The 288,358-nt window shown below is 32.0% G+C and overlaps 1 protein-coding gene and 2 long non-coding RNA genes across 7 annotated transcripts; 1 reads left to right on the top strand and 2 right to left on the bottom strand.

Moving 5' to 3' along the window:
* Window positions 1-48,321: 48,321 nt before the first annotated feature.
* LOC129913413 (uncharacterized) lies at window positions 48,322-49,149 on the bottom strand. The gene is made up of 3 exons (XR_008772046.1): window positions 48,883-49,149; window positions 48,583-48,818; window positions 48,322-48,521 (listed from the first exon to the last, which is right to left on the bottom strand). It is a non-coding gene; the product is annotated as an uncharacterized LOC129913413 (long non-coding RNA).
* Window positions 49,150-65,588: 16,439 nt separating this feature from the next.
* LOC129916544 (protein eva-1-like) lies at window positions 65,589-285,751 on the top strand. 4 transcript variants are annotated; one of them, XM_055996550.1, is made up of 12 exons: window positions 101,905-102,017; window positions 102,119-102,224; window positions 109,089-109,468; window positions 189,982-190,104; window positions 190,231-190,361; window positions 223,902-224,040; window positions 246,331-246,498; window positions 246,612-246,755; window positions 246,843-247,100; window positions 267,258-267,547; window positions 267,820-268,039; window positions 285,488-285,751. In XM_055996550.1, the coding sequence occupies exons 3-12, from the start codon at window positions 109,324-109,326 to the stop codon at window positions 285,748-285,750; spliced, it is 1,881 nt and encodes a 626-aa protein (XP_055852525.1). In that variant the 5' UTR covers window positions 101,905-102,017; window positions 102,119-102,224; window positions 109,089-109,323; the 3' UTR covers window position 285,751. The 4 variants fall into 4 exon arrangements, 3 of the variants coding, with proteins under 3 accessions (XP_055852524.1, XP_055852525.1, XP_055852523.1); XR_008772494.1 differs by lacking the exons at window positions 101,905-102,017; window positions 102,119-102,224 and adding exons at window positions 108,976-109,035; window positions 284,863-284,988 and having other exon boundaries at window positions 285,488-285,599; XM_055996549.1 differs by lacking the exons at window positions 101,905-102,017; window positions 102,119-102,224 and adding an exon at window positions 65,589-66,629.
* LOC129916546 (uncharacterized) lies at window positions 91,986-98,614 on the bottom strand. Of its 2 annotated transcripts, none has more exons than XR_008772495.1 (5): window positions 98,550-98,614; window positions 98,377-98,501; window positions 92,845-92,927; window positions 92,443-92,783; window positions 91,986-92,387 (listed from the first exon to the last, which is right to left on the bottom strand). It is a non-coding gene; the product is annotated as an uncharacterized LOC129916546 (long non-coding RNA). The 2 variants fall into 2 exon arrangements; XR_008772496.1 differs by having other exon boundaries at window positions 91,986-92,376.
* Window positions 285,752-288,358: the final 2,607 nt, after the last annotated feature.

Raw genomic sequence — 288,358 nt, 5'->3', positions numbered from 1 at the left:
CTTGTCTGTTCTTTCTTGTTCTGACAGTATTTACAAACTTGTGCTGCTCTGATATGTTCTGTACTAGATTTTTTTCATTAAACAGACCTATTGAAAGAAAGTTAGAAACAAATGGTCAAAGCATATTATGAGGCTTGTATTTAAGTGAAATTTTACAATATTATAAAATCGCATTTCTGATGTTAATCTTGTATAAAATTGAACAGTTCTACAAAAAACGTTTTATAAAATGTTTGATAAACCAAAGCGAAAAATTATTAAGAACTATTTTAAGTTAAAAACAAAAAATAATTTGATCATTTTGAAAATATTAAATACGATAGTATTAGGATTCAAGTGAAATAAATAGATCTCTTAAACCAAAAATATCTTAGAATTCGGAATCGGAAAAAATGAGGAAATAGGTAGCTATTAGGTATATTTTATATTTTAAAGTTGAATAAGTTCATGCGTCGTATTATCAAACAGTTTTTCAGACCTTTTTTGATTTTAAACAAGAAAAAGATTAGGATAAATCATTAAAGAGTTATATAACTCCAAACTCAAAAACACAAAATTTGCCATATTACCTAATCATAATATGGGAAATTGAAATTTGCCATGCCGCAGTTCCTCACTCCTTTTAAAGAGTGATTTTGTATGATTAACAAACAAAAATATAAGAACTTAGAAAAAAAGTAAGTATACGCCCCAGTGCAGTGTAAACTAATCCAGTCAGCTTGAAGGTAAAGTCACCAGCCCAAAAGTGAATCAGTTATTTTATGCTAACAATGGCGCTATCATTAGTGAAGATTCTACTTAACTTATTTAAGATGCGTCATAAAAAGCGCAAAAAAGCTTGATCGAAGACAATTTTTGGCACAACCAATGTCATGTTTTTAAGCAATTAATATTAAGTATCCAAAAGAGCTATATACAACTTTTTATATTTTGAAAAAGCAATTTTTTTTCATTCAATTTTATAAAAACTGACTATTTGGAAATGTAGATATGCCAATTCAATGTATTGTGTTGTTAAACCGATTTTCTTAGATATATTCTTAAATTTAAATACTTAATCTGTTGTTTTCGCGCAATACTTCTATGTAGCAAATAATCAAATATCGCTAAAGTTTTCGAAAATTCTGTTAGAAAAAACTATGTGAAGAAGTATTTGTTTAATTTTTACATTAAACAACAAAATTTTCAACGTTTAATAGCCTTCCACTTGAGCAGGTACGTGCAACTTTCATACCGTACTATGGTAAATGCTTTGATCAGGTGGGTTGACTTTAGAGCTGTGAGTGTTATTTTCCCTAATACATATATTTTTTTTGTTTTTTTTTTCAATTTTTTTGCAATTTTTTCTGATATTTTTCTTCGCGCCAGAATGCACCCTCAGGTAGGATAAATAATCGCTAAGGAAGAGAAACGAGAGTGCGGGGAGAGATTACGTCAACGAGAAAATCCTAAAATCTGCTCTCTATCAGTCGATGGCAATTTTTCTTCAGCTTGTTTGCCAGGAATAGAATTTCTGCAGCCTGGAGGCGCATTTCCCGTCACTATTAATATATGTATGTATATAAATATGTAGAGGTGTATAAATGTACTCACACAGTTTCGTGAGAAAATCCATTACATCGACTACAAAAAGAAAATTTAGTGAAGAAAATTCAACCCTAAAGGGTTCGTTTTCGTTTAGAGTTATATCCACGTACATATTCACAGATGAGTTACAGTGTTAAAGAAGACTTACAATAGAATAAGAGCTTTGAGTGAGTAAAGTTAGAGTAAGTTTGCAAAAGGATTTGTTTGCCAAGTCGATTTGACTGGAGTAATTAGGAACTTTAAATAGAAGTATCGCCGCAATTTGATGTTATTAAAAGTGGAAATTTTTGTATGAATTTCACTAACATTTTATTATGCAAAGCCATGGTGTTATGACGTTTTTAAGAAAAAAAAGTTTTTGGGGTATTTTGTGTACGGGGATTTGGGATTTTTATGTAAAATTTTTATCCATGCATGCACACTTTTTGGCGCAGGGACATAAGGCCCTAGGACATAAAGCATTGCTCCAAACAACTTTGGTATGAATTTATGTCCCAATAATGTGGGACATAATTCCAAAATCGAATTATGTAGTTATATCCCATTTGAGTGGGACACAGCCTAAAAACTGGGTTTTATGTCTATGCACCCACTTTTTCCGAATACAACGAAAAATAGCGAAAACCCCTTTATAAATGTTTTTAATTTCAATTTCCCCTCTATAGTGGAACATTGAAAGAGATCTTTTGTAAACCGTGGTGTTAAAAAAGCAGTGTTTTTGAATATAATCAACTTTTCAATGGATTAAGTAGTGAAGTTATACTCTTATTTGAATTTTGAAATCACCATTTCTTTTATCTGGTGAAATCCTCCAGTTTTCCAACTTCTTTAGGTTGAAGGACATATTCAAAGTTAAATAAGCGCCCGCTAAAGTAGAATATAAATCAACTGATGCAAAGATTTAAATGCACCTCAATTTGAATAAATAATAATAAAGAGATGAGAAAAAGACCAAAAAGGGTCTTAAAAATATTAATTGCATTAATTGTAAGAACGAAACGAAAAAGGATATCAAACTAATGCCACAATAGAAAAGTTTGAAAATTTTTGTTGAATGGAGAACATCTACACGATCTACCAAACTCATGATTTAGAAATGTATCCTGAAGCTAGTACCTATATACGTAATTAAAATGGACGCACGTATGTAATAGAGAAAACTGATATTGAATGAGAAGTTTCTTCTTTTTCTCAACCACATTTCATTCAGAATATAGAAGGTTGTTGGAGCTTGAAGTTGGTTGGAGATATTCCAATCCAAACGATATGATAGTAACGACTTCCATTTCAGCCAAGGATGAGAAAACTAATGCCTCTGTTTGGTATACCATAAGACCGGCAGTAGGTGTCAAAACTTTTGGAGTTTATTACCCAGAGAAAGTTTTTGTTTTCGATAGTAATTCATAATTTATTCGAGAGGTTTTATAGGTTTTTTTTTTTCTCTCTCTGTTTTTACGGTAATGACTGACTGAGGTTGTGAGGTTTAGTTGCACCATGTGTGTCAAGGAATATACATACATTACATAGGTCTATGTATATTGTATATGATGATGGTATGGTTACCGGTTCGGTGTGATATGGTTCTGTTTATATGATTTTTGTAGGTAATTAATTTAAGGTGTTGATTTGAGGTATGGTATCAGAAGTTTAGAAAAGTTTGACATTATTTTAGACTGCGAGACAATTTTTGCTAATGATCTTTTGCTACATATGTAATATTGTATGTTACTACTACATATACGATGCATTTGATGTGCATTTTTAAGATATGTTGAAATATTTGAATTTCGAAAATATTTATGTATCTCATAAATATACATAGTTTGACTTTATGCAAAAATAATAATTTTTTTTTTGATGGCACTGATTCTTCTTGTCATTATTAAAAGACAAAGATAAAAGCATTAGGAAAATCTAAGATATAATCCTTCTTAAGGTTTAAATACGTTATGCAAATGAAGAGTTTCACTGGATTTAACATGCTATAATTTTTGTAGTACATGTCCTTAACACCTTGTTAATTATGAGTTCAATATCCATCATTCTTTGGAGAAACTACGTAATAGACAGAATGACGAGGATATGTTATATTGCGAGAGAGGTATGAGGTTGAACTGAAGTGAAACTTCAAAGAATAATAAAATGCAGGGAAAATCGTTTTAATAATTTTTGTGATAACGTAACTCCATATAGGTATTTCAATTGGAACAAAAAACCCCCCATATAACAGTTTCGAAATATTAAAACTCATTTAAACATTCATTTAATATACATACAGTGACGAGCAAAAGTGGTCAAATGTTTTGCCTTTTTTGAAAAAGTTGTTTAAAACTTTGTGCTCTTTACATAAATTAAATCGTTTTTATTTTATTATTTTTCTATATTATGCCACCATTAATTTTCCTGATTAAAATTTTAAAAAATGCTTCATTGTCCAAAAATGGAGAGTATCATATTGGTATTTGGACTTGACCAATGCTGGCTCGTTTTGGAAAAAGGCTTTTGTTTCAATATATTGAGTGTACTAGCGTAAGTGATACAATTATTGACACTGCAAAATTTCAATATAGTTATTGACACCCTCTTCGTAAAGAACGTTTTATAGGAAAAAATCGCAACGATTTATATAAACCATTTTTTTAATTTCTTCGCTCTTTCTTATTCTCTCACTCTTTGTTTTTAGTTGGGAGGCAGCTACTCAATTTTGTTTTAAATTTTGAAACGTAAACATCACTGTTACGAGAGTGTGTTTTTTTGGTAAAAAAGTGTCTATTTCGTTAAGGAGTCTTAACATGTAAGTCGATAATTATGTTGTACTTACTAAAAGTATGATCATAAAAGTTTAAAATATATGAAATTTAATGTCCTGGAGAAGGATTTAATGTATTTTTATTGTTTTTCTTTTATTATATATTTAATAAAATGGGGTGTCAACTACTGTCTTAAGATTTTAACATTTTCTATAATTGACACCCCTGTGTCAATAACTGTCTTGTATTGGAGTACAAACGTTGACACTGTGTCTATAGTTGTACTTATAAAGAGTGTCAATAATTAGATCACTCTTTTAAATGAATACTAAGCTGGAAAAATGTCTAAATATACTAGGAAATACACCAAAACGGACCTCGAAAAACGCTCTTGAAGCTGTGAGGATACAAAAGATGTCCAAAAAGGCTGCAGCCAAATTTTTTCATATTCCTCGAACTTCTCAACTAACACAACAGCTTCTGACAATTGAAATCTCGCAGGTACCACTTTTGATACAGCTTGTATTGAGCTTGCTTCAGAATTTAATTGCTTACAGAAGTTCGAACTTGTTTAACAACTTGTAGTAAGTTGTTTGAATACTCCTAAAGAAACTTAACCGAAGAAAGCTTTTTTTTCGGATAAGCTTGGTTAGTCAATTTATAAACTATCTGTCGTATCTAAAAGCTTCGACAGAGCTTCGGTAAAGCTTCGTTTAAGATTCTTTTAGACCTTATAAGTTATAAAGGGTCTAACTTGTATAACGTTGCTCTTTTCCATGCCCAACAACCTAACTAAAGTTTAACAAAAGCTGAAATGTATCTTCGGTAATACCTTTATCGAAGCTGAAATGTTATTTGGGAGAGGATGAACTTCATGCCGTCAAGGGTTTTCTTGAAGAAGACAAAAAGAAAAATCCATTTGGGCCACAAAACAGGCGAACGGCTAGTTTAAGGCATTTTTGAGCCGACACCCTTCAAAGGGTGCCACGTAAAGGTTTAAGAAAATGACTTAAATCAGCCTCAACAAAAAAATCGTAATTTGTATTTCCAACTGTCTGTTTGAAGATTTATGTCAATAATTGTATAAATATATGGTGTCAATAGTTGTACAAGTATGTCAATAATTGTATAAATATGTGATGTCAATAGCTGTACAAGAGTGTCAATAATTATATATTTTGGTAGAGTTTTAGAAAAATCAAAATTTAACAATATCACGAATCTCTTAACCGATTTTAATACAAATATTATGAAAAACAATTGAGTAAGGTATTTAAAAATGTACTAAGAGTTTCACATATCCATACCAATTATATTTGCCAGCTGTGTGAACTGAAAAATTCCTTATGGGTGTCAATAACTGTATCGATTACGCTAGAATTAATTTTTACCACTTTTAACCACTTTTAACAATGCCTCGAGATAGGATCTATCAATCTGTGAAGAAATAATTTTAAAATTCGGTCGTATTTCAGCTTAATGGAAAGCTCAAAGCTCATCGCTTTTAGACTTGTGTTTTTTTACTGCGCTTACAATTTCTTCAAAAAATTCAACAGATTTTCAGCCAAAATGGGTCAGGGCCTTATGCTGACTACGCAAATGTCTTAAATTTCTGATTTTCGAAGCAATATTTGACAATTTTAAAGGTTTTGGTGGGGTCTTCATGTAGTTGAAAAATGATATCACACGACACGGAGTCTTCTTTTGCCATACAAAACTTGTTATCTATCTATCTCTTTTGGTTTTCTAAAAAAAAAATTAAAATCTATTTTTTGTTAACCCTATTCCATATAAAGTTAGCATGACACACCCTGTATTTCTTAAATCCTTGGTCAATTTTAAATTTTTTTTGGCCAATTAATTGCCGCATTGGGTTAATATAAAAACTGCAAACTCAAAAAAATTGCCGCGCTTTTGGTTTTTTCAAAAAAAATTAAAAAATGCGGCAATTAATTGGCCAAAAAAAATTTAAAATTGACCAAGGATTTAAGAAATAGATAGTTTGTCATGCTAACTTTATACGATATGAGGCCAAAAACAGTTTTTAATTTTTTTTGAAAAAAACCAAAAGTGCGGCAATTTTTTTGAGTTTGCAGTTTTTATATTAACCCAATACGGCAATTATTTGGCCAAAAAAAATTTTAAATTGACCAAGGATTTAAGAAATACAGGGTGTGTCATGCTAACTTTATATGGAATAGGGTTAACAAAAAATAGATTTTAATTTTTTTTGAGAAAACCAAAAGAGATAGTTTATTTTCGATTTCACGGCATAATTACGGCAATTAAACTTTAAATAATTAGCGAAAAAAAATTGAAATTGATCAAAAATTAAAAGTTGTCATGCTAACTTTATATAAAGTTAGCATGACAATCTTGGTTTACCGATTCTGACCAAACTAAGCGCGCGGCAATTTTTTTGACTTCACGGCATAAACACGGCAATTATGCGGCAATTACTGAGCCAAAAAAAAAATTAACTTTTTAAAAGTTGTCATGCTAAGTTTATACGGGTCCCTAGACCCGCTTAGATCAAATTTCATAAATTGTTACTTGCGTTGTGGCACCTAGTTATATATAATGGGTTCCGGAATTTTGTATTTCGGTCTGTAAAGACCTCGAGCTACAGCTCAAATTTTTTGAAACAATGTAATTAAAAGAGCTGATTCTCAAGAGAGAGATTGAAATTTTTTAATATAAACGGCTCTAACGATTTTGACAAAAATTTTTGTTTGAATGCTACAAATAAGGTTTTTTTTTTCTGAATTTCTCGTATAAGACTTACAAGAAACCCATTATTAAATTATCTCTTCACAAATAACGCTGATTAATTAAAAAGATTTTTAAAATAATTTTTAAACTAAAAAAATTGTTTTTTATCTAACTTTACTTAGCATTATTTCTGGTATTTAAATTCAATTCCTTTATTTTTCTAAAAATTCTTTTTAAATAGGTATTAAACTGGCGAATTAAAACAAATTTACTTAGGTATTAACGAATAATCGTTTTCAGCGCTTAATTAAAATTAAATGAATTGATTTTTGAAGTTCAAAAGTAAGTAATGCTTGGTAATGTAAAATTTTGAGAAAAAAAATATAAGTTTCAAATTAAATTAAAAAAAAAATTAAATTTAAAGAATTTGAAAAACATTATTTGAAAAGATAAATAAAAAATGTATTAGATTTTATTTGGCACTCTCTGAATTAAAAAAATACAAATAAAAAATAAAACCCGTACAGTTTGTTTTCTGCTATTTTTAATTTTTCAACTACTTTCTATCACAAAAACACCTGCAAAAAGGTAGAAGTTTCGGCGTTAGGTTAATTAAACAAAATCAATACAAATACTTTTTACAATTAATTATTACAAATTTGATCTTTCTGCCATCCAATTAGCTTTCTGCCATTTTAGAATTGCCTGTTTCACGCTTTGAACAACAACCTCTGCCAATTTTCAGCTTAAATAGCAAAATAGAATAAATATCAATTTTGACCCCCACCCACGCTTATTTCGTCCAGTTTCCTTTCTGATAATTTGGCATTTGCTTATCCGAACCCTTTCCAACAACTTCCTAAAAAAAAAATTTTCGAGTCAGGTAGATATAAGATGACGACTGTATTTGAATCACTTGAAAGTTTGTATGATATAGAATTAGTTATCCATTGTTTCTAAGAGTATAAATAGTAAAAAGCATGAAAATATAAGCTCAAGCATTTGTACCAATAACAACCAAAAAACCTACCTTCCTCCTTAAATATTTTGATCGTAAAAAGTTAGTCACTATATAACGGATACAAACAAGAAAGCAAACAAAAAATTTCATTTAAAAAATTGATTTGCCTCAGGTAGGTATTTACAATTCAGTCAAGTATAAAAACAAAACAAAGATTTATGACTACTATAATCACTCGAAAGCTATTTTCAATCAATAGCCAATGGGAATTTTTATAATATATATCTCGAATAAGGACGGATTCCTGAAACCACGTAAATAAAAACTAAAAAAAAAAAAAAAAACTCTCATCAAACAAAAATAACCTACAAATACAGGTATTTCTAGTTGAATGGATATCCAATATCACAAATTCCTTGCTTCACAGGATAAAAGGTCACGTTCTTTTTTTGTTTTCAATTTTCTTTTAATCACTTCAGAAACTTACATCCATGCCAAGTTGAAAGACTAAATTCGAAATTAAATCTTCTGTGGGTAAGGACTAAACCAGCAACACACCCATATATGGTATTAAGGAAATTTTTGGAAGTAAAGTAGCTTAAGATGAAAGCTTCATGTTGGTATCCACACTTGATAATTACCCTCACATCGTTCTTACTAATTTATTATTTAAAAACCTCTAATTAATTGCAGTGGTTGTTTTCAGCCTTAAGGTATAAGTAAGGTATGTATAGGTATTTCCTGTTCACTGACATTAAGTTGTTCAAACACAATATCCTTGATACTTGTTTAATGTATGTAGGTGAAGGTATTTGCTTTGTTTTACTTACAAGAGTCCTTGATTTCTGTGTGCAATATGTGGGCACCGATATCATACATATCTACACATAAGTATAATTATTTTGTCATGTTACTGGTATACTATGCGATATGGTTGGTTTGGCAAGGAATCAATAAAAAATGAAAGGAAGAATAAAAAAAAAAAAATCATCTCGAATAAAAACTTAAATAAGGTTTTATAACAGCAATTTTGTGAACTAAAGTTACTTAATTAATAAACAACACCAACAATTCGAAAAGTTTATCTTCATCGCCACCTCCACGTGATGCACGGCGTTAATGAAGGAAATATTTAATTAAGACCAACATTCGGTTCATCGGATCAAGAAATATTTTCAGCAGTTTTAGGAAGTAAAGGCAATAATAAAGATACGTAGTATGTTACTGAAGAATGCATTTTTAAAAGATCGCAAAATTTTTCCAACTGACTGGTATTGATAAGAAATCAACCCTTATTATCAAATAAAAGAGAATAATTAAGTTTCAATTTTTCGTATTTTTCCATACTTGCAGTTAGTCTGCTATTTTTCGTCAATTCCATTATAATCTTTGAACAACAACAACATCTTCAAGGTGCTACTGCCAAGTGTTTATGGCTAGAGTTACAGAACTGTTTCACGGATGAAAATCCGATCATTAGACTCCTTTATTACAAATTAAGTGTGGTGCTTAGTCTAGTTCTGTGGTAATAAGTTAAAAGAGCTTATGTCGACATAAGTGAAAATCGATTTTATTTGCTTAACATGCTCACCTTTTGTTCAGCTTTGTTTTAGTCTGGGTCTCATTTCTCTACGCAAAATATAAACCGTTAAATTTAAAAAAATCATAGTAGCTTAAGTCTTTTTGGACAAAAACTGCATTTGCATAATAGCTTATGTACCTATATGTTAAAATAAAATCGTCCAAATCTTAAAAAGAATACATTTTTTTAAATCAGCTTAAGTCGTGACATAAGCTTTTATGACAATTTGAATTCAAATATATTCATCGCTTAGGTCAACATAAGCTATTTTAAACTTGTGGTCGAGTGAACCATTTGTGTTCTTATGTCGACTTAAGCCATTTTAAAAAATTGCATTTTGAACCAAAACCAATTTTGCAAAACAGCTTAAGTAACATAAGTTGTTTTGCTCTTTGAAATGTCCGCCAAATTGTAAACTTAAGTCAAAGTAATATATTTTTTCAATTGTAACGGTCGTCCCGAACGTTTTCAAGAAAAAATATACATATGGAAATTAAGGGTATAACAAGCTTGTATCCTAAAAAAAAAATTGTTAGTCTAGCGGCAACAGTGTAAAAGTAATCACAAAAAAAGTACAAAAAAATCATGTCCACAAATTTCATTTGCTTATACTGAAAAATGATAAAAATTGACTTAAGCTCTTTTAACTTATTGACACAGAGTTATTTTTAGGTCTGTTTAGTGAAAAATAAAATGCACGACTGGGTCGCACGAACTTGCTCTTAGAGTTAAAGTGGCTTAAATTTTTAAGACTTTTTATATGGAAATTTGAAAAATGTAGGTACCTACTAGGTACAAAAAAAAAAAAAAAATAAAAAAATAAAAAAAAATAAAATTCGTTTTTTAAAAAAATTAAATTAAAATCTGAAATCAAATTGCCCTCCAAAACAAGTATGCAGTTTTGTTGATATATTAAGATGCATTTTTAGAAAAAAAAATTTCAAAATCGTAGAGCCGTTTTTTAAAAAACTAATTCTTTATAAATAAATTTTTGGAAAAAAAGTTTTAAAATAAAATTGGTATGCCATTTTGTAGAAATCACTAATCAACATCTAAAACCAAAATTTCAAAAAAAATTCAATGCCCCGTTTTCGAAAATTTGATTTTTCAAAAAAAAAATTTCAAAATGTTTTTAAAAATCCAAAAATTATTTTTTTCGAAATTTTATTTTTGGCTTATATTAAAATTATATAATAATTATATATCGAATAAGCAGTTTCAGAGATAATCGGTTTAAAAAAATAAAAGGTTCTATGGCAGGTACCGTTAATAATGATTTTCAAAAAAAATTTGTTTCATTTGAAGATAGACCTTGTTTTAAAACTTACATTTTACATACGTTGAAGCCGTTTTTGAGCAATTTCAACTTAACTAAAATCGGTATATGACAAGTACCGTTATTTTTGGTCCAAACAAATTAATTCCAAAAACCCCTCTGGAGAGTCTCCAAAAAATGCTACATACCAGTTTGAACTCAATCGGTCCATCAGTTTAGGCTGTAGCTCCTTATACAGACAGACAGACAGACGGACTTCCGGGACCCACTTTTTTGGCATTCTCTACCATCGTAATGTCATTGAAAAATGTTATCTCAACTTTTTTTTTTTTGTACGAATGCATAACTTGATATAATAGTACCTATATCGCAAGTAAAAACTAGAACATATAACAGATCAGAACAGCAGAAATTCTTAAAAACTGTCAGAACAAAAAAGATCAGAAAAGTGCACCTTAATATTTTATAGGGTTGACTTTTGCCTATCAGTTTTGAAACTTAAAATTAAAATAAAATTCTTTGTTATGACTTTTCATTCAAATAAATTATAATAATTAATCAGAATATTGGTTCACTTTTTGAATTTTTCTTCATATTAAGAAGATTCTAAACAAATTTCCATTATTTTGAATTCATTTAAGGTCCATTTTCTTCACTCGGAGTTGAACAAAACTTGAGAATTTTTATATTAAAAATTCTCAAGTTATGTTCAACTCCGAGTGAAGAAAATGGACCTAAATATATTTTTGTACGAATAAAACAAATCAGTTGCTGTTTGACACTTCTCACTCGTTTGCTCTACCTCAAAAGTAGGAGCAAAAAAACTTGAACTAAACTTTGCTGGAAAACTTCATGGAACACAAAATGGCAGTTTGTAGAACAGTTTAGGGCAAGGTTTTCCTTCATGAAACACACAAACCTGTACTTTTCGGATCTTTTCTGTTCTTTTCTGTGCGGATCAGATTCATTTCAAAGACCTTTTCATTTAATTTGAAAAAACTTTTTACGTCAGACTTGATTATCGAACCTAGACCAGAGGCCAGTACACTACGCACTGCGCCACCTCACCACATGATTAGATTCACCCAATTGTAGGCCTTAGCTTATCAACATTTCAAATGAATAGATTAGCATTCTTACTAGCTCCTTCAAGTATGATTTGTCATTCAACATTATTACCTATTGTTCGAGAATCAAACTATTTCAAAATAATAAAAAAAAATCCTCTAATTTTTGCAGATTTTTATTTTGACGCTAGATGGCGCCCCAAAAGGGTTAAAGTTTTTTCTCATTTGAAATAGATATATGTTGACTTATGAAGCCATTTTTAGATATAGCCTTAAATTTAAAATGTTTGATGAAGTTCTTGCCTACATTAAACACAGTTTTCAAAAACGTATAAACTATTTTTCTAGAACCAGGGCTTTAGTCAGGGCATTAATTTTTTTTTTTTGTTTTGGTTTAAATCCAAGTTTTGTTGCTTCTTTGCAGTTATAAAAAAAAATCATGTGTGCAATTCACACGTGGTAGAAGTGAAACCTTAAATTCTTGCAAAAAAAAAAAAAATAGAAAAAATCTACCTATTTTTATTCTATCACCTTTAAATCCATGTTTTTTTATAGGACAACCTATATAAATTTTATATCATCTGAAAGCCTATTGTCTAAGCTCAAAATATGTATATCGATCAGGTCTATGAGACATCTATAAAAGAGCTAGAATTGTTTGAACTCGATCAATTTCCATCAAAAAAAGCGAAAAAAACACGTATTTTTGTCTTCTCACGCTATTAAATGCATTTTTTCCCTAACAACCTATAAAAAAGCTTATTGTCCAAGCTCAAAATATATATATCGATCAGTTCTATGAGACATCTACAAAAAGAGCTAGAATTCTTTGAACTCGATCAATTTCCATCAAGAAAAGCGAAAAAAACACGTATTTTTATCTTCTCACGCAATTAAATCCATTTTCTTCCCTAACAACCTATAACAACCTACACCATCTGAAAGCTTATTGTCTTAGCTCAAAATATATAATATCGATCAAGTCTTTGAGATATCTACAAAAAGAGCTAGAATTTTTTAAACTCCATGAAATTTCATCAAAAAAAGCAAAAAAAAACATTTATTTTTATGTTCTCATGTTATTAAATCAATTTTTTTGTTTGACAACCTATAAAAAATTTTATACCATGTGAAAGCTTATTGTTTCACCTTGTATAATGATGCATAAATCTTATTTCAAAGATGTCTACAAGAGAAGTTAGAATTTTTTAAAGTCAACCATGTCGAATTTAGAGACTGAGATTACGGTACTTCCTTCCTAGTAGCTGGTCATCGCCAACAGATCTCCACAGGTGTTTTGAGGTATGTTTCAATTTTTTCAATTTAAGATTGTGTAACTTGTGGAGCAAGTACCGTTATGTGTGATATATCAAATAAAAGGTTATTTTATCAGCTTGCGTATTAAAGTTAAATCAAATTTGTATGTGCACTAGATCAAAAGATATAACGTGTGTTGGAAAAGAACATCTTTTTACAGTTATCTTCGAATGTTGAATATAAAATTAATTGAAATTTTGTAGAATTATAACTTATTTAATTACCTATCTACAGTACAAATTTCATTCATCTATCTATTAAAATAAAAAAAAAATCATGTGTGCAATTAACACGTGGTAGAAGTGAAATCTTAAAAAATCATTTTTCTTGCAAAAAAAAAAAAAAATAGAAAAAATCTACCTATTTTTATTCTATCACCTTCAAATCCATGTTTTTTATATGACAACCTATATAAATTTTATATCATCTGAAATCTTATTGTCTTAGCTCAAAATATATGTATCGATCAGGTCTATGAGGCATCTACAAAAAGAGCTAGAATTTTTTGAACTCGATCAATTTCCATCAAGAAAAGCGAAAAAACACGTATTTAAAAATGTGAAAGCTTATTGTTTCACCTTGTATAATGATGTATAAATCTTATTTCAAAGATGTCTACAAGAGAAGTTAGAATTTTTTAAAGTCAACCATGTCGAATTTCCAGACTGAGATTACGGTACTTCCTTCCTAGTAGCTGGTCATCGCCAACAGATCTCCACAGGAGTTTTGAGGTTTGTTTTAATTTTTTCAATTTAAGATTGTGTAACTTGTAGAGCACGTACCGTTATGTGTGATATATCAAATAAAAGGTTATGTTATCAGCTTGCGTATTAAAGTTAAATCAAATTTGTATGTGCACTAGATCAAAAGATATAACGTGTGTTGGAAAAGAACATCTTTTTACCGTTATCTCCGAATTTTGAATATGAAATTAATTGAAATTTTGTAGAATTATAATTTATTTAATTATCTATCTACAGTACAAATTTAATTCATCTATGTATCTATCAAAACAAAGTTATAACAAGTTGAAGTCATGTCGCGTTTTCGTTTCATCTTGTTTCAAATCACTACGATACTAAATATGTTTTCACTTCAAAAACACCACAATTTATTAATCTATTAATATTTAAATTTATACTATTAAAGTATATAAAGGCAAAGGGAAACACACATGGTATTTTCTTAGAAAATGTTTTAAAAACATGTGACAAAAGTGAATTGAAATAAAGTATGCCTAACGAACTTCGCCAATACTATATTATCATTGTCTGATGAAAGGAAACTCCTTTGACACGTGGCGCAGACGTTTCTTTATCCAATTAATATCTCGTGGTTTTCTTAGAATTTCGTATATGTTACATATTTTATTCACATTCTCAATGTTATCAACAATTTTCTTTATATATTCGTATCGTATAATTATTTGTTTTGGAACTGCTGAAAATAGAATTTTTTATTACGCAGGTAGGTACATACCTTATACCTATACCTAGTTTGGATACCAAGAGAAAAATCGTTCAATCTGCTGACTTTATATGGTGCACAGCGATTTCCTATTAACGCAAGCTGAGATTGAGTAAAACTTCAGTGTGAAGTTGTCGGTTTTAAATAACTAGAGAGGGGGAATAAATATTTCCACTAAGCCTTGGAACTGCTTAGTAAGCAACTTTCTTTAATGGGCAACATCGACACATGTCAGATCTAAGACCAATAAGGAACGGCTTGACCGGCCACCCGTTCTTGGAGTTATTAAAAAAGTTACTCAACAAGTTAAGGGCTCTATTCATAGAGTAGAATGAATTTATGCTATTGAAAGTTTTCGACTCAAACCAAATTGTAGGTAGGTACAAAAAGTTTTAGCCTTGCCTAGAAGGTTACTACTCAACGAGGTCACTATGTCACTCGTTAATTCTATCTAAAAGAAAGAACAAAGAATGTAACAATTCGTTCATAGTTCCCTTTGTTTTTTCAAGTGAAATTAATAACAAATTCTTTTGCAAACACAAATGAACAAAAAAAATTTCACTTTTCCTAGTTTCTGATATGTTGTTTTTACGGTTTATTAATAAATCATTCGTTTAAGCTGCCCAAAATATATTATTGACTAGGGTTTATTTCCGGTTGAATAACAACCTAAGGATCAAAATTGCTTTCAACGTTCATTATTATTTACACACGATAACAAGGACCCGCATTCGTGTATCTCTGTTCAGTTATTCATGCGAGGAGAACGATAAAAAAGTACATATTTTTCAATACCACTACACCACTGAGTTGACTCTTTCAACAATATTGTTCAGATTCTCTTCGTACAAATTGAATGTGACTTTCGATGGTGACACGCAACGGGAACCGGGGAAAGGTAGACGGATATATCGACAAATATTATTTTATTGCCCCATCCTGTGCCAAACCATGTTCTCAAAATATTATACTCTCTCCTTTTCAGAAAATATTTTTTTTTTCATTCCTTTTTGCTTTATTGTTAAATACTTCTTAATATCTTTCTTCCTGGCATGCCACAATCAATTTTTGTTCTTCGTCTTCTTCTTCGGCGCACTCCTTTGGCATCACCGAAACAATTCTTCTTGAATGTGAAGAAAGTCAAATCAATATAGTATTACTTGTTCGATACTCAATTTTCATCCTTGACTCTTGGCCTCATTTAAAATACATAGGTTATAGGTACCCGGTATATTCTTTGAATATTGCTCCGATTGCACATAAATATCCCTATTCCTGGATAGAAGGTATCAAGAGCCATAAATCGAAATCGAACACAGAATAATGTTCTACCCCCGTAACCAGACCTATAGGTACATTTCAAGTACTCTGATGGTAGTACTATAATAGTTTACCTATATATAACTATAAGAACTGATAGAATAAAAAGAAACAGTGCCTTTTGTACTATTTCGTCTGGACTTTGGGTGGTGGTAGAAAAAGGGAATACTACTGGTTCGTACTTTTAGATTGTTTGTCGATTGGAATTACCTATAAATCCATACAAGGACATGTGTGACACCGCCCATTTAGAATTTTCACTAAGCAACTTAGGAACTAAGCTGCTGTGTTCGATTGATATATTGTATGTAGGAGTACGACGGCGAGTAGTTTCTGAGCTCATCTTTTCTGGGGTTCTGGTCTCCTTTCTTTCCTCATAGTGCATTTCATATTTATTTGAAACTTGGACTAGGAACTATAATAGCCGTTTGCCAGCCAAGCCATAAGCAATACAAAGCAGACAAAAGAGAAGGCAAAAGCAATTGACAGTGAAATGGCTTTATTGAGATGAAAGGATTGAACCCTCATTTCGGCCAAAAGGCTCTATGTTTCCACTCTGACGTGTATGAATGAAATTTCTGACTATGGTTGAATATTCAATGGGACAGAAATGAATTGTTGCTGTAAGTGATGACATGCCATATGGACTGTGTTTCAAATGTATGCAACCTTTGTTGTATGATCATATCGTAAGTATACTCGAAATGTGTTTTGCATTCAAAAAATAGTTAGTAGAAATGAAATGTAGCTAGTAAGTGAGACTGGCTCCTTGTGAATTTGGATATTATTATTTCGAAAAAGTAATGAAACAGAAACATTATTTATAAAAACTATTTTTGACATTTGCTGTTGAGCAGAAATTGAAAATTCTTAAAAAAAAACTGACTGAAGTAAAATAAAAATCCAAAAAAAAAATCTTTTTTACCTAACCCCTTTGTATCCGGCAGTAAAGATACATATTTCCTATGCAAAACATAAAATGTTTTTTTTTTTTAATTTGGTAGGTAATCATATTTTTTGTATACATATAGGTACACTTTGACTATTTTGCTGATAAATAAATAGTAATAATTGTTCTACTTCTTATTTGATTCAGCCACATCTTCTTACATAAGTACCTACATGCATTCATTTAAATTAAAAAAATAAAAAATAAAATTTTTCGGTAACAGTAGAACCTTATAAGAGATTATCCTTGAACTCTGGCCCAGGGTTGTAAAATTATCAATTAAAAAAATGCATTTGAAATTGCAAATAAAAATGAATTAAAAAAAGAAATTAATTGCAACTAAAACTATGTTTTTTTCATATGAAAAAATGTTTTTGCAAATAAATAATATGCTGCATTGGAACAAAGTCCAATTTTTTTTTTAATTTGTCGTATTAAAAAAAAATTTTTAATGCAGAATTTTTTTGATGAAAAAACATAACAAAATATTTTTTTTTGCAATAAAATTTTTTTCATTTGGAAAAACTTTTTTTTTTCTTAGAACAATATTCAATTTTCAAAAGAGCAAAGATGTGCGACCCAGTCGTGCAAGTTATTTTTTTAGTCAATCTAGGAACACTTAGTCATTTTGCTTGTAAAATGAAAATTTGCTAACTTTTATGCATTCAATCCAATTTGCATTGGATTCATTCATGTGGAAACATAATAAATAAAACCTAGTCGAAATGCTGTTTCACCCTTTTAAGACCCAAACAAGTCGGTCAAAGATTACCAATGAATTATAATACTTTAAGGAATTTTTATAAATTCATGCACCTACAAATTATATTACCTGTGGCATGTCGTTTTAAAGTCGGTTCTTGTGCATTATCTTTCTATAAGATTTTCAAATACATATTCAAACATTCTTCCGTTGCTGGTGATGAGAGTGTTAAGTGTTTCTTATGATAGCTAAATAAGAATAAAAAAACACAACAGAGGTGTATCTAAAAAAATTTATTTATAAATAAAAAGCTCTTTTTTGTTTAGTACAAAATTACCAAAAATCGTTTCCAATATCATAAGGTACTCCGCATAAATAATGATTTCAAAAATAATTTTGATAGTTTGTTAATAGAGTCATAAAAGATCATCTTTTTAAATTTTGGAACTTTTTTTTTTTGAAAGGGTTAATAAACATTGTTATATTCTTGAACATTAAATTAGAAATATTGGACATTGTTGGATATTCTTTGTTTTTCAAAAAGATTAATTAATCATAAGAAATTTCATAAATATTTCAAAAATAAAAATTGAAAAAAAAAAATCAACTCAAAAAGAAATGTAGATCAATAAAAAATGTTACGAAAATTCAATCGAAGGAAAGTTAGATTATACGTAGATTATAAGTAGATATAGAAAATGTAAAGGGTTATTCTAGGAAAAAAATTGTTTTAACGCTTACTTTGGCTTACACATTTACTCACATTATTGATAATAATTTCTCTGGTTATATTGAAAGTAGAAACTCTGTTAAAGTCTTAATTTTTAGGAAAAATGTTATTCTTTGTTTAGATAAATGTTGATATCTTTTTTTATTGCTCAAATATTAATTCTTAAGAGTTGTTCCATTAAGGCCAAACTCTTGACAAACATAGTGTTTTATTATTTTTTCTTGTGAAGTATTATTCACAAAATAACCAATATACTTTTAACGATATTTTGGAAAAACTGCAACCGAGTAAAATCTTTTAAGAATTTATTGTTTTGCTTTCACCTTAAAAGACTTAGGCAGTGTGTGAATTGGGTTAAATATTTAGCCGAGGCTAAATTTTTGACACTATTGAGGTGAATCAAAAAATATTCAGCTGTCAAAAATTTACCCTACTCCGGTTTTTATCTTCATTGTTAATATTTATAAATGTTTTAAACACCATTAATTCTTTTGTTTTACAAAAAAAAAAAAAAAAATATTTAGCCACTTCAAAAATGTATCCCAATTGAAACAACTAGAAACATTTTTTATTTAACAGACATAAAAATGTCAAAATTTATCCTCGGCTAAATATTTAACCCAATTAACACACGGCCTTAGAATTAAAAATGTCCTTTTGCTCTTAAAGATAATTTTTATTTAAAATGCAGTTTCAACAAATATTTATAATGTCTACGATGACGCATATAGGTACATACAAAAATAAATAGGACACTCTAAAAATTTGTTATAAATGCATTATAACAAATAAAATATAAAATTAAATTTTGTTATTTTAACCTTTTCAAACTAAAGCAAAAACAAAACATTTTTTAAAGACTTGACCTGGTGCAGATTTTCCCAAATATGTAGATATCATAAAATGTATGGATTTTGTTTATTTTTGTTTTTTTTTTTTTTTGCATGATTATTAACTGCGAAACTTTCACTGAAATTCATATGTTTTTGTTTTTATTCAAAGGATGTTAAACATGTTCTGCCTACTAAAAATATATTTATCTTTTCATTTTCATAGAAATTGTTAAGTATACATTTTTAGGGTAATAATATCGAAATATCTTCGGTCTCATTTGGTTTAGAATTCAAAAATACACTGTCAAACTGTCAGAATGTATTAACATAATTTTTACAGCTTGGCCTACCATTTCCTTATCATCTTGCACTTTAAATCTGGTTTAAAAGCCAATTTTGCGATTTCAGTTGACTTGATACGCTATAGAAAGTAAAATTCTGCGTCGAAACCGATACTAAATTTTTGATTTATGTTTATGACCTTAGCTCCTATCTTATCTGGACTAATGTAATATAAAATTTATTATAATCGTTTTCCTAGGTCATAAGTTAACATAACATTATTTTTGAAAAAAAAAAAATAAATAAAATTTAAACTTTCCTATAAACAGTTTTGATAACTCACTTTTCTTTGGAAATCAAAAGATCTAAATTTTTTTTTTAAAAATGCTGTCGTTCGATCGAAAATAATTTAAAATATTCGAATGGAAACTGTTGAATAAAATCAAAAAAATTTCTAATATTTCAACCTCTGAAAGTTCCCATAAAATACAAAACAATAACTTTCGACGCCTAGGTATTATATCTAATAAATTTCCTATTGTTACCATAACTTCAAAGCTTTCAATGAAAATAGTCAAGACAGCATCTAGTTTGTATATATGATGACGCAATAAAACTCAAACTTTTGGACTTTAATTTAAACAAAAGCTCTAGTTTAATATTCTCCAAGAATTGTAAAAAATAATTACACTGGTTTACAAGGGTTTTGTTGCCGAAACAAAAATATACTTTTCTGAAGGTTTTTGAGATATTACAGTTAGAAAATGCAAAAATACGTTTTTTTTTTAATTCTTTGGACCTTCTTCTTTTGTATAAAGAAAATTGTTTGAGCATATTTAGTAACGGTTTCTATAAGAACTGTTTTCAATATCTTTTATATTGCCCGAGATATCTCAAACTGAAGTAAGTGGGTTTGGCTTCATATATCATAAAGAAGATAATTATAATGACGTTATAAAATTTATAAAAATACCAAACAACTTAAGATATCTCGGGCAGTAAAAAAGATATCGGAAAGATTTAAACAGATTTAAAAAAGTGGTAAATAGTACTTATGAAAACCGTTACTAAATATGCTCAAAAAATTTTCCTTATATAAAAGAATAAGGTCCGAAGTACTGCATTTTCTAACGGTAATATTTCAAAAACGGGAGCTGATTAATTTTTTTTGACTTCAGATTCGAGTTCAGTACACCGAAAACCTTCAGAAAAGTATATTTTTGTTTCGGCAACAAAAAAAAAAAAGTTTAATTTTGTTAACCAGTGTTATTTATAGAAACCAGTTGAGTTGAAGAGAAAGCTTTCGCTTGGCCAATGAGACAACCATAGCATGATTTTCAGTTAAAATATTTTGTTTACGACATGAGGTTTTGGACAGGGTTGGTTTAGTTCTAAACATGAGAACTACTATTTTTTCACTAGGGCTCATAACATGTTTCTGCAATTCAAAGTGCTATCCAAAGATAACAATCATTTTGTGCTATCATCCACAAAATTACTGTGGGTCCTTAGTTCTACCCTCTGCATTATTCTACAAGATTTTAAATATATTTCAACTAAAGCTTTAATAAAATTCGAACTAAAATCCAATTCTTATATAAAAAATATTATAGCTCTCTGACTATGAACTTGAGCTTTTTCAATTTTATTCTATTGAAAGCTTTAATATTTTGTTAAATGTTATATAAGTCAACAGCAATTCAGTTTAAAGTAAAAGAGCTTTTTTATATATATAAACAAGCTTTCATAAAGCCCTAAGTTCGCTGGACCTGCCAAAAACACAGTCAACGAAGGAAAAATAAATGAAAGATTTCGTGTAGTCTGAGCTAAAACATACTAAAAGTTCCGATACCATGGCGGTAAACTTAGGGCATGAAAACAGGGTGAAGGGTATTTTTTTGGTAGAAATTTTGTAAACTAAGCGGACCCTGGTTGCGGGACTTAAGAAAATAAAATTTCATCAACCCGTTATCAAAATAGGTATTGATATTTGTTCTTTGAAAATTGTATAAAACTATGAAATAACGATTACTGCAACGTTTCTGCATAAAAATTTGGTTGAAATCGGCAATGTGGTTTACGATAAATTCATAAGTTAAAAACAAAAAAACATATTCTATGGCAGGTACCGTTAATAACGGTACAAAAAATAATTTTTTAACTCCAAAGATGGCTCTTATGTGTAAAATAACACTCAAAATCAAAAAAATAACATTAAAATCGTAACAGACGTTTTTTTTTTTAAATATCGAAAATGACAATGACTAAAAAACAAACATACAAAAAAAAAATCCTATACCTAGGTATATGTATGTGCATAGGAAAACAGACTGATCAGCCGTAAAAAATGCCACACGTGGTGCATCTAGAAATGCCATACGTGGGACATCTTAAAATGACCCTCGTGGGGCATCTCGCAATGACACACGTGGGGCCTCTGGAAATGACCCACGAGGGGAATCTAGAAATGCCCCACGAGGGTCTTTTCGAGATGCCCCACGTGGGTCATTTCCAGATGCCTCACGTGGATCGTTTTCAAATGCCCCACGTGGGGCATTTTAAGATGCTTACGTGGTCATTTTCAAATGCCCCACGTGGGTCATTTTCGGGTAATACTCGGGACATCTTCGGGACATGCTCGGGACATCTTCGGAACATGCTCGGGACATCTTTGGGACATGCTCGTGACATCTTCGGGACATGCTCGGGACATCTTCAAGACATCTTCGGGACATCTTCGGGACATGCTCGTTACATGCTCGGGACATCTTCGGGACATCTTCGGGACATGCTCGGGACATGTTCGGGACATCTTCGGGACATCTTCGGGACATTTTCGGGACATCTTCGGGACATCTTCGGGACATCTTCGGGACATCTTCGGGACATGCTCGGGACATGCTCGGGACATCTTCGGGACATCTTCGGGACATCTTCGGGACATCTTCGGGACATGCTTTCTTATATAAACGATATAAGAAAGATCCGAATAACTTAATACACAGTCAGAGCTATCTAAAAATTCAAAAATCGTTTGATGTTTTGAATAAATTTTTATATGATAAATTTGTAACAACTGCTGAATCTAAAGTCAAAAAAGATAGCAAGAGTTTTTGGAATTTTATCAACTCCAAAAGAAAATCGACTGGAATACCAAATTGTATGGAGTTTTCCGGTACGATATCTAGTGATTTGCCAACCATATGCAATCTTTTCGCTGATTATTTCGAATCGGTTTATTCAGCTACTGTTCCTATTAAGCTGCCTGATTTTTCTCCCACTAATGTGGTTGATTTAGGGATTATTCAGTTAAGTTTATCAGAAGTATTAGAAGCGTTGAATGGGATTGATGAAAATAAAGGTGTAGGCCCAGATTCCATATCTCCTAAGGTCATTCGTAAATGTGCAACATCCCTTGCGCTGCCCTTATGGTTCATTTTCAATACATCTTTAAGAACAGGTCAATTTATAGATGAGTGGAAAACATCTTACATAACTCCGATTTTCAAATCTGGACCAAAACAAAAAATTATTAACTATCGTCCGATATGTAAACTGTCCATTATTCCTAAAACATTTGAAAAAATTGTATGTGTTAAACTAAATTCTATCACCAAACAACTCATCTGTGATTATCAACATGGTTTTGTGTCGGGGAGATCTACGTCGACAAATCTCATTATCTTATGTGATTCAGTGCTCAGGGGATTTGAAAATGGGCTTCAGACCGATATCGTTTTTACAGATTTTGCCAAAGCATTCGATAGGGTCAATCATGAAATCCTGATATACAAACTGTCCAAGCTTGGTTTCCATTCCGCATTTTTGAATTGGATATGTTCCTATCTCACTAATCGGATCCAGTTTGTAAGGGTAAATGAATCTGTTTCAAAATCTATAAAAGTAACCTCGGGTGTGCCTCAAGGCAGCCATATCGGTCCTTTATTGTTCAACCTCTTCATTAATGATATTCCAGACATCTTTGAGTTTTCCAATTGCTTATTATATGCCGACGATATCAAAATATTCAAAACTATAAAATCTCCAATAGATTGTTACTTGTTGCAAGATGATTTATCTAGTCTAGCGTTATGGTGCAGTAATAATCTTCTTTTTTTGAATGTCTCTAAATGTCAAACCTTTATATGTACAAGAAAAAACGTTCCATTTGAATATGACTATGCTATAAATAATATTATATTAGAAAAAGTGTGTCAAAAAAAAGATTTGGGAATAATTTTAGATCAGCGGTTCTCATTTACTTATCACTTTGATTATATGGTAAACAAAGCGTATAAGATGTTGGGATTTTTGAAAAGAAACACTAAAGAGTTCTCGGATTCTTTTGCACTTAGATCTCTTTATATAGCCTTTGTTAGGTCAACTCTGGAGTACTGTTGCGTGGTTTGGAATCCATACTATGATTCTCATTCGCATAGGATTGAAAGAATTCAAAAAAGTTTTACTAGATACTGTTTTTATAAATTAAATTGGAATATTGTAAAGCCCCAATATAATGTTAGATGTCTGCTCTTTGGTATGCAATCGCTTGAGATCAGAAGGAGATATTTTTCAATTATGTTGGTAAAAGATTTAATCAATAGCCACATTAGCTGTCCCTATTTACTCGAGCGAATTAACTTTTACTTTCCTTGCAGGAGCCTTCGTGTAGGTTTTCACCTCACGGAGACCTTTTCAAGGTATAATTATGGAAGAAATGAACCAATTAATCGTTGCATCAGAGAAACCAATGTTGTTATTGATCTCATTGACATTTGTATGGAATGCTCTAGAGATACGTTTAAAAAGAATCTTATGTCGATATTAATGTTAAATTAGTTATTTGTTATATTTTATTTTTGTTTTTTTATTTTGATATTTTAATTGTTTGCTATTTATTATGTACCTATCTGTATATATTTTTTATTTCTTTACTCTAATCTTCTATATTATTATTATTTTAACTTAATGTAATCTAAAAGAGATATTCTCAAATTGATGAAAATAAACTAAACTAAACATGCTCAGGACATGCTCGGGACATCTTCGGGACATCTTCGGGACATCTTCGGGACATCTTCGGGACATGCTCGGGACATGCTCGGGACATCTTCGGGATATCTTCGATACATCTTCGGGACATCTTCGGGACATCTTCGGGACATGCTCGGGACATCTTCGGGATATCTTCGGGACATTTTCGGGACACCTTCGGGACATCTCCGGGACATGCTCGGGAAACGCTCGGGACATCTTCGGTATATCTTCGGGACATCTTAGGGACATGCTCGGAACATGCCCGGGACATCTTCGGGACATCTTCGGGACATGCTCGGAACATGCTCGGGACATCTTCGGGACATCTTCGGGACATGCTCGGGACATCTCCGGGACATGCTCGGGACATCTTCGGGACATCTTCGGGACATGCTCGGGAAATGCTCGGGACATCTTCGGGACATGCTCGGGACATCTTCGGGACATCTTCGAGAAATCTTCGAAACATGCTCGGGACATCTTCGGGACATCTTCGGGACATCTTCGGGACATGCTCGGGACATGTTCGGGACATCTTCGGGACATCTTCGGGACATGCTCGGGACATGCTCGGGACATCTTCGGGACATGCTCGGGACATGCTCGGGACATCTTCGGGACATCTTCGGGACATCTTTGGGACATCTTCGGGACATGCTCGTGACATGCTCGGGACATGCTCGGGACATCTTCGGGACATCTTCGGGACATGCTCGGGACATCTTCGGGACATCTTCGGGACATGCTCGGGAAATGCTCGGGACATCTTCGGGACATGCTCGGGACATCTTCGGGACATGCTCGGGACATCTTCGAGACATGCTCGGGACATGCTCGGGATATCTTCGGGACATCTTCGGGACAATTTGGGGACATCTTCGGGACATCTTCGGGACATCTTCGGGACATCTTCGGGACATCTTCGGGACATCTTCGGGACATCTTCGGGACATCTTCGGGACATCTTCGGGACATGCTCGGGACATCTTCGAGACATATTCGGGACATCTTCGAGACATGCTCGGGACATGCTCGGGATATCTTCGGGACATCTTCGGGACAATTTGGGGACATCTTCGGGACATCTTCGGGACATCTTCGGGACATCTTCGGGACATCTTCGGGACATCTTCGGGACATCTTCGGGACATCTTCGGGACATGCTCGGGACATCTTCGAGACATATTCGGGACATCTTCGGGACATGCTCGGGACATGCTCGGGACATGCTCGGGACATCTTCCGGGCATGCTTAGGACATGCTCGGGACATCTTCGGGACATGCTTGGGACATGCTCGGGACATGCTCGGGATATGCTCGGGACATGCTCAGGACATGCTCAAGACATGCTCGGGACATCTTCGGGACATTCTCGGGACATGCTCGGGACATCTTCGGAACATGCTCGGGACATATTCGGGACATGCTCGGGACATGCTCGGGACATCTTCGGGACATCTTCAGGACATGCTCGGGACATGCTCGGGACATCTTCGGGACATCTTCGGGACATCTTCGGGACATGCTCGGGAAATCTTCGGGACATGATCGGGACATCTTCGGGACATGCTCGGGACATCTTCGGGACATCTTCGGGACATGCTCGGGACATGCTCGGGATATCTTCGGGACATCTTCGGGACATGCTCGGGACATCTTCGGGACATGCTCGGGACATGCTCGGGACATCTTCGGGACATGCTCGGGACATGCTCGGGACATGCTCGGGACATGCTCGGGACATGCTCGGGACATCTTCGGGACATGCTTAGGACATGCTCGGGACATCTTCGGGACATGCTTTTGACATGCTCGGGACATGCTCGGGATATGCTCGGGACATGCTCAGGACGTGCTCAAGACATGCTCGGGACATCTTCGGGACATTCTCGGGACATGCTCGGGACATCTTCGGGACATGCTCGGGACATCTTCGGGACATCTTCGAGACATGCTCGGGACATGCTCGGGACATGCTCGGGATATCTTCGGGACATCTTCGGGACATCTTCGGGACATGCTCGGGACATCTTCGGGACATGCTCGGGACATGCTCGGGACATCTTCGGGACATCGTCGGGACATCTTCGGGACATCTTCGGGACACCTTCGGGACTTGCTCGGGACATCTTCGGGACATCTTCGGGACATGCTCGGGACATGCTCGGGACATGCTCGGGACATGCTCGGGACATCTTCGGGACATCTTCGGGACATGCTCGGGACATCTTCGGGACATGCTCGGGACATCTTCGGGACATCTTCGGGACATCTTCGGGACATCTTCGGGACATCTTTGGGACATCTTCGGGACATGCTCGGGACATCTTCGGGACATGCTCGGGACATCTTCGGGACATCTTCGGGACATCTTCGGGACATCTTCGGGACATCTTCGGGACATCTTCGGGACATCTTCGGGACATCTTCGGGACATATTCGGGACATGCTCAGGACATGCTCGGGACATCTTCGGGACATGCTCGGGACATCTTCGGGACATCTTCGGGACATGATCGGGACATCTTCGGGACATGCTCGGGACATCTTCGGGACATCTTCGGGACATGATCGGGACATCTTCGGGACATGCTCGGGACATCTTCGGGACATCTTCGGGACATGCTCGGGACATGCTCGGGACATCTTCGGGACATCTTCGGGACATGCTCGGGACATGATCGGGACATGCTCGGGACATGCTCGGGACATGCTCGGGACATCTGCGGGACATCTTCGGGACATGATCGGGACATCTTCGGGACATGCTCGGGACATCTTCGGGACATCTTCGGGACATGCTCGGGACATGCTCGGGACATGCTCGGGATATCTTCGGGACATCTTCGGGACATGCTCGGAACATCTTCGGGACATCTTCGGGACATCTTCGGGACATGCTCGAGACATCTTCGGGACATGCTCGGGACATCTTCGGGACATCTTCGGGACATGCTCGGGACATGCTCGGGACATGCTCGGGACGGGACATCTGCGGGACATCTTCGGGACATGCTCGGGACATGCTCGGGACATGCTCGGGACATCTACGAGACATGTTCGGGACATCTTCGGGACATCTTCAGGACATCTTCGGGACATGCTCGGGACATCTTCGGGACATGCTCGGGACATCTTCGGGACATCTTCGGGACATGCTCGGGACATCTCCGGGACATGCTCGGGACATCTTCGGGACATCTTCGGGACATCTTCGGGACATCTTCGGGACATGCTCGGGACATCTTCGGGACATGCTCGGGACATCTTCGGGACATCTTCGGGACATGCTCGGGACATGCTCGGGACATCTGCGGGACATCTTCGGGACATGCTCGGGACATCTTCGGGACATGCTCGGGATATCTTCGGGACATGCTCGGGACATCTTCGGGATATCTTCGGGACATGCTCGGGACATGCTCGGGATATCTTCGGGACATCTTCGGGACATTCTCGGGACATCTTCGGGACATCTTCGGGACATGCTCGGGACATCTTCGGGACATGCTCGGGACATCTTCGGGACATCTTCGGGACATCTTCGGGACATGCTCGGGACATCTTCGGGACATGCTCGGGACATCTTCGGGACATGCTCGGGACATCTTCGGGACATCTTCGGGACATGCTCGGGACATGCTCGGGATATCTTCGGGACATCTTCGGGACATGCTCGGGACATCTTCGGGACATCTTCGGGACATCTTCGGGACATACTCGGGACATCTTCGGGACATGCTCGGGACATCTTCGGGACATCTTCGGAACATGCTCGGGACATGCTCGGGACATGCTCGGGACATGCTCGGGACATGCTCGGGACATCTGCGAGACATCTTCGGGACATGCTCGGGACATCTTCGGGACATGCTCGGGACATCTACGAGACATCTTCGGGACATCTTCGGGACATGCTCGGGACATCTTCGGGACATGCTCGGGACATCTTCGGGACATGCTCGGGACATCTTCGGGACATCTTCGGAACATGCTCGGGACATGCTCGGGACATGCTCGGGACATCTTCGGGACATCTTCGGGACATCTTCGGGACATGCTCGGGACATCTTCGGGACATCTTCGGGACATGCTCGGGACATCTTCGGGACATCTTCGGAACATGCTCGGGACATGCTCGGGACATGCTCGGGACATGCTCGGGACATGCTCGGGACATGCTCGGGACATCTTCGGGACATCTTCGGGACATCTTCGGGACATCTTCGGGACATCTTCGGGACATCTTCGGGACATCTTCGGGACATGCTCGGGACATACTCGGGACATCTTCGGGACATCTTCGGGACATCTTCGGGACATGCTCGGGACATCTTCGGGACATGCTCGGGACATGCTCGGGACATCTTCGGGACATGCTCGGGACATGCTCGGGACATCTTCGGGACATCTTTGGGACATCTTCGGGACATGCTCGGGACATCTTCGGGACATGCTCGGGATATGCTCGGGACATGCTCGGGACATCTTCAGGACATCTTCGGGACATGCTCGGGACATCTTCGGGACATCTCCGGGACATCTTCGGGACATCTTCGGGACATCTTCGGGACATCTTCGGGACATCTTCGGGACATCTTCGGGACATCTTCGGGACATAGTCGGGACACCTTCAGGACATGCCCGGGACATCTTCGGGACACCTTCGGGACATCTTCGGGACATCTTCGGGACATCTTCGGGACATCTTCGGGACATCTTCGGGACATCTTCGGGACATCTTCGGGACATAGTCGGGACACCTTCGGGACATGCCCGGGACATCTTCGGGACACCTACGGGACATCTTCGGGACATCTTCGGGAAATCTTCGGGACATCTTCGGGACATGCTCGGGACATACTCGGGACATCTTCGGTATATCTTCGGGACATATTCGGGACATGCTCGGGACATGCTCAGGACATACTCGGGACATCTTCGGGACATCTTCGGGACATGCTCGGGACATCTACGAGACATCTTCGGGACATCTTCGGGACATGCTCGGGACATCTTCGGGACATGCTCGGGACATGCTCGGGACATCTTCGGGACATCTTCGGGACATCTTCGGGACATGCTCGGGACATCTTCGGGACATGCTCGGGACATCTTCGGGACATGCTCGGGACATCTTCGGGACATCTTCGGGACATGCTCGGGACATGCTCGGGATATCTTCGGGACATCTTCGGGACATGCTCGGGACATCTTCGGGACATCTTCGGGACATCTTCGGGACATACTCGGGACATCTTCGGGACATGCTCGGGACATCTTCGGGACATCTTCGGAACATGCTCGGGACATGCTCGGGACATGCTCGGGACATGCTCGGGACATGCTCGGGACATCTGCGAGACATCTTCGGGACATGCTCGGGACATCTTCGGGACATGCTCGGGACATCTACGAGACATCTTCGGGACATCTTCGGGACATGCTCGGGACATCTTCGGGACATGCTCGGGACATCTTCGGGACATGCTCGGGACATCTTCGGGACATCTTCGGAACATGCTCGGGACATGCTCGGGACATGCTCGGGACATCTTAAGGACATCTTCGGGACATCTTCGGGACATGCTCGGGACATCTTCGGGACATCTTCGGGACATGCTCGGGACATCTTCGGGACATCTTCGGAACATGCTCGGGACATGCTCGGGACATGCTCGGGACATGCTCGGGACATGCTCGGGACATGCTCGGGACATCTTCGGGACATCTTCGGGACATCTTCGGGACATCTTCGGGACATCTTCGGGACATCTTCGGGACATCTTCGGGACATGCTCGGGACATACTCGGGACATCTTCGGGACATCTTCGGGACATCTTCGGGACATGCTCGGGACATCTTCGGGACATGCTCGGGACATGCTCGGGACATCTTCGGGACATGCTCGGGACATGCTCGGGACATCTTCGGGACATCTTTGGGACATCTTCGGGACATGCTCGGGACATCTTCGGGACATGCTCGGGATATGCTCGGGACATGCTCGGGACATCTTCAGGACATCTTCGGGACATGCTCGGGACATCTTCGGGACATCTCCGGGACATCTTCGGGACATCTTCAGGACATCTTCGGGACATCTTTGGGACATCTTCGGGACATCTTCGGGACATCTTCGGGACATAGTCGGGACACCTTCAGGACATGCCCGGGACATCTTCGGGACACCTTCGGGACATCTTCGGGACATCTTCGGGACATCTTCGGGACATCTTCGGGACATCTTCGGGACATCTTCGGGACATCTTCGGGACATAGTCGGGACACCTTCGGGACATGCCCGGGACATCTTCGGGACATCTTCGGGAAATCTTCGGGACATCTTCGGGACATGCTCGGGACATACTCGGGACATCTTCGGTATATCTTCGGGACATATTCGGGACATGCTCGGGACATGCTCAGGACATACTCGGGACATCTTCGGGACATCTTCGGGACATGCTCGGGACATCTACGAGACATCTTCGGGACATCTTCGGGACATGCTCGGGACATCTTCGGGACATGCTCGGGACATGCTCGGGACATCTTCGGGACATCTTCGGGACATCTTCGGGACATGCTCGGGACATCTTCGGGACATGCTCGGGACATCTTCGGGACATGCTCGGGACATCTTCGGGACATCTTCGGGACATGCTCGGGACATGCTCGGGATATCTTCGGGACATCTTCGGGACATGCTCGGGACATCTTCGGGACATCTTCGGGACATCTTCGGGACATACTCGGGACATCTTCGGGACATGCTCGGGACATCTTCGGGACATCTTCGGAACATGCTCGGGACATGCTCGGGACATGCTCGGGACATGCTCGGGACATCTGCGAGACATCTTCGGGACATGCTCGGGACATCTTCGGGACATGCTCGGGACATCTACGAGACATCTTCGGGACATCTTCGGGACATGCTCGGGACATCTTCGGGACATGCTCGGGACATCTTCGGGACATGCTCGGGACATCTTCGGGACATCTTCGGAACATGCTCGGGACATGCTCGGGACATGCTCGGGACATCTTCGGGACATCTTCGGGACATCTTCGGGACATGCTCGGGACATCTTCGGGACATCTTCGGGACATGCTCGGGACATCTTCGGGACATCTTCGGAACATGCTCGGGACATGCTCGGGACATGCTCGGGACATGCTCGGGACATGCTCGGGACATGCTCGGGACATCTTCGGGACATCTTCGGGACATCTTCGGGACATCTTCGGGACATCTTCGGGACATCTTCGGGACATCTTCGGGACATGCTCGGGACATACTCGGGACATCTTCGGGACATCTTCGGGACATCTTCGGGACATGCTCGGGACATCTTCGGGACATGCTCGGGACATGCTCGGGACATCTTCGGGACATGCTCGGGACATGCTCGGGACATCTTCGGGACATCTTTGGGACATCTTCGGGACATGCTCGGGACATCTTCGGGACATGCTCGGGATATGCTCGGGACATGCTCGGGACATCTTCAGGACATCTTCGGGACATGCTCGGGACATCTTCGGGACATCTCCGGGACATCTTCGGGACATCTTCAGGACATCTTCGGGACATCTTTGGGACATCTTCGGGACATCTTCGGGACATCTTCGGGACATAGTCGGGACACCTTCAGGACATGCCCGGGACATCTTCGGGACACCTTCGGGACATCTTCGGGACATCTTCGGGACATCTTCGGGACATCTTCGGGACATCTTCGGGACATCTTCGGGACATCTTCGGGACATAGTCGGGACACCTTCGGGACATGCCCGGGACATCTTCGGGACACCTACGGGACATCTTCGGGACATCTTCGGGAAATCTTCGGGACATCTTCGGGACATGCTCGGGACATACTCGGGACATCTTCGGTATATCTTCGGGACATATTCGGGACATGCTCGGGACATGCTCAGGACATACTCGGGACATCTTCGGGACATCTTCGGGACATCTTCAGGACATCTACGGGACATCTTCGGGACATCTTCGGGACATCTTCGGGACATCTTCGGGACATGCCCGGGACATCTTCGGGACACCTTCGGGACATCTTCAGGACATCTTCGGGACATCTTCGGGACATCTTCGGGACATCTTCGGGACATCTTCGGGACATATTCGGGACATGCTCGGGACATGCTCAGGACATACTCGGGACATCTTCGAGACATCTTCGGGACATCTTCGGTACATCTTCGGGACATCTTCGGGACATGCTCGGGACATGCTCGGGACATCTTCGGGACATGCTCGGGACATCTTCGGGACATCTCCGGGACATCTTCGGGACATGCTCGGGACATGCTCAGGACATCTTCGGGACATCTTCGGGACATCTTCGGGACATCTTCGAGACATCATCGGGACATGCTCGGGACATCTTCGGGACATGCTCGGGACATGCTCAGGACATGCTCGGGACATGCTCGGGACATCTGCTTGACATCTTCGGGACATGCTCGGGACATGCTCGGGACATACTCGGGACATCTTCGGGACATCTTCGGGACATCTTCGGGACATCTTCGGGACATCTTCGGGACATATTCGGGACATGCTCGGGACATGCTCAGGACATACTCGGGACATGCTCGGGACATCTTCGGGACATTTCGGGACATGCTCGGGACATCTTCGGGACATGCTCGGGACATCTTCGGGACATGCTCGGGACATCTTCGAGACATGCTCGGGACATGCTCGGGACATGCTCGGGATATCTTCGGGACATCTTCGGGACATGCTCGGGACATCTTCGGGACATGCTTGGGACATGCTCGGGACATGCTCGGGACATCTTCGGGACATGCTCGGGACATGCTCGGGATATCTTCGGGACATTCTCGGGACATGCTCGGGACATCTTCGGGACATGCTCGGGACATCTTCGGGACATGCTCGGGACATCTTCGAGACATGCTCGGGACATGCTCGGGACAAGCTCGGGATATCTTCGGGACATGCTTAGGACATGCTCGGGACATCTTCGGGACATGCTTGGGACATGCTCGGGACATGCTCGGGATATGCTCGGGACATGCTCAGGACATGCTCAAGACATGCTCGGGACATCTTCGGGACATTCTCGGGACATGCTCGGGACATCTTCGGGACATGCTCGGGACATGCTCGGGATATCTTCGGGACATGCTTGGGACATGCTCGGGACAAGCTCGGGATATGCTCGGGACATGCTCAGGACATGCTCAAGACATGCTCGGGACATCTTCGGGACATTCTCGGGACATGCTCGGGACATCTTCGGGACATGCTTAGGACATGCTCGGGACATCTTCGGGACATGCTTGGGACATGCTCGGGACATGCTCGGGATATGCTCGGGACATGCTCAGGACATGCTCAAGACATGCTCGGGACATCTTCGGGACATTCTCGGGACATGCTCGGGACATCTTCGGGACATGCTCGGGACATGCTCGGGACATCTTCGGGACATCTTCGAGACATGCTCGGGACATGCTCGGGATATCTTCGGGACATGCTCAGGATATGCTCGGGACATGCTCGGGACATACTCGGGACATCTTCGGGACATGATCGGGACATCTTCGGGACATCTTCGGGACATCTTCGGGACATGCTCGGGACATCTTCGGGACATCTTCGGGACATGCTCGGGACATGCTCGGGATATCTTCGGGACATCTTCGGGACATGCTCGGGACATCTTCGGGACATCTTCGGGACATCTTCGAGACATCATCGGGACATGCTCGGGACATACTCGGGACATCTTCGGGACATCTTCGGGACACCTTCGGGACATCTTCGGGACATCTTCGGGACATATTCGGGACATGCTCGGGACATGCTCAGGACATACTCGGGACATTCTTCGGGACATCTTCGGGACATCTTCGGGACATCTTCGGGACATCTTCGGGACATCTTCGGGACATGCTCGGGACATGCTCGGGACATCTTCGGGACATCTTCGGGACATCTTCGGGACACCTTCGGGACATGCCCGGGACATCTTCGGGACACCTTCGGGACATCTTCGGGACGTCTTCGGGACATCTTCGAGACATCATCGGGACATGCTCGGGACATGCTCGGGACATGCTCGGGACATCTTCGGGATATCTTCGGGAAATCTTCGGGACATCTTTGGGACATCTTCGGGACATGCTCAGGACATCTTCGGGACATCTTCGGGACATGCTCGGGATATGCTCGGGACATGCTCGGGACATACTCGGGACATCTTCGGGACATGCTCGGGACATGCTCGGGACATACTCGGGACATCTTCGGGACATCTTCGTGACATTTTCGGGACATCTTCGGGACATCTTCGGGACATGCTCGGGACATCTTCGGGACATCTTCGGGACATGCTCGGGACATGCTCGGGATATCTTCGGGACATCTTCGGGACATGCTCGGGACATCTTCGGGACATCTTCGGGACATCTTCGAGACATCATCGGGACATGCTCGGGACATACTCGGGACATCTTCGGGACATCTTCGGGACACCTTCGGGACATCTTCGGGACATCTTCGGGACATATTCGGGACATGCTCGGGACATGCTCAGGACATACTCGGGACATCTTCGGGACATCTTCGGGACATCTTCTGGACATCTTCGGGACATCTTCGGGACATCTTCGGGACATGCTCGGGACATGCTCGGGACATCTTCGGGACATCTTCGGGACATCTTCGGGACACCTTCGGGACATGCCCGGGACATCTTCGGGACACCTTCGGGACATCTTCGGGACGTCTTCGGGACATCTTCGAGACATCATCGGGACATGCTCGGGACATGCTCGGGACATGCTCGGGACATCTTCGGGATATCTTCGGGAAATCTTCGGGACATCTTTGGGACATCTTCGGGACATGCTCAGGACATCTTCGGGACATCTTCGGGACATGCTCGGGATATGCTCGGGACATGCTCGGGACATACTCGGGACATCTTCGGGACATGCTCGGGACATGCTCGGGACATACTCGGGACATCTTCGGGACATCTTCGTGACATTTTCGGGACATCTTCGGGACATCTTCGGGACATCTTCGGGACATCTTCGGGACACCTTCTTGACATCTTCTGGTCATGCTCAGGACATCTTCGTGACATCTTCGGGACATGCTCGGGATATGCTCGGGACATGCTCGAGAAATCTTCGGGACATCTTCGGGACATCTTCGGGACATTTTCGGGACATCTTCGGGACATGCTCGGGACATGCTCAGGACATCTTCGGGACATCTTCGGGACATGCTCGGGACACCTTCGGGACATGCTCGGGAATTGCTCGGGACATGCTCGGGACATGCTCGGGACATGCTCAGGACATCTTCGGGACATCTTCGGGACATCTTCGGGACATCTTCGGGACATCTTCGAGACATCATCGGGACATGCTCGGGACATCTTCGGGACATGCTCGGGACATGCTCGGGACATGCTCGGGACATGCTCGGGACATGCTCGGGACATGCTCGGGACATGCTCGGGACATGCTCAGGACATCTTCGGGACATCTTCGGGACATCTTCGGGACATCTTCGGGACATCTTCGAGACATCATCGGGACATGCTCGGGACATCTTCGGGACATGCTCGGGACATGCTCGGGACATGCTCGGGACATGCTCGGGACATGCTCAGGACATCTTCGGGACATCTTCGGGACATCTTCGGGACATCTTCGGGACATCTTCGAGACATCATCGGGACATGCTCGGGACATCTTCGGGACATGCTCGGGACATGCTCGGGACATGCTCTAGACATGCTCGGGACATGCTCGGGACATCTGCGGGACATCTTCGGGACATGCTCGGGACATGCTCGGGACATACTCGGGACATCTTCGGGACATCTTCGGGACATCTTCGGGACATCTTCGGGACATCTTCGGGACATCTTCGGGACATCTTCGGGACATAGTCGGGACACCTTCGGGACATGCCCGGGACATCTTCGGGACATCTTCGGGACATGCTCGGGACATCTTCGGGACATCTCCGGGACATCTTCGGGACATCTTCGGGACATCTTCGAGACATCATCGGGACATGCTCGGGACATCTTCGGGACATCTCCGGGACATCTTCGGGACATCTTCGGGACATCTTCGAGACATCATCGGGACATGCTCGGGACATCTTCGGGACATGCTCGGGACATGCTCGGGACATGCTCGGGACATGCTCAGGACATCTTCGGGACATCTTCGGGACATCTTCGGGACATCTTCGGGACATCTTCGAGACATCATCGGGACATGCTCGGGACATCTTCGGGACATGCTCGGGACATGCTCGGGACATGCTCGGGACATGCTCGGGACATCTGCGGGACATCTTCGGGACATGTTCGGGACATGCTCGGGACATACTCGGGACATCTTCGGGACATCTTCGGGACATCTTCGGGACATAGTCGGGACACCTTCGGGGCATGCCCGGGACATCTTCGGGACATCTTCTTGACATGCTCGGGACATCTTCGGGACATGCTCGGGACATCTTCGGGACATCTTCGTGACATTTTCGGGACATCTTCGGGGCATCTTCGGGACATCTTCGGGACATCTTCGGGACATCTTCGGGACATCTTCAGGACATCTTCGGGACATCTTCGGGACATCTTCGAGACATCATCGGGACATCTTCGGGACATCTTCGGGACATCTTCGAGACATAATCGGGACATGCTCGGGACATCTTCGGGACATGCTCGGGACATGCTCGGGACATGCTCGGGACATGCTCGGGACATGCTCAGGACATCTTCGGGACATCTTCGGGACATCTTCGGGACATCTTCGGGACATCTTCGAGACATCATCGGGACATGCTCGGGACATCTTCGGGACATGCTCGGGACATGCTCGGGACATGCTCGGGACATCTGCGGGACATCTTCGGGACATGCTCGGGACATGCTCGGGACATACTCGGGACATCTTCGGGACATCTTCGGGACATCTTCGGGACATGCTCGGCACATGCTCAGGACATACTCGGGACATGCTCGGGACATCTTCGGGACATTCTCGGGACATGCTCGGGACATCTTCGGGACATGCTCGGGACATCTTCGGGACATGCTCGGGACATCTTCGAGACATGCTCGGGACATGCCCGGGACATGCTCGGGATATCTTCGGGACATGCTTAGGACATGCTCGGGACATCTTCGGGACATGCTTGGGACATGCTCGGGACATGCTCGGGATATGCTCGGGACATGCTCAGGACATGCTCAAGACATGCTCGGGACATCTTCGGGACATTCTCGGGACATGCTCGGGACATCTTCGGGACATGCTCGGGACATGCTCGGGACATCTTCGGGACATCTTCGAGACATGCTCGGGACATGCTCGGGATATCTTCGGGACATGCTCAGGATATGCTCGGGACATGCTCGGGACATACTCGGGACATCTTCGGGACATGATCGGGACATCTTCGGGACATCTTCGGGACATCTTCGGGACATGCTCGGGACATCTTCGGGACATCTTCGGGACATGCTCGGGACATGCTCGGGATATCTTCGGGACATCTTCGGGACATGCTCGGGACATCTTCGGGACATCTTCGGGACATCTTCGAGACATCATCGGGACATGCTCGGGACATACTCGGGACATCTTCGGGACATCTTCGGGACACCTTCGGGACATCTTCGGGACATCTTCGGGACATATTCGGGACATGCTCGGGACATGCTCAGGACATACTCGGGACATCTTCGGGACATCTTCGGGACATCTTCGGGACATCTTCGGGACATCTTCGGGACATCTTCGGGACATGCTCGGGACATGCTCGGGACATCTTCGGGACATCTTCGGGACATCTTCGGGACACCTTCGGGACATGCCCGGGACATCTTCGGGACACCTTCGGGACATCTTCGGGACGTCTTCGGGACATCTTCGAGACATCATCGGGACATGCTCGGGACATGCTCGGGACATGCTCGGGACATCTTCGGGATATCTTCGGGAAATCTTCGGGACATCTTTGGGACATCTTCGGGACATGCTCAGGACATCTTCGGGACATCTTCGGGACATGCTCGGGATATGCTCGGGACATGCTCGGGACATACTCGGGACATCTTCGGGACATGCTCGGGACATGCTCGGGACATACTCGGGACATCTTCGGGACATCTTCGTGACATTTTCGGGACATCTTCGGGACATCTTCGGGACATGCTCGGGACATCTTCGGGACATCTTCGGGACATGCTCGGGACATGCTCGGGATATCTTCGGGACATCTTCGGGACATGCTCGGGACATCTTCGGGACATCTTCGGGACATCTTCGAGACATCATCGGGACATGCTCGGGACATACTCGGGACATCTTCGGGACATCTTCGGGACACCTTCGGGACATCTTCGGGACATCTTCGGGACATATTCGGGACATGCTCGGGACATGCTCAGGACATACTCGGGACATCTTCGGGACATCTTCGGGACATCTTCTGGACATCTTCGGGACATCTTCGGGACATCTTCGGGACATGCTCGGGACATGCTCGGGACATCTTCGGGACATCTTCGGGACATCTTCGGGACACCTTCGGGACATGCCCGGGACATCTTCGGGACACCTTCGGGACATCTTCGGGACGTCTTCGGGACATCTTCGAGACATCATCGGGACATGCTCGGGACATGCTCGGGACATGCTCGGGACATCTTCGGGATATCTTCGGGAAATCTTCGGGACATCTTTGGGACATCTTCGGGACATGCTCAGGACATCTTCGGGACATCTTCGGGACATGCTCGGGATATGCTCGGGACATGCTCGGGACATACTCGGGACATCTTCGGGACATGCTCGGGACATGCTCGGGACATACTCGGGACATCTTCGGGACATCTTCGTGACATTTTCGGGACATCTTCGGGACATCTTCGGGACATCTTCGGGACATCTTCGGGACACCTTCTTGACATCTTCTGGTCATGCTCAGGACATCTTCGTGACATCTTCGGGACATGCTCGGGATATGCTCGGGACATGCTCGAGACATACTCGGGACATCTTCGGGACATCTTCGGGACATCTTCGGGACATGCTTGGGACATCTTCGGGACATCTTCGGGACATCTTCGGGACATCTTCGGGACATGCTCAGGACATGCTCGGGACATGCTCAGGACATCTTCGGGACATCTTCGGGACATTTTCGGGACATCTTCGGGACATCTTCGGGATATCTTCTGGACATCTTCGGGACATCTTCGGGACATCTTCGGGACATCTTCGGGACATCTTCGGGACATCTTCGGGTCATGCTCAGGACATCTTCGGGACATCTTCGGGACATGCTCGGGATATGCTCGGGACATGCTCGGGACATACTCGGGACATCTTCGGGACATCTTCGGGACATCTTCGGGCCATCTTCGGGACATGCTCGGGACATCTTCGGGACATGCTCGGGACATACTCAGGACATCTTCGGGACATGCTCGGGACATGCTCGGGACATGCTCGGGACATGCTCGGGACATGCTCGGGACATCTTTGGGACATCTTCGGGACATGCTCGGGACATCTTCTTGACATGCTCGGGACATCTTCGGGACATGCTCGGGACATGCTCGGGACATGCTCGGGACATGCTCGGGACATGCTCGGGACATCTTTGGGACATCTTCGGGACATGCTCGGGACATCTTCTTGACATGCTCGGGACATCTTCGGGACATGCTCGGGACATCTTCGGGACATGCTCGGGACATACTCAGGACATCTTCGGGACATCTTCGGGGCATCTTCGGGACATCTCCGGGACATGCTCGGGACATGCTCGTAACATACTCGGGACATGCTCGGGACATCTTCGGGACATCTTCGTGACATTTTCGGGACATCTTCGGGACATCTTCGGGACATCTTCGGGACATCTTCGGGACATCTTCGGGACATGCTCGGGACATGCTCGGGACATCTTCGGGAGATCTTCGGGACATCTTCGGGACATCTTCGGGACATCTTCGGGACATCTTCGGGACATCTTCAGGACATGCTCGGGACACCTTAGGGACATCTTCGGGACATCTTCGGGACATGCTCGGGACATGCTCGGGACATGCTCGGGACATGTTCGGGACATCTTCGGGACATGCTCGGGACATACTCAGGACATCTTCGGGACATCTTCGGGGCATTTTCGGGACATCTTTGGGACATGCTCGGGACATGCTCGGGACATGCTCGGGACATGCTCGGGACATCTTCGGGACATCTTCAGGACATGCTCGGGACATCTTAGGGATATCTTCGGGACATCTTCGGGACATCTTCGGGACATCTTCGGGACATCTTCGGGACATCTTCGGGACATCTTCAGGACATGCTCGGGACATCTTAGGGACATCTTCGGGACATCTTCGGGACATGCTCGGGACATGCTCGGGACATCTTCGGGACATCTTCGGGACATCTTCGGGACATCTTCGGGACATCTTCGGGACATGCTCGGGACATCTTCGGGACATCTTCAGGACATGCTCGGGACATCTTCGGGACACCTTCGGGACATCTTCGGGACATCTTCAAGACATTTTCGGGACATGCTCGGGACATGCTCGGGACATGCTCGGGACATGCTCGGGACATGTTCGGGACATCTTCGGGATATTTTCGGGACATCTTCGGGACATCTTCGGGACATCTTCGGGACATCTTCGGGACATGCTCGGGACATCTTAGGGACATCTTCGGGACATCTTCGGGACATGCTCGGGACATGCTCGGGACATCTTCGGGACATCTTCGGGACATCTTCGGGACATCTTCGGGACATGCTCGGGACATCTTCGGGACATCTTCAGGACATGCTCGGGACATCTTCGGGACACCTTCGGGACATCTTCGGGACATCTTCAAGACATTTTCGGGACATGCTCGGGACATGCTCGGGACATGCTCGGGACATGCTCGGGACATGTTCGGGACATCTTCGGGACATGCTCGGGACATACTCAGGACATCTTCGGGACATCTTCGGGGCATTTTCGGGACATCTCCAGGACATGCTCGGGACATGCTCGGGACATGCTCGGGACATGCTCGGGACATCTTCGGGACATCTTCAGGGCATCTTCGGGACATCTCCGGGACATGCTCGGGACATGCTCGGGACATACTCGGGACATGCTCGGGACATCTTCGGGACATCTTCGTGACATTTTCGGGACATCTTCGGGACATCTTCGGGACATCTTCGGGACATCTTCGGGACATCTTCGGGACATCTTCGGGACATGCTCGGGACATCTTCGGGACATCTTCGGGACATCTTCGGGACATGCTTGGGACATCTTCGGGACATCTTCGGGACATCTTCGGGACATCTTCGGGACATCTTCGGGACATGCTCAGGACATGCTCGGGACATGCTCAGGACATCTTCGGGACATCTTCGGGACATTTTCGGGACATCTTCGGGACATCTTCGGGATATCTTCTGGACATCTTCGGGACATCTTCGGGACATCTTCGGGACATCTTCGGGACATCTTCGGGTCATGCTCACGACATCTTCGGGACATCTTCGGGACATGCTCGGGATATGCTCGGGACATGCTCGGGACATACTCGGGACATCTTCGGGACATCTTCGGGACATCTTCGGGCCATCTTCGGGACATGCTCGGGACATCTTCGGGACATGCTCGGGACATGCTCGGGACATGCTCGGGACATGCTCGGGACATCTTTGGGACATCTTCGGGACATGCTCGGGACATCTTCTTGACATGCTCGGGACATCTTCGGGACATGCTCGGGACATCTTCGGGACATGCTCGGGACATACTCAGGACATCTTCGGGACATCTTCGGGGCATCTTCGGGACATCTCCGGGACATGCTCGGGACATGCTCGTAACATACTCGGGACATGCTCGGGACATCTTCGGGACATCTTCGTGACATTTTCGGGACATGCTCGGGACATACTCAGGACATCTTCGGGACATCTTCGGGGCATCTTCGGGACATGCTCGGGACATCTTAGGGACATCTTCGGGACATCTTCGGGACATGCTCGGGACATGCTCGGGACATCTTCGGGACATCTTCGGGACATCTTCGGGACATCTTCGGGACATGCTCGGGACATCTTCGGGACATCTTCAGGACATGCTCGGGACATCTTCGGGACACCTTCGGGACATCTTCGGGACATCTTCAAGACATTTTCGGGACATGCTCGGGACATGCTCGGGACATGCTCGGGACATGCTCGGGACATGTTCGGGACATCTTCGGGACATGCTCGGGACATACTCAGGACATCTTCGGGACATCTTCGGGGCATTTTCGGGACATCTCCGGGACATGCTCGGGACATGCTCGGGACATGCTCGGGACATCTTCGGGACATCTTCGGGACATCTTCGGGGCATCTTCGGGACATCTCCGGGACATGCTCGGGACATGCTCGGGACATACTCGGGACATGCTCGGGACATCTTCGGGACATCTTCGTGACATTTTCGGGACATCTTCGGGACATCTTCGGGACATCTTCGGGACATCTTCGGGACATCTTCGGGACATCTTCGGGACATCTTCGGGACATGCTCGGGACATCTTCGGGACATCTTCGGGACATCTTCGGGACATGCTTGGGACATCTTCGGGACATCTTCGGGACATCTTCGGGACATCTTCGGGACATCTTCGGGACATGCTCAGGACATGCTCGGGACATGCTCAGGACATCTTCGGGACATCTTCGGGACATTTTCGGGACATCTTCGGGACATCTTCGGGATATCTTCTGGACATCTTCGGGACATCTTCGGGACATCTTCGGGACATCTTCGGGACATCTTCGGGACATCTTCGGGACATCTTCGGGACATCTTCGGGACATCTTCGGGTCATGCTCAGGACATCTTCGGGACATCTTCGGGACATGCTCGGGATATGCTCGGGACATGCTCGGGACATACTCGGGACATCTTCGGGACATCTTCGGGACATCTTCGGGCCATCTTCGGGACATGCTCGGGACATCTTCGGGACATGCTCGGGACATGCTCGGGACATGCTCGGGACATGCTCGGGACATCTTTGGGACATCTTCGGGACATGCTCGGGACATCTTCTTGACATGCTCGGGACATCTTCGGGACATGCTCGGGACATCTTCGGGACATGCTCGGGACATACTCAGGACATCTTCGGGACATCTTCGGGGCATCTTCGGGACATCTCCGGGACATGCTCGGGACATGCTCGTAACATACTCGGGACATGCTCGGGACATCTTCGGGACATCTTCGTGACATTTTCGGGACATCTTCGGGACATCTTCGGGACATCTTCGGGACATCTTCGGGACATCTTCGGGACATCTTCGGGACATCTTCGGGACATCTTCGGGACATCTTCGGGACATCTTCGGGACATCTTCGGGACATGCTCGGGACATGCTCGGGATATCTTCTGGACATCTTCGGGACATGCTCGGGACATGCTCGGGACATGCTCGGGACATGCTCGGGACATCTTCGGGACATCTTCGGGACATGCTCGGGACATGCTCGGGACATGCTCAGGACATCTTCGGGACATCTTCGGGACATTTTCGGGACATCTTCGGGACATGCTCGGGACATCTTCGGGACATCTTCGGGACATCTTCGGGACATGCTTGGGACATCTTCGGGACATCTTCGGGACATGCTCAGGACATGCTCGGGACATGCTCAGGACATCTTCGGGACATCTTCGGGACATTTTCGGGACATCTTCGGGACATCTTCGGGATATCTTCTGGACATCTTCGGGACATCTTCGGGACATCTTCGGGACATCTTCGGGTCATGCTCAGGACATCTTCGGGACATCTTCGGGACATGCTCGGGATATGCTCGGGACATGCTCGGGACATACTCGGGACATCTTCGGGACATCTTCGGGACATCTTCGGGACATGCTCGGGACATCTTCGGGACATGCTCGGGACATGCTCGGGACATGCTCGGGACATGCTCGGGACATCTTCGGGACATCTTCGGGACATGCTCGGGACATCTTCTTGACATGCTCGGGACATCTTCGGGACATGCTCGGGACATCTTCGGGACATGCTCGGGACATACTCAGGACATCTTCGGGACATCTTCGGGGCATCTTCGGGACATCTCCGGGACATGCTCGGGACATGCTCGGGACATGCTCGTAACATACTCGGGACATGCTCGGGACATCTTCGGGACATCTTCGTGACATTTTCGGGACATCTTCGGGACATCTTCGGGACATCTTCGGGACATCTTCGGGACATCTTCGGGACATCTTCGGGACATGCTCGGGACATCTTAGGGACATCTTCGGGACATCTTCGGGACATGTTCGGGACATGCTCGGGACATCTTCGGGACATCTTCGGGACATCTTCGGGACATCTTCGGGACATGCTCGGGACATGCTCGGGACATGTTCGGGACATCTTCGGGATATGCTCGGGATATCTTCGGGACATTTTCGGGACATCTTCAGGACATCTTCGGGACATCTTCGGGACATCTTCGGGACATGCTCGGGACATCTTAGGGACATCTTCGGGACATCTTCGGGACATGCTCGGGACATGCTCGGGACATCTTCGGGACATCTTCGGGACATCTTCGGGACATCTTCGGGACATCTTCAGGACATGCTCGGGACATCTTAGGGACATCTTCGGGACATCTTCGGGACATGCTCGGGACATGCTCGGGACATGCTCGGGACATCTTCGGGACATCTTCGGGACATCTTCGGGACATCTTCGGGACATGCTCGGGACATCTTCGGGACATCTTCGGGATATGCTCGGGATATCTTCGGGACATTTTCGGGACATCTTCGGGACATCTTCGGGACATCTTCGGGACATGCTCGGGACATGCTCGGGACATGTTCGGGACATCTTCGGGATATGCTCGGGATATCTTCGGGACATTTTCGGGACATCTTCGGGACATCTTCGGGACATCTTCGGGACATGCTCGGGACATCTTAGGGACATCTTCGGGACATCTTCGGGACATGCTCGGGACATGCTCGGGACATCTTCGGGACATCTTCGGGACATCTTCGGGACATCTTCGGGACATCTTCAGGACATGCTCGGGACATCTTAGGGACATCTTCGGGACATATTCGGGACATGCTCGGGACATGCCCAGGACATACTCGGGACATCTTCGGGACACCTTCGGGACATCTTCGGGACATCTTCGGGACATCTTCGGGACATCTTCAAGACATTTTCGGGACATGCTCGGGACATGCTCGGGACATGCTCGGGACATGCTCGGGACATGTTCGGGACATCTTCGGGACATGCTCGGGACATACTCAGGACATCTTCGGGACATCTTCGGGGCATTTTCGGGACATCTCCGGGACATGCTCGGGACATGCTCGGGACATGCTCGGGACATGCTCGGGACATCTTCGGGACATCTTCAGGACATGCTCGGGACATCTTAGGGACATCTTCGGGACATCTTCGGGACATGCTCGGGACATGCTCGGGACATCTTCGGGACATCTTCGGGACATCTTCGGGACATCTTCGGGACATCTTCGGGACATCTTCGGGACATCTTCAGGACATGCTCGGGACATCTTCGGGACATCTTCGGGACATCTTCGGGACATGCTCGGGACATGCTCGGGACATCTTCGGGACATCTTCGGGACATCTTCGGGACATGCTCGGGACATCTTCGGGACATCTTCAGGACATGCTCGGGACATCTTAGGGACATCTTCGGGACATCTTCGGGACATCTTCGGGACATCTTCGGGACATCTTCAGGACATGCTCGGGACATCTTAGGGACATCTTCGGGACATCTTCGGGACATGCTCGGGACATGCTCGGGACATCTTAGGGACATCTTCGGGACATCTTCGGGACATCTTCGGGACATCTTCGGGACATGCTCGGGATATCTTCGGGACATCTTCAGGACATGCTCGGGACATCTTCGGGACATCTTCGGGACATCTTCGGGACATACTCGGGACATCTTCGGGACATCTTTGGGACATTCTCGGGACACCTTTGGGACATGCTCGGGATATCTTCGGGACATGCTCGGAACATTTTCGGGACATGCTCGGGACGTCTTCCTGATACCTTCGAGACATGCTCGGGACACCTTCGGTACACGGAGAAAATATAAGGTATGAACCACCTTATTTCTGGTAAATTTAACTTTAATGTAGAGTTTAAATAGGGATGACTCCCCAATAAAATGTAATTTACCTTACTTTTCCAGTAAATTTAAAGCTTACGATTAACTTTACAGTAAAGCCTTTTTTTGTATGAATTTCTAATAGAAATCCTTAGAAAGTTAGGTACATATTTAACCTTACTATAAGGCTGAAAATGCTGATTTTTAAAGTAAATTGAACTTCTCTATGGAAGGTATATAATTTAGTTACAGATTGGGTCAAATAAAGTCAATTTCCTTGTTATTGATGACATTTTTCTAAATAAAATTGTATGCATTTATCTTACAAAAATTAAAATAAAAAAGGTAATTTTTGTAATTATTGAAAAGCATAACTAGATAACACGTACTTAATCCTCAAAGCTATTTAGAAGTAAGTAACGTATGACCCTGTTATGTTTTTCAATAAATACATAATTACCTAGTTTATTATAATTTGTGAAGGGTGCAAATAAATAATTTTATTTAGGAAAATATCATCAATAAAAATGGAATTGACTTTATTTGATTCAATTTTTTTTCTAATTCTTCATGAATTAATTAGATTGAATGATGTTAATGCATATGGATACTCCTATATTATTCTAACACAAGACAAAAATTTGCTATCCGTAATTACGGAGCCAATAATAAAATAACGCAAAAGTAATGAAAACATTTCACTTCCAAAAGAAAAACACAAATTTGAAAAGAAATTTTTACATTTAATTTCTTTATTTTAATTATTCCGCACCCGGACACCTAAAAGCTTTGACAAAAAAAAAATATCCAAAACAAATGGAAAACAAAATGGTAGACTTTTCAATGACAGCAATTAAGATATGGGGAAAATTCCTAGAATTAGGTAGTATTATGACCTTAGTGTAAGGTAAAACTTATTCATAGAATAGTTAAATTTGTAAAATATGTTTTACTAGAATCTTAAAGTGAAAAGAGTCATACACTTTTTTGGATGAAGGTTTATTTTACTCTACGTAAAGAAAATATTGCTACTCGTAAGGTACATACTACTTTATTTTGTTCACCATAATTGTCCTGTAAAAATTACTTTACGGAGTCAAGAAATGTTCAATACGTAAGGTAAATTTTACTTAAGATCTAGGGCTTTTTACTTTAATTTCCTTACTAGTCATATGGAGTATAAAATACTAAATTCATTTTTCTCCGTGTACATGCTCGGGACATCTTCGATACATCTTTGCTGTGTTTTTTTTCTATATACCTTTTTGAATGGCACCACATAAGTTCTCTTTTATTTCCAGTTAAAATGGGTGGGATTTTTGTTTTTTTGTTTGTTTATCAATGTTTGTTTTTTTTAGCTTACAACAAAAATACTGAATTCAATTAGTGATAATATGCAAAATAATAAACATGTAGAAAAATTAAAAAGTTAATATAAGCTCATTACAGGAAAATAAAGACATGCACTTCTAAGACATTTATTTATGTGTTTATAAATAAACTAGCTTAACTAAAATTCAAAATTCATATAATCAAACTGCAATAGTATTATCAATTGTGAAACAGCAACTTCGGTAATAAGAAATCCAGTACTCCAATCTAAATCAAACAACCCATAGATTGGTAGTTGCATTTTTTCTTGCAAAAACTGGAATGTAACTATTTGAATCTGAAAAAAAAAAAAATACAATCTCATAAAATGAATGTTAGGTTAATAAAGATAAACTTACGCTTATTTCCAATTCTTTATTTAGCAAATTGTCTGCTGAAAGATTTGTTAAGATTTCTCCCGGTTCATTACATGAGTCAATTGTTTCCGAACAAACATGTACCATCCAAAATAAGTTTATAAACGTTGTAAAAAATGATCCAAAAGCACAAGCTACTTGAAAATTTCCATCTTCAAAAGAAGAACTCCAAAGGACAAGAAATGTGAACATGTAATAAATTTGTGATACACCAATTGCTAACAAAATAAAAAGTATTTCAAATTGACAAAAATCCTTCAATTCAATAATCAAATTGAGTACAGTTTTATGAATTCTTCCAAGTTTTGCTAGTTCGTTGCAAAGACAATCTAATTTTTGTTCATCCAAATCTATGCCATAATTTTTACATAGAGTATTAATTTCATCGACAACAAATGAAAATCTGCAATTAAGCAGCTTGAAAAGGTATGCTCCGTATATCATTGGAAATTCTATTTTGATTTCTACTCCAACCGTCAACACCATAAAGAACATAGAACATACGGCCCAATATAAGTCAATAATGAAGCCATCCTTGCTTTGATAGGCAATTATTAAAAACATTAATGATAAAATAAATACCGAACAGAGTAATTTTATAAAAATAAGGTTTTTTATTTCATTGCGCACTTTAGAATAATTTTCACCCACATAACCAAACTCATTGATTCTTATTTTGTTCAATTCATCATAAATTTCTTTTATTCGCTTTCGATTCATCCAATTTGCAATGCGATTTGATGAAACCAATATTGATTGAAAGAAAAACATTATAGCAATCAAATACATAGTCACATCGCGTGTTGAAAATACTTCATTTCTATAATATATTGAATCGTACATTAAAAACATTGAACCTGTCATCAGAACCAAGCAGTCAATAACTGAACAATAATCAGCTGCCCAAGGCTTGTAAATAAGTTTCTTATTTTTAATGCAATACTCGTAAGTAGACATTCCAAAAAAAATTAAGGATCGAAAGATGTAGGCAAATATTCTACCAATAGAGTCTTCTTCATCGCCAGTATCCATTGTTAGACTGGTGAGGAGCTTCTATTCACGACTAACATGTCATGTGAACATAAAATAACCTGAGGACTTTGAAATATATTATAACAAAGTAAATTAATATCACTCGAGGTACCCACAACAGCAATAAGGAATACACTTGAAATTTCAAAGGGGAGTTAATTTAAAAAAAATATTTCAAATATTACAAAATTATTGTTTAATATATAGCTAATTTACTTGAATAGCTTGCACGCAGGTAGGTACTTGCTTCTTAAGAGCCCCCGCACACTATCTATCAGCGATAGTTTTGTCGTGTTAGACTGTTATGCCAGAACCATAATTGGCGGATGGAGTCGGAACTACTGTCAATTGTTGTTGTTTTCTTTGTATTTTCGATAAGTTTTTATTTGTCGAATGCGGTTGCGAGCCTGTTCCGCTCCGTTTCATCAAAAAAATATATATACCAACACTTTAAACATTTTATGCTAAACAAAGACTTGATGAAGTTACTTATTGCGAAGAAAGAGGGCGGCTATGTTCGATTTTATTTTAAGTCTTAGCATTAAATATTTAATATATTTAATTAAAGCGATAAATTTCATTACTATGCAACAAAACATGAAAATTGTTAAGCTGGCGATTAAGAAGAAATTTCTGAGCCGACCGTTGGGCTGGAACTAGCGTCAGATCTTTCAAAACGAAATAAAAGAACAGATAAAAATGGTTTTTATCCTCATTTTTTAAAAACGGTATTTTTTTCCATAAACCTGCCTCGGTTGACAAAAAAAGTGTCATCACTGAAATACAAAATGTTTCACCTTGAAGTGCAAGTGTGAAAGCAACACAGAAGACAGAAATGTCAAAATGAATTGGCGGAGTGTGTGAACACCGTGAACAAAGAATGATAATGGCAATCAATGGACTGTACATTCCGTCATATTCTCAAAAGTGAGTTTTAGTGATAGAGCAAAGACAGTTCGTAAAAAAGTGACTGAGATCGCTTGGTTTACAAATTACAGTGAATTAAGAAGTGAAAGCATCTTTTTCGGCCCAACACAAACGTCCTCGGTGTTTGTCATATCATCATATTCGAATAACTCTATAGATTATGTATTTACAAATTATATTAGAAACTTCAAAAAATTTATTTATTTCACTTCATACCGCATTCACTGTGATTTGTCAACCAAGTGATCTGATTGCTCTCCCACTTCCACCCACTTTTTATAATTATGTCACGCACATTATAAATATAATTCTTCGTTCAAATTTGGGTTCAGCGCTATGATTTCATGTTTTGTTTCTTCAAGAATTTATTGGCGGATTATAATTTGAGGTCGTTCAGGTACAACTCGGAGGATGATGTATCTTGGATGTCGTTGGTTTAGTGAAACAAAATATTAATTAAATCGAAGTCTATAAAATATAAGTGTAAATAAAATATGGACGGTGCTCTTTAGTTTTCACGAGTTTAAAAATTTCTCTTTATTACATTTTGCGTTTCAGTGATGACACTTTCAATTTGTGCTAATAAGGTGAAATGTGTATATGCCAACTTTGGTTATTTAAAGCTGAAACACAATCACACTTTGCCGTTGGTTTTTGCCAACTGCCAAAAGTTCAACCATACGAAATCTGTATAACCTCCCACTGCCAAAAGTTCAACCATACGAAATCTGTATAACCTCCCACAATGACGCTTTTCTTACGTACGCTTTTTTTGACAAACGTAAGGAAACGTAAGAAAGCGAGCAAAAGTTCAACCAGACTGAACTTTTGCTCGCTTTCTGACATTTATCAGACATAGTTACAGTCACCCACATTATTTTTGCGCCAAATGTGAATAAACAAAAATAAATTATTGCAAACCTAGGAGAGTTTTTTAATTTCTCTATATAGATTTTGCACAAAAAAACGAAATCGAGATATTTTAAATCAAAACAATTTACGTATTAAAAACAAAAATAATTTAATGATGTTGTAGACTGAGTTTTATTGTTAAAAACAATTTATTTTGATTGGTGTTGTTTTTATAACTATAGGATTAAAGAATAAACAAATTTCTATGCATTTTTTAAACACATTAATATTCTTTTTCATTTTTCCACAATTAAATCAAGATAAAGACCTGGCCCAATAATTTTGTGAGTGACTGTGTTTTTTTTTATTTGACAGCAGATTTGTTGTTTCAATCAGCTGTTCGAAGTCAAAGTGACAGAAGAGCGCTTTGAGGATTTCTCAACGTAACGCGATGACGCGTCTGGCAAAGCGTGATTGTGTTTCAGCTTTTATCGATGCGAGTTTTTGAAAAAAAAATCCCTTTTCTAATAAATATTTGTGAAAATTTTTTATCTTATCGGTTCTTTTGTTTCGATAGCTTTCACGCCATTTTGTCGCGTTGTTGTATTTGTAAAACTCACTGTTGCATCTTGTGTTTCAGTGATGACACTTTACTTTTTAAGTGATGATGATAAGAAGAATCTATGACTACCAAATTTGGTTTACAATTGAAAATTTATTGCATTTGTTTTCTAAAAATAAAAAAGTCTTAGAAATAATAGTTACATTCTTTCCTTTTAAGTATTAAATGTAATTTCAAAACAGCATCTCGAGATGTTTTGTAAAAGTAAAAAAAAATTCCTCTTTTTATTTTAATAAAAACTTGTGTTATATTTTAGGAATACTAGTAAAACATGTGTTTAATGAGTTTTTCTAGCACAAAAAGAATAGTAAAGTAGGTATGTAAAATTTTCTGTGTTTCGTGAGGAAAAACTTTACCGTAAACTGTCGTGAACCCAAACAACATCAGAGGATTTATAGAATGGTTTGGTTGGGCTATGGAAAAATAAACATTAGAGATTTGCCATAATTACTAAAAGGAACAAGCAAGTTTTCTCTGAAGAACCGTGTTTTGTTGAATTCAAGTTATAATATTATATTTCGATCTAACTTCAACTTTAAAAAATTTTCTCCTTTTTTTTTGAAAACTGAATTAACAGGGTAAGTTTTAATAGGTATAATAAACCATTGTCACACCAATACAATTTTTTTTTCGCGGTGTCGCTCTTAATTCTCAAATAGAAGCAAGAAATTAATTTTTTTATAAAACTTGCGAGATATTAATTAATTTGCAGCGGAATGGCATTTGAAATTTAAAAAAATTATGTGTGCAATTAACACGTGGTAGAAGTGAAACCTTAAAAAATCATTTTTCTTGCAAAAAAAAAAAATTAAATAGAAAAAATCTACCTATTTTTATTCTATCACCTTTAAATCCATGTTTTTTTTATGACAACCTATATAAATTGTACATTATCTGAAAGCTTGTTGTCTTAGCTCAAAATATATATATATCGATCAGGTCTATGAGACATCTACCAAGAGAGCTAGAATTTTTTGAACTCGATCAATTTCCATCAAAAAAAGCGAAAAAACACGTATTTTTATCTTCTCACGCTATTAGGGTAAAGGCACTAGTATCCGGACAGTTAAGGTACTTTTGAACTTTGACGTCGAATAGTTTTATTGCTGTTCAAGCTATAGCAAATATTTTGGTAGTTTCTTAAAGTTTGGCATTTTTGTAATAATGTTACATTCACATAATTTTTAAATAAAACATTTTAATATTTAAAAATAAAAATAATAAAAAAAGTTCGATTTGCACTAGTGTCCGGACGCAAAATTTAGTTTCTGGACAAACTTATTTCAGTATCCGGACACGATAATTTTGTATGAATTTATGGTTTTTATTTCTTTTTATGAAATAAAGCATCTTAATTGTTGAAAAAAAAAACTGTTTGGTAGGTACTTTTAAAGGTTAAAATTGTTTTTAATAAAAGTTATCACAAAGCAATCAACAAAAAGGACACACTTACAGTTTATATTTGTTAAAAGAATTGATAATTCATTGCAACTTTTTTTATTGGGTACCTCGTACCTACAAAACAAACGAAAATTAGTTCTTATAATAAGGGTAACAATCCACTTTTCTTAGTAAACTGTTCGTTAAAACAATTATAAATAAGGATATAGGTACGTTTATGTTAAAACGAGGTTCTTGGGATAAAATTGAAACTTCGTTCGGAACCGAAGGAATTGTCAAAATTGGTAGGCTTGGAGATAGATTGAAGCACGGAACGAATATTTCCAGAATTCATAATTACTGAAGGTGACAACAAAATTTAGGGGTCCTAATTCCTCAATAACATCACATTTATACCACCATATCCATTTTTTTATTATTGCTTCATTTAAAAGTGGTGAAAAATTCAGTTCGGAAGTGCGTGGACTAAATCCAATCATGAATTATTGTTATCTCTCAAACAGATTAGGGGGACTTAAAGACACTAACATTGACAGCATGATGTGAGTTGTGTTCGGTGGCAATGCGTACAAAAAAAACTAGATTTTTGGAACAAAATTCACTCAACTTTAGTGTTAAATGTGACTTATGTCCATCACACGATGTTCCACTTTGTCATCAAGCAAGCGTTTGTGTTCGCAGTTTGCAACATAATCAAAAAAGGTTTCGCTACTCAGCCTAAGAAGGCTAAACAGAGAAAATAACGAAGGGATAACTTAACTTCTGGTATATTTAACTTTATTTCTGGTAACTTTATTTCTGGTACATTTAACTAATTTTTAATATAATTAACTATATTATGATTAAATATACCAGAAGTAAAGTTTTCCCTGGCGTTATGTTTTCTCCGTGATATAATTTTGCTAGTCTTTGGGTAGAGACAAAAACTGGTTTCATCGCCATTTAATATCATACTCGAGTCATAAATGGAAATATGTTCCTGGTCAATACTTTTCAAATAATTTTAGAGCTATTCAAACTATTTTATAATGCTCTTTTGTCTTAAAACTGCTGTTTCTTGCCTACTAATGTTTTCAGCTTCTCTCAAAGCTAGAATTGGATTTATATAAATCCTTGTATCCCCTATGGTCTTTGATATGTTTTTTGAATTCATTCCTTATAAGATAGCACGTTTAAAAGTACAAAAACGCTTAAAATTACATTAAAAACAAGGGTGTCCGGAAAATGAATCTAGTTTTTAAGTATCCGGACACACATATTTTAACTTAGGAAACCCTGTCCGAATACTGAAACATTGAGAGAGAAATGCAATTCTTTTGCATTAAAACCCAAAATATGTTCCAAACAACAAATTAAAAGCCTAAAAAAGCGATTTTTCCTTTTCCCTTATATTTTCAGTATCCGGACACTGTGTCCGGGAACTAAAAAAAGTCTTAAATATTAGTTTTAGTATCCGGACACTAAAAAATATAATACAAAAAAACTTTTTGACTATTTTATTAATAAATTATCAAAATGTATCATATTTACTCAAAACTAACAATTTCCTTTTATAATAAAATTAATAAAAAGGTCTGAATTTTCTTAGTTTTTGCAAATGCTTCCACTAATTTTTTCTTACAAAAAAAGAGTGTGTGAAGTTATACTTCTCATTCAGTATATGTAAATGAATTTCATTTGATATTTTTAATTTCTATTATGAAGTAATTAATCCACACTTAGTTTTTCTACATTTTTATCAAGTGAACAATAAATTAATTCTTTCATCCTCCTTGCGTCCATGTAGTTTTCAATTTATTCTGTGAAATTTACTCATGTTGTGCGGCTCAGAACGTACGGTATATGGTTAACGAAAGTAAATGAATTGCGCATAAAATGTGCGATATGGTAATTTTATGAGAATTGTGTGTGCTTCAGCACTAGTAGTAGCAATATGGAACTTGCAGGGTTGCTACAAAGCTCAAAAGTGAGCTGAGCTCAACTCACAGCTCAGCTCAAATTTTGAGCTAGCTCACTTTTGAGCTATGTACCATAGCTCCAGCTCATTTGAGCTGAGCTGATGGTTGAGCTGAGCTGTTGGGTGAGCTGAGCTATCGGTGAGCTGAGCTGAGCTGAGCTGTTGGGTGAGCTAAGGTAAAGTGAGCTGAGCTGTGATGGGTGAGAGGATACATTGATTTTTATTTGGAAAGTATAATGAAATTTGAAGATATTTTAAACTTTTATAAAACACCATAGCTTAAGATGTTTGGTTCTAGTTATTAATGGAATTATTTTAACACATGGATATTTTTATAAATAAAACAGATAATTTTTCGTGATCTTTTCTCTTGGTTTTTTCAATAGTAAATATATTTCTATTTTTTTAGTAAAATATTTCTTTTTTTATCATAAAAAAAATTCCGGTACAATCCGGTTTTTCGACTTTTTTCAAAATTCCGAGAAAATCGCGTTTGAAAGTTGGGGTAAATTTTTAATTTCGAAAAATTCCCGAATCTTTGAACGCTCCTGGTAGCTAAACCGCTTGAGAGCAATTTTTGGGAGTGATGCCAAATGATAGCTTGTGTTATGGGCCTACGCTTTGCACATTATCAGATTTAAAAAAAATCGCCTTAAATGTTAAACCGCCACATCATGCCTTTTTTTCAGAATCGTGCCTATTTTTTTTACTTTTAAGTTCTCCCGGTTTGAGAACGCGTGGACCTACAGGAATGGGAGTTGTACCCAAATGTAGGTTAGAGTCCCCGCTACCTTTTGGCATCAAAAATTTTATTTTCATTTTCTTCAAAATTCCGCGATATAGGGGTTGGAACGCTTTGATATAGAGACAGAGGAGTGGTGCCATATGAAATCTTATATTCTCAGCTACCCGATAGTGGTATAATCCGGTTTTTCGATTTTTTTCAAAATTCCGAGAAAATCGCGTTTGAAAGTTGGGGTAAATTTTTTTTTTTCGAAAAATCCCCGAATCTTTGAACGCTCCTGGAAGCTAAACCGCTTGAGAGCAATTTTCGGGAGTGATGCCAAATGATAGCTTGTGTCATGGGCCTACGCTTTGCACATTGTCAAATTTTTAAAAAATCGCCTTCCATGTTAAACCGCCACATCATGCCTATTTTTTCAGAATCGTGCCTATTTTTTTTTTTACATTTAAGTTCTCCCGGTTTGAGAACGCGTGGACCTACAGGGATAAGAGTTGTACCCAAATGTTGGTTAGAGTCCTCGCTACCTTTTGGCATCAAAAATTTTTTTTTCATTTTCCTCAAAATTTTGAGATATAGGCGTTGGAAGTTGGGGCGCTCACTTTTAGCTCAGCTCACTTCCAGCTCAGCTCAAATGAGCTAAGCTATGGTACCTAGCTCAAATTTGAGATGAGCTGTGAGTTGAGCTCAAATGTGAGCTTTTTGCAACTCTGGCAACTTGCCACATGGAAATTATCACATGCAACTTGCCACATGCAACTTGCCACATGCAACTTGCCACACGCAACTTGTCACATGCAACTTGCCACACGCAACTTGCCACATACAACTTGCCACATACAACTTGCCACATACAACTTGCCACATGAAACATGTAACTTGCAACGTGTTGTGTGTTTTATGTTTGCCGTACTGCGGCGTACTGCATTTTTAAATACTAAAGTACTGCCTACTCTAAAGGTGAAACGACAGCCCTGCTACCCAGGGTGATCGCGTCATAATCCCTTTGACATTCTTGTCAAAAAGTAAATTTTCATACCCACCCTCCCATAAGAAGTATAACTTCAAAAATCATTTTCAGAGTCTCACCCCTGATGTCGGACACTTAACTGAAGTATATCTCTTAAACCCGTCAGGTTATCTGCTTGAAACTTTGCATTTATACCTATGTGAAATACATCAGAGAAAGTATATTTGTGGTTATATTTGAATTTTTTAGGATGATTTACCTATTAATCGCAAAAATATCACAAATTGTCCGGATACTAACACTGTCCGGATACTGGTGCCTTTACCCTAAATGCATTTTTTACCTAACAACCTATAAAAATTTTTACACTATCTGAAAGCTTATTGTCCTAGCTCAAAATATATATATCGATCAAGTCTATGAGACATCTACAACAAGAGCTAGAATTTTTTAAACTCGATGAAATTTCATCCAAAAAGCAAAAAAAAAACATTTATTTTTATGTTCTCATGCTATTAAATCAATTTTTTTGTTTGACAACCTATAAAAAATTTTATACCATGTGAAAGCTTATTGTTTCACCTTGTATAATGATGAATAAATTTTATTTCAAAGATGTCGTCTACAAGAGAAGTTAGAATTTTTTAAAGTCAACCATGTCGAATTTCCAGACTGAGATTACGGTACTTCCTACACTGGTAGCTGGTCATAGCCAACAGATCTCCACAATTGTTTTGAGGTATGTTTCAATTTTTTCAATTTAAGATTGTGTAACTTGTGGATCACGTAACGTTATGTGTGATATATCAAATAAAAGGTTATGTTATCAGCATGCGTATTAAAGTTAAATCAAATTTGTATGTGCACTAGATCAAAAGATATAACGTGTGTTGGAAAAGAACATCTTTTTACCGTTATCTCCGAATTTGGAACATGAAAATAATTGAAATTTTGTACAATTATAATTTATTTAATTACCTATCTACAGTACAAACTTCATTCATCTATCTATTAAAACAAAAAAGTTATAACAAGTTGAAGTCGTGTCGCGTTTTCGTTTCATCTTGTTTCAAATCACTACGATACTAAAGAAGTTTTCACTTCAAAAACATTATGATTAATTAACTGTTTCTAATTATAAGGCAATGTTTTAGTAAAAGAATTATAAAAAAAAAAAACAAAAATCAATTATGGGCGGAGGAAGCAAAATACTGTTGCAAAAGTAGGGATTTTTCGAAATTTCACAAGGATGAACAAGTTACCAAGTTACAATTCTGAGAGCCCTGTAGTTCGCCTATCAGCATAGCATGTTTCAATTCGACCATTACTTTTGGGACACCTTGTATAGTACCTATATTGCAGGTAAAAATCGCTTAAAATTTGGAATTTGTTTTTAATCCCTTATTTTTGTGCAAGGGGCCCAATTCCACAAGATTGAGTTCTTCTGTGTACACGAAAAAAAAGTGTAAATTACCTTGCGAACAAGGCACAGAAAAACTCACTCTTGCGGAATTGAGCCCCAGTAGACTAAATCAATTCGTTTAAGGTGCAGAATCCAAATATTTTTTAAAAAGGTCTTTCCCTTAAGCTACGCAAGTTCAGTAAAAGGGGGACCCAGGCCCTCTGACCTAAAATGATAGTTACGCCAATGGTAGGGATAAAAAATATTGGAAAAAAAATTCTAGAAATATTGATTTCTACATGATACGATACCTACTCCCGTAAAAAAAAATTATTATTCCACACATTTCCACCATAAAAAAGTTTAGGGATATTAAACGACCGCCAGCGAAAAGGCACGCGGTGCGACGCTGAATTATCGTCTATAAGCCTTATACCTATTGATATTTAAATAAGATTCATGACATGATGATTCGTCATTGACCTTTTAAATGATTTGCATTTTCATTTCATAGACACAGCCAACCAACAATCAATCAGATAGTACTTTTCTGTAAGAATTTAACAAGTCCCCCAAATAATAATAATAAAAAAAAAAAGAAAAAACAAACATAGACGCCACCAAACCACATGTAGCTATAAGGACAACCAACCGACCGACCCAACATCGGGTCACCATCAAAGAAAATACGTGACAAACATTTTATTCTTTGTTGTCAAAACATTAGTCACACAAAAACTTACCCCGACAACCAGTGACAATATCATACAAAAGAAAAACAAAACAATCAAAATACCGTCTGATATTAACCGCAACGAAATGTTTTTTGGTATCATCTTCCTGCGGGCAAATACGACTATATAATATAAATGGATGGAAGATGGTTCGAGCGCACGTCATGGTCATTGACGACGACAACAAGAAGATGGATTTACATGAAAGGGTTGAATTTATTTGGATGGGGGTTATTTCTTGCTATTACGAGTCGAGTAGATATCGAAGTGTAAGAGAAACTCTTCTTGGCTGAATTTTACTGCCAACAAAGTGGTGTTTTATGGCTATGATACAAAACATCAATTTTAAGCTATTTCGCGGTTTTACGAAAGTGTTCTGCTAACACCCATTAAAAGCAGTTAATTGCAGCCGGTGCACAGTATCTATAGAGAGAGAGTAGAAATATCAATTTAACCTCAAGCATCTCGCACTTGAACTCACTTAAGGCGTCTGTTTGGCTTTTGGAATAATGGCAAAAAGCAGGGGTAGATCATACCTAGCCGTAGCCATTTCCATTGCCATCCTTCTCAACTTCCACTTTTGATAAAATCAATGCCGGACAAATGGAACTCTCGTGGTGATAAAAATCTCATTCACTTTCAAACAAAACCAAAGTGCCATAAATCTCAAGGGTAGGTATACGTGAGGTTGATGGCATAAGTGTTTGAATCTAGATTGCCTGGAGTAGGGTTTCATCGTGTCTTTTTTTTTTTTTTTTTGTCTCCGTTTTTGTTTCGAAGGAGGATGTTTTTGTATCCTTCGCTCGACCTCATGTGTAACTAGGGCAAAACTAACCAAGTGCGACAGATGCAAGGCAAAATTTTGTATCTATTGTATCTCAAGTGCGTATCTTTGTGCTATATTCACTGTGTGGTAGGTACCTACATTTACACATACATACATAGCGATGTCTATATGCAAGGGCATCTCAATGAAATGCGGACCGACTGAACTGATACAGACTACTGCTTTATACTCTCCTCCCCCGTACACAATATGTGTTTTGAATTTCTGCACCTTACTAAATGCTGATGGTGATGCTGGCTCAGCTGGAGAAACGCATTTTGCTTGAATGCGTTGTCGTTGTCAGTGTCGCCAGCCAGCAGATTTATTTCTGAATCTGAAGTGCCGTCAATGATGCGTAATATTCTCTCGTTTAAGTGTTGCCGGAACTGATTTATTACGCCTGACCGGGTTACGCATGTGTTTCGTTACAGAGTATCCAGCCCATCACTAATTGATAGTAGCATTTTTGTGATTCCACTCGAGTTACAAGAAAAAAAGGGGGGGTTTTTATGTGCCTTTTTTCCAAGTGAGTAGTGGAAGATACAAATACTTTTCACAGGATTTTTATTTGGAGATCTTTTCAAAGTCTTTTAAAATTTGTATACTTAAAATATATAAACTTGAAGAAATATGATGTCAATTAGGTGGCGGTTGATGGGGTTGGACAAGTGTTTGTGCGCCATGAGATGTTGGCCTTGATTTTAAAAATAAGTTTTTGATGTTATTATTAATTGCATACCATAAATATAACACAGTTTGGAGGGATCTGTTTTCAATTTAGGATTTTATGGCTTTACATATTACTTAAGCCGTTTTCGAGTGTAGAACATATAATTTAATAGCTTAATAGGGTGTGAAAATCAAAGAAATATGATGTTTAGAGTTAAACTGCTACTTTGTATTGTTTGAAATGATATTTTCTCAAATTAGGGCATTTGAAATGCATTATCTTTAAAATAAAAATATTAAGAAGAGACATTTGTGTATAGTAAGAAAAAGTCATAAATATATTCAATATCTTACCTATGAACATTAAGAATTTTATTTTAAAATTGAATAAATTCGATTAAATATATATAAATTAAATAATTAATTGAGTTTTTCTCATGGTGATATGACAAATCTTGGACCAATTGGGCAAGTACTAAATTGTCAATCTCAAAATATTGTTTAGAAATAATAAAAATTTATCCTACCCAAATTTCGAGAGTTAAACAAAAAAAAAAAAAAAAAAAAAAAAAATAAAAAAGGATCTGACAAAATCTACCCAAAATGCATCTTTTTCCACCTGCTCAAATTGCGAATCATAATAATGTACCGAAAATATTCGAAATCTTTCCTTTAATAGCCAATTTAAGATATCAAATAGTCACTGGATTTCAAAATGAAAAAAATGCTTGAATGAGGTATCACATTTCACATTCCGATAGTTCCTAATTCCTCGACCCTGTACTACTACTTAATTCTAAATTTAACCATTTGTCGACCCAGGGTGTACCATGTGAACGACGGACCTACATCACTTGCGAAAATTCCAAATGTGTCTAATTCCTTTTTTGCCTTTTTTTGTGTCTTTTTTGTATTTTTCTCAAAACTGGAGGGTGACCGGGCAAAAGGGTTTTGAAATTCGGATTCAGCGGGTCCAAAAACATTATATAAAGATAGGTCTGGTTCCTGGTACATGAGACTTTTTTGTATTTGTGTGCCGGTGTAATTAATCTATTGTTTAGTTAGCCTTTGATATTGTCAGCCTTTGATATCGTCAGAGCGCTGGAATGTTTGCTTTTTTCTCAAAGATGATTATACTTATAGGTAACAATTCCGTTCTTATCCTTTTGCGTTCCATTGTAAGTAGAACATGTTCTTCGTGTTTTGCCATATCGTTTTTAGGACCCATAAAATTTCTCCTTGATTTATTTGTATCATCTCTTCAAGTTCGTAGTTTCAAATTGTCATATTTATAACTTTTCTACGGTTTTAGGCCTTTTTGAAAATCCGCATATTTTATCTAATTTTAGCCGTACCTCTTCAATTTTTGTGACCATCATGTCAAAGGATAAGGTATTTTCTTTTCTTCTTGACATGTTCCATATCTATAAATGCTCAAAGCATAAAAATAAACTATGTACCTACATGTTAAGTTAAAAAATAGTTTTACTTAAATTTTTTTTATATGCTTACTTAATTTTTAAATTTGTAAAAGAATGCACATGAATTTACAAAAATTTACTTTATAAAAAGTTTCGAATTCGGCTTTGCTTTTTAAGTTAAAGCCTAAGACTCGAAAAGTAACAATTAAAAAGAGTCGAATTTTGTTATCATAACAATCTTTATAACTTATCCATTGATTTTTAGGAAAAGGATCTTGTAATCTTTGTTCAAAATAATCAGAACAAAAAATTTAAAACTTCATGGATTCGAAAGATTTCGAATTTTTCTTTGAGCTAGATTTTTTTGTCAAAAATTTCCTTTAAAATAAGATTTTTTTTTAAATGTTTTAGGCCCATTTGCTGAAACGAGTCTTAAATATTTATGTGAAACATAAACCCTTAAGTTCTACATTACGGTTTGCACGAACTTCAAACTGTGTCATAAATTCCTCTAAGTTTAACATAACTTAGGGGGAAGAAATAGTAGAACTTAAGCTGTTATGTTCTAGCTAGGCACTTTTATTTTATGAAAAAAGCAAGAATGTCGCTCAAAAATTGATGTCGGTAGTACAAAGGACATGAATTATTATCAATTTAATAAAAATAAACTTACATTCATTAACTTAAACCATCCACAGATGATACAATTTACACCACAGTTTTTTGTATGAGGCACTATTTTGCTGTCATATTTCATTGACTAATTTTGACACACCAGCACATTTACACACACACACGAATAATTTTTGTTTAACCAATTAACAATTATTTTTGGCTTAAATATACTTTTTTACACTTTTATTCCGCAAGATAAAGACACAAACTTGAAAATTTAACAATATTGTTGTATATTAATTGCTAAATTGCTCAAAATCTATTTAAATTATTTGACGTTTCTATTGATTTGACTTTTGAATTTGAAGTTCTCAGCGATTTATATCATGAAAGTAAATCATTGCTAGGTTAAACATAAATATTTTTTAGCAACTTAGAATAAACTAAGTAAAACACAAGAGTTATGTTCGACCTAGCTAAGATGAGAATTTATGACTAGTATGAGCAAATGGGCCTTATTTAATTGCTTTTAAACATCTGAGGTGACCCAGAAAAATTGGCCAGATGGTTTTTGCTTATTTGTTCAGCTTACAGGTGCCGATTGGTCATTTATTACTCAAGATATATAGCCCAAATACCTACTATGTGTCTGTATCTTTGCTTGGAAAAACAACGACAAAAAAACTTTGAAATATCATACGACGTAAACATTTCAATAAACATTTTTTTAGATAAGATTTTGAGTTTAATTTTTTTTTTTTTTTAATTTCAGGCTTCTATCTTATATTCTTCTGACCAATCTTACAGATAGGGATGGAAGACCCTTCAACGTTTGCGGCAAGAAAGCACCACTTTTATTTAAATATCGTTTTCTTTCGCTTTAAAATTTGAAAACAAAATAATAAAAGTTACATTTTTTTTCTCAGGATAGAATAATAAAAAAAAAAAACAAATTAGAAAAACAAATTCAACCTTTAAATCACTTCAATAAATAAAATAACACTAAAAGATACCTACGATTAGCATACTCCCTACTGTTAAGTGTCTAAGATTAATATAACCTATTTGAAATTTCATCAAAATTAAAACCATTAACCTACAATAGAGTTGTAATTTTTCAATGTCAACAAATAACACCACTCCTTTCGAATAAATTTAATATATCCTTAAATCCTTAACAGTAATTTCATTTCTTTCGCAGCCTTCCTTCATCCATCTCCAAAAAAAATCCACTTTGTTTACGATTGAATGTGCTTACCTAAATAATTCGCAACATCATTACCTATTTCCAAATAAAATAAACAAACAAAAATCATTGCAACAATACTTCTTGTGTTCACCGCTCCCAACAATTCTATTCACACCCAAACATAACATCAATTAATCCTGTAAAATTTAATAGCAACCTTAATTTATCCATTCAACCCCCTTCGAATACTGTCGGTCGTTATCCCTTTTATAAGAACACTCTATCACGCAATCTAGCCACATTCAGTTTTAGTTGTTCAAAATGTCTGTTGTCGTCGTCGGTTGTACAGCCACCCCATCCAACCACCCACCCACCCACTGACAACAACAATACGAAATGACACCCCAAAATCATCGCCAAACAATTCGCTTTGATTTTTATTTGATTTTCTAATCTAGTTTGTAATTGTTAGTTACTTTACCAATTTCACAGTTCAGTTTTGGTATACAATTCGATGTTTCTATTTTTATATTCCCCTTATCAACATATTGCTGAGTTTTTTTTACCTTCCCTGTCAGTTATTTTATTATTATGTTGATTTTTTTAGGTTGACGATGATGATGACGAACACAAATAGAATGCAGACAGACAATTATTTTCAAATCTTAATATTTATGAAACCACACAAATATTTTTTTCTAAATCCTAAAAGATTAATTTTCTATTTAAAATTTGGTCATCAATTTTTATCAATCGTTAGCTTCTGTTGTCTGCTGTGTGCGATAGCACAAACACAAAGAGCTGGTAGCTAAAAAACAACATCAGTCTATCATCAATAGATGTCTGCCATACGTAGAAACCTAAGATGATTTCGTGTTCTCTTTTATTTTAAATAAATTATTCTCTTTAAGTTTGACATCGGCGCATTGGCTCAATTGAGTCATGTTGAGACTCAATGTGTCCAGACCTAGCATGTCAACATTATTTGTTTCTAACAGAAATGTTTCAATTTGCTATTCTAAATGATGTTTAAAGAGCTTAAATGCAGGAAATTCAGAAAACTATAGAGCCAGAATGATAAATACCGATCTAAGAAGTTATTAAAAAATTGAAAATTACAATTTAAAATTAAAAATTTACAATATACAATTTACAATTTACAATTTACAATTTACAATTTACAATTTACAATTTACAATTTACAATTTACAATTTACAATTTACAATTTACAATTTACAATTTACAATTTACAATTTACAATTTACAATTTACAATTTACAATTTACAATTTACAATTTACAATTTACAATTTACAATTTACAATTTACAATTTACAATTTACAATTTACAATTTACAATTTACAATTTACAATTTACAATTTACAATTTACAATTTAAAATTTACAATTTTTCATAATAATATCGCTATTAAAGGTTATGTTCTTTAACAACCATAAAATAATATTTATATAACAACACTGTTCTCTCTCAAATGTTTTTCTTTTCAAGCAACATGCATCTAAACAAAATGTTTTTCAACATTTTCATTAATTTGGTGGAGAAAGTAAAAGTTGCGTCGCATTAAAAGGAGAATAAAAATAGAATCCACATTAGAATATCCGCACTGCACAGAGCGCGGAGGAGGATTCCTTTTCGTTGTTGTCGTCGTCGTTTTAGTAAAAGAATTTCATGGTTTGTCGTGTGTCTGAGAATCTCAGTTCGCAGATACACTGTCCTGCGTTCACTACTCAATCGGTCGTCAGCAATTCGTCGGTTTTGTTGTGTAGGCTACATATAGATTGTGAGTGAGTGTTTATAATAATTGTCTCTCGATTTTTCGTATATACCCCGACCCAAATCCCAATTGGATTATTATCGTTTGGTCGTGTATTTTCGTTGATTTTTATTTTGTTCGGTTGCATTGCAATTGCATTGCACTTGCACAATCAGTGTGTTATCTTAAGGTGCAATCAATACCCACATTCAAAAGTGATTTTTAAAAAGCCCGCTCAATCTGATCGTCTATATAGTGAATATTCAAACCATATTGTTAACCCAAGTTAAAACGATCGCTATTTTGATGTTCATTTAGTGCTTGAGATAAAAAGATCCTTACAAATTTTGAAATCGTGCTTTTAACCAAAAAAGCGATTGTTTGTGTTTAGTGCCAAAGATAGATTGATCCTTAGAATCTAACATAATTAAGTCTGTTGAAAATTGTATTGAAATGAGATAAGTTGAGTGTAGATAAGGACCTTTGGTCAATTATCTTAATAACCAGTTTCAAATTAATATAACCAAAAAAAAAAAAAAGAAACGATTAGTAAAGTTTCCCAAGGCTTCCTTTTTTTCGGGTGAAGTTTTTTTTTTTTGTTATCTTTTACCACAGTCTCTAATACCTACTCCTTTTTCTTGGATGGTTTGTCTCGTGGTATCCCCCCAATTCTTGTGTACGCGTTGTGTGATGGTTATTTGTGTTTGGTAAATTAAAGAAAATTAAGGATTCAGATAAAATGTAACAAAAAAAAAAAAGCGAAAATCAAACAAAATACAGAAAAAAAGGATATATATTTACAACGCAAAGAAAACTGCTCCTGTATCATAACTCTCACCAGGAAGGATATATATTATATTTTACTTCATCGTCGCGCATGAAATATGCTTAGATGGTGGGAATTGTTCGACTTAAAGATAAAATATACTCTCGTACACCGCATCACTGTTAGTAATCTTGAAAAAATATACAAATACACTTATACAAATACATAACTATATAAAAAAAATATAAAGGATATCTTTTCCAAGGAGTATAACTGAGAGGACAGAGGCATCTTGTTGTTAGAAGGGATTATTAGATTAATTTATTTAGTTTTGTTCTCTTTTATTTTTTCATTTTTATTTTGGTTCTCGTCCTTGTGGACTTAAGTTTAATTTTTTTTTTCTGTTTTGTTTTTTTTTTTTTTGCAAGGATATGATATATGCCAAAGTCCCCCCTGTTTCTTTTTTGTTTTATGCAGAGGAGTCTTTTTGGGGATTGTTTTTTTTTCTTCATTTTGCTTTCTCCTGGAGTGTGCTGTTGAATTATTTATGACAGTTTACTTCAACAATTTTTTTTTTTTTTTTGGGAAAATATTCCCAGTGTAGGTACCTACTGCAGTATGCTGGTACTTTCAAGGGCAGCACTCTGTGTTTTATTTATGTGGGAATTTAGTATATTCTTTTTTGTATTTATTTTAATAATTAAAAGGTGCGTGCGCAAGCAGTAAGCCAGTATTTTTTGTATGGATCCCCCGTTGTTGCGGTGAGGCTTTTTTTCTGCGGATAGATAGATACACTTTTTTGCTATGTGCAGATGGAACGTGATTTATTTTTAAATGCCCCTCTTGTTGTGTGTCACACTATAAAGAAAAATCATCAACAGTGTGTTTAGTTTTTGTGTTATTTTTTTTTTTTTTTTTTTGCAAGATATTTTCATATAGGCGTTAGGCATAGAAATATTTTTAGATGTTTTGTGTGTAAGTAGAAGATTTTGGCACTTAATTTGTTTGTTGTTTAGGTAATAACCTAATTTTAAGTCAATATTTTGATTTAAAAAAAAGAATCTATTGGGTATTTTGAATAAGAATTTTCTACTTACAGTTGGAAAGAAAATAATTAAAAGTTATCAAATAGTTTATAGGCAGTAAATACATAGTTTACTTTACGAGAAGATTTGATTTTTTTATGATAAATCGTAAAAAATTTTACTAGGTCAAATACTTCCAATTTTTTTTACTTTTTTTTTAAATTTTAAACTGAATCCCCCAAAGACTTTCATTGCCAAGTTTGTGTCCGGATATTGCTATAAGAATGTGAAGTCAAGATGAAAATTTATTTGAACATTGCCCCATTTTGAGCAATGGGTTATTGCTGGTTAATGGTTTGAAATATTTAATTTAGTGAAATGGAATATATTTTTGTTGTTTTGTTTAAGAATCACTTTGTGATTATGTTTTTTATGACGGGGAAGAAAGCATTTTTTTAGTCGATTTTTCGTATTCTTCAATCAATGAATGTATACGTGGGTGGGTAGGTATAGGTACCTACATAAATTCTCTGTATGATTTTTGTTTTAGTATTTACTTATGACATTATGACAATTTTACATCGTATACACGAATTCCAAGAATCAAAATTATATACAATATTCCTTTTTGTTCCAATACATTCTTTGTAACAAACAAATTGAGATAAAGGGAAATTTGAATTAGAGGAAGATCGGCTGGTTTGACTTGGGTTCTTCGGTTACTTCAAATTTCTTGTTCGTTTCTACTGATAAAAATTCTTGAACCAATTTTTTTTTTTATTTTTATTTTTCATTTATCATTACTTTTATTGTATATCCATTGATTTGTGATTTTTTTTTTAAAATAGGTATATTAAAAAAAAAATGCTTTTAATGTTGTTGGTCCACAATGCAAGTAGATACTGACTATAAAGTAGTTAATGATTGAAAAAATTCATGAATTTCGGTTCAGTTGCCAAAAAGGAACTGTTATAATCCGGCTATTGGTGCAGGGTTGTACAAAATAATTTTATTAATAATGCATTTGTTTCCATTACAAATTTAAAAAAAAATATTTATTGCAAATAAAAAAATTTCCATTGAAAAAAAAATATCTATTGTAACTGAAAAATATTTGCATTAAAAATATTGCTACTGATAAAAAATATGAACATTGAAAAAAAATATTTATTGCAACTAAAAATATTTTGCATTAAAAAGAAAAAAATTTATTGCAAATGAAAAAATTTCTTCATTGAAAAAAAAAAAATCAATGCAAAATGTGTGCATTAAATATTTTTTTTTAATATTCGCCGAATTTCTTACAATTTTGCCTATTTGACTATATAATTATCTATTTCAACTATAAGCTATAACAGTGAACCTAATGTATGGTCATGGGGATATTCAAAATTGTAGAAAATTCAACGAATATTGAAAAAAAAAAATATCTAGGTAATTCACAGACTTTGCATTGTATTTTTTTTTTTCAATGCAGAAAATTTTTTATTTGCAATGAAATTTTCTTTTCAATGTAAAATATTTTTATTTGCAATTAAAATTTTATTTTCAATGCAAATTTTTTTTATTTGCAATACAATTTTTACTTGCGATATAGGTACTATAGGGCAAGTTTAGGATTCGTAAAAAAAATCGAACTCGATAACAATAACAATTTTACATGACATTACGATGATGGAGAATGCCAAAAAAGTGGGTCCGGCAATTCTGTCTGTCTGTCTGTCTGTCTGTCTCTATCTGGAGCTGCAGCCTAAACGATTGAAGTGTTTTTCTTCAAACTTGGTAGTTAGCAGTTTTTGGTGATTCCCTAGAGGGGAAATTGAAATTTTTTTTTTATGACCAAAACTAACGGTACCTGCCATATAACGGAAATAGAAAAGTTAATTTTTTTCAAAAACGGCTCTAACGATTTTGATTAAAATTTTTGTGTGTAATACTACACATAAGGGCCAGCTTTTTAAATAAAAAAAATATTTTTTGTACCGTTATTAACGGTACCTGTCATAGAACGGTTTTTTTCGTTTCTGAATATCTCGTACAAAATTAACCCGATTTAAATGAAAATTTTTATACGAAAATGTGTAAGTAAAGATAATATTAAAATTTTAGAAAATTTTCAAAACGCGCATTTTTGGTTTTTTAAAAAATATTTCAAAATTTTTTTTTGAAAAATCAATTTTTTGAAAACGGATCAATGAAAAATTTTGAAATTTCGTTTTTATGTGTAAATTAATTATTTCTTCAAAATGGCATACCAACTTTTTTTTTGAAAAATGTTAAAAAAATTTTATATATAAAAAATTATTTTTTTAAAAAACGGCTCCTACAATTTTCAAAATTTTTTTTCTAAAAATACCTTTTTATACGAGAAATAAAATGGCATATTTGTTTTTTTTTTAAGATATTTTAAAACGGAGTTTTATTAATTATAAAAACAGATTTAATTTTTTTATACTACTTATGAAATTTCTTCAAAATATCGAATTTTAAATTTCTTGAATAAAAAGCTTTAACATTATAGTTACTTTAAGCATAAGAGCAAGTACGTGCGACCCCAGTCGTGCAATTTATTTTTTGATGCAAAATATTTTTAGTTGCAAACAATAATTTTTTTTTCAATGCAAATATTTTTGAGTTGCAATAAATATTTCTTTTAATGCAAATTTTTTTTATTTGCAAAAAAAAAATTTTTTTTAATTTAAAATGCATTTTTTTTTTAATTGATATATTTACAACCCTGTATTATAGAAGGTTTGACAAACATGTTTGTATTAACAATATAAGTAGGGTTAGTAGATATACTAAAGGAAAATTTGAGAAGTCAAAATAATATCAAAATCAAAAAATCTGACATACCTACCTAACATTACGATAAGAAATAATGCAATCAAACTCAAATAAAGCAATGCAATTATTGATGTTTGCCTGTATAAACCTCGAACTGAATTCAAAGTCACTGAAGACATACATACCTATCTTTCAAATGAGAATGTTAAAAAAAAGCCAGCTTTGATTAAAATAAAACACACATGTGAATTTGAAAGGTTATCAATCGTTGATAACATATACAAAATTTTGTCTCTGAAAATCATCCCCGCAATATGCTTTGCCGATTTTCAATTAAAAATTAAGTCATAGGCAAAATTAATCGTCCAACTTTGTTGTATCAATATGTCTTTTTGTAACCGAATTGTACGTTATGTTACTTTTCCACATTACCTATGGATTTTTATGATCGAGTTGGAATTTTAAACTTAATTTAAGAAAAAAAAAAACAAAATTGGGTGGATGGTGCTTTGTGCTTGTGGCTTTAAAAATACTCTTAAATCATGTATCATAATCATAGATTATTTTTTAAAATGAAGCTTCATGTTTCTTTTTGAGCGTAATTCACATGGTAGACTAGGGTTCAAAGCAGTTATCGGGATGTGTGGGTGACACTATTAAAGTATTGGTGGCTCTGGTTAGGTCTTTGAGAAATAGCCCAAATCACTGAAACGATTTGTTCCAAACCTTGTAGTTAAAAAGTTTTTTTTATAGAAAAAACTAACAGTAGGTACTTCTTGTCATATGACCAAAATGGAAAAGTTTTCTATGCTCAAAAACGGTTCTAAATATTTTAATTAAAAAAAAATATGTGTAAGTTAAGAACTGTCTGTTAGTAAAGGTAACAGCCGTAGAATATGTTTTGCATGATTTCTGACATTTTTTTTTTAATTCTTTGCTTTGCAGAAAATCAATTAGCATACGTTTAAAGGGCATACGTTTAAAAATTCAAACCATTTCTTATTTAAAAAAAAAACTTTAATACTTTTTTTTACATTTCTTTTAATCTAGATTCTAGAACCATGTAGATCGTAACATAAATGCAAAAAAAAGTACAAAATATTAGAAAAAAAATGTATTTAAAAACTTGAAAGCTTCCCCTAAAATCATTTTTTTTTTAATTTGTTGCTTGTCCACCTCGAGTTCTTTACGTGTGTCCACCCTCCGTTTAGGAGATATTCTAAAAAGAATTTTTTTTAATACCAACTCTCATACAAAATATCAGTTTTTCTAAAATCTCCACAAATATTTTTTTTTCAGAAATTCAAACGGCCATCGTTTGTCCACCTTAAGAAATGGATACAAACGAAAAATCATCCATTTCTCCACCCTAAGCTTAGGAGATATTCAAAGAACAAATTTTCAAAATTCCCAAAAAAAAAAAAATACTCATACACCACGGTGTACCTACCAACTGAAAATTACAAAGTCTCATAAAATCCCCAAAAATTATTTTTTTTATTCCAATTTCTCTCGTTTTTCTACCTCGAGCTCTTTACATACATATTTATACCAAAAATTGTAAAAAATACCCTGCGTTTAGGAGATATTAAAAAAAAAAACAAAATTTGTACTGAAAAATTCAAAAAATTAATTTGTTTTTTTTTTCAAATTCAATTTTTGTCGTTTGTCCACCTCGATTTCTATTCGTATGCCAAAAATAGTCGTTTGTCCACTCTACGTTTAGAAGATATTTTAAAAACAAAATTTGTACTGAAAAATAATACACCACGGTGAAAATGTAAAAATCCCCAAAAATTACTTTTTTTCATAAATTCAAACGTCAAAAATGTGTGCGAATATTTTTAATTTTTCTGTAAGAACATTTTTTTTAATGTAAACTTATTTTTCTTTTGTAGAAAATTAAATGACGATTTGAAATAAAAATTTTGAGGTCGCAGTTCTGGCTTCACGGAGCTTGTGTTTTGATGTAGTTTCTCCTTTTAATTTAATGAAAAAATTCAAAATTAAATAAAAAACTAAATAAAAATTCACCTTCCTCAGCCGACGAAAAATTGATATTTCAAAAAAAATTTTAAAATAGTTTTTGAAATACCAAAGTTTTGACTTTGGTAAATTGTTTAAGAAAAATTTTATCGTTTGTTCAATGTTTGGGGAGGAACTCCGAAATTTATGGGCGTAAGTATCGAGAAAAAAAATTCATCAGATGATAGACCTTGTTGTTAAATAATGTACAATTAATTTTATTTATCAAAATCTTAACAGCTATTAAGCGTTATTTTTGGTCCTAAAAAAACAACAACATAAAAAACACGTCTGGATAGTTTCCAAATAACTTTATATACTCGAACAAGCTTGTATTGACTAATGACTATTGACACTTTATTCATGTTAGATTTTTATTTCAGGTTTGAACTTTTTTACGTAAACAATCTAAGCCCCAAAAGAGTATCACTAAAAACTACCCCTCATCTTTGCCGTTCGAAATCGGAAAACAATTAAAGATCTTCTGAAGAAGAAGTTGCTTAGTGACATTATTAAAAAATTAATCAGAGATTAACTTCATCACCAAAAGTCAGAAGGCCTCTCGATTAAAAATTTGTTCAAATCTAAAGTCAAACTGAATGCAGTTGTCGTTGCTGTTTTCGTTGTATTTGTTTTCTCCATGTGTTTTTGGACCTGCCTCTTTTTCACGATTTTACCTTCTTCCTTCAAACGCTTAAATTCCTTGTTTATTTCTGTAAATAAAATGTATTAGGTAAATTTAAAATTACTAAGCGCCTAAATCACTAAACCCTGGTTTTTCAACAGTAGTAACAATGTTTATTTAGTACCTTATTTTATGGTTGACTTGAGATTTTTGAATCTGATAATCTGATAAAAAAAATTAGGAACTTTGTTTTCGACACAATTTATTTACATAAAAAAAGATTTTTTTATTTCGTCCTTTGAATATACCTCACGACTCATCGGATATAAATTTGTCTGCCTAAAACATTAAAACATGCTCATACCTACTACGTATTTTTTCTTTCTTGCAAAAATTCAATTAAATTTATTTTCATCGGAATTACAATTTGCCCTTAAGTCAATATTTATTTTAGAATTTAATTTGAAGTTACCCTCACACCACAGGAATTCCTTTTATTTTCAAATACATACTTCAAATACTGTTCTATCTCTGTTTTCATCTCTAACAAAACCAAAGCAATACAAAAAAAAAAAAAAAAACATTTTATTTTTTATTCGCCATGTTTTATTTCATGTTAAATTAGTAAAAAAAAAAGATTTCATGTTATTTTTTTTTGTATAACAATGTCTATTGGTTAGTTTTTCGCTGACACAAAAATTAAATGTTTACCATGAAATTCGGTGGAAATTTGAACAACATATCTAACAGTTAGGGCTTAAAATCAACATTTGAAATTTGCTTGTGGGTTCCGTGTGTGTTGCAGTCATAAATAAAAATAAAATGTTGCTCTAATAAACAAATTTATCATGAATTCCAATTAAATAAATCAAATTGATGTTAATATATTATAATACTCCAGTATCATTATGAATTAATAGTGAATTCTCAAAACTTTAATACCTATTTATGAGAAAACGATTATTATTGATTAATATCCGTGAAAACAATTTATGTTGAAAACAATATCAGTAATTATCTCATTTTTTTTTTTTTTTACTTTCGGCTTTTTCACCTCAGCCGCTAATTGGTATGTTATTTTTTTTTTAATTTAAACTTTAAATATAAAAAAATATTATTTTTAACAAAATATATATAAATATACAAATACAAATACAAATACAAATATAACATTGTCAAACAATAGTTTGAATAAAATTTATATTTTTAGCTCGTGCGTGGTTATGGCAGGTTGTTCTTTTAAAGGCATTTGAGTTAAAATATGAGTACGTACTAATATTGTATTTTTAAACAAAAGCCATATTTAGCATCTGCTCAATAGCACCCAATTGCAACTGATTTGAGCCTCTTGGATACCATAACTCTCTTCACCTTAATTGAGCTCCGTGAAGCCAAAACTGCGACCTCAAAATTTTTTAACCAAACTAGTTTTTTTTTTATTTCTGTCTGAAAAATGAAAAATCGTCGTAAACGCTCAATTTTTTCTAAGAAAGACGTATTAAACTAATTGCAAAGCCTCGAGTTCTATATAAATTATACAAACAAAAAATCATCATTTTTTTTATCCCCGTTTAGGAGATATTAAAAAAAAAACAAATTTTGCACTGAAAAATTCAAAATCACCCTAAAATCCCCAAAAGTAATTTTTTTTCTTAAAAAAAAAAAAACAAAAACAAAAACAAAAAAAAAATTATAGATACTTTTTTTCTAAAATATACAAAACATATTTTTTTAAATTTTTTTTTAATATTCAAATGACAATCGTTTGTCCACTTCAGAAAAAAGATATGAACAAAAAAATATCGTTTTTCCACCCTACTACGTTTTGAAAAAACAAATTTTTTACTGAAAAATTCAAAGTCCCCTAAAATCTCCAAAAATTATTTATTTTTTTTTTTTCAAAAACTTTTGTCGTTTGTTCACCTCAAAATCTTTACATATACCGAAAAACGTTGTTTGTCCACCCTACGTTGACGAGATATTCAAAATACAAAATTTGCACTGAAAAAAATCTAAAGTCCAAAATTGTACCTACAATTTAATCGTAAGCCGTATACCTATTGTAAAAAAAAAGAACTCTAAATAGAGACGACACCATCGAAGTCAATTTTGTATGTTCTTAATTTATATGATTTAAGGTATTTAGAGGAAACTATAAGAAAGTCACTGTAAGATTGTAACATTATGTACATAAAAGTTACGCATACACCACAGTGACCTTCTTAGTTTCCTGCAATTTAATCATCTGAATCAAAATCTTTAAATCGAGTAGATGTCTAAAAAATTAGACTTTAAGATAATTATGACTGTCATAAGCAGAACTCTATCAAGGATGCAAATATATTGTAGACTTGGTGAAATGCAGGCTTTAAAAGGCTCTCCTGAAAATCGTTGTATAGTTACGACGATATTATTTTTTCGATTTTTTCCTTTCGATATAGATATTATAAGGCAAGTTTCGGATAGGGTGCAAAACAACTGTTATTTCGTTATTACCTATAATTATTTTTGAGACACCAATACATGAAGGCAACATTGAGGGATTGATTAAAATAAATATTAAACTAGAAATTCTTCCTTATTGTACAGTTAAAAGTACATTATAAAATAACCAGAGGCCAAAAATAAATCGTAGATACATGGATAGGTATGGTAAAGATAACTTAATACAGTTCTGCAAAAAATATAAAAAAATATTTGATTGATTTATATTTTTGACTGAATTATCTTTTTATTATTAAAATCTCTGTTGATCAAAATATATAAATACAAAAACAAAACATTCATTCAAAAAAAAAAAAATGTTTTTATTTTGGTTTATCTTCGTTCTATTAGAATACACACTTATTTTAAACTTTTTTTTTACCAAAATGACGCTGAGAATATTTATGTGACATTTAAAAACGAGGATGTCATGACATAATAATACTGTATATTCATCCAGCCATTGTATTTTGAGGCTTTCAAAATGAAACACTTTTTTTTTCTAGACAATCCTATACTGTTTTTCATTGTTGTTCACTGACATGATGAACGATGTTTTTTTCAGTGATTAATGGAGAAAAAACACCAACAACTGTTGTCTCTTGCAAATAAAAATACAACATGCAAAACATATACCTAATATTAGCATATATTTTCAATTTAAAATTTTCTTTTATTTTTAGATGGTAGGTATCTAAGGATGAACTATATACGTTAACTTTTTAACTCTGCATGCATGTAATTTACAAAAAAAAAACGTTCAAAACGTATAAAACTATAAAATCTAAGAAAAGTAGGAAGGTGAGGGAAAATATTTTGACACACACATAAAATAAAATAAATACTAAAAATGGTGATTAAAAAAATATGGTCAATCTGTTTTTTTTTTTTTTTTTTTTTACTATAGCTTTACTTAAAGCAAAATTGTTATTGTTTGTACGTATTTTAAGTCAAAATAGATGAAGCAATATATTTTAAAAGGACATTTTTTTATATTTTGAGAAATTTCTTAATTGCTTTAAGTCCAAAAAAATCAGTGATATTATATAAACCACTCTTATTAACTTTATTCAAAATTTTGCCTTTGCCGTAGGAATAACGATTTAATCATAAAAACAAATTTTCAAGTAAAAGGGTGTTTTTATTAGTGCAAACTATAATGTGGGATCATCTAAATAGTCTAGAAGAATATATTTGATGAAAGTGTGTTTTTTCTCAGGAAGAACGAAAATAGAAGGGTTTATGTTGGGAAAATGATTATTCAATTTTTTTTTTCAAAACTTGATTAAAAATTAAAATTTTAATTTTTTTTTTCAATTCTTTTTGTAAACTTGATTAGATTTTGCAATAAAATATGTCAAAAACCATTTTTATAACTTTTTTTGTAAAAGACCATACCGGTTTTAATAAACCAATATTTACTTTGTTTTGCAAAAAAAAAAATCAAAAACAAAATTTTTAAATAAAAGTTTTTAGACGAATTTTTTTTTTCTAGAAAAAAAAACAATTTTTGTTAATTAAATTTTTAGGTGTTATAAGTAAAAGTGGCACAACTCCCACAATGTTTTTTTTTATTTTATCCAAAAATCGTAGTGAAGATGAAAGATAAAAGCCTAAGGTATCTTTAAAAAAGATAATAGCCATTCTTAATACAGTTTTTATAATTGATTAGATAATTTTATTTCTTATAGATGATAGGTATGGAAAGAATGTGAAAGAAAAAGATTATTTTCTTTTAAAATTTTGAAATTTCTATGTAGGTAATAGATTTGACACTTTTTAGTTACTGATTTTTTTTAAATATCATATCAATGTGTTGTTATTTTCCTACAAAATTCTGATTTGTTCTATTATTTTTATATGCATATCAAATCAATTTATTTTTATTAAAAGGAAGTTATATCTACCCCGTTATCTACGAGTCCCATCTCCTATTAAATCATTTCATCAATGTCTCTGGTTCAGTTTAATTTTAACAAAAATGTAGATCCCTCAAAAAATAGATAAATTTCAACTACTCAAAAATGTTGTCTTCTTTCATTCTTTGCTTTCAAATTTGATATTTAAATGTTAATTTTTGTAATTATAACCTTGAACCATTTATTATGAAAAAATAAGCCTTTAAGTATTAAAAGTAGAGAATCATTGAACCCTGAAGCTCATTTAAGTCTTAAGATAAGAATTATTTCAACATCTAAGAGCAACCATTTTATTACGAGTATTGTTGTTTTCATTCATTATAGCAAAAACAAACATTCAAGGATTTAAATTGACAAAGGTTTATATCTCTGGTATAGTTTATAGTTTAGACCTTGAAACATTTTTGCGTTTATCTGTAGCTAAGTTTCTAATTACATGAATGTAGAATAAACAACAACAAGAAAAGTAGTTTTTGACAACGGAAATAATCTGCAGCAAGTTGAACTTAATTCCATTTAAAGATAAATTTAAAAAAAAAAAGAAAAGTTCTACCCCCCAAAGTCTGTACATGGCTATAAGCTCAATTTTAATAATTGTCTCTCTGCACAAGTACCATAGAAATACTTACAAAAGTTACATTAATATTGCAATAACTTCCAACATTGATACTCATTTTTCGCATTTAAAACTATTCGAATAAAGCTTGGTTAATTCTTTAAACCTTTTAAGTTTTAATACAATTTTCTCTACAAAAATTTTTAATTCAAAGGAGAATGGGCAAGTTTGTATGGAATGTGGACGTTGCGCGGCCAGGAAAGAATTTGTTATTTTTTGATGTAATTAAGGTTTACATATATTGTGGAGAAGTTTTATCCTTGTGACGTACTCCAAAAACGGATAAAATGCATTTTTGCATATAACACTTTATGCAGATTGTCTCAAAGTTGTATCTTATGTGTGTATTTTAAGTGCAAAATACGATACTCTCTCATTTTCCCTAAATCTGAAGACCTTTATCTTGAATATCCAACCACTAGAACCCAAACTATAAGCATTTTAAAACAATAGTTTCAAGACTATTTTGAGAGTTTCGTTATTCAATTTTTTGTTAGATTGAATTGTTTGAAAACTTTCGAACAAAATCTTGAAGTGGTTGCCTTAAAAATCTTATATTATGAGTTCTATCGGTCGGATTTTCAAGAGTAATGACTTCAGACTCAGGGAAAATGACAAAGCATCATATTTTATGTTCCAAATAAAAATATAGACCAATTTGTCGTTCATACATTGAATAATGCATTAACGATACTTATACTGAATTTTCTTACATTCTTAATGCAATACTGCGAAACGTCCATAGTAAAAGTTTTTCCTAAGTTATAGTCCTTTCATATGATACCAATTTTATTAATGACCGCTCAACGTCCAAAATGCCCATTCTCCTTTTTATAAACATTCAGTTTTCCTTTTTTTTTTTCAATTAACTAGCTATACCTTACAAAAACGTTCGATTTAATTTAAATACATTATTATAATAATCATAATGCATAATAATTAATTTTAAATAATTTTTTTTTTTTACTCAATTTAAAATTAATTTAAAATTCATATCACCCCTAATCCATATTAAACATTTATCTACACTTAAAGCTTTCCAGAATTTAAGACAAAAAATACAATGAAAAATTTTTATAGAATACCCTACCCATGCATAGTTTTTTTTTTTTATGATCAATTTAAAAGTTGTTAATTCTCCCAATGCAGCCATAAAAAAACACAGACACAAAAAATGCCTCATTCTATGCCTTGTGCCTCTTCGGTCCATGAAAATCCTTGTTGATTTTCACAAAAAAAAAAAAGAATGAATTTCAGTTTTTTTTATGTTCACCGGTGTTTAATCGTTTTTTTTTTTTTTATGTCATCAGTAGTCCCCCTCCATGGCATTAAAAGTAGCGCACATTATACTATGTAGGTATTTGAGAGTGAAAGGAATTTATTTTTCTGTTGGATTATTGAAAACAGCAATGAGGTGGGGAGGGGGTGGATGTAGAAACAGTGGCCGGACTAAACTACTTAGCTATACAATTTAATATTAAAGGGCGTGATTGGAGATTAAAAATTAACTGCATGACTGATTCACACGTTTCCGCTATTAGATAAGTAAATGAAAGATGCCACTAAATTTAAACTTATTTTACAGAATCTTTTAAGTACATACCTATAAAAAATATTTCTGTACAAAAATTCTGCTAGGTATATTTTTTAATAATAATTTTAAAAATTCAATAAGTAATAAAATTTCGTTCAAATTTTGTTTACAAATTGTTTATCAAATGTTAAAAAGAGTTAATTTTGAGAGCTGGTAGATGATTTTTGTGGTTTTTGCAGGTTTCTCGAAAACTGCTCTAATCGTTTTCTTGATTTCTGACTTTTTCGTAAACGACTTAGATTTTTTTTTATAAAAAATCGTATAAATACATTATATTAAAATGTAAATACATTAATAACGCAGAAAAAATAACAAAAATAATAAAAAATTATTAAAATTATTTTTATTTTAAGTGGAGTGATTGAATATAATTCAATATAAGTTCAAGTGACCTCAACTCCAAAAATTTATAAAGCGTTTCGCAATCGTTTAAACAATCATTATTTAAAAAAATTTTTAATTTTTCAAAAAACACATTTTTGGATTTTTAAAAAATATTTCAAAATTTTTTTTTGAAAAATCAATTTTTTGGAAACGGGTTGGTGAAAAATTTTGAAATTTCGTTTTTATGTGTAAATTAATTATTTATTCAAAATTGCATATCAATTTTTTTTTTGACAAATGTTAGGAAATTTTAATATATAAAAAATTAATTTTTTAAAAAACGGCTCTAACGATTTTCGAAATTTTTTTTCTAAAAATTCCTTTTTATACTAGAAATAAAATGGAAATTTTAATATATAAAAAATTAATTTTTTAAAAAACGGCTCTAACGATTTTCGAAATTTTTTTTCTAAAAATTCCTTTTTATACTAGAAATAAAATGGCATACTTAGTTTTTTGTAAAAGAGCATTTAAAACGGTATTTAATTATTTATAAAAATAGATTTTATTTTTTTGCACCACTAACGAAATTCAGTGAAAATATCAAATTTTAATTTTTCCCTTATTTTGTTCAATTGAAAACTTTAACATTAGAGTAACTTTTACCATAAGAGCAAGTACGTGCGACCCCAGTAGTGCAATTTATTTTTTACAGTTCTTATAAAAAATTAAAGTAAACAAAATTAAAAAAAAAAAATGTTTTATCAATGCTATTATAGACCAATGCCAATAATTTAGGATAAATGGTACATGAAAGGGGAAAAATAAATTGCCCACAAACAAATTGGTGGAAAGGGGGTGGGTGGGCGACAAAGTTGGGTGGGTGTTAAAATTCGTTTTTTTTTTTTACTATTTCCGTCAAAAGCAGACCTTTTATCGAAAAAAGTGTGGTACAAAAGTTGTAGATAATAAAATGGTCTACAACTTTTACTCAAACCATTTTTTATATAACCTCAAAAATATTGAGAAAAATGTTTAAATACAATTGTGTTTTATTTTTACAAAAATGGTTGGATTTCAATAAAACTTGTTTAAAAATTACTTTGTTTAGTTTTTACCTATTTCAGATGTTTTTTGAGCAAAATGTTAATTTTTGAATTTTTGACGAATTTAATTTGAAAAAAAAGGGCACTTTTCAATCAAAAATTTTAGATTTTTGAAGAGTTTGGAATGTCGTTATTTAGATTAAAACCTTTTATTTAAAACTATGTAAAATTTTTACGTAAATGACAGTAATATTGGCGAGAGATATTTTTCTATAGAAACCAAATTATATTATGATTTTTTTAATCTTTTTTAAACTGAAATTCTACTTTTTGTTTAGATTATCATCATATTTGATTCTTTAAGAGTATAAATTATGTAACTTTAAATCTTACAAAACACAAACAAATAAAAAACATAATTATTATTAATCCTGGCGCCCATAAAAGCAGCTGCATATAATTATTTCTAACACATAATCCGACACTGTGCATAGACTAATTTTAATGATTCTAAACATCATCTCTGCAATAGACTTGAATAGAGCTGTATGCTGCCTGCATACAACATAATTTCATTCAACACCACACAAATGACATTAAAACACAAGAAAAAGAAAAAAACAAACAAATCTTTCTTTTTTTTGTTTCGTGAGATAAATTATAGAGATACACACACTGCGGGAAAGATATACTACCTATTTCTTTCAATTGGGTTGTTATTATAATTAGGTATGTGGCACGCTTTAAGACTCGTGGCCTTTTCCAAGGAAGCTCATATAAAAGCAGTGAGACACACTAACTAAACAATACCAAACTTACGGTACGGTTACCATCCGCCGATATTTATATTTTGCAAATTTAAGCCTTTGTTTCCCGTGAAGATATACAATGCATACCATAAAAACAACAATGAATATTTGTCAATCCGTATCATGAATACAAAACATTGTTTTTGAAATTAGTTTTTAAGTTCTAAAAATTGGAACTTAGGCTAATTTCTATACCGAATCTGTTATACCCTAGCAACTTTGTCTTTTCTATACATTGAACCAACAAAATACATAAAATAAATTAATTTGTACATTAAATTCATGCAAAAATTCATGGCAAATGAGCCAAGGTAATAATTCATAAAATTAATGAATTTTTTTATGAACAAATTCATAATAAAGGAATGAATTTTTCTTAAAAATATAAAATGAGTTAACTTAAATTTTATGCATAACCGAATTCAAAAATTTTTGAACTTGTTTTGAAGAAAAAAAATTGAAAAACAATTCAATTTTAAAAATTATTTTAACTCAAAATACAAAAATGAATGCAATTGAATAACAAATTTCGTTTATAAAAGTATGTACAGATTATAAGATTTAATAAAATATTCTTTCAAATTTGGGGCTAAAAGCTTATGAATTTATTCGTTTAAAAAAAATTCATAAAAATATTTTTCATATAAAATTGTTTATGAATTGTTTTTAAAGTTAAACTTTTTTTTATAGAATTCGTGCTTAAATTTAATGAATATTTCTTAAAAATTTATGACTTTCGGTTTATGAAGCAGATTCATAGTTTTTAAGAATAATATTTATTCAGTGTAGAAGAAAACCGTGTGTCAAATGCTGAAATAGTGCATGTCTTAATTTTTTGACTTCAATAAATTACGCTGGTCAACAAAATTGAACTTCTTTTTTTGCCACAAGAACCAAAATATACTTTTCTGAAGGTTTTTGGTGTGCTGAACTCGAATATGAAGAAGGACTTAACTTTACTGGCACCTTTAGAAATTTCTTTGTAATGAGTTACCTCACATAAAAATATAAACTTGAAAACAGTAAAAATTACGTTTTTTGCCATTTTATAACGGTAATATCTCAAGAACGGAGGCCAATCAAACTTTTCTGACTTTGGATTCAAGTTCACCACCCCAAAAACCTTCAGAAAACTATATTTTGGTTCTAGTGGCAAAAACCTTGTTGAACAGTGTTATTGAACGGGTTGAATGATATTTGCCAATTTCCATTCCAAACTCATAGTTGACAACTCACAGGACACAGCTACTGCACTCTACAAAGAATCTGGTGTGTAAGATTAATAGACTTTAAAGTTAACTTTTTTTCTTTTACTTAATTGAAAGTGTTTTTGGAAATCCAGATTTGAAATTACGTTCCATGTTTGTTTGAAATAGGTAGGTACCTACCTACATTTTCATGAATGGTCACCATAATTTATTATATTTACAAAATACATTTAAACCAACTATACCTTTTCGCAATTCTCCCAAAAACAACAACAAACACAAAAAAAAACATTCAAAAGGTATACCAACTCTAATTTCGAATAGATACGTGTTGAGAATATGTTATTTGGAAATCCTCGAGAGAAATTGTAATTATACTCCAGTATCAAGGATTCGAAGATATTTATCCTCAAGAGCTACTAAGTAAGGTGATATACCGTTAGAGCATAGAATCATCTTGAGGCACACATACACAGTTGTATTTATAGTAGGATAACATCTTACAGAGCTCATATTGAATGAAAGACATCGTCAGAGAGAAAAAGAGACAGCGAATGTGTGTATTTAGACGAAATCAGCACTCGAGCAGAAACTTCAATAGGTATTTGATGAAATTACTTGTCAATTGTGCTGCAAGTAGGCGTATGAGAGAGAGCTAAAGATGGATAGTCTTGAAAATCTTTAATATATTAGGTACTTCAAGGACTATGGCAAAAATGTTAGGTATAAGATAAGAGAGAATTTCGTATTTTATGGCTTCGAAGAAATTTCACGTGTTTATATTTGAACCAAACGAACCAACATTATATAATATAATATATTATTATTAGACTTACTTCGATTATGTTAAAGGTTAAAGCTTTAGCGATTTTGCTCGTTCCTCTATTAGTAAACCGACACAGTTTTCCAAAGAAGAATTTATTGAAACAGTATAGCTCTAAGAACAGGAAATATTTATCTATATATTATATAAAACAAAATCAAAAACAGGCTAAGAGAAAGAGAGATAGAGTTTTAATGTTTGTCTTTTATTAAGTATAGGGATTCGGAGGGATTTAATTAAATCTCTATGTAATTAGGAGTTAACGTAATTAGACGAACAGTTGTAGTTAAGGAGATCATGCAAATAATACTTTGAGTAACTAATTTACCTAGTTACTTAGGGAACTTTATAAAAGTGAGTTCAAGGAAGACATTTAGTTCGTTTTAAACTGACATTTAGCTGGTATGAATTGAAATGTTTTTTTTTTTTTTTAGAAATACTAATTAAGTACATTGGCACTCAAAATGGATAGGTATATTAAAGCTTTTTTACGTAAATATTGATATGAAAATAATTTAAATTGAATTTCATAGTAAATTTTATAAAAAATGAAAAGATGTTTTTTTTTTTTATTTCGAAATTTTGGCCTTCAAGCCAAATATTGTACCTTTAATTATTGAATTTTTTTGTTGAACGATAAAAGTTTAATTTTTTCTTTAATAATAGAGCCACTTAAAAAATACTTTTTATTTTTCAATTTTTCTTATATACAATATTTTCATTTTTTTTTATTTTTTTTTTTTTAAATTTCAAACAACTTTAAAAATAAAAAAGAAAGTACACGACTGGGTCGCACGTCCTTATTTTTATGGTACCAATTGCTATTAATGTTAAGCTTTTTTATGAAAGCATTCATCAAATAGGTAATAATTTTAATTCAATTTTTTTTAATGCGAAAACACCATTTTAAAAGGTTTTAACATAGGTACAATCAAAAAATTCCATTGGATTTCTTGTAGAACTAAAAAAAAGAACGATTTGAGATTCTTTAGACCCGTTTTTAATTTAATAAGCAGTTCCAAGGACATTTATTTATCGACACTTAAAAAAAAAAAAAAACCATTGAGCCGTTTAAAAAAAAAAATAATTTTTCAAAAAAACATCATATTTTTTTTTTTTATTTCAAAGAGTGTCTTTTGAAAATTTTAATATATTTTTATATTACTCAAACGCTTCTGTACAAAAATGTTCATATTTAAATCGACTTTGTCATTTGCAAGAAAGTCAAAAATCTAGAAAATATTTCTATGACAGGTATCGTTAGCAAAAATGGTTCAAAGAATATTTATTTTTTAATTAAAAAGTTGAGTCCCATTAGAAAAATTACAACCGATTTTTATGTATCGATAATATAAAAGGTAATAATTTTAATTTAATTTTTTTTAATGCGAAAACACAATTTTAAAAGGTTTTAACATACAATCAAAAAATTCCATTGGATTTCTTGTAGAACTAAAAAAAAAGAACGATTTGAGATTCTTTAGACCCGTTTTTAATTTAATAAGCAGTTCCAAAGACATTTATTAATTGACACTTAAAAATAAAAAAAAAATCATTGAGTCGTTTAAAAAAAAAATAATTTTTCAAAAAAAAAACATCATATTTTTTTTTTAATTTCAAAGAGCTTTTTTTTTGAAAATTTTAATATATTTTTATATTATTCAAACGCTTCTGTACAAAAATGTTCATATTTAAATCGACTTTGTCATTTGCGATAAAGTCAAAAATCTAAAAAATTGTTCTAGGTATCGTTAGAAATAATGGTTCAAAGAATATTTATTTTTTACTTAAAAAGTTAAGTCCCATTAGCAAAATTACAACCGATTTTTATGTATCGAAATCGTATAGGGTATTTTCTAGATTTGCCATAAGACCGGTGCCGTTACTTTTGGACCATAAAAGAATTTCAATTTACTTTCTGGGGAATGAACTATAATCTATAACATATTAAGACATACAGATTGAAAGAGAGTGATGGAGACACACTTTTTTCGCATTCTCTACCATCGTAATGACATGTCTGATTATGGAGTTCGATTTTTTTTTACAAATCATAAACTTGTCCTATATAGTACCTAGCTATACACATAAAATGAAAAATTTACAAAATTTATGAAACCGTTTTCAAAAAATTGATTTTCCATTTTTTTTTTTGAGAATTGATGTATCAAACGCTTCTGTAGGTACTAACAAATTCTTTGAAATCGATTAAGTCGTTTAGTTAGAAATTGGTAACATTTAAAATAATTTGCCTAAATGCCTAAAATGCTGGATTTTATAGAACTAAAACCAAGACATTATAACTTTTCTCTCTGAAAATAGGTTTGCATTAAATAACATAAGAATCGTCATAGCAAGTCCCGAAGATGGTTAGTTAGTTACGATTGGTACCTTTACAAATAAAATAGGTCTTATTTTCATCGGTACCTACTGGTTTATTTCTTCATATATTTTTGGGCATTTTCCTTATTTTTTTGAACAAGTAAATAGTAGAGTAACTAAAGCAAATTATTAGGGAACCCGGCCGAACAGCTCTGATTTTGACGATTTTTTTTTTTTTTTCAAACGTAGGTAATTAAAAATACTTTAAAGTCTATAGATTAAAAATTGCCGGTGTTGCCGTATTGTTTTTTAAAATTAAAATTAAATTTTTTTTTAACAAAACCATTTTTTTTGCTTAAATTTCATAAAACAAATGATAGCAAAAGATTCTCTAGGTAATTTAAAGAAAATATATAAAAGGCAGTAAGGGACAATCTTCCATCGTTTAAGCGATAAATGCAATTTTCTAACATTCTGACACAAAACACAAAAAAAAAAAATATTTTGAAAACAACGGCAACACCTACAATATTTTAAAATACATTTTTAAAAAGCCAGAAGCTCATTCTTATCTCTTAAATTTAAATTCACTAAATTTAATCAAGACTTTTTGAAAAAATGGTCCTCAAACTCAGAATTAAAAAAAAAAAAATGTTATTAGAAAAATTTAAAATCACTTTTTTCCAATCTTTTTCTAATAAAATATGAATTTATTTTAAAAAAATTTTTGGCCATAAATATTATCAGTTGAATTTCGAAGCAAAAAAGGTAAAATATATCACACTTTTGAAAAAAAAAATGAAAAATTACTTCAATTTCAATGGTTTTTTTTATTAAAACTGAATTTTTGCATTGAAATAATAATTAATTTTCTCAAAGACTGTGGTTAACTTTCAAAAGTAAGGGTTATTAAATGAATAAAAAATAATTTTATGTTTAGATGTTGAACTTAAAAAAAAAATAAGTTACATTTTTTTTCAAAACTTTTATTAAAAAAAGTTCTTCGAAAATGAAATACTTTTTAATTTTTTTCATAAACCGTAATACATATTGACATTTCCTTTTATAAATTGAAATCATAATAAATGCGACCAAGTTTAAAAAACGACATTTTAAAATTTTTTCAATAATTTTTTTTTTCAAAAATCTGAGTTCAATTACCATTCTTTCAAAAGCCGTTCATTGAATTAACTTAATTTTACATATATGAATAGGTTTCTAGCTTTACAAAAATGTATATTTGAATATTGTAGGTGTTGCCGTTGTGTTCAAATATTTTTTTTTGTGTTTGAAGTCAATTAATAAGAAAATTGCATCTATAGCTTGAATTATGGAAGATTGTCCCTCACTCTCATATATTTTTTTTCCTTGAATTTCCTATACAATCTTTTGGCATCAATTAATTTATTAAATTTAAGAAAAATTTTTGAAAAAAATTTGTTTTTGTTCACAAAAATCTTCAATTAAATTTAAAAAATCAAAACGGCAACACCGGCAATTTTTAATCTATAGACTTTAAAGTATTTTTAATTACCGACGTTTGAAAAAAAAGATCATCAAAATCTAAGCTGTTCGACCGGGTTCCCTAATATTGCCAATTTTTGAGCTTTAGTTACTCCACTAAAAATAATATGTATATTTCTTTACAAAAGCAAGTACAAGAACATACGTGTGACCCAGTCGTGCATTTATTTAAACTAAGTAGGTACGCAGTTTTGTATTCCTCATTTCAATATTTAATTTAAAGAACAAGCAAAAAGATGAAAATATAAAATCATACCTATGGAAAGTTTCAATTTTACTGTTCGTTTTTTTTTTTAAATACTTTCTGAGAAAAAGCAAAAGTGTTTGTATGCGATATATTTACTCCTTAATTGATGATGATTAAAAAGCGCGGCCACTTGCTTTTACGAATTTGGTCATACTTAATTATCAAAATGATAACTATTTACGCGATAATTAATTGCGTGACGAGTCATCATTGCGTAAATGATTTAAATGAATTCCAAGAAAAATCAAGATTTTTTTATAAATGGCATTGCGAAAAAAATATGAAATCATTTCCGTCATTCGGTAGAAATGACCTGACGGAAATGCTGAGATCGATATTTTTATCTGTTAAATCACGAAAAATTTATTAATTTATTTAAATATGAGCAATTATTTAGGAGTATACAAAATAAATAAGAACCTACTATAAAATGCTCACAACTGATTTCAATTGAACTTGAAATACTGTGTTTTTTTTTTTCAAACAATCCGCATAAATAATCATATATTTTTAAAATTTCATGGAGTACATTATACATATTTAAAAATTGATTATTCAAATGTATTTTCGTGGCAAAATTGAATTAAAAATTATTTTAAGAATTTAATACACAATTTTGGCGAAAGTTGCAATAAAAGCTATAACAAATTTACAAAGAAATGAAAAGGATTATGAAGACTAAAAATAAACAGAATATGTGATTTTGCATTTCTTATTAAGTGGAAATTAAAGTAGATACCTGAAAATAAAATAATAAAAAACATAAAAAATAAATAAAAAAAAACAAATGTATGATTTATTTTTAATTTATTCTAAAAATACAGGGTATCTAGTAACTGTGTCCAGTGCATTTATGATGTTCATATGTGGGCGACCTGGCAGTTTGTACCGCTACCAAATTTTTTTAACTAATTCGATAGAGAATTGGGTTAATATATCACAGATTTTTCGCACTCGTGAAATTCACCATTTGGCCGCCATCTTGGATTTTAGTTTTTATTAAATATCTCAACTTCTGCTCTTTATATTTAAAAGTTGGTTATGCAAAAAACGTAGACAATTAAATTTCACGTCTTTTATGTTGAAAACACTTTTTCGATATTCTGAATATTAAAAAAGTTACAAGCCAAAAAAGTAAAAAAAAAAACCAAAAAAAAGAAAATTTTCAAGTTTTGAGCTTTTTTTTATCAAAATTATGAAAAAATCCTTCCTCGAATTGATTTAGTTTAAAAATTTTTTTTTCGGAAGATGGAGGTTTTTTTCTTAAGAAAAAAAAAAAAAATAATTACATTTAACATTTCGATCAGGTTTATTTGAATTGGATTTCGGATAAAAAATGATTACTTTTTGTGTTATTTCCTCAATCCGATTGCTTTTATAATTTATTTTTTTATACCAAATGTTCCCAAGTGCGTTGTCTTAACAAATTGGATACACAAACCACTCAATATCAGTCTAAAACAACAAAAAAAGTAAGTGCCACTTAAAGTACTTGTACTTAAATAAAACTCTAAGCTGTCTGGGGAAATATTATTTTAAATCCAATTAAACCATTAAAAATATTTGGTTTGATTTAAAACAAAAGATTGCGGAGAAAATTCAACATCATTAATCATTACCACTTCTCGTTTATAACCAAAAGAACCAAAAGAATATAAAAAAAAAATTAAAATAAAAAAGTTCTTCCAATGTAAAGGACATATAAATTTAGATTTAATAGCCATCAAACAAAAAAAAAAGTAATAATTTGTGTTATACCGCAGGCGCCATGGTATGAGTACAAATCTATAGATATTCTATATACATACATCTCAGATGGCACTTTAGGGTTAAACGTAAATATTTCAAGAAATTTGCTTTATTTCACTATGGGGAAACATTAAAATTACGAGGGTTGTGAATGGTGATTAGCTTAAGTCGTCCTATCATATTGCTATCGAAGAATAAGAAAATGGATTTTATTTGTATAATGGGGAAGGGTGGGACAATATTCTCAAGTGGGACCCCGCATAGCAATCAGGTTTTTATTATTTCCTTTTTTTTTTTGTCTTCTTTCTTAAAATCTCATAGAGAGCCATTGAAATGAATGGTTAGGTCAAATAATATTAGAAAATGTTCAGAGAATCAAACAAAAACGCACCAGAAATAATGTATTTTGAGAAATGGATTTCGGGTATCGTGATACGAAAAATCATTGAAAATAGGGTATAATTTGCCTTGGGGATATATTTTGTATTTAAATCTTTTTTTTTTTTTTGCTGACCCAACAAGGAAGAAGGTCCCTTGTTAATATGTTTGATAAAATTGTTAAATTGGGGTAGTGAAGGTAATTAAAATGATTTGTTAAGGATTAGTTGTATTCTTAAATCTATGTTAATTTGAAGACTTCATTCTACAAAAAAAAGTTAAGGCTTGAAAAATGATGAATAAACCAACTAACTTTGTTCATACAGCTTCTTTAAGGTTTGGGTATATCTAAATCATTGAAGTCAAGTTCTTTTAACTCTCTAAATTTTATGAATGGTGCATTAGAAGTCCATAATGTGTCATTTTAATAATTTGTTTGACTAAATAAAGACTTTAATATACTCGTAAATAAATTTCACAACTTGCTCACTCAAACTTGCTCTTAGAGTTTTTTAAATTTGAAAACTTTTTATAAATAATAAAAAGGATAATTCGTTCTATCTTCAAGTGACAATACAAACTTTTTATATAAGTTTGAGCTCCAAAAAAAGAACGCAAGTTGATTTATTTTAATAAAATCCTTTTTTTTAGAAAAAAAAAAATAATAATAAAAAACCAAAATCTTTTGAGCCGTTTGACAAAAAAAAAATTATAAATATTTTTTTTTTAATTCATTGTGTTATCCACCTTAAACTGGAAAAAACTTCTTGCAGATACAGAATAATACTAGACCAAACGTCGTCAAACGCGTTTCCAAGTACTGGCAAAAAGTGAAAATCGACGTGATAGCTTTGCCCACTATAAAGCCCAGTTATGAATCCTATTAAATACCTGAAATCTGTTCTGTATCTACAAATGGGACAATTTGGGCGACGCCATCATGACAAACCTAAACCAAGGTATACAAACATGAAATACTGATTCATTAAGAATGTGAAAAAGGACTTCGTCAAAACAATATTTTATAAAAATAAAAATGCAAAATGTTTATTTATGAAAATTTTGACTAACTTACAGTTTTTTTTTTACCTTAGGTACTGGAAACTTTTTAGATTAAACAATATGCACGGCTGGGTCACACGTCCTTGTTCATACGATTTTTACTCTCCATTAAATTTAAAGTCGACATTTATATTAAACGGTTTTTTTTATTAACTTTTTTGTTTAATAAAAGTTTTAACGATTTTCAAAAAAAAAATTGAAAACAATTTTCCAGAAAATTTGTCAACCCATTTTCAAAAAAAAATTAAAAAATTTTTCGGAAATCAAGAAAACGGTTCCATGTCAGGTGCTGTTATTATAAGTAATTAAAAAAAAATTTAATTTCACACACAGACAAAAACACAGGCAAAAAACAGGCAGAATTATGGCAACCAATTTTTAAGAATTATTGTGTTACACCGCAATATCTTGTGTTAGATTTTTAATTTTGAATCCAACATTTTCGAAAAACACATTTTATTTACGTTTACAATTCGAATAAAAAAAGTACGTATACACCCCGTGTTCTTCAATTAATTTTTTTTTTTTAATTTTTAAAAAATTTTCAAAATTAATTCTTTAGCTAAAATGTGACTTCTGAATGCTCATTTGAAAGCAGAGCAAATGGCTATTCTGTAAGGACTTGAAATTATGAAAATCATAACAAAATACAATACCTATTTTTCAATCACATTTCAATGTCATTTTTGAACCCATTTTTTGGCCATATTCGCCTTAGAAGCATTTTTATAGTAAAATCAACCTTTCATTGAAATAGTCTAGGTTATTTTGATCTCAGCTTGAGTGGTTCTATACTTGAAAATTAATTCCAATCTACTCAAGAACGCAAACTACTGATTAAATTAACCTTTTGTATCATACATATGCATTTATTCTTGCGTATACATGCATATGTAGTATGAACACACACACATTTCATTACATATTTTTTTTAATTTCATCACGCATAATTTATAATAAATTAAAGTTTATGATATATCTTAATATGCAAATTGTTTAAAAAAAACTGATTAAAACTTTGTGATGTACGGGCTCTTAAAAGTTTCACAAAATTTTCAAAGTTTCGAAAAGTTTCTTCAACGACACAATAACAACTTCCCGCACATATTCTTGTCTTGTGTGAGGTCAACGATTGTTTGTCATAAGGATGATGATGATGATGACATATGATATATGACATCCTCTATATATTCCCAACCACATCCCCCATAGTCTTTCAATCTTAATCGTCTGGCAACTCCTCGGAACCCATCATCATGTAAAATATCATAATAGTCCTTCTTTTAAGTCATCATCAATTAGAACTTATCTAGAACACAACTATGATGTGAGTGGAAGTTAAGAGGAATTTTATAAATGTTACTGTTCCACTTACTATGAATAGATTGTATACAGTAGATGTGGGTGGTTTATATGGATATATAGTATAAATACAGAAACAGCTTTTTCTTGCCAAAAAGGACACGATACTTGAACGATTTAGAGTAACCACACCCTTCTCTGAGATGTTTCTTCTATACATCTCTAGCTCAGTATAGTATTTACATGATTTTCTTGGCAGCAAATTTCCCAATGTGAATACGATGAAGCAAAAATTATGTTGATGGCCAAAAAAAAAACTTTCAGAAAAAAACTGGAGGAAGTTTTATAACTTTTGATGTTTCTTCTGTTATGTGTGCCATGGGTCAGAATTAATTGAATTTATGAAAAGTTGATCTGTGATGGAGGAATGTTTTTGCTCTATAGTTTGTACAAACAGAAAGACAACACAACAAACCTCTACAACTCTATACACTCGTTCTCCATCTGTATCCTCCAGAGACATCCTTTAAGATTGGTATCTTTTTGGGCTTTCGGCTTCTATTTCGAAAGAAATTAATTTATACTTCTCAACCTATTGCTTTGGTTGAGTTTTAGTTGTTTTGGGTAGAGTTATCTTCATTCTGTCGACATTTTGGATCTGGTGCTTGTGTTTTTTTGCTTGTTTTTATGATATTTTCTTGTTAATGTTTTGTCTTTCACAGTATTTGATGTGGTATATGCATTCAAGTTAGCACTTGAGTGTGCAGAAGTAATGGAATAAATAAATTGTCTGATTGACGATTTTGTAAGGGAAGTTGAGTTTGGATGAATTTTCAAGAACTATTTCAAAAAAAATACCTGACAAACCGAAATGGAATCACAGAGTTACTTAGTTATGTCAATTAATTACGTATGTGTAGCCATCTGTAATGAAAATCAAGCTCTTCACAAAAACAACTTCTATACTATTAAGTTATTGATGTAAACAATGAATGACTGTTGAGACTATAATAAGAACTGTGATTGATAACAGTAATTTCAGTAATGTTTCCTTCCATTAAGGAAGAATGAGATTATTATTCAAATGTGTGGAAAGAAAATGTTTTCTATACAAAACAAACAAAATTCACATATACATTCAAGTAACGAATGTTATTAATAGAAATCAGTTGAATAATTATGTAAATGTCATAATTTCGAAACAATTTTTATCACAAAAATTATACAAAAGAATCCTTATAGAGCTTCCAATCAAACTAATAAGAGTAAGCTATTTAGTCATCGTAAATATTAATTGAGCGTTATTAAGTAAAGAAGAGTCTTATATGTATAACACAAAAGAGGGAGATGTAGAAGGTTGAGAATACATATTCAAAACTAACAGTTTTGTTAATGAGGTTTTCCTTCTGATTTCAATTGCAAGTTCAATTGAGTGAACAAGAAGTAGTTTTTATCTTGAGATAACTTGAGATTCAGCATTAAGTTGCTGATAGTTGTTTAAATAAAAAATATTCTTGGTATTTATTAAAGAAATCATATGTATACGCAAAAAAAAAAGTTTTTAATTATTTAAAAAATTTTTACGTTAAAACAAAATACATAATATGTATGATATTATCATAAAATGTACGAGTTATCTGGTAAACTTGAAAACCACTTTGTTTTTATTTATTGTTTTTTTTTTTTTTTGACGTGATAACGTCTTATAAATCGATGAACCATGGCAGCCACCACAAAAAAGTGACGCCATTTTCTAACGTTACACTCTCGCACTTTAGCAGTGCGGCAAAAAATTTCAATTCAAAATTAAAAATAAACTACATATTAGAGATACAAAAATCTTCTATAGCTTATTTGAAAGATAATAACCTCAGGCTAATCCAAATGAAGGATTTTTAAAAATTCCGTCATTTAATAGGGTAAACAGGGGTAAAACGGAAAGATGAATTTTCAGCTAAAATCTAAACGCGAAGTTGTAGAGAGTTGATTTTTTTGCTAGGTATAGATAGATGAGACTAATTTAAGAATAACAGCATTTAAGAAAAAAATCTAAAAAAATTTGACAATTCTAAAGGTGCCAGGTGAAAGATGAGAAAAAAAAAAATTAGGGGTCTGATACGGATTTTTTTCCAACACTTTGCGTTTCGAAATATGAATTTTTGAAAAACACCTTGTTTTTTAGGGGTATTTTTGGGTAGTTTTCGATTTTTTTACTTAAAGTTAATGTAGGTTTTGGCTTTGTGCATACATGTGCCAAAAATTGGAATCGTTTAGTGAGTTTTGACTGAATAACAAAAGAACCAAGTTTTTTTAAAACACGTTTTTTTGACCGTTTTTAACCGACTTTCATCGTTTTTTATTTTTATCTTTTTTTCTTTAATAGATACAGGAATAAAGTATATAGTGTAATGATAGACCATGATCACGACTATATGTGTGCGAAATTTCAATCATTTTCGTAAACACAATTTGAGATAACGGTAAAATAAAATTTTAGAATTCAACAGGTTATAACTTTTGACCAAGATAGCAGATAGAAATTTTATTAAACTTAAATGAGCGTCCTGATACAATTACCTTTCATTTGGTATATCACACATAACGATAGACTAACTACAAACTACACAATGTTAATTCAAGAAACTTGCGAAAAACCTCAAAACACCAGTGAAGATCTGGTTTTATTCTTAAGAAAAAATACTTGGCTTTTAAATTTCATAATTTTTTTTGTAAGCTTTTAAAATAAAAAAATTAATATAATGAGAAAATAAAAAAGGTATTTTTTTTTAGCTTTTTCTTGTAAATTATGATTGTTTGAAATAAGTAAACGCTTCAATTGACTCATTTTAAACAAAAGCACACAACCTGTTTTCTGACGACGTTATCACGTAAAATCATCGTCCGTAAAACGGCTTTACAGACAACCTCTTTTTTCATAAAAATATAGCTATATAAATAAAACATTGTGTTAATCACACATTTTCGAAGAAAATTGGCCTTAAAGACAAAAATTATCATGGTCAAGAAAAAATGAATAGCTTTAAGAATTAATATCTGACCAACCAAAAAAGATATCAACATTTTGTAAATGCAGTTATTGTAACGAATCGTCACACTTTCCTTTCCACCGCAAACCAATTTAATTAAAGCTGTATGGAAACCAACCATCCCGGACTATAAACCCGAAACCAAAATAATAAAACGTCCCGAACTATGCCATCAACAGCAACAAAAAGAAATCAATTTAATTAAAACTATTTGGCAACCACCCATCCCGGACTATAAAACCGATACCGAAACAACTGAACGTCCCAGATTATGCCATCAATAGCAACAACACAAACACGAAAACATACATTTTGTTTTATACTCAAAACTATTATTATTATTAATTTAACATCAATTTTATCTTATCTTAATAAAATAATTATAAAGTTCAACATAAAAAACAAATAAAATATCAATTTTATCGTTAAATTTTATATAGTTCACACTTGCTTTGTGTAAAAATATTACTAAGTAGAAGTAAGAAATTCCGAATAAAGCAGAGATCTTTTGATTCTACTTCGAGTAGACGATTTCTCCTTCAATACTCCTATATAGATATACCGTATTGTTGTAAATTTTTGAATTTTGCCAAATTTCCGTTTTGAAGTTATCTAGGTAGATTTAGCGTCTCTTTCCGAGTCCCCCTTCTCACCTTGAGTTAAGGGCATTACTTCCGAATTACCATTAGGTATAATTCCCGTCTCTATCCGAAGCCACCATCTCATTTGGAGTTTGGTCATAAATCCACCATCTCATTTGGAGTTTGGTCATAATCCCCGTCTCTATCCGAAGTCCGAAGCCACCATCTCATTTGGAGTTTAATCATAATTCCCGAAACCACCATCTGACTCTGAGTTTGGTCATAATAGCATATTTTTGTCACCGTAGGTTTTATTTCTTTTATCTCCTTCCGAGATCCCCTGCTCTCTTGGAGTGTTGGGCATTATTTTTAAGTAGTTTATAAGGTTTATTTAAAATTGTTATTTAAAGAAAGTATAGAACAATAAAGAACGATTCTATAGTGAAAATAAAGAATTTGAGTTTTTGGTTTCTTCTATAGCCGAGTTTTACTGTGCTTTCTTCGGCAAAACCCTGATGGAACCGGCGAGCTTACCTCAGCCTTTGATAAAAAAGCATCACATTATATAGATTAATTTCTCAAAATAAAGACCACTATCAAGTTTCTACTGTTAGTATTAACAGAGAAATTATCATTAACATGAGTAAAGGTCAGCGTTGCCAACCCATTCAGTCAAAATTATGCCTCACTTGAAAAAAAATTATGCCTTTTCAAATAAATTCTGCCTCAATTTAAATTTCTTAGTTTATGCTTAAAAATTATATACAAAAAGTACACAAGTACACAAAACGAAATATTTATTTAATCAATTTATACATTAAGGGCCAATTTTTCAATAGTCAGATAAACCTCAGATAGAGATTATTCCTAGGATTAAATTTTTTATATCGAAATTTATTCTTCTGATAGTCTAACTGATGATTGAAAAGGCAACTTATTTGTCACGTAACGGAAACTTTTTTTTCTTCGAAAGGAATATTTCAAGACGTTGCTTCATATAATTGGAAGAAATTAGCGGCCAATTTTTTTCACCAATAAAAAATATTAGCCTATTTGCAAGCGTTTTAGACCTTTTTACAGCAACAAAATTAGATTCTTTTCTAGTAAAAGTGATTAGTGTGAACAAAATTCTTCGAAAAATTAAACACTACCAAGAGTTAAATGGAAAAAACAAATTCTGTATATAAAATTTCGAACAACCTTTATTTAAAAGATATAGAAAATATAAGTTTTTAGTCTTTTTATCAAAATATTTAAAAAATTATAAAAAAGTTTTAAAATATAAATCAAGAGTAGAAAGAAAAAAATTATGCCTTTTTGGCAAAAAATAAGCCTCAATAAGTGCACGAAGGGGTACACTTTTACTGACCGAAAACTCAAAATCTGGTCATACGATTTTGTTGTGACCTATGAGACTTTTGTTCGGGATGTCAAAAGAAAGCACTGTGCAAAAAATATGGAGCATTTGACTTAAACCACATTTTCATATAAATAGTGCGGGGTCCACCTTATTTTGACATTTCTTCATGGATCCTTAAAACACAATAATCTTTTAAATACTGTCTTATAACTGTGCCTTAGTAAGTTTTTCATCATTAGTAATTATTGTATTTTTAGATACGTTGGGTTCAAAAATAAGTTTCACTTGTCGCGATGCTGTAAATTTACACTGGTGTACTCGAGGTACTGTGTGATTTTATACATATCAAACATCAGCGGTTATAGCTACAGCTTCATTTCAAAATGGACAAATCGCGTTTGGAAATGCTGTATTTGCTATATTTACTTATTATTTCCCCACATTGAGAAAAATAGACCACATAAAATAGAACAAAAACAATAAGATTTCTCTATGGTTTTCATCCAAGAAGGAAAACTTATTAAAACAATCGGGGTTTCCTTATTGTTTTAAAATCTGCAAAAAAATAAAAAAAAACGATGACCAGACTGGGAATCGAACTGGAGACTTCAAATCATTAGTCGCCCACCTTACCACCTGAACCAACCTGCCATGAAAATATTGATCGCGATTTTTGTTCTAGTGCTAAGTTGCAAAAAAAAATCAACTTTTCAGTCAAATTTTAATAAGATTTTCTCTATAAAAATAATAAGAAATCTCCTTAAAAAAACCTTATTAATGGTTGATTTTAATAAGATTTCCTTATGAAATGTATGGGCGGTAAAACAATATGGCAATCTGTTAGTTTTTAGCGGGTCATATTTTTCTCTGTGCAAAGAAAGAATTGTGGTTGACATTGAAAATGCCAATGTATAGTTTGTAGTTACCCTTATCTATTTTAAAATTAAATCACAAAGTACATGACTGAAAACGTGTTCAACCACAACTTAGCTTAAAGAAAAACAAAACCAAATATTTACCATTTCCAACGAAATTTTCTCAAACATTGTGTCTTGTTGTACAATTGTGTAAAATGACATCGTTCATTGTCAAAAATGATAAACAGAGCAGCTGATCAATAGTATTGAAGCGATGATGGAAGATTCTAAAGAATGAAAATACATTTTTTAATTTGTAAAAGAAAAATACTTACTCCAACAGGCAATTCAATCAATCAATCAATCAATAAGTAAAGTATGTATATACCAAAATCACATTGGGCACGTTCTGGAAATATTAGGGACTAAATATTTAGGCAACGTCACTTTTTGAACGGAAATTTGAGTAAATTGACTAAATTAGTTTGGATACACCATTATTGTCAATTTTTGAAATTTTCTTGAGAATTTTATAGATCACCAAATTTCACTTAACTTTAATAAATAAATATTATTAATTATAACCGATAATGCACTTTTTACTCGTTTTTCACACAAATAGATTTAATTCTGTTGTAATTAAAAACAATCATCTGTCATGTTGACAAAAAAAACTTTCCTAAATATTTAGGTAAAATTTTCTTGCCTAACTTTCCAGTCAGCTTTCCAAAAAAATTACCTAAATTGGAAGGATTTTTTTTTGACAGCTGACCAATCAGAGACCTAGAAATTACCTAAATATTTAGTCCCTAACGTTTCTGAACCTGCCCATTCTGTATCCGAAAATTCCTTGTAGAAATAATATTAAAGCATCAAGGAGTTTTTTTTTTATTTTCTGAGAAAGATAGTATCCAAGGTATCTGGTAGATTAATACATAAATGTTCCAAAAATTATCCGTTTGCAAAAAAAAATTTTAAATGAAAGAAAATTAAACCAAGATATTTGCTTTTTTTTTTTAATATTTTTTGTTGTTTTGAATATATTTTTGATAGGTATTTTTAATGTTTTTTTTTTTTTGTAATACAAACAATTTAAAAAAAATAAAGTTTATAAATTTTGGTTAGCCAAGAATGCATTTTAATTGTTGTTGGTTTCTTTTAGATGCATTTTATTTGAAAAATCCGATTTGATTAGTTTTAAAAGTTGACAACACTGCAATTATTTTTATTAGTATGCGAGTAAAAATTTGAGTTTAAAATTTCAAAAGCTAACATTTATAACTTTAAAGTGTGAAAAAAAAACCATAATTTCTGGGAAAATTGTTTCCTTCAAAAATGATTTATTTATGAAATTGACAAGAAACTCATAATCCATAGCCTCGGTTTTATCATGCCATTTGAATGCGTAAAGGAGTAAATTTGACTATCCTATAATGATATCTTACCCAGGATAGATACAAAGACAAAAATGACAACAAAACTTTGACAGAAAAAAGAACACAAGAATAATGGATTATTTTATCCGACTTTTAATCATCTCTCACAGCATCAAAGTTTTCTCCCTCTTTTGTTGTGTGCTTTGGCTCATTAGCATAATATCTTTTAGATCTTAGAGAGATTTTCTCTTAGGTAAGATGCTTACAACGAACTCATTTCGAAAATGTTTCTTAAAATTGAAAATTTTTGCTGTACATGTCAACATTGAGCTAATTAGTGTTGGCAATGTGACAAAAGTTTCTCATCATAGATTTAATTTACATAAACATGCTGCCGATTAAATACGTTATGCTTTTTTCAGGAGATAAGAAAAAATACAATACTCATTTCACATGAGTATTTGTAGGTATAACAAAATAAAGAATGACGTTATCTCATTGAAAGAATAAGTGATAGTGTGGTAGTGCAATAAAATATTAAAAGATTAGAATAAAATTGAGATAGGTAATCTACATAAGTATAATCAGTATATTTTCAAAATTGTTGAAGGAGGTGGAACATTTATTTTCAGATAGTAAATGTCCTTTCTACTTCACTAAAAGTTCTTAATTTTTAGTAAATAATCATATTTTTCCATTTTCAAGAATTAGACGAAATGCGACACATCATTACTGACTACTGAGAACACAAAAAATGACAAGTTTAAACGATACTTCTTGAATGAGCTGATATTAATGATTTCTTCAGTAGAAGTTTGTATGTATTAATGTTAATACACAAGAAAACTTTCATCCATTTATCATGTGCAAGTTCACCTTCCCTAAGGGCATAATTACATAATTACTAAGATTGTATATTTTTGTCTTTCGAGATAAAATATAAAGATTTGATAACATGTTTATCAGTAATTTCAGTATTCAAGAAAATAGTTCCTGAATTGAAGAAGACTTGGTACTATCCTAAAATAATATAAAAAGATTTGTATTGTGTATACATAATAGGGATGGAAAATGACATTTTTTAACTATAGGAAAAATTGTATTGAAATATATTTTTCACACTAGAAATTAATATAAAATTTAATCAAAATGTTTCATTTGCAAAAACTCTTAAATTTTCCATATAATGTACATGTCATTATTTTCTGCGTTAAAGAGTAATTTTTATTTAATTTCGGAATAAAATAAATATGGGAAAAACTACATAATCACTATACAAATTTTGGGGACAAAAAAATAAAAGTGCAATTTTGCTTTTAAGATAATGGCTCAATTTTGAACTTAAAATTAGTTTTACACACTTAAATATTCAGTAATAAGATATAGTGTCAAAACATTTGCAACATAGAGACTTACGTGTTTTCTTTGAATAACATGAAATTTTAAGGTTAGTTAATATACGCTAACATGCCTATTCCATATAAAAGTCTGCCGATCTTCGGGCTTAATGCTTTACTTCGAAAATTAATTTAATTTTTGTTTTCTTGTGAATTTATAACAGAGTGAAGTCAGTTTTGACATTTAGTCTTTATAAGTTTCTGATTCGAACAGCATTTTCAATATTTTCTGACTAATGTCGAAAAAAATAGAAGTTTTATGAAAATTTTTAAAGAACAAGTCACTACACTCAAACCGTAACATTTATTTTGGTTCAAAAAATCTTAGATTGCAAAAGCATTTTTAAGACACAGATTAAAAAATTGTATCGAACTTAGACAAATTGAATTTTTGTACCCGAGCAAACTCATTTGTATCGAATTCGATACAATTCTATCGACTTTTCCTTGCCTGATACCTATACCCATGATTTTTCAATCACAGGTATACCTGTGACTGTGATTTTTAATTCACGACGATTTTAACATGTGATTTTTAACCGGTATTTCATAATCTTTCTGATATATAAAAATCTCGTGTCGCAGTGTTTGTTACCAAACTCCTCCGAAACGGCTGGACCGATTTATATGAAATTTTGTACACACGCCGGGAAGGTATGAGAATCGGCCAACATCTATTTTTCATACACATAAATGGTAAGGTTGGTCCACCATAAACTTTTTTTTTTATTTCTGAGAAAACATTTTTTTTTAAATTTTTTTTTGAAAAATACATATAACTCTTAATTTTAAACATTCTAAGACCAACCAAAGTTTTTCAATTGCAATTTGTTGTTGAAAATCAAAGTGTTTTATTATTGTGAAACATTTTTTATATGTTTTTTTTTTTTTTTTGTTTTTCCTGTCGAAAAATATGATTGTGATGTGAAATAAATCACATTTTGTGGAAAACGAGGAATTGTATAGCCCGACTCAAGACAACATGACTTTGTACAGCCGTATCAGGCAGCTTGACTCAATACTCAAATAGGTGCGTATTTTTTTCGGGTTTACCCATGACAAATTTTGTTATTGGTTGGTGGTTGGAGTGTGATTACGATTTGGTCAGTTTTGTTAATTGGAATTCTTTAGTGTCAACTGGGAAAGCGAATGTGAAAGTGATCTTTGGTATCTTTGGCAAAAACAATATAGTCTAGGAGCCCAGAACAAATTTTGCCAGTGGAGGTATAATCGAAATGTAAGTATGCAGTTTTATAGCCTTATGAGCTTTATTAACGAATTCAAAAGTCTGGCAGATTTAAATCGAGAATTTATATGGTTTTCGGGGGGGTTAAATAACGCTAGTTTTCCAATCAAGGTGATTAGGCAAAAAATACACAAATGCACTTAGGCTCTGTCATTTATCCTCAGCTTGAAGATATCATCGACAAGATTAAGTTATTCAGGTTTTGGGGAGATGACAAAACATCAGTCTTAAATCTCTACCGCATACTAACCCATATATGGTTTATCGATTTCATATCGATTTATTCTTGTTATATTGCACCAAATGTCAAAAAGAAAAAAACTTTAATAAAACTATGTCTATTTTTTTATAATTAACCGGTTTTTATTATCAGTAAGAGAGTCGTGATTCTGAAATAAACTCATTGTTTCAAGAGCATGTCTAAAGTGCAAATCAGTGAATAAAAGTGTGAACTTTTGAAGTGTTTTTTTATAAGAAATAAGTAAGTTGCATCCAATTAAAAATAAGTTTCGTATGAATTTATTATTATCTTATATGTTAAAGAAGTTTGTTTTTTGTTTTTTTAATATTTTTTGTCTTTTTTTGCGTTTTTTTCCAAAACACCATATATGGGTTATCATGAGTTGGCAACTTACATTACTGATTTTTGTGAGAATTTTTTTTTTTTTTTGTAAAATGAATTGGAAGACTTTCTATGGAAAAAATAAGTGTGTTAATGCTAAAACTGGTGATGGTTTTCGAAGTGATGACGATCTAGCTTTAGATTCTGGCCCTTTTTAACATCAAACAAGCCATCTCCGAGCACTTTTACAAATCTGTAACACCTAAAATGTCACGAAAAAGATGATGCCCTTCAGCTTTGGCACGTGATCAAAGCAGAGATGGAACAAAACAAAGCTGAGGGACTTATATACAAGTCACGGAAGTCCAGCCACATCTTATCCCGAAACTCCAATTCACTCACAACAACTAAGGGCAAAAGCCGTTGAATTCAGTACTAACTGAAAACATCGACCATATCCCTGAATGGCAAACAAAAACACCAATATATCAAATTTCGGGACTGAAAACGTATTGTGTACATGTAGAAAATGGAAGGTGTTCTTCTGCAACAATGATAAAAGAAAGAGTTTGAATAAATTCCATGAATAAGGAAAGTCCAATGTACCTAATAAAAACATATTTTACAAAACATACCTTGAATGCATACTAAACCATATATGGGTTATTAATTGTTTGCTGGAAATTGACTTGCTCCATACTAACCCATATATGGTTTATGTTTCTAAAAATGTATATATATGTAAAAAATTACAAAATTTATGTAATACCTTTTTTCAACTCCTAATAAAGCTAAAAAATTGTTAAAAAAATTTTTATATCATTTCATTTCATAATTCATGCAGTAGAGGGTTAAGAAATGTAAAGAATATTATTTTTTATTTCTTTTATGAATAAGGAGACAAATATATGGGGGATTAATTGCAAGCCTACTCACGTTCAGCGTTACCACTTGCAGAAAAAAAGTCGAAGTAGATTTGAAGAAAAAATGGAAGTAGATTGAGAAAAATCGAAGTAGATTTCAAAATATCATTTTTTAATAAAAATCCATCTTAAAAAAAATTATTTTCTTAAATTTATTTAAGTTAAATAATTTAATTAGTAAAAACAACTGAAACCAAAAATTTGAATTCCTTCAAACTCTATATTTTCGGTATAAATATTATTTCAATACATTATTTTATAACAATTTTTAGTCAAATATTTGGTTTTCTGCAAAAAGAAGTAGAATTGGCTTATATTTTGATAATTTGAAGTAGATTGTAACAGAGATTTTAAAATGAAGTAGAATTCGTTATTTTCGTGATGGTGCGAAGTAGGAAGTAGATTTAATTTTTTTTTGAAAAAAAGAAGTAGATCTACTTCAATTGAAGTAAAGTGGTACCACTGCTCACGTTATTCAACCAGCAAGTGCTATAAAAAGTTTTACTTAATTATGCAAATAATAGTTATGCTTCATATGAATGTCTTATGAGGACAGTATTTTCGTATCAATTTATTTTAAAAATTACAAATTGGAAATTTTTCTGAATTTTTACCATGGAAATGCCCTTTAGGTTAAATCAAACATTTCGGTGAGTTAAATCTAACATATGTTTTCGGAACCTGTTTTCTTGCTACACAGAAGAACAAAATTTGATCTAATGTAAGTTACGATGGTGGTTCAATAATTCCTTGAAAAATGAAAGTAGGAACGGTCATTTCGGAAAAAAAAACTGAAAACTGAAAAACTGAAAACGAAAAATTAAATTATTGGAATTCTTATAAAACAAAACCACCCAGCCACATCATTCTTAAAAAGTAAATTTAAAAAGTACTTAAAACTCTAAATTATTGGTTTTATATGGCCGACGCTTTTTTCTTGTACAGGAAAAATAAGGATTAAATTCTTCTTTTGCCAGACAAGAGCACATAACAAGAAATAACTAGGCAGAATATGCTAAGGATTACACATACACACATAAACATTTATATATTTTTTAATAAATGGCAATCATTTGCTTTCAATGGTGTAGAAGTAATAGATTTATACCTACTAGACGAGTATATGCTGTCAGAGTTCAGTAAATTCATTCACTCATGTAGGTACCTTTACACCCGGAAAAAATAATCCTAACATCCTAAGCCTTTGCAAGGTTTCTATATACCTTACCTACGTATTCTAATGTTAAACAAAAACAAACGTATGGAAATTGCTGAGATCCTCTCTTGAAAATGCTATAGGAGAAAATATACTTAAATAAATGTGAACTGGCTCTGTGTACTTTCCTTACATATAATTTGCTGAGCATTAAAGTATTTGCTTAGGCATAATTTTACTGACACTTAGGTACTATGTGCATTGTACATCAGTAAATTGTAGAAGTACATAGGTAAGGCATAGTTGAAGGAACAGAAAAATTAAGAAAGATACTGAATGTGATGGTTTGTCTATGGTGTTTGGAACAGATAGATAGCTTGTTCTCCACAGTCGAGTGATCAATCTTTTTAAGACCTTACCCATTTCGAAGAAGGTGTTTATTGTATCAACGACTTTCATAATTCTAAATGTTTTTTTGTGATTCAATACGGTTTTCAACTATCACACCTGGCTGTTCAATTTTAAAAATATTGAAATGCTATTTTCTTATGAATAGGAATGAATTCTGCAAATACCGATTGGAGTAGTCTTTCTTAAATTTCACATTATAGATAATACAGGTTCAAACAGGCAGGGGCGTACACACGGGGGCCCCCGACACGCCATGGCGCGCCAGGGCCCCGACTGGGGACAATGCAGAGAAGGCAACTTTTTATAAAAATAAGGAAGCAAAAAGATAAGATATTTGACAGGAATCACTTCGGACACAAGAGAGACAAATTATATTCTATGAATTACCTATGTACATAAATAATATTTCATCTAAAAATAAATAAAATGAAAATAAAATGGTTTTTTGAAAGAAAAATTATAGACCTGGGTAGTTGAAAACTGAAAATTTCACACCTAATATTTAGTAGCATTTAGCTTTGATTTAACATCAGTCTCTTTACTGCAAACCTTTGACCAAGTCCCTTATAAATTTGAGTTATCTACTTTGTGGAGAAAATTTTATAACTTTTCAAGTGATTTTTATTTCATGAAGTTTTTGATTTTAAAGAGCTGTGAATACTCTCAAATTATACAAAATTTCATCTTCTTTAAGTGATTTCTAGAAACGTTTCTCATAATATGCACACTTAAGAATTATTAAGTTAAAAACTGAAAAGATTCCGAAAATTTGGCGCTCTTTCGCGTACCACTCTGTGGGCAAAAAAAAAATATAAGTTAATATCTTGAACAATTCATACATAGGATTTGAGGCTTTATAGTTGCGGCTTTAAAAAATAGAAGGCATCGAATTTTTGAAAGTTTAGGTTTCAACAGTTTAGGCCGAACAGCTCTGATTTTGATGATCTTTTTTTTTTCAAACGTTGGTAATCAAATATACTTTAAAGTCTATAGGTTAAAAATTGCCGATGTTGCCGTATTGTTTTTTTTTAATTAAATTAATTTTTTTTTTGGATAAAACCATTTTTTTTGCTTAAATTTCATAAAATAAATGGTACTAAAAGATTCTCTAGGTAATTTAAGGAAAAAAATATATGAGAGTAAAAGACAATCTTCCATCGTTTAAGCGATAAATGCAATTTTCTCAGAATCTTAAAACATTTTGAACACAACGGCAACACCCACAATATTAACATACACGTTTTTAAAAAACCAGAATCTCATTTCTATCTGTAAAATTTAAATCCACTAAATTTAATTAAGAGTTTTTGAAAGAATTGTCCTCAACTCAGAGTTTTGGAAAAAAAAATGTTATACAAAAATTTTAAATGACTTTTTTTCAAACTTTTTCGAAGTAAAATATTAATTTGTTTTAAAAAAACTTTTGGCCATAAATATTATTAGTTGAATTCCGAAGAGGAAAAGGTACAACTTTAAAAAAGAATAAAAAATTACTTCAATTTAATAGGATTTTTTTTTATAAAAACTGAATTTTTGCATTGAAATAATTGATTTACTCAAAGACTTTGACAAATAAGAACTTAAAACTTTTGCTATTTAACTTTCAACAATAAGGGCTATTGATTGAAGAAAAATTAACTTTATATTTAAATGTTGAACTTAAAAAAAAAATTCAGTTAATTTTTTTTTTTTTTTCAAAACCTCTAATAAAAAAAGTTATTCGAAAATGAAATACTTTTTAATTTTTTTCATAAACATAAAAACAAATTTGAATAAAAAATGAATTTTATGTTACGAAAAAATTTTAATAAGGACATGTTAAAATTTTTTCAATAATTTTTTGTTTTTCAAAAATCTGAGTTTAATTACCATTTTTTCAAAAACCCTTTCCTCAATTTACTTAATTCTAATTTTACAAAAATGAATAAGCTTCTAGCTTTTTAAAAATGTATACTTAAATATTGTAGGTGTTGCCGTTGTGTTCAAATAATTTTGTTTGTGTTTGAAGTTAGTTTGTGAGAAAATTGCATTTATCACCTAAATAATGGAAGATTGTCCCTCACTCCCATATAGTTGTTTTCCTTTAATTGCGTAGACAATCTTTTGGCATTATAAAATTTATGAAATTTAAGCAAAATTTTTGAAAAAAAAATGTTTTGTTCCAAAAAATCTTCAATTAAATTTAAAAAATTAAAACGGCAACACCGGCAATTTTTAATCTAGGTATAGACTTTAAAGTATTTTTAATTACCGACGTTTGAAAAAAAAAGATCATCAAAATCAGAGCTGCTCCCTAATATTGTCATTTTTTGAGCTTTAGGTACTCCACTATGATATCAATAGGAATTTTATTTTTTGCTTTATAAAAATTGAATGGCTAATGGGAAAAAATCTCATTTTGCATTTGTATACCTTTGATTTTATGAAACAATAAAATGCAAAGAAAACCCTCTTAGTGCAATTTTGTGATATTAAAACTTATTTTAACTGTACTCAGGGGCTTACACTCCCTTGGGGCAAGCGGGGCGGTGGCCCCCGAACGACCCTAGGGCCCCTACTGGAGACAATGCAGAGAAGGAAGAAGCATAAATTGAGTTACGAAGTAACCAGGGAGACAAATTATGTCATTCAGTGTAATGTATAATGCATTGGTAGCCACACAATATATGTATATTGATTTTAAAAAAAGGTTACCCCAGGGGCCCCAAAAAAATAAACTGCTTTTTTAAAAGAAAAATTATAATTTTATCTTAGGGCCCCAAAATATATTACTTGAAAAATCTTTGCCACCACAAATAATACAAAAATATTATTTGAGGATCCTCAAAAGTAGTTCAAAACAATCAAATGGAAAATTAAATATAAATTCAGGGGCCCCAACATAAATACATCAGGGCCCAAAATAAAAACATTACGTTATTGGTGGCATTCTGAATATTACTTCAGAATAGAAGTCCCAATACCTATTAATTCTTGGCTCCAAAAAATTATATTATATTTTAGGGGCCTCTAAGCACTTAATTTTGAGGCTCTAAAAATAATTTTTCAGAGGCCCCAAAATAAAAAAAATTATGTCTGATGATGGAAAATAAAATATGTTTTTATTACTTCAGAACAGAGGCCCCAAGAACTATCAATTTTTAGCTAAAAAATTTTTATTTTAGGGGTCTCTAAATATTTAATTTTGGGGGCCCCTAGTACAAGTGTTTACTACTTTTATGAGAGACATTTTAAGTAAGTATTGCAAAGTGCATTACGAACATATTAAAACATTAAAATAAACCTAAAAATAAATAGGCCATAAAAAAAAAAACGTATGGCGTATACGTAATTTCTTTTGTAACAAAGGGGCCCCCAAATATCAATGGGGCCCCAAAATTTAGTCTTACCCCTGGGCCCCGGCGACTCAACGTACGCCACTGACTGTACTTAGTTTCTGTCTTAAATGGCAGGTACCTAAGTTGCAAGAGAGTAAAAAGCCTTGATATAAGAATCACAACAATATGTTTAACCTTCACAATATTAACAAGTTTTATGTACAACTACCCTGCTTTTTTCTATTTATCTTTACTTGTTTGATAAAAAAAAATCATCGTATCAGTATTTCTTTGGATATTAAATTAATTTAATTTTTCATTGAAACAAAATTACACAAAATTTTTTCATATATTATATATTATTTTCATAATGAAATTTGTAGATATGTATGTATATTTCATTATTATCTTGGTAACCGACAGTGATGCTCCAGTGAGTTACTTAAAATATAAAACTAAAACATATTTATATATTTTTCTTTGCAGATATACATACTTCAAAATAATGTTAATAAAAGTGAGAAACAAAGAGCAACAATTACAATAGATTCCATTTATATAAATGTATCTTAACAAAATAAAAACTACGAGTGAGAATGTTCGACTGTGATCCATAGTTAAAGGACCAACGCACACAAAGTGCTTATTGAAATAAATATCCGGATTCCTTGTGCTATACTATTATACACAAACACGCCAGCCAACAAAAAGTCATAATAAAATGACAGGATTCTATGAAGAAACAACACCTACAACGCCCCGAAGGAGTCGTATTTCAATCACACAATGGTCCATAATTTGGTTACTTTTAACTTGCCTCTTGAGTCCTGTACTGCCGGAGGTCATTTACCGAGTGGATCCATTAGGTAAATATATATATCTTGTTTCTTTTATTTTTCGATTCTATACGTACATAGGTATAATGTTTATCATTTGAGACTTTTTACATAAGACTATAGTAGTTACTAGTTACAAACATTTCTAAGCGCATGTCATTAGTTTTTTTTGAATATTGTTTTCAAGAAGCTGGTTAAATAGTTTTCCGTGTTGTAGAATTGCATTAAAATGGTGTAACTCCTACTAAGGAAGGAATGATGTGGGTGTAAGCTTCTATCTATGTAACCAGTTCAGTATAAAGGGTCTTTTTCTCATTTGATATTATATATTTCTTCATCGTGGTTAGCTTGCTCGTTTGCCAGAAACGCCATCATTGCAAAAATGTGGTTACTAAAAGATAAAAGAGGGAGAAAAAAAAAATAGAAAACACAAAAAAGTAAAACAGTCGAATAATGAAGTCGGATGTAGGTTACCAGGATATCGTTCCCAAATGGACCATTGATAGAAGATGGATAAACCTAAACCGAACAAAGCTAAAACTCCTGGCATTATGTATCCGGCTCCGCTACGTCCTGTTTGACTGCATTGAAAGAAAATGATGAGATACCCTCTCATTCTCAACGTCATTCTAATGCTTCATCCTGATGATCCTGATCCATCTATTCATTTGTCCCCCTCTAAAACCCCTACTTTTAGCTCCCATCAATGCAAAGAAAGTAGAAAGAAACATAGCAGCAGATGAATGAAATAATAACAAATTATAAAAGTGTTGCAAAAGAAGAAACCAAGGAAGAGTAGGAAATTAAGACAAAAGTATCCTGTTCGTGATGGGGAGTGGCAGCAGCCTAGCCCCAGGGCAAATGAACTAACTTACGAAAAAGAAACAGGAGCTGACTCGGGAAATTATTTTTAATTAAGTTGACCTGAACAGGCAGGCACACGACCAACGACGACGACGAGGACGATAACGAAAACGATGACGACGAAGGCAACGACGAAGACTGTGATGACGACCGACAACGACGACGGTGTTGGAGTTCGAATTATCTAACTGCTGCTCCTTGTCCATGGATTATCCTTATTCCCTTGTCTGATTTTATTCTGCTTATAGTCAAGTCAAATGTATCTATGTTTAGAGATAGGAAATGTGTCAGTTCTTCTGTCTGTGGCAAGATTTTTCTATACTACGTTGAAATACATATTTTTTTTAAGCAAAAAAAAAAACGAAATTATTTTCCATTTACCATCTGAGATCCGGTTGAAGTGAAAAGGATTTAAAGGAATGGTAGAGAACCATTAGTCTTTTGACCGAATAACGCCTTTTTGGGCAACGCAGGAGCTTTTTTTTTTTTTGTATTTATTATTTACGTGAGAATGAGAAATGAACAGGGCGAGAAGTATAAAAGAAAGAAAAAAAAAATATAAGAATGTTGACGGAATAGGAAATCAGATGTGGTTTTGCTTCCACGTGGAAAAAAAGGATCAACAAAAATGTAAAAAAAATGCTGCAGGGAAACATTTGAAAAAATAAATTAATTAATTAGCCAAATTAAAAGATTTAAGTTGTAGGTAGGTATATTAAATTAAAATATATGTACCTACCATGTTGAATTAAAATATGAATACAAATATAAAGGTAAAGGCACACAGGCAAGGTATACGATACAGCGGTACAAGTAGAACGTTATACATAACCCTGTAGCGATATATGTTTATAAAAGCAAACGTTTTCCTCAAAATAAATGAGTTTGATTATCTCAAAAACAGCTCGATTCCAACGAAAAATTTGGTACAAAAAATTTGTTCTAGCTTCAATATTAAAATTCACAAAAATTTTCAAAAAAAAAAAATGTTTTTGGGTTTTAAGAAAAATTTCAACAATTTTTTTTTTTTTCAAAAATCAAAAACGGATGAGTGAATTTCGTTGAAACTTCGTTTTTTGTGTCAATTAATATTTTTTTGTAATGGCATACCTACCAAATTTTTGAAAATACTTATAGGTACAAAAAAAAACAATTTCTTAAAAAAAAAACGGCTCCAACGATTTAAAAAAAAAAAAAAATTAATTCTTTTTTATACAAGAAATGAAATGGCATACTTTGTGCGTCTTGAGATCAAACCTATCTGAGAAGATATTTTCGTATCTTCAAACCATTATTTACATTATTTTTATATTATCTTTTAAGTTTTCATATTATTAAATTTCTTAAAAAAAATATTTTATGAACTGTTAACATGCTTTGATACGCCAAGCAACTTTTAACATAAGCGCAAGTAGGTGCAACTCAGTCGTGCATTTTATTTGATTAAATTTTATCAAACCAATGATTTCACAAATAAAAATTTCTTCATTACAATTTTAAAAGCCACTTTCTACATTTCGGGGCGTATACTTTTCATTGTTTTCAAAGAAAAGCCATTCTTTATAAGCGAGCTATTAGTTAGGTATATATTGTATGCATTAGTTAGTAAAATAATAGTGCTAAAATTCATATATTTTGTAAATCTAGTTGTAAAGATTGTAGAGACAGACAGAAATTTTAACATATAATTTGAATATAAAAAAATGTTACTCATACGCCACAGTGGCCCACTAATAGTGAATAAAATATAATCATTATTTTGTACATTTTTCTTAATCGGTATAAATAGCAAAAAATATCGCTAGACTTACCATCATCGTTATACCAGTTGATAGTTATATTTTCTTAAAGGTAGCCAGAGAAACTTCAAATTAAAGCTTTAAATAATCAGGATTTTTAGAAATTTTACTAGGGTAGAAAAAGGTAAAAAAAGGGTAATATTTTTTGCAACTGAAAAAAATTGCATTAAACAAAAATTTTATTGTAAAGGTATAACTAAAACGGCCACTTTTTGCAAAAAGTCAAAAAGTGAAAATTTTCAAACGCATTTTGTGACAGTTTTTCCGACCACAAAATTAAAAACAATGATGCAGAAAGCTTAGTTTTTGGTTTCAAAAACAATTTTTGTAGTTTTTTCCAGAAACAAATAGCGCTAGAAAGAAATAAAATTTTTTTATTTATGTAAATTTCCCACTTTTTCACTTTTAAGGTCATTGTAGTTAAAACTTAACTGAAAAAAAATTTTCATTAAAAAAAATATTTCTTGCAAATAAAAAAATGTCTGCATTGAAAAAAAAATATTCAATGCAAAATGTGTGCATTAAATATTTTTTTTTGTCGAATTTCTTTTAATTTTGGCTATTTGGCCATACATTAGCAATTTCAACTATAATATCGAACCTAATAGTCAATAGTTGAACCTAATAGTCAAAATTGTAAGAAATTCGATGAATATTAAAAAAAAATATTTAATGCACATATTTTCCTTTGTTTTTTTCTTTTTTCAATGCAGAAAGTTTTTTTATTTGCAATTAATTTTTTACTTGCTAGGGCCTAAATGGATATAGATAAGATGATTTCTTTATTTCTATAAATTGTATTTACATTAATTTTACAAGTTTAAAAATCTGTAAAGCATGGCTTTTTTGCCGTCTGCCTGAATGACAACTTTATACTAAAATGAACATTTAAAAAATTTAATAAGTTACAATTCTAATTAGAAATTTTCGTTTAAAATTCTGTTTCTATAAGTTAGTGCTATTTTGCAAAATTGGTACAATATGGGTACATTTATTTGATCAAGATATTGTCTCGTACGCTCTTCGGATAGGAAATCACTTCCAAAAATACATCTCCTTGTTTCTCGCAGCACAGGACATCTACCGATAAAATGATAAATATCTTCTCTTTCTCCCATATTGCACATTTCGCACAATATGGGCAAATCATCACGGTGGGGGATGTAGTTGAGGCTGAGGAGCTCACCTCGTAATCTGAACATCATTGATATTTGATCCGTCGTGTAATCATCACTGAAGTAATTCTTTTCTTTGAGGTTGTGGTCTAGCTTACTGTATATCAACCTGTAGATGGATTCTTCCGCTTCCGTTGAGAACTTCAGTCTCAATCTTTCATCTATCACAGAAATTAGTTGATACAAGGATGCTTTCCAACTTGAGTTCCCACTCGGGCATCCAAGATCTATATTACACTCTTCAGCTAACTCCAACCACTTTTGAAACCAACCAGATCTACTATTTATAGCTTGCAGTGCTGCTCTTTTTGGGAGACGTTCATCTGTCAATTCAAGGACATTACATATGTAGTCAACTTGCAATTTTAAGGTTTTGATAAATAGAGGAGAGATACCAGTTTCTAGCATTATCATGTAATTTGGTGCATTATGTGGTAGCCGAAATATCCTTTTAATAAATGGATATATAGATTTGCTTTAAACTTGGTACACATGATTTTTACGTAATTCCCTAGAGCCGTTTTTAATATCTCCTTTTTAACGCCGTATTGCATATCTCCCATATAAAGTTTTCGAGGTATTGCAATTTTTAAGGAAACGACTCTAACGATTTAGATTAAATTTAGTGTGACAATCTTATTAAATATTCACAGACAGGTATTTCTTATCATTTTGAAGTGTATTTGTAATTTTTTTTTTTTAAATTAAAAAAAAAAAAAAATTACCTATAAAATTTAATTTTTTTAACTTTATTTATTTTTTTCTCGAAACATAATAAAATCATAAACTGCAATAGATAAGATATCGATACTTTGAACCACGTGCGACCCAGTCGTGCATTTTATTTCTTTATACAAAATATTTTTATTTGCAATAAAAATTTTGTTTTCAATACAAATATTTTTCAGTTGCAAGAACAAATTTTTTTTATGCAACAAATATTTTTCAGTTGCGTTACAAAATTTTTTTTTAATGCAAATTTTTTTCAGTGGCAATAAATATTTTTTTTAAATTTCAAATGCATTTTTTTTTTTTTTTTCAATTGATATTTTAAAACTCTGATATGAACGTTTAAAAGTCAAAATGTTTAAACTATGTAGATGTTTAGGAAATATTTGAATTGACTCTTTGATATAACTTCTTTTTTAGAAAAATTCATATTTTCCTACATATTTCAATTACAATCTTAAAAAAAAATATTTGAATTTCTTTTTCGGGAGCTAGCATACTAGACCAGTGCCGATGCCTTCAAAAACATTAAAAAGTACAAAAAAATCATAGGAGGATGAAACCCATTGCAAAAGGAGGTGAATATGATGAAAATTAAAGGAAAAATAAATTACGGGCGAGCCGAGTTCGGGAAGTGGGTGGGTTGAGTTTTTAATGGTAAAAAATGGTAGGGTAGAAGGGGGAGCATTTGCCAATGGGGTACCTTTGCCAGTCCAGGTTTTTTTCCAAACCAACAGAATATTAAATACCGAAAAATCATTTTCTGTTGCACATTTATGATTGAAAACTTTGCACAAAGTTTGACAGCTTTTGGCTGGACACGAAATAAATTAGACGCTTGTGTTAGTTTTTTAATGTTGAGAACCAAAATATGAAGGTACATAACCGTCGTAAATTGTAGGTATTTGTCGTGTTAAATAACTTTTTGATACAAATATCTTTTCAAAATTATGTGTACTATGCTGTGTAGAAGCGATTTTTTTACTGTTTAACTTATAAAAAAGTTATAGGTAAATTTTTGAAAGATTAGCTTGTGGGGTGCATTTGCCATTCGTTTTTGGGTAGGTTTTGCTCTGGCAAATGCACCCCATGGGGTACATTTGCCAGAAGTAAGCTTCCTCAAAAGAGGATGGCAGAATCCTTTAAAATCAGTCCCTTCTTCGTATTTTCAGCTAAAAAGAAGTTTTGTTTATGATTATTGGTTTTATTTGTATTAACTTTGATATTAAGGTAACTGGCAATCCCTCCCCACCCCCGTGGGAAAGCCTCCCACCTGGGGAGGATTTGCCACATCGCTTTTCATTTTTTAGAATAAATTATTAAAAATAGAAATAATTAATATATCAAGATGAAAAAAATATTTAAGTGAAGATAATAAAGTCAATAATAATATCAGATATAAAAAAATTAAAAGAAACGTAAAAACTTTGCGTTAAGTCAATTTTCCTAAATCCTGGCAAATCCTCCCCCTTCTACCCTATATCTCGATTTCCGGCAAAACTACAAATCCTATAGAAAAAAGTTATATGGCAAAGTTGTTGGTAATAAAAAGATCTACAACTTTTCTATCAACAATTTTTTCACATAACCTCAAAATTTATGTGAAAAATTAAAAAAACCGAGTTTTTGGTTTTTTATTTTTATCTTTTTCAAAAACAAAAATTTTTCTACGAAATTTGGTGAAAACTTACCTTATTATGTCCCAAATACACTGTAATTTATTTGATATAAAATATTAATTTGTTCACCTTATTTTGACTTAATGCCAAAAAAACACCCTAATTTTCAATCGAAAATTCACGTGTCAAAATATCAGCTTTTTTCAAAAAGTCGGTGAGCATTTCGTTCGTTGAAATGTCTATTTTCTGATGGTGTAAAAAAATTTTACATTAGTATTCTATAGAACATGTTCTAGTAAAATTCAAAAAATGAAAAAAGCTTGAATTCGAAAAAAAATTTTTATCATTGTTTACAATTTTGGCCTATTTATTCAAATTTACACTTTAATTACTCAAAAAACGTAGGATTTCATGTAATATTGATTAATGTCACGTTTTTTGAGTAATTTAAGTGTAAATTTTAATAAATAGTCTTAAATTTTAAATAATCATAAAAAAAATTTCGAATTCAAGCTTTTTGCTTTTACCGAGAACATGTTCTATGGTATACTAATGTAAATTTTTGTTTACACTATTGGAAAGTAGAGATTTTAACGAACAAAATATCCACCGATTTTTTGAAAAAAGCTAATATTTTGACACGTGAATTTTCGATTGAAAATTAGGGTGTTTTTTGGTATTAAGTAAAAAAAAAGGTTAAAAAATAAATACTTTAAACCAAATAAATTACAGTGTATTTGGGATATAATAAGGTAAGTTTTCACCAAATTTCGTAGAAAAATTTTTGTTTTTGAAAACGATAACAATAAAAAACCAAAAACTCGGTTTTTGGAATTTTTCACATAAATTTTGAGGTTATGTGAAAAAATTGTTGATACAAAAGTTGTAGATCTTTTTATTACCTACAACTTTGTCATACAACTTTTTTCTATATAATAGGACTTGTAGTTTTGCCGGAAATCGAGATATACCATTTTTTACCATTAAAAACTCAACCCAACCACTTCCCGAACTCGGCTCGCCCGTAATTTATTTTTCCTTTAATTTTCATCATATTCACCTCCTTTTGCAATGGGTTTCATTCTACTATGATTTTTTTTGGTTTCAAAAATTATCGACCGTGGTCTATACATACAAGGGGTTGTTGAACAAAGTCATTTTCAAATATAAATATTTTTTTAAATCCTTATCAAACTGTTGAAAAAAAATGTTCGTAAGAAAATCTTAGTTCGTTCCTGGGCGTCATTTTGCACCAAAATAACCAATTTGTAACTTATCGACACACGAAATTATTAATGATATAAAGACTTTTACATATCGTTTGAATTTTATTGCATTATTAAAGCTAAAATATACGTTAATGATTTATTATTACTTACGTGTGCCTTAAAATATTTATGAATAACACATAACTAAGCTAAACGGAGGATTAGGTAGACTCTATAGAACTATTCCGAGAATTCGAATACTCATATCTATGTATGTACCTACTTCTATTAAAATTTGAATAATTAATAGTTCACTTTTCCAAAAATGGAATGTTTAGTCGTATTGACATGAAATAATCGTTTTAAGATTAAATTATTCAGTTCTGACTTTATGCTAATAAGCAGCTTATCAATATCGACATGTTGAAATTAAATTCATAAATTTTGAAAACTAATTTCGATTAATTCTAATTATAGTTTGAAAAAATATATTCTCCTTATAAACCTAATGCTTTTTGTACTATTTTCACACTAAACGTGTTTTTTTTCAGTTTTATTTAGTTAATATAGGACTAAATGTATCGTTATTAGGTATCAGAAGAGGTTTGTGTATAGCTTTCATACTTGCAGGGCAATATAAAGTTATTAGGTACTATTTTTCAGAGTTGGGAAATAATGATTTCTTTTTGTAATTAATTACAGATTTCATTTCAATTACATGTAATTAGTAATTGAACTTTTTTCAATTACAATTACAGGTAATTGTAATTGAAAAAAAACATACTTCCATTACTTGTAATTGTAATCGAAAAAGTTCAATTACTATACAGATGTAATTGAAAAAAGTAATGGATTCGAAAGTAATTGAAATGAAAAACAGTTTTAATTACATTTTTCTGTAATTGATTACTTAAATTGTAATTCATTACATGTTTCTATTAATTACACTGGCCAAAAATTTTTAATTTTTTTTTTATTTTGCTCATAGATTTATATAAAATTTTATGAATTTGGAATTTGGGTTCACAATTCCCAAAATTCGCATTGGTTTTCTTCCAGCAGTTGAAATACTTAATTTTTCACATTTGGGGACATGTTCATTCGTGTTTTTTAAGTTTCTTGTTTTTTAGGCGTTTATACAAATTTTCCAGAAAAATTTATATCAAACCTAAAGTATTTGGGCTCAGTAAGCTTAAAATTAGCATTGGTTTCATTTCTAAGAGCTCTAATTTTGGAGATATATTTTGATTTTTCACATTTTGAGGGAGTTTTTATATTTTTGCTTTTTTTCACATACGTTTTTAAGTTGTATGCAAAAATTTTTATCAAATGTAATGTATTTCGGTTCAGTTACTAAAATTGAAAAAAAATTGTCAATTTGTATGCATTTTTATTTTTGAATACCTAATAATAAAAAAAAACTTCATTTAGTTTGAAATGATTGACAACGGTCTGGAATATTTTTGTGTGTTGGGTTCTGTTATACTATTTTTATTAAATAAATAAAATGCATTCCATTGCAAAAACTACGTAATTTATTTTCAACATAAACAAAAAATAAAACACTGTTTCCTCAATAAAGAACAAACACAATTCAACAAAACATGCTCTGAACATTGATGTCAAGATAAATTTTGGTTTGGAATAAAAAAGATACAAATAACAAAAAAGTTACAGTTATTTTCAAAAATTGTATTTAATACTCTAGTTTCGCCTCCTCTAGAGCATATCGTCGCCCGAGTATTTTTTTTTGTCGCAAACGCCAAAATGCACTTTTTTGAACTGGATATGTAGTAATATGCTTAAGAATGTGCTCTTTTCGCTTCTGTTGTCTGATTTTTCTTATCGTGTACCGTTACTGAGATGATAAATTTTCATGTAGTCATATATTCACAAAATAAGCATCACACTAGTATTGATTTGTCGTAAAAAATGAGTTTTCTTACGACAAACTCATTTTGAATGAAAACCAAGATAATTTGAAAACCAAAACAAATAAGAGAGTTTTGAAAATAAAAATAATAATAAGATATACATATCTCACAAAAAATTCTATAATAAATTGGAAAAACTTCTTCGCTGTGTTTTTTAAGTAACGAAAACCTTAAAATGCGCTTTTCCAGAATTCCAAAATTGACCATTAAGAAAAAACAATTCTCGGGCGACGCGCGACGATATGACAATTTGGAGTCGTCATTTCATACCAGAATTAAGTTTTGAAGGTCTTGTAAAATATTCTTCGAATCTTCTTTCAGTGCAATTTTGTATTGATCTTCAGCACTTACCAGGAGCGTGTTTTAGAGCTTACTACCTCAATTACATTTACTACATCGCAGCAACCTCAAAAATCATTAGTGGAGTCCGTTCGGGAAATATTTGTAATTGTATAAATAGTGCAAATGTGCGAAAAATTGCTTCGAAAAGTCCAACAGGCCGCCGCAATTAATGTTTAAAGTCATTGATGTAGCTGATGTAAACAATGAAGTAAGCTCTGAAATAGGCCCCAAGTAGTAAGTAATAACCTCTTGAAATATTTTGAAGTTACTCTAACACTATTCATGGAATCTTATGACAAAATTGATTAATTTCGTACCATTTACAAGTTATCTCGTAAAATGTAATTGAAAAAAACATAACATTAATTACATTTTCGTGTAGTGATTACTTAAAAAAGTAATCATTACTGTTTTTTTGATAATTACTTTTGTTTTTAATTACATAAAAGTAATTGAATTACAAGTAATCGACAATTTTCAATTACATGTAATGGGTAATTGAATACTTTCAATTACCCATTACATGTAATTGAAAAAAATGTTGCACATTTCCATTACATGTAATTGTAATTAAAAAATTTTCGAATCATTACTTCCCAACTCTGCTATTTTTAATTCTTTTTCTATGAAGGTGATGGATACAAAAAAGATTAACAAGATACTAATTGTTTCATAGTCAAACATAGGGCACTTTTTTAAGTATTTGTTTTTTAATAAAAGTTAAAGGACACAAAAGAATCATAGGTATACTATTTCTGTTGAAAAACAAAACTTCAAAACAATTTAGAAATCAGATTAATCTAATACTGTAATCCTATCTTGCTTAAAAATATCATTCTTCTTCTGTCTTATTTTTTAAATAAAAATAAAAAAAGTGAAACGAAAATAGAATAGGTAATAACTCAATTCAATAATCCATTAGAAACAACACTTTTGAAATTTTCATAATTTTATGTGCAAGAAGTTTGTACGTAATATTTTACCCATCAAACTTTTTTTTTTTAGTTTAAGAAAAAAAAAAAAAATTGGTCTTTCTAAACATCATTATCAATTTTTTTACCCCAGTTTATTTCTTTTTGCAATTTGTCAAGTGGTATATACAATATACATATATAAGAGTTTGTATATATTTTTACTTAGTTGAATAAAAAACGCCCAAAACAAAGTAATCCTTGGTTGTTTTTTTTTTTTTTTTTTTTTTAAGAAAATCACTTTCCTCAGGACTCATCCCTAAAATGAGAATTATTCTACATTTTTAGATCTTATTTGATTTAAGCGTGGCAATGCCATCGCCTCTTTATATATTATATAAATATCCAAAGTTTACTCCCAGGAGGAGACCGAGAGTTTGTTCTATGTCTGCTTGGTGAAACAAGAACAAATTTAAATAATAATCAGATTCGTACAGCTGGTGTCCCTTGATACTGTGTATAGTGAACTCCTCTAGGACAATGTCCTGTTCTGAGTTCATTGCGACTGTTTCTTTTTTTGGTAGGTATTAGGTATGTACTTCATTTAATTTTAATTTTGGACGACTGCCAGAAAATTAAATTTCACGCGCGGATCTAGACTTATTGTACAAAGTTATATTTTATCGCTGGGAAGTTTTTTCTTTAGAAACAAATATGATTTTTTAGTAATTTATTTGAAGTTTTTCATTTTCAAACACTTTCTTTATGTTGATTTTCTGGTATCTTCTACATTCAGGAAGTCGTTTAGCGTTTTCTAATTTTTTTTGCGAACTGATGTCAACCTTATTTCCACAGTGCATTTTTAGTGTTTGGGTAAATCAAATGTTAAGGCTTTCTTAGTAATGTATTTTTAAAGAGAACTTGGTTTCCCTTATTCAACTATTCTCTCTTGAGTATAAGCCGGAAAAGCGTAATTAACAAAATGTTTGAACATTATGTTTATTAATTTTGATTTTAAAGAAAATACTCTTATTTCCACTTCCCTCTCTCCCCCCCTCTTCCATCACATCTGCGTATGTTGAAAGAATGATGACAACTTTGAATGTAAATTTATTTTCCCTTGTTTTTCTTCAACTTAAAGATGAAATTGTTAGATTAGTATAATATCTTGTGGTCCTATATTTTGTCCTATACTTTGAACAAGAAAAAAAGGTTTATCTATAGAGAATGATGTCATCGTGTCCTCGGAAAAAATGTGCAATAACATTCACTTCTGGGAATGAAATTAACCTTCAAAAAGATCTTTTGATTATATTTTTATTTACCGTCGTTTTTGTTTATCATTTCTTAACAACATTGATTTTTCAATAAAAATAACTTTGAGTCTCTCTTGTTTAATCACTTTTTTCGAAATAAAATAGTTTCGTATTCCGAAGAAGCTCATTTTTTTGTATTTATTGTTTTAATTTAATCAAAACTAAGAAAATGATATAAAAAAACATCTCTTCAAATAGTTTTGACCACCAAACAGGGTATACCATAAAGTTTTTTTTATAACAAAGAAATCATTCCAAAAAATTAAAAATTAAGTAAGCCAATAAAAAGGAAATATTAATCGACACATAAAACAACCACAAAATTTACTCTTTCGTTTCCAAAAATTGGATTTATCCAAAAATAACTGAATTTTTTTTCAAAAATTCAAAACTTATTTCTTTTTTGAAAATTTTCCTTAATTTTAAAATTAGTTATTAGAACGTTTCTTACAAAAATGTATGTCGTTTAAGAGAAAGTCAGACATTTGGAAACCAGTTTAAATGCCGTTTCCGCTAACAACTGTGCAAAACATATTTCTTTTATATTAAAAGTAGGATTTTGCTTGCCACAGTTCATGTATTTTGTTTATCAAAAATTTTAAAACCGTTTATGAGGAAAACAACATTTTCCATTTTGGTTTATAACTTTTACATTTGTAAAGATAATTGAATGAAATAAATTCTATTATTAGCTATTTTTATTGACCTTTCCATGTTTGAACAGGTGTAACTTCTGCAGTTATCCATATAATCAACCAAAATTGATTAATAAAAAAAAATTTTAAGAAAATCCGTCTATTAGTTTAAGCTGCACTTACAAGGCGAACTGATAAGCCGATGACCAAACGACGGACGGTATGACTTGCCTATTTCTAATTGAAAGCCAAAAACCACTGCAAGTTTCATTTACTTAAGTATATAGAGTTGAGTATAGTTTCTAAGTTTCGAAGAAAGAACCATTACTGACTGAGAGATTGTCTTAATTATGAAGTTATTTGCGACTAGAATTTTGTTTTTTAACTAACAGTTTGTAATTTTCACTTAAACAAGGACAAGGACTCTTATTAAAAATTTTTCTAAAACGTAAGTAACGTAAACGTAACAACCTGCCAAATCGGATATCATAAACAACGTTACTGATACATGTACTAACACTAATTTAACTGAACTAAATCTACGAATAGAACTAAATTAAATCTCTGCTTTTTTGTCTTTCCGTTAAAAAGTCTTTAATATTTATCAAATTCGGCTAAATTTTGCTAAAGATCCTTTAAAGTTTTGTTTTTAAATAGTTTTTAAGAGTGCACCGAAAAATGAAACTATATTGTTCAAGGGCTTGCAAACCTTATTTTAAACACCGTTTCTGTTAATTGTTTGAGATTTTTTTGAATACCTTTGCAGGTGTCTTCCTTTCTGCTTATTTTTCTCTCAAGTATAGTTATGTAGCTATAGCTATACGAGTATATTGAAAATCACCTAATTTCATTAAGCAGTTTTATCACAGTTCAATGAAATCTAATCTCCAGCATATAATTTTTTTTTCCTCCCATCTTATAATTGCTTTTTCTTTTACCTTGTCGTTTATTCTTCTTTCGGTGTCATTTACTTTGTCAATTAATCTATGCTCCCTATTCAAAGAGATTATTTGTCAAGTAAGGAATCTTCAATACATTCCCTATAAGATTCTTCAAACACTAGAGTAACTATACTCTCAAAACTTTTTCAATTACTTAATGGTGCACTATTTCTATCTTTCTGTTTTTACTCATGTTACCTTTCAACACTCTTCTTGTGCAGAGGAAAACAAAAAACAAAAACAAAAAGAAAATAACTTCTCTTGATCACCATAATACTCAGACAATGATATTCATCTCGATGATTAATCGTATTCTGTTAAGAACAAACGGCTTTTACTAACTCCTTAGATTTTTCTTCTTTTCTTTTCACAATTACACACACACACACATACACACGCATATGAGAGAAATCTATCTTGTCCTTTCATTTGGAAAAAGGACACATAGCGTGATGGATAAAAGTCTTTTATGTGAAAAGAACTAAATTCCGGTTTTGTTTTTGTAATGTTTCAGATTCTATACCTACTAGGTAAGGTGTAGGTATGCAAATTGATTTCCATCATTATAGGCTTTAGGTCACTTTTTTTTTATAGAGGTGTTAACCACCTCATCGTTGTCGATAGTCCCCCACTACAACTCCTCATACGGGTTTTATTCAAAAAACATCAAAAGAAAGAAGAAAACAAATGATAACCTATTTTTAGTTTCATCCGCAAGATACAAAGGGAATAAACTTCATTCACACTTTGCTCATCAATCTTCCGAATGGAAGTGTGTAAGTAGGGATGTGGATTCATGAGCAAGGACAAAGCTTTCTCTGTTATAAATATATACTATACCACTGGCGGAACCGCCCTGTTTTTAGAGAGAAGTTCAAAAACAACGCGTTAAGCCTTTTGGCTTTGGGGCAAAAAACATAAATGAAAAAGGTGGGCGGGGTATGTATATGGAGGATGTAAAATGACTTCACATTTTGAGAATGATTACGTGCGATGTGTTGCATCTTCTCGCAGGATATAAATCGTCAGGATTTCAGAACCCTGAACCATACCACCCATCTATCGCATTCACACAATGCAGAGCAATAGTGGAAGTGTTTTTTTGTTATTTTTGTTTAAATAAGTTTATGTAGAAACACAGTGAAAGCTTGGATGGATTTAATCAAATCGTAAAAGCATTTGCATGTCTTTCATGATCGAGGCTTTCAAGGATGAAATAAAATATACTCTCACACTTACACAAACACACACATACAAATATCCTATACTAAGTGCGCACATCCGGAAATAAAAAGTGATTCCGGATATGAACTAACAGTGACATGTGTCGAAATGATTCATCTTCCACTGATTGCACACTTAAATATGGGAGGTGGCGGTAGGCACTGTGAGAAAACATTATACTGTGAGGGTAGCGATAAGGATATAAAAACATATAAAGTATGATAGATGTAACAGAAGTAGATAGTAGATATTTTGGTGTCAAACTACTGCTTTCTTAATATGATGGTAACATTAATCTTATCGTAGCTGGTACAGGTTCAATGATGCATGTTAACCAAGTTCTAGGTAGGTAGGTATACCTGGTACCTGTAAATGTTCTCAAGTTCATTCGAGCTTGAATGTTAAGTGAAGAAAGTTTGTTTACTTGAGGCTTTGTGTGATTCTGGAAGCAAAATAAAGTTTCCTTGAAGTTGATCCCACTTGACTTATGAACTTATGTTTGTAAATTAGCTTTTATGAAATTGTTAATTTCCTATTTCATATGAAACTCTGAAAGTGCATTTATGCTATTTAAACTTTTTTGAAAAAATCAAAACCTTAACCCATATAATGTATGTAGATTAATGAAAACAAAAATGAAAGCATTTCTTATAAAAACTCTTAAAGCGTTTTATTAAATAAAAAAAAAAAAATATTTGACAAAAGTTTTTGAATTATTAAAATTTATAAATTCGTTTGAATTACCTATTATGAAACAGTTTTTATATTTCTATAGAAGAGAAACGTTGTTTTTAAGGGAGAAAAGAAATTAATCAATCATTGGTACAGTTCTGGCTAATATCTACAATGTTGAAAATATCTTATAGATACACTGAGACAAAAAAAAAAAGCACTGAGGTGAAAAATGTGTTTTTCAAATATAATCTATTTTGATCTTGCAATTTTGAACTTGGAAGCTAAAATGAAATGCTATTACTACACTGACTTCTAAAATAAACTTCTTCAAAATAAAATTGAAACAACGTAAGAAATTTTTTTTTATTTTTGTCGGACTTCAGCTTTTGTTGTATTTTAAAGTATTTTGGTAAAGCATTCGCCTAGTAACCCAAGAGTTGTAGGTTAGATCCCCAGCGGCTGCCTTTTTTTTTTTTTTTTTTTTTTTTTAATACATTGATGCTTTTTTTTAAGTTGAAACAACTTTGATTTAAAGATATTTTGCAACGGTAAACCACTTTAAACAAACGATGTTCTACTTTGATTTTAAAATTTTCATCTTCAACGCAAAATCATCCCGAAAAACAGTTGAATCAACGTGGTTTTCGTTGATTTTAAATTGTTTTATCCCTCAGTGTATGCAGTTTATGTTCAACATCCCATTTAAATTTCTTATACCTTTTTTTGGTAACAACGTATTCACCTTCAAAAACCGCTCATGAGAATTTTTTTCGCTTAATGAAGTTGTACTTGACTAAAACCACTGATTAACAGTAATAAACCATTTTTCTAATGAATTTGGGTACAAATAAAGTATTTTGGATTTGTAGGTATACACTGAAAAAAAAAAAAAAATATTGAATTCAGATATTTTTCAATATCAATAAATATTTGAAAGTTAAAATGTAACGGTTATATTTGTTTATTTGATAATAAAATATCAATTCGTTTGTTAACTCACTTTTCTTTTCAAACGACGATATGTTCCGAGTCCGATTCCAATAAGGTGGTGATTTCATGTATTTCTTTCCCCTTAGTCGATTCAACCCCTGATTTAAACAAAAGAGCTGAGCAGCGAACTTTATTATTTATTATTTTTCATTTGCTCATTTGTGGAGGTATAACCAAAACGTGAATAGGAGTTTTCATACCATTATACATCTTGAAATCTATTTAAAAAGACTGGCAGCTTTAATTCAGTGTTGTATAGAGTTTTCAGGAAGTAAAAGAAAATGAGTTTTCAATCAATGTGAGTAGGCTTGCTTCAAAATTTACAATCATGTTCTGTTATTTTTTTTAAGCCTGGAATACCTCAGTATCGTACTTGACAGCTACTTAAACACTTCTGTATGAATAGTTTGATGAAATTAGTCAAAGTAAACGGTTCCGAGATACGTACCGTTAATAATACTTCAAAAATAATTTTATTTTATTTTTAAAGTATTATTATTTTTTGTCAAATCGCACAGATATTTTTAAATTAAAATCGTTAGAGTAGTTTTTGAGGTTTTGATATGGCAGGTAACGTTAATTTGGTCATAAAAATAATATTTCAATTTTTCCCCCTGGGAAATCTCCCAAAACTAATTACTAACAAATTTGAACCCTATCGCTGCGGTAGTTTGGGCTGTAGCTTGTTTTTTAATATATTTGTGTATTCCGTTTTATATACAGTTATTGCCGGCTGACGGAAATGGCTACAGTTAAAAAAAAAAACGTTTTTATTTCTTTTTCTTCAATTTCTTGAAATAATACTTCCTTATAAAAACCTATTGAAAGCATTAAGGAAAAGTCATATACTGCACTCTCCAACTACTTTTTCCAACTTTGCTATATTTAGTTGATAAGGGTAAAGCCCTTTTTCAAAATGGATAACATATTTCTAAGTTTTTTTGTTTTTCTTTCTGTTTTTGTTTTAAGCAAATTAAATTTCAAATGAATTTGCATTTATTTTTCCCATGAATATAAGAAACTAAGCTTTTCTTAGAATGCTCCTTCAACATGACCATGCAATTTTTTAAACCAAAATGAATCCCTCTTTCACATAAAATTCTTACTAAAATTACCAATCCAATTTTACGCAGCTGCGAATCCTAATCCAAGTTAAAAGGCTTCGAACGTAGTGTAGGGAAGAAGTTTAAATACACTGAACGCTGGAGTTATGTAATTAACAAAATTGGATTTTTACCCCAACGAAAGAAATTTCTCCAAAATAATGTTAATTTATATGCCGTGTTATTAACTTTATCGCATATGCAATCTGTTTTTTTTTTTACGTTTACTTCCCTCCTTGTATTCAAAGTTTGTTCTCACATCATTGTTGAAAAAAGAACTTTTCCAGGTGGTTATGGAGTGTCGATGTTTTTCTGATATTCCTACAAATGTTTCCTGATAAAAGCTATTTTTCATAATCTATCATGGAACGATTTTCGAAGACAAGTGACAACTTAAAAAAAGAAAAAAAAAAGGAAGAAAATTGAAGAAGAATGTAAAGGAGTTTTATGTATAAGAATAAGAATAGGTAAGGAGTCCTTAAACGTCTATCTGGAAAATGTCTTCATAGTTTTTTTTTTCTGGTGCTGAGCCAGCTTCTGAATGCGTGACGATGGGAAAAAATGATATTTTTCTCTATGCCTACAAACTTTTGAAATATATTTTTTTTTTCACTCTATTTTGCTACCGAGTTTGGTTAGAGATGCGGCCAAATAAGATTAACAACCCCAACAAAGAAGACTTTATAATTTATCCAATGTATTATTTAAAGTGACAATTGAGATAAATGGTTTTTTTTTTTTGGGTAGACGAAGAAATGGAAAGAAAGCTTACATGGATTATTCATTAAATAATTAAAAAACCAAAAATTTTATATTTTGGTTTTTGATTGTAACGTATAAATGAGGATACTTTATGAATCATCTGGTGACTTGCTAGAAGTACGATATTAAGGTTAAGGAAGGACCTAGACAGATCACGAATGAGTTTTCTACACATTTTTGTAAAATAAGTTTTTGTTTTTTTCTTTTTTCGGGTAGCTGCACAGAGAAAAAATAAGGCAGGGATGACTATGCTTCTGGTATATTTAACTTTATTTCTGGTATATTCAACTTTATTCTGATTAAATATACTAGAAGTAAAGTTATCCCTGGTGTTATGTTTTCTCCGTGTGCTTTTTCTTTTATGTTTAACTTACGTAAATATTGGTTTTTGGAAAAAAAATGGCGATGACTCTTACTGTGGGAAATTTAAAGGTCTTTAAAAATTGTGAAATATATTACAAGATTTTTGCATTTATTCTTTCTTCACTTCGACAACTTGTCAAATTTTTATAAAAAAAAAAGAAAATAATTCGTCGGTTGTCGAAGAAAGTTCGGATGTTTACATAAGGGATTCGAGGATTAATAGATTAATATTTTTAATTGCAACATAACCAAAATATATTGCTTCATTATTGCCAATTGCATTGATTTATTTATTTTTTCTTTTCAGGTAAGCATTCGAACAGATTAATCAATATCAATCATGCCCGTCGTAAGTATGTATTAATATTGTATGAGTATTGATCATTATTACATTAATGTGTTTCATAAGCCTCTCTGTTTGCCTCATTTATACTTTCGAATAAATACTTTTTGATTAATCTACTCGTATATAAAGGAGATTTATTTATTTTATTTTATTGACAATCGTCAAAAAGATCTTCATTCTAAAAACTAATAATATCTGTAGTATTTGTTTGGCGCACGCTCAAATCGTCATTTGCAAAAACAAAAAAAAAAAAATTAAATTTCGCAAATTTTGACTTTTTCTGGTTCACAGTTTACCGAAACCGAAATCTTTTAATCCCAAATTTAAGAATTTGCGATTCTATACCTATTAGGGTGGGTCAAAAAAAAATCGAAATTCGTGTTTTTGATTTGGTACCTCGAAAACTCGATTGCTAGACACCTCTAGAATATACTCACCAAATATGAGCTCTTTATATTAATGGGAAGGTCCTCCGCTTTTCAATTTTTCATTTTTACATCAAGCTTCTACTAAAATAAAATATTTTTTTTATTAATTGAATTTTTAGCCAATTTTTTATTACCTATGCATATTATTTTTGCACTAAGTGAATATTTACCAAAGGCATTTTAAAATTTAATTACTTATTTAATTAAAGAATTCCAAGAGGGTCACTGTGGTGTATGCGCAACTTTTTTTCTGTTTATATTTGTAAATTGTCTTTTTGCAAATCATGCCAAGATCTTCAAACAAGATGCATTGCGTTTTTAGTTTGAAACAAAAGTACTAATAAATCTAAATCTAAATCAGCTAGCTGAAATGACTGACGTTTTCGAGCTCCTCCCTGAAGTTTGCGAAATAATTTTGATTTATATTATGGTTCTGGTGAAATCAGGAAAACGTATAAAACTTTGTATAACCTCTGAATGAATTCAGAATATTTCATTATAAATTATTGACGTAAACTAGATCATGTAGCGATGTAATGTAAACTCCATAAAAAACCTCTTAAATCAAATATAGAATTTATTAATCTAAAATATTTTTTGTAAAATATATGTACATCCAAGGTCAAAGTCTCTTCAACAACTTTCCATTTTCAATTAAATTTTTATGAGAAAAATAAAATAAAAAACAATCAAAATTCTTTATAGAGTCAACATAATAAACCCTTAAATTATTTTACATTTTACAGACATTCCCACATCAATTTGAATAGAAAATTATATGAACTCCAACCAACCCTATATATTATAATTTCCAAGAAACCGAATTCTCTTTTGCCACACTGTATATTTTCCATCAACCGAATTGAACAAACCAATGTTTTAATAAACCTCTTATAATATCATTCTTCTTTTCATTTTTCAACGCCAAACGACAATGTAACAGCTCATTTTATTAGAAAAAAAAAAAAAATTAAACCTCCCTCAAGAAGATGCCAACCAATCTGTCTGACATTAATCAAAATTTTGACAATTTTTCCCCGCAAAATTTTATTTAAATCTGAGTATCTTATTCCGCAGCGTAGAATATAATCACTTCAGCCCACAAAAAATAAAACACACATCCCCACCCATTCTCAATTTCCATATTCGTTATGAAAAAAAGAATACCCCACCTTTGGCTAAAATATCTCTATATAGAACCAAAAAATAATAATATACCTATAGCATAGATACTTCATCATCTGTATAACCTTCTTAAAAAGTCATCTTATGGAGCCCGCAGAATTCGCACATTTCTGGTTGATAATAACAAATTTACGAACAATAAATATTTACAGCTCGGGAAAGAAGTCGACTAGGTATACTCGTATGTATATGAGTATGTATGTATATAAGTATATAATATGGCGGCAATCGTATGAAATATTTTTATGACAAACCCATGTCATGTCGCGTCTTACATGAGCCCACATGCTCGAAACGTTACGTTAAATCCTATTAACCACGGAAGCATCGGTATACCTTATACGGATCCTTAATACACGGATCCGGAAATGCTGCAAAAAACCCATCACCATATCACTAACAATAACGCGGGTTGTCAGATGTTACGCATCAAATCTTTCCTGTACATCTTAGGAATTTACCATCTGCAAAAATATATCGTTCATTCCAATACCTACATAACCCTACAATATGGTATATAGATACAAAGACAACATTCCTTTGAGGTCTCTTTCCTTCTATCACCAAGGGAGCACAGAGAAAAGAAGATACAATTTTCTTAAATTCGGATCATTTACCTTTGTTTGCATCAAGTATTAAACTTAATCTCTCAACAAATTCTAAAACAAAAAAGAACAGTTATTGTATACAAACGAACGTCCCAAAACAACCCCACACTTTGACATTGGCTTGTTGTTTTTGTTTTTGTTTTTGTTGGAAAGTTTAAAAGTTGCCTCTATTTCCCTGTTTGAAGATAAAAATCAGAACAACATTCAAATTGAATATTTATTTCGGCATTTTGAATCTTTTGTTATCCTTGCTCTTGACAAAATAAAAAAAAACAAGTTTTGCGACAGACGTTTTATAGTCGGTGAGATTGTGTTGCAATTATTATTAATGGTGTGGTTAAGATAGCTAGTGTCATTAGGTGATTGATGTTTAATTTTTTTATTTTTGTGATTCATAGTTTTTCAAGATTATTTAACATAATATACTTTTTTTTTTAACCAAAAGGCTTTTAAATTCAATTAAATTTAAATTCTTTTAAAAAGGTCACGAAGATAGGAATAATTCAAAAGGCTTTTTTTAATTTGGAAAAGACATAATCATCGGAATCTGTATGAGTTCTTATATAGGTACATAATGTACATTAGGGGGTTCTTTTATCAATTCACGCACGTACTTGCTCTTGTAGTTCAAAGCATCTTTATCTTAAATATCTATTGGAAATTTAAGATTTTGTGGAGAAAAAAAATAAAAACAAAAAAAAAAAAAAATCGAAAGTTAAAAAAATTTAATTTTTTAAATATTTTTTGAAAAACTTTTTTTTTTACATTTTACACTTCAATACCTATGATGTCTGTAAATTTTGAAAAAATTGACTTATGCTTTGATGAAATATATGAACTTAAAAAACATGTCAATTTTTGAAAAACGGCAACGATGTATTTCCGCTCTCGGCATTTTTTGAGAAAAACTAAAAATGCAGTTTTATTAGAATCAATAGGAGTACTGCGCACACCAAATTTAAACGAAATCGTTAGAGCCGTTTTCGAGAAATTTGAAATACCTCGAAAACGTTATATGGAAGATATGCGTTAAATTGGAGATATTAAAAAAATAAAAAAAACGGTCCTAGGGAATTACGTAAAAATCATCTGTAGCAAGTTTCAAGCAAATCCATCCATCCGTTTAGGCCCTAGCTCCATGTACAGATGGACGCACAGACGCACAGACCGACGGACGGCATGACGAAAACCACTTTTTTGATCTTCTCCATCATCGTAATGTTGGTTTTGATTAAAACCTCGATTTTTTTTTTTCTACACGAAACCAATACTTGCCCTATAGAGCAAGTAAAAATCTAATTTTTGCGGATTTTTATTTCAACTGCTTAGTTTCCCTAAGATCTGGCGGATCTATTTTATAACCTATTAAAATCAAAGATAATGTTTGTGACATAAAAATTTCACGTTCAATAAAGTCAAATAAAAATCTAAAAAAAAAAATATGGAAATGGATGACTGCTATTCAAATTCAACTGCATGTAAGAAACACCCTAATGTACGAACATAAGTAAGTTCCTTGTTTACGCGTTAATGCAACTAACAAAGAATAAATCTCTTCCAACCAGCTTGATGTTTGATTCACAAGAAAATAAAATCAAAATAAAGAAATTAAAAATAAAACACCATAACGTCAAAAATATATTTACGAGGGGTGGTCAAAATACGCGGAATGTTAGAGAGGAAATTGTACATTTTTTTTTCCTTTACAAAAATATCGTGGGTACATTTGTTTGTCAAGTTCTTCAGTATAGGGAGGGATTACTTATTTCCTATTATTTTATCGTCGGTAAATCCTCGCAATTCTTTTTTCAGTTTTTAGAATAATCAGAAAGAACAAAAGTGGGTGATTCAATCTTCAAAGTGGGTCCCGCAATTCTGTCTGTCCTAATGTATGTACCTACCTCGAGCTCAGTCAAAACAACTGGAGCTATTTTTTTTTTTTTTTTTTTTTCAAACTTTGTAATTTACAATTGTGGATTCCCTAGAGGAGAAATTGAAATTTTTTTCAGAACATAAACTAACGGTACCTGTCATAGAACGGAAACAAAACAAAAAAGTTACTTTTATTCAAAAATGGCTCTAACGATTTTGATTAAAATTTTTGTGTGTAGTATTACCAACACATGAGCCAACTTTTAAAATAAGAAAACTATATTTTGTACCTTTATTAACGGTTCCTACTCTAGAAACGTTAAGGTAATTTTTACACTTCGATTTTTTAAAAAATTTGTACATGGCAATTTTTGAAGTGAAAACTTCTTTAGTATCGTAGTGATTTGAAACAAGATGAAACGAAAAAGCGACAGGAAAAATCATTTGATTATAACTTTTTTGTTTTAATAGATTAATAGAAATTAATTTATACTGTAGATAGGTAATTAAATAAACTATAATTGTATGGAATTTTAATTAATTTCATAGTCACAATTCGGAGATTACAGCGAAAAGATGTTCTTTTTTTAAAAATTTATATATTTTGATCTAGAGCACATACAAATCTTATTTAACTTTATTACGTGTGCTGATAATATTACCTTTCACTTGGTATATTACACATAACGGTACATACTCTACAAGTTACACAATCTAAAATTGGAAAACTTGTAAAATACCTCAAAGCACCTTTGAAGATCTGTTGCCAATGAGCAGCTACCAGTGTAGAAAGTACCGTAATCTCAGTTTGAAATTTGGACATATTTGGCTTTAAAAAGTTCTTCTTTTTTTTGTAGGCATGGTAGCAACTTAATTGAAACGTCATATAAAAGGTGAAATAATGAGCTTTCAGATGATATAAAATGTATTATAGGTTGTCATAAAAATAATGGAATTAGGGGGGGAAATCCCTGTGGAATTTTTTATTTTTGCCTTATTTTTTTTCCCTAATAAATTCATTTATCAACCGAAGAAACTATTTTCAGTGGTCTTAGCCTTAAATGAAGCCTCATAAGTTCCTAAATAGTTCTTAAATCCATGCGCTCCGAGCCTACCATTGTACGAAATCGAAAACTTTAACCGCATTTTTCTCGAAACGCGTTTTTTTCCGCGCCGCACATAGGGGTATTTAGTCAATTTAGGCGGACAAAACACGAAATTTTAAACTGATCCAAACGTGAAAAATCAACATCCTACTAAAAGTAGATATTTTGCTTAGCATTTTCTTATAGTTTTAAAATTGATTATCACTTCAGGTGATTAACAGCAGCGGTCTAGAGTTCAAAGTTTTCAGCCGAAAGATAAAATTAATTTTTTTTTGTAATTTAGCGACTGTGCTTAAGTAAGTACTTTTTTTTTTGAAGTGGATCTAGAAAAAAGTTTTTATGGAATATTGATAAGGAGATACGAAACTGTCTACTAGATGTTGTACCTTAATGTTGCATTACTTTATAAATAAAAAAGTGATATGTTGAATCTTAATACAAATTAATCGTAAAAAACGTAAATTTCTGTGTTGGTAAGGAGATAAGTTATACAATTTCACATTATTGTGTGCTAAAATTGAATGTTTTCTAAAGGTTAAACTCTTATCTAATTGAATCTGTAAAAAACAAGTGCAACTAAGTGCAACTTCGACACATTTGCCCTTCTTAAAGGTTTTAGGTTTTGAAAAATGGCTACCTTGTATTCAGCATCCATATTTTAAGTTTTTTTAAAGATTCAACTTCTTGAATTACATAACCTGAATTCTTATGATTTTTCCTAAATCTTAAGACCTTTATCTTGGCGATACCATTAATAGAACTCCATTTATAAGCGTTTTAACAAACCATTGGGAACCATTCTTGACACTTTTTTGTTGGAAAAAAAGTGGTTTAGGAAGAAAAATGTTTTCATTGAAATCAACACTTAAAACACTTTATTCCAGTACTAAATACAAGCTTTTACCTTGTTGATGAAGATAAACCGGAAAAATAATTTTGTCCGGGTAAAATTGGCAAATACCCCTATGTGCGCCGTGCAACGTAACTCAAAAATTAATGAAGCTTTCGACTTGAAATAAAGTGCAAATTACTCGTTAACTAAGCCCTTGCATGAACCTAAAAGTTCAACAAAATTTTTCCAATAAATATTTTTTTTTAACAATTTGTTTTTAAAGAAACATTGTGTTTTTTCGTTTTTTGGTCTCTAATTTTTATTTTACACTTGTTTTTAGTAAATTTAGGTTCATGCAATGCGTATATGTATAAATATATTTTATTGGATAAAATGTCAATAATATCATATACTTTTCCAAATTTGAATAAATGCTTTCGGTTTTCCAAATAAAATTTATTGAAAAAGCTGTCGTCCAGAGAAATTTCCCCCCTTAAAGGTAATGGAATAAAAAAAAGGTAATTTTTTTTTTGATTTTATTTGCAAGAAAAAGTTTTTAAGGTTTCACTTCTACCACGTGTGAATTGCACACATGACTTTTTTTTAAACGGGCTTAATGATTTTCATTTGGTTTTTGGTTCTAAAAAATTATTTTTGTATAAGAAATCAAATGGCATACTTGGTTCAGTGTTAAATATCATTTTAAACGGTGTTTATCAATTATATAAAAACGGATTTAATATACATACATACATATTATACATTACACTAATTCCTTAAAAAATATCTAATTATAATTTTTCCCTAACTTTGTTCAGTAAAAAGCTTTAACATTAGAGCTACTCCGATTCTCTTGTAAATTCAACGAAAGCGCAAATATATATACACGTTTTTAGCCAAGGTTGATAACAATTAAAAATTCTTCATTCCGCAAACTGTTTCAATTATCCATTCCTTAGGTAGCGATGAAATAACTAATTTTTTTAAATGTTTGGTAATTTGTATTTACAAGGAAACAATTTTTTGAAAAACTGTTCCAACGACCAAATTTTTCGTGTACAAGGAGGGAGATGAGCGGAAAGAGGTTGACACTAGTCAAATTTTCAATTCATTATTTCCTAAATTATTTTTGTTTTTAATTCAAGACGATTAAAAAAAGATGTGTATCAACATATTTGTAATTTAAAAATAATTTGAAATTTTGATAATTCCACTCCGCAGGACTCACTTTCCTACACTGCATGTCATGGGGAATATGATATATTTTTTACCAGCAACAAGCATTTATTGAATAGTTTGACTCTAAAAAGACTTTTTTCCTATAAACGCAACATTCGCTCCCAAACCATTTTACCCGCAATTGCTCAACGAAAACTCATTGCTAATTTTTTTTTCAAGTTTACTTTTATAATTCAAAAACAAATTATGTGAATATAACTCTGAGTGTACGGTTATCCCATAATAATATGAAATTTTAACTTTAAATATGAAAAAAAAAAAAAATAAAATAAAAATAAACGCCCTGAAGAAGTTAAAGGTTGAAGGTTTTTGTTTTGTTTGAAATATGTATAAGATAAAATAAAAATAATAATGGAAATCTTTTATTTATACAAAAAAACAATGCAAGCTATTTATGCTAAGCAACAAGAATCAGAGGTTTTGTAATCAGCTGCCCCGGATACGCACTCACCTTGGCAGGAAATATTGTTTTTTATTTTTTTGTTGTTGTTGTTGAAGTGTCACATAAGAGGAAAATTCAAATACTTTTTCAACTGGACGTTTAACAATAGAAACTGTAGAAAGTGCAATTTGACCTAAATAGCAATTGCAGGGTTTGAACTAGTTTAACATTATGAGACTTTGTATTCATAGAAATGACGTATAAGGGCTCTAATGAGTATGTAATGGTTTCCTTTATGTTTGTTTTTTTTTTTTAACTATAACTAGGTTCTATTTAATTGTTATAAGAAATTTTAAGTTAGGTAAATTTGTTTTGTTAATATTTTATTAACATTGTTAATGGTAGGTATTTTTTTTTTTTAGTTTAAAGCTTGTAAAAAATCGATGGCCGTTATGCGAAAAAGAGTTTGGTAATTCTGTTTGTCTCTTTTTAATTTTTGTACCGTCTTAGAACTGAATTTGTATTTATTGCAGTAGAAAAGTGCTGATTTTTTTTAAAGATAAGTGAAGCTTTTACCTTCGCCATTTTCCACGATTTTTAATCATAAAACTATTCTAAAACGTAGCCTTCCAACTATTGCCTTTCAAGTATTCATTAAGCTTAATTTATCTTTCAAATAATAAGCACTTTATTACTGCAAAAAATACAAATTCAGTTCTTAGAGGGTACAAATATTAAATAATACCTATGGACAAATTTCCTAATAAAAAAGTCGGATTTTTTAATAAAAACATTTTATTTCCTTTATTTTTGGAATATTCTCAACAATGTTATACTATTTCGAAAACAGAATTGAACACTCCAGCTTTTAAGGTAACTTGCCAAAATATCGGACTGCATTTTTTTCACACTACGGCTCATTGAATAAGGGTCATGTTAAATTTTTGAGTACTTAGTTGGACAACAAAGTCATATTTTCTTCAAAACTGACGCAGCTGAGTTCGAATTTTTAAATGCATGTAGCAGGAATATTTAAGGTTTCGTAGCAAAAAAAAAAATTGAGAAAACTTAACATTTATAGTCACGACACATGAACGATCGTCACAGGGTGACCATTTTTTCGACTTTTTTTTTTTTTTTCAAAAGTCCAAAGCTCCCAAAATATATGGCTATGATTTTTTTTGCGTTTCGACTTTGACTTTTGGGACACCCTGTATAATAATAAAGTGATGATAATTTGAAATCGTCTTTTAAATAAAAATTAAAAGGGATGCCATTTTTTTCAAGGATCATCCAACCCCGAATACAAGTGTATGTTTGAAAATAATTCGGGGCACAAAAGACTTTACCTTAACCCCTCTTAAAAACATCTTAAATGGTAAAGTTTAAGTTAAAAGTCTTTCCCGAAATTTCGAAATGCTATCTATACAGAATCACCCATGATTATAGTAAAAGTTTATAAACAGTTTTTGAAATAAGACTGCAATCAACCCATTTTAACCCACATTTGCATTACAAAATAACTTAAATTTCTTCTCTGAATACCAACCATGCTTCCAAATAAACCTCCATAATATTGACTCTTTCCAACCACAAGCACACACATACGGGTATTGGTAATTCGTATAAAACTTTTCAGTGCCACCGCACTCGCGTTGACATCTCTCTTTCGAAACTCTCTACGACTCTGAACCCAATTAAAGAATAAACCAACATTGCATTCGTTTTCGTTTTTCAAAAACTCTATAGACTCACCAATCACACTTATTCCTAGAGTCTTGCTTACCACATATCTTTTTGCAATGTGAACACCCCTCCTCAAACTGCTGGTGCTACTGCCAATTGCGAAAGTTTTTCGCGTGCAAACACAATCAACACAAAAAACGAGAGGGGCACAACAAGAAAAGAAAAACTTGCAAAAAAAAAAAAAATAAAAAATAAAAACCAAGAAGAAAAGCCCAGGAAAACTTGTTCTTCCAAAGTATCATTAAAAATCTAATTTAATTAAACTGCAGAAGTGGGACTCCACTTTATCTCTCTCTCTGGAGCTGGAAGGAACGAATGTGCTGCTAGCTGCATTGTGTTGGTGCCAAAATGAGTTCGCATAGTATACACCACTCCAGAAACTCTTGGAACTGCATATAAAGGATGATTTATGCGGAGAGTGTGCAACCACAATTGTCATTGTTTTAGCACTTGAACTGGAACACTATAGGGATGAGAATGAGAGAGGATGAGGCGAAATACGAGTACTTTCATTTAGAACAAGAACTGGAGGTATCTCTGCTGGCTCTGGCTCTGAGTTTCGAGTTTCTAGTTTCGAGTTGAATAGTTTTTGGCTTTACGCTCGTCGACAGTCTTCCATCGCTCAATGATAAGAGGCAATCGGGGGCATCCTCTATTTCCTCTGAATGTAAAATATGACTTTGGGCATAAATACAATATTTTCTTCCTGGTTTGGTGCGGTTGGGATTGAAAAACACTTCCAATACCAATATTGCACACAAGCATGACACCAGAGGGACATGGGTCGTCGTCGTTCAGTCGGTCGTTCCAGGACCGGCTCTAAACGAAACTACGTGCTTGCCATTAAATCCCATTGTCAACTATTTGCTTCTGTTCATGTTTGTTTATATGTAGGTCGTTTATTGTCGGAAAAAGGGGGGTATGTTTAGAAACGAAAAAGAGATAGTTCCGTTCCGTCCAGCGATTGCACATAATAAAGTAGTCATACACGAGCGATGATGCTTCAAATGCACTCCTGCATAAAACTTTTCTTTTATAACAGTGTGCGAGTGGGTGTCTGTCTGTCTATCTATCTCTGTATATTGTGTAGACTCTGGGTGTAGAGATACTTGCACTCACTTTGCGAAACCTATAATTAAGTTGTGGCGTTGGAACCATCTCCGCTCTGAAGCGGATTCCCTCACCATCTCGTCTCATTTGACCCTTAAGTTCGTTGTTATCATTGGCGCGTCGTCCGTATAGTAGCTACGCCGGTTTTCCCGCAGCAGTTAGGATTTGGTAGAAGGATGACCCTAAAAAAAAGCTTCATTTTTATGGGAAAGAGCCTTTCACTCTTATGTGTGAGCTGCATTTACAAACAGTTGAATGCCGTTCATGATTGCTGTGTGTGTGTGGTTGAGAGCGCTTGGAAGGGTCGATTGGTTGTAATGGTTCCAGGGGTTGGAGTTTTATAGAAAAAAAAGGCAAATTTATTTGTCGAGCTTAAGTTGGTGCGATAGATAGAGTAAACATACCACTAAGTAGCAATAAAGTAACATGATATGAGTGCGAATTCAACGATCCAAAGATAAATTGGTCCAACAAAAAGAGGTGTAAGGTGTTAAGTAGGTTAATATTCCCACGAGAAGGTCAATGAAAAGGAGATTGTTCCCTTTGTAGCCATTTACCATAAACCAATATGATGGTTTAGCTATACATAGCATGTACATGCTAAAGGTAGATACCTATAAGAATAGATAATAATATTGAGTCAGGTACACACAAAGAGAATGAGAATGCAAATTATATGCAAATTATATGCGGGGATTGACGTTATGGATATAATTTATTGATTTCCTAATTAAATTGCATAAAATAGGTCATAGGGATTTCACAAATACAATTTCTACAAGGTTAAGATGAATACATGTTCTAAGTGGCGGTGGAAGCCTCACCGTAACGAATTATTCAAATATTTCCAAATTCAACTTCTCCAGGAATCTCATATTATAGCGTGAGCTCATGAGGTGTTGAAATTCATGCTGTTAACACAGCGGAGCTCTGCACGACTGAGGTCGCACGTACTTGCTCCTATGGTAAAAGTAATTCTATTGTTGAGGCTTTTTATTGAACAAAATTAAGGGGATATTTAAAGTTTGATATTTTTAAGGAAGTACACCCTGAACAAAATTTGTATGGTGTTCCAATGTAATCAAAGTATGTAATCAGTAATCAAAAATGTATAAAAGTTTCCAAAGTTGAAGTTAGAACTTAAGATATTACAATTTGAATGTAAAAAACAGAGGTTTTCAGAGCCAAATAACAAACAAAAATCGAGGCTTTTATTCCAAAAGAAATAAAAAAAAAACAGTCGAGAAAATGTGTATATTTTTCTTTGTTATTTTTCTCTACAAAGCCCTGTTTTGTTGCTTTTAAATTTTAATATCTTTAGTTCTAACTTCAACTTTGGAAACTTTTATAAAATTTTGAAAACTGCAATAACAAGGCATGTTTTCAAAATAATAAACCATTGTCACACCATACAAATTTTTTTCAGGGTGTTGCTCTAAAATAAAAGTAAGAAATTGAGATTTTATAAAACATTTAACTATTAATTAATTTGCAGCAAAATGGCGTATGAAATAAAAAATATTTTGATTAATTAATTATTTCTTATTATTAGGCAATGTTTAAGTGAAAGAATTGTAAAAAACAAAAATCAATTATGAGCGGAGGAAGCGAAATACTGTTGCAAAGTCGGGATTTTTCGAAATTTCACAAAAACTGCATTAAATCGAAAACCGCACGGATTTGGGATGAACAAGTTACGAAATTCTGAGAGCCCTTAAGTTGATATATCAGCATATTTCGTTTGATCCATTACTTTTGGGACACCCTGTATATGCAACATTTCTATTAACATTTTCTTACTATAATGTTTTTCTGTTAAAATTTATAAAAATTTATATAAAAATTTTCTACAATTTTTCAAAAAAAAAAAAAAGTAGGAATGCCATTTTTAATAGAATATTATTCAACACATATAAACTAAATTTCGATAAAATTCACCAACCCGTTTTCAAAAACTTGATTTTTCAAACAAAATTTTTGAAATTTTTTTTTAATACAAAAATGTGTTTATTTTTTTAATTTAAAAAAAATTATATAACATTTAATTCAAAGTTTCTGTATACAAATTTTGACTGAAATCGGTTGTTATATTTGCGAGAAATTCATAAATAAAAAAAACCAGTTCTATTATTTTTATTTCAAAAGCTATCTCTTACAAGTAATACTACACAGAAAAATTTGAATCAAAATCGTTTGAGCCGTTTTTGAAAACAAATTAACTTATCTATTTCCGTTATAATGACAGGTACCATTAGTTTTGGTCCTAAAAAAATTTAAATTTCGACTCTAGGGATTAACCCAAAACTATTTACTACCAATTTTGAAGAAAATCGCTCAAGTAGTTTAGGCCGTAGCTCGAGTTACATACAGAAAGACATATCGACAGACAGACAGTTAGACAGAATTGCGAGACCCGCTTTTTTGGCATTTTCCATCATGGTCATGTAAAATTGTTAGGTATCTCTAGTTCGATTTTTTTTTCCGATAGTACCCTATGCAATCGCGAGTAAAAATCAACAAGAGAATAAAAGGTTTGTTTTAATAGGGTAACGTTCTGATTATTTTTTTTCATTTTAACGCCTGACAAAGTATACAAAGCATTTAACTTGAAAATTCATGGAATGTCACCTTTAAAAAAATGTATTAAAAAATTCCTTTGGTTTCGACTTAACTTAATCTAAATATAAATTTAATCAAATTCTATTTAATTGTCATTATAAATTAATCTTGACATGAACATTGTACATTCCCTTTGGCATAACACAACCAGCCGTGAAAAAATAAAGTCATTCTATTAGATTTTACCTAATTTACCACATCCACATTCAAAGACATTATATTACTCATACTTCAAAACATCAAAATTCTAATGACTTTACGCATTTTTCGAATAAGACTTTTTTTTGTTCATCTTCTTTTGTTGTTCAGTTGAACCTTATTATTATATCCTTTTTACATGAATATGTGGGTACACTTTTCCATTTCCTTTTCATATTAGAAAACGACAAACACATAAAGAGAAGTAACATTAGCAACAAAAACATGTAGAAACATTTATTCATCTTAGAACAAACATACACATACACCTTGAATAATATGGTTTTCGCAATATAAGCCTAAACCAGAGTCGGATTTGTTACAAAAAATATGTTTTGGATCAGGACTTGGAAATATAGAACAAATCATGTCGTTGACTTGAAACTGAACAAAAACAAATAAAGGCAAAACGGCCGGCAGTGCTTAAAAATGGATTTTTCTTTTACCAGAATTTTGTTTCATTTAATTTTGCTTTTAGATTAAGTTTCTTCATGGAATGATTAAAAAATAACTTCATAGAAAACTCCACTTAGTTCTTATAAATATCTGACAAAGCTAAGCAGAATTTCATATTTGTAAATTAATTCTTATTAGAAAAAATTCTTATAAGAATTAGTTTCGCATAGTATTTTTAATTTAAGAAGACAACTAGTTACTTATTTCGTAGAAAAATATATATTTCTTTAGTTAAGTTAACTAAAAACTGAAAAAATATATTTTCTGGGAAATAAGTTTTCTTTTTTGCATTAACCTTGTGCTGCTGTATTCAACTAGGTTAACATAGAGAAGACCAGAAACAAAAATCTACAATGCCGGTTTATATATGTTAAAAATTTAGTTTAGTTAGTTTAGTTCTTTAAATAATCTTGAATTTGACTATTAAAAATGTATTTTTTGGAATGAAATTATCTTAAATTCATTATAACCAGTAAAATTCACAACATTTTACTTCAAAATTTAATGTTAATGTGGCTTCTTTATAAATATAAAACGTTGTTCATTGCAATTTTTGCTGTGATTTTTTTCGGTGTATAAAGTTCAATTTTTTTTCAACTAACCCATCCAGCTTACAATAAATGTGGAAGAAGTATAGAAAGATATATTGGCAAAGAAAATTTAGTTTAAAAATTTGAATTTTGAGTACCTAACCTATTGAAACATGAAACTGATAGAAGATAGTTTTTTGTGACTTAAACAAAATCTTGTTTTTAAAATATACAAAAGTATTTTGTTTAAACTAAGTATGACAACTTGTCTTCCTGTGCGTCTAAGAACACTAAGGCCCAATTTATTGACTATCCATTAAACCTAAATCGCACTAACTTGCTCTTAGGGTTCAAGTTGCTTGACTTCTTAGAACTTTTTATATAATACAGGGTGTCCCAAAAGTTTACGTCGGAACGAAAACGGTAGATAGGGTAGGTGGTGACAGTTATAAGAAAAATAATAAACAAAATCTCAGCCATATATTTTGTGAGTTATGGGCATTTGAAAAAAAGTCGAAAAAATGGCCACCCTGCGATGGTTTTTCATGTGCCGTGACTACAAATCTTAATTTTTTTCATTTTTTTCTTTTGTTACGGAACCTTGAATAGCCCTGCATTCAAAAATTTTAACTCAGCTGCATCAGTTTTAAAGCAAATATTACTTTTTTGCCCAACTGAGTACTAAAAAATTTTACATGACTCTAATTCAATGAACCGTAGTGTAAAAAATGCACTACGATGTTTCTGCAAGTTACCTTAAAAGTTGGTGTGTTCAATTCTCTTTTCAAAATGGTATAACATTGTTGAGAATATTCCATAAATAACCGGGATAAAATTTATTTTCTTAAGAAATCCAACTTTTTTATTAGGTAATTTTTCCATTTTATTTAATTTTTTACCCTTTCAGAACCTTTCAGAATACATTAAAAAGATAAAAAATTCTAAACACAAATACACAATCTTTCCCATACAAATCGTATGGGAAATAGAAATTTGCGATGTGGCGGTACTAAATGTTAACATTAAGGGCTGAAACTTTTACAGTATTTTTTTTCGTCATTTCCAACAATATTTTCAACAATGCTTTGAACAAAAAAAAAATTTTTTTTTGAATCAGTCTAATGTATATGCTTTCTTACAAAATTGAAATCGAAGAAGTACTTTCGGAGGAAATCGGATTAAAAAAAAAAACGGTTCTATGGCAGGTACCGTTAATGATTTTCAAACAAATTTTTTTTGCATTAAAAGATAGACCTTGTCTTAAAACTTGCATTTAATTTTTTTTTTTTTAATTTGTTGGAGCCATTTTCGAGCATATTCAACTTTACTAAAATCGTCATATAGGTACCTACCGTTATTTTTGGTCCAAAAAAATTAATTCCAAAAACCCTCTGGAGAGTCGTCAAAAAACCCTACATACCAAGTTTGATGTTAATCGGTCCATCCGTTTAGGCTGTAGCTTCGTATACATAGAGACAGACTGAAAGACTGGCAGACTGACAGTCTAACAGATGACGGGCTTCCGGGACCTACTTTTTTAGCATTCTCTATCATCGTAATGTCATTTAAAAATGTTATATCAACTTTTCTTGTTGTATGAATGCATAACTTGATATAATAGCTAGTACCTATATCGCAAAAAAAAGGGAATTTTAAAATTAAAAACAAAATTCGTTTAATTCAGTCTCTTTTGAGGAATTTTATATTTTCGAAGTCAAATTTTATACTCATTCAGCAATTTGCAAGTGGCTCACTACACCAAATCGGAAAGTTTAATTCTAATTTACTATGTTTGTTTCTTCAAGCGTTATATTAGTGTGTATTAATAAAAAACTGTTCTCTACACTTCGGCTCATTATTTTTAAATTTAAATTTTGCATGTGTCCCACACGAGACAAATATTATCCCAAATATCTACATTTATAGTTTTTGTTTAATGTTTTAATTACTAAGGCCCAATTTATTGACTCTCCATTAAACTTAAATCGCCATTAAAAAAGGGAATTTTAAAATTAAAAATCAATTTCGTTTAATTCAGTCTCTTTTAAGGATTTTTTTGAAGTTTGGCACCATTAACTAATTGAGCATTAAATTTAAAAGTAGTTTTAGTTAAAACACCAAATTCGACCTTTTAAGAGGGATTTTTAGAGCTAATGGAGGTTTTAAACAGAATTTCTATTTATTCACTCTCCATTAGTGTCAAATGTCATTTCATTTATTTTTTTTATTTGAATTATTATTTTATTTGAAAAATGTCAAATGAGCTAAAGAATTATTAAAAAGTCCAGACTAGAATTTTTTGTAGGTATACACACATGCATTTGTACCATAAAAAAGAACAAAATTCAAAGAAATTTACGCATTTCTTGTGTACTTCGCACAGATAATACTAGATCTACTAGATTATATTCTCCACTTCAAAACTAATCATTTTTGAGATGCTGCATAATACATACATAACATACCTACATAACATTGCAATTGAAGCCATGAGAAGAAGAGATATAAAGCTTACTTCTAAACCAATGACACGAGATGAATGCCGATAACACTTAAATTTAAGTTGTTATTTGACACCGATGGAAAAAATTAAAAATTTCACTTAACTCCTTCTTCTTCTCATGGTTTCAATTGTAGGTTGTAGCATTCTTTGGTTACCACTGGTATATCGTTAATCTCTTGCATTTTCTGGCGTTTTCAAAATACTGCAAAATACTTACGGGTCATAGTTTTTTGGTTTTTCTTCCAATTCAAATCTATTTGATTTGACAAAATTGTAGCTTTTGACAGATTATTTTTCAAACAAAATAAAAAATCCCTATAGGATATTTTTAACAGAGTTTTAAATTTAAAGTTTCCATTAAAAGTAAGGACTTTAACTAATGAAGAGTGAATTAAATGAATTTTTAATGATGTATACTTAAAGGCGACAATAGTTTAACGAGGCCGTTAACTAAAGCGATAAATTTCAAAATTTAATGGAGGCTCAATAAATTGGCCCTAAATAAATAAAATATCCCGAAACGTCGGCGTTTATAAACAACAAATTATAATAGTGGAGTAACTAAATTGGCAAATATTAGGGAACCCGGCCGAACAGCTTAGATTTTGATGATCTTTTTTTCCAAACGTCGGTAATTAAAAATACTTTAAGGTCTATAGATTAAAAATTTCCGGTGTTGCCGTTTTGATTTTTTAAATATAATTCAAGTTTTGTGAACAAATAAAATTTTTTCTTAAATTTCATAAATTAACTGATGCCAAAAGATTGTATATGAATATTAAATTAAAGAAAAAAAATATATCGGAGTGAGGGACAATCTTCTATCGTTCAAGCGATAGATGCAATTTATTAATTGACTTCAAACACAAAAAAAAAATATTTAAACACAACGGCAACACCTACAATATTTAAATATACATTTTTAAAAAGCCAGAAGCTTTGTCACATTTTTGTAAAATTAAATTATGTGAATTGAATGGAGGGCTTTTGAAAGAATGGTAATTGAACTCAGATTTTTGAAAAAAAAAATTATTGACAAAATTTTAACATGCCGTTTTTAAAACTTTTTCGTAATATAAAATACATTTATTTTTCAAATTTCTCATTCCACATTTATTTTGATTTGAAATTATATAAGGAAATGTCAATATGTATTACAGTTAATGAAAAAAATTAAAAAGTATTTCATTTTCGAAGAACTTTTTTTAACAGAAGTTTGGAAAAAAAATGTAACTTATTTTTTTTTTTAAATATAAAGAAGAAGATCACTAAAGAAATAATTATAAAATCGATAGTGATTTTTTATTAATTAAAAATTTAAAACACAGTTGTCTTCAAGTTTATTAGGTGCTAAATTGACTTTTGGATTTAATCAAAACACAACAAAACTATGTAGGTATGAATAGCATCAAAAGTTTTGTAAGGGAGATACACTATACAACATTTTTTAAATATTTTAATGTTAAAGATCAAGTTAAAACTATTTTCTCTGAATTACTAATCCAGCCATGTTCATACACATCATCATTACATGTCATTCTATATCTAACCCACATCTATAGGGCTTTTCTACCTTCCTCTTCCGTTTCCTATATAAATGCTTGTGACTGGAATAACCAAACAAATATGCCATCACCACCATAACTAAGACCTTTGAGTAAGGATAACGAAAAATATTTTCATCTCGTTTTGTTTCTAGAATATACGAGTGGAACTATAGAAAACAAGCATACCCATAGGTATTGTACAAGTTATACGTAATGGTGTTCTCTACTAACTCTATAGCTGTTTCCCTTGGTATATTTCATTAAACATGGTGTTTTTAGTACTCTGTGCCACACCTCGCTTCTACGAAACATGAGGAAAACTTCATTCATGAGCATACCTACATGATGCGATTCCGCAAAAATATTACTGGTTTTCAAATGATATAACAAACATGCGGAATTAATCGTATGGTTATTTGCTTTGAAGAATTGGGATTTTTGAAATGAAAGCTTAAAAAGTTGTTGTTCTTTGTAATTCGATTATGCAAAATATCAAGATAATTAAATTTGTCTTTTAAATCTGTACCTACTTTAATTTGAAACAAAATTTAATAAGGTTTGGACACAAAATGGAGAATTATAGAATTTACCAATTCTTTACTCGTTATTGCTAAAATCAGAATGTGCTATAAAAAAATTTTACTTTATATTAAACGAAAAATGATACTGAGATTTATTTATTTTGTGTAGGCATATATTATACATATTATGAAGAAGGTTAAAAATTGCTAAATTATGCTTAGAAGCAGCTGAAATTCAAATTTATAACTCGTAAATATATTTTGTTTGATATTTCATTTTTCATATGCCAACATCATAAATCATTCATAAAAAGTTAAATGAACTTTTTGTTAATGCTGAATGTGAGTTGTAAAGGAAAATAAAGTAGGACTAGCTGCTGGCTGCATAAACAACATTTATGTACATAGCTTATTGTTTAAAGGCAAAACCGAAATCAAACCTTACATGGACTGGACAGGTTATTAGTATTAAGCTGACTCCAACGGGTGCCAGAGTCTCATTTTAAAATACTAGTGGAAGTAAAATGTAAGACTGAGTCGCACGTACTTGCTATTATGGGAAAAGTTGTTTAAAATACTAATGCTTTTAAAAAAATCATAAATGAATATTTTTAAGTATATCTAAATTTTATAAAAAATTTATTGAAAATATTTTAAAATTTGTTCTTGAAATTAAAAAATTTATTTTTTTTGAAATTCTTTGTTTTTATAAAAACTTTCAAAAACTTTTCAAACTTTTTAAAAAATTTAGTAGGACATTAAAAAAGGATATAATAATAGACTTATTAAAACAAAGTTTCAAAAAAATTCATTAATCCATTTTCGAAAAATTGATTTTTCAAAAAAAAAAAAAAAACAAATTGAATTTTTTTCAATCCAAGAAAATTTTTCTTCAATCTAATATTAATGTTATTTTAATGTTGCCATTATTTGCACAAATTTCACTGTATGGGAAAAAATTATATTAAACTTGTTCTGCTCCCTTTTTTTTAATTCCACAACTAGTTCCAGGTGAAAATTTGGTTGTGTTTTGAATATTTTTTAATGAATCCTTGGAACATTTGGATTTGAGTGATTTTTCACTTGGAACAACTTTTGAATTTGTCAAAAGAGGGGTCAGGTGAGTGTTTTTTAGATTTTTCATACTAAAAATCAATATTAAGAAGCGATAGTCTGGATAATTTTATAATAGCCCTAGAACAACCTGGAACAAGTTTTGAATTTTCGGAATTAGAAAAGGAGGGTTAAAAATTTTTTTTTGTTGTATCGTGAACTTTTCTTTTTTTTTTAGTCTCTAATTAGCTAATTTGAAGTTAATTAAATTTTTTTTTTTACTTCAAAAGTCTAGTTCTATGTTTTTTTACGATTTTTGGTTCGGGTTAAGAGATCTAATTGTTCAACTGGGAACAACTTTGTAGTTTTCTTTAAAAGCGCATTCATGAGTTGACAACTCTTATAGTAGGAGAGCTAGTGGCACATTTGACTAAAGTAGCTCTTTTAAGGCTGAAAATTTGTACAGTGGTAGTTTTCAGCATGCTAAGTAAGAAAATCTTGGTCTGGCAGGCCTCAGCGGTGCACATCATATATATATTTGACCTTGAAAGTTTAATTTTCAACTTTTTTTGCCCAAAATTTGACTTTGAAATCGATTATTTCAAAAAGTATTGATTAAAATAACTTGATTTAAAAACTAATATAAAGTGTAATATTCTGCCTTTTGAAAAATGTATCACTCATAACTGTCGGTGTTGCCGTCGTTTTTAAATATTTTTTTTTTTATTTTGAGTTACTTTTTTAGAAAATTGCCCCTCCCTCCTGAACGGGGGGAGATAGACCCCCCCTTCCCATAGTAAAAAATGCTTGTATTTAACTCCTATGCAAGAATCCGTTACTAATTTTCCCCGCCTTAGCTATCGTAATTTCCCCAAAAAATATAAAATACAAAAAAAAAATTTGAACCAAAAATGGTTTTCTAAGGCGGAGAAAATTAGTAACTGATTCTTGCAGAGGAGTTAAATACAAGCATTTTTTACTATGGGAAGGGGGGGTCTATCTCCCCCCGTTCAGGAGGGAGGGGCAATTTTCTAAAAAAGTAACTCAAAATAAAAAAAAAAATATTTAAAAACGACGGCAACACCGACAGTTATGAGTGATACATTTTTCAAAAGGCAGAATATTACACTTTATATTAGTTTTTAAATCAAGTTATTTTAATCAATACTTTTTGAAATAATCGATTTCAAAGTCAAATTTTGGGCAAAAAAAGTTGAAAATTAAACTTTCAAGGTCAAATATATATATGATGTGCACCGCTGAGGCCTGCCAGACCAAGATTTTCTTACTAAGCATGCTGAAAACTACCACTGTACGAATTTTCAGCCTTAAAAGAGCTACTTTAGTCAAATGTGCCACTAGCTCTTGGACTATTACTGTAAGAAACTCACTCAGAATCTGAAAAGGTTTTTTGAAAATAAAAATTTTCAAAGCGATGTCTTTAAAAACATTAGTTTTGCAACCTCAAGTTTTTGGAACAATATGGTAAGAACAGTTTTTGAAGTTTGAACTAAATATAGGTATATATATATGTATGTATTTTGATTTTTAAGTTTATATATAAACTTAAAAATCAAAAAAAGGGGTTTTCTTTTTGTAATTTCCAAATTAGATTTTAGAGGTTCAAAAATATTGGGGGCTAGGTCAAACACCTTTTTCTGGCTCTAAAACTTAAATTTTTTTAATGTTTTAATACTTGATAAATTCGAAAAGAACCTGGAATACCTTTCAAAAAAGAACAATTTTACAAAAATGGGGACTAACCACACACACTCCCATTTTTAACAAAATCATGTCTCGTTAAAAAAAAGTCCCTAAAAATTTACTTGAATTTTTCCACTATTATAAATTTAGAAGTCACAATTCATTTATACAACAAAGGGAATTGCAATTCTGTCAAAATCATTAGAACCGTATACCTATTTGAAAAAAAAAAAAACAGCTTTTCCCTTATTCTTCTACATGGTATAGAGGGTCTTCGAGTTCGTTATTATTATTTGTATAGTTTGCTTTTGCAAGTACCATAACTTTCCTTGGATAATTCCTGTGTTTGAAAACTTGAAAGAACTTAATTCATTTTAGGTCGCTACAGTCCTTGCTGTCCACCAAAAACTTGATGGTAATTGCCCCATAAATGTTATGCTCGCCAAAATTCTCATTCTCCATCTCCATATAGAAGGTATATGTAATCAACTTGACCCGAATGTCGTATGTGTGTGCAGTGCATTCAAAAAAAGTGAAGAAGTTTTGTGCTGCTGTACATTAGTTTCTATGACATTCAAAGAAGAGAAAGAAGTTTGAAGCAATTTCCGGTGGAACTTTTGCCAAGGAGAATTTTAGCACCACCGCCACTATGCAACCGAAAAGTGTTCTGATGCTTTTTCACATCCGGTTTCACTTGATTTGGAATAGACGACGACGACGACGACGACGATGGCTCTTCATATATGACCCTAGAGGTGCTTTTGATTTTCACCATTTATGTGAAAGTACAGTTACCTACATATATATGTATATTTAGAATATAACAAGTTATACTGCTCAAATACCATGCCGGGGGCGGATGTTAAACTTTAATGGGGTTTCACTCTAGAATGTGCAACGGACATAGAAGGAAGGAATTTGTGATGACCTAGGAAAAGGATTTGCACTCGATTATAACCTCCGTATATATTTATATATGTATAATAAAAAATTTGTATAGGTACATAAACATTGAGAGGTTATAGCAGAAAGGTATATGTATATATTTTATTTTTTGCCAGATGTTAAGTTTGAAAAATATGTATGCTTTTTGTAGACTTTTCATTTCTTTTTTTCTTTTGACTTCTTCCGGATAACATCACAGTTAAAAAAATTTTAAAAGTTAATATCCTCGGGATGGCAAAATGAACACGTCTTTGAAGGAACCATCATTCGTTAAGGGGTTTAGAACTTAATGTTTCAACGTATACCGGAACAGCCAATGGATACATTTTATTATATTAATAATTCTTGTAGAAGTGGATTTTTTTTTCCTATAGGTACACTATACTTGTAGTAGTAGATCCTTGATGTGCGCGCTGCTGCACAGTGTGTCGAGCCCATACAAAAGTTTATCATAAATACTTGCAGCTAAGTTTTTGGAGTTTTAATATCTTTTTTTGTGTTTTTATGGCAGGAATAGAAAAAAAAAATTACAAATTAACAAATTAAACAACCTATTACTATTTTTTTTAGTATAATTTATGAAATTAACATTTATTGAAGAAGCCACTTGTGAGCAGAATTAATTTTTTTTTTATATATAAACAAAAATATACTTTTCGTAAGGTTTTTGGTGTGCTGAACTCGAATCCGAAGTCAGAAAAATTCTATCATATCGCGTTTTTGAAATATTCCCGTTAGAAAATCTGAAATGTCGTTTTTTAACAGTTTTTGAGGTTATGTTCTTGAACGTGGTGATTTATTTCAAATAAATTTGTGACAGTTTCTAAAAGAACTAAATGTTTTCTTTTAAAGCCCGTTTAAATCTTTTCAATATCTTTTTTCTACTTTGAGAAATCTTAAGTTGAAGTCAACTTGTTTTGTTTATCTTCTCTATACAAAAAAATCGTATGTTTATTTGCGTTTCATAGCAAATCTCGAATAGTTTTTTGTCAATCGCTTTCAAATTTTGAAATAACGTTTTATTTGCATTTTCGTAAATTCTTATATCGATGAGGTTGGTAAATACGCTATAATACACAGTAGAGCGTGGCCGGGTCAAGTAATTATATTAAAAATTTAGTATGCAGAAAATTATAATTTTTTTTTTGTTGAAAACAATATTTAAAATATTTGTAATTACATAAACAGCTTTTTGTTACTTGCATATGGCTAAAAATTATTAAAAACATCGATTTTTTCATTTTTGTGATCCCCTTGAAGATGTTTCTCAAAAAATGAATTATTTTGAGTACTTGACTCGTAGCACATAAATGTGAATATCTCTGGTAATCGCAAACAGAAGCAGACCAAACTTTGCCAATATTAAGTATAGGCATAAGGAAAAATAATATAAAAAAATTATCGATATGATTTAATAAGTATTTTTTTAAATTAAGTTTAAAAATTAATTTTTTTTTTTTTGGCCATTTATCAAAGAAATTTTAATAACTCATATATAATTTTATAAATTTAATTTTTTTTGTTATACGTTTTACAACAACACTCAAATAAACAAAATAACATTAACAAAATTTTTCAAACAATTACCAAACGTGAAATATATACTCTCAAAGATTCCCATAAATTCCTCAAAATATTTTCGATTTCCGAGGTACTCATGTTTCGGAGCTTATTTTGAATACATAACCTGGGTTATTTTGTAAGATAAATATGTTTTCATATGAGTTGACACTTCTAAATTATATTTTAATAGCAAAAATATTAATTTTTAACAAAAAAAAAAGTGATTTATCATAAGGGGACGACACACTGTGTGCTGTTCGGAAAGTATACATTTAACTTTTTCTGTTTTAATTGGCAGTGGGTGGGATTAGTTATGGAGGTTTGGACTTTTTTTTCGATTTTCATAGCAAACGTCAAAAGTTAGGTGGTAAATGTCAGATAATAAGAAAAGAATGTTAATAAAGATGATAAAAAAAAAATTGTGTATTCGTTATTAACAAAACAATCAGGCCATGGCTAACAATCTCTTAGAATCTCTTAAGCCGATTTAATTCTTTCATAATGGATTTTAGTTTATTATCATTTTTAAGACTTATAACAGGATTTAAAATTCTTCACAGGAATTGAATAGATAACTTTGTTTAATATCTTAAGATATTAATTGTGCGACCTTATAACTTAATTTTATAATTAAATAAAATAGAAAGTTTCGAGTTAGTTTAATGTTAGTCTGTTTTCGTACATTGTTTAAACGAGGAGTAAAAGAAAGCTGTTGATGGTAGATTTACTGGTATTGTAAGTTTGGCAAGGAAATTGGGTTTGGGTGTTAATGAGACAAAAACATAACGAACCTTGACAAAATCTGAATTTTTTCTTCGAATGTTAATTAAAAATGAAGTTTGTCAATCAATGGGTTTATTTAGGTCCGCTTCCACTCACGTGCGCCAACACCAAGTAATGGTCTTCCTTTACTGCGCCATTTATTTGATGTAAAATGAAACTTTTCTAGACTGGGTTTTGTTTCTCATTGGCTTTTTATATGAACTTGCCATCACAATCAATTGCTGGAAATTCATTGATTAGGTTAATGCTCTTGTACAACCTGTTCATTTAATTGTGAAAAATTTTTCGATCAACACAATTTAAATAGCTTTCATTCATGATCTACTTTTTTCGAAATCCTCACTTCCGCAACATGGTGACGTTATTTTTAATACGTGTCTTATTTAGAACTAGCCGACCCAGCCCTCGAAATTCGAGTGCCAATTTCTTTATGTTTTTTATTTGCAACAATTTTGAACACAATTATACCAAAAAAGTTTCTTTATTTTTTATTGTATTTGTTGTTGTTTTCTTGCCATTAACTACCCTTTTTGAAGACAAAATACAAAGGAATGTATAATATACCTACTTTTTGATATATTTTAAAATATTTAGATATTGTTGAACTACGTTTTAACTACGCTCAACTACGTAAAAAAAGTATCGAATAAGAAAATGCAAAGTGTAATCGCTTTAAGACATTGTGTTTGCACCTTGCATTTTGCAATTCAATTCAACCTGTTTCATGTTCCATTTGTTTAAATTCCATCATTCGATCATTCAACCTCCACCAACTTCACTCAAATTTGTCATTCACACTTCATTTTTTTTCATGCTTGCTGAGGTTTAAATTTCCGGAAGGGAGATGGCGTTATTTATCGCATTACATGTTAGAATGATATTTGTGGTATGGGAAACTTCCAGCGAATGTCATTTCTGGGCTGGTGAAGATGTAAACAAACGTTTTTTTTTACTGAAAATAGCTTTTTTGTTGTAATTAGCATGGGAAAAATGTTTGTTTACCTCTTCACCAGTGCTTTGTATATAAAATCAATAGTGGAGGTTGACCAGGAAAATTTTAGTGAATGTGTTCAGATATTTATTAGAGATTAAGGATAGGTTCACATTTATTAAAGGTGCGTTCACAACAACGTAGCACAACAACGTTTTTTTTTATGTTAAAGCCATAACTACAATGACCTAAAAAGTGGGAAATTTACAAAATTAAATTTGTTTTTGTAAAAATATTTGTTTTTGTAAAAAATTTTGGAAAAAACTACCAAAAATTATTTTGGAAACCAAAAAATAAGCTTTTTGCATCATTATTTTTTATTTTGTCGTCGTAAAAACTGTCATAAAATGAGTTTGAAATCTATCACTTTTTGACTTTTCGCAAAAAGTTGCCGTTGTAGTTATACTTTTAAAGCCTTAAAGCTTAACTACAATGACCTAAAAAGTGGGAAATTTACAAAAGTTAAAAAATTTATTTCTTTCTAGCTCCATTTGTTTTTGAAAAAAACTACAAAAATTGTTTTTCAAACGAAAAAATATGCTTTCTGCATCATTAAGCTTTCACTACATTCGCTCAAAAAGTGAAAAAGTACAAAAGTGAAAATTTTCAAACGCATTTTTGTATGGTTTTTCGGGCTAGAAAATTAAAACAAAAAATGCGGAAACTATATTTTTTTGTATAAAAACAATTTGTTAAAGGTATAACCACAATGGTCTTAAAAGTGAAAAAGTGGGAAATTTACAAAAGTAAAAAATTTTTATTTCTTTCTAGCGCTATTTTTTTTTTTTGGAAAAACTACAAAAATTGTTTTTTAAATTAAAAATTAAACTTTCTGCATCAATATTTTCAATTCTTTGATGAGAAAAACAGTCACAAAATGAGTTCGAAAATGTTCACTTTTTGAATTTTTGCAAAAAGTGGCCGTTGTAGTTATACCTTAACTCTTTTTTACAAAATTTTCAAACTCATTTTTTGACAGTTTTTCTTACCTTAAAATCAAAAATAATGATGCAGAAAGCTTATTTTTTGCTTAAATAAACAAAAACAAATAGCGCTATAGAAAGAAATAAAAAAAATTAATTTTTGTAAATTTGCTTTTTTTCCACTTTTTAGGTAGATAAGGAAGAAAAAAGACGTTTTTGTTAGTTTTTCCTGAACCTCATAAGAAAAACGCTTTGCCATGCGGCGATAAAATGTTAGTGCCTTTTATTCAAAAATGTTAACGTCTAAAAGTGAAAACTTGGTAAAATGGTAAAGGAACTGTCAAAGTCAGCTATTACATGAAGCCTCAAGAGGCTTGACTCTTTTTTCGAATTTTCTTTTGATACACACAGCCACACAAAAAAAATAAAAGTTCTGACCTGGGGTTGCGACTTAGTTTTTCATATAGTTTTTCAGTTTTTGGGTCGCTGAAACCGAATCTGGAGTCCGTCTTGCCCCATCACGTCAGGTTTTCGAGATAACCTCAAAAAATGTCACGACTACAAACAAATTTTTTCTCTGATCTGGATGTGCGAATATGTTAATCATATAGTTTTTGGATCGCTGAATCCAGATTCGAAGTCAATTTTGCCCTATCACGTCAGGTTTCTGAGATATCCTCAAAAAAATGTCAAAACCAAAAAAACTAAATTTCTTATCTGGGGTTGCGTCTAGGTTTTTGATATAGTTTTTGGGTTGGTAAAACCGAATTCGAACTCTATTTTTCAGTATCACGTCAGGTTTTTGAGATATCCTCAAAAAATGCCAGATAAGAAATTTTTTTTGAGTTTAGACATTTTTTGAGGAGAGTCGCGCCTCTTGAGGCTTCATGTAATTGCTGACAAATTCTTATGTTCTTTCAAGAGAGAAAAGGACGAAAATAGATTTCATTGGTATCAAAAGTGTTTACAAAAGATTGGACCTTAGTAATAGACTCGATTTTAATAGAATTCGATTTTAACAAAAAAATTCATGGTAATAAAACAAACATCTTATTAATTTCTAAACTTAGATAACTAAAACAATGAAAGTTAACCATAGTTTACATGCGATCTTAAAACAACGCACCAATGTGGACCCACCTTAATGTTTTTTGATTTTCGCTGAATGCTTTCATTCATTCATTCAGTCATGAATGACATTTCATTCCAGTCCATTGGAAGTTTTCCAACAGATATTTCCAGTTGTTTTTGTTTTGCTTTGTTGTTTTTTTTTTTTTTGTTACTAAAATATCGAATTTTATTTTAATCAATTTAGCTATTTCGGTTAATAAAAACTTTAAAAATTATCCATTCTGCACATCTAGGGAACATTTGCTATCGGTCGGTATATAATTTATGCCCCTTCGGTTTTTGTGGGACGCTTAGTTTGTACCACAAAATTCGCGTTCGCCGTTTTATTATATGATGATGATGATGATGATGATGATGTTTGTCGCAATTTATCAAATTAATCATTCTCTATAAAGTTGGTTTAAGGACTATAATTTTTTGTGTAACGTCATAAGAAAACGGTGAGGAAAAATTGCACTGTTTTGTTGACCATTAACACCTCTTTTTCTCCGGCCAAAAAAAAACCTTTCACCTGATTTCAGCAGCATACTTTCTTCCGACCACAGATGAACTGGTCCAAAGTTTCAACCACGCGAAATTGTTTGTTTAATGGTTAAATATATTTATACCTTATCTCCGAACTGAATTCTTCATCATTATTCTACAGATTGCAGAAAGGAAAATAACACTTTGACTACGCAAAAATCTTTCTTTCCCTTTTTTTAATGAAACATAGGAGCACGTTTAATTAAATTAAAGTAACTTAATTTTATAGCCATCGTTTCACATATTTATCATTCATGAATTATCTACTGAGATTTTGAATTGCACCCTATAGTATGGCATTAATTATGTGTTTGACCAAGTTAGATTTTCCAAATATTGAATTATAAATATTACACATAATATAAAAATATCATTGCGAAGAGATGCCATATCCATTCTCAGAAGTCAACGTTGAACTGACTCCTCAACCAGGGTTCCCAGGTTTTCAAAATAAAAATCCCCCCTTTTTGACACTAAAACGTTTATTTTTTCCCTTTTTCGTAAAAAAAATCCCTTTTTTTCCAGAAAAAAAAAATGCAAGTATTTATTTTGTTTTAATTTTTTTATTTACTTTTTTTAAAAATATTAATTTTGTATTTAATTTATTCATACAAATAAAAACTTTATAATTGACATAAGTAAATAAAAAAAACTAACAAAAATGAAGCTCAAAATACATATTTCATTTTCAAACTAAAAACAGTCAAAATAAAATTTATGAATTATGGAACTACTTCATAAATTTTATTTTGAGGGTAAATCTAAAATATCAGTGCTAATTTAATAAAAAATGGATATTATTTTCTATTTTTAATGCATTTTTGTAAATCATAGAGTATTTACGCCGATTAAGGCAGGCTTTTTTTAACAACGATGTCTTAAAAATGTATAAGTAGGTATTTTTTTTTTACTTTTATTTTTTTACTGCCGCGGCTGCTGGCTGAAAATTTCGTTTGGTATTCCCTTAATGAAATATTTTGAGGAGTGAATTAAAAAATGGAACCACCCTAGGTTTTAGTAGAGCTGTCAAATTAAAAAATCCACTTAGCGTGGAATACGATACTTTATTTCGAAATTAAGTTTTATTTAAATTGATTCCATTCTTCAAAGATTGTGTCTAACGTTTTTGTAAGTTTAAATTTTTCCCCTTTTAGATATTTTTTCCCCTTTTTTATCCCCTTCCCCTATTTTATCCCTTTCGTCTAAGAAAATCCGCAAAAATGGTGATTTTCCCCTCAACCTGGGAACCCTGTCCTCAACATCTAGTATTATTAAGTTCTTCCAATTTGTTAATATTTGTTTCATATACCTACCAGTATCAATATTATCTATCAATATGTTCACCTACTCTACTCCCATGTCTCTAGTTAAATAATATCATGTAAATAAAGATTTGTGATATTATAGCAAAAAATCAATTCGATTATCCTTGAGGCTCAACCTTTCAATTTTAATTGATACCGTTTAAGGTCCTTGTAATATAATCTCATCTTATTTTATTTTCCAAAGAAGTAAATCTATTTGAGATAAGTATCTTAAATATATCATCTTAATACACTATGACATCTTCAGTCTTCCAAGAGTCATAAATATTATACCAATCAATATAGCATCGTTGGGGAACAGTCATTCGAGAGGATATTAAATACATTGAAAAAAAAAATGTCGTTGGACTTTTGGTAATTTTGTGTTCTTATTTAGAAAAATTTCTAGAAGTAATGAAGAAAAGTCTCATTCCTAACTTTTACGTAATACTTAGACGCGTTTGCTTAAACGAAACTTAAGAATTTAAGTTGTACATAAAACCTTATGTGACAGTTTACGCAGAGGAAAAAATAGGTTTTATGTTCTACTAAAATATTTAAGTTTCGTTTCAGCAAATGGGTCTAAATAAATGAATATTAAAGTCAGAAGTTTTTGGAAGTTCTATGAAATTCAGCTTAATCAGACGAACAAATTACTATAAAGATAAAATTCTATCTAAAAAAAAAATATTTATTTCTGCATCACAGTTTATAAGATATTGTTTTATGTGTCAGCATAAGCCTATTTAAAATTTTGTATTTAAACACCTAGAACATGCAGGAGCATTTTATAGTATTGTAAAACAGTCGTGATGATTTGTTCCATTGGTGTCAAATTTTTTACCGATTTTCAAAGTATAAAATTCAACAGTCACTGTGGTGTATGAGTAACATTTTTTTTATTGCAAACGATTTTTTAAAATAATGAATAAGTTTTCCTGAAATTTTTAACAAAGAGTAGCTATTTTAATCGCTTTTGAGTTTTCGTCTTTCTTTGGCATCAATACATGCAGAAAAATTAGTACCATTTTTTACTGTAAGTTAAGAATTCGCAAAAAAAATCAAACTTTGATAGCAATGAGGTATGACATTACCATAATGAAGAGTGCCAAAAAAGTAGGTCTCACAATTCTGTCTGTCTGTATTAATTTGCCAATTTGAGACATGACCAAAAAAAAGGTTGTCTTCTCAAAAACGGTTCTAACGTTTTTTTTTTTAACGCATTAACGAATTTCCTTGAGTTTTTTTTTTTTTTTGAAGTGAAAATTTCTTTAGTATCGTAGTGATTTGAAACAAGATGAAACGAAAAAGAAAAATCAATTGATAATAACTTTTTTGTTTTAATAGATAAATGAATGAAATTTATACTGTAGATAGGTAATTAAATATTGATTGTGCAAAATTTCAATTAATTTCATATTCAAAATTCTGAGATAACGGTGAAAAGATGTTCTTTTTCTAAACACGTTATATCTTTTGATCTAGAGCACATAACAAATTTATTTTACTTTAATACATGCTGATAATATTACCTTTTATTTAATATATCACACATAACGGTACGTGCTCTATAAGTTATATAATCTTTAATTAAAAACATGAAAAATACCTAAAAACACCTGTGGAGATCTGTTGCCGATGACCAGCCACCAGTTTGAAATTTCGACATGGTTGGCTTTAAAAAATTCTTCCTTTTTTTGTAGGCATGGTAGAAATATGATTGAATGGTCATATAAAAGGTAAAATAATAAGCTTTCAGATGATATAAAATTTATTATAGGTTAGCATTTAAAAAATTATATTTAATGGTGTTAGAAGAGAAAAAAAATTTATTTGTTTGCTTTTATGATGAAAAGTGATTGGGTTAAAAAAATGTTAGCTCTCTTTGTTGATATTGTTGTATAGAAACAATAAGCTTTCAGATGATATAAAATTTATTATAGGTTGTCATATAAAAAATATGGATTTAAAGGTGATGGAATAAAAAAAGATAAAGAAACCTTAACATGGTTTCACTTCTACCACGTGTGAATTGCACACATGATTTTTTTTTTTAATACAAATAAACTAATTTTTTCAAATTCATAAGCGTCTGTGCGCCTGTGCGTCCATCTGTACATCAAGCTAAGGCCTAAACGGATGGATGGATTTGCTTGAAAATTGGTACAAATGCTTTTTACGTTATTCCCCAGACCCATTTTTTTTATTATTTAATATCTTTTTTTAACGCATATCTCCCATATAACGTTTTCGAGGTATTGCAATTTTCTCGAAAACGGCTCTTACGATTTTGATTAAATTTGGTATACGTAATAGACTTATTGATTCTAACAAAACTGCGTTTTTAGTTTTTCGCAAAAAATGCCGAGAACGGAAATATGGCGTTGCCGTTTTTTCAAAAATTTACATATTTTTTAAGTTCATATATTTCATCAAAGCATAAGTCAATTTTATTAAAAATTTACAGATTTAAAAACATTTTTGAAAAAAAAAAAAAATTAATTTAATTTTTAAACTTTCGATTTTTTTTTTTTAATTTTTTTTTTCTCGACACTAAACTTAATCAAATGTCTTGATTTCTTCAAATTGCATTGTCTTAATTGAGCTTTTCAGATTTAGGAAAATTTCAGAGCATTAGTTCTTATATTTAGAATGTAAAACAGTGTAAATTTAGCCTATTCACATTAATTGGAAAACTCATGTAATTTATTAACCTATTGACAACTATACCAATTAAGCTCAAAATCAACGTTACCACCAGTCTTTTGAATTCGATATTAAGACGCATGTGTCTATAAAACAGCTTGCTTACATTTTGGTTCTACCTGAACTCCCAAAATTTTCTCGGTCACTTTTGACTAGTACGTAAGAATTCTTCTACAATATGGTGGTAAAACTAATTATTGTGGACTCAAATTTATAGATAGTAAGAAGTACTACATTTCATTTTTTTTTAAACTACCCCAAAGCAAAGATAGTATAACAATGTTTTTTTTATCAGTGTACATCATTGATGACAAATCATTCGCCTTAATAGCGTGCTTTATTGCAGCAACGCATACATTTTTTCGGCATATTTCACACTAGCTTACGTCCTTCAAATGATGAAGACAGCAACAGAAACGATTCCCATTGTCAATTTGTTTCGATTGGATAACTAACTGGTGTATATCCTGCCGCCATCGTTTCTTCTCCATATGTATATGACAGATGTTTCCAAACATAAAAATTACAAAATCATCTTGTTATCAGTGATGACAACGAAAGCGTATCCTGTTAGTTGATATCTAAACGAGTGTTTATGTGTGTATGTTACATGAAGTCATTGCTTCGAATTTTCTTTCTTATCATTCGTCCTTTTCCTGAGCCGAGAAAAAAAAATGAAAACTTCTGCAATTCACTTCACAAGAACTTCCGGAACATTTTTCGTACTTTTATTTACTCTGAGTGTTGGATACAAATAAAAATAAGAAAAGAAAAAAAAATACAAAGCTATATCTATCATGAAGAAAATCAAACTTTTTATTGCTTTTATGTTGTAAGTTATGTCTTATGTGTCCGTCCTGTTTTTCAAAATGTTCCAAACGTCCATTTTTTTTTGTGTTTGTTTTTTTCTTTTATTCTCTGCGTTCTTTTATCGTCCTTTCTTCGAACACAAATCATACTCTATGTGCGTGGATTATTGTTTATCTTATGGGAATTATTGTTGTATCTTAGGTTGTTTATCTTATCTCTATTTTGTTTGCTAAAAAATTCCAAGAAAAATAGATATTATCATAAAAAAAAAGTCATTTTCAATTAAATTCTGTTACAAATTAAAAAAAAAAGTTAACAAAAGAGAAAAAAATGTAGCTAGCACGAATGAGCACAGAGGGAGCTATACAAAAAAAATTGTAAGAATTTTTTTCTTTTGTCAAAGGGAACGAATGTGTATTAAGAGGATGAACTTCCGCCCTGCCCTTTGCTCATATTCCAGCTGAGCATCCACCAGCACCGAATTAAGGCCTTTCGAGGCCCCAAGCAATAAAAAATACTTTTGATTGCGATATAAAAAAATAATGCTTGTGAATTTATTTATAAAGTTATAAGCTTGCAAGAAATAAAGCAGTAGGTATATCCGTAACTACATGGAAAAATACACAATCATTTTGTTTCGCCTTTGGATATGTTGTATTGAAAACTTCAAAAATCGAGCAATTATTATTTTATTTGGAAATTGGAATTTTTATCAAATTTTCTTTCCACAAGGACGATTGATTTTTTTTTTATTTCAACCAAAGGCAAACAAAAATATATACTTAAATATTACGGTTTATAAGTCTCTGGTTTAAGGTTGCAAGGCGATTAGTCAGAAAATATAAAGTTTTCCAGAAATTGACATTGATTTTCGAGTAATGTAAGCCAAAGGTTTTTTTGAATACATATCCGTTTGTGTCTGTGAGAAGGATTTGGCAAACGAATCGTAAATAACGATCCAAACCTTTCGCAAAAAAGAATCCGAAAGTCAAATTTAAGTTTAAAAACTAAAACCCGACAACTTTAACCGGTACATGTCTCCTATGTATCTGCTTCACACAAGTGATCCGCCTGTCAGGTTCACCGGGTTGACCTCAGAGCTCGGTGAAAAGCCTCCCGGTTTTGTATAGTTCCATTTCTCAATGCTAGTGTTTTTGCATTTGCTTGTACCAGTAGTTTTTATGCATTTTCAAATAATATAAATAAGTAGGTATGCATTGTCCATTTTTTGCAAAATTTTTTTTGTTAAAATTAACAGACAGATATTTCTTACCATTTTGAAGTGCAAAATGTAAAAAAAAAAAATGTAAAAAACAGTTTTTGAAAAATCAATTAATTTTTTTAATCATTGATTTTATTTTTTTCTTACTTAACCAAAATCTTTAAGTTCAACAATTCAAGTACGTTCAACCCAGTTATGCAATTCATTTTGTTGATGATAAGATGAGTAAGGCGTACTAACTTAACGCAATTGCATTTCAGAATGTTCATCAATTTCATTTGGGAAGATAATATTTACCATTATTTTTGAACTTGTCATTTCATTATTCATTCTTATCCGATACTAAATTGCATGTCACAATTTGTCAATTAGGTATATTTTGACAAAATTTTAGTTTGTATATATATAAAAAAAAATTGCTGAACAAATTTTTAGAAAAATTCTTGAAAATTCTAAAAAAAAATCGCTGATAAATTAGTTCTTATATTATGACAATTTTTCTTATGATCCAAAATCTTTAAGAGCCTGACGTTCGTACTTACTTAACTCAAAATATAATCCTTCAGTGTTTTATTTTATATCCCATAAAATAACCTCGAAAGTACCTCACAACAACATTGCAATCATCATCATTACCATCCTATCCTCTTGGGAAGTAAAAAAAAAGTAGACAAGAAAAAAAAATAATGAAAGAAGAAAAACTTAAATGATATTAAGATTAAGTAAAAAAGAACAATTTAATTTAAAGGAATAACTGGAAAATAAACTTTTTTAAACTTTACCTAGCCACAAGTTTAATCAAGAAAGTTTCTAATTTTTTTTTTTTTTAATTGATTCAGTTGGTTTATTTTGTTAATAGTGATGCTGCTGATTCATACACCTGTGTAGTGTAGTGTGTAGGTAACAGTTAACATAAAAAACTACTTTAATTGAAGTTATTAATTTTAAGTTTTAAACAAAATTACCAAATTTATAAAATTACCAAATTTATAAATTATTCCCTTTTGCACATTAGGTTGGTTCTTATTTTGAAAAACAATGTAAGTTTCGTTTGACTTCCAAAAATTTCACTTAAATTCAGTATTGGGTTTCAGTCATTTTCTATGAAAATAAATATTATTACCTTAAAAAAAAAAAACAGAGTTTGTTGTAAAATCAGAAAATCAGGAACATTTTTTTTGTATGGGAAAAAAGTTTGAAAAAAATATTTTTTTGTTTTTAAATTGCTGATTCTTATGAATTTTTCGGGATAGTAAAATTTGACAAATTTATCATTCCGAAACACTAAATTTCCAAACAAATAAACGCCATTCATAAAATCATAAAATAATCTACACAAAACCTGACTTTGATGACTTTTTCGTTGAAAGAAAAAAAAAAATTGCGAAAACCTTCAAAAACGAAAAAAAATTAAAACATCAATCGAATTTTCCAAAACGTGAACTATTTTTTGGATATAACAGGCCTTCTTTTGTTGTATTTAAAACTTATGCAATGCTGGAAAACTTTTGTATCTATCCTTCTCTCAAAATTGCTGTATACCAAAACCATGCAAATTTACGTTTTTAACTCAAATTACATAATTAAGATAAACGCTTGATAAAATTTTTTTCAACAACAGAAAAAACACCAATTATTTAAAAACGAAAACAGGATTTTTTTCAAAATTCCAAACCGCACTTTTGAGAAAAATGAGTTACTTCCTAAATTTTAATATTAGTTCTTAAAAATTAAGGTCAAAAAAGCCCCATCTTGTTGTATGATATAGTCACATCCGGACCCTTTAAATAGAGTCAGCACATTCTTAATTCTTATGCTTCTCATAAGAATGCTTTTAATAAGAATCTTATCTATCTTTAAATTCGCAGAATGCAATGCAGCACTTTTAGCTGCAATGCATTCTCGCCCACAACTTGCTGCTTGCTTCTCTTTTAAGATACCTATTGACACCAGTTGTGTTTTGATCGTCAGAAGTTGAAGTTACAATATTTATTACAAATTGAAATAATAAAATATCATTTTAAGAAAAGCAAATAAATACATTTTTTTAAATCAACCACGGCACCCACGATCACTATATTAACTTTTGAAACACTCATTTTCATAAAACCATTCTTTTTTAATTTTTTAATTTGAATTACTAGGGTTATTATTTTGTTTTGTTTTTATTTTTGATCAAAATATTTATCAAATTTCAAGACCCCCAAAGGTTTCTAGGTCATCATAAACATTAAGCCTAATTTAAAACCGAATAGAAACTTCTGACTGTAAAAAGTTAAACAATTAAGATAATAACCTTAGGCATCACATTCTCTCAAAACTCCTTTCGTTTCAAAAAACATTAGCAAACAAAAACTTTTCCTATTCGAATACAATGAAGTTGTGCTTAATTGTGTTGTTCAAGTGTTTTTTTTTTTTTTTTTTTTTGTTCTGTTTTTTTGTGCTCTAATTTATTTTACCCAACTCTTGTATATTAATTGAATACCCCTTATTTAAGGGTTTAATGTATGCACAATGAAGGAAAGTTTAGTATATATTTTATGAAAGTAGCTATTGTTGGTATCCTATGAATGTATTTTCAAGATGATTTGCATTAAAACTCATTTTATTTCTTTGTTGAGGTCAGTGTACTATTCTCTGCGGTGACCTTTCACACAAAAATGCACTCGCGCTAAAATGGAAATTTTTTTTTTAAATAAAAACAAATCAACAAAAAAATCAACTCCCAGATGCATTATCTAACGATGGAAGTGGTGGTGATGGACGGTCAGTTCAAAAGTGCATTATGTTGAGTTTGTATTCAGTAAAGTAAAGAAAAACAAAAAAAAAAAATATGTAGAAAAGCACTCTAAGTGGAGAACACTATAAAACGGGAGACCTTTAGTGGAATTTCTAATATAGTGTTGGGTGCATGTGTCTCAAGTTTGAACTGTAGTTCAAAACCCAGGTGATTCTAATTATTATAGAAAAAGTTCTTGCTTATATTTATTTCTTTTTTTTTTCTTTGTTTCATTTGAAAAAAAAAAACTTTCACCAAACTAAATTTCGAGCAATGGACAAAACAAAAACAACAAGAAAAACTTTAGCATTTTATATTTTGTCCACGTTAATGTTTTGTGTTGTACCTACCAGGGTACCTACTGTTTTTTTTTTCAAGTTGGTTGGTCTTTGCAAAGTATAGTTCGAGTTAATTTATTCTCTAGCGCTCAAGCTGGCCATACTTTCTTTTTTGTTTTAAGTTTCTTTTTTTTTATTTTGTATTTTTTTGTTGACACTGTTTCGCTTCTGTCCAAAATAAAGACAAACGTCCTGGTCCAAGAATACAGGTGTATACAAGACCATCAGGACAATGGAAAATGAGTATTCACATTAATGCAAATTATATACATAGGTATACTACAAAGAGGGACTCATGAATTTTCAGAGCTAGCGCACGATGATAGAGCATCTCTTGGACGTGTTTATCCTTTTCAATTTTAATTATGCAAAAGAAATAAATTTAATAAGAAATTTTGTGTGGAATTTTGAAGATTACGTGAGTATTTCTGATTATAAAATTGAAAAAAAAAAGCGATTATGTTCTTTTGCAAAATTGAATAATTAAATAAAGTCATCTTACTGATGATACTTTTATGATACTTGAGAGAAGAGGTAAGACTTATTTCCCTTAGGTATTTTGTACAGTCAAGTTGAAGGTTGTAAGAAGTATGGTTAATAGTACTTTTTCTGTTGACAAGGTTTTATGTTTGAATCATAAATTTAAATCATAAATTTTTTCACAGTATGTAATATTAAATTTTTCACCAAATTTTGTTAAAAAATTAAATAGAGATAGTCCTGATAATATTTATTATTTACATTACACCCTTTCATTTTGTTCTTCCTGCCTTATATATAAATTGGGTAAAATTTGGGCCATTTTACACACGTTCTAGGGGTCGCTACCACAATTCAAAGTTTTGAAAAATACACCAAATTTTGTTTTTTTTTTCCCAAAATTTTAAAATTTGTTATCAGAATTAAGTACTTTATATTAAATCTTTAGCTGTTTTGAAAGAAATTTTGATAAAAAATACAGCGGAATAAAAATTTTTGAATATTTTTGAATTCGACATTTTTTTTTGTGTTATTGTGTAGAATAGCTAACTAAGTGATCTTTCTTAATTGAAAAATTCAATGTTTTTATCTGATTGTTTATGAGCCTAATAGTGGAGTAACTAAAGCTCAAAAATTGGCAATATTAGGGAACCCGGCCGAACAGCTTAGATTTTGACGATCTTTTTTTTCAAACGTCGGTAATTAAAAATACTTTAAAGTCTGTAGATTTAAAATTGCCGGTGTTGCCGTTTTGATTTTTTAAATTTAATTGAAGATTTTTGTGAACAAAAACAAATTTTTTTCAAAAAATTTTCTTAGATTTCATAAATTAATTGATGCCAAAAGATTGTCTAGGAAATTCAAGGAAAAAAAAATATATGGGAGGGAGGGAATATCTTCCATAGTTCAAGCGATAGATGCAATTTTCTTATTAATTGACTTCAAACACAAAAAAAAATATTTGAACACAACGGCAACACCTACAATATTCAAATAAACATTTTTTAAAAGCTAGAAGCTTAGTCATATATGTAAAATTAAAATTAAGTTAATTGAATGAACGGCTTTTGAAAGAATGGTAATTGAACTCAGATTTTTGAAAAAAAAAAATTATTGAAAAAATTTTAACATGTCGTTTTTTAAACTTGGTCGTAATATAAAATGCATTTATTTTCAAATTTTTTTGGCCGCATTTATTATGATTTCAAATTATAAAAGGAAATGTCAATATGTATTACGGTTTATGAAAAAAATTAAAAAGTATTTCATTTTCGAAGAACTTTTTTTAATAAAAGTTTTGAAAAAAAATGTAACTTATTTTTTTTTTTTAAGTTCAACATCTAAACATAAAATTATTTTTTATTTATTTAATTAATAACCCTTACTGTTGAAAGTTAAAAAGCAAAAATTTAAAGTTCCTATTTACCATAGTCTTTGAGAAAATTAATTATTTCAATGCAAAAATTCAGTTTTAATAAAAAAATACCATTGAAATTGAAGTAATTTTCCATTTTTTTTTTGTTCAAAAGTGTGATATATTTTACCTTTTTTGCTTTGAAATTCAACTGATAATATTTATGGCCAAACATTTTTTTTAAATAAATTCATATTTTATTAAAAAAAAGTTTGGAAAAAAGTCATTTTAAATTTTTCTAATAACATTTTTTTTTTAATTCTGAGTTTGAGGACCATTTTTTTCAAAAAGTATTGATTAAATTTAGTGGATTTAAATTTAAGAGATAAGAATGAGCTTCTGGCTTTTTAAAAATGTATTTTAAAATATTGTAGGTGTTGCCGTTGTTTTCAAAATATTTTTTTTGTGTTTGAGGTCAGAATGTTAGAAAATTGCATTTATCGCTTAAACGATGGAAGATTGTCCCTTACAGCCTTTTATATATTTTCCTTAAATTACCTAGAGAATCTTTTGCTATCATTTGTTTTATGAAGTTTAAGCAAAAAAATGGTTTTGTTAAAAAAAAAATTTAATTTTAATTTAAAAAAAACAATACGGCAACATCGGCAATTTTTAATCTATAGACTTTAAAGTATTTTTAGGTCCATTTTCTTCACTCGGAGTTGAACAAAACTTGAGAATTTTTATATTAAAAATTCTCAAGTTATGTTCAACTCCGAGTGAAGAAAATGGACCTTAATTACCTACGTTTGAAAAAAAAATCGTCAAAATCAGAGCTGTTCGGCCGGGTTCCCTAATAATTTGCTTTAGTTACTCTACTATAATATCTTTATTCGTCAGACAGTTAACTGACTGTTTATTAAAAGATTGAAAAATCGGGTCTTAAGCGTAGATACTATGTATTGTAACAAAAAAGTTTTTGTTGAAATTGATTTTTTTTTTTACTTAGGTAAATCTTTAGTGAATGGTAGCGACCCCTAAATTTTAATATTAAAATCGGAAAAAAATACCATATACTATGCTTATATGGTAGAACATAATGCAAGGGTGTCCCATTAAAAAATCGACCATATAAGAAGCACCCTAATATTTATATTTTATATTTTTAATGGTTAACTAATATTATGTACCTTGAACTACCCAGTCGTGCATTTTATTTTACTTGCAATATAGCTTGTAAGGGCTATAATATATTATTGCTCTATTTGTAAAATTAGCGAATTCGTGATAATAATCAGTAATCAGAGTGCTAAAATAGTGGATTACGCAATCTACATATCTTGATCTACAGCCTAAACTATTGAAGCGATTTGCTAGAGTTCAGATTTTTTTTTACCAAAATAAACGGTAAGAAAAGGTACTTGCCACATGACTTAAAATGAAAAAGGTATTTTTTCTCAAAAACGGCTAAAAAGATTTTGATTTAAAAAATGCATACTTTGGAAAATAAGGTTCTACTTCTAAGTAAAAAATATTTTTTGAACCGTTATTAACGGTACATGCTATAGAACCGTTTTCTTGATTTGTTGACTTTCAGATTACCATTTTTGAAATTTTGTATTACCTAAAATTCTTTTTTATAAAAAATTAGAACACATATACAGTTTGGAGATTAAAAGCATTCATATTTCATATTTTAAAAATAATTTTGAATCATTTTTTACATGTCTTATAATATTAATGAATTTTAGTTTTTTGAATGCTTTGAATGCCTCAATGCAAAAAATACCATACATACCTTACCTACATACTAAAATAAGGCAAAATTAAAAAAAAAAAAAAAAAACATCAAAATAAATACATATTTTTTAAAGTCATGAACATTTTTTTTAAATGAATTTTTTCAATACTGATTACCTAATGTATTTTCTAGAAACCTTGTTTTAATATTAGGATTAATAGATTTTTCTTGCGTCAGCATCTCTGCATTTCAGGTTTTGCACGTCCGTCGTAAATTTCTGAACCAATTTTTCCATTCTTCTTAATTTAATTTCTCCAATTTAATTTTATTAGTTTAGTAAATTTTTCTTTTGATTCTGTTCTTAAACTAAATAATGCAAATGGAAAACATTTTTTCCCTCGAATTGAATTAACACATTTCTTCAAACTGCTAATTTTGTTTCCCTTAAGGGAATTAAATTTTAATAATGCAAAATTAAAAAAACCTAATAATGACACCCACTTTGGTTTTTTTTTGTTTCAAATTTCCTCTCACACAATGTCAAATAACCTTTCTTTTTCTAGAATCATTTACGAAATAAAAAGCTATAAATGAGACCGAAAGTAATTTTTACTGTTAAAATATTTATAATTGCTTTTAATTTTTCTGTTGTTTGGCAAAACGAAAGGTTAAAGTTTATATATTCGAAAAAAACACATGAAAGTTTCGTCACAGGACTGAATGGAGGTCCTTTGGTTTATTAAAATTTCAAATCAGAACGAAAGAAAGAAACAATATTCTTTCATTTAATTGTGACATTAAGCGTTTCTACCTTTCATTGTTTCTTCTTGATCCATTTACAGCACACGGGTTGCTTCTTTTTAAGACTTCAAGGGAAATAAAGTCAGAATAAGAGAAACGTCTTATAAATTAAAATCATTATATAGGTACACCACGAAAAATATAGTCAAGTCAAAAGTGTTGTAGTTCAAGTAAAAGTAGTTTGAAGTTTTGTACAAATATGATTAATTGATGGACACGTGGATAGTAAGATTTTTTTTAATCAATAAAATAAAACAATACAATTTTATTATAAAGTTAAAAATTTCATTGATTTTTCTTAATAGGTAAATAAAAAAGTTATATCCAAAAATCTAATGATTCACTTATCATTATGTGATCAATCAGGTGTGTAGGTATAACTTAGTAAAAATTATAATCCACGCCTGGGTCGCATGTAGAATTAGAATATAGAATTATTTCCATATAAATTGACAGATTTTTTACGAAAACGCCAGGCGTACAATCGCAGAAGCGCACAGACCGAAGCGTCGCGTCGCCGCCGTTGACGGATGGAATGACGAATTTGCAAGATTTAGGAGGCCAAAGTTATTTATATACGTTAGTGGAAAATAGTTCCCTTCATAAAATAAAAATATACAGTAGAACCCGCTTGACTTATAACCGTTTAAAAAAAATCTGTATACATTACATTCTTTTTCTTAAAAATTTCAAATTTGATGTTTTAAGAACCAAAAAGTGTAAATGTAGTTAATTTTCAATTTAATTAAGAGAAACCTTATTTATTCCATTCAAATTGTATTCAGACTCATATAATTCTGGTCAAAGACACACCTAATGATGTCCAGAAAATTGTTCAAAGAAACAATGAGAAATAATTGAAATAGATGACAAATAAACTGTTAGATTTGTTATTTATTCCATTCAAATTGTATTCAGACTCATATAATTCTGGTCAAAGACAAACCTAATGATGTCCAGAAAATTGTTCAAAGAAACAATGAGAAATAATTGAAATAGATGACCCATAAACTGTTAGATTTGTTATCTTTTTTATTCCACATAGGCCGTTTGTGAAAATTCCCTTAAAAAAAAAATCATTACTCATTACTTTACAAAATACATTAATAATAATAGCAAACATATTTAAAACATTCTTACTAAAACGAGAACTCCAAACAAGTTTCTTGAAAAATGACCTTGAACTTAAAAGTTCACTAATAGTAGGTATTTAAAACCATTATAACAAAAAATATTATTTATATTATAAAACAACGTAAAATCAATGAAAACCACATTGATTTAACTATTATTCCGAATGATTTTGCGTTGTAGATGAACATTTTAAAATCGACGTGGAAAAAACGTTGATTTTTTATGGTTTCGTATCTTAAAGTCACATAAATCAAAGTAGTTCATCTTTGAAACAAAGACGTTTCAACTTCAATTTATTTTTTCCCTCAGTGTATTGTTGAAATCAACACATGAAAAAAATACAGGGTGTCCCAAAAGTAATAGATCAAACAAAGTATGCTGGTACGGGATCTTAAGGGCTCTCAGAATTTGGTAACTTGTTCATCCCAAATCCTTACGGTTTTCGATTTAATGCAGTTCTTGTGAGATTTCGAAAAATCCCTACTTTGCAACAGTATTTTGCTTCCTGCGCCCATTATTGATTTTTGTTTTTTAAAATTCTTTTACTTAAACATTGCCAAATAATTAGGAACAATTAATTAATCAAAACATTTTTTATTTCATACGCCATTTCGCTGCAAATTAGCTAACAGTTTCAAGTTTTATAAAAAGAAAATTTCTAACTTTTATTTGAGAGCAACACCGCAAAAGAAATTTGTACGGTGTGATAATGGTTTATTATTTTAAAAAGTTGCCCTGTTATTGTAGTTTTAAAAAAAGTATAAAAGTTTCCAAAGTTGCAATTAGATCGCAAAATATTACGATTTTAACTCAACAAAACAGGGTTTTTCAGAACAAAAAACAACCAAAAATAAACACATTTTCTCGAACTGTTATTTGTTTATTTTTCTTTGAACAAAAGCCTCTATTTTTGTTTGTATTTTTGCTCTGAAAAACTATGTTTTGTTGAATTAAAATTGTAATATTTTGCGATCTAACTGCAACTTTGGAAACTTTTATACTTTTTTGAAAACTACAATAACAGGGCAACTTTTTAAAATAATAAACCATTCCCACACAATACAAATTTTTTTTGTGGTGTTGCTCTCAAATAAAAGTTAGAAATTGATTTTTCATAAAACTTGAAACTGTTAGTTAGTTTGCAGCGAAATGGCATATGAAATAAAAAATATTTTAATTTGTTAATTGTCCCTAATTATTTGGCAATGTTTAAGTAAAAGAATTGTAAAAAACAAAAATCAATAATGGGCGCAGGAAGCAAAATACTGTTGCAAAGTAGGGATTTTTCAAAATTTCAAAAGAATTGCATTAAATCGAAAACCGTAAGGAATTGGGATGAACAAGTTACCAAATTCTGAGAGCCCTTAAGATCCCGTATCAGCATACTTCGTTTGATCCATTACTTTTGGGACACCCTGTATATTAAAAATATCAAATTTCAAAATGAATAATTTAATGTTTCACTCTTTGCTAATAATGAAAAATGAACTTCTTAGGACATCAACGTTCAACTTATCTTCTTGGATAATAAATTAGCTTTTAAAAATTGTTCTCTAACCCAATCGATTTTCGGTTTACTATTTCTTGGAAAAACCGACCTTTGGCCGTTTAAATTTTGCAAATGTGCGAATTTTATTTTGTATTTTTTAAATATACCTAATTGGAAAATTTTATATTCTATTTTCTTACAAAATTAATTCAAAATGGCGAACTCAGCGTATGCTCGATAGTTTTCATAAGAGTTAATTTCCAAGGAAAATGCTAAAAACCTGGACTAAATTCAAATTTTGAGCTCTTGAAGGGTAAAATGTCCCCATTTTCTGGACTACTTGTACTAAAAATAATGTATAGAAGCGATTTTACCAAATTTGGAAATTTATATACAAATATCTTAGAAGCTATAAGGACCACTGAAACATCTTATAGCTGTAATTATAGTATTTTCTGCAAAAACTATAGTTTTCAGAGTTTAATAACAAATAAATAAAACATTCAAGTATCTGGAATCAAAAACCTATGTGGCAGTAAAAAATGGTAACATTCAAATGTCTTTATATACAATTTTCATTTTTTGTCTTACTTGCGATGAAAATGCTTTAATAGATTTATGTACATAGGTATATCTTAAAATTCCATTTGGTACGAAAAATATCAAAAACCATAAAAATAAAATGCACGACTGGGGTCGCACGTACTTGCTCTTATGATAAAAGTAGTTTTTATGTCAAAGCTTTTTAGGAAAAATATTTTCAATTAGTTATAATTTGATTTTTTGAGGAGTTTCATAAGAAATGCAGAAATACACCCACCGAAATAATTATAAAGGCAGTCGATTTTTTTCGCTTTTAAACCATATAAAGGATATTTAATTTTTACTCCTTGCACGAATAAGATGACAAGTACATACTGGATTGTTTGCCACCCTTTATTTTTATTTAATTCGTTAAACTTAATTTTAAAAATTATTTTTTGAATTTCTGGTGCGAAATAATTATAAAGGCACAGCTGATTTTCACATTAAAAGTGTGGTTTAGCGAGATCAAATGTAACCAAAAGTAAGCAAAACAGTTGGAAAATATATTTAACCCATTATGAACATTTAATAAGTAAAATTGTTCGGTTATTTTTAAATAAGGCGTGAAAAAACCTTGACGCAGGCAGAAATGGGCAAAATTAAGGCTTTCCATGAAAATTGATTGTCCAACCGCGAAAAATCTGGAGGAGTAGAAAGGTCCGACTGTGTAATTGATAATTTAATTTACAAAGATGACAAGTATGGTTACCTAAAACGATCAGGAAAGAAGCCTTTGATCGAAGAGAGAGCCAAAAGTGACAAAAAATGAAGTAATTTTCGTGAGAATTTGATAACAAGAGAAGTTTTCGTGAAAATAAACTTGGTAGTGGAAGTACGACAAGTGCAGCAAATAATTAAGTCGGACTTTCCTACGAAAGAAAATGTGGAAAATCGGTGCTCTTATCAAGGCATAAACTTTCCCGCCTTCGCCTCGGTTAAAAGTATACATTCTGGGATGAAAAATGGAAAAAACTGATGTGTACACCATCTAGGCTATCCAAATTGAACTTTTTCTCATTGGTGAACTTAAAAGTTATAATTATATTATAACTTTATATTCATAATGGGTTAAATATATTTTCCAACTGTTTTGCTTACTTTTGGTTACATTTGATCTCGCTAAACCACACTTTTAATGTGAAAATCAGCTGTGCCTTTATAATTATTTCGCACCAGAAATTCAAAAAATAATTTTTAAAATTAAGTTTAACGAATTAAATAAAAATAAAGGGTGGCAAACAATCCAGTATGTACTTGTCATCTTATTCGTGCAAGGAGTAAAAATTAAATATCCTTTATATGGTTTAAAAGCGAAAAAAATCGACTGCCTTTATAATTATTTCGGTGGGTGTATGTATGTAATTTTTTTTATAATTTCCTACGCCATATTTCCGTTACCCGTATTTTTTGAGAAAAACTAAAAACACAGTTATGTTAGATTTACGTACAACATAACGTGTGTTAAATTTAATAAAATTTAATCGTTAGAGTCGTTTTCGAGAAAATTGTAATAACTCATTAATGGTGTACGGGAAGAGCCGACATCAGCGATTTAAAAAAAAATTAATATCATATTTCCACTATCCGTATTTTTTGAGAAAAACTAAAAATGCAGTTATGTTAAATGTACGCATAGCATTACGTGAGTCAAATTTAATCAAAATCATTAGAGCCGTTTTCGAGAAAATTGCAATACCTCAAACACGTTGTATGGGAGATACATGTTCTAAGCGAGATATTAAAAAACAAAAAAAAAAACAACCTTGTAAATTACGAAAAAATCATCTGTACCAAATTTCAAGAAAATTTGTCCGCTCGTTTAAGCTGCAGCTTGTACATGTACAGCTTTTTTTGACGACACGCACAGACGCACAGACCAACGGACGTCATGACGAAAACCACTTTTTTGGACTTCTCCATCATCGTAATGTTAGTTTTGATTAAGACCTCGAATTTTTTTTTTTGACACGAAACCAATACTTGCCCTATTGAGCAAGTAAAAACTTGATTAAGATTGTATTTTAACTAACAACAGTTTTGACAATTTTGTATTAATAATTGTCTTATGACATCATGATCTTTTTTCTAAAAACTGACTTAGAACTCGGCTTACCAAAATATTTGGTATTGGTAGTATTTTTGTGCAAAGTTTTATTATTTTTCATCAAGCTTGAAATCATTTTTGGACCAAAATTCACAAAAAGCACAACTGAGCCCAAAATGACTGTAAAGTTATTGTACCAAAAATAGCTTGATTTCTCAAATAGAGCTATATTACAATATCCAAGCTCTCACCTGGCTCGTGTCGGGATCTTTCTCTGGTTGACATACATAGGTAGAATAAAATTTTTAATAAATAATGAACAGTTTTGTATCTTAGTAAGTTCCGGGTATTAAGATTCTCAAAGAATAAAACAAGTCACCAAAGCCCCATGGGAAAAATATTTTTGTTTTTATTATTTCATATATTCTAGCTCATCTTGAAGATGTAGCTATTAAAAAAACAAAGCATTTGCAACTTTAATTCCTATGCTACAAGCAGATAAAAAAAGATAGCGCATTTGCGGCAATTGTTTGATGGTAGTGTTTGAAGTGCCCGAAGACACAAAGCCATCAGGACAAGATTTCTTAAATGTCAAAGCAAAATTGTTTTGGAGGGCTTAGGGTTCTACTTGTATTTATGTTCATAAAACTACGCTGCAGTAGCAACAATGAGTGCCTTGGCTATATGATCTCTATCATTGTTCAACTACAATATAAAACTTCAATGAAAGTATATACACCTTACTTCTGCATGCATATTGTATGCATACAGCGGTGGTAGCAGGAAGACCTTCTTCATTGTCATTCTTCTTATTTTTATTATTTTTTTTTTTTTGTTCAAGTCCTGGACCTGGATTCAAATTATATGAGAACGAGGAAAAACGTAATTACACCCGGCAGGACAGCAGCTAGCATTTTCTATTTTATTATTCTTTCACTTTATTTTATTTTTTTTTTGGTTTCTTTTCTTTCTTTTATGAAAAAAAAGTTAGTGTGGAGAAATTATGTTGCCACAATATTAGAAGCAAGTGGGAGGTTGATGATGGGTTGATGGGTGGTGAAGCTCTTCAAAGTGGTTGATTGCTCCATTTGACGGGCGTGGAATTTGAATTGGCAGACCAGTTTTTCGTGATGTCCTTGTCCTGACATCAGCTTTGGGCCATATAATAGGAGAAAAGCAGAGTGTTTGTGGGGAGATCTATGCAGAGGCAGTTTTTCATCTTCTTAGAACTTGGAATGAAAATTAAATCAAAAAGCGGAAAGATGGTAGAGATACTACAGTGATGGTGCGGTTAGATAGGTTGCGACTTGAAAGGATACAATTCCAGATGTGCCAAATTGGCCAATAGATGTGCAAAGAATATGCGATTGCTCATTTTGCCTTGCCATCACATCTGTGCAGTACCGCGCCAGTTGCCAGGCGTTGTTGTCGACGTCGTCGTCGCTCCCTCGTTTTAGAGGTAGATGCATCTTTCCAATAATTTAATGAGATTAAGTGTTCTTTTTTGTTGAACTTTTTTTTTATGTTTTAATGTTTTTGTTCATCATGGAAGGAAGGAAGGAAATTCGTAGCAATTAGTAACACAAAAATGAATAAAAAAAAAAAGAATACTTTGCAATGCGGCATTGAATGAAAAATTATATAAGGATATAATTGTCTATATAACGACATTGTTTCAGCAAATTGATTGGATTGATTTTTATTAAGCTCATAACAATGGAAATAAGTTCAGTTTTTTTTTCTCTTTTGTATTGTTTTGTGGGTTTGAGTATTAATTAATTAGTCTGAGTTTTAAGGTTTTATAACCATAAAGTTAAATTGTAATAAGGTTGTAAAATTTGGTTTGATGTAAAATTAAATTGAAAAAAACTGGGTGTATAGATATTTATTTAAAAACTTACTTACTACCTACCGATTTCTTTCAAAGAAACTGCATCACTTTAGGCATTAAAGATACTTACACCAAATTCAATCGAGATCGTCAACATTGTTCCTCTATGTTGTTTAGGTTGAAATCGTTTAATTTGCTGAGTAATAAAAAATAAAAGAAAACGGTCGTTGGATATTACACATTACCCATCTCTTTGAATTTTGACAAAATACAGCCTTTTTACAGAGTTTTGTCCCTATATCAAAAAAAAAAAAAATTGACAAACAGGTAAACAGATAGACAGAAAAAAATAAAAGGTAATTTTGAAAATGAATGAAAATGATTTATTATATTTAAGAAATAGTTTTGAAATTAATTAATTAATAAATAGTACGTATACGTCCGAGTGCACGGCCAAATCCTCTTGGCGTTGGCATGCTTTAGTTTAGATAAATTTCAACAAAAGTTCAAAACAAATAAAACATATTTGCATGAATCTCGTAAGTACATTTTTTGAGACTTTGTATTCTGTTAAACATCACTCCAAAATTCCCAGGAAGATCAGTTACAAAACTTTAGCGTTTAGCCATAGGGAAAACTCAGTAATTGCGTCGTCAATTCAAAAAAATTCACTTCTAAAAAGAAAAAATAAATTCTTTTTAAAACTGAAAGCGTTTTGTTAAAAAATATCCTAGGATCATGTGTCATTTTTCAATTTCAATTTTGTTTTATTGAACATACTATATACAATTGACTTAAGCTTAACTTATTTCTAATAAGATACATTGATTGATATTAAAATTTGTTGGCACATATGGGGCCTAACCTTATACAATGGATAAAAGATAAAATATATGTAAATATAGTACATGAATAGGCTTAATTTTACAAGTCTGCTGACTAGGTTATCCTCGGGGTGTTCCGTCCCGGTTGTCCAGTTGTGGTATTGATAATGGTGGGTTGGGTGGTATGGCAATTAGCCGCGGTAGTAGGCCGATTGCGTATCGGCGTAAAAGTAAACTACTTCCTCGTTGTCGGTTGGGATTATGTGCTCATCCAGAATATCCAAAGCACTAAGGTATCTGGGTTCGGGATGTCGTTGTTGGGTTCTCATGCTTCTCATCAGCTGATTGGGGTGGTTGGCGATGCTTCCGACAAGTTTCTTTGCAGATTGCAGCAGATACTTTTCCAACGTTATGATGTTTGCTTCCTCGTAAAGTCGCTCGTTGCTGTAGTATTTTTGTCGCTGTCGATCGAAGTAAAGTCCGGTGCAGATCCTCAGGATTTTCCTCTCAAAAATTTGAAGTTCCTTCATGGCTGTCTTGGAAATGGTATACCATACCGGAAAGCTATAGGTGATGACAGGTCGTAGAAGCTGCTTGTAGATCAGGAGTTTCGTTGGTTGGCTTAATCCGTTTCTTCTCTTCATCAGGGGGTGAAGGCGATGGAAGGCGTAGTTGGCTTTTTTCAGGACAGACCTAGAGTGAAGGTTGAACCTCAGGAGCTCGTTAAAGTTGATCCCTAAATACTTCGCGTTGCGTTTGGCTGCCAATTTAGTACCATCAGGTAGTGTAAGTGTGATGCTCCTACAGTTTGCAGCTGACCGAATGCTTCGTCCTCCTGTTCGTCTAAAGCACAGTAATTCCGATTTGGATGAGTTGATCCGGATACCCCATTTACTGTAGAACCCATACAGTTTTCGAATGTGAGCTTCAACTTTCCTGGCGGCTATCGTTGGCGAGACGGACTTGTAGTATGTGAGCGAATCGTCAGCGTAAAGCAGGTTCTCACACTCACTTGCAAGCGGCTGGTCTGACGTCAGGATACTATAGAGGAAGGGACCAAGTTTTGATCCTTGGGCAACTCCAGCTCTAATGCACTTCATTGCTGATTTTCTATCCTCCACTTGTACGAAGAAGTTCCTAGAAGAAAGAAAAGAAAAAATGATTTTTATTAGTGCTACAGGGAAGCCTAGTAAATGAAGTTTATGGATAAGGGCTTCTATCCATACGCTGTCAAATGCTTTCTCGACATCCAGAAAGCATGCGACGGTAACTTGATGGTTGTTCAAAGCTGAGGTGATGTCTTGGTGGAACTTCATGAGCGGATGCAGTGTGGAGTGCTTCTCCCGAAAGCCGAACTGCATGTCTGGGATAATGTTGAAATCGCTGCAAAACTTCTTGAGCTTCCTCAGTGTCAGCTCTTCCAAGAGCTTACTTAGGTTGTTGAGAAGAGAAATTGGCCTGTAATTAGATATAAAGTTCCTCGCACCTTTCTTAGGAATTGCCACGATTCTTGCAGTTTTCCATTTCTGCGGGAAGTAGCTGTTGTTGATGCAGTTGTTGAGGATAATGGTTAAGAAGATTAATATTGTCTGCGGGAGCCTCTTAATGACGAAGTTGGAAATGCCATCCGGTCCGGCTGATTTCTTAGGTTTGGATAGGCTAATTATTTCGGCAATCTCTTCTGGGGTGCTCAGGTTTGGGCTGTCAACTGGATCACTTGCGGGATTGGTGTTGCTGAATGTTGCTACATCGATGTTAGGTACTAAGGTCCTTCGGATGGATGCTTCCATTTCCTGTAAGAAGACTGGGTCTGCGGAAGGGTTCGGTGTGAAGTTACCTTCGAAGTGGGCTGCAAATGCTTCTGCTTTTTCCTGAGATGTTGTTGCTTCTCCATTGTTGGTGTTAATAACTTCCGGCATTGGTGACTTCTGTCCAACAATTCGGTTGATATTCTTGAAGGCATCAGGTCCGGGCTTTATTGACTGCAGTCTCTTCTGGAACTGTGTGTTGTTGAAGTGTTGAATGGCGTTACGGAGCATGATGTTGGTGCACTGCAGCTCACTCCACACTGTCCGGTAGTTGGCATTTGATGTGTTTAAGTCCCGCTTGTGGATCCTTTGGAGGCGTTTTCTTAACCGCTGTCTGTGTGCGTATAAATTTTGCACGTGTACTGGAAGATGTTGGTAGCGGTCCTTTGATGTCTTCGGCTGTTTTTGATTGTCCAGTGCACTTGTGATTGCCGTTTCCAGAGAATCAATAGCAGCATCAATTTCAACATTCTGGAGATTTCTGTTGTGTGGTGGGAAAGTGATGGATTGTTCAACCTCTCTCTGCAGCCTGTCTATATCCAATCTCCTATAGTTGATGAAGTGTTCCGCTGGTTGTGTCACTAAGTTGATGGGCTGATGAAGCTTAATACTGAGCTGAACTGCTTCATGGTCCGAGTCGCTGGATACTGTTGAACAGATAAAGTTGCAGAAATCTGGATGAATATGCACAAAATTTGATGTTACTAAGAAGAAGTCCAATGTTGAAGGTGTTCTTGGGTAGGTTGGTTTCGGTTGAGAAATTACAACTAACGAGTGTTGGGCACTGTTGAAATCCAACCAGTCGGATATTGCCTTCCCTTCAGTGTTGATTGTTGTATCCATCCAAAGGTGATGTCTAGCATTGAAATCACCGCCGATGAGTCCATAAGTGCTTCTCGAGAGTGTGCCGTTGAGGGTCTGTAAGTCGCTCTGGATGTTTTTGGCCGTGGAATTGCATTTGAAGTACACGCTTATTATGGTGAGTGTCTCATCTCTTCCTAGGTTTAAGATTACGGCAGTAGCTTCACTGGTCGAGAGTCCTTTGATGATGGTTTCACTGGTGCTTATATTTTTCTTTACAAAAATTGCAGTCCCTCTTCGGTTCTCGGCTTTGTCCTGTCGGAAGGTGTTAAATCCAACGATGTCAATGTTATTTTTCCGTGTCACGTTGGTCTCGCTGATGAGGGCGATGTCTGGGCTGTTGTTCTTCAAGAACAAGTTGAATGATGTCCTCTTCTCCAGGCTGTACAATGAATTGACATTGTACGTCAGTATGCGGAGCTTCTTTAATGACATAGTGTGTAGATGAAGGTGGCTAAGGCCGCGGACTTATCTTTATCACTCAGAAGCCCATAGTTAGACGGAACGGCACTCCGGGCTTTCTGCATCACTGACAAGAGGTCACTTCCGAAGAGGCGCTCAACTTCGTTGTTGAGATTCATCGGTGGTGGTGCTGATGTAGATGCTGGTTTGGTCGGCTTAGTTGGCCCTGTCTTAACTGGGATGCTCTTTGCTGGAGTCCTGGTTTGCCGTTGTTGTGTTTGGTTCTTCATTGGTGCTATTGGCTTGGGTGTTGCTGCCTTTGGTGGTTGTGCTTTTAGGGCCATTGCTGCATAGCTCACTGCTGGCCGGGTAATGGTACATGCTGACTTAGCAGCAAACTCCTGGTGAGACTTTTTCTGCGCCAGCACCTTATTCCTTTCGGTAAGCTTAGCTTTCAGTGTCGGGCATCCTTTGAAGCTAGCTGGATGTCCTTCCTTCTTACAGTTGGCGCACCATACATCCGATCCGGTGTTTTCCTTCCTTCTACATTGTCCTGGTTCATGGTCTTCTTTGCACTTAACGCAAACATATTGGCGGCCGCAGTTTGTGGCAACGTGACCAAAACGTTGGCAGTTTCGGCATTGCACGATGTCGTTGGTCCTAAGACGCTCCCAATGAACCCGGTGGTTCATTATCAATGTCTTTGAGTAGACCTCGGCGATGTCACAGCTCTTACTTAGTTCTACGACGAAGTTGTTGAATTCTTTCCCCTGTGCCTTTTTGGACTTGAATTCAGTGACTTTGATGACTGGGAGACCCTCGATCCTAAGTTCATCTTCTATTTCAATGGCTGCGAGTGTGAAGTGAAGTCCTTTCAGCATTAGTAGGTTCTTCCTATCTTCTCGGGGTGTAAAGGTATTAAATTGGATCTTCCTCGCCTTTAGGAAGTTTTTAATGTCCTCAAAAGATTGGCGGTTCCCAGTTGAAATGATGGTTGTCTTTGTGCTCCGGTTTTTAAATGTCACCTTGATGTTTTTATTTTTGCAGAATCTGCTGATTTCCGCGATGTTAGCGGAAAAACAGAAGATTGGTGGCATTCCTGTTGTCTTGGTGGTGGTGATTGGAGGCGTTGGCTGGGCGGCAGTTGTACTTGCTGTTGCTGGTTGTTTAGCTGTTGGTGGCTGTGTTGCAGCTTGTGACTGTTGTGCTGTTGGCGGCTTGTTTGGACTGGCTGATGTTGGCTGCTTATTCGGAGAATGCTGGGCTGTTGCTGTTGATGGCTTGTAGAAATCCGTGATTATTAGTTTTTTGGCTGCAGTTGCTCCTTTTCCGGATTTCCTAGGCCTCTTCTGCCCTGGCTGGGGAGATTCACCATCAATTTCCGAACTGGAAGCAGAATCACAAGTATCCTCTTCTTCGCTGGCTGGTTCATCTTGGCTGGTTTGCACCTCATCGTTGGCGTGTGTCGATGAGCTTTCTTCACTTTCGGTTTCCATTTCATCTTCGGCTTTGTCTTCTTTGTTCTTCTGCAATTGATCATCCCTTGTGATAAAACTTCCTAGGGTTTTATTGATTCGCGATCCGTGTTCAGGACCCAGGTCGTTGATGATCCTCTTAATTAGTTCTTCCAGGGCAATAAACGCACTTTCAAGATTAAAAGGCTCACCCATTTTTAATTGCTGCTAATTGTTTTTACTTTAATTATTATATGGCACCACTTAGTTTAATCCTCGCACGATATATTAAGAAAAACTTTCATGCGCACATTAATTAAGGGTTGGCTTAGGTAGCTTAACTCTGCTAATGATTTCGGGTTTTATTACCACAGGGTAATAAAACTTTTGAAAATCGTCGCAGGTAAAACCCTTCGCTGGTAGATTTGGTGGTTGTTTTTGTTAAGTGTTTAAAACTATCCGCTGCACGTCTATCTGCTTTGAATGTCTGTTTGAAACTGGATCATGTGTCATAAGCTTAGATTTTTTTTAAATTATGACATGTTTGCTTGTTTTTGGACAAAATATAGTTGATGGACTATGAATCCACAGAAACTATGTGGAACTGCAAAAATTGTACCTACAAAAAAAAAATTGATTTTTTTTTCTTATTTCAACTAAAATTAAATGTTGCGTAGCATTTTAAAGGCATTCTTTGTGAACCACCCTCAATAAAAGAAAAACAATTAGAATCAATCTTTTGGACTCGTTTTCCACTAAAATATACAAAGAAACAATCAAGGCATTTTTGATTTTTGTTGTTGTATTTTTTGACAATACTGCATTTAACATTCTTATCCGGAAACTTACATTGTTCATTGGGCCAATAATAAATAACTTTAATTATATATGCAAGTTACTGAGCTAGTGTTAGGCAGTGTTGGTTTTGGGCCAAAATTAAAAAAAACCATAACCCAAAAATTCAGAATACCCGAAGTGCAGAAAATCCAAAATTCTGAAAATCAAAAATCCAGAAATCCCCAGAATCTCGAAAAACTAAAATTCCGAATGGTATCCCGCAAATTTTGTCAAATTTGATCAATAAAAGTTCGCACTGAACAGACAACTCTTAAGAGTTTTTTTTATGTTTTCCTTTTAATTTTATGGATTTTGACCTTTCTGGATTTTGGGTTTTTCCATATTTCGGATTTTCGGTATTCTAGATTTTATAGATTCAGAATTGGAATTGTGTCCGTCTCCCGGTTGTGTTGCCAATATATAACAAATTATAAAAAGTTGAAACATTATTTTAAATAGGTAGGTACATGCATAGTTCATAAAATAAATCATCCCGTTTAAATTATTAAAATTAAAACTATATAGGTTAACGGCTTTTCTTTTAATACAATAGGGATAAGAATGCAAAAACATCACGAAATCCTTTTCATTAAACCCCTAAAAAAAGCATCAAGAAAAGGAGCTATATTATGCAAAAGTGTAACTTTCCAATAAACTTTAGTTACTCAAAATGTGTAAACATTTAATTTTATATGTTGATACTCCTATAATTCTAATAGGTATGTATATCTATGTCACTCTAGCACTTTTTATTATAGTACGGGCATAGTTTGAGTGGACACAATATTGTTGCAATATTAAAAAAAGAAACTATCAAATAAATGTTATTTAGAAAGCATTATATTATTTAACAATTTGAGCCAAATCCAGAAATCCAACAACACACAACTTCATGATTAAAACCACAAATTGCATATTCAGTAGTGTCATGAGCACATTTCAATGGCACCACAAATGATAATGCTCTTTACTATACATATAATCCTATCAAAATATTATTTTCATCTATTTTTCTTTAATATTTAATTTATACTAATCCCATTCCAATCCCAACCCATTCCATATTAAAGTATTTTCATTTCTATATAGCATATCTACATAAATTAACTTTTGAATCTTTTGCCATGTTATTATTTCTTCCTCACTGACCTCCAAAAACAACCTTAATATACATCAAAATACAAATTACCACATTTTGTATATATTTATATACATTTTTGTTTGTTTTGTATATTTATGTTATTCACAATCGATTTGTGTACGCGTATTTTCCTTGAATTATCCTTGTGGAAAATTATCCTTACACAAGATTCCCATCAAATCCTTCCAACAAAAAAAAAAAAAAAGAAAATAAATAAATAATAATATAAGATCTTCTTATCACTCATACCATATACCCTTTCATCGCCATCTTCTCTTAAAAACACCAAAGTCACAAAGTAACAATAACAACAATACAAAAATACACATAATATTACGTATACAAATATACAAAACACTATACAATCCTTACTGCGTAATTTTTTCCTTTTTTCTTTTTTTTTTTGTTATTGTTCTCCCAAAACAAATTGTTTTCACTGGGTACAAAGAAAAAACCAACAACAGCAGAAAATTATAAAATAAGGACAAAAAGGCTTTAAAGCACAAAGAAAGCCAAAGAGAAAAAAAAATAGGCTAACGAAAGGGAGTTTATTCACAAATCCGTGTGTCCTTGATTTTTATTATTTCTTCAACAACTTTATTTGCTACACTTTGCTTTTTTAGTTTTGGAAGAATGAGTGAGAAGTAGGTATGACGAATATTTATTTGAAACAACATTTATCAAAATATTTAACTTACACACTAAGAAAGTAGTTTGTGTGTTTAGTGATGAAGAAGTCAAAAAGTAAACATTTACTTTTCCCATTTCGACCCCATTCTTTCCGAAAATCCCAGCCCTTCTCATCCCCTCATAAATGTGCGAAAAAAATGAATGTACTTCTTAACTTTTCATTATTGTATTTAGCTTGGAGGTTTATTAATAATAAGACCCATTTTTCTAATGCCGGGATACGTATAACCGTTACCGGGATTCCAGTTGTTGCGCGTGTAAGACCGAGAGATTTTTCCGTCACTTGAACTTTCGTTCCGTTGGAACTGCCTGACGCTGCTGGCTGATTGTTTTTCAGTCCTATGATATAGGTACCTAACTAGTGCAAGGATTGGAGCCTTAAGTTGATTCTAACACAGTGTATACTTGATGACAGAGACACAGTGAATGTAGGTGTCGTTACAATCGATTACTCCAAGAGTTTGTATTATTTATTTATTTATTTATTTATTTATTTATTTATTTATTTATTTATTTATTTATTTATTTATTTATTTATTCATTTATTTATTTATTTATTTATTTATTTATTTATTTATTTATTTATTTATTTATTTATTTATTTATTTATTTATTTATTTATTTATTTATTTATTTATTTATTTATTTATTTATTTATTTATTTATTTATTTATTTATTTATTTATTTATTTATTTATTTATTTATTTATTTATTTATTTATTTATTTATTTATTTATTTATTTATTTATTTATTTATTTATTTATTTATTTATTTATTTATTTATTTATTTATTTATTTATTTATTTATTTATTTATTTATTTATTTATTTATTTATTTATTTATTTATTTATTTATTTATTTATTTATTTATTTATTTATTTATTTATTTATTTATTTATTTATTTATTTATTTATTTATTTATTTATTTATTTATTTATTTATTTATTTATATTTATTCCAAACTATCTAAATCCCTTATTTGAATACCTATCTGATAAAGTTTGTCGTATCTTTTTGAATTAAACTTGAAATAGTTTAACAAAAATCTTTTAAAATAATGTTACTTTTTCAATTGTTTCTATTTGCAACATAATCATTGAACAAGATTTTTTTCCAGATTAATGTAAGTGTAGCAATAAAAAATACCTATTAAAAAAAATATTTACAAACAAAATGTGTTTTTAGACCGTTAGGTAGATTATACCTGCCATTTTTTTGCTTTTTTATAGAATATCCTTAATGTACCTAGTTATTTTAAATTCTCTTTTTCGTCATGTAAATTTTTTTATTTCTTTATCAAGTAATGCACAACAACAAGTTACTGTTTAATTGAAAGCAAAAGAAAACTTACTTTCCAGGACACAAAAAGAATGACAGGAACATTAGGATAATGGCATTAAATATAGTAGTAAAAAGGAAAAAAGCGTTAAGCAAACGATACAACTGCAGTAATCCTCAAAATCTGCACTTCACATTTCTTTTAATATAGAAGAAGATCAGTAAGATGGAAATAATCGCGAAAATTACACAACATTTTCACTCCTCAGGATGACATCTACGGAAAGAAGTTCTGAGTTAAAAAAAAAAAAAAAAAAATAATATACAAACGGAAATAAAAAAAAAGAAGAAATCTTTCCGCCCATGTCTTCTTCTTAATCTTAAGCTCTGTCTCTAAATCCCCAAAGAAGAACAATTTGAACTAAAAAAAAGGTGATGTAAATGATATATACTCGTACACCAGTGAGGAAATATAGAGTTTTGAATAATGGATTAAAAAAAATTACTTTAAATTTTTTTTATTTACTTTATTTTCCACAATAGAATAAGTTTTGACTATTTATACTTTTTAATCATAGCAGGCATTTTGGTTCTAAATGGACCTTAGCACCATTAACTTTGTTGAAGGGAACTTAAAAATTGTGAACTTTTTACTATAATATTTAATGTGTATTGGAACAATATTTACATTGTTAAGGTTTTTTAGCTGAACACAGTGCCGGATTAGCCTCAAGGCAAACTAGGCAGCTGCTTAGGGGCCCCACTTCAGCTAGGGGCCCCTCGCCCTGACTACGAAACAACAAAAATTTCTTGGAGTTGGACCTTCAATAAAAAACAGCATTACATTTGTATTTTTTCGGTATTTTTGATTAGGAAAAAATGGAAAATCAACCCAGAAAATGGGAAAACAGTCAGCTCAAAATATACCACGTTTAAATACCAAAAGTTCTTTTTACAACATTTAAAATCAAAATTCATCATATTTATACAACAAATTAAAGAAAAACTACTTCTTCCCACGTGCTTCACCCTTAATATTTAAACTGTAAATCTCTTCTTAAAAAAAAACATTATTATTACCTACTGGTCTATTCGAATATTATTCCAACGACATCGAACCAGAGTTTAGCAACGAGATGGTGCAATTCAAGCTCTTCATGTTGCATTCAGAGGATATGTCAGAAAAATCTGAGATTGTGCATGCAGAGAAGTTACTCAAAATAATATTAGATAAAATTGTCCAATAAACGTTCCCAACTTGTATTGTAGCTTAAGAATCTACAGAAGTTTGAAGATTTTGGAAAAGAAATTTGTATCGTTTATATTGAATAGCTATATTGTTGTTAATTTTAACAAAAAATGACAAAGGTAAGATTTATTAACAATAAAATTATCTAAAAAATAATATAAAAACCAATTCCGTGAGTTAATTAAATAAAATTTTATAGTTGGTCAAGGTGCGGGTTTGTCTCGCAAGGTAGGAGCAAAATGGAATTTTTTCATATATCTGACGAAGTTTGTTGGGGTAGTATGAAAATTGTATATCATATATGTATATTGTATATTGTTTGTATATCATTTTTTAGGATAATTTTATATTTAATAAATCTTACATTTGTCATTTTTTGTTTATTTCAACAACAATGGAGCTATTCAATAAAAACGATACCAATCTCTTTTCCAAGATGGCGGCTGCTCCCGACCTCCTGTCAGCCAAACAAATTAATTTTTATGATAAGGACAACCAGCGAAACACATTCCATGAAAAAAATTTTGAAAAATGTGATTTCATGCCCATATTTTGAGTAATTTTCCTTGGCTATAATAATAAAATCAAAATTGAAAATTTTTCGTATGATTTCTCTTTCCAGTTTTATAATGAAACCGTAATGCTGACTTATAAAGAGTCGATTTTCGCCGTGCGGCGAAGCTTTTCGGCGTCAGTCGAGTCGTGTGAACGTAAGCCGTACGCGACTAAAGTGACAATCCCCATACTAGAGTCCTAGTCGACTTTAGCCGTGAGACATATCATGTGGCTAAAATCGACTCCTGAAAAGTCGGCATAGGTATACCTACTTATACCTTTTGAGTCTAAGATATTTTCTAATAACTTATCGTTAATAAAAATTATCTGTGAACCATCATGTTGCTAAAATTTTTTTGTTGATTTTATTTTTTTTGCAATATTTATTATAGTTATTTCAAAACTTTTAGTTTACATTTATAAAATGACATGATAGGACACCAGATTATATCTGATTAGTCTCTATAGTAAGTTACCTGCACACATTTCTAACCTAACTTAAAAATAGCTTTAGATATTGAAAAAGCATCGGAAAAGGGCCCAAGAATTATTTTGCCTAGGGGCCCATGACATGGTTAATCCGGCACTGGCTGAACACCAAAACAATTAGAGAATTAATTTTATGTATTGAATAGGTTATATAAGCAGTACTTTTTTTTGCTTAGCTCAACCCTTATATTTATACTTAGGTAAATATGAACCATAGTTTCTACATGTAAAAGCTTAATAAAAAAATGCATATACATTTGAATTAAAAACAAAATTAGCTATTTTCAAAATAAATATGTATAATCTTTTCACACAAAATCACTTCTGGTTTTCTTTGTTTTTTATCCTTCGAGCAAGAAAATGTGAAAAGAATCTTAATGACATTGATACAAAAAAAAAAGATATCAATTTATCTTGTAAAACTTGATTTTAATTTATTTTTCATTAAAAAAACAAAATCCTTTTGTTTGGTAAGAAGTTTGTGTTTCCTTTGAAAAACAAATCAATTGAGTTTCCTTTTGTTTTCTCTAAATGACAATGAAAATTAAAAAAATTAAAAAAAAAAAACTGAAGCAATTATCCTTTTAAACAAAGCAAACATAGAAATAAGAATCCCACTTGACACAAAAACAAAACAAAAAAAAAAAAATATTTTCTTTTCATTTACAAATTTTTCCTTCTTTTTTTTTCATTTTTTCTATCAATCTGCATTTTGTATTTCTGGATGACAACACATCATCACCATCAACTACCATGGTTGTGTTCCAACGCTGTTATTCTCTGTACCACCTGTGAAAATACAAAATTTGGCACTAAAACCAAACTAAACATCAACAAACAACAACAAAAACAAAAAAATAACGGCATCTGGTGCAATATTCCTATTCAACAATATAGCATTGTTGGCGGCAACATTACGAACCTATCAGCGGGCTGGTTGTGATTCAGAACAATTATCATTGAGTTGTCCGAGAGGTACTAGCATATCAATTGAGCTGGCTCAGTATGGCCGTGCTGGAGGTGAGTAGTATTGTTTTTGAGTGTCCTTGGAGAGCCTTAAAAATTAATTCTCGAATATTGGTCTATATTTCTATGTTTACCAAATGAATATTTGTGTGTATGTTTTTTTTTTTTTTTTAATTTTAGATTTGAGTGACCATAGTTTATGTCCACCCATTTCACAGGAGGACACTACAACTCGGTCTGATGGAGTTGTCCATAGTGGAACAGAAATTGAAGTGAAACCAGCAGAAGCATGTACTGTGAGTGGATTACAGGTAAGCGATATGAATTTCTTAAAATTGAAAATGCTGAATACATACATTAGGACGGTTTTATTTAAAAAAAAAATGGAATTAGGAACCTGTGAGCTGGACTTTGAAAATCTTTTCGAATTAAATAGATATTGTTGCCATACCTGTCAATACTCCACCCACATTCAATTAAAAAAAAGTACGTATACGCCACCATGATCACATGGATTATTTGTTTTGTATATAGAAACAATCTTGGTGCCTCTGAAATTTTTCGAAACTTTAATTTGGAGGACAATGTTCAAAAGGTTTAAAGGGCATTAGAAGCCCCTAAAAGCTGTCAAAATCGTTATGAAAAACAAAAATTAATATAAAGGCAGGTTTTTATTAATGTTCTTTTTACAGTAACGTGACACCACCTTTTTTTTGGAAATTTTCTATATTACCCTTTGTAAAATTGGCGACTTTATTCATTGTGCATACTTTTTAAACTTATGTAAATTTGCCTTATTGTAGTTTTGAACTTGTTATCATTCGGCCACTCAGCATAAAGTTTTTTTGGCATCTAAATTTGGACTGTTATGAAGTTCTCTGGAACTTGTCTTACGATAAGCTCCAAAAGAAGTTTTTTTTTATGGAATAACGTGACTCTCCTAACTTTATGGCAAAGGCTATATCTAACATAAATAAAGATGCTTCGAGCGTCAAGCTTATTTTTGTGTTGGTCTTGCGTTATGGTGTTCTCCACTAAATGAAAAGGACATAATCCTTTCACTGAGATAGCAGAATATAGCCCATCATGAATAGAGGATTTGTATTTTATTGAAAAAAAAAAACGCTGATACAAAACCTTTAAAAATGGAGCAACAATAATCAAAAAGTGATGCATTCTCTCGCTTAGGCGAAAACCTTAAAATGGTCTAAACAAATCTTAATCTTTAAAAAAAAAATCAATTGTACATATTTTGAGAAAAACAACGTTAGTTTTGTTCATTAAGCTCTTTTTCGATGTATTTATTATTAATTAATGTAAATATTGGACAAAAAAAAAAATAAAAAGGGAAGCAAAAATGTTAATTAGGGTAGTGCAGAAAATGTTTCTATTTTCATTTTTCCAAAAATTTGGATTTTAATGACAGCGAAAATTTCTAATTCGTGTTTTTTGAGAAAGTGAGTTTAAATTGAAATGTTTCGTATTTGCGTGGCTTTAAAAAATTATATCTTCTAGAGTTGCTTGTGAATTAAAAAAAAAATGAGGAAATTATTTGAACCAAATTATGCAAAAAAAAAAAAAAAAATTACCATGAGGGTGGTTCAAACGAAAAAGAAATTGATTTTTAATACAAGGCAAGTTTTTAAAACGTGGTTTTTGAAATACAAACAATGTTAAATAAAGTATTTGCGCATTAGGGGGCTCATAAAAATGCTTTTTTTTACATTTACTCTTGGAATTTAACCAAAGTCGATTTCATTAATTTGATATTAATTAAGTATTACTACACCAAAAAACGCACTTTAAAAGCTTTCTGTAGGTACACAAACTTTTTTTTTTTCAAAAACGCAAAAAAAAAACTTTTTTGAATAATTATGTTTTCCATCGATAATAATTTGTTTCATATGTGAACCACGCAATTTTTTATTATTCCACTATTAAAAGGTTTTTTTTTCGCAATCTTGTAACCAAGCAGTAGGTAACTACAATTATACTTACACAAATTTCCGACGTTTGTGAAAACACTATGTTATCACATTATGTCATATGGATGACAAAAATGTACCCTAATTTTTAAATTTTCCGTGACTTTGATTTCAAAAAAACTTTTTTTTCAGCAAAAAAAATTTTGTAATGAAATACGTTTTTTCATCAGTTATTTAGCTTATTATGGTAATGAATTTACAACACAACTATTCTGCAAAGGGTGCAGCACTCTTACTGTTTTCAAATATATTGTCACCCGTATTGCCATTGACAACAACAACTATCAATAGATAGTTAATAAATTCGGAAATTTGGCATTTTAAAATCTTGTTTATAGAGAAGCTGTTTAAATTACACGGTGTTACAAAAATGAGGTTTTAAAATATACGCGGGCGGAGACCTATCAGGTTTTGTAGAGCTAGTCGCACTGAATACGAAACATTATTTGAGTTACGGGCAAAAAACGGTTATTTGGACCTTCACCCATTGAAAAAATTCTAGCTTCGACAATTTTTTACCCATTTTCGATTTTTTTACAGTTTCTGATAGAAGATAAATATACCTTTTTAACAATGTATAAAACATGTAACTCGGTTAAACCACTTAGAATTTATAAGATGTCAAAGTTCAAAAATTCAATTTTTTTTGTCATTTTCCCAACTTCGGCACCAATTTAAAGTATATATTTTCAAAACAACATGCTATTTAAAAAGAATATTCTAAAATTATATCTATTTCCCAATTAATCGAGGTATTTTTTATGAAAATCACTTCAAAATTGGCTTAGCAAAAAAAAATTTTTCGATTTCAACCCAGATACAGAAATTCGAACTTTTAGGTATAGAACAAAAATGTTGTTTCGGCACGTAGTAGGATAACTTGGGCGCCAGGATTTGATAACGGATAGGCCCCCCTCCCATTTTTTTCTTTGGGAGGGGGGCCTATCTCTCCCCGTTTAGGTGGGAGGGGCATTTTTCTAAAAAAAAAAATTATCAAAATAAAAAAAAATTATTAAAAAACAACGGCAACACTTACAGTAATAAATGATACCATTTCCGAAAGGCAAAATTGTACATTTGATTCTAATTTTTAAATCAATATATTATAACCAATAGTTTTTGAAATAATCGATTTCAAAGTTAAAAATAGGTGAAAAAAAATTTTAAAAATTCATTTTATACTTTTTTTGTCCAGACCGTGAATTTAAATAAAAAAAAATACTCACATAGAAAACTGCCTCAATTGATTCCTTATCAATGTGTGAAATTTATATGTTTCTATGTCTTCTAGTTTTTGAGAAAATTGAAAAATTATTTTATCAGATTTATATTTATATTTATAACTTTGAAATCGATTATTTCAAAAACTATTGGTTATATTATATTGATTTAAAAATTAGAATCAAATGTACAATTTTTCCTTTCGGAAATGGTATCATTTATTACTGTAAGTGTTGGCGTTATTTTTTCATAATTTTTTTTATTTTGATAATTTTTTTTTAGAAAAATGCCCCTCCCACCTAAACGGGGAGAGATAGACCCCCCTTCCAAAGACCAAAAATGATTGTATTGAGCTCCTCTACAAAAACCCGTTATCAAATCCTGGCGCCCAAGTTATCCTACTACGTGCCGAAACAACATTTTTGTTCTATACCTAAAAGTTCGAATTTCTGTATCTGGGTTGAAATCGAAAAATTTTTTTTCTAAGCCAATTTTGAAGTGATTTTCATAAAAAATACCTCGATTAATTGGAAAATAGATACAATTTTAGAATATACTTTTTAAATAGCATGTTGTTTTGAAAACATATACTTTAAATTGATGCCGAAGTTGGGCAAATGACAAAAAAAATTGAATTTTTGAACTTTGACATCTTATAAATTCTAAGTGGTGTTATTAATGGAATTTTTCAATATAGATGTCAATTAATAACAGTTGGTGCCATTGTGTTATTAAAACTTTTTTTTTTAAATTGAGTAAAAAAATATCAAAATTTGAATTTTATCAATTTTGCATCAATTGGTGTACCTTTAAAACCCAAACAGCTATAGGTATGTATTTTTAATGAAACTAGAATTTAAATCAGCAACCTTGAATAAGACGGAAACATTAAGAGATCTTACCAAAAAAATTAAAATCGACATTATTTATGTAGTAGTTTAAAATCAATTTATGGATAAGAAGGGTTTTTTTTAATTCTCATCACTTATGCGAAATTTATAACGTATGAAAAATTAACCTCAACTTTTGAACTATAAGAAAGTTGTTTACTTTGTATGAAAGGCATTCCTTCATTCAACAAATACCAATGTAGGCAAAAAGTTTTAAAACACTTTTATAGCAATAAAACTCTCATGTTCACAGTCAAAAGAAAAATACTATATTTTTGTATATGTACAAATATGCTGACAATGAGCGACTACGATATTTTGTTCTTTTTTTCTGTCATGAAATTTCGCAGGTATACCTAACATTTATCCATATTGACAAATAATGGTATTTACAAAGTCTCTTTCATTCTAAAGTTTTTTCCTGATATCAAAAACTTTCTAACTTATCTTCTCTTTTTCAAATCGATTTGCTCTACCTAAATAAAAAAAAAAGAAACAAATATACACCGAAAAAAAAATTTGATAATAAACAGCTATCAAATTAACATTTTTCAGTGACAAAAGTCGTCCAACAATTAAAATATCAATTTTGATATTTTATATCATTTTGACATTTTTTACTTTCAGGTGGAATAGTGAAAATTTCACTTTTACAATTAAAATATCATTTTGACATTTTTTTAAGTTTAAGTGGATAGTAAAAATTTCACTTTTACAATTAAAATATCAATGTTGACTAGATTTTACGTTTTAGTTTATTATAATAAAACCTATTTCTTTCCTTTTTATTTTTATTATTTTAAGAATTTTCATTCTTTTTTCAAAACATTACTGAAAGGGAATATTCTTTACAAAATAATGGCGATATTATTTTTTCTATTATAGGTGATATCGTCGCTATGCTGCCAAAACGCACTAAGTCATATTTTAAGGATTTTTAGATTTAAATGCAAAACGGTTCAGAATGATGATATCGATCTAGTAAAATACCACACTAAGAAATATTTGGCGTACTTTATGAATTATTTGGGGTATATTTTTGCACGAAGTCAGAAAAAATAACTTTAATACAGGCACAACGCACTAAGTTGACTTAGTGCTTTTTACCTGTAACGCAAAAAAAAATTAAATCAGTACCAGTTTATAGCAAGAGAAAGCATTAATGAGACTTAGTGCATTTTTCCTGTCTTCAAAACAACATTTTTAAATTTGAAAAATGACTTACAAAGTATCTTGTGAGGTAAATGTAAGAAAAAAGCGGTCAAATGTAAATAGATTAATACAAATTATAAGTTTATCAGCGAGTAAAGACGACTTGAATTTTCTATATGAATCTTAATAACCTTTTAAAAATGAATTAGAATTCTCGTTCTTAACTGGCTTCAAATTAAATGTTTTCGATACGAAAAAAATAAACCGGGAATACTTCAAACTTAATATGAATTTGACCACAATTTTCGAAACTTGAACGTTTTTAAGAATTTTCGAAGAGGGAGAAATACTGTTCCTAATTATCTGCCGGTAAAAAAATGGCCAAGACTGTACAGGGTGCACCGAACCTCTTAAATTAGCACAACTAGGAGAAAGACCTGATTGATATAAGAGGTGTTCAGAGTAATAATGGGTTAAATCCATTTGAAATTTGTGCATTATATTGAACTTTGAAAAGCCTTTTCTCAAGAACTAAAGGAACTTTTGAAATAAAGGTTTCACAGATTTCTTTCTTGTATATTATATTATATAGAACAAAACCCTTAATTTTAAAGACCTTTAAAAATCCGACTTATGTATAGAGAAGTGGACTTCACCCTTTATTATTCTGAACGCCTCATTTGTAAGAAAGGTGTTATTCCTGAAATTTTTCATTCTTGGTTTTCATCATTACCATCAAAATGTTAGACAAAAGATTTCCTTCCAGAACTAGATGTATTAGATGGAAGAGATTATTTTAAATTGCTTCCATTTTTAAAGCCTTCTTTTAATAGTTACTTGTTTTTAATTCTTCTATACGTTGTAAAATTTCTGATTTAACTAGGTATAATTGAGATTTTGTCTTTACTTTTGTGCTTTAACTTCATATGCCAGAAAAGTATTCATTACGAACAAATAATTGCAAATCATTACAGGTAAAAGGCACTAAGTCATGGCTTTTTCTACTTTTGTTCACATAATTATCATTTTTGTTATTCAAAAACCAAAAAAGTTTTTGGAAACTAATGTCAAAATGTTGAGTTTGTGTTTAAAGTGATTATCTGACAAATAACAGTTAACATTGAATTTTCACAAGAGAAATAATCTTAAAAATCGATTTACTCAAAACTATGTTTTTTGACTTAGTGCGTTTTGGCAGCATAGCGACGATATAATTGTTTTGTTATTTTCTCCCAAACTATGTGAAGTAAAATCTTAGTGCCGATCAAATTTTCTCAGTAAATCATACATTTTACTTCGAAAAAACACAAAGCGCCTTTAAATTAGTACACATTAAGAATTTTTTATTTAATATTTTTTAATAATTTCGAATGAGAAATTGATATGAAAAAATGATAATAAAATATCAAAAAAAATTTCCAAAATGTGACATTTAAATATCATCCTGATAATAAAAATGTTGTTTTAACATTTTAAATATCATAAAACACATTTTATAGAGCATTTTTGGCTGATATTTAAAAAATGTTAATTTGATAATTAAAAAATGTTAAATTGATATTGGTTTTTTTTTCGGTGTACCTACAAGCAAACGTATAATTTTATTCCTCGATTTTGATATATATTTTCATCCAATGACTATAGGTTTCATGTAAATCCTTCTTTTTCATTTTCATCCTTTTCCGAAGATTATCAAATCACGACCACTGACAATAATTCACAGAAGGTACATGATTCTGTGACTTCTTCGAAGAGCACTCAATTTAACTTCATATACTTTGTAGCTTCCAATATCTCCTAAATTTACTTGTCCTTGTGTGCCATCTGGAGAAAAGGCATTAAATACTTTGCAGAGAGATAGAGGGCATCTCCCAACAACTTCAATGATTTCAATCCACAAACAAAAAATCAAATCAGTCAAAATCCTGCGAGATTGTGTGGCAATGATGGATGCCATCTAACCTTTACCAAAAAAAGCCTTTCACATTTTGTTGGTCTTTTTTTTTTTGTTGATAAAAAGTTTTGCACCACTGAATCTATCAATTTTACATAAACCAGTAAATATAAATATAACACGTAACTAGGTCGTGCGAACTTGATCATTCTTTTTTTCACTTCCGGTATTGATATTGTAGGGCAAGTTTAGGATTTGTAAAAAGAAATCGAACTCGAGATAATGAATCAAATATAAAAATTCGATGACAGAGAACGTAAAAAAGTGATTTACACCAATTCTGTCAGTTTTGCTGTGAAAAATAAGCGCATAAAGCAATTTTCTTCAAAATTTGTAACTATGGGTCTAAGATGATTCCTTAAAAAAAGTTTATTTTTAATTAATTTTTAAGTTTTTGTCATACTTTTTAAATAAAAACATTATTTTTTTTGGCAATTTTTTAATTCTTCTTAAACGATTTCGACTTCAGTTTAAGCTTCAGTTAACAATTTTTTTTTTAAGAATACTATAACCTGCCTTTATGCAATTAAGCTACAATTAATTGAGGTATGAGTATGTAAATTCTTCTTATCTTCAAACTCACTCACGACCTAACTAAGTTGTAGCTTCTGATAAATGTAAAGAATCTTTCTTCTCATTTATCTTTTTTTAACAAATCGGGAAAGCGTTATACAAAAAAAAAAAAAAAACAGTAGGTATCATAATGAAGGTGCGCTACATAGCTTAATCTTTTTTTAAAGATACAGCACAGACTTTTGACAGGTGAACCTAAAACTTTTCTATATAGGTACCTATAGGTATAAGTTATCGGTAGAATTTTTTGAAATTCAGTCACGTGTACGTAATTTACTACATCCGCTGGGGAATAATAATTAAAAAAAAAAAAAAAAAAACCCTATTTCCAATATAATGAATGTTGGGCTGAATAGGGAGTGAAGTTTACTCGTCATAACATTACTGTGTGTCAGCATAATCGGGAGCAGTTTTTCTTCTTACATTTTTTTATTTCGACTTTTTTGTTTGTTTCTTTTTTTTTTACTTTTTTTTTTGATAAAAAAAAGTTTTATAAAGCTGATAAGGTAATGATTCTTTGGGAGGATAATTAGTTTTACATGAATGCATCCATTCGAATCCTAACGAGATTGTTTACAAGGATAATTAGTTAGAGAAATTGAAAGCTGTAATTAGCCTTGAATAATGGGTTAGAGAAGGAGAGGTGGAATGTTATTTGGGTTGGAAATTGTAGATGGAAAGAGTTTTAATTTAATTGTATTCTACACTGTTTATATAGAATTAAAGGAAATTTTTTCTTTTTTTCTAAGATAAAAATTATAAAGACATATAGATGAGAATTGAATTAAATCGTATATAAAGTAATTTAAGGAATTCTTATTGGTTTCGATTGGATATTTTTTTTTTATGAATACAAACAAAACTTTTCTCAAATATTATACCTATCTAAACTCCAATTTTGTTGTAAATCTATAGTGGTTTTAATCTTTCAAGTTAAAGAGTCATTTTTAAAAATAAAAATAAAAATAAAAGAAAAAAAACGGATATAAACTTCGATTCTCTTCAACGAGTGTTCCTGCTATGAAAACTGCTTTTATTTTAGGAAGTTAAACATGACTCAATGAAATAAAATTCACTTTAAAGTTACAAAAGTACCAACTTGAAGGGCTTTTATGAAATAATATTAGAAATATTTTTCGAAAATGTATGACATTCTTACGTTCAAAAAATTCAACTAACTTAATTTAAGGACATCGAATTTACGAATTTCAAACGACAACGTTAAGTGTCTCAAAAATGAGTGTTTTTTTATGACTTTTTACTGTAAAATTTCTAAAGAGAATAATTTTAATTTAATTTAAAATCAAAATGTAAGAAATAGCTACATACAATTTTTTATTTTTGTTTATATTATTACCTACGTATGTATATATTAGGGTGGTAAATAAAAAAAATCATTCCCAAGTTATAAATCTCTTACTTAAATCTAACTCTTGACTCGAAGTGGTTGAAGTTTCTTATAGGAACAACATAGGGTTATGGACCTTTAGCGATTAATTTTAAATTCCAGCCATACCGTTTTGTACCGAATATTTGAAACCTTACAGACTTAAACCTTTTAGTTGTAGCTATCATCTGGATTTCATATCAGATTTATAAATGGTATAACAAATAATTGAAAAAAATTTAAGATCTTTTGAGTCGGTTTTATAAATAAGTATAACAATATTTTCCTATAGTTATATAAACATTTTTGAAGAAAATATTTATAGGTTTGCCATTAAAAAAAAATATTAATCGACACATAAAATTGAAGTGTCAATAAAATTCATTCATCCGTTTCCTAAAAATTGGTTTTTCAAAAAGAAAACAAAAATTTTAACGTTTTTTTTTTTCAAATCCAAAAATAATTTTTTTTTTCTTATTAGCAACATAAGAATTACTAAAACTTTTTTGTACAAAAATTTTCATTGAAATTGTGTAGCTTAGAAGAAAATCAGACAATAAAAAAAAAAAAAAACAGTTCTACTTACATTATATCTAAACCGTTAATAACGGTCCATAATTTTGATTTTAATTTGTCGATTTGTTTTTTTATTTCAAGCGTATGACTTTATTTGCCACATTATGTACATGTATTTTTTTTTTATCAAAATCGTTCCATTTTTGAGAAAAAAATCTTTTCCATTTTTGTCATATGGCAAGTACCTACCGTTAATTTTTGTACTAAAAATAAAAATAAATTTTCCCATAATCACCATAAACTCTTAACTACGAAGTCTAAAGTAAATCTCTTCAGTGGTTCAAGCTGCAGGTAAAGATAGAGACAGGCAGAAACACGACAGAGATACAGTCAACGGACAGACAAAATTGTGGGACCCATAAAGCGGTCAAACATTTATTTCTCCTCCTGGCTTTGACGCAGTCTGGCAAACAGAAATTTATTCAAAAACAAGTGTACTAAAAAAAAATTATATCATCAATCATTTAGTTCTCAAAATTATTCTTTCGACAGTATTTGTATTACGAAAAAAGAAGGTAATTTTTACTGTGTTTAAAAACCAATTACAGGACTTGATCTTCAGCATCTTCACTGCGGCTTTCTGTTTGAATATGTTAATTCAGCTATATTTGACAACAACTTCAACACATATTTTGTTTTAATATAAATTTCAATAATACATCAATCTTATCTAGAACACAAGCTTTGAACTATTGTTCAACAAAAAATAGTGGCCCTTTTATAGAATATTTCAAAAGAGTTGACACAACTTCTAGCTAATGCATATTATTAGAATTGAGGACGAAAAACAGTGGCATACAATATCCTTTTGTTTCTTCTTGAAAAATATTGTTTTGATGATGTGTTCTATAGTACCTATACATATAGAAAAAAGAAAGAGATATAAAAAGAGTGCAAAGACACACATATTTTTTTAATGCCTTTCAATTTTCTTACACGTTCGTCTAACACAGTGCCGGATCTATCAAGAGAATATTGAATAACTCTATATCACTGATCTGACCACGAATTACAAGACCATCAAAACGCTTTTTCTCGTTTTTGTAGTATATTATTTGGTTGAATCAAATATATTTTTATCTCCATACACAAAATTGTTGGACTCTTAAGTATCTATATCTATTATTTTTTAAGGGCGCTTGAAAACTTTTAGTACAAGGCCTTCAGAAAGACTAATCCAACACCACTTATGTCAATACTTTAGAGGAAGTTCCTTGCACTCTATTATTCCTGTCACTTCAATATATTGTCATTTCTATAGGTACAATATACCGTCTTCGATCTAGGAAACAATATACCCATCCTTGCTGCAACTGTTTTTATACTACTCCTTTAGTATTCTTTTGTCGATTAACATATCACATCACAAGTATATCTACAACAAAAAAAAAATAAGAGACTGAACAAAATTTGAAAAGGAACTCTTGCATTATGTCACTCTAATGTTATTCGCATGTGTGTGTTTGTGTAGTTCAAGCAACTGCCGCTAAACGATTTGGAACGAACGTGACTTAATGTGAATATGAAATGACTATGATATCCTTTGCATGAATTTCATCATCCATCGTCTACTCTAGGTATATATAATATATCTACCTCTTGTCTCCCAATCTCAATACTTTAGATGTTAAAGCAATGATAACTACTTTGGTATTATAGGAAACTAAGGATAAGATTATTTGAATAGCTTTGAAAAATGATGTTGAAGGATTATGCGTGTGCATCCTTGTAGACTACTAAAGAGTCATCGATATAAGCACTTTGATAAGAGTTCAAAAGTGAATAAACTATGAAGCCAACCGATTTAGGTATATGAAAACATAGATTGGGTACCTACCTACCTATATAATAGAAACGATTAATTTATTCAATGTCACTTAAAAGGTGAAGCTATATGATGTGGGTGTATACTTGTAAATTTTGACTGTTTTTTTTTTACAAGAACAGTGTGGTAATGGTTATAGTTTCCTGAGAAAACTCAGGGTTTATCTTCGGTTTTATCTCTTTTTGATTAATATTTTTTAAAGAAATAATTTTGAAAATAGGTAATACCTAATTAAATATGAATTCAATTTTTTTTATCTCAATTTGTTTAAATTTCGTATTAAGAGCTTCTTCGTTCGGAATTTTGTTGATGCGTTTAGAATCATTTTTTTCATATGATTTTATTAAAAATGCAATTGAATAGAAATGCATTCAGTATTACCTATTGAACTTTGTAATTGTTCATTATATCATGTGACAGTGTCGAAATTGTCCTTATTAAAGCCAAAATCCATGAAATCCCGTAAAAAGAGTTCAAAAATTGTGTTTTACTTATTTGGAACTTTTTAGACTTTGTTTTCAATTTTTTTGTTTTTTTTTTTAAATTAATTTAAGCAGTTGAATTTTCGTCTAAGAGCCAAATTTCTAGCTTATATTCTGTTTTGAAAAAGAAAATACTATTTAAACGCTTATTGCGCCTGCCATTTCACCAAATCCAAATATCATGGTTTTCATCAAGAAATGATTTTTGACCATAAGAAACGCCTTTACCAGACCACTGTGCACCGCACTGTTGTGCTTTTTTTCAGGCCCTTTGTTTTGATGAAAAGTGATGAAATCCGGTAGATACTCTTAGGATAATTCCATGAAAACGTGGACACGAATTTTGAACAAATTAGTTATGCACAATTTTTACAAGTAATTTTTTTCTACGTTGCATTTAAAAAAAAAAGTTATATTATTTTTGTATAGCCACTATTTAACCCTCTACCGCATACTAACCCATTATGGTTTATCGATTTCATATGGATTTATTTCCGTTATATTGCACCAAATCTCAACAAGAAAAAACTATAATAAAACTATGTCTATTTTTTTATAATAAACCGGTTTTTATTATCAGTGAGAGAGTCCTGATTTTGAAATAAACTCATTGTTTCAAGAGCAAGTGTAAAGTGCAAGTCAGTGAATAAAAGTGTGTACTTTTCAAGTGTTTTTTTGTAATAAAGAAGTTAGTTGCATCCAATTAAAAATATGTTTCGTATGTATTTATTATACTTTTATATGTTTACGAAGTTCGTTTTTTGTTTTTATAATAATTTTTGTCTTTTTTTGACGTTTTTTCCAAAACACCATATATGGGTTATCATGCGTTGGTGACTTACATTCCTAATTTTTGTGGGATTTTTATTTTTTTTTTTGTAAAATGAATTCGAAGACTTTCTATAGACAAAATAAGTGTGTAAATGCTATAACTGGTGATGGCTTTCGAAGTGATGACGATCTAGCTTCAGATTCTGGCCCTTTTTAACATCAAACAAGCCATATCCGAGCACTTAGGCAAATCTGTAAAACCTACAATGTCACTAAAAAGAGGACGACCTTCAACTTTGGCAGGTGATCAAAGCAGAGATGGAACAAAACAAAGTTGAGGTAGTTATACAAGTCACGGAAGTCAATCCCCATCTTATCCCGAAACTTCAATTCTCTCACAACATCAACCAAGGGCAAAAGTCGTTGAATTCAGTGCGAACTGAAAAAATCGACCATATAGCTGAATGGCAAAAAAAAGCCAATATGTAAAATTTGCGGAATGAAGACGTACATAATGTGTAAAAAATGGAATGTGTTCTTCTGCTACAATGATACAAGAAAGAGTTTGAATAAATTCCATGAATAGGAAGAGTCCATTGTAATAAAAACATACTTTACAAAACATACCTTGAATACATACTAAACCATATATGGGTTATTAATTTTCTGCAGGAAATCGCCTTACTGCATACTAACCCATATATGGTTTATGTTTCTAAAAATGTATATATACATAAATACAAAAAATAAAAATTTCTATCTAATACCTTTTTTCAACCCCTAATAAAGCTAAAAAAAATTTTATATCTCTTCGTTCATAATTCATGCAGTAGAGGGTTAACTGTTACAACATTTTTTAATGGTTGTTTACAGTGTTGCCAGAATATTTTCGAGGCAAATAGCCGATTATGAAAAATCTTGGAGCCAAAAATAGCCGCTTTCAAAAATAGTAAAAAAAAAAACACACAAAATTTGTGGAATGAGATTTCAATTTTTGTTTTATTATTTTAATATTCGAATAGATTTTGCTTATCAGACTTCAATTATAATTATTTTTTTCATTTTGTTGATATATTCTAGTTTTCATGCTCATTTACGGGCGTAAAATTAAATTTTAAATGAAAATTAAAGGCAAAATTAATGCAAATCGGTTGTCTGTTCACATTTTTGGTTGATTTTTGCTGTAAAATGCTTTGATTTTAAAGGAGCCTGAAATCACCAAGTACAAACTTAAAAGAGCCAAAATTTGATAAATCGAAAATCAAAAATTTTAAGGAGCGAGTTAAAAGTTCAGGGAGCCTGTTTGGCGATAAATTGAATTATTGCAAAATAAGAATCAAGGAAAAAAACTATGGAATTCTTTAATTTGTGGATGCAATGTGAAAAAAACTTAAGATAATACACTAAAATTAATGTATTAAATTAATAGCCTGTTTCTTCCATTTAAGTATCTACCAATACCTAATTGCCTAATAACTCTTGATACGATATAAATTATGGCCATTCTGAAATTTCCTTTAAACGAGCATATTTTTAAAAAAAGTTGGCCACCTACGTTGCTATAGATTTTTTATACCACAGGTGTTTAAACATTTTCATAAAATATTTTTTGTTTTATATTTTCCTTCGAAAAACAAATTTCATTTTTTTTTAAGAAATTGTGCAACAGTTATGAAAACTTTAAACTTCTTATTTAGTGAGTCAATAATATTATTGTAGAAAATTATAAAAAAAAAGAAATTTATAAAATTTATTCAGGCTGTGGTGAACGAAAACGTAAGATATGATGAAATTTAAAGTACACTAAAAAATAAATAGCTCATATTTTGGTTGCGATAGAAATTTTTCTCCTTGGTTTCTAAACAGTCAAAATTGTAGCTATCAACCATTACAGACTTATCCATTCTTTACAGACACCCTGTATAAAAACATTTAATTAGAAAACGACTCTTACGATTAAAAAAAATCTAAGAAATTGTTGTTGAAAATGGAACTTTAATGCATTTCGAAGTTCAAAACTACTTAAAAAGATGTTTTTATAATTTTAAAAATATTTTTATACTTTATTTTCATGTTTTAATTAATTTTATCAAATTTAATAAAAAAATATTAGGTATTTATTGAATTTTTAAAGCTTATGTAGGTATTTTAAGCTTCTTTGAACATAAGAGCCTACGTACCACCCACTAGAGTACTTTATTTATTATTTAAAACCATCGCACGTAATGCAAATCGCCCAATTCTTCTGTCCTGTTCTTATACTTAATCATATGCATTTTGTTGAAAAAGTTTCCTCTTTAAAATATTTTTTTTTTATTCATCATCATTTCCGTGCAGTTTTTTGGGGCATCAGATTTTATTAATAAAATCCTTTTGCGACTTCAAACTTACCAATTGATAGATTAAAATTTCCTCTCCTTCTCATCAAGACTTTCCTTCAATCAAAAGTTTCGTTGTCATAAATTTTGAATGTAACAATAATTACCTACCCCTACGCCGCCGCCGCGCCCTACAGCCGTAACCAGAAACCTAATTGAAAAATGCTCTACTTGCCAGAAAGACAGGAAACACCTGACAAACATCTGTAAATATCCTTTGTGGCGGCTGTTGACGCCACTGCTGTGCTTGCTTTTAATCAAATTTACCAGGATCAAATTAAAAGGCCAATATTCAACACCAGTACCTACCACTACCATCACCACCACCACCACCTTATCAAAAAAAAAAAAAAAACCCTCATGGGTTATACCTATTTTTCCATAGAATATTTTGCCCATCCATCTTTATATAGACCTACCTTACTTGGTCCACCAGGACCGTCATCATCCTCAGAGAGAGAGTGATTCTCTCTTGTGTGTGAGTTCGTTTGAGTTCATTAATTTTTCATTCCACCTCCCGTAAAAGGATGTTGACCTGGTCCTGATAAAATGCTGGTTCTGTTGCAGTTACATCTCTGGTATAGAAGAGAGTGAGGTAGAGGTAGTATCTATAGACAAATGTTCGCACGTCGTCGTAAATTCCTATATACCGACGATGACAGGTAAAAAGGAAAGCGGAAATAAAAACCTGCTCTCTACCATCAATTGTCGACGACCGACACCGAACACACAGGTAGGATGGAGGATGAAGAAAAAGTGTACTAGCTATATAGTAAGAATTCCAGAAAAGGAAAATATTTTTACGAGAAAAATAGAAGAAATCAACAAAAACGAAATGAAATTCTGGGTTTTAACCGGAACACGGTTCTGAATCCACAAATCATTCCTTTGATAGACCGACTGCCGGTTACCGGTTGTCGGAGTTTTGCTCAAGAGTGTAAATTATTTCCAGTGGCAGGATTTATATAAATAATATGATTAAAACATGATTTAAGGATGTTAAGAACTTATACGTGGTTAGATACGTTTAAATGTAATGTGCTGTGCGTAATATCCTCAAATATATATCAAACGCCGGAGAAATATGTTCAAGAAATAGCGTTACCACATCTTTTGTCTAAAATGTATCATAAAATAACGTTGGTAATGGCAAACTATGCCCTAACTCGATATTGTGTTTTGTACAAAAATATCAATCAATGAGAAACTTCATACCAACATAGTTTTGTATTTATTCGGACATGTTACATGATTGTAGTTTTCTTTTCAATGAAATAGTGTTGGACTTATGGATTGTTACAAAGGTTTATAGTTTTTCTTTTTATCGTTTATCAGTTATTGAATAGAGCTTTAGGATAATAGAAAAGTAATATTTGTCATTTTGTTGACGCAGGGTTTCAGACGTTGACACAATACGGCAGACTGGATTATGTGTGATGTTAAGAAGATAGATTTTTTTTTGTAGCTGAGAGGGTTATACCTTTCTTGAGGATTGAACAGACAATGCTGATGTTCTTTGCTTTTCTTTTACCATATTCGAAATCACCTGCTGCTTTAAACAGCAGTACAGTAAGGCCGGCACCTCCAGCAGCTAAATTGGACTTAAGATTGGAAATAACTTCGCTTAGAAAGAGTGCACGGAATTTTTGACTACAGTCACGCATGCGTGTGCAAAATATAAAAATATACAAATATAGAAAATATACAGTTTCAATTTAACTCAAACTAATGGTAATAATTAAACTGGTTACGGTGCTGATCTATCATCTTACTCCGGCAACTATCAAATGGCTCACACTGGTTACTAATGTATAGTAATAAATTAATTAATTAATTGCAACAATTTCGAGTTTTTATAAGGTAATCAATAAAAAAAGATTACGCATACACCACAGTGTCCCACTAATTTAAAGATAAAAATTAATAACCTTGACTTTGTCTCTTTAGTAGAGTAACTAAAGCAAATTATTAGGGAACCCGGCCGAACAGCTCTGATTTTGACGATTTTTTTTTTTCAAACGTAGGTAATTAAAAATACTTTAAAGTCTATAGATTAAAAATTGCCGGTGTTGCCGTATTTTTTTTTTTAATTAAAATTAAATTTTTTTTTAACAAAACCATTTTTTTTACTTAAATTTCATAAAACAAATGATAGCAAAAGATTCTCTAGGTAATTTAAGGAAAATATATAAAAGGCAGTAAGGGACAATCTTCCATCGTTTAAGCGATAAATGCAATTTTCTAACATTCTGACCTCAAACACAAAAAAAATATTTTGAAAACAACGGCAACACCTACAATATTTTAAAATACATTTTTAAAAAGTCAGAAGCTCATTCTTATCTCTTAAATTTAAATCCACTAAATTTGATCAAGACTTTTTGAAAAAATGGTCCTCAAACTCAGAATTTAAAAAAAAAAATGTTATAAGAAAAATTTAAAATGACTTTTTTCTAATAAAATATGAATTTATTTAAAAAAATTTTTGGCCATAAATATTATCAGTTGAATTTCGAAGCAAAAAAGGTAACATAGATCACACTTTTGAAAAAAAAAAAATGAAAAATTACTTCAATTTCAATGGTTTTTTTTTATTAAAACTGAATTTTTGCATTGAAATAATTAATTTTCTCAAAGACTGTGGTAAATAGGAACTTTAAATTTGTGCTATTTAACTTTCAACAGTAAGGGTTATTAAATGAATAAAAATAATTTTATGTTTAGATGTTGAACTTTAAAAAAAAAATAAGTTACATTTTTTTTCAAAACTTTTATTAAAAAAAGTTCTTCGAAAATGAAATACTTTTTAATTTTTTTCATAAACCGTAATACATATTGACATTTCCTTTTATAATTTGAAATCATAATAAATGCGGCCAAAGAAATTTGAAAATAAATGCATTTTATATTACGACCAAGTTTAAAAAACGACATGTTAAAGTTTTTTCAATAATTTTTTTTTCAAAAACCTGAGTTCAATTACCATTCTTTCAAAAGCCGTTCATTCAATTAACTTAATTTTAATTTTACATGCCGTTGTGTTCAAACATTTTTTTTTTTGTGTTTGAAGTCAATTAATAAGAAAATTGCATCTATCGCTTGAACTATGGAAGATTGTCCCTCACTCCCATATATTTTTTTTCCTTGAATTTCCTAGACAATCTTTTGCCATCAATTAATTTATGAAATTTAAGAAAATTTTTTGAAAAAAAATTTGTTTTTGTTCACAAAAATCTTCAATTAAATTTAAAAAATCAAAACGGCAACACCGGCAATTTTTAATCTATAGACTTTAAAGTATTTTTAATTACCGACGTTTGAAAAAAAAAGATCATCAAAATTTAAGCTGTTCGGCCGGGTTCCCTAATATTGCCAATTTTTGAGCTTTAGTTACTCCACTACTTAGTGAATGTCAAAACTAAGCTTGAATTTTGGTAGTTATGAGTTTTGAAAGATTTCCTAACATTTTAAAACCAAAATTAACGGTACCTGGGGCAAAAAACTTTTTCATACTAATTAGAGCTGTGAGTTAAACAAATTTAAAAAATATATTTAACTAAAGACTTTGAGTTTTATAAAAACGGTGGAAAATATAAAAAAAATAATTTATATAACCCATAGAAGCTCAGACATTTTTAAGTAATCAAAACCTCAAATATAGTAAGAAATACTTAAAAACAAAACTGGTGACAAATAGTAACGCAGTGGTAACCTTAGTACCAGGCATTAAACAAAATTCGCTGGGTTAAACATTATAGCTTTGAAGTCAAAAATGGGAAAATTGTGCCCCTATTCCTATAATATTTTTTACTCTGAGAAATATTTATAATATAACTAGCTAACCCCACCCGCTTCGCTGAGTGCACTTTTAAAAAAATAGAACCTATTTGAAAATAAATTTAAACCGAAAAAAAACTTGTTTATTGTAATGAACATTAACCAATATTGTAATCTAAGCAGTTATTGGACATTGTTAATGGAATAATGGCACTTGATTCTGAAGGCCGAATTACACTTCAAAGCAATTTTAACTGTAATGTAAATTCAGAAAATGAATTGATTCAAAGTGTATTTCCAAGTATAAAGACAAATTACAAAAATCATGCTTGGCTTAGTAACGTGCAATAATGGCTGGTACAAAAAAAATGTTTCTGAAATCAATGCAACAATTTTTAACGATATAAACACACAATTTTTTTGCCAACAAATCGGTTGACCCTATCACAAATGAAAGCATTGTATTAAATTACCAAACGAAATTTTTTAATTCATTGGATATACCAGGACTGCCGCCACATCATTTAGCGCGGAAAGTAGTAGCGCCCATTATAATGCTTCAGAACATACAGCAACCTAAACTTTGCAATGTACAAGACTTGTCTTGAAGAAGTTAATGGCTAATTGAAGCTACCATTTTTTGTGGAAAATTCAAAGGCGAAGATGTGTTGATTTCTCAAGGTCCAATGATTCTGTCAGTTTTCCCATTTGAATTTAAGCGTCTTCAATTTTCTGTAACATTGGCATTTGCTATAACCATAAATAAGGTATATCTTTAAAAATATGTGGTATTAATTTAGTGAATCCTGTTTTTTCCCATTGTCAACTACATATATGTTGGCTGTTAGTAAGAAAACCATATGCTATATTTACATATATCAAAGATGCAAAAACAAAAAATGGTGTGTATCAAAAAGCCTTGCCATATTATTAGGCCCAAGCAAAAAAATAAAATTTTTGGTTTTTGTCTAAATGTCTTGAACTTTTTTTCTGTCCCATTTACCTGCGCTTATCATGTTGATAAGGATTGCCTTAAAAAAAGTCAAAGAATTCATACTTTTGGATACAAAATAACGTACAAAAAGGGATAAGCCCCAAAAGACGTTTCCTATGGAATTCATGCCGGGAGAATTATGAGACCGGTGCAATAGTTAAATTTTTATTTCAAGGAATAACGTGACATTCTTAACTTTATGGCAAGGACCCAGTCTTGCATAGATATAGAAGCTTCGAGCCTCGAGCCTATTCTGAAATCGTAGAATCAAAACGTTCCCAAGCTCATTTTTGTGTTGGTCTGGAGCCTTTCCCTGAAATAGCAGAACAGCACTTAAATAGCAGAACAGCCAATAATTCTTTGCCGCCGGGTACAAAGGGGTCAAGTCACAAAATTGCATTTTCGGGTTTTGATGAAATAAGAATAATCTCTTTTTTCTCTTTTATTTGGTTTTAAAAACATAAATTTAGAGCAACTCTTTCCTATAAAAATAAGAGGATCAATGCTCAAAAATTCATCGATTTTCATACATTACCTCAACTTCAATCGCATTTTTTTTTGCAAACTATCATTTACGACTTAACCCCTTTGTACCCGGTGGCAGAGAAAGGATCAGAGCTTCTATGTTTATGCAAGTTGCGATCCTTGCCATAAAGTTAAGCGCATGCCACGTTATTCCTCGGTACAAAAAAATAAGTATTGGACCGGTCTGGTAATTATCCGGGCTCGAGGCTCGAAGCTTCTATATCTATGCTAGACTGGGTCCTTGCCCTAAAATTAAGAACATCACGTTATCCTTTTTTGATTAGATTAGAGCAACCAATGCACCAGAAAGCGTTGGATCCCAATGAGTTTCTGCTTCAAGCTAATTCAAACCTTGACAGGCATCACAATATTCAAAATCAGACTATAAACAATAATAATTATTTTGAAAGCCTGTCTTAATAATTTTTTTTACAAATTAAGCTAAGTTAAAATTTTTAAAAAGAGAGAGTGTTTCTTCACTCGTTCATATTGACAGTTGTGTAAAGATGCGAGAAAAGGTATTATTTTTTTTTTTGATACAAACCATCTACTTATTAATACCATTCAAATAAAAAAAAATTACCAAAATCGGACCAGCCAAACGCGAGTTTATCGGCCACACACAGTTAACGAACTCATTTTTATATATAAGATAACGAAGAAAAAAATAACAAAAATAATAAAAAATAATTATTAACGCTTTATAAATTTTTGGAGTTGAACTTATATTGTATTTATAATATACATATTTCCTTTTAGAAATGTTAGTTAAATTTTTTAAATTAGAAAAAATACGTTGTAGAAAAAATAGGTAAAAAGTGCGAATTTCACAAAAAAAAATCCATAAAAGTTAAAATTAAAAAAAAATTAAATCATCAAAATCGAAGCATTTCGTTGGAAAAGTTCCAAGATAATGCCATTATTCTTATGTTTTAGCCACTTATAAACTTACCTACTTATTTAAAAGTAAAATAATGTACATAGTAGTTCAAAATTTTCGATGTTTTTTGTCTTATTGCATTTTTGAAAAATAATATCATTTTTTTTTTTTTTGTTAAGAAAAATAGGATTCTTGTTTATAACCTTTATTGGATTATTTAAGGAGATATGTCAATTACGTACACAATTATTCCTTTAATTGCTTAAAATTAAAACACTGGATATTTCACCAAATCTAAATTTCTATCGGGAATTTCCGGAAGAAAAGAGAAATTCATCGCATTCCGTTGTGAAAAGTCGTAACTTTTGGTTTTTTTTTTTGTTCAACTGTCATCAAAAATATCCCTCCGAACATTGACAGTAAACAAAAAAACAAACCAACTCTGACAGAGTGAATGGCAAAAAAAAAAATACCTACGACTTGCGAACAAGCTACGTTAAGTCAACCAGCGAACCAGGAGTGTGGAACGATTTTTATTAAATCCGACATCCATGACAGCCTATACCAGAGGAGTGAACGATTTAATAAAAAAAAAACATACTTGTACTTCTCCCCCTTGCCACTCCAAAGCCGCTTTTTATGTCTCCATTCAAAACTGTCAATATAACGTTGGTTCGTTTCTCTATGTGGTTGGGCTCTTGTCCCATTTTGGTTGTCGATATAGACAGATTCTCTTTTTTTTTTTGTCTCTTAATGCAAGGCAAGGAAAAATAAACCAAGTACCGACAACAAATGTGGCGATGGCTCAATTTCCGTTTCACCGGAACTGCAGTGGTGGTATGTTATACGTTATATCCTGTGTGCGACGACAATACCATTGAACACAGAGTCTGAGTGTAATTTAAATTGTTAATTTTATTTATGTTAAATTAAAAATAAAAATGAATAAAAAAAAAAGTGGGTTGCAGCAGGAAAAGTGAGGAAATAAACTTTTCATCCTTTATGCGTTGTGTGCGTGGTGCATCCTTTTCAACTGAAACCACAATCCAGAATGCAGTATTGGACAATACCTATATACTTTTTGTCCAATGCACTTGGTTTAATAACCTAAAAATAATAATAAAGAAATTATTTAGAAAAGCCAGGAATAGTTGATAGATATTGGATGAAAAAAAAACTACGGAAATTTAATTAAAGTTGGTAAAAGTTCAAAGATTTTGCAATGGGATTATAAAAAAAAAAATACACATAGGTACATAAATATCTACATTTTTAGTACTAATTATAACTGTTAGATTTTATTTATTAAACCTTGAATTTATAAAAAGTAAAAAAACATGGTCGAATTCTTCTCAATTACCATTAACTATCCATATTTTTTTTTACTCCGAACATTTTGCTTTCTTTCCTTTACCTTTACTTCCAATAGATCACATTTAAGTCGATAAGCATATGAAGCAAGAGAAGGCTTGGCCCCATGGACAAAACGTAAATTTGCACTCAGTGCTAATTAATGTGGTCGATTTGATTAAGCACTTGCATTTAACCGTGATTTATAGAAGTGGCCTTGTGGGTGTGGATGAGTGGGTGAATGGGAAAAACTTTAATTAAACGAAAAGTCATTATATTTCGTCTTGTGGAGGTGTTTTTTTTTATAACAGCCGTGGGTAGGTTTCTCTTTGTAGATTTTTTTTTTTTAATTTTATTGTTTTATGGCAGTCTTTTTTTATATATTGATATTTTGTGGATATTGACATTTGTATATTACTAAATAGCTGTATTTTTTGTTTTTCAATTTAATACGCTTTTCAAGTCCGAAATTACTAAAGTACCTACATAAAATATATACAATCATAAATAACAGAAAAATCTGTAATACAATTTGGTTTTTTACTTGTGATAGGAACTTCCACCATTCTGGGTATTCATCTTCATCTTAAACTACAACCCATGGCACTGAAGTAATATGCTTGAAATTGAAACCTGCTAATTTTGAGTTTTGATGATTTTCTTAGGGTAGTTCGAAATTTTATTTAAGACCAAAATTAACGGTTCCCCCTTTATATGATCAATATTTAAAATCTTATTTTTCTCAAAAAATGGCTGTAACAATTTTGATTAAAAATGTTCTTTATGTGAAAAAGCTATACTTTTGTTTTAGAAAATACTGAGAAAAATTGAAAAAAAAAAACGATTTTTAAGATTGATTTTTCCGTAAAATAATTTGTAAGTAATTTGTAATTTTGTAAGTTTTGGATATAGCTGGCTAGGTACGTACATATGTACCCAGTGTAAACTTAAATTAGCTCTAATTATTTGACTAAGCCTGTACAAAACTCGTAGATAATTTTAGAATTTTTTTTCTTTCAATTTTGATACAATTTTAAAAAATGTCCGGGCTGAGGAAACGTTTCCCCAGCCCGGTACTTTCAATTGGCTATAACTTTCGTTGAAAGCTTATACAAAACTCGAATTTGGTTGTACAAAATGTACAAAATTTTGTACAAAATTTTTGCATACTTTTTTTTTATATTTTTTTATTTTGAGAAATGTCCGGGCTGGGGAATCGTTTCCCCAGCCCTGTACTTTCAATTATCTATAACTTTCGTTGTAAGCTTAAACAAATGTTGTACAAAACTTTTACATACTTTTTTTTAAATTTTGCGATAGGTCCGGGCTGGGGAAATGCACGTCTGGTCTATAGGTATGTTGTATGTATGTATGTAGGTTGCTCCAATGGTCCTAATTTGTATAAATAAATAAATATGCGATGCGTTTGGAATTATTTTAATTTTACCGAAAAAGGGATTTATTATTTTTCTTTTCAATTTAAACACCAACTCTTATTATATTTAAATATTTTCTAAGTGCATATTCTTAAGCGAAAAAAAGCAACACTTTCAGTTAACCCTTCAAATCAATACATAAAACCCGCAGATAGAAGATACGACTTTGAATATTTAATTGACATAATATGCAATTGCATTAAATAAAAATGTTCTATATTTTCGAGGAAAATATACTCAGTTAAAATATATTTTAAAATAAAATTCAATTACTTTATCCACTAGTTTTAAAAATATTTAAAAAATTTTTTTTTAAAAAATGGTAAACTCTGTTATTATTTACCTCTTTGTCTATCTTTCGGTCATTTAATAAAAACATCACAATATTCCAGTTGTGAATTTTAGCTATTTTTTTTATAATACATACATTCATAGCTTTTGAATGAATGACAAAAAAAAAAAAAACTACAATATGAAAATGAACAATTCACCCAAAAAAGGTTTATACAAACACTAAATGACATACACAAAATAATAAAAAAAAAAACTTTAAAAAAAATAATAATAATTCAACAGAAATAAAAATCATTTCAATCATTGAACGTGACATTTTTCGCGTAATTTACCTGCTAACTACACATTTTGCTATTTTTCTATATATGAGTGTATACGTGCATAAAATTACCTCCCATAAATCGTATATTGTTTGAATGTCCATTTGACCAAAAATTCTACTATTATTTCAGGACATAATTTTTTTTTTGTTTTGTCCCACAAATCAATGCTCTCGCATGGAGAAAAAAGAAATTGTTGCAAAATTGAACAAAAAATGCAAATTTTATATGAACATATACATTTGTATGGTGTTGAGCAATTTTCTCGCTGTACCACATTTATATGACCAGAGGCTAAACTAAGAATACGCGCAGGATATTTCACCAGTAGGTAGATACAACTGAATGTTAGTTTGAAAAAAAAAAAAACGAAAACAAAAAAAATATTGATTTATTATCACGAATGGAAAATTTATTCAATGACAAACATTTGAATGGTACGAATTTAGGGGAAGAGCATTATATACATATAACAACTTTAACACGACCCACTATATTGAGTCAAATTATGCGTTAGAGTTCTTCCAAGCATATTTTTGTTTTGTATTGTTTATTATTTTTTTTTTTTCGTATAATAAATGTTGGTATTTTATCAGTAAAATGAAATATTATATTAAATCACACTAGATTTTTAAAATAAACATTTTTGCGTAGTAAGTGTGGAGGTCAATAAACAAAGACAAACAGTCCATACAAAAATGACCTGACCCGTGACTCGGAAAAAATAATTCTAAAAAAAATATTCGAATTTTAATTTTATTACGACTGGAAAAACAATTTTAAATGCCTTGGTTTTGAAGTTTTCATTGGTAAACCGAAATTAAATTAAGTAAAGATAAAAACATTTAAACGGTTCGGTTTACATTCTGTAGAATTGTCATAAGTCTGCTCTTTGAAAAAATTGAATTTTAAGTTAATTACCGGGAAAAAAAAAATGAAACCCTAGAAAATGTTCCTAGTTCTACATGTATCTTTATTCTGAATTTTTTCGTATGATACATCATCTTTTTGTAACCTAGAAGACCTAACATGCTTTGATTTTCACTTTTCCTAAAAGCTCTTGAGTAGCAACACTATTTCCGATTAAAAGTTGATTGAATGAAAAAGGATAGTTCCCAATAATGGTATCGGTAATAGAATTGTATTTGATAGGAATGACATATATCTATTATCATGAAAATCTCACCTTTTTCCAGCATGTTTAAGAGTAGTTAAATCGTCACTTTTATGGAAAAGCTGCATATGTAGATCTAAAAGTTACGTTTTTGAGAATAAAACACAAATAACAAAAAGCATCACAAAATGAAACTCTACCTACCTGGTGTAATCGGCACTTTCATCCTTCTTTAAGTTTTCGCGTTGTAAAAATGTGTCTCTGTCACTAACATGCCTGTTATTTTAAAACTTAAGCAGACTTTCTTGTACCACTTTGCTGTAAAAGCAACGAAATTATGTAATTAAATATGCTATTGGTTATCAAATGCAAGAATATACGAGACTGCGGTAAAAAAAGTAATGAATTATCCTAGAGAATTCAAATTCGGTTAAATTGTAAAAAAAATCTCAACTTTTAACCGAGTTTATCGATCAATATAAACAAGGTGATCGGTTAAAATAGCCTTCTAAAGTGGTAATTTTAAACAATTTAATTTTACCGAGGGGACTATGTTGATTTTAGCAACGAGATTTTAGCAGACTTCGTTATTTTTAACACATTTTCTTAACCCACAGAAAAAAGATCTCGGTTAGACATTATTTTTCTGCTTGCAAAAAAAAAATGCTTATATTTGATTTGACAACTCCAAAGGTACCTATCCATTGATGTTAATATTTACTTATTTAATTTTTTTTTTTTTGAAAACGGACTAATGAATTCTTTTGATTTGACATGCTAGCTGTTTGTTTTGTTTATTTATTTTTACTTGCGATATAGGTACTATAGGGCAAGTTTAGGATTCGTAAAAAAAATCGAACTCGAGATAACAATTTTACATGACATTACGATGATGGAGAATGCCAAAAAAGTGGGTCCGGCAATTCTGTCTGTCTGTCTGTCTGTCTGTCTGTCTGTCTGTCTGTCTGTCTGTCTGTCTGTCTGTCTGTCTGTCTGTCTGTCTGTCTGTCTGTCTGTCTGTCTGTCTGTCTGTCTGTCTGTCTGTCTGTCTGTCTGTCTGTCTGTCTGTCTGTCTGTCTGTCTGTCTGTCTGTCTGTCTGTCTGTCTGTCTGTCTGTCTGTCTGTCTGTCTGTCTGTCTGTCTGTCTGTCTGTCTGTCTGTCTGTCTGTCTGTCTGTCTGTCTGTCTGTCTGTCTGTCTGTCTGTCTGTCTGTCTGTCTGTCTGTCTGTCTGTCTGTCTGTCTGTCTGTCTGTCTGTCTGTCTGTCTGTCTGTCTGTCTGTCTGTCTGTCTGTCTGTCTGTCTGTCTGTCTGTCTGTCTGTCTGTCTGTCTGTCTGTCTGTCTGTCTGTCTGTCTGTCTGTCTGTCTGTCTGTCTGTCTGTCTGTCTGTCTGTCTGTCTGTCTGTCTGTCTGTCTGTCTGTCTGTCTGTCTGTCTGTCTGTCTGTCTGTCTGTCTGTCTGTCTGTCTGTCTGTCTGTCTGTCTGTCTGTCTGTCTGTCTGTCTGTCTGTCTGTCTGTCTGTCTGTCTGTCTGTCTGTCTGTCTGTCTGTCTGTCTGTCTGTCTGTCTGTCTGTCTGTCTGTCTGTCTGTCTGTCTGTCTGTCTGTCTGTCTGTCTGTCTGTCTGTCTGTCTGTCTGTCTGTCTGTCTGTCTGTCTGTCTGTCTGTCTGTCTGTCTGTCTGTCTGTCTGTCTGTCTGTCTGTCTGTCTGTCTGTCTGTCTGTCTGTCTGTCTGTCTGTCTGTCTGTCTGTCTGTCTGTCTGTCTGTCTGTCTGTCTGTCTGTCTGTCTGTCTGTCTGTCTGTCTGTCTGTCTGTCTGTCTGTCTGTCTGTCTGTCTGTCTGTCTGTCTGTCTGTCTGTCTGTCTGTCTGTCTGTCTGTCTGTCTGTCTGTCTGTCTGTCTGTCTGTCTGTCTGTCTGTCTGTCTGTCTGTCTGTCTGTCTGTCTGTCTGTCTGTCTGTCTGTCTGTCTGTCTGTCTGTCTGTCTGTCTGTCTGTCTGTCTGTCTGTCTGTCTGTCTGTCTGTCTGTCTGTCTGTCTGTCTGTCTGTCTGTCTGTCTGTCTGTCTGTCTGTCTGTCTGTCTGTCTGTCTGTCTGTCTGTCTGTCTGTCTGTCTGTCTGTCTGTCTGTCTGTCTGTCTGTCTGTCTGTCTGTCTGTCTGTCTGTCTGTCTGTCTGTCTGTCTGTCTGTCTGTCTGTCTGTCTGTCTGTCTGTCTGTCTGTCTGTCTGTCTGTCTGTCTGTCTGTCTGTCTGTCTGTCTGTCTGTCTGTCTGTCTGTCTGTCTGTCTGTCTGTCTGTCTGTCTGTCTGTCTGTCTGTCTGTCTGTCTGTCTGTCTGTCTGTCTGTCTGTCTGTCTGTCTGTCTGTCTGTCTGTCTGTCTGTCTGTCTGTCTGTCTGTCTGTCTGTCTGTCTGTCTGTCTGTCTGTCTGTCTGTCTGTCTGTCTGTCTGTCTGTCTGTCTGTCTGTCTGTCTGTCTGTCTGTCTGTCTGTCTGTCTGTCTGTCTGTCTGTCTGTCTGTCTCTATCTTTGGCTGCAGCCTAAACGAGTGAAGTGATTTTCTTCAAACTTGGTAGTTAACAGTTTTTGGTGATTCCCTAGAGGGGAAATTGAAATTCTTTTTTTATGACCAAAACTAACGGTACCTGCCATATAACGGAAATAGAAAAGTTATTTTTTTTAAAAAACGGCTCTAACGATTTTGATTAAAATTTTTGTGTGTAGTACTACACATAAGAGCCAACTTTTTAAATAAAAAAATATTTTTTGTACCGTTATTAACGGTACCTGTCATAGAACGGTTTTTTTCGTTTCTGAATATCTCGTACAACACTAACCCGATTTAAATGAAAATTTTTATACACAAGTGTGTAAGTAAAAATAAAATTAAAATTTTAGAAAATTTTCAAAAAACGCATTTTTGGTTTTTTAAAAAATACTTCAAAATTTTTTTTTGAAAAATCAAATTTTTGAAAACCGATCAATGAAAAATTTTGAAATTTAGTTTTTATGTGTAAATTAATTATTTCTTCAAAATGGCATACCAAATTTTTTTTTGAAAAATGTTAAAAAATTTTTATATATAAAAAATTATTTTTTTAAAAAACGGCTCCTACTATTTTCGAAAATTTTTTTCTAAGAATACCTTTTTATACAAGAAATAAAATGGCACATTTGTTTTTATTTTTAAGATAATTTAAAACGGAGTTTAATTAATTATAAAAACAGATTTAATTTTTTTATACTACTTATGAAATTTCTACAAAATATCAAATTTTAAATTTCTTGAATAAAAAGCGTTAACATTATAGTTACTTTAAGCATAAGAGCAAGTACGTGCGACCCCAGTCGTGCAATTTATTTTTTTTTTAATTTTTATTTATAAAAAAAATTTTATTTTTTTTTTTTTTCAAAAGTAGGACATTATATTTGGCAGTTCAATTTTTTTTAAACAACGTGGTCGGAGCCGTTTTTGAGAAAAATAACCTTTTCCATTTTGGTCTATTACAAGTAGGTACCTACCATTAATTTTGGTGAGAAAAAAAAATTTAATTTACCCCCTAGAGAATCTCCTAAAACATGACTTGGCGTATTGCTATAGCTCAATCAAGAGTAGATATTCCAAAAAATTCGAGAATTATTTTTTTATATGTGGAATATGGTGATAGTAGTTTCTTTAGATATTTATTTAGAAGTCATTTGCTTTACTAATATCTTGAAATTCGGCCCCTTAAGTTTTGTCAGAGAAACCAACTCCTATATCGTGAATTGAAAATTTATTTCTTTGAGCCTAATAGCCTCAAAATATTGCGAGCGTTAATTGTGTTATCATCAAAAATCGTGCCTTTGTTAAAAATAATACCAGATGAATGGTACTGAATAATTTTTTATAATCATGGATATTTTATTAACCTACATAATTGATTTGATCTCTCACAACATTTTTCCATAAATCCCAAATTATAAAAGTTTGAATGTAGATATTTACCTAATGCCTAGTTTTTATAAAAAATAACATATGTAATTAATGTTCTATTAGTAAACAATATCTGTCAAAAATTTAATTTCAAATTTTGTTTACTTAAATAAACAAATAAATAAAAAACCGTTGTGTAAAAAGTTATTTTAGTTAAGTAAACAGTTTATTTAGAAAACCTTTATGTATATCAACACCTTCAACTAAAAACGTTAATTTTTATTTTTCTTTCCCATTTCATGCGATTGTATGAGTATTTGTATTTGAAAATTATTTTTGCCAGTTCAAATAACGTTTAATGGAATTTAAATATATTAAAAATTAATACCATTAGAAAAGATAAAAATAGAAAAAAAGTATATGTAAAAATTTGAATAATATTAATTTAAATACACATAGAAATTTTAATTTAAATATTCAGAATGATAAAAAAAAAATATAATCATATATTTATTTTTATTATCTGATCTTTAGTAATCAACATTTCATTTATCCAAATTAAATGCCAGTTGTTTCGCATAACCGCTTCAATTAGATTCGGTTGATTCGAACCTTTATAAAATGCACATTGCCCCATTAATGTACATTTACCTACATAAAAACCCTCACTTTTCAACTGTCAAAAATCCGATTAATATTGTATTCAAATGAATATAATGATTGCGATTGGTCTATATTTAATTTATAATCATTTTTTTTTGGTGTTGGTTTGTTTTTTGTTCTGAAAATATATATATTTGAAATTACCCAAACCATCAGCCACACGTGACAATACTATTGAACTTTATTATTGACACACAACTTCAAACCACCATTGCGACCAAGTTTATTTTGAGCTCTCACCAAAAGTTGTATATGAAAATGGCATGCAACTGAATGTGAATGATGGTCGAAAATGCATTAATTTTGTAAATTCAATTTTAATTTTGTATTCAATCAATGCGGTAGAATAGCCAATTTTGCATGAAATTGTGAAAATATTAAGGTTAGTTGGGTTTTATTTGTCCATGAGGTTTTAAGTTAGGTATTTCTTTTTTTCAAAATGCGTTTTATTTTTGTTCTTACTCGTTATTTTAAAATTTAGGGCAACTAAAAAAAAAAAGGTTTAATTCTTATGCATTTATAGATGATATTCAAATTACCTACCAAAAAAATTTGGCACGGCAGTGCTCAGCAAAATTTTCAAGCAACATTTGATCCCCTTTTCATTTCATTTGTATCCTATGCCATACTCACCACCCTAAATAAAAACCATGAGGGTCATTTAAGTCAAAAAACGTAAGAGGAAATTTTATCTTTTTTGTCCCGTTTTCGAGTTGTAAAGGTCATATGATTTTTCCTTTCTTTTCCCTTAACTGGCTTTATCTTTGCCAGAATATTTCCGGCTTGTAAGATCTTTTTTATAACGGTTTTAGTTGATCAAAAAAACTTTTTTCTGTGTACTACCGTTTCTCCGCAATTTTGTATCAGACCGAATTTTTTTGTTTTTTAAGTTGTTTTTTCACTTTGATATTATTTTATTGAAAAAAAGCTAATGATTATTTATTTTATTCGCTTATCATTAAAGTTTATTTCCTTAAAAAAAATGTTTCATAAAAAATATACCTAGCTACTAAAAGTAGGGTACCTACCTAATTATCAAAAAATAAAATAAAAATGAGTGAAATAAAAAAATATAATTTTTAAATACAAAATTAATTCAAATGAAATTAAACTTACCTGTTGCTGTTGTGTTTAAAAAAAAAAAACTGCTTATATAGTGTATACTAGATCTAACTAGCTAAATTTATTTAATTTGTTTTCATTTTTAGTTTTTTTTTTATATGTAGGTACCTATTTATTTTTTTTTTATATGTTTTTTTATCATGTTTTTATTTAATTTATTTATTTTTTCATGTTTATGAAATCAAATCATCAAAAAGAGTTTCGACTTTGTTTAAGCTTGCTTCTTGCAATACACACCGGCCAAAATTAATGTTTTTGAAGTTCAAAGTTCGATATCTCAAAAACCAATAGGTCGAAATCCATTAGAAAAGTATAATTTGGTTTCTATGGTAAAATTAGATCTTAGAAAATCTTTTTTTTCACTTTTTCCCAATATTTTCATAATTCTTTGATGAAAAGTTTTAATATAAAACCCGTTCATCTCAAACTTTTCAAAAATCAATTTTTTCAGCAAGTTTTTTGATTGAAAAATATAGGTACTATTTTTATAAATTTAATTCGTCATAAAACCAAAAATTTATATTTTGCTTAAAAAAAACCACTAAAAATAGGTAAAAAAAAATTAAAAAAATCAGTTTTAACCAAACTGTAAAATCCAACTAGTTTTATAAAATATAAAAATAAAACTAAAACATATTTTTGCATTTATATATTTTGCATAGTAGGAAGATCCTTTTACTATTTACAACTTTTGTGTTTAATTTTTATCGATAGAAGTCTACATTTAGCAGAAATCGTACAAAATCAGGAAGTTTCTGGAGCGTTTTTTTTTTTTTGCTCTTAAATTTTTCTAAATCTATAAAATAACTTTTGAGTAGAAATTGAGTTGTAGGCACATTTGAGTACAGGTGAAATAGTACATAAAATCAACAAATAAAAAAAAAATTGTTACACTCATGAAACTTGGCAAAAAGTTTGCTTGTTTGATAAGAACCAAGAATAAAAAAAAGTCTATAAGAAAAAGTTGGTGCAAGGGTGTTTTTTCGCGACCAAGAGGAAATGGATGAAGCTCAAAAATATAGTTAAAAAAATTGTTTGTGAAATATCATCATATGACACATATGGTGGGTTGAGTTGTGTGTGGGAAAGGTATCATAACAGCTGACTTATATTTTATTAATTTTTAAAACTTCGTGAAAAAGTTTTGTTTGGTATAAGAATTAAGAATTTTTTTAAGAAATGGTGAAATTTGGAATTAGTACCACGAAAACTGGGAAAAAATTGTTACACCAATGAAAATTGGTAAAAATGTTTCATTTATAACAGAAACCAATAACCCAAAAAGTCTATACAAATATTTTAGGTTAAAGGGTGTTTTTTTGGGACATTGGGAAAAATCCGCGATAAGTCCGATAAAATCAATTTTATAAATGGTACCCTTACGAAATTCATTAAATATGTTCTATTTCCCATGGGAAGAACAGAAATCTATAAAATTTTTTCATGTGAAAGGGTGGTTTTTTTTTAGTGTAGACAAAATATGGGTATAGTTGCAAAAGTATGCAATACTAGAGTAATATTAGTGGTGCCCTATTGAAATTCGGCAATTATGTTACTACTTTTAAGATTAGAAACAAGAATCTAAAGTGTCTATTAAAATATCATGGTTAAAAGGGTGTTTTTTTGAGTGAAAACAAATATGATGGGTCACCCTAATGAAATTTGGTAAAAACATTGTATTTGGGATAGAAAGCAAGAATAAAGAGTTATCATTAAAAATTTAGGTGAAAGGGTGTTTTTTTTCGAAGAGACACTAAAATCTGTAATTGGTCCCTGTTCAGGTCAAAAAATAAGCACCCTTGTTTTTAATCTGCAATAACTTTTCTTAGAGCAATTGTATTGACTTTATTTTTATGTCATTAGATTCAGCATACAAAAATACCTTAAAAACATGTGTCATATGATGATATTTCACAAACAATTTTTTTCACTATATTTTTGAACTTCATCCCCTCCCTCTTGTCCGCGAAAAATTACCCTTCCACCCAACTTTTTCTTATAGACTTTTTTATTCTTGGTTCTTATCCCAAAAGCAAACTTTTTGCCAAGGTTCATGAGTGTAACAATTTTTTATTTTTTAAATGCCTATTTTACCTGTGTACCTACTATTTAGAATATATTGAAATCTAAGCATCCATCATTTCCAACTTGAAATTTGTTTTACTTGGCCGATTCTCTGAATTTACCAACATTAACATAGTTGAAATTTTTGATTTCTCAACTTATAAAATTATTTAGCTTCATTAACTTTACCTTATTTTATTATAATTACAGTACATCCTCCTGCAGACAGTGGTCGATGCGTGCCATAAAAAACGACACTGCAAGTTTGCTGCTTCCGCCAAATCACTTCCTGGCGATCCATGTTCTGGTATTAGAAAGTTTGTAGAAATTGCTTACAAATGTCGACCGTGTAAGTACAACATCATATTTTATTATATTAAAATGTGTGCTTAAAAGAGTAAGCGGTATTTCCAAGTTTTTTTTTTTGTTTTTTCTATTTAATTTTGTGTCTTTTTTGTTGTTGTTGTTATTGTTATTTTTTTTGTTTTGTTTCTTATTATCCTTGTGGCAGACAGGATATTTGCATAAAGATAAATGAAAGGAAACATTGTAGCTCAATTTATGTTTGCACATTTTTACGCTGGGCGTTTTGGTGTCTTACATTATCCATATGTTGATGGGACGAAAGCTGATGTTATATTTTCAACATCATATATGAGTTTCACATGTCCTTGAAGAGGACATTCTATGAACAAACAATATATGTAAAGTACATATATATGCAAACATCATATTCTATGGATGTTTTGCTTGTAAGTGCGCGTCAATGGCACACATGAGATAAGACAAGCAAATTCACTTTGCCAAGGATCTTTTTCTTCTTAATAAAAGTCTTGGCAAAGTTCTGGTAGGTACCTCCTATATATGTGTGTATGTATCTGTCTGTGTGAGTATATAATCTCTTGGACTCTCTCTCTTTTTATTTGATTTTTTTTTGTTTTTTCTATAAGAAATGGTATTTTCTTTTTCCCATTTAGTCGTGTCAGTGTGTGCAATTTCTTACAAAAGGTACATTCTTCCATTTATCCTTTTGGCTATATTATATGAGTTTATTGGATTTTGGGAAAAACCTTATAACATTTCTATAATATATCTTAATTGAAAAATAACAACCTCTTCAGAAAAGATAAGGGAATTGAAGATTTAAATCAGTTGAATAAAAATGTTAAAGTACATAAAAATAAAGTAAATATATTCAGTAATTGAGCTCAAAATGAATACTTTACGAATATAAATGTTCTATAGCGCTGAATGTATATAGTGTAATGTACATTTTAGTTTCATACTCATAAAACAGCTTAAAAAATTCCGTTAAAATCAAGAACTGAAATATATTTCACAAATATAGAGGAGTATTTTTTTTTAAATAACATATTTTTGTAAAGTTTCATGAATTAAGATTATTTTCCAACACACAAAATTTAATATCTCCTATGAAAAAGTGTCATTCACAGGAAAGCTTCACTTAGCAAAAAATGTCGTTCCCAGAGCCGGTTTTAGGGGGGGGGCAGCCTGGGCCGTCGCCCAGGTGCGCAAGAATTGAGGGGCGCCGCACAGTGGTTCCCTTCTATGGAGTAAGTGGAAAAAACCTATAAAAACCGAACGGGTGGACTGATTTGATTAAAATTTGGTATATAAATTAAATGAAACGAGTTCTCATCGTGGTTAAAAAACTGTGTGTCGTGCTTTAAAATTACTCATTTTTTTAAAAGTTGTATTGATTAATATATTTATTCTTTTTATTTCCTTTTTTTGATCTTTTTTCTTCTTAAAAATGTAAATGTCTCTTACACTTTAAGGCAAATTAAAACTGAATACAGAGAAGGTTTTTCAGAAAGCAAAAAATTAAAAAGTTTCATAAGTATTATAGCACCTTAAATGTATACTTACTAAACTAGCCCAAAAAATTAAGAGAACAAAAAAAAAATTGTGATTTTTTTAGTGATTTTCGATAGATAGTATAAAAATGATCGTATCATGACAAAACAAAAAGCATTAAAAGCTACATTCCTCTATTTTTAAACTAAATATTTTATTTCTAATGGTAAAATAGCTAAATCTTTGGAATTATTCAAATACAAAAATTTTCCAATTTTTTTTTGTTTTTAGTTTTTACTTTTCTCTAAAAAAAGCGAAAAAATGATTTTTATTTTTAGAACTATTTGGACTTAAGATTCTTTTTGTTTCAAACTTCTACGTTTTACGATTTAGATTGCAATATCAGTCATCATACCAAAAACCATACTTTTGACTTTGAGTATCAATATCTCAACAACGGATCTTTTTAAAGAAAATTTAAGGATACATTTGAAAATTTCATTTAATTCTCTACAAATAAATTAAGTTTAATTTGTTAAAAAAATGTTTTCTTGCATTTGAGATCATTTTGGAAAAGCTATCAAAAAAGGCCTTTTTATGGGTTTTTAGAAAATGTGCCGCTGTTTTATAACTATGGGTGATTATGAGCAAAATCAAATTCTTTTGAGTTTATTTGAACATTTTATTATTAAACACCGTTTAAATTTTAGATAAACCAAAGAAAATTACAATTTTTCAAAAAAAGTTAAATTTTGAAAAAAAAAAAATCATATCGTTTTTGGATATTTTTCCTTTTTTGGAAAATTTTTGATTTTTCTTTATTTTTTGGCTTATCAGTGATGACTACATAGACCTCTTATAATGTAAAAAAAATTATTTTATCAAAAAAGCCGTTAAATTAGAAACGATAATACCGATTTCAAGTGCTGTTTGAGTGACACGCATTGCTACACTCAAGAAGCTCTTACGGGAGAATGGGTCAAAATGGGTCATTTGTTTTAACACCATAAATAGTATATATCATAAGCTTTAAATTAATACTAAAATGAACGTGGAGCTTCGTGGAGCTTTTTTTTTATAGGCTGACAAAGAGTAAAAACTACTCGCTCTAGAGGTGTCTTTATATAATATTCTGGTTTTTCTGATTCAAAAGCAAATTCAACAAACGGTAAATGTAGACTTAAGGACAAATATACCATTAACAACACTACATACTTTTTTTTTTTTAAAAAAAGCTCTATTCTTTAAAAAAAAATCGTCAAAAGTTGCAGAAAAAAAGAACGAAATTTCGAAAATCTTAAAGAATCTAGTTTGAGCTAAGTATACTCGGGACCAGGGCTATGTAAAAAATTAAAATTGATTGCATTCTGTATTTAAATATATTGTTAATCGAAAAACCAAATCAAAAAAATTGAGAAAATTGTTTCACTTTTTTGGGTTTTTTCCATGATGGAACCACTGTGCGCCGCAGGCGCCCCGAACTTTTACAAAAGTTTTATAAATAACGAAGTCTTTCCAATCGATGTTTTATTTTTTTTACATTCACAAAGGCGCCCCAATTTTTTTCTATTTTACATTTTCAACGGCGCTCGTATTGTTTGTCCTAAACTTTTTGAAGAATGAAGGCGCCCCCCAATTTTGGGTTAATTTATTTGGCTTCCGGAAGGACAATGGTGTCCAAAATCTTCGTTCATCTTTAAAGAACAAGGCGCCCCAATTTCTTTTGAAAGACTAAAGAAATCCTAATATTCCTCCTACCAATTTAATTTTTGCAAAGGTGCCCCTATAATAATGAATAAGGAAAGAGAAGGGAGACGGACAGAATCCCGAAATTAAAAATCCAGAAAGCCCAAAATCCAGAAAACCCTAAATTCCGAAAACCCAAAAACACAAAATCCCGAAAACCCACAATCCCAAAATCCCGAAAACCCAAAATCCAGAAATGGCAAAAATTGACAGCTTCTCCATTTCTCATAAAAACTACGTTTGTGTGTGAGAATAAAAAAATAGGTCTGTTCGTTGTTCCCCCCTCCAGGGCACTCTAAGTCATTTCAATTAACTGTGAAAAAAATCTGAGTTTCTCGGGTTTTCATTTTACATCGAACACCTCAGAGCTTTAGTTTCATCAGCGAACATCGAACACAGAGGAAATAACTCTGGTTGAAAAAGGAGCTACAAAAAACGCTTGACAACGAATTCGGAGCGACCCAGAGTGCCCTAGAGCTCACAACGAACAAACCTTATACTTATAAAGGTATGTTGTTTTCGATTGGCCGTCCGGAAGCGCCTGGAATCATTAAGAAGCGTGCTGCAAGTTTTTTATTCTCCTAGTGAAAAAACAAAAACAAAATATTTGATTTTTCACCAATACAGATATTAAATTTTAGAATTGGGTGGAAGCGATTCAAAGTTTTTTATTGGATTTCAGAATGAGTGAATCATTGAGTGATTCCAATCGAAAACGACATTAATGTACCTAGTTGAAAAAGTTTTTGAAAAAATATTGTTCAAATAAAACCAGCTGTACCTAATCTTTAAATGTGTTTAAACAAAAAAGTCAGAGATAAAGGTAGTCTTGTCAATTGAGCCTAAATGACATGAATAATTAATTTTTTTTTTTTAAGTTAACCTTTTTAAGTTAATACACTGCACATTTTTAATAAATGCATTAACAAGTTTATGAGAGGTAAGACATAATCTGCTATTGCTTTTTTTCGTGATTTTAAAAAATTGTTTTTAGATGAATTTTTTTTTAGAGGCGCCACTTGCAATCTTGCCCAGGGGCGCCGGTAGTGCTTAAACCGGCACTGGTCGTTCCTATATTGAAATAGAGCTTACATTACTCGTGTTATACCTTTTCCTGGAACTGAAGATTTAAAATGAACAGAAAAATTCGAATTACATTTAAATTAATTAAATTGATGTGTTATTTTTCTACTAAACACGTATAGTCCGGTCAAATTAGACTAAAATAAGGGGGTCAGGTTACATTAATTCCCAGCAAGCTGAAAATTGGTAGGATTGTTGGAAATACCATCATAAATTAAATCTAAAAAGTCCTCATCGATCCGAGGTGTGGAAAAAAATTTACGGGGGGTCAAAGGTCAAAAAAATGGGTTTTTCACGATTTTAAGCAAAACGGTAAGTCTTATCAAAAAATTTTCAATGCAAGAATTGTAGACCAGATAATTATATATAAAAAAGGTCATGACACTTTTTTTCCTAAGACCCACCGTTTCTTAGGTATAACGATTCAAAAAGTTGAAGTTGAGTTGTAATCGTCCTAATCAGGCCTATTCTGAAAAAAAAAACTCCTAACTGAAAAGTTCCTGAAATTTCATTATTTTTTTAGCTTGAATTTCGTTCTTCAATGGTTAAGAATATGGGGAAAGCAAAAAAAAAATGGAAATTTTCGCCATTTTTCAAAATGGGGGCCCTTCTTCCGAAACCATTTCCTTGGGAATTTTTGTTTAGAATATGTCTGAATATATACAGGGTGTGCAATAGAGAATGGACAACCCTAAATTGGCTGATAGCTAGACTTATGACTGTTCTAAAAACAGATAGAAAAATGTTCTATCGCAACCAGTTCATAAAATATTGGCTTTTTTTCGTTCAGTGTATTTTAAATTTTATCATCTTAGTTTTCGTTCACTACAACCACGAATGAATGAATTTTATTTATTTCTTTTTTTTATAATTTTCTACAATAATTGTATGAGTACATAAACGCTTTAAAAACTGCAAAGCTATTGCACATTTTCGTAAAAAAAATTTTGAAATCTGTTTTTTGATGCAAAATGTAAAAAAAGTATTTTATGAAAAATTTTAAACACCTGTGGTATAAAATAAATCTATGGAAACCTAAGTGGCCAACTTTCTTAAAAATATTCTGGTCTAAGGGGAATATTTTTAAGAAAGTTGGCCACTTAGGTTTCCATAGATTTATTTTATACCACAGGTGTTTAAAATTTTTCATAAAATACTTTTTTTACATTTTGCATCAAAAAACAGATTTCAAAATTTTTTTTACGAAAATGTGCAATAGCTTTGCAGTTTTTAAAGCGTTTATGTACTCATACAATTATTGTAGAAAATTATAAAAAAAAGAAATAAATAAAATTCATTCATTCGTGGTTGTAGTGAACGAAAACATAAGATGATAAAATTTAAAATACACTGAACGAAAAAAAGCCAATATTTTATGAACTGGTTGCGATAGAACATTTTTCTATCTGTTTGTAGAACAGTCATAAGTCTAGCTATCAGCCAATTTAGGGTTGTCCATTCTCTATTGCACACCCTGTATATATTCAGACATATTCTAAACAAAAATTCCCAAGGAAATGGTTTCGGGAGAAGGGCCCCCATTTTGAAAAATGGCGAAAATTTCCATTTTTTTTTTGCTTTCCCCATATTCTTAACCATTGAAGAACGAAATTCAAGCTAAAAAAATAATGAAATTTCAGGAACTTTTCAGTTAGGAGTTTTTTTTTCAGAATAGGCCTGATTAGGACGATTACAACTCAACTTCAACTTTTTGAATCGTTATACCTAAGAAACGGTGGGTCTTAGGAAAAAAAGTGTCATGACCTTTTTTATATATAATAATCTGGTCTACAATTCTTGCATTGAAAATTTTTTGATAAGACTTACCGTTTTGCTTAAAATCGTGAAAAACCCATTTTTTTGACCTTTGACCCCCCGTAAATTTTTTTCCACACCTCGGATCGATGAGGACTTTTTAGATTTAATTTATGATGGTGTTTCCAACAATCCTACCAATTTTCAGCTTGCTGGGAATTAATGTAACCTCGGATGTCTAAATTGACCGGACTAGTATACAAACGTACATATTTCTCTTTCCTTTGAACTTGGTTTTCAAATTGTGTTATTAATTATAAAATCGCATGAAAGCTTGACAAAAATAAGACTTATGATTGAAATACTACTCAAAGTTTATGTAAAACACCTTTGTAGTGTCAAGAAGTAAACGTACAAAAGAGGGAATTATTTTGGGTCATTCGAAAATATTTGGCAATTTTAGAAGAGAATAGATGAAATTTAGTGGTAGTACAGTAGCTCTCAGTTTACTATTTACAAATTTGTTGCAATATTATGGTCAAAAATTGAAGATCTGAAATTTTCTAAAATTTTGCTTGGTCTGTTCTGCTTTCAATAGTCTAAGAGCCAGCACCAGATTTTTTGTGGCGAGAGATAATGGGATCAAAAAAATTGTTGGCACTACAACTACTGTTCATCATTCCTTGAAACCAATAATAATAAATTGTTGCCTTCTGTTCCAAAAATGCAATCGAAATGTGAAAAAATGCAAAATTGATGTTAAAAAAATATTTAGATTGGTTTGAGGCATTTTCATTTCAAATAAAATGTAAGACTAGGTCACTCCTATTTGGTCTATATCATATAGATTGCTTAGAATAAACAATAATTTAAGTTTAGAATGCTATAATGAAATTTATTTCAATTTATAAAATCATCTTTTCAAACACATAGTTACAACCTCAATTTGATTTTTCTACAACAAATATTTTTTGGAATTTTGTTTTTAAAAATTGTTTTTTGAATTTTCTTTTTAAACATTATTTTATTAATAAACATTTTAAAATAAAAAAAAAAAAATTGGTAAACGTGCCGTACTGAACAAATATTAATCGAGATACTAAAGCAACATTAAATAGATACTCATTAATCAGTTTTGAAATAAACTTATTAAACAAAAAAAAAAAAACAAAATAAATATTTTTTATAATCCAAAATTTATATATTTGGAAATTTGTTTTAGTTTTTAAATTAAAGCAACAATAACATTCTTATACAATAATATTCATTGAAATGTTAAATGGTTTTTGATAAAGTCAGAAATAAAGAAAACAGTTCTATGGCAGGTATCTTGAATAGCGGCTCAAAAATGTATTTTAAATTTCAAAAGTAGAAACTAATTTTCGACAGTAAATGTATTTTCAATTAAAATTGAATACGTTTGAAGTTACAAGAGAAAATTTATAAGTATAGCAAAAGTTTTTCTTTTAATTTATATTTGAAAGGAGTTAAGCGTTTATTTATGAGAGCTAAAAAAGAAAAATTAATGAAAAAGTTATATGGCAACCCTGTATATATAAAAAATTTCGTTATGCAAAATATTTTTACTATTTTTGTACATCAGCTAAGCCAAAAAAAAAAAAGAATCTTCGCTTCCCACCATTTATTTTCACCACACTTCTCTACGTAATTTCGCTTTCGTCATTGGTACTTTAAAGCTTCCAGGTTTTAGAATTCTCCCTGACAAAATTCTTTAACAGCTTTAAGAATCATGTAATGATCAGCAGCAATCAAAATGTTTTGCTTTGTTGTATTGGGTCACTGTGGTGTATGTGTAACATTTTTTTACAGAAAAATCTTATTTAATAATATTGTCTTATTCTGGCTGTTTCATCGGATTTTGATATGTTTTATTATTATTTAATAAATTAGTGCCATTCTTCATGATTAAGATTTTATTATCGAAAAAGTGCTAAACTTTAAATTTACCTATGCAAATTAATGCATATAATAAACTGGGAAGGAAATTGCAAGTTAAAATTATATATCTTACTCACTTTGGTTGAAGAATATCAGAAAAGTAGTATTATTTGAACAAGAAGCCATCATTTATAGGTGTAAGAACATAATATAAATTTTGTGAACTTATTTCTTAAAGCCAATATTCCCTAAAAAAAGTGATTATATATGTACTTACTATAGGCCCACACAAACATACATACATATCGATTAAAAAAACATGTTTTTCTTTCATTTTCAACTTGAATGAATCTTAGTTATAACATGAAAAGTAAATACATATATTCCCAAAAAAAATCTCAATACCTATCCCCTCATCTTTCAAAATTACAAAATCCAAAAAAAAAAAAAAAATGATAACATGAACACAAGAAAAAAAAAACCAACATATATGTACAATATAAACAAACAATGAACCCTCTTATCTTGTGTGAAACAAGAAATAATTTAGGAAAATTTTCCTTATGTCCTGTTTGTTCTTTATACATGTCCTTCCTCTTTGGACTCTGTAAACACAAAATCTGGGCTTTAGTTTATCTTTTTTTGATTTTTTTTTTTAATAAAATTTCAACACCAGAACCAATCATCCCACGATATAAATTCTCACTCCATCTATTGATTCCACCTAAAAATCCTCCCAACATCATATCGTCTGTTGGTATACCTACCTACTGAAATCCCTTTTCATCCTGTTTTACACTTCAGTAGGCAGGACCTACACGAATGAATGACAAACAGGATAAATCTAGGGGCTCTGCAACAGCAGGAGCAGATTTTCTTGCCACCTGAAAGGTTGCCCATATATGAACTGAATGGATACAGCATAAAAACTCTGCATCCATATCGTTGTGTGCTGCACCATTGAAAAGAGCCCACACTTTTGCTTCAATGTCCGTCAGAAAGCTTAGTATTAATTGTCATTAGAAGTACCTTCAGCAACATACCTATAAGAGAACACGGGTAAAAAAAAAAGTATGAATCCCAGGACATTGACATGGCTTCTCTCGAACAGAACTTAAATCCGTCGAGTTTCAATAAAATTATTATTTTGTTCACTGAACTTTGAGGCACACACCACCGCACGGTCTTGTCGAGCGCAGCTCACAAGAAACAGGTGTGGACATGGAGGCAATATCACATACCTACAACAATCATGTCCGTCCACTGACCTCTCAAAACCCCGGCAATACAGAGAGACGAGTGCCATCATCGCAGGCATAACATACAAGTAGTTTTGTTATATAAGGGAAGATGAAATTCTTTTGTGTTCTTTTCAAAGTCCCACTGCAGATGTCCTGATGAGAGAGGCAAAAGAAATACAAAATTTAAACTTTGCTTGAAACCTGTGCAGCATACAAGATACAACCCATTTTGACGTAATTAAGGAAATTCTTCTTATTCTTTGTCCTCCATCATGTGTGTCGTATATTTTCGTAAGTATTGTATACCTGCATTGTCCTTGTGTCGTTTGTTTTGAACTAATTCTTTGAACCACTTTGCAACAGAAAGAATGAAAGAAAGACTATCTTCTTGCTCGTTTGCTTAAACAAACGACAACAGGTGAAAGTGGAGGTGGAGAATTTACAATGAATGACGTTCTCTGACTATTACCTCTTTTAACAAAGAATCTCATTCTTAAACCCTTAACGTATTCGTTGAAATATTCGTAATATTATATGAGTAGATACAGTGTTTCTGGGAATCTACCATAGCGGCGGCAATGTTGCGATGCAAGTGCAAATATACGGGCTGGAGTTTTAAATAGATGGGGGTTGTTGTAGGTGTTGGTAGATGGATACATAACGGTTGTTTTAGAGAAATAACCTATCCTTTTTTCTAAATCAAGGAATAAGCTAAGGGCTGTGTAGTGTTTGTATTAAGTGCCACTGCAATAGTTTAAAGTTTTGAATAGATTTGCAAAAAAATGCAGCAAATTCTGTGCAAATTTCTCAAATAATTTCACCACAGTGTTCATTATTTAAATATCTGTCTTAAAAAACATAAAAAATCTCACAAATGTTGATAAATAAATTTTACTCGTATATAACTTATAATATAGTAGAAGATCCCGCCATATGACGACCTAACCTCATCGTTATACCAGTCGAGGTGGGCACGTACTCAACGACTTTTGCGGCCGGCTGGAGGCCTAATTTTTGTCAAAAATAAAAAAAAAATTAAAAAACGAAATTTAAGGTCGAAACTGATAAGTATTTATCACCAAAAAACAGATAATGTCAAAAACAAATGTAATGTCCTAAATTTTGGACTTCTTCGATCGATATCTCGATAATAATGCATGATACACAAAAAATGTCTATGCATTATGAATACGGTGACAAATTTTCTAAAAGTGAAACCCGGGACCAGTAAAAAATTTGTTGGGTCGTTTTGAAAACTTTGTTTTTTCAAAAAAAAAATATACATAGGTACCTAATAAATAAAATAAAATGAGATTGCTTAAAAGACCATTTTCGTTGAAATCATTTAAGTCGTTTACGAGGAAGTCAAAAATCAAGAAAACGGTTTTATAATAGGAACTGTTAATAACTCTTGAAAAAATGTGTTTTATCAAAATTGTGAGATCTGTTTTTTTAACATTTTTTTTAAATGATTTTGAAATTTTGTAATATTGAATTCAAAAGTTTTGAAATTTAGCTGGGTTCTTTCTCTTTAATATGTTGTTCATTATTCGAAAAAAAAAAATTCTGGTGTAACTTTCCAACCTGACAAAAAAAAGCTGGAATTAAATTATAATTGATGAAGCATTTTTAAAAACTAATGTTTTTATTCGAAAAATTAAAAAAAACTTTTCCAACCATTGTTTTCTTGTTTTTCGTACAAAGTAATTAAAATTTCGAATACAAAAATCAGAGAATGTGGAAGTACGGGACAATCACGGGACAAATTACAAAATACGGGAAACTTATAAGTCCCGGGTTTCCTAAATAAAAACCAGGGACAAGCTATAGAAATACGGGACAGTCCCGAGTAAACCGGGACGGATGGTCACCGTAATTATGCATGAATTGTAGAACACGGTAAAAGCTACACAAAATCTTCACATTAAAATTTTCGTATCTCGTCGGATAGCCGAGTTATTGTAAAAAAAAAAAAATGTATCCTTTTTTTCGCAAAACGCTTACCTATAGGAAATCTTGGTCGAAAACTTCAAGTTAAGTTTTTTTAAGCACCCCCTGCAACATATCAAAAATTTAGCTTTCTCGGTTCATTTGCATGTCTAAGCCGTTTTTTTCCGACGAAATGACTGGAAAAGTTATATTTTCTTAAAGGTAGTGTCTAATGACAGTATGACACAGTTTGCATATGAGTTGCTTGGTGACATTCTGTCAAGGCATACTGTTGCCACGTTTAAAAGTTAATTTTTTGAGTTTTTTTTCAACAACGCCACCCTGTTTATATGGTAAGTCTTATAAATTTGAAATTTTAGTAGGGCAAGCTGGGGTGAATTTAGAAAAACGTCAAAAAGTTATTTCCTTAACAAAAAGGGGTAGAAAAATGATTAATAGTGGAATCGATAAATATTGTTTATAAATAAAAGTCACACATAATACAAACAAAAAAATATGAGAACCTGCAACTCTGGATATGGACGTTTAAAAGTCAAAACCCTGAAATTCGATGTTTGAGAAATAATTCCCAAAAAATCACCACGAAAGGTATTTGAATAATGTTTATGTTATTAGAGAGCAAAAACAAAATAATTGACACGTGTCTGCCAAATTTTTGACTAGGCTTCTTTGTTTTCAAAATATGTACCTCCAAAATCTGGATTAAGAGACAAAAAACGGTTTTAAAGGGCTAACAAACCTAAAAATCTGAAATAATTTCGTCGTTTTCCACAAGAAGCTTTCCGAATGAATATCCTAAGCATTTTTCTTTCTTGAGTGGCTATTTTGAAGATGGCTGCTCAACTATTAGTGAAAAGTTGAAATTAAAAACTCACTTAATGCTATTGGATACTTCACCTCACTTCACCTTAACAAACTCAATCTTGCAATCTCCTGTCACCTCACCTCACCTCAGCTTAACTCAACTCAACTCCAACTCAACGATTAGCACGATCAATCAATTGACATCGATCACTTGAAAGAATGAGTAAATGTAAATATGTATGTGTCACATTTACTGATCGAGTATGTAAGGACCCAATAAAAGAAAAAAGGAAAAGCACAATACCTATTTCAAACTATTCCGTCTTAGTTAGAAAAAAGTTTAAAAAAAAAAACGAAAAGTTTGACTTCATAATTGAAATAAATTAGGTACATAAAACCTCCAACTATGGGAAAAACTATACAAAAAATTCACATTCTCAAAGTTTAGATACTCTGTTCTTATCAAAATTCAGGAGGCTTTCCAGCGAATGTGAAAGACACGACACAAGAAGAGCCTTTCAAAACTCTTTTTTATAGTAAAAGTATTTAGAACTTCAACTTTCTGTATAAAAAAAAGATTTATTTATTTTTTGTATTTCAAACCTAGCGGAAGAGATAATCCCGATACTATTGAAACACTTAGCAAAATTATTACGCTGTTCCTTCTTTCGTTCCTTTGAGAAATATATATTACATCACTGGCACTGGTTAAGACAGGACTATACCAAACCTGCCTTATAATATACATACTTGTGTGTATAAATGTTAAGTAAGAACTATGATCAAGGATGCGTAAAGCAACCTCCAAGCTCATATTTTTGGTATTCTAATGTGGGAAAGGGTTAAAAACTTAAAACGATATACAAATGGAATGAAAATGTATACAGAGACAGAATTCTCGGTTGAAGTGACACTTTGACCTATTTATGGAAAAGTTTAAGGGGGTTTGGGCGTAGGTATATGGATGGGCATGGGATATGTGTGAATGTGATGACACACATGTTGTGTTGAAGGGAGCATCTGGCTTTATAAATCATCATCAAGTTGAAGGAATATGGAAGGTGACGTATTTACATATGAAATGGAGCGCCTTTCCTGATGATGATGATGTTGGTGCTGCAGAATGAAGAAAAAACCAAAAAAAAAAAACAAAACGAGGTTGGTTTAAATAGGCAGTAACCTAGATTTTGAGAACGCCAGTGTGTGATTAAAATAAGGGCTTCTGAAAAGGGTAAGGGCCTCTTAAATTCTTATATACAAAACAAGACACGCATCTTATAGGAGGTGTTAAGTATTTAGAGTATAAGATAAGGTATAAGAGTTTATGTCTAAACGGATGGTTGAGGACAAAAAAAAAACTATTTGATAGTAAGGAGTAGGTTCATGTAATACAAAACAAATAGAGTGAGAAAAGAAGGTGGAGGCTCAACTTAATTTTTAATTATTAAACTGAAAACATTGGCATGGCCATGAGATGAGTATATAAAATGAGGCTGAAAATCATTATGAAACTGGGTGACAAAGTATATTTAAATAAAAATGAACCAGACATAGTTTTTAAACTGTAGAGGAAAGAGTTTTAATTAATTTGATCAAGTGACAAAGTACTTTAAGTGTACAGAAGGCTTATCAATTTCGAACTTATCGAACTTTTTAATTTTATTAAATTTATCAAAATTAGCTTACGATATGCTAAGGTTAAAAACTTATTTTTAAGGGATCTGAATTTCCTAGTTCAGTGACTTCAATATAAGTGATAAGTTGGCAATATGTTATTCATTGTTGATCAATGAATTTCAAATTATGGAAAGTTTAAATTTCGAATTTAAAAATCATGAAAATAATAAGAAAATAAAGAAATGAAAATTTTTAAATAATATTAATTTTTGAGATGCAAGTGAATATTTAGGCTTTTTGCCTTTACTTGACCAGTTTTTTGGCCTAGAAAACTGACTGCTTAAATTAATTTGATTGAGGAAAGGATATACTAATGCGTTCTTCCTTTTGTTTCTGGCAAAAGGCTGATGGAAACTTGAAGTAGTACCTTCTTGCCACTTGCTATTTATCACTTACAAATATTTCACTTATTACTCTATCTACACCTAATGCCCGGTATGACATTGTCATGTTTAAAAGGAAAGGTCGCGAAAAAAATGTGTTTCAAAAGGGACATCAACATTTTTTTAAGACTCTGCTTCATATTTGTTTGCTCAGCTTAAGCATGGGCATCGGAATGAAATTCATTGATTCGTGGTATGTTTTTGGTGAACGAAAATGTAAGATAACGAAATTAAAAATGCACTGAAGAAGAAAAAAAAATCTCTATTTGGCTCCTGAAAATTACGACAGATTATTTTTTGGAAAAAAAGCCAAAAAAAATTCGTACACAATCTGGCTTTTTTTCCTAGGCAAAAAGTGCATAATTTTTCTGGGAATATTTCCAGAATTTCTGCCATTTTTTCCAAAAAATTTTCTGGTTCTTTTTCCATATCTCATAAAATGGAAAAAAAAACCAGACAAAAACAAATTGGAAACAAAGCCAGAAACCATCTGGCGTTTTTTCCTTATTTGTTTTGGAAAGAGTCAGAAAACTGTTTTAACATAAATTTGGTAAACAAATAACAGTTATGACGAGTATTGTTTTTACACTTAGCCCTGATTTTTCAATCGTCAGTTAGACTGTTAGAAGAATAAATGTCAACATAAAAAAAACTTGTATTCCTAGGAATAAGCAATATCTGAGGTTTATCTGACTGTTGAAAATTTGGCCCTTAAGTAAAATAATTAAATGAAATTTTTGTTACTTCGTCAATAAATTTTCCTATTTAATTTAATGTTACACAGCATCGCGAACCGTGACACCACCCCATCCCCATCCCACCGACCGCACCGCTCCCCACCGCGCCTCGCCACGCCTTCGTGCAGCGCTAACTCGCCATATTCTAATTTCCATATTATTTTCCGACTCTTTTCCCATATCCATCTGGCACAATGTCCAATATTTTTGCCTTTTTTTCCAAATTATTTTCTGGTGCTTTTTACATTTTTGACCAAAAGAAATATTCTGGCGCTTTCCTATCTGACGTAATTTCCAGGTCACATTCACATTCATTCTAAAAAAATAAATGAAAACTGATTTTTTTGTAGGATTTTGAAGTTCATTCACAATTCATTCACTTGATTGGAATCATTTTTGGTGAAGAAAGCCTGAACCTTTAGAAAAATGTTTGCTGCGCCTTGATTAAAGATGCACATTAGTCCATTTAGAAAGTAACATTACTTCATCAACCTTACGATAATAGAGAATTAGTTTTCGTCATGCCATCAGTAAGTTAATTATTCTTCTTCGAAATATAGCACAACCTAATATATTTATGGAATAATAACGAACAGAGAAATAGTTATCAAAATGAAGTTATAGTATCGGTTCCATTAATCGGTAGTCGTAATCAAGATGAATTAAAAGATATCAAATAATAGATTAATTATGTTTATATATCACAGCTTTCAAATGATTATTGCCAAGATACTTATTTTACAATTTTCATGTATTTTTTCAGGCTATTAGGAAACCTTTTCAAAACCAAATTTACTAACTAGATATCTTTTAGGATAAATTTTCAAATAATAATGTTATTTTGTGTTCAAATTTATCATCTCCAACCATGAATTTTGTCCGTATATAAAAAAAAAAATAATATTACGTACTTAAATAAACAATCACCTCCTTAGTAGAATTATAATATTCGACAAACAAAATAACAACAAAATTACAAAATATAAGAAGAGAGAGAGAGAGAGATAAAAATGATGCCATCATAAATTTCTTTCACGTAAAACATGTCCTGAATGAGAAACTTTTTCACTTTCCAGACTTCGTCCTGATTTATCTTTTCAATTTGTCTGCTCTTCACTTCATAATAAACGTTTTTTGGTCCTTTTTTTTAACAACGCTATTGCCGCACTTTATAAATCATCTCTCTATACTTCTTTTACCTCTACTTCCTCATTTCTTTTTGTCTTTTTCCGGTCCTTTTTTTTTGGGTAAAAATAAATAAATACAAAAACAAACAACAAAGTGTTATGAAGTACTAAATAAAAATTCTTGTATATACATACATACATATATATTGTTTTTTTTCTTTTTTTTTTGAAAATAAAAAGCCAACAATTTCTTAAACGGCCTTTTCCTTTTCAAAAAGAAAAAAAAAAACGGACCGCGACCGACCCCTGTCGATCGACTGAAAGATTTTTGTGCTTTCTCTGCTCGAGCGTTAAACCTTTTGATTGTTGGGTCCTTGCAAAAGGGCGAGGGAAGACAAACAAAAGAATAATAACGGTATTTACAAATACTCTTACAAAAACAACGAAATAAACCCCAGGATAAGTATGTACAAAGATGACGAAAATGTTTATTTGGCTTTTACCTATGTACATATTTTACTATATACCTATACACTCCGTGTCTTTTGATTAGAGTTTATTTTGTATCGAGAAGTTAAAATGATTTCATTTATGAATAATGTAACTTAAGTGAAAAAAGAAAAATGTAAGGAAATTGGTTGAAGCTTATTTAACTCTCTACAAACTCTTTAACTTTCGGGACAAATTCAAGATCAAAACATTTTTCATAATTAAAAACAAACAGATTCAATCTTTTAATCCAGAGTGTATAGTAGAGAGAATAGGTACCCTTGGTAAGGTACTTTCACTACTATATGTAAGGTTATCAAGAGCTAGCCTATAAGAATAATTTTCCAGACAATTGAATGGACCGATTGTCATTTCCTTTCTTGCCGTTTTCACTTTCACTTTCTTACTTTTTTTTTGTTGTGTGACATCTATCGAATGTGTTGCTTTGTTTTTTCTGTAATTTTTTTGTTTTTTTTTTTTGTGTAGGTATTATCTTTCTATCTTCTCCTTTGAAGACATCAGATTAGATGTATAGGAATTCTGAAAATGTAATGAATGAACATCGTATCCCTTCATACCAATCATCAAAGTTAACGAATTACAGGTCAACATCAAGTTCTCACATACATTAACTTTGATATTTGTTTTTTTTGTTTTGTTGTAAATATGTATACCTACATATTTTTTTATTTGTACCATTTGTTTTATGGTTATTTTAGTAATATTCAGACTTGTTTTTGCTTGAATAAGAACCAAAAACTAATAATCAGTGACGCATGTTGTTTTTTTTCAGAGCTATCTACATAGGTATAGGTTTGTGATTATATTTTTGGTATTTCTCTAGTTCTGAAAACGTTTTTCTTAGAAACTTCTTATCGATGTTTATTATAAAACAGATAGGTTAACTCCATACATTTTAAAATTAATTCTTTATTTAAAAATTTTGCAACCTCGGTACATCACTTTTATTACAATTTAAGAGGAACCAATAATTTTATTTATATGCTCTCAAATCAAGAAGGAGTGTAAGAAGTTGCAATTCGTCGGTGAAACCAGAAAAGTGTGTAACTCCAAATTTTCTGAAAATAAGATTTGAATGCCATCTGTTAGACAAACCTAATATCTACTGTTCCTTAAACTCAGAATCCCTTTAAAGTTCATAGTTTTTATTTTATAAGCAAATTATAAAATGAAAACTCATACAAATGCCTTCAAAACGATTTTGTTTTTTTGCTTTCCTATAAAATTTGCTGAAATGGAGTTACACACTTTTCTGGTTTCACCGACGAATTACTTCTTTTTTAACTGATTAATAACATAGTTAAAGTTATCATCACCTTACAATGCATTGTGGATTCAAGCGTCAATTAATAAGTTTCTCCAACCAACTCTATAGTTAGCCAGTTAAATCCAGTTACGCACGCTAAGTTGATAAAGGTCCCTTCTTCTTGCCAAGTCGATTGTGTCTTTTCCTTTTTGTGAGTTTCCTTCCCAATAATATAAAAAGTTCAAGATTTCTGTAACTCTCCAATGCTTATTTACTCTAATACACTATTCAAAAAAAAAAAAAAAAAACTTTTTAAATTTGCACTTTTTTAGAAAATGATAACTGGTTTTAATTTCCTTAACTTGTCAATTTAAGTAGATGGTACCTTTTTGAAACTGTATATTAGTAGGTAAATTAAAAAAACACAAAATTTGTTGCATTGTTAGTTAAATATGGTTTTAAATTTGATTTTTCAAAAAAAAATTTTCAAAATTTTTTTAAAAATCCAAAAATAATTTTTTTCAAAATTTTATTTTTGGCTTATATTTAAAGTATATAAATGCTTTTGTATAAAAAATTTCGTTGAAGTACAATAAGCAGTTTTGCACAAAATCTGGTTTGAAAAAAGTGGTCCTATGGCAGGTACCGTTAATATTGATTTTCAAAAAAAAAAATTTTTTCTTCAAAAGATAGACCATTTAAAATCTAACATTTGAATTTTTTTAACAAAATCGTTGGAGCCGTTTTCGTGAAATTAAACTTTCCGAAATTTTTGTATGACAGGTACCCTTATTTTTGGACCAAAAAAATTAATTCCAAAAACCCCTCTGGAGAGCCTCCAAAAAATGCTACATAACAAGTTTGAAGTCAATCGGTCCATCCGTTCAGGCTGTAGCTCCTTATACAGACAGACTGACAGACTGACAGACTGACAGACTGACAGACTGACAGACTGACAGACTGACAGACTGACAGACTGACAGACTGACAGACTGACAGACTGACAGACTGACAGACTGACAGACTGACAGACTGACAGACTGACAGACTGACAGACTGACAGACTGACAGACTGACAGACTGACAGACTGACAGACTGACAGACTGACAGACTGACAGACTGACAGACTGACAGACTGACAGACTGACAGACTGACAGACTGACAGACTGACAGACTGACAGACTGACAGACTGACAGACTGACAGACTGACAGACTGACAGACTGACAGACTGACAGACTGACAGACTGACAGACTGACAGACTGACAGACTGACAGACTGACAGACTGACAGACTGACAGACTGACAGACTGATAGACTGACAGACTGATAGACTGACAGACTGACAGACTGACAGACTGACAGACTGACAGACTGACAGACTGACAGACGGACAGACGGACAGACTGACAGACTGACAGACTGACAGACTGACAGACTGACAGACTGACAGACTGACAGACTGACAGACTGACAGACTGACAGACTGACAGACTGACAGACTGACAGACTGACAGACTGACAGACTGACAGACTGACAGACTGACAGACTGACAGACTGACAGACTGACAGACTGACAGACTGACAGACTGACAGACTGACAGACTGACAGACTGACAGACTGACAGACTGACAGACTGACAGACTGACAGACTGACAGACTGACAGACTGACAGACTGACAGACTGACAGACTGACAGACTGACAGACTGACAGACTGACAGACTGACAGACTGACAGACTGACAGACTGACAGACTGACAGACTGACAGACTGACAGACTGACAGACTGACAGACTGACAGACTGACAGACTGACAGACTGACAGACTGACAGACTGACAGACTGACAGACTGACAGACTGACAGACTGACAGACTGACAGACTGACAGACTGACAGACTGACAGACTGACAGACTGACAGACTGACAGACTGACAGACTGACAGACTGACAGACTGACAGACTGACAGACTGACAGACTGACAGACTGACAGACTGACAGACTGACAGACTGACAGACTGACAGACTGACAGACTGACAGACTGACAGACTGACAGACTGACAGACTGACAGACTGACAGACTGACAGACTGACAGACTGACAGACTGACAGACTGACAGACTGACAGACTGACAGACTGACAGACAGGCGGACAGACGGACAGACGGACTTCCGGGACCCACTTTTTTGGCATTCTCTACCATCGTAATGTCATGGAAAAATGTTATCTCTACTTTTTTTTTTGTACGAATGCATAACTTGATATGTAGTACCTATATCGCAAGTAAAAAAGTTGTTGTACCATGTTTAAGATCCATCCATCATCCTGTTTTCATAATATTAATTTAAAAAAAAAATAAAGAGCTAGGCAGATATATAAAACAAATCCAGAAATGCGTTTTATCAAAATGTTATAAAATTTAAATATAACGGTTACTAAAATTGTTTTGTAGGCAGATTTCTGTTGAAGTCAGCTTCGTTCTTAACGAGAAATTTAAAAATAACAACAAGGGTTCTATTATTATTTCAAAAATAAGGTTTTGTTTGCAACATTACACACAAAAATTGTAATCAAAATCGTTACAACCAGTTGCAACCGTTTAAAAAAAAAATAATCTGTTCTATTTTGGTCGTATGGTGGCCGCTATAATAAGTTTTGGTAATCAAAAAAATTGCCCTGTAAAGCAAAAAAAAAAAAAAACTAAAACTAAAACCAAAAAAACTTTCACTTTAAACGTTTGGACAATGAATGGTCGTATTGTTCATTATTTTTAAAATACTTTTGAAGGTCAGCAATGGTCTACTCTTACGCTTATTTTGTTCAGTTTCTAATAAGAAAAAAAGTTACGCATACGCCACAGAGTCCCTCACAATTGAAGACAAAAATCGATTGAACCTTCACTAACTTCCGACTTACAATAAAACCAATGGGCCGATATGGCAAGGTTAATATGATTGTCCCATGAGGTCATGTCTTTTTGATCAGCTTTTTGGCTTGGATGCCTTTGTACCGTCATCATAAAGCCAAAACCGCGAATCTGCATTTTTTAATACTTTTTTCTTCACTTAAATGCGTCATTTAAGTAGTTATCGGTCTCTCTATGCACTCCATCGAACCCGATCGTGCAACTATTGCCTAGCAGTCTTAAAATATAAATTTCGGTTCTACAAGTTTCCACAAATTTGAATGAATTTCGAAAACTTTGAGGCCGTTTTTCTCAAAACTACAATTTTGCAGATTGGTGGTTTTGCTTTGTGCCTACTGCCTACGATATGCGAAACGAAACATTTATGATAAAGGAAAAAATCTTTTGTTCGTCGTTCACAAAACACCACGTCTTCTGATTTTCTGTCTCATCAAACGTCCAGCCAAATGAAATATCACAGCAAACCGTTTATTCCCACACCTGATTCATCAGAATCAGAAAGGGGATGAGTTGTCTCCAACTTAATCAAACTTTTATATAAAATGGTTTAAAATTGAAAGTTACTGGATTCCTAGAAAATTTTTATATTTTTCTAAGAGATTTGTAATAACTACATCACAACTGTTTGAAGTTCTTAATTTGTTTAAAATTTTTTAAACGTTCAATTAAAGTAGGTAACCCACCAACCTATAAAATACTTATATAACAGGTATCGACGTAATTTAAACTTTATTTTTTTCAATTTGCTGCGACCCACATCATCATATTATCCTATCAAGTACCGATACTCTTTTATAGTGCATGCATGCATGTCTGCCCCATTATAGTCAATTTCCTTATTAAAGTTGCAAAGAGGAGAAAAAGAAGCAAAAAAAAAAAAAAAAAAAAACACTGTGCCACGTCTCCGTTATTATTGAACTGACTAAACTTGAGCCTGAACGCTTTGGCTACATAAATGAAGAATCCCCTTTTATCCTCCATCGTTGCCTATTATATCGTTCCACACAGCACTCCTCCCGATTATGTTGTTAATGCGAAAAATTATGGCGAAACTCTCCAAATTGCCAATTTCCTGAAAACATGTACATACATATGCAAAATTGCATGCATACATGCATTCACTCTATAAAATAGCCAACTTTTGTGGGCCACCTACTCAACGAATCGAGCAATATGCATAACCATGTATATTCATCTTGTACTCCTGTGGGTGTGTATGCATTGCGTGCAATGTTACGTACGAACTCTTCTTCGTCGTCATCGTCGTCGTCGTCGACGGAAGGACCATGTCGCGCCATTTGAATGCGAAACTCAATAAACTTTTATGATCCGTTGTAAAAACGTTATGTCGGGCCTGAGACGATACCAGAGGACCACGATGGCGACACGACTTTACTCTTCCATACTGCATTTTCACCATGTACTCTCTCAATCGGGGATCAAATTGGTTTGGATGAACTGTGCTGGGCTCTTTTGTGTAAGCTAAAGGATATAATGCCCTTTGCAACGGTGCAATTTCCCCCCACAAATCGGTTTATTGGCAGAACTGGTTCTGGCTGCCATTGAAATCGAATTATCTCGACGACGACGTCCAGCGTATTGGCAGTTGTAAATAATTTATAAAGAGGAAGCCGCTTTTTCTACCCACACATACATATATACTAAAAGTTCACTCTTCAGAAAAAAAAAAAAGCAAAAACAACTGACTACTTCCGTATCCTCTTTTCAGATGAGTTCCGCAGCAAAATGGCATGCGAGAATGACAACATGCCATTGGTGTGTAATCCTTATTCCCGGATAGCGATATATAGTGCGAGTTTCGGACGTACAGAACGCGAAAGTGTCCAGTGCAGCAATGGATCTGATCACCCCGTCGAGGACGCCAGCAGCAAACAGAGTAAGTTGGCAATTAATGGCCCCGTACGCAGTAATGTTCCATTTTCATGGAGGGTTTTGTCTTCTTTTACTTCTTGTTTTTTTTTTTTTTTTTTTTTTTTTAATTTCCTCCAGCCTGTCTGGTGTCGTACGCAACCGAGACAGTGATGCAGATCTGCCACGGCCGGAGACGATGTTCAATCACAGCCGATGCCGGAACATTCGGTCGACCGTGTAAAGGCGAGGCCAAAATGTATTTGAAAGTTGTGTACACCTGCAGTAAGTATTGTAGTACAAAAGCGTTATGCGTCGCGCGATGATTTCGGGCGGGGATTGTAAATTAACATGTTTTTCTATTGTACACAGTTCCACGAAAAGTCCTCAAGGATAGATACGAAACAGAACCGGAATCTGATGAGCCACAACAGACAGAACTTGATTTGGACCAGGACGAACTGTACGACGAGGACCAATTCTATAAGGAGTCTGAAGCCATACCACCAGCACCAAAGTTACAAGGAGCGATACCCAATCCGGCGTTTCCATTCGATTTTTCGGGTGACATGATACCAACTAGTACATTGATGCCACCCTTGTTGTCTAGGAATGATAATAGTTTGGAAGGTAAGTGGATAATTGTTTAATTATGTTTGTTAACTTTTCCAGTAACTCTGTTGTTGGTATTAAGAAAGTTACATGTTTTTGTATTAAGGGTGTCAATACTTTAACAACTCCTTAACATTCTTAATTCCTTTTATTTAGCTTTTAATTCAGTCAAATAAGATGAAAAAAGGAGCAAACCTCGGAATGAATGCTAATAGAATATTTGTTTGTCTATAACATACCTCAAAAGTCTAAAAAAAATCTCATGTCCGCAAGTCGCAATTTTGAAGGTCAAAGCGCGAAAATAGAATGCCAAAACGAAGGTATCGAGCAAAAAAAATTTCTATTAGCATTCATTCCGAGGTTAAACCCTTATTTGACTGGATTATTTAGGTATAGAAAATTTCTATTGAGGGAAGTATGTATAAAAGAAGATATTTACGAAACTTTTATCCTATTACCATTCCGAGGTTTTCCCCCTTTTGTTGCCTTATTTGGCTGTACAAATCGCTGTTCATATTCATATAAATGTTTAATATTTGAAGAATTTTTTACTTTCCCGAGCTTCTGGAATGTATTTACTAACATAAATAATTATGAAACCAATGTTCGCTATTCCTGGCTAATTACGTTGGTAAAGCATTCGTCTAGTAACTCAAAAGTTCGATCCCTAGCGCGGCTGCCCATTTTTTCTTTTTTTTTTTTTTAAATAAATTGATGCTTTTTTTTAAAGTTGAAACAACTTTGATTTAAAAATGTTTTATTAGCTCAGGGAAATTAGTCAAAATATGGGCATGAAATCGCATTTTTCGCGGGACAAAATTTTTTTCATGGAATGTGTTCGGGTGGTTGTCCTTATCATAAAAGTCAATTTGTTGGGATAATTGGAGGTTGGGAACAGCCGCCATCTTGGAAAAGAGATTGGTATCGTTTCTAATGAATAGCTCCATTGTTATTCATTTTAACAAAAACTGACAAAGGTAAGACTTATTAACAATAAAATTATCTAAAAAATCATATACAAAACAATTCCGTGAGTTGATTAAATAAAATTTTATAGTTGGTCAAAGTGCGTGTTTGTATCGCAAGGTTGGGGCAAAATGATATTTGTTCATATATCTGACGAACTTTTGATTTGTTTGTATAATTCTTCAAAAATGAACTATAGTATTTATAATTATCTATAAAATGAGACCACAATCGTTATTGTGACCATCATATTGTAGAAGTAATCTAACTCCGAAACTCTCCATGTACTAGTCAAAAGTGAGAAAAAAGCTAGTTTTTTGCTAGTAGGCCGAGCAAATTTTGGGAGTAGAGGTACAACCAAAATATAAGTACGCAGTTTTGCAGCCATACGCGTCTTAATATCGATTTCAAATGTCTGACAACTCTAATTTTGTGCTTTATACGGTTTTCGGGGGGTTAAATAACTTAAGTTTTCCACTTAATGTGAATGGGCTAAATTTATACTTTTTGAAATTATAAATATACAAGCTGGTGCTTTATTATTTTTCCTAAATCTGGACATCTCAATCTCTGCTATGAGGTTAATAGAACTCACGATATAAGCTTTTTTAACTAACCATATCACGCTTTTCAATTCAAATAAACAAACAAAATCTAAACAAAAAAGCCTCTAAAACATAATCGCATCAACGGCTTATATCTTGAGTTCTATTGGTCACATCCTCAAGATTAGGGTGTTTAGATTTAGGAAAAATAATAAAGCACCAGCTTGTATATTTATAATTTCAAAAAGTATAAATTTAGCCCATTCACATTAAGTGGAAAACTTAAGTTATTTAACCCCCCGAAAACCGTATAAAGCACAAAATTAGAGTTGTCAGACATTTGAAATCGATATTAAGACGCGTATGGCTGCAAAACTGCGTACTTATATTTTGGTTGTACCTCTACTCCCAAAATTTGCTCGGCCTACTAGCAAAAAACTAGCTTTTTTCTCACTTTTGACTAGTACATGGAGAGTTTCGGAGTTAGATTACTTCTACAATATGATGGTCACAATAACGATTGTGGTCTCATTTTATAGATAATTATAAATACTATAGTTCATTTTTGAAGAATTATACAAACAAATCAAAAGTTCGTCAGATATATGAACAAATATCATTTTGCCCCAACCTTGCGATACAAACACGCACTTTGACCAACTATAAAATTTTATTTAATCAACTCACGGAATTGTTTTGTATATGATATTTTAGATAATTTTATTGTTAATAAGTCTTACCTTTGTCAGTTTTTGTTAAAATGAATAACAATGGAGCTATTCATTAGAAACGATACCAATCTCTTTTCCAAGATGGCGGCTGTTCCCAACCTCCAATTATCCCAACAAATTGACTTTTATGATAAGGACAACCACCCGAACACATTCCATGAAAAAAATTTTGTCCCGCGAAAAATGCGATTTAATTTACTAATTTCCCTGGGCTATATAACGGTAAACCACTTTAAACTAACGATGTCCTACTTTGATTTTAAAATTTTCGTCTTCAACGCAAAATCATTCCGAAAAATAGTTGAATCAAAGTGGTTTTCGTTGATTTTAAGTTATTTTTTTCCCTCAGTGTATAAAAGGTGAATTTATTGATTTGCAAAAGGGTGAATTTGATTCACAATAAATGGATTTAATTTAAGAAAAGGTGAATTAAATTTGCTAAAGGATAAGGTCTGTCGGCGGAATGTCTCCTTCTCCTAAAAGACTTGGTTACTAAACAAAAGAACTCGTTAATTTTCGGTATAAAAAGAAAAAAATTATTTTTGATTTAAAAAAAAAAATTAAAATCAAATTTTATTGAAATTTGATTATTAATTGCTATAAAATGGCATAAAAACATTGTTGCAAATTGCTTTATTTAAAAAATTATTTATTAAAAATTAGTTTTTTTTTTTTAAATTTTGAAATTTGTTTTCCTAAGAATGCATCTTTATGATTAAAATTAAACTGCCTACTGTTTTTGGAGATCAATTTCATTTAAAGAGTTGTTTTTCTTTTTATTCAACAACGAATTTTATGTTTTAAATTTTTTTTGTACATAAAAAATGAAATTGAAAATTTTAGCTATTTGGATCTTAAGAGTAAGTAGGTACGTGCGACCCAGTCGTATGGCATATTTCTTAAAGGTTACAGTAAAATGCATTTAAAAAAAATGCCAAACAAAAATCGAGACTTTAATCAAAACCAACCGTCTGTCAGTCAGTGCGTCTGTGAGTCCATCTGTACACATTTCTACAACCTATACGAGTAGATGGGATTTTCTTCAAATTTGGTAGGTACAGATGATTTTTGCAGAAACCTGAATGGTTTTTTTTTTTCGTCTGTTCGCTTGTAAAGTGTACCTCACATACAATTTTTTTTATGTTATTGCAATTTTCTCAAAGTTTTCTCTAACAATTTTGATTAAACTTTGCGAACGTTACATTTAACCATAGTTTACGCCACGCAAAATAATGCAATAACCAAACTTGGGGTTCGCGCGAACCCCAAAGCTTTTATGCACCTCTAATTGTTCATTATCAACAATTTGATGCATTGTCTCTTTCTGTTATTGATTCAGGTGACAGTTGCGGTGTCTTTTTATGATAACACGTGTTTGGTTTTGCCAAAATATAGGTACCTAATAAAAATTGTTGAAAATAGTCCATTTAAAGTCTTGGGGTTCGCATGAACCCCAAGTTTGGTTTGTGACTTTTTTCAGAAAAAAATTCCAGAAAATTATATAAAACCGCTTTTATGGAAAAAAGACAAAAAAACGTAAACAAAAATGAATTTCGTTCACTGAGTTTTCATCCCAGGTCGAAAAAACGATTTAGAAAAAAGTTATAACCATTTAAACATGCGTTGGGGTTCGCACGAACCCCAATTTGTAAACTAGGGTTTAAGAAAATTCAACAAAACAGCAGTCTTAATTTTTCTCAAAAAAAGTAAAAAAAAAAATTCATTGAATAAAAATGTGTACTCCATGTCAACCAGATTAATTCGAGTTACAGCCCAATATACTGATGCGATTTGCTTTAAATTTGTTAGTTGTGGGTTTAGACTTTGGAGTAGGAGGGTTCGTGGAACGATAAAATTTAATTCGTTAGCGATCGAAAAATTCAAATAAGAACTTATCGCAAAAGAAAAGTACTTATAATTAGACTTTTATTAACATTAAAAAATCCACTATTGTGTTAGTCAATTTTAATTGATCTTGATCTTGAAGTTTTTGTTTTCCGCAAGTCTGTTCTCAATATTTATATTACAACCAAGTTTGCGTTTTTAGTTTAAGTATTTAGGTATATTTTACTTTAAGAAAGTTTTTATTAAAAATTAACATCCTTACGATCTCTTATTTTCTAATGATTAATTACTCAATTTAATTTATTACCATCAGGATCAGATATTATAAATTCATCAAATCAAATCTCAAACCCTTATATCCCATCAAATATTAATTTTTTTTTTAATTTTAAGTCAATAACCTTGCCTAAAAAGAAAAACAAAATGAATTTGCATGTTCTAGTGGGTGTGTTGGATAAGTGTATACCTACACATAATCCCCTCGTATCGTCTGTCTCTCTTGAGAAAACCTCTTACCCATTCAGTCCACTGTGCAATAGTTCATGACCTTCCATGATGAACACCCACTTCTCAACACCATTATCATCACCACACTTCTATACCATCTACATTACGATCATCTTAACATGCCAAAAGAATTCAATTTGAATAATGTCTCCTTGAACACTCAGCCAGCGGGGTTTTGTTTGCCTGAAACGAATATTATAACCACCCGCTGGTGTGGTACAACTATGCTATACAAGGATGCCTACTACGCCTCCTTATTTGCATATCAAAAAAAAAAAAAACTTGTTTACTGAAATGCTGATGGCGCCCCATCCGTAGAAAGGCAGCAGCTTCTTCTTCTCCCCCCTTCGTCCATTTGACTTAGGTATTCATATCATCAAACATCATCCTTCCTAACTTAAAAATATAACATTGTCCTGGCCTTCTGTTACTTTTGTCGATGCATTTGATGCCTCCCTACATCATCGTCCTGAGAGAGGACATAATAAAGTCATTGCTCCACAGGAGATCGTTTTAATGATGTGTCTCGCTTGAGTTTTTTTTTTTTAGTTTTATTTTTGAGTGAATACATTAACACACTCCATGTCCTTGTTAGTTTTCCCTATACTTACAAGTTTGGGTTTGTTTTGAAAGTTTTCAACAAAAAATCAACTACTATGCAACCCATTCGGCCTTTGGGCTAAGGTATTCAAACAAAATATATATTCTAGCAACAACAAGTGATCCTGGTGGATATGATGAAGATTTCCTTATTCCACAAGCACCGGATGTAGATATCTTTGGACGAAGGGATGAAGAAGCAGCCATCACATCATCTAATGCGCCAACGCCGACGAAAAAGTTTTTTGAAAGGCGTAAGTGTGTGTATCCTGAAAGTAAGGAAGAGGAAGTTGGTCAAGAAGTCATGGCAAATTGTACGGACATAGAACGCGTTGAAGTAATTGGATTTTTGGTTAATTGGATGCAGGCGTACAGTTTTATCAAACGTGAGTTGCGGTTTTGTCGGGTGGATGTGTTGAACTTGCTCCCAACCCCAATTTCCTATTGAAAGGTAGAAACCCCAAAGTCGAACATTTTATGTTATGTGATAGTAATACATATACACGAAATGCACATTAATACTCCTCACTCACATTCCTGTCAGAAAAAGACCCTATAACCTTTCTAACTTGAAACCACATAAAATTAATTTTACTTTAACAAGGCAATTTACTGCGTGATTAATATTTTCTATTCACTTTTAAATGACTTTCATAAACAACAAAATTGACATTTCGAAATCCAATCAATCAGACATCTTGTTTGCGGTTTTGAAAAGTTTTATAAAGGGTTCAAAAGGACCAAAACTGAAGAAGAAAAAAATAAATAATTAACAAAAATTGAAGGGATAAGAAAAATGAAATGTATCACATCCATACATATATTAGCGTGGTACTTACTTAGTAACTTTGTGAATATGTCAAAACCCTTTGAAAAGTCCAGAAACACTAAAAATGTTCCAATTATCGTATTTTGTTCATATACTATATATAAAAATTAAATGCTGTTCGTTAGTCTCGCTAAAACTCGAGAACGGCTTGACAGATTTTCCTTATTTTGGTCTTGAATTATTGGTGGAAGTCCAGGGAAGGTTTAAAAGATCATACCATACGCCAAGGATTAATAGTTAGGGTGGTCCAACAAAAATATTTTTTTAACGATTCTTTCAAATTTTGTGTGCATCAGTTTCGGCAAAATCTATTTTTCACACACAATGGTGGTCCAATAATTTTTTTTTTTTATGATTCAGCTTTGAAAATTATGAGATTATCAAATTAAATACTTCACATAATTTTTTTTTTTTGAAATTTCCGAATGATTAATAAATCAAAAAAAAAAAAAAATCAAAAAAAGGCAAATTACCTAATTAAAAAAAAGCTAAGTTTATTTATTATAAATGTATTTGCCTAAACTACAAAACCATTAGGGTGGGCCAACAATGTTTTTAGGGACGATTGTTATGAAATTTTGTGTGCATATAAAGTAGGTCTAAGGTTCGGCAAAAATCTATTTTGAATGCTTCAAACAAATCGTTATTATTATTTTTTGGAATGATTTTTATAAAATCTTAGGTGTTTATATAACTGGAGAACGGCTGAAACGATTTAGTTGAAAATTGGTGGGGAGGTAAGTTAGCACCAGGAGAAGGATATAGGAAACTTTTGAAAACTGCATTGTTAATGCATTTTGTTTTGGAATAGGCACACAGGAATTTCGCATCTTATGCATCCAAATAAAATACACATCCACACAAAAAAAACATTTTATGGTTTAACCGAAATTTACCATGTCCATCATGTACATTTTGTCTAAAAACAAGCAAAAAGCATCATTTAAAAAAATTCTGAACTTATGGCACATGAACTTAGGGTATTTTTGGACGCTGGACCTTATGACACCAAAACCAAAACAATCTGACTTTGCTTAAATTTTTTTAAAAATTTGTTTCTATGAGGTAAAAACATTGTTATCACACGGTAAAGAAATTAAAATTGTCTATCCCGAACTCTCTGCGAATTGTTCTTTGGGCAATGAAGTTTTTGGTGAAGTCATTTATGGGTAAATCTGGGATTTAAAGTGAAATTCTCAAAATGTGCCTGTTTTCTTTAAGTGCATTTTTTCATTTAATTGCCCATTCTTAGCAAATTTTGGGTAGCATACGTTTTTTTTGTGTTTTCTTATTTGGTAATCAATAGTTTTGCACTTTTTTACGATCGAAGCCTAAATAAGTTCAACATTTTGATACATGCTTGGAAAATGTAAAATGCATTACCTTACCTTACCAACATTGAAAAACAACGTTTGTCAAAATACTTTTCCACTCCAAAATTCGCACAAAAATGGCAACACCGAAGCATAATACCACCCATATAAATGACCGTTTACTTGGATCTTTTAACTTTAACCGTTATAGATTATTCTCATCAGATCGAGAAATGTTCATTATGTCAAAATACTTATTCCGACTATTGTATATTTATTATCCTAATTTCCTCATTATTTGCTCTAAGGCGGGACAACGTTCGCCGGGTCCGCTAGTTGAACATAATTATTTTAAATCAACGAAAAATTAAATGTTCAGTTTTGTTAACCGTTGTAATTTTTTATTATTTCGTTTTTTAACTCTACTTTAGACATAGTTTGCAACAATATAACGCCAAACTAGTAATTTTTTTTTTAATGTAAAATAAATAAAAAAGCTGTCAAAATATTTCATAATTATTAAGTAAAAATCCAAAAAAGGCCCAAAATCAATGTTTTTCCAATTTGGCATATTTTGGGCTTTAAAAAAATTTTTATTTTCTTCAATTAAATTTATGTATGTTCCACCTAAATCAGAGATCGAACAAATTTTTGATATTAAAATAGGTGAATTTGCAACTTATTATATTAGAAAATTAAAATTCTGTCTAAACGCTTATTCTGTGTCATAAAATCCCCAAATTGTTGTTATCTTTAAATGATATACATATTATTATATAATTCAAAGATTATTGACGTGATAACGTCTTATAAATCGATGAACCATGGCAGCCACCACAAAAAAGTGACGCCATTTTCTAACGTTACACTCTCGCACTTTCGCAGTGCGGCAAAAAATTTCAATTCAAAATTAAAAATAAACTATTAGAGACACAAAAATCTTCTATAGCTTATTTGAAAGATAATAACCTAAAGCTTAATACAAATGAAGGATTTTTAAAAATTCCGTCATTTAATAGGGTAAACAGGGGTAAAACGGAAAGATGAAATTTGGGCTAAAATCTAAACGCGAAGTCGTAGATAATTGATTATTTTTGCTTTAGATAGATGAGATTAATTTAAGAAGAACTGCATTTAAGAACAAATTTTGAAACTAATCTATAATGTTTTGTTTAAACGTTGTACAGGTGATGGGTCTATGACAAAATGATGATTTTGAGTAAAGGAAATTTTTTTTGACAACTCTAAAGATGCCAGGTTGAAGATGAGAGAAAAAAAATTAGGGGTTTGATAAGGATTTTTTTCCAACACTCTGCGTTTCGAAATATGAATTTTTGAAAAACACCTTATTTTTTAGAGGTATTTTTGGGTAATTTTTTATTTTTAGCTTTTTTTTGGAGCGTTCAAAAAATCTTAAACTTATAGGACATGTATGTTTTGGCCTTATGCATACATGTGTAAAAACTTGGAATCGTTTAGTGAGTTGTTTCTGAATAACGGAAGAAACTAGTTTTTAAAAAACACGTTTTTTGTCCGTTTTTAACCGATTTTCATCGTTTTTTATTTTTATCTTTTTTTCTTTAATAGATACAGGAATAAAATATATAGAGTAATGATAGACCATGAGCACGACTAAATGTGTTAATTATGAAAGTGGACTAAGTCACTCATAAAAATGGCATCAAATCCAGCCTAAAAATAATTATTATTTAAGGGGTAAAGTTTATTTGAACGCGAAATTGCAGTAAATAAACTTCTTTATTGCTCCTCTAGTGATTTCATAAAAGAAATATAATTAAATCGTTATAAGAAAATTATTATGTAAGTTTTTCTTTAAACAATGCAAAAAGTGACTTAGTCCACTTTCATAATCAAGGGCACAAATGTGAGCGAAGTTTCAATCATTTTCGTAAACATAATTTTGAGATAACGGTAAAATAAAATTTTAGAATTCAAGGTTATAACTTTTGACCAAGAGCAGATAGAAATTTTATTAAACTTTTATGAGCATACTGATACAATTACCTTTCATTTGGTATATCACAAATAACGGTAGACTAACTACAAGCTACACAATGTTAAATCAAGAAACTTGCGAAAAACCTCAAAACACCAGTGGAGATCTGTTGCCCCCCGAACAGCCACCAGTGTGGGAAAAACCGTAATCTCAGTCTGGAAATTTGACATGGTTGACTTTAAAAAATTCTAACTTCTCTTGTAGGCATCTTTGAAATCAGATTGATACGTCATATAAGCTTTCACATGGTATAAAATTTTTTATAGGTTGTCAAACAAAAAAATTGATTCCATAGCCTGAGAACATAAAAATAAATGTTTTTTTTTTGCTTTTTTAATGAAATTTGATCGAGTTAAAAAAATTCTAGCTCTTTTTGTAGATGTCTCATAGACCTGATCGATATATATATCTTAGCTTAGACAATTGACTTTCAGATGGTATTAAATTTTTTACAGGTTGTTAGGGAAAAAAATGGAATTAATGACGTGAGAAGATAAAAATTCATGTTTTTTTTGCTTTTTTGATGAAAATGATTGTTTTCAATAAGTTATTTTTATACTTTTTGCACATTGTAAAAATTTGAAAAGGGTTTTATTCTTAAAAAGAAATACTTGGCTTTTAAATTGCATAATTTTTTTTGTAAGCTTTTAAAATATAATAATTAATACATATAAATTATGATTGTTTGAAAAAAGTAAACGCTTCAATTGACTCATTTTAAACAAAAGCACACAACCTGTTTTCTGACGACGTTATTACGTAAAATCATCATCCGTAAACCGGCTTTACAGACAACCTCTTTTTTTTTGAGAAAAACTATGTAAAATTGCATTGAATCTGCTAAAAATTCAAATAATATGAGCTTATTTTAGGAGACAAAAATTTGGCAAACCTTTTAGAACATAAAATAAATCTTCTAAATATTAAAACCAAAACCCTGTCGCAAACAATTGTGCAGTGATAAAACTTGAATTTATTTTAATTTATATGATTTTCGTTAAAATTGAAACGTTCATCGCATTTTCTATCACTGCTCAATTGTTTTTGACAGAGGTTCGGTCTTTAAAGATTTATCTAAAACTCGGGTCGGAAGCCAAATAAATGAAATAATCAGGATAGGATTGTGTTGTGAGAATTGATTTAATTTGACAACAGACATTAGAAAATTGTTTCTTTTTGCTTGAATTGTAATCAGAAATTAAAGAAAGGAGCTATTCCATATTTTTGGCTAAGTCCAAAAGCACAAACGGAATAACTGAAATAAAGTTAAAAGAATTTCATAGAATTATAAAAAAAGTGGGAGTGAGAGCCTTCGTGATATATCCATCAGGCCGCTCCCAGCCTTATTTCGGTTTCCAGTTATAAGCTCACCGAAAATTATCCAGCCTTCCCGGTATCGAGGGCAAATGAAAAAAAAAAGAAAAACCATAGGCTCAGGGAACGTTAGAACGTTTATAATAATAATAATTACAACCTAAGTCTGCACGCTGCTGCTGCCGCGTCGGTCGCTCCACAGAACTTGTGCTGACTAAATTAAAATTCTCCCTGAAGTGGCAATCAGTTGTGCTTGTGAGAGTAGGAGTATAGTAGTTTGTAAGCACAGGAGTTAAAGCAGTTACTTTAGTCCCTATTCCTGTTTCTACCCTCAGGTGTAGTGGCAGCAAATCCTTGTTTAATTGTTAATTTGTAAAATTGTAAATCGCGCGCTAGCTGAAATTAACCCTTAGCATCCTGGTTTAATGACGCTGAAGATTATGATGACGATGATGATGAAGTAGAGTGGGTTGGGTTAGGTAAAATGCCACTCTTCTGCAAGTGGTTTTGTTCTGCTGGTGATGATGATGCTGGAGCGGATGCTTTTCAAATGCATGACTCCGCTTGGAGCCTTTATTTATTTTTTTTTTTTTTTTTTGTACAAATGCAAAAAATAAAATGAGAAAAACAAAATGGAGCGCAATGGAGTATCCGTTAATTTTGTATATTTTTTTTGTTTTTTTTTGCTGTGCTCTTTTAACCCTACTCAATCGGGTTAATCCACCAAAAATAAAGAAGACGAAAAAAAAAAATTAAAACCAAAACAAAAACATCGAGGGAGTGTTTCAGTTTCAGGTTGATTGCAGATTCAAAATTGCGATGTGTTTGTTTTTAATTTTATTTTTTTTTTTAAAGCTTGTATATGATGTTTTTGCCTGGAGCTACAGACACCCCAAATTTTAGGTTGAATTATTTGAATCGCATAGTTCTATGGGTTCTTTTTTGTGACTAGAGGGACCTGTGTAGTTGCATTTCCCTCGAGTTCTGATTAGAGGTTATTTAGTATTTTTTTTTATTTTTTTTTTTTTTTTTAATAAATTGTAGGTACTTTTACCAGAATGTATAGTTCTATTCATTATCAAATATTTGAATGTGGTAGATAGAGTGAAGCAAAGCACAAATAGGCTAATGGAAACTATTTACATAATGCCAAAGTATTAAAGTTTTTAGTTTTTTGTATACCTAGGTATTTTTGGTGTAGGTTGGTATTTGATTTTTTTTTTTTTTTTTAGCTGAAAAGTTAAATTTGAAATTAATTGAAAATAAATCATTGAAAATTATTTAGTAAAAGATTATTTATTTTGTAGGTACCTATAGTGATTAATTTTCAATGAAGGATGAAAAATTAAATTTTAATAATATGTACGTACCTACATAGGTGTGGCTACTTTAAAAGAATAAAAAATGATGTGCCAATTGGGCGTAGAATAAGCAAAAAAGGAATATATCTACAAAGAATTCTTATTACTAATATAAATATTAGGGTGGGTCAAAAAAATCGAAATTCTTTTTTTTTTTATTTGGTACTCCGAAAAATAGATTGGTAGACACCTCTAGAATATACACACCAGATATGAGTTCTTAATATTAATGGGAAGGTCCTCCGCTTTGCAATTTTCCATTTTTACATCAAGCTTCTACTAAAAAAAAAATATTTTTTTTTTTAAATCGACTCTTTAGCAAATTTCTTTACATATTCTTGTAGGAAATTGAATGGTCTACAAAAAAGGCCCTGTACACTTTTTTCGTTTGTCTAATCGTTTAATAGATATTTGAGGTCCAAAAATTGAGAAAATCTTTAAAAATTCGTTTTTTGTTCTTAATTTTGTAACAAATTGAAAAATAATAATAATTGAACGTGTAAGACATATTCTTGTAGAAAATAGATTGTTCCAAAAAAAAGGTCTTATTAACTTTTTTCATTAATCTAACCATTCTAAAGATATTCGAGGTCAAACTTAAAAAAAATTATAAAAACATTTTTTACTAGGTATTAAAAAATTTTCAAATTCACTGAAAATTCATTATTTTCAAATTAGCAAGATAAATATTCTTGTAGGGGCTTAAACGTTCTACAAATAATTCTTTGACATCATATTGATTGTTTTAACCGTTTAGAAGATATTGGTATCCAAACTAATGCTCACTGATTTCAATAGTTTTCATATGAGCCGTATGCATTGCGATTTGGATACGAATACGGTTATACAATATACGGTTAAAGCAATCAATTTGATGTCAAGCAATTTTTTGTAGAACGTTTACCGTTTACGTCCCTACAAGAATATTTATTTTATTTGAAAATAATGAATTTTCAGTGAATTGGAAAATTTTTAAAATTAAAAAATGTTTTTATAATTTTTTTTAACTTTGACCTCGAATATCTTTAGAATGGTTAGATTAATGAAAAAAGTTACTCAGACCTTTTTTGTGGAACAATCTATTTTCTACAAGAATATGTCTTGCACGTTCAATTATTATAATTTTTCAATTTGTTACAAAATTAAGAACAAAAAACGAATTTTTAAAGATTTTCTCAATTTTTGGACCTCAAATATCTATTAAACGGTTAGATAAACGAAAAAAGTGTACAGGGCCTTTTTTGTAGAGCGTTCAATTTCCTACAAGAATATGTAAAGAAATTTGCTAAAAAGTCGATTTTTAAGAAAATTATTTTTTTTAGTAGAAGCTTGATGTAAAAATGGAAAATTGCAAAGCGGAGGACCTTCCCAATAATATTAAGAGCTCATATTTGGTGTGTATATTCTTGAGGTGTCTAGCAATCGACTTTTCGGAGCACCAAATCAAAAAAAAAATTTCGATTTTTTTGACCCACCCTAATAGATACATATAGTATATAATCGTATAGGTATATTCAATTCAATATCATTGGCTTTTCTTATGATATCAACAAGATTGGACGATAGTAGGTACGTAACAATAACCTTTTACAACAGACCGTCCGTCAATTTTGGAAGTTTTTATGTTTTGGTACAGTTGTTTATAGTTACATATACTATAGCTACGGTGACCATATTTCTGGAAGCGAAACCCGGGACAGATAAAAAATTCGTTAGATCGTTTTGAAAATATTGATTTTTCAAAAAAAAAAAAATTAAATTTTTTTAAATGAGTTTTCATAATTTGTCCTTATTTTGATATCAAGATATCCTAAACCATGTTATAGGAGCGTTTTTGTTGAAATCATTTGAGTTGTTTACGAAATCGTAAATCAAGAAAATGGTTTTATAATAATGCCTGTTGAAAACTTCTAAGAAAATATTTTTTTAATCAAAATCGGGAGAGCTGTTTTTTAACATTTTAATTTTATTTTAAATGATTTGGAAATTGTATGATTTTTAACACAGCTTTTAATATGTCCTTAAAAGTTTTGAAACTAATCTGGGTTCTTTACTCTTCCATATAAGTTGTTCTTTATTCGAAAACATTTTACCTGGTGTAGCAACCTGACAAACAGAAGCTGGAACTTAATAATTGACGAAAATTTAAAAAAAAACTAAAGCCTACTGAAAAGACCAACACCATTTCAATACAATGAAAACGACTGCTCTGTGTCGTGTCTAAAACTGAACTCTTTTATTTAAGTAAAGTTAAACTACATTACAGCTATTTCTTATATCTAATACAAATATTTCTTAACCTATCTTATCTCTATTTGAATAGGGATATCGACTGTATGACGCGCCGCATCCCTTGTAGACACAACATGCTGCTTCCAGATGTGAGTCATAAACCCAATCTAAGCATTCTTTTATTGTGGTATACAAAGGATCAGCACGGCACACATAGTCTATCTATCCCTACTCATATAAAGCTACCTGCGCATATGAATAATCTTAACTAGATAATTCAACACCTACTCTAGATGCGAAACGAAAATTCGTATCTATGCCAGAATATATGGAGATTTTTCAATTGTTTGTCACTCCCATTTATTTGTCCAGGCAATTTTTCTTGCAGCTAAAGTTTGTTCCCTTTGGAGACTTAGAAAAATGTTCGTTTTGCTTTATCAGCGTACTAGGCTTGATGCTTTATCCGAAAAATTAGAAAAATTTTAATTTCCAGCCACTCTTTTCTTGTTTTCAGTAAAAAGTATTTAAAATATTGAATAAAAAAATCAGAGATTGTCCAAATACGGGACAGTCACGGGACAAATTACAAAATACGGGACACTTATACGTCCCGGGTTTCTTAAATAAAAACCCGGGACAAGCTGTAGAAATACGGGACAGTCCCTGGTAAACCGGGACGGATGGTCACCGTAACTATAGCCCAATGATTGTACTAAGTTTTTTCGGACTAGAGTGTCTCACGAAACATTGTCGAAAATGCAAAAAATTAATTAAGAACAAATTAATGCATTCTCAATATGAGCTTCGCATGGTAATATGTATAATATACATAAATTGCCATTACCATTACGATTTAAAAAAAAAAACTTCACAAGTTGTACGCATTAGCCTTCGGCTTTGATTTGACAGGAGACTAATTCAATTTGGCACGTGCCCCATATAATTTTGTCTTATGTAGGTACTTTGGGGTATATCCATTGTAACGGGTGTTACACAAGCTTGGTCCAAATGCCCCTCTCATAATAGAGATGAAAAAGCACGACTCGAAATGGACTACAAGCGCTACAAGAAGGAAGCCAAGAAGAAATGCGCCCAGCATAAAGCAGAGAGTACGGAAAGCATGCTGATGCAAACCAGGCTCTCCAGGAACTGCGACATGCCAAGATGAACAGGGGTGCAGCCATCTTCAAAATTGCCGCTCAAAGGAGAAGGAATGCTCAGGAAATACGTTCACCAAAGTTCATTAACGATGCTCAAGGCCTACTACTTGTGAATGACGACAAAATTCTCCACAGGTGGCGACAGTATTGTGATGAACTCCTAAATGAGCAATTTCCCAGGATATACTTTCCAACAGCCGAACCTAATTTAGACGAAGTACCCGACCTTACAGTCGAAGAAGTTAGCGTGGCGGTGAAAAACTCCAAGAAAGGAAAAGCTATTGGTCCAGACGAAATACCCTCTGAGTTCTGGAAGAAGATGGGAGACATTGGGTGTAAATGGCTCACGATTCTCATCTCCAAACTCATTAGCGGTGACCAAATGCCAAATCAGTGGAGAGAAAGTTTCCTTCTCCCAATCTACAAAGGAAAGGGGGACACACGAAACTGTGATAACTACCGATCGATTAAGCTGATGTCACACACCATGAAGATCGTTGAGCGGATTTTGGACGGCCGACTGCGAAAAATAATACGGCTGTCTGATGACCAGTGCGGGTTTGTCTCGGGTAAATCAACCACAGATGCCATACAGAGTTTAAGAATCCGAATGGAAAAACACCGTGATTCCTCAAGGGATTTGCATATTGTGCTGGTTGATTTCGAAAAGGCATTCGATAGACAACCACGAGATCTGATTTGGGTGTCCCTGAGACAGCGAGGGGTTCCGGAAATCTACGTACGGATGATCAAGGACATGAACGATGAAGTAAAAACGAATCTAAAATGCCCCGCAGGAGTCACCGAAGAGTTCCCAATCAAAGTCGGTGTGCACCAGGGAAGCGTCCTGAGTCCTTTGCTCTTTATTACAGTCCTTGACTTTCTGCTTGAAGGAAAAGTGACGGATCCGAAAGTGAATCAGTTATTCTTTGCTGATGATGGAGCCATCATAAGTGAAGATCCAACATCCTTGCAACGAGCACTTGATGTGTGGGTGGATGTTCTGTAGGGAAGTGGGTACCGGTTAAGCGCGAAAAAGACAGAATATATCTGCTGTCCATTTTCTGACCCAGACGGCCCTATTCCGGACATTTACCTGAATGGAACAACACTTCCCAAGTGCGAAAAGTTCAAATATCTTGGATCTATGATAAACAACCAAGCTTCTTGTGATGACGACATCAACCACCGAATAAGTGTAGGGTGGATGAAGTGGCGCGAAAACTCTGCCATCTTCTGTGACCGAAAAATGCCCCCTAAACTGAAAGGAAAGCTCTATACTGCAGTTGTTCGCCCGGCACTTACATACGGTTCACAATGTTGGACAATGTACAGAACGTATGAGAGTAAACTGACAGCAGCTGAGATGAAGATGCTTCGTATGACAGCAGGAGTAACAAAGCTTGATCGAATCAGAAGCAAGAAAATCCGAGGAAGCCTTCACATCAAAAAACACCATCTTGGATAAAATACAGCATGACCGTTTAAGCTGGTACTGTCATGTACAAAGACGAAACTCTGAGAACCCAGTTCAAAAGGCGATCGCTTACGACGTTCCAACGCAATCGCGAAGAAGAGGCAGGCCTAAGAACTCATGGAGAAGACAAATGCAACGACAACTGCATTCAGTTGGCCTTAGACATTTAACAATTCAAAATCGAGAAGCCTGCCGACGTTTCCTGAGGTCAACCCGGCGAACCCCACATGCGGAGCCGTAGTGTGAAGCAGTAAAGTGGGAGAGTTGTGACCCCATCCGAGATCATGACTATCGTCGATAATGGGGAAGAAGAACGGGTGTTACACACGGTTACTTTATTTTTCGTTCCTAACTTGGGTACTATTAACTAAATAAAGTTTTTATTAGCTTCAATATCTAATATATTTAATTCTCATTAAACATACCTGTGTAAAATAACATTTTGTTAACCTGTCTTTTAACGTCACAAACTCTGTGTGTGACGGTGTGACATTAGAAAATGGATTAAGTCTGCTTCGGTGACTTTCCTTTTGTAATAAAAAGTCGTGGATATCATATTCAATATTAAAGAAGATTAAATTTCGTTTCCAGAAAACATATATACACATTTCAAGGAAATAAATACAAAAATGTGCTTTTATAACAATTTCAAAATGTAACGGTGTGACATATTTTTGTAACAAATGTGACACTGTAAGAAAAAATGTACCTACTTATAAAATACATATGAATATTAAAGAAAAAAGCAATAGCTAACTTCAAATATCAAATATTTAAGCATTATTTTCACAATTAATAATTTGTTTATAGAATAACTTAAAGCTTTTGCTTAAGTTATCAAAAGTAAAAATTAAAAAAGTAAAATGGTGAAAATTGGAAAAAGAAAATTAATTTATAAAATAATCCTAAAAAAATAATAACAAAAATATGTGTCTGAAAATTTTTAATAAAGTTGTTTCAGCCTTTAACAAAATTTATATCTACGTGATTACCTAAAAAATATGTGAATTTTCGAAAAAACACCACCACCATTTTAGAAATAAAAAATTAATAATCATTTTTATCAAAAAAACAAAACCGACTTCCATGGATCGTTAAAAAAGGAATATAAAAAAAAAAATAAGAAAATCTTGGAAATTATCTGCTTAAAAATGTTTTATTTTGAAGTTAAAGTGAATCCAACTAAATATCGGTTAAATGCCTAACTTGATGTTCAGTTGGGCGCACGGACCGCGATGGACGGTGATCAAAATAAACTCCTCAAATGGTGATTCCCCACCAAGACAACTACTTAAAGCTTGAGGCAAATGTTAAAATGTTCTTATTCAACAAAACAGAATCAATGTAATTTAGTGGTCGTCTCAATAACCTTACCTAACATTTTTAGTTTCAAAGAAAAAAATTATTTCATCCAATATTTTTTTTGATTGCGATATAGGTACTATAGTGCAAGTTTAGGATTCGTAAAAAAAATCGAACTCAAGATAACAATTTTACATGACATTACGATGATGGAGCATGGAGACTGCCAAAAAAGTGGCTCCGGCAATTCTGTCTGTCTGTCTGTCTGTCTGTCTGTCTGTCTGTCTGTCTGTCTGTCTGTCTGTCTGTCTGTCTGTCTGTCTGTCTGTCTGTCTGTCTGTCTGTCTGTCTGTCTGTCTGTCTGTAAGAACCTCGAGCTACAGCCTAAACTACTGGAGCTATTTTCTTCAAACTTGGTAGTTAACAGTTTTTGGTGATTCCCTAGAGGAGAAATTGACATTTTTTTTTTAGGACCAAAACTAACGGTACCTGTCATGTAACGGAAATACAAAAGTTAGTTTTTTTCAAAAACGGCTCTAACGATTTTGATTAAATTTTTTGTGTGTAGTAAAGCACATAGAAGATTTATTTGGAAATAAAAAAAATATTTTTTCTACAGTTATTAACTGTACCTGCCATAGAACCGTTTTTTTGATTTATGAATTTCTCGTAAACTACAAAACAGATTTCGACCAAAATTTTTATACAGAAAAGTTTAAGCAATAATTTTTTTAAAAAAATTTTAATTTTTCAAAAAACACATTTTTGGAATTTTAAAAAATATTTCAAAATTTTTTTTGAAAATTTTGAAATTCCGTTTTTAGGTGTAAATTAATTATTTCTTCGAAATGGCATACCAAGTTTTTTTTTGAAAAATGTTAGAAAATTTTTATATATAAAAAATTATTTTTTAAAAAAACGGCTCTAACGATTTTCGAAAATTTTTTTCTGAAAATTCCTTTTTATACAAGAAATAAAATGGCATACTTATTTTTTTGTAAAAGATCATATAAAACGGTATTTAATTATTTATAAAATCAGATTTTATTTTATTTTTTCACCACTTATGAAATTCCGTGAAAATATCAAATTTTAAATTTTCCTTTATTTTTATGAATGAAAAGCTTTAACATGAGACTAACTTTTACTATAAGAGCAAGTACCTACGTGCGACCCCAGTCGTGCAATTTGTTTTATTTTGTAGTTATCGATTAGGACGAAAAGTTCAACGTTCGTTAATTCATTTATTTTTTTTAAGCAAAGTAAACTATTAACGTTTTAAAAAAAGTCATATGAGCACAGGTGGTGGGTGTTCTATTCAGAGACCTTTCCAAAAATACTAATCCTTTTAGACATAATAACTCGCGCACGGTCGAATACTTGCCTTTTATTTGAGCTTTAAGTACTCCACCATGCACCATGAATTAAACCCATCGAATTTCGAAACTAAGTAACGAATTCTAGCTCTATGTACCGTTGTTGTTACTCTATTCCAATTGGGTAGATGAGAATAGTATACCAAATACCATCTTCCAAATTGAATGGATTTCTATACATATTTTCATCACACGAATGTTGTTAATATAGGTATCTCGAAGAGCTTCCAACGCAAAGGGTTTTCATGTTTTCGTTTGATAGAACGCCGAATATAAGCCCTCCATGCCATAGCAACCTTAATTAAATTGACCACCTTTTTGAAAATTAGAAACAAACAAAAAAACGCCAGAAAAAACTGCATCAAAAAGGTACACAACTTTGATAACTTTCATTAAATGCCACAGTGTTAAAAAAAAATGTTACTATGTATTGTGTTGAATTCGTGTTATGAAAGAACCAATCAGACAATTTGTTAAAATGTACAGGGAATATAGTTTTTTTTTCCCTGTGATTATTAAATTTTGAAACCACTAACTTTTCTAAAAGAACATTTCATTAAATTGACCACTAAAAATACCGTTGTTTTTTGTTTGTTACAGAAAATCAAGAGCAATTTTACCTCTACCTCATAATTTCGGTTGCAGCTGGTGTATTGTTATGTTTAACTCTAGTCATAGGACGATTGGCAATGCAAAAACGACGTCATAGTAGAAAAAATAGCAATTCCAGTGGCAGCAACAGTGGCAAAAACTGTGACGGGAAATTCCAACAATCAACAACCGGAGAAACGCAAATTCCTAACTCGTTTGGTGATGACATCTCTGACATCGATGGTGATATCGATCTGACAAGTGCCTTGCCAGTACCGAACTTATCATCCCGAAGCGAGGTATGAAATGAAATTTGTGGTTGATATGCATGTGTATACATTTTGTTTATTTTATCTTTTTTGTATCTTCAAAAGGGATATGTTCTAGTTTATATGTATATTGTATATGTATTTACTACACACACTCACATTTATATAGAAAAAAAATAATAACTCCAGTTTTTATTTTTGTTTTCTTTTCTTTTCTTTTCCTTTTATTTTTTTTTTTTTTGCTGGCATCATGTTAATAATTTTTTTCTGCAACATGTACTGGTTGGATTGTGCATATGAAGACCTATATAGCATATGCTCCGACAGGATATGGTGGTGGTATGCCTCCACCACCAACATCAAGTGCAACCACTATGCTCATGCCACAAAGTCATCATAGTGGGATGCTAGGCGGAGGTGGACCAAGTGGACCAGTGGGTAACAGACAATCTACGCCACCACCAAACATGTACAGTGGGTTAGTGTCAGGCCCGCCACCAGTAAGCGGCTCAATGTCCATGGGTAAGTTTTTAAAATTTTATGTGTACATTTAACCAACGATTTTATCATATTTTGCTAAGACAAAAAATTCATTAGATGAGGGTTGCAACCTAGTTAATAGTGTTTTTAAATTTGCTCAATTAGAGTTTCAAAATAATTTTTTAGCATGAACATTGCATTTTTCATGTATAACTTGTCCAGCCCAATCCTTCAAAGTGTCAGCTCAACTCTTGGAAATGTTCAGCTAAATATTCTTAGGACTAAAAATAAATTTGTCAAACTTAACTCAAATGACACTAATATTGTATTTGAAATTTACTCGAATGGAAATTTGAAATTGCTCAGATTTCACCCAAATCTATCAGAAAATCATAAAGGATATAATAGCCTCCACTCCATATACTCCCCTTATTTGTTTCTAGTTAACGCGTGTAGTTGCAAAAGTAATCAACTGCATTTTCAATACCTACTGAGAAAAAAAACTTATTGAATTTCATTGCCAAACGTCCTATTAAATCAACAATTTATTATTCTAATTTTTAGGACACACAGAATTTCAAACAGACAGAAAATCTTACTCAAAGTAAAAAAATTTTTTTTTTTCTACCAACACTTGGTAAATCACTAATAAAAACAAAACTCAACAAAACAAAACATTTTTTATAGTAAAATATTAATTAATATACCTTGACAAGTGTTATTATCCATAATTAAATTAATTTTTTACCGCACAAAAAATTTTGGGAGTAAGACAAATTACAACCTGATTTTTCACCACCAAAAAAAAATTAAACTAGACAATGTTTAGCACTCTATAACTTTTGCACTAATTGGACAACGCAAATAATTTTGATGCAGTTAGAACCTAAATATATTTGGGATGACATACCAATCACTCAAAAGTACCGCAATAATATTCGATTTTTGAAGTTATACTTCTTATGGGAGGGTGAGTATGAAAATTTACTTTTTGACAAGAATGTCAAAGGGATTATGACGCGATCACCCTGGGTAGCAGGGCTGTAGTTTCACCTTTAGAGTAGGCAGTACTTTAGTATTTAAAAATGCAGTACGCCGCAGTACGGCAAACATAAAACACACAACACGTTGCAAGTTACATGTTTCATGTGGCAAGTTGCATGTGGCAAGTTGTATGTGGCAAGTTGCGTGTGGCAAGTTCTAGTGGGAAGTTGCATGTGACAAGTTGCATGTGGTAATTTCCATGTGGCAAGTTGCCAGGGTTGCAAAAAGCTCACATTTCAGCTCAGCTCACAGCTCAGCTCAAATTTGAGCTAGGTACCATAGCTCAGCTCATTTGAGCTGAGCTGAAAGTGAGCGCCCCAACTTCCAACGCCTATATCTCGGAATTTTGAAGAAAATTTAAACAAAATTTTTTGATGCCAAAAGGTAGCGGGGACTCTAACATACATTTGGGTACAACTCTCATCCCTGTAGGTCCACGCGTTCTCAAACCGGGAGAACTTAAAAGTAAAAAAAAAATACGCACGATTCTGAAAAAATAGGCATGATGTGGCGGTTTAACATGGAAGGCGATTTTTTAAAAGTCTGACAATGTGCAAAGCGTAGGCCCATGACACAAGCTATCATTTGGCATCACTCCCAAAAATTGCTCTCAAGCGGTTTAGCTTCCAGGAGAGTTCAAAGATTCGGGGATTTTTCGAAAAAAAAAAATTACCCCAACTTTCAAACGCGATTTTCTCGGAATTTTGAAAAAAAGTCGAAAAACCGGATTATACCGGAATTCAAATGAGCTGAGCTATGGTACATAGCTCAAAAGTGTGCTAGCTCAAAATTTGAGCTGAGCTGTGAGCTGAGCTCAGCTAACTTTTGAGCTTTGTAGCAACCCTGCAAGTTCCATATTGCTACTACTTGTGCTGAAGCACACACAATTCTCATAAAATTACCATATCGCACATTTTATGCGCAATTCATTTACTTTCGTTAACCATCAACCGTACGTTCTGAACCGCACAACATGAGTAAATTTCACAGAATAAATTGAAAACTACATGGACGCAAGGAGGATGAAAGAATTAATTTATTGTTCACTTGATAAAAATGTAAAAAAAACTAAGTGTGGATTATTTACTTCATAATAGAAATTAAAAATATCAAATAAAATTAATTTACATAATACTGAATGAGAAGTATAACTTCAGTCGCGTGTACATGTGTACACACACTCTTTTTTTTATTTATTGCTATGGGTCGTCCCACTGTGCGACGGGGAATTGAATTTTTTTAAGACCAAAATATTAAGGGTACACGGAGAAAACATAACGCCAGGGATAACTTTACTTCTAGTATATTTAATCAGAATAAAGTTGAATATACCAGAAATAAAGTTAAATATACCAGAAGCATAGTCATCCCTGCCTTATTTTTTCTCTGTGTACGTTTCCATATGACCAAAATGTAAAAAGTTTTTTGACGTCTTATAAATCGATGAAAGTGATGAAAAATCGATGAAAAAGTGACGCCATTTTCTCCCGTTCAACTCACGCACTTTCGTAGTGCGGCAAAAATTTCAATTCAAAATTAAAAATAAACTATTAGAGATACAAAATTCTTCTATAGCTTATTTGAAAGATAATAACCTAAAGCTTAATCCAAATGAAGGGTTTTTAAAAATTCCGTCATTTAATATTGTAAAAAGGGGTAAAACAAAATTGAAAAAAATTGGCTATTTTCTAAACGCGATAACGTAAAGAGTTGAATTTTTTTATTCGATAGATAAATTCATTGCAAAACTGACAATGGTATTGAAAAAAATTATTAAAAATTTCACAACTAAGTAATAAATGGTTTTCTATAACTAAAACATGAGATAGACCTTTGACAAAGTAGTGATTATATTTAAGGGAAATTTTTTTTTGACAATTTGAAAAACGTCATTCAAAAGATAATAAAAAAAAACCTAGGCATCGCAGAAATAAGATTGAAACGTCATATGAAAGGTGAAATAATGAGCTTTCACATGATATACATTTTTTTATAGGTTGTCGTTGAAAAAATTGATTCAAAAGCGTGAGAAGATAAAATTATATGTTTTTTTTTTTGCTTTTTTTGATGAAATTTGATCGAGTTCAAAAAATTCTAGCTCTTTTTGTAGATGTCTAATAGACATGAATTAGGGCTGTAAAAGTAACGACAAAATGAGTACCCGCATGTATACGTTACTTTTGATACTAGTACCAGCATCAATAATATCGTTACTCGTTACTTTCGTATGTTTCGCATTTTTCGTATATCTCGTATATTTCGTATGGTTCGTGTGTTTCGCATGTTTCGTTACTTTATGCTTCGTATGTTTCGTACATTTCGTATATTTTATGTATTTGATACGTTTCGTGTGTTTGGTAGGTATTTTAAGTATTTTTCGTACGTTAGTAGGTATGAGGGTGTACAATTTTTTTTTTTTTTTTTTGAAAAAACCAAAAACAATTTGTGTAATCTAAGGTACATTTTAAGGTCATAAACATTAATTTAAGTTGCGGCGTTCTCATGTTATAAGAGTTTGAAGGTAGCTATACTGATTTTTTTTTTCGATTTCTTTTAATCAAACGTGGAAACTTATTTTATTTTTTTTCCTAATTTTTCGACAAAACTTTGGTAATTTTTTGTTTATATTCGTTCAGTAATCTTATCACAATTCTTTAGAGACCTTTATTTCAAAAGTACATCTCGTAGATCTCGGAATATTAAAACTTCAATACAACCATGTCGAACAATTTTTCATTTTTTTTTCTATTGAGAGTGATTTTCAAACCTCGTTTTCTCTGCTTTATTTTTAGTTGAAAATTTTTCAGTGAAAATAAACAATTTTTTTGAAAAACCAAAAAAACTTTTGTATATTCTTAAGCTACGTTTCAAGACCATTAACAAAAAGGTCATAAATACATTGGTTTCGGCCCCATAGAGAAAATACCAAAACGTGTCTCTTTTGATATTTCTGTATAAATTATTATCGATAACACAACGATACCTTGGCACTACTGTCTTTATTGAGATAAAAGTGAACTCAAGATAATTATCTGGAGTTACATAGCATTCCGACTAAGGTAACGATGTCGATAGAAGATGCTAAATGCGACAAATTGAGTGTATCACTTCGTTTCGTATTGAAATTTGAAATGCGGTCGTTACTCTTACATATGTTTCGTATCTCGTATGTTTCGTTACTTCAGTACCCAGTAACGAAACATACGAGTAACGATACTGTTTAGAAAGTAACGTTTCGTTACTCGTTACTGAAGCAAATACCCGCATTTTAGTAACGAATACATACGATTTGCTACAGCTCTAGACATGATCGATATATATATTTTGAGGTGAAGCAATAAGCTTTCAGGTGGTATAGAGTTTATTATAAGTTGTTATATCAAAAAAATGGATTTTTCGTGATGGAAGTGATTTTTTCACTTTTTCCTTAAGAAATTATTGTTTTTAATAAATTATTTTAATACTTTTTGCGCATTGTAAAAATTTAAAAATTGTTTTATTCTTTAGAAGAAATACTTGGCTTTTAAATAGCATAATTTTTTTGTAAGCTTTTGAAATAAAAAATATAATATATAATGAGAAAAGAAAAAAGGTAATTTTTTTTAGCTTTTTCTTGTAAATTATGATTGTTTGAAATAAATAAACGTTTCAATTGACTCATTTTAAACAAAAGCACACAACCCGTTTTCTTACGACGTTATCAAGTAAAATCTTCGTCCGTAAACTGGCCTTACAGACAACCAGACAACCTCTTTTTTTTCTCAAAAACGGCTCTAATTATTTTGATTCAAAAAAATGAATAAAAGGTTGTTCAAGACAACAATTTGGAAATATCAGAAAGTAAGTTTAGAATGTCTCAAAAAAGTTGAATTCTATGGATCGCGAACTTAGATTTAAGATTTTTTCAAAGATGCCATAGTCAGAACTACACAAATTCAAATTTGTACGGGAACACTGGAAGCACCAACATTTAAATACAAAAAGGATCATGGAAATCGGTTCACCCAGTCTAAAGTTTGAAGGTACCTAACAAACATTAAAACAACAAAAAAACAGACGAATTGATAACCTCATCCTTTTTTCAGTCGGTTAAAAATTTGAAACAATCTAGAAAAGACAATGCCATATTCCAGCTATGGAAATAGTAATCAATGATCGAAAGCAAATGATCTGATGATGATAAATCTCACCGAGCAAGTGCAAAAGCTCTTTGCATTCTCTTGGAGTAAGTTATATTATTGGCCTGAGTATTTTCAAAGCATTTTGGAATGAAAATGAATATTTGGAACGAATAGTTCCATTCTTTTTAGACTAAAGGTCTGAAACCTACAAAATTAATGCTGGTATGCCGCAAGGATCTGTTCTGGTGCCGACTCCTTTTATCATTTTATTAATGATCTGCCTTCAAAATTTTTCGATCGCATTGTTTTGTGGGTTCACATCCATATCTATTCAAATTTGGAACTTGATCCTAATAATATTATTAAGGGCAAATAAAAAAACGCGTTGCTTGCTTCATGGTATTTGATTTCATGTTTCATGATTACTAGTATTAAAAAATACAAATTTACCCTTCGCGTCGTATTTCATAAAAAAAAAAATATCATAAACTCATTGATATGCGACTCGGTTTTATAATGGTAAGCTTACCTTTAGTTTTGGTTCTAAGAAAAAAATTCAATTTACCCTAAAAAACGCTTGAGTAGCTTAAGCTGCAGTTAAAAATATATACAAAGAGACTGACAGACAAGCAGACATTATGTACCTACACACAGAACTTTTGGAACCTTTTTATTTGCATTCTCCAATTTCTTAACGACCCATAAACTTCTTCTATACCTACTCCTTTTTTATAGTATCTAAACCACAAGTATAAAATTGTAACTGACTTACATTTTATATAGAAAAATAATCACCAATTGACTGGACTGAAAAACAGTTTAAAAAAGATAAAGTTCCTAACTTAAATAATTAACATTGATTTTTAATTAAATCGCCATGACCAAACTTGTTAACAGAGACTACCTCATTTTTGTTTACGATATTAGCCAAATGGATTTTGCCGGTGCGTGACTACCTTTTCAATTATCTTCCGGCTAATGGCAGGACCAGAACAATTAAATCAATATCATCTAACGATATTCTGGAATAATATTAACTATATGGTATCTCTTAAACGTGGAGCACAGAATGAGCTGTATAGCTTGGCTATCCTATGACTCCAACCTCTATAGGTATACCAACCATAACAAAGTCGTAAAACATCTTCGTAGTCATCGTGCGTTATCCTTCCCATAAGAGATGTCCGTCGAAGTGTAAACATTGCTGGAAGATTGTGGATACGATAAAGACAAATTGACTTGAATCCCAATTTCAACCCAAACCACCAAGCCACAAGGTCTTTAACATTGCTCTGAACCAAAAAACTTTGTCTGTGTATATGAATCTCTGCGTTGATATCATTTTATAGGTTAATACTATAAGAAGTTACAGTAAAATCTCTCTTGGATAGACATCGCTGATTATGGCTCTGTAATAAGATGAGTTATAAAATGCACTACCGTACCGGGTCTAATATAACTACATAAATTACACTGTGCTTGTTAAGTTTTTATATAATTTCTTAATAGAGAATATAATATGTATAAATCGTCACCGTAAAGCAAAATTGTTCTAAGTCACAAAAAGCAAATTTTACAGGGTACGAATTTTAAGTTTCAAATTGGGTTAAAGCGACAATTTTCTGCTCGTTTGCCAATCAACTTATGTTTTTATAAAGTTTGTTCTTTTCTCTTGAATAAAATATACAAGTTTACCTCTTTAGTAGGTTCATACTAGATATTTTTAAATATTTTTTAAAACAAAAAACCCAAAATTAGACATAGAACAATTCCTATACAAGTACCTACGTTTTTTCCTTAAATAAAAAGTGGACTTAGAACAAAATATGATGGGACTTAGAACAATCAAGAATACTCGGGCTCATTTTCAAAAGGCTACTTCCCTGTTTTTATTGTTCTATGTCCCATTAAATTATATTATCTACGGAATGAATTTTTTTTTTTTTTTTGATAAAAACGGTTTTCAAATTCGGAAAAAGCGAAAAAATTAGTAAAACTGCATCATTAACTCATTTTCGGTATACCGGATTTAGAACAATTTTGCTTTACGCCGACGAAATGCAGCTATAAATTTTAAAGAAGAAGAAATTATTTTTTCCAGATATTTTTATAAAAATTATAAGAAATTTCATTAATTTGTTTTGAAAAAAGTTGATTTTTCAAAAATTAAATTATTTAATGTCATATTTTTAAAAAAATACAAAATTAAAAATAAAATCTGAAAAAGTTACGACGTTAGCAAGTTTGGATGCAGTATTAGAAATAGGTTAATTTTCTATTTCCAAATCACATTTGCGTCGAAATTTCATGTCTTTGGTTTGAATCCTGAAGTAAAAAAAATAAGGCTACAGCCTAAGCCACTGAAGAAATTTTCTTCAATCTTAGTAGTTTAGTATTTTGTGTGATTGAAATTTTATTTTTAGACCAAAATTAATACTCCAGTCAAAGCATCATTTGACCTTGCGCCGAGAGGCACTGTCAGTTTTAATTTCATGGATCGATAGGGGTATATTTAAAAGGCTTAAACCCAATTTCTCACCACCTGATCATTCTTATTAGCGGAGTTATTCGCAAAAATGCATTTTTTGAGATATTTTACTTCTAAGCTAATATCTTTGCTCCAGATTGTCGTAGACCAAAAAATAAACATACATTCTCTTTCTTATAATATTTTCTATTGTTGTACGTAATTTCATTGTATTTGAGTGAGTAAACACAAAATGGCAGCCATTTAAAGTCAAATTTTTGTCATTATTTCGAAAAAAGCTTATATCATGATTGACATTTTTCTAATCTATTTTGTAGCCCTATTCATGCCCTGCATTTTACAGAAAAAATCAGCTCCTTATCACCAAAGATGGCCGAGCAATTGATAAATGAACGCATGCAAAACCGATGCGAAAACACCCAAAAATATCGTTTTTTGGGAATAACTCGGCTTCAGAGTGTCCTACGACAAAAAATAAAGCTATTAATTGTTCGTTACAACATTTTCTATCGATTTGGTGCACATTATTTTTGTTGAAACAAATAAAAAATAAGTAATATTAAGTCAAAGACGTTTTTTTGTTTAGCAAACTCTCGCCTTATTATTTTGTAAACGGTGCAAGTATTGGCTAAAAAAATAAATTACTGTTGTAGTCCTTTAAATTATCTACAATTAAAAAAAAATTAGCTCTCTACGACCCACATGTAAAATGCAGGACATGAATAGGGCTACAAAATAGATTAGAAAAATGTCAATCATGACATAAGCTTTTTTCGAAATAATGACAAAAATGTGTTTTTTAACAACAAGAATTTGACTTTAAATGGCTGCCATTTTGTATTTACTCACTCAAATACAATGAAATTACATACAACGATAGAAAATATTATAAGGAAGAGAATGTATGCTTATTTTTTGGTGTACGACAATCTGGAGCAAAGATATTAGCTTAGAAGTAAAATATCTCAAAAAATGCATTTTTATGAATAACTCCGCTAAAAAGAATGATCAAGTGGTGAGAAATTGGGTTTAAGCCTTTTAAATATACCCCTATCGATCCATGAAATAAAAACTGACAGTGCTTCTCTGCGCAAGGTGAAGCCCTTTTTTCCGACGCTTTGACTGGAGTATAACGGCTAAAAACCGTTTTCTTTATATTTGACTTTAGAAGGGTCGATTTAAAGCAAATTCTTATATAAAAATTAAGAAACATTTTCAAAAAAGTAATTTTTTGAATTTTAAAAAAGTTCAACATTTTTTTTTTAACTTTGAAAAATCTATTTTTTGAAAACGGGCCAATGAATTTTATTTAAACTATGTTTTCATTTGTCGATTAATATTTCCTTTCTAATTTCATACGAAACACTTTGTTTTGTACATACTTATATCTAATGTTAAAATTTAAAACAACAACATTTCTAGATTTTTTCCGTACTCCATCATTTGCATTTCAAGCAGTACCTATACTCGTAACTAAAGAGCGTCAAAACGTTGTCAAAAATTGATAAAAACTATTTGATAAAGCGATTTGCTTCAAAATAGAAAGATAGGATTTTTGGTGAATTCTTCTAAGAATATCATCGGTGATCCAGAAAAGTGTGCTACATTAACTAATTTTACAGGAGAGCTTTAAATCCTCATAGTTTTGAAGTTATTGGCACGATTTGTCTAAAATTTTAAAGATAACAAAAAAAAAAAAAAAACTATAAACTTTAAGGGCATTCATTTTTAAATGAACGGTAGATAATATCAGGTTTGGCTAACAGATTACAGATTACATTCAAATCTGATTTTCAAAAAATTGGAACTACACACTTTTCTGGTTTCACCGACGATAGGCATCCTCTAGTGGCAAAGATATATTTTATATTTTCTTTTTATGTACAACGACTCTTTAAATACTTATCAGAAAGTTAAAAGTTAAAATGCATTATTCAAAAAACTATACCTACCTACAATCCGTCTATTTTTAAATCAAGCTATTCCAGAAAATGTAACCAAAGACCAAATAATAAAAAAAAAAAAATAATCATTAAAATCAAGTTTAAAAATTATTTTAGGCGAATGTTTGCAATTTCAATCAAATATGAACTCAAATGAGTTACTTAAAAATGCTGTCCATACTCCATAATGGGTGGTTTCACTGTTTATTCCCGCCGGTCGAACATAGTAAAAATCAATACCTACAACCAACAGCGGCGATGGAAAGGTCATTTGCAGAGAAAATTTCATTTTGAGAAAAACTGAATTTCCCTTTTAGTTTTGCAATTTCCAATTTTATACCAGTATCACCTTCGCGTGTTGATTTCTTTTGTGCCAATCTTTTTCTATTGAATTTTGGTTATTGGTTCTTAGTATATCTACTATAAACCAAAACCACCAACCGACCGTGTTTCAATCAATCAAAAAGTTCAAGTGAAAGGTATTCATACTCGATTTAGCGTTTCCAAGTAATTTCTTCCTTTGGCCCAGTTGTTCTGGCGATGAAATTACAAAAGGCTATAGCACAGTTGGAAAGGAATTTCGAGGATCTAACATGAAGCTTTCATCGTAAATAAAAAATAACGTTCAATCGTGTTGGTCGAAAGCGAGAAGGGTTTTGTATAAGTTCGACTCCCTTAATTAAAAGGATTTTCAATACACGATTTTGAGAACATGACCTAAAATATTTATAGTAAGTATATAGTTGTAGTTATGGAACTTATTTGCCAAGTTGTTGTTTTAACTCATTAAAGAAACCTTTGATAAGATTAACAAAAGTATATACCAAATAATAGATTAGATGTATTTCATATTAAAGATTTATAAAAACAAAACCCACTTCTTCTCATACTGATGATGGTCAATCCTTACTACATCTTGAAGAAAAAGTTCATGGATTAAGATGAATAAAAAATGTAACAATTTCGTTAGACAAGACACTTTTGCTTTTCTTCTTATGTTCGATAATGGTTAAAGTTTTGGGACTATAAAGAACAAAAAAAAACTGAAGATGACTAAGATAATATTCACTGTATGATGAAAAAGTTTGACCCGACATTAGTTAGGTACATAAAGAATTTTATGGGTTTTCTGGAACTGCAAATCAAAACTTTAGTCCCAAAGAGATAAGAAAAAATAAAATTGGTTCTGATAGTAAAAGATATTTATCATTAAAAATAATAATGTTTTGAAATAATGTTTTTATCAAGAGAATTTTTTTTTCTTTTTATTCTGCTAAAAGTAGATCTTTTATTAAACAAAATTATTTTAAAGTTATAAATTGAGTTGTACCTACTGTTGGTATGTCCGTTATACTATACCTACCAGAAAAATAAAATTTCAAGTGTAACTTACAAAAAATCGTCATCGATCAGAAGTTTTCAAAACCTTCTCAGACTCTGTTGAATTTTTTGGGTTGCCAAAATTTTGGGTGTACAACACGAAAACTATACGGAGAAAAAGACCACCAAAAAACTAAGCGGATTTCTACAAGGTATTTTGCTAAGATGACTTGCGTTTTAAATAGTTTAAGACGGATGTCATCTTGCCAAACAATCATTCAAACGCTTATATGATATCATAAGAACGCCGCACAGTGGTTCCCAGATGGAAAAAACCCAAAAAAGTGAAACAATTTTTTTGATTTGGTTTTTTGATTAAAAATATATTTAAATACAGAATGCAATCAATTTTAGTTTTTTGCATAGCCTGGGTCCCGAGTATACTTAGCTCAAACTAGATTCTTTAAAATTTTCGAAATTTCGTTCTTTTTTTCTGCAACTTTTGACGATTTTTTTTTTAAGAATAGAGCTTTAAAAAAAAAAGTATGTAGTGTTGTTAATGGTATATTTGTCCTTAAGTCTACATTTACCGTTTGTTGAATTTGCTTTTGAATCAGAAAAACCAGAATATTATATGAAGAAACCTCTAGAATAGTTTTTACTCTTTGTCGGCCTATAAAAAAAAAACTCCACGATGCTCCACGTTCATTTTAGTATTAATTTAAAGCTTATGATAAATACTATTTATGGTGTTAAAACAAATGACCCATTTTGACCCATTCTCCCGTAAGAGCTTCTTGAGTGTAGCAATGCGTGTCACTCAAACAGCACTTGAAATCGGCTTCTGGTATTACCGTTTCTAATTTAACGGCTTTTTTGATAAAATAAAGTTTTTTACATTATAAGAGGTCTATGTAGTCATCACTGATAAGCCAAAAAATAAAGCAAAATCAACAATTTAAAAAAAAAGTAAAAATATCCAAAAATGATATGAATTTTTTTTTCAAAATTTAACTTTATAACAAATATTTCTAAAAATAAAAATCATTTTTTTTGCAAAAAATTTTCCAACTTTTTTTAGAGAAAAGTTAAAACAAAAAAAAATTGGAAAATTTTGGTATTTGAATAATTCCAAAGATTTAGCTATTTTACCATTAGAAATAAAATATTTAGTTTTAAAATCTTAAAACTAGAGGAATGTAGCTTTCACATGCTTTTAATTTTGTCATGATACGATCATTTTTATACTATCTATCGAAAATCACTAAAAAAACCAAAATTTTGTTTTTGTTCCCTTAACTTTTTGGGCTAGTGTAGTAAGTATAAATTCAAGGTGCTATAATCAGCCCTATGATGGTAGCCGATCGGAAAAATATCCGATCGGAGAAAAGTTCCGATCAGAAGATTTTTGTATTCACGGTACCCGAATTTGAGGAGAAAAATTGACTTCAAACAACGCACTCACTTGACATCTACCAGTTTGCAAAAATATTTTTTTTATCGTGAAAATAACATTTAACAAAACACTAGAAACACAAAAACATACAATAATAGAAATTACTTGCACATTACTGTTTTGTGCACTCATTTGTGTGTTTTTGAACAATTTATTTGTTTATTATTCCAATTTTTTTGGTTTTTATATTTTTCGGATAGTATTTCACGTTTGATTTTCTATCGGAAGGAATCGGAAAGAAAAAAAAGCACAAAGCACTACCCGTCGCAAATATTTTGACAGTTCACTGCATAGCATCGCATGTATTTTGAATTTTCAACGCACCTAAGATTTTTTTCGTAAATCTGTCCGATTTTACAGTCGGAAGGGTTAAAATCATATGAAAACTGAAAAAATCGTACAAATCGGATAAAAATCTCTTCCGATCGGCTACCATCATAGGGCTGCATATGAAAATTGAAAAATTCGTACAAATCGGATAAAATTTTCTTCCGATCGGCTACCATCATAGGGCTGAATACTTATGAAACTTTTTAATTATTTGCTTTTTCAAAGCCTTCTTTGTATTCGGTTTTAATTAAGCCTTAAAGTATAAGAGAAATTCACATAACAAAAAACAAGAAAAGGAAACAAAAAGAGTGAATATATGCAACTTTTGAAAAAATTAGTAATTTTAAAGTGCAACACACAATTTTTTGATCACGATGAGAACTCGTTTTATTTAATTTATATACCAAAAATCAATCAAATCGGTCCACCCGTTCAGTTTTTATAGGTTTTTTCCACTTCCTCCATAGAAGGGAACCACTGTGCGCCGCAACTATATAATGTAAGTGGTTATGGTCTTATAACATGAAAAAGAAACAAAAAGGTGAAACGAGAACTCCCCTTCCCCAAAAACCTAATGGCCCAACGAAAAAGTTGAAAGTTTCTTTGGTTTCCTTCCATCCTACCAAAATGGCATTTACAGTTTTTCACCTTTCAAACAATAGCAATCCAAAATAGACCAGTGCCAATCCGGTTTTTAGAGGGCAAAAGTTGAACAAATTATTAGCAGCATAAGGGTGGTTGGAAAATTTAGGTAAATTGGTACATATATGGAAGTGGAAAAATAAATTGCCCACAAAAAAATTGGTGGAAAGGGGTGGGTGGGCGAAAAAGTGGGGTGGGTGTCAAAAATCATGGTTTTTTACGATTTCTGTCAAAATTAGACGTCCTTTCGAAAAAAGGTTAAACGCAAAAGTTCTAGGTAGTATAAATGTCTACAACTTTTACTCAAACCATTTTGTATATAACCTCAAAAATATTGAAAAAAATGCAAAAATACGATTTTTTTATTTTTTATTTTTATCTTTTACAAAAATGGTTGGATTTTAAAAAAACTTGGTTAAAATTAGTTTGTTATGTTTTCTATTTATTAAAAATGTTTTTTGAGCAAAAAGCTAATTTTTGGATTTTTGACGAATTTAATTTGAAAATATAGCCTATTTTTCAATTTTTTTTTAGATTGTGTGGAAAAACTATACCTACTTTTGTCTTAGAAAATATTGAGAAAAATTGAAAAAAAAAAAAACAAAAAAACGATTTTAAAGATTGATTTTGCCGTAAATGACAGTAATATTGGGGAGAAATAATTTTCCGTAGAAACCAAATTATACTTTTCTAGTGGCCATTGACCTTCTTAATTTGAATCTAGCATTAGAATAGCTCTAACGTGCAAAGTTTTCGAGATATTGAATTTTGAACGCCAAAACACTATTTTTGTGATGTTTTGGCATGGTAATATGTAAAAAACGTGATGTTGTAGAATTTTTTTGACTTCGGATTTGAGCTCAGCGCACAAAAAACCATTAGAAAAATATACTTTGATTTCTATAAAAAAAAATGTTTGACTAGTGAAATTGAACAAGGCATTCGATTTTTTCTACCCTGTGCGATTTCACAATTAAAAAATTATTTTTATAGAAATCAAAGTATATTTTTCAAATGGTTTTTTGTGCGCTGAGCTCAAATCTGAAGTCAAAAAAAATCTACAACATCACGTTTTTCACATATTACCATGCCAAAACATCATTTACGGAAAAATCAATCTTTAAAATCGTTTTTTTTTTTGTTTTTTTTTCGATTTTTCTCAATATTTTCTAAAACAAAAGTATAGTTTCCCACACAATCTTAAAAAAATGGTTTTAATCTAAATAATGGCATTCCAAACTTTTCAAAAATCAAAAATTTTTTCGGTAACTTTTTTGATTGAAAAAATAGGCTATTTTTTCAAATTAAATTCGTTAAAAATACCATTTTTGTAAAAGAAAAAATAAAAAATAAAAAAATCGTATTTTTGCATTTTTTTCAATATTTTTGAGGTTATATTAAAAATGGTTTGAGTAAAAGTTGTAGACATTTATACTACTTACAACTTTTGCACTTAATTTTTTTCGATAGGACGTCTAATTTTGACAGAAATTGTAAAAAACCATGATTTTTGACACCCACCCAACTTTTTCGCCCACCCACCCCCTTTCCCCCAATTTTTTTGTGGGCAATTTATTTTCCCCCTTCCATATACCATTTGTCCTAAATTTTCCCACCACCCATATGCTGCTAATAATTTTTTTATTTTCAAAAATTATTGGCACTGGTCTAAAAGAAGTTCCAACTTTCATCACTAATTTCTATATAAAAAAAAAGACTCTGTCAAGGCGTTGACAGGGTTATTACACGGTATCGTTCCCATACGCAATGACAGCAGTTTTCGTTGCCGATCATACGACGTGACAGATAGTGACGTCATTTTTAGAATTCGTCCGGATTTCGTTGATTGTGTAATCATAGCTTAAAAGCTTTGGCTTTTATCTGTTTTTAGATAAAACTGTTTTATAGACTAGTTTTTGAAATATTAATTTTTAAAATCAAAATTTTGAAAAAAAAACGGGGAAAAAAACATTGAAATGTTTTTTTTTTTTTTCAAAATATTATGTCGTTAGGTAGGAAGTTTCGTTTTCAAAAATTCAATGCTCTTATTAGTTTTGTCGTTTCTGATACATGAAAAAAAAAAAAAAAACAAAACTAGGTACTTCTTTTATTTTTTGATTTATGTGACTAAACTTGTTAGCAAATTAATTTAAGAAACTTTTACCTTTCCTTCATTATTTTTTGTAAGCATTCGGAGTTGTATGAGGAGCATTGGATTAACTCTGAAATTCAGAATTTTAGGTCAGAAGTTTGATGTTTTTTAGTTACTGATTGAAAAGATAGTGGGCAGAAAAGTAGCGAAACTCTTTTTTTTTTTTAAGTTTTAACATTAAAAAATATAAGTAAATAATTATATTTTAATGTAAGGATAAAAATAATTTATAATTTGTGAGACCCTCCCCATTGCCCATTTTACCTCTTTTTTACATTTTTCAATATGTTTCAATTTCTTTTGGTCAAAGATAAATGGTGTGTTTTTAACAAAATTCAGATTGAAATTGATTTTGTACTATTAATAACACTGGTTAACAAAGTTAAACTTTTTTTTTTGTTGCCGAAAAAAAACTATACTTTTTTGAATTTTTTCGGTGTGCTGAACTCGAATCCGAAGTCAAAAAAAATTAATCAGCTCCCGTTTTTGAAATATTACCGTTAGAAAATGCAGTAATTCTGACCTTATTCTTTTATATAATGAACATTGTTTGAGCATATTTAGTAACGGTTTTTATAAGAACTATTTTCCACCTTTTTAAATCTGTTTAAATCTTTCCGATATCTATTTTACTGCCCGAGATATCCTCAGTTGTTTGGTATTTTTATAAATTTAATAACGTCATTATCTCCTTTATGATATACGAAGCCAAACCCACTTACTTCATTTTAAGATATCTCGGGCAATACAAAAGATATTGAAAAGATTTAAATAGGTATCGAAAGATGGAAAACAGTTCTTATAGACCCCGTAACTAAATATGCTCAAATTATTTTCCTTATACAAAAGAATAAGGTCCGAAGAACTAAAAAAAAAACGTTTTATTGCATTTTCTAACGGTAATATCTTATAAAAACGGGAGCTGATTAGTTGTTTCTGACTTCGGATTCGAGTTCAGCACACCGAAAACCTTCAGAAAAGTATATTTTTTGTTTCGGCAACAAAACCCTTGTAAACCAGTGTAATTTTTTAAAAGATATTTTTGGTGTTTTAAAAATTCGACCATCATTGCGACACACAAATATTTTAATCGTATGAATCGTTTTTAAGAAAAGTGTTTTTTTATATTGATTATATGCACGGTTATTTTCACTTTGGTTCTGAAAATAAAATTTCAATTTCTCCAGATACCTACCTAGACAGACAGAATTTAGGAAATTTACCTATACTAGCAGTAAAATTTTGAAACTTAGCCCTTGTACTGCTGGCACTAGAGTGGTGTTTCTGAAACTTCAATAAATTGCTATTTTTTTCTTTTTTTTTTTCAAGTTTAGCTTCGTTAACATTTTTATTTTATTTATTTTTTAAGGAACCACCAAAGTCACTCATTTTTAATATGAACTATCATATAAAATAAATCCCAATACCAAAACGTTGACATACTATCATAATTTAAACAATTCAGTTTAAAATTCAAAATTAGAAAAACAAAGTGGTAAGTCTGTAAATAATTCAGTTATCTGCTTCATTATGTGTCGTTTCGTCTGACTGCGCCAATGGATTCAACTTACTAACCTATTTCATCTTTTTAAGCATATACTAAGTTAAGGCTTTTATTTGGATGTTGTCATTTTATATACACGTTTTATGAAGAAAAATATATTAACATACAAGATATCATCAGCAGGCTAAATTTTAAAATATCATTCTAATATTTCATACATTTAAATTGACAAGAATTCCATACCTGATTAGTTTAAGAGCCAGTGAAGGTTTAATATTCTTAAAACTTTAACATTATTGTTATGGAATTTATAATTATTATACCAGTCGAAAAAAATTCAAAGCAAGAAATTGTTTAAAGAAATTCCTGGCTCTCTTCTATTAAGGTTTTTACTTTAAATGTCTTCATTTACGTACACTTAATATTTTTACCTTTTCAATAAAAAAAATTTATTTAATTCAATTTTTTTTTAATTTCTTTTCATTTTAAGGACCACATATGATGCCTTCGGCAATAAGTTCTGTATCACATCACACATCGGCGGGGCAAACCTACATTCCTGGCTCGATGCTCATGTCTGGCCCCCATGCACATGGCACCCTAAGACGCACCATGATACCCACCAGCATGGGTATGATGAGCACACCATCACCACCACCCGGAATGGGAGGCGGAAATATCTATTATGATAGCACCATTCCTCGGAATCTCAATCGCGGCATGTCTGCCGATAACCAATATTTCTATGGATGACACTCACTTAATCGAAAAGCATCACTGCCTATGGCAATTGCAGTGCGTCCACCTGTGGGCATAAGTCTCCTGCCAATGCCACCACCAGGTACCATAGGTGGTTATAATCCTAATGGCAGTCGTGCAGGCACACCTACCGGATCCACCAGCAATCAAATGTCAGACATACCTGCGATAACAGTGACCTCATCGTCGTCATCGTCGAGTTCACCGTCACCCTTAGCCTTAGTAAATCAACAGCATGCGTTAAAGATCCCTCGGAGCCAGGCGCAGGAACAGACTTCCATAAGTCAGCAACAACAACAACAACACCAGCAGCACCAACAACAGCAATCACCACAACAACAACAACAGCCGGGACAACAACCATCATCGGTAAATAGTGCAGTGCAAATGTGTGCGACGGGAAGGACTTACTGTTTCTAGAACAGGATCTTATACATTGATTCAAAATTATCGATTGTCGGTAGCCCCTTGCAAGTGTTGTCAGGCGATGATGACCTTGTGTTTTTGTAAATAATTATAGTTTATAGAAAATGAACTGAAAAAAAAGAAATAAAATGAACATTTGAAGACAAAAAAAAAACACCCCCGAGTGATAGTGAACCAATTTTTCAAATCGGTAATTTTTTGTAATCAGTGTGTATGTGAGAGTGAGAGATGTAAACTTGCCTTACCAAGGATATAAACCCCAAGAAATAATATAAAAAAAAAATTATAAATACTAAAAAAAAAAATTAAAAAAAAAAAAACAAAAACTCACTAAAATAAATAAAAATGAGAACTTCGTCAAGCGTTGTAACGTTAATCGCTCGGCTAAAATAGACTTTGCACTCGAATTTAGAATGAATTAGTTTTTTTTATTGAATTAATATAATTATTATATATATAAAAATTAATTAAGATTATAAATAATGTTATTAAATTTAGGTTTAAGTGAGGACTTTTCTGATCTTAGACTCTCTAATATGTAAAAAATGATATGAGTTAAGTCTTGTACTCAAAGGATTTGGGAAATGTTATTCAAAGTTTTAGATAATTAAATTTTAAATTCAAAGGATATATTTTGAAACAAAAAAGTCGAAATTTCTATACTCCGAAAAATCTTCCCTGTGCTTATTTTAATGAAAAATTTTACTTCAGCTGAAAAATTATTTTATTGGAGAAGATCCCACCATACATCGACCTTTCCCTTATCGAATGCCAAGCTAAAATTTTGCAGTGAGCAAAATATTGTTGAATCATAAAAAAACGTGCTAGGGTTGTAGCTATACAATTCCCAGACATGCGTTTGATACTTCATAGAGCTGAAACCTTTTTTAATGATATCTTATTCTCCAAAAAAAATATGAAAAAAGGTTTCAGCGTATAGTTGGGTAGTGTTGGTAGCCTCCTCCTTTTACACAGAAGGAGGAATCTTCTTAAAAGTGACTTAAAATATGATAAATTTTTAGAAAACTTAGCATTTCTTATAATATTAGTTAATATTTTCATTTTTTTTTTAATGTATAAGACTATAATGAATTTGTATGGTGTTTAAACAAACAAGCTGAAAAATATTCGATTTCTTGTTTAAACTTTTATTCTTTTTTCGAAATCACTTATTAACTGATACTCTAATAACACAAACAGAGCACTTATCTTACACATGTTTAAAGTATTTATTTTGAATTCTCAAAGCTATAACAATAATCTAGAGTTTTTCTTTGAATTTATTATAAATATTAAATTTAAAGAGAAAAAAAAAATACTAATACGCCACAGTAACCGTAATGTTATATGATCAGAAATTGACGAAAAGAAAAAAAAAATATAAAATCATAAGCTTTTTAGAGGCTGGGTGTAGTCTGTAGAATATCGTTTTATTAGACGAAAATATCTTTGTGAAGTGTTTATCTTTGTTTGCATACGTAGCGCCTTATAGATTCCTAAAATAATCTACTTTGGAGTGAATACCTACCGAATTGATTCCTTTGCTATTTTTTCTTATATTTTTCAATAAATCTTAAAAAAAAAATAACATTTAAATTTTTTAAAATTTCAAAAATGTGCGAAATGTAATATTTATTTTCAAATATAACGACTTATATGTACGTATATTAATACATATGTTTTATATGTAAAAACATACGTATTAAAAATACGTTTGGTATCAAAATATCATAAAGATTTGATGCATTTTTATTTTAAAAAGCTAAAATAGTGCAAACCTCAATTATTCGTTATCGAACCACATTTTTGGTTTTATGTAATTCAACAAACAAAACAAAAGTGAAACCAATGATGTTGTTTTTTTTTTTTTTTTATAAAAATAATTCATCTTTAGGTCACGAAAACTTTTGCTTGAATAAATGTTATCTTCTTCATTGGCTATATAGGTCTTATTTTGATTTTAATTTATCTTTTGTGTTGACGTGACGTTTTGATTGTGGCTATAATCTTCCTTAGGACTCTAAGAAAAATAGTTCTAAAAATGAATTCCTTTTGTTTTAATGTGTGCAATAATAATCGTAAGGGGGTTTAAGGTTTGTCTTATTGTTTTACTTTTTAGTCGATGTTTCGGATATGCCTACACCTTTTAGGATTCTGTAAATTAGTAGAGCACCCG

Source organism: Episyrphus balteatus, chromosome 3 (assembly GCF_945859705.1).
Source record: "Episyrphus balteatus chromosome 3, idEpiBalt1.1, whole genome shotgun sequence".
Taxonomy (NCBI): Eukaryota; Metazoa; Arthropoda; class Insecta; order Diptera; family Syrphidae; genus Episyrphus; species Episyrphus balteatus.
The sequence above is the reverse complement of the archived record's forward strand: the minus strand, read 5'-3'. Positions and strand labels throughout refer to the sequence as shown.

Coding starts and splice junctions, on each gene's coding strand:
- LOC129916544 (XM_055996549.1), top strand. CDS start 109,324: ATGACAGGATTCTATGAAGAAACAACACCTACAACGCCCCGAAGGAGT. Junction 247,101..267,257: donor GAATGATAATAGTTTGGAAG/GTAAGTGGATAA, acceptor TGTTTGTTACAG/AAAATCAAGAGCAATTTTAC. Junction 267,548..267,819: donor ACTTATCATCCCGAAGCGAG/GTATGAAATGAA, acceptor GTGCATATGAAG/ACCTATATAGCATATGCTCC.